This window comes from Rhea pennata, chromosome 1, assembly GCF_028389875.1.
Source record: "Rhea pennata isolate bPtePen1 chromosome 1, bPtePen1.pri, whole genome shotgun sequence".
In the NCBI taxonomy this organism is placed as follows: Eukaryota; Metazoa; Chordata; class Aves; order Rheiformes; family Rheidae; genus Rhea; species Rhea pennata.
Window position 1 is genome coordinate 6,976,002 of NC_084663.1, and position 227,151 is coordinate 7,203,152.

At 39.8% G+C, this 227,151-nt stretch overlaps 6 protein-coding genes across 16 annotated transcripts; 4 read left to right on the forward strand and 2 right to left on the reverse strand.

The window, feature by feature from the left end:
• The first annotated feature begins 13,102 nt into the window (after positions 1–13,102).
• PROSER2 (proline and serine rich 2) lies at positions 13,103–38,533 on the forward strand. Of its 2 annotated transcripts, none has more exons than XM_062595873.1 (4): positions 13,103–13,166; positions 21,902–22,117; positions 33,494–33,746; positions 34,653–38,533. In XM_062595873.1, the coding sequence occupies exons 2-4, from the start codon at positions 21,932–21,934 to the stop codon at positions 35,645–35,647; spliced, it is 1,434 nt and encodes a 477-aa protein (XP_062451857.1). In that variant the 5' UTR covers positions 13,103–13,166; positions 21,902–21,931; the 3' UTR covers positions 35,648–38,533. The 2 variants fall into 2 exon arrangements, with proteins under 2 accessions (XP_062451857.1, XP_062451780.1); XM_062595796.1 differs by lacking the exon at positions 13,103–13,166 and adding an exon at positions 13,362–13,813.
• Positions 38,534–47,873: 9,340 nt separating this feature from the next.
• UPF2 (UPF2 regulator of nonsense mediated mRNA decay) lies at positions 47,874–119,268 on the reverse strand. Of its 3 annotated transcripts, none has more exons than XM_062580716.1 (22): positions 119,035–119,268; positions 113,187–113,566; positions 111,330–112,109; positions 105,641–105,801; positions 104,426–104,623; positions 102,287–102,436; positions 95,161–95,264; positions 94,567–94,652; positions 87,815–87,923; positions 86,400–86,513; positions 85,571–85,687; positions 79,248–79,433; positions 78,501–78,704; positions 77,688–77,963; positions 75,677–75,860; positions 71,683–71,822; positions 69,521–69,625; positions 68,070–68,168; positions 66,935–67,102; positions 60,563–60,704; positions 56,653–56,773; positions 47,874–49,210 (listed from the first exon to the last, which is right to left on the reverse strand). In XM_062580716.1, the coding sequence occupies exons 2-22, from the start codon at positions 113,546–113,548 to the stop codon at positions 49,201–49,203; spliced, it is 3,816 nt and encodes a 1,271-aa protein (XP_062436700.1). In that variant the 5' UTR covers positions 113,549–113,566; positions 119,035–119,268; the 3' UTR covers positions 47,874–49,200. The 3 variants fall into 3 exon arrangements, with proteins under 3 accessions (XP_062436700.1, XP_062436710.1, XP_062436718.1); XM_062580726.1 differs by lacking the exon at positions 119,035–119,268 and adding an exon at positions 118,857–118,932; XM_062580734.1 differs by lacking the exon at positions 47,874–49,210 and having other exon boundaries at positions 56,649–56,773.
• A 4,727-nt stretch (positions 119,269–123,995) lies between these two features.
• Positions 123,996–145,441, forward strand: DHTKD1 (dehydrogenase E1 and transketolase domain containing 1). Its single transcript, XM_062580746.1, has 17 exons — positions 123,996–124,164; positions 126,410–126,565; positions 127,342–127,553; positions 129,268–129,462; positions 129,785–130,054; positions 133,083–133,254; positions 134,519–134,717; positions 135,557–135,869; positions 136,975–137,059; positions 137,747–137,886; positions 138,339–138,489; positions 139,736–139,842; positions 140,927–141,091; positions 141,472–141,554; positions 142,409–142,578; positions 143,143–143,228; positions 143,733–145,441. The coding sequence occupies exons 1-17, from the start codon at positions 123,996–123,998 to the stop codon at positions 143,832–143,834; spliced, it is 2,775 nt and encodes a 924-aa protein (XP_062436730.1). The 3' UTR covers positions 143,835–145,441.
• Positions 145,442–150,915: 5,474 nt separating this feature from the next.
• SEC61A2 (SEC61 translocon subunit alpha 2) lies at positions 150,916–166,973 on the forward strand. 4 transcript variants are annotated; one of them, XM_062580780.1, is made up of 12 exons: positions 150,916–150,934; positions 152,046–152,113; positions 155,936–156,001; positions 157,488–157,566; positions 160,932–161,063; positions 161,208–161,317; positions 161,925–162,078; positions 163,059–163,219; positions 164,279–164,476; positions 164,739–164,930; positions 165,087–165,163; positions 165,884–166,973. In XM_062580780.1, the coding sequence occupies exons 4-12, from the start codon at positions 157,506–157,508 to the stop codon at positions 166,068–166,070; spliced, it is 1,272 nt and encodes a 423-aa protein (XP_062436764.1). In that variant the 5' UTR covers positions 150,916–150,934; positions 152,046–152,113; positions 155,936–156,001; positions 157,488–157,505; the 3' UTR covers positions 166,071–166,973. The 4 variants fall into 4 exon arrangements, with proteins under 4 accessions (XP_062436764.1, XP_062436743.1, XP_062436772.1 ...); XM_062580759.1 differs by lacking the exon at positions 150,916–150,934 and adding an exon at positions 151,008–151,064; XM_062580788.1 differs by lacking the exon at positions 150,916–150,934 and adding an exon at positions 151,218–151,281.
• Positions 166,974–167,689: 716 nt separating this feature from the next.
• NUDT5 (nudix hydrolase 5) lies at positions 167,690–180,444 on the reverse strand. Of its 5 annotated transcripts, none has more exons than XM_062580821.1 (10): positions 180,358–180,444; positions 177,231–177,397; positions 176,593–176,701; positions 173,063–173,130; positions 172,183–172,235; positions 171,312–171,419; positions 170,697–170,792; positions 169,597–169,698; positions 168,321–168,374; positions 167,690–168,038 (listed from the first exon to the last, which is right to left on the reverse strand). In XM_062580821.1, exons 3-10 carry the CDS (start codon positions 176,653–176,655, stop codon positions 167,929–167,931), a joined length of 654 nt encoding a protein of 217 aa, XP_062436805.1. In that variant the 5' UTR covers positions 176,656–176,701; positions 177,231–177,397; positions 180,358–180,444; the 3' UTR covers positions 167,690–167,928. The 5 variants fall into 5 exon arrangements, with proteins under 5 accessions (XP_062436805.1, XP_062436796.1, XP_062436814.1 ...); XM_062580812.1 differs by lacking the exon at positions 180,358–180,444 and adding an exon at positions 179,981–180,321 and having other exon boundaries at positions 176,593–176,682; XM_062580830.1 differs by lacking the exon at positions 180,358–180,444 and adding an exon at positions 179,981–180,321 and having other exon boundaries at positions 176,593–176,698.
• Positions 180,445–180,592: 148 nt separating this feature from the next.
• CDC123 (cell division cycle 123) lies at positions 180,593–217,270 on the forward strand. Its single transcript, XM_062580843.1, has 13 exons — positions 180,593–180,771; positions 183,117–183,188; positions 185,233–185,290; positions 186,129–186,161; positions 189,646–189,741; positions 190,430–190,536; positions 198,757–198,805; positions 200,937–201,012; positions 204,141–204,263; positions 208,032–208,060; positions 213,300–213,428; positions 216,174–216,311; positions 217,154–217,270. Exons 1-13 carry the CDS (start codon positions 180,698–180,700, stop codon positions 217,178–217,180), a joined length of 1,011 nt encoding a protein of 336 aa, XP_062436827.1. The 5' UTR covers positions 180,593–180,697; the 3' UTR covers positions 217,181–217,270.
• Positions 217,271–227,151: the final 9,881 nt, after the last annotated feature.

The following is a 227,151-nucleotide window of genomic DNA, read 5'->3' on the forward strand; positions in this document are numbered from 1 at the left end:
TGCTTTCTGAAGGAGTTTTTAAGGGCAAATTACCTGCAATAAGAGAATGTTGACATTCAGGCTGCCTCAGCTGCTGATGAAGGCGAAGGCGTTGGGTCTTCCAACGTGCCACTCAGGTTTTGTTCCAGACCTGTCCTTCTAAACAATTACAGTGGATGAAATCATTTTTGGAAAGATGATGAGTGATGTTTTCCCTGTTAACTCTCCCCCATCAATGTCAAGGATAATGTGATAAATACCTGCTCCAGTCTTCTCCGCCTTCTGGCCCAAAATCACAATCAGTTTGGAAACTGAGTGATGCTTCTGGGAAGAAGCAATAAAGAATTAATAAGACATATATAGAATATAGGGGAAGAGAGAAAGCAAATGAATATATAGCCATTCTCCTAATGTGGCTTTCAATCCAGATATGGTATTTTATTTTTTATATCTGTTTAATTAAATATACACTTCATGGAGTTATTTCTGTAGCAAAAGTCTCTATTCTGTGTGGTAGGATATAACATAAACATATACATGGCCAATATTTATGAGTTAGCCTCCCTTCCCTCTCAAGGCCTCACTAGATCAGGTTAGAAATAATACTTTTAAAATGATTGTGCTTCATCTTGCTTTTTTTTGTTTCTGAGTCCTTAGTATGAAGTCAAAACAAGTTTCCTTTTTTTTTTCCTCTTTCCCTTGCATGGAGGGCAGTTTAAAATGAATGCTGAGATTCTTATTTAACTACGTAGATCTAGTAATCTTTACAGAATACCACATATCACAGTTTAACAACTGGTAATGTTCCCGTAAGCACTGAAGTATTTATTCTGTGTGGAAAATCATCAGGTTTTAATGCAAAACCCTTAAGAGTTGTAACACATGAAAGAACAGGGCACTGAGAGAATGTGATTCTTTGGAAGAAGGCCCCGCAGGAAAAAAATCCTGAGGTTCAGGGAACTCTGTGGATTTTTACACCAAAATGTTTGTTCTACTGGAAGGATATGGAGTTTGTTTTTTCCTGCCCACAGTGTGGGCTGAGGCATGGACTCCTTTTACAGCACAGCCTTAGTGCACTGGCATATGCTACAGCAGCATGATCCTCTGGACTGTAAAGGTCTCACCACACATTTCCTGCCCATTGTCTTCTGTCTGGTTTACCCCACTGCCAAACGTTCCCAAGCTTCCTTAGGAAAGTTTCCTTCACACAGCCTTCTGCCTGCATTATTCTTTGTCGCTGGGAAGAAACTGTGGTTTAGTTGAGGCTGAACTAGGTTCTGGTGCACTGAGAACAGTGGAAGATAGTCACTATCTCTAAGGCAACCCTGCATATTCCTATACGAGTGCATAAAGAACTGGCAGCTTTCTTGACTTCAAGGCCATCACATCTTGTATCTGGCTTTATGTGGCAACTAGGCTCGAGGACTTGCAGTCTAAGAAAGGGGACTTCACACTAGCAGCACCCAAACTGACCTTCATCCCCAATTTCCTTATTATAACCCTTTCGCAGAGCACCAGCGCAGAGAACTGGAAAACTGACCTAGTATGTACCCCTTTTTCATTGGGACCAACAAGAGTATTTACAGAAGCCCCTTGTACATTGACTGGATAATATTGTTAATTATCAACAGTATTACTTAATATGGTAGTTATTATTATTGCTACAAGTACTTAATGCAGGAGCACCAGTGCAGTTTGGGGATTGAAATTTTGATGTCCCCTCTCCACACTGGGGCTTAGAAATCATGGTCTTAATTACTAAAAGCATGAGCCTCTGCTGCTCAAATATTTGGCAGCAAGAAAAAACTTTTATGCTTTGTATAGCCTGTGAAAAAAAAATACACTTAGTGTAGTATAATGGAAGTTGTCAAAGATAACAGAATCCTCTTTGTCTGTCATCTGTGAATATTCTGTAAGCTTTTAGTCTTTTTCAATTTGAAAATTTATTCAGAGTAGGCAACCCAGGAACATTGCAGTGGACAGTCTGAAACCTTTTTGAGGCACTGGATAGCTGAAATGGAACACCAGTTTATTAAGGTATCTACTCACAACTACCAAACTACTGAAGTCCAAAGAGTAAATTTTACCCAGTAAAAGTCCTGGTAGAGAGCTCAGTAGCAGTTCATAGGCTAAAAAAATCTATTAAACTGTCTTAGCCCTTCCCTGTCCTATTCATCACTGTAATACTTAAATACATTCCTATAAGCCATTTGTTAGATAATTCTGCAACATAAACAAAAGAAAAAGCCCATGTGTTTAAAGCCCTGGACCAGAACCAAAAAAAAAACCTGGATTCACTTCCTGGCTTTCTTACAAAATTCCAGTATGACCTTGGACAAACAGATTTGATAGAGGCACAAAAGAAACTTAAGGCTGTCTAGCCCAGCCTCCTCTTACCACAGGTCATTGCTTCTGGCCTGCTTACCCCAAAGTGGTACTTCAGTGAAGTGCAACCTTGTTTGAGCTAAGCAAATATACAGCCTTTAAAAAACAAAACAAACAAAAAGATATCAACAGGGTGATCCCTTCTCCTCGCAGTTAGAACCTGAGCCTTATTTCTGGTTCAAACTCATCTACAGCTCCCAGGCAGGGTAAGAGAGCTGCCATTTTGTGAGCTCTGCTTGATCTTCCCATAGCTCAGCAACCTAGTCACAAAACGAGGCTGATCTTTTCGTCTGTTTGTTTTGTTTCCAATCCTTTGTCCAACTTCTCCCTGCAGACTGTGAAGCTCTCTAGGGGAAAACGGCTGTCACTATGTGCATGCTCAGTGCCTTGCACAACACAGCCTTTTCACCTAGGGCTCATCTTTGATGAATGATGAGTGATTCATAGTATCTGAGTTACAACAGCGGGGAAAGACATACAAAATCAAACAACACCAAACAAAAAGGTCCGCCTGAGAGAAGATCCTTGCATTTTTGAAAGAGCCTCAGAATTCCTTGTTTGATCTACAGCAGGAAATACTTTTAAAGTGAAGGTACAATGCAGCAAACTGTCAGCAGAGGGCAGTAACAGCTCACGTCTTGAAGCAACTCCTTGTTACTGTACTACGCCAGTCCTGCCAGCGTTGTTTTTCTACTTAGCTGCTCAAAGGGAATGAGCCCATGATTCAATCACAGAGCTTTCAGCCCAATGTATGTGAGAGAGCACTCCTGTAAGCCAAAAAACTTACATGAGTCTAAATTCTCTTCTCCTCCACTTTTCCTGCAGCTTCTGCCTTTGCACCTTCTGATTATGCTGGAGGACTAGTTGCGATCTGATAGTCAAGAAGGGCAATTTGGTACCAAACTCTAGAAGAATTCTTTGGAAGCAAGAGCTGACCCTGCTGTACTCTAAATACACCTGAGAAATACAGATGCGTTAGGGGACCTGGACCGTTCAGTTGAGCACAGTTTGGGAAAGCCTGGCTGTTCTATGCTTTCTAGAGCGTTTTAGCTTTAGATCCAAATGAGGTTGTGCAATACTGCGTCAGGTGGGTTAGAGGCTCTGGAGCGAATGGATGGTTTGCAAAGACCTTCTAGGAGATCACGTCCACAAGCCCAGCAGAGGAGGTGAGCAGAGTGCAACTACTGCACCTCTGATTTGCAAGAATGGGCAGCAGCTCAGGGGATAATTCCCTCAGCCAGCTCAGCCGACAAGGATCTCATTCCAGGCTCTTCCACCTTCTTAGAGGTGACCTAGGAGATGTCATCTCTCCACTCCATGACTCAATTTCCCCACTTGTAAAGGAGAGGTGATAAAGTTATTTATAAAACACTAAGAATAGTGAATGATAAAAACTAACCTCCATGCCAGTCATTGCTCAGTGAATAACTAGTATGCTTGTCACACAGGCCCAGAGTCTGCTGGAGGTGTTAGTCCAGATGGACTGTAAATGGCAAAGTACAGCAGGAAGTGTTGAAAAGTAAAAATATTACTGCAAGTCCTCTCCCCAGAGGAACAATATTCCAATTGTAATGCAGATATCCTGCCAGAGTCATTCCAGTCCCTCAGAGCAGGTGACCACTTTGCAAGAGTCTGCAATAGTAATCATTAGACTTTTGTAAATATTGAAGTATACAAATGCCAGCTGTCTCTTTATCTGAGCTTCAGTTTTACACATGGCCTCACAAAGAGTAATAAAGCATCACTGCCCTGGTCATACCATTAATAATACTTAGAATTTCAGAGAACACTCACGGTTTTATCAGCCTGAATTAACCAAACCTCCTTCTGTTCCCATACTGTAGTAAAGGGATGGGAAGCACAGTTCAAGCCCACCACTCAAAGCTGCTTCAAGCATTAAAACAGTGCAAACGCTGGGCCTTGCTGCAACTGCAGAGGAATTCAGGTGAGCAACATTCAGTTCTGCAATGAAGTGAACACAGGCAGCTCAACCAGCACACTGCTAAATGCAGAAGGTGACAAGTGGGGTCCAACCACAACCGATCCTCCAAGAGCATGGGGTAATGGGACAGAGCTTATGTCAGTCTTCTGCCAGGCAGTTTCTAGACAACCCTCACAGGCTGACTGAGTTGAAGACGTAATTTAGAGACTGCTTTGTCAGCTTTTATTACTCAGCCTCCACTCAGAGCAGTCTCATCTCTGCCAGGTGTGATTTAATGCCTTGCCATCAGACAACCTTCAGTCCTGTTGTACTACTATACAGTTGCTACAGAGGTAATCTCTGCCCTGTTTTTCATTTTCCTTTCCACCACTTTTGATCCTTCTCTGACTCAGTATGGCAGCTGAAGCTAGTTCACACGGAAGCCAGTTCAGACTATGGCTGTTCGTGAAACTGAGACATAGCCAGTAATATCACTAAAAGCAAGCAATTAAAATTTTGAAACAAAAAGAGAACGTTAAGAGTGATGAGCAGCTTGTCAGACTTGGCAATACAAATCTTAAGCCAAAAAAATGTGTTAAAGAAAAAGCAGTATTGTTGAAACTTTTTTCAAAACCTTTTCTTCCAAAAAGCAGGAATGTTGGTTTAAAGGAAAAGGAACTGAACATCTGTTTTCATCAAAGCCAGCCCTCTTTTTTGCTTAATTGAAAACTTACATTTTTAAAGGTCTAAAGTTTAAGCAAAAATTTCCATATACACAAAAAAACATTTTTGTGTGGATGCAGAGCCCATCAAGGTGGTCACTGCATAGTGGATACAAAAATGGCTGGTAACAGAAGCAGATATGGAATGCCATTAAGAAATCAGGTGACAGTGAGATTGCTCGGAACTGATTCACAGCTGCACTGTGGCCATTCCATGACTGCTCTTCCAGGAGGTGTCTCTAAAAGTCATGAGTCAGGTAAGTACCTCTGTATAACTCCTTCTGCAGGAAACTCCCACACAGAAAAGTGGGCAGGTAAATCCTTAAAGGCAAAGGAAGCATAGCCAAGGTCTTCCTACGATTTAGCTCTTCAAACTACCAGAAAAGATCTCAGAGGCAGCTTGGAGTGAGGCGCAGAGAAAAGCAGCATGAGAAGTCTCTGCACATTGGCACAGGCAGGAGCCAGTCAATATTGCAGAGGTACAAAAGATGAGAGTGAGACAGCTTTGTTCCTGTTGGTCCCTGAGCTGACGTTAACTCTGACACTCCTGCGATCTTTAACACTCCTGCCTAGAGGACAGACTTTCTATTGCCTGAATTAAATGCTGCCCTCAGTTACCCTTGGCAAGGTTAATGACTATAATCTATTAAAAGGCCCGTAATAGTTTGTTAAATCATGTTGAAAATGGTAGTTTCATGAAAACAAGTTACAATGTGCCATTACAAAAAAGGCATGCACTGCAATTCCTTTTAAATGAACCAAACAGTTACTAGAAGTGATTAATTTCTCCCACCTTTTTGTTCCAGGAACAATGTGTCTGCTAAATACATGCGTAACTACATAGAGGCACATGGTAACACACCCTTTGCTGATGCTCCACATGACACTGCATGACGGCTTCCTTCCCAGCATCTGCAGTCCATGGACTTCACAAGAACTGCACTGATGGCAGAATCTGCACACAAAGCAACAACTGAACAAGCTATAATCCACCCTTGTTATTACCATTTTCCTCTAGAAATGTGGTCTCAGTGAAGAAGCATCCTAAGGCTTTTATATGAGACCCAGCAAAGTATGCATAAGACAACCTCCCAAGAGGCAGGACTACCAAGAGAGGAAGAGCTTAGATCTCACCTGTTTTGTTTGTACTGATCTTGTTCATAAAACACTTTTACAATTCTCAAAGCAAAACTCAGTATTAAAGACTTGTAATGTTACTTAGGTATTTAGCATTTGCCAGAGACCTTGCATGGCTGAAACTGAAGAGCCTCTAGAACTGAAATGATTTCTCCTGTTCACAGGGTCATATTATCTCATTAGTTTATCTCATATTTGGTGTCTGCATTTTAGTTGCCTGGCTTAAAATGAAATCCAACTCCAGAGCTAATTGTCTAAGCTCCTTCTGTAGTTGATGAAAAGAAGTAAGTGCTTCAGAAGAGTGATCAAAAAAAACCCTGAAATGCTGGGAATCTAGCAATAGGCCTAGCAATAACCTGTGGGGAACTGAGGCCTCTGAATACTTGACCTTCACCAGTGAACTGGTCAAGGTTACATGAGAAGCACCTCCACCTCCTTGGAAGCTGGAATCTGACACCTTATCCTGAGCATACAGATATTTTCAAGACTAGCACATGACTATTGTTTTCCCCTTAAAACCCATGAAAAAAATGTTAAAATACACTTATTTCATATCTTTTGTGCTTATTTATAGTGACAAAAATATTGTATTTCTCTTGATAGATCTGCCAGTTTTTAGTCAAAAATATCTTTTCTGCTCAGGTTTTGCAGGTAACATGATGTTAGTATCCTGACGTTAGGAATTGACCTGTAAGCATAGTATTAGTTACTAACTGTAAAACCACCTCTTCCATCTTTCTTTGCACACTGACAAGAGGAAGAGGAGAAAATCAGTAACAAATGTGCTTTCTTTCCTCACTTTTAAGGGTGAGATTTCCCTTTTCAGGGGAAATCTCCCAAATTACTTACTAATGGAACTGTGTGTTTTTAATAGTACCTTCTTCTAACAAAGGAAGAAATTATTCTGTAAAAAAGCCAGTTCTTTGCTCATTGCCACTGCCAGCTGCATGCAACTACAAAATTACAAAGCACTCACTTTGATGAAGTGAATACTTCATTAAACAATTAAGCAATAAGACAGAACAGAGGCTGAGGTTTCCAGGCCTTGTTCTGCAATTGTATCCTACAGCATTAGCAGAGCCAACACTCAAGCATAGAGCTGCAATTTAGTCTAGGATTATCCTCTAATAGCCTTGTCTCATGGGATTAGAGGATTGCTGTGATACGGAATTTTTTATCCATTGATTGTTTAATGTAAAATACATAATTTATCCTTGCAGGAGAGACTAGAAGTAAGGATTTCCTCCTTTCATCTTCTTGCTGTAACTTCTTGATTCCAAGCTTTTATCTGTGCTTTTACTTTCTGAACCATGATAGTTATGCAGCAGCCCAGTTTCTTTGAAGATAGGGTGCACAGCAATCCAGTTCATAAGTAAATATCAGCAAGTGTCCCAAAATACACTGCAGACACTTTGAGCCTGAGCTACAATGAGGAAGAAAAATGTGCAAGCCATGATGTTCAATGGGGTTAAGTTCCTGCTGAAATATTCTGTTCACCTCACACAGTGTGTAAATAGTAAAACTTCAAATCAAACTTTTGTTTGATAGAGGCACCTACAGAGCTAAGAAGGTTTAGATGGCTGATAAGAAGAGGTTGTTTGGATTGCAAACGAAATTCAAATGTCTAAAGTCCATCTCTATCCTGCTGCAGAAGTATAAATCCTTTTCTTGATCTAGTAAAAGCCTGATCCAACTCTAAATGAAATTACCAGCATTTGTTTTACTGACTTGAAGTTGACCCTGCATGGAGCCTTACTGCCCTAACAAAAGTCATGGAGAGAAGCCCTTTCCTGAACAGCTACAGAACACCTTGCATAACAACTACCGAGGCCTTCCCTCAACTGACATAGAAGAATTCCCTCTATGCTGCTGTCCTCCTCCTGAAGCCATTCAGTTGTGCTGAAACTTTTAGCAAGCATGAAAAATACAGCTCGCTATGCTACAGGACATTCTGTCCTTGGAAACTGGAAATAAAGATCTTCCAGACTCGTGTCATCAGCCAACAAAAGGCCATCAGAAGAATTAACTTTCAATCTGAACAGAAATCAGTCCATAAATTTAAAACAACAATATAAAAAGACGAGTTTATTTTTGAATGTATGTATTTTACATTTTTTTAAAGAATAAATCAGTTTATGCATTTTTTTGATTATACTTTCATTCCTCCCCTTTAGAAGAAAAAAAGGATTAGTATTTAATTCAATTTAGTGACATATTTTTCCATTCCCCACAGGAAAGAAAGTCGCACCCATTTCAGACTTGCTGACTCTGGTAAATAACTAGCTGTACTCATCAGGATATACAGGAGGGCAAACTAGCATTAAATCTCAAAAAAAAATCTAAGTTTTAAATAGAAGAAGCCAAAGAAAGTATACCTCTCTACCTATACGAGGTATACCTTTCTATCACATTACCACTATGGGAGCCTGCTAAAATTGGACCACTTTGAAGTGGAACGCAGTCCCACCTCAGTCTGAACAGACAAAACTTAGGAAAAGGGAAGTATTTGCATTTATAGTAGGCTCTGCTGAAGGAAAAGATTAAGTACAGGATCCAATAAAGGATTTAGGTGCCTAAAGCAGGATTTAAGTGCAAATGAGGTGCTGAATTCAAGAAATGCAACCCAGCTGCTCCTTGTCTCCCCGCAGGTGCACTGCAGACAAACACTGAGGGCAGCCCACCTCACGAGGTACCTTCTGCTTCTTCAAGGAGAACCTCAACATCTGTGAGTTCTCCTCACACCTGCAAATCTTGTCCCCCCACTGAGGAGCACTAACATTAAAAGTAAGGTGTGGAAATTCAGTCCAATGTACTGTACATATCAGATTGGGCTCACTGTATCTGGAGCCAGCCCCACAGAAAAGGGACAACAGGGAAGCAGCTTAATGGAGATTTCCTCAGAAATATAGAGATTTCTGAGGAAAGAGGATGGATCAAGAAGCAATAGTGGGTGGGGATGAGGATGAAGGAGGCAGAAGAAATGGCCTGGGGAGAGTGAGATGCCCTCAGCAGTACTGGGAAGGGATAGAATGCTGAAGAGAGAACAGGGGGAACAGCAACCTGGGGGATTGAGAAGATGAAAGGAGGACTACGAAGCCTGGCTGGAGAAAGGTTAGTAACATGGTTCTCAATGCCAAAAGATCTGTTTCTGTAGATACAGGACTGCACTGGCCACAACAGCTTCAGGGCTATTTCCCAATTAAAGTGGAACACAATCCAGAAATTAGGTATTCCTCTGGTATAATCTCAAACCTGAAGAATTCCTGGAGAATGCCTAATAAATACTGACCAGCTTCATTCTCCAGTGCCTATGTTGGCCATTTTCACAGCAAGTGATGGTGTCTCAAATGTTTGTCTAGAAAGCGTCAGTCTAGGAAGTTCAGTTGTCAGTTAACTTTCAGACTGTTCAACTCATCTCTAACTTCCCACAGGACTGCCGTAGTCACCCAGCAATACGGTATTTGGGGGGGGGGGGGGGGAAGGGGGGTAGAACAGAAGTTGCTCTCTGCAGCTCAGGGAAGGCTGGAATTTTAGATGTTCCATCTTTTCTTATAAGAAAACTAATTTTCATAGTTCTCTTACTAGTTCTTGATGGCTTCCTAATTGGCCTGTAGAGTTTCTTGGATCACCATTTTTGGAGTTCCATATTCCTATCCCTATGACAGCAGATCTGGTTTAAGAGGTTACTGCTTGTCTCCCTTAACCTACAGCTCTCGTCCTGCTAAATTCTAACCTAAATCTGAAATTATCTAGGTAAAACAGATATAGTCACTCTGTTAGTGTTTGTTTATTTTAATCTAGATCACTACTCAGACCTGGCAGCACCTCAAAAGCCACTGAACTGGCACAACTGAGGCAGCAGTGATATCTGAGTTTGGATGTCACTCTGTTGCTGAGTCACAGACAAATCCCAAAGTTTTGAATGCTCCCAAGTTTAGCTCAGGATTTTTGAATTCACTGTGGCAGTTCGGCACTGAGAAGTTAAGTGTGGTGTGGCACCTAAGTCTTTCACTGGCTCTAACTTTGTGTGTTGCCCAAAAAGGGCATGGAAAAATCATCAGGAAAAGTTGTATAAATAAATTGTGAAGCATATCTCTTATAAGATTACTGCTTGACTGTAAACAAGAATAACACTGACTATACAGTGTACAGTCTGTGTTTTTACAGGACTTGATACAATAAGCCATGAGCTTGTCTGAGGTTTCTAATTGCTGCTCTTGTACACATAACAGACCATAGTATCATGTTTATCACAAGAGCAAGTCAACAGTAACGACCATGAAAGTAACTCAACCTACACTTTGCGTAACCCTGTTTCTGTCATGGTTATGTCATATCCCAATGCACATTATTCCCTGTCTATTTGTTGTTTCAAGTTGAAAATGTAAAATACCACTTTCTAGAATAGGAACTTTCTAACTTTATTCACAATGCACGACACAAGGAGGCTCTGAATTTTAACTGTCAAGCTGCTTTCCAAGCCTACTGAAATTCAAGTCAGTAATAGTTATCTTTCCATCATTTTACATTTTCATTCTGACTGCTCAATTCTACCAATTCCTTGTAAAATCAGGCCATATGTAGAGAGAAAATAAAAAGATGCAAAATTAAAACCTTGTGAAGAAAGACAAAATAGGTGAATAAGGTCCTTCTTGACCACAGATCCTTAGTTCAAAGGGTTGAGTCTCAGCCATTTACAGTAATGAATTAACAGACGCATTCTGTGAGAAGAAACTTGAATTTTGGCATGTAACAGGAGGAAAAGGAGTCAGCTTACCAAAAGAGAGTTTTACAAACATGTGCTTGATCTAATAGCACAGATTCTGGCAATATTTCCAGGGAGTCTGCAGGATGGACTCACCATATATAGGGCTGTACTGACACTGACACTTGGGTATGCACTGCTGTTGATACGGCAATAAAAGATAGAAGAGGTTAGAAACTCATAAAATACTATCTTGCTCTATTAAGTAGCAACCAGAAATGTCAGCATTGCATGTTAATTAATGATTACTGGTACAGGAAGGAGATGCATACTTGACATATTTTTAAACTGGTATAACAAGTTTTTACAGTGCAGAGGGAAGTTCTCCATAACACACAGTAACAGGCTGTGCACTTGGAACTGAACACCATAAACTTCCCCACCATCAGGACAGAATGTGTCAACACACAGTTGCTCTCCTTGAATAAAGTTAGTGCTGGTATTACCAGTTGATAAGGTGAAGAACGAGGAAAGGAGGAAAACCTACAAATGATCAAAAGGAGAAAAACTCTTTCAGACACACCTGTTTTAGAAAAATGTTGACAGAGTGCATTTCTTTTATGCGAGACTAAACCTAGTATCGCATTGGGCTTAGGAAAAATCAAGAAATATAGAAAATGAAACTGTGGAACTGATGAAGGTCTAGAACTGCATCATCTTCCCCAGAGTGATCTCCTACTCAGCAAGGAAAGCTTTAGCTCAGGGAAGGTGAGTTAACATATACCTACAAATATGCTATATTTAAGTAATATATCTAATGTCCCACACTGATGAATCCCAAAGCATTCCGCATCTACTTATTAATGATCCTGCACAGGAAATCAACAAAGTACATGCTTAAGTATATTCTTCAATTAAATGTAAACGAGGGTGCTTTCCTTAACCAGGTTCTTCACGCTATACATCGTAGACATCACCGCCACTTCACTCCTTGACAAAACGAGGCACGTGCTTTTCCTGTACTGTTGTTTAACGTATGTTACACGGGATATAGCTTATAATCCTATACCAAGTTTTTGGCAAACGGAAAAATAAAAGGTGGAGGTGGGATTCATCAAACCTGACATAAGCTAGCTATAAACTAGGCCTCTGGTCAAGTGAGACACCAAGCACTCCGGTCACTTATAGCCACTGGAGACACATGCTTCCTCAGGATATGACTTGTTCAACCTACCTTAGGCCTCTGCAGATGCCCTCACTCCTTTGATTGGAGGAGTCCGAACTGAAGTTTAGATCAGACACCAGTTTTAAAATAACTAAAAATATCTAAGGTAAAAAAATCTCTTTTTGGAAACCCAACCATTTGATGTCTCCTGCTGCTCTAGGGAACGCTGAACGTATCGCAGGGGGCTGGGGGCAGCCTGGCAGCTCCCAGCCCCTGCTGCCCCGCTGCACCGCTCCCAGTCCCGCTCCTCCGCCACACCGTTCATTTTGCATAGGGCCACATCTTTGTGAGACATCCCCTTCCTCCATACTTGGAGGCACGTCCCATTCCAGAAATAATTCTGCCACGGCAGCCTGGGTGGGGATAAACAAAAGTATCGTGAAAAAAAAGCAAGTAAATATCAGGGAGCACGGTATTTGAAATACAATACGGTTAACACAAACTGCATTTGCTGCTGGGCAGGTGAGCGGGCAGACACCACAGCGCCTCAGGAAGGAGCCTCGCAGGGGACGGCAGAGGGTCAGGCCAGCAACTTCTGCCTCTCTGCCCCCATCCCCGTCACCCCGAACTCCTGCTCCGCTCCCTCCTCTCCCGCAGCTCTGCCACGGCCCGCGCAGCGCGGGCTCTGCCAACGGCCGCCGCCACCGCGCGCCCCCCGCCTTCCCCTCAGCGCCTTGAGGCGGCGGGCGCCGCGTTCCCGCCGCGGCGGGCAGCAATGGCGCCCGGCGCCGACGGAGCCGCCGCCCTCGCCCCCCGCACGGGGCGGCAGCGGCGCCTTGGGGGCGGCCGCTCGGCGATGGCGGGAGCGTGGCGGCACCGCTGCGCTGCCCGACGTGCCGGGGACAAAGGCTGCGGCTGCCGCTGCAGCTGCCACCGCCCGGGCGAGGCGAGGTGAGGCGGAGCCGCCCGCGCCGCCTTAACCGCCCGCGCTGGGTGGCGGCGCGCGCAGTGCGCATGAGCTGGGCGCCGGCACCGCGCCCGGCCTGAGGCAGCGCGCGGCACCTGCTCGCCGCCGCCGCCTCCCGCGGGACGGCGCCGGGGCTGCGGGCGCAGATCGCCGCCCCCCTCCTCTGCCCTGCCCTGCCGCGGCCGGTGAGTGCGGCGTCCCCCGGGGGGAGGCGGCGGGGAGCCGGGCCGGGCCGCGGCCGCTCGGCGCGGCGCTGCCCCCGGCCTGCGGGAGGCGGCTCGGCGGGAGCGGCGCTCGGGCTCCTCTGCGAGCGAGCGAGGGAGGGAAGCAAGAGCCTGCGAAAAGTTTTCGGGTTTTCCCCGCTGCTGAGCTAAGAGCAGGGAGGTTTTCCTTCATTCTTTCCTTTTTCTTTCTTTTTTTTTTCTTTTCCCCTCTCTTTTTTTTTTCTTCCTCCCTGTGTGCAGTCTAGAAAAACAACTTGCTACTGAGCGCAATAGCTGGCAACTTCAAAAAAAAAAAAAAAAAAAAGTGAGGAAAGAAAGTTTAGGAAAGGTCTCGTCCCAGCGTGCTATGAAAATCTGGCTGCGCCGGTGTCGCAGGCTCACTGAGGGCGATGGGAAGGAGCTGCCCTGCTCCCCTCATCGGTTCCTGGTCCGGCACGGTTTAATTCTGCTGGTGTAAGCGGCTCGAGCAGGAGCGGGTCCCGGCGCCGAGCATCTCTCCTCGCTGCCCCGCGCCAGGTGCCCTTTCGCGACTGAGACGGTGACCGTCAACGCGAGGTGGCTGCTGCTTCTCAAGATCCTGATCTACAAAGCCGGTTTAAGGGAGCTTGGTATGTGTAAGAGCAACCGCAGCCTTAAGGACTTTATCTTGATTTTCTGTAATCCAGGTTCTTCAGGGTATGTTTTCTTAATGGCTTTTTTGTTTTAGCGTTGCACCAAGAGGACATAGTTGGAAATAGAGGGTTGTTGTTCTGGGTCTTGTACAAAGGTGTAGCAAGATACAGTCTCCACTTCAACAAACACAAAATAGGCAAGAAATGTGGGTGCTTTGTCCGATTTCTTTAATTTTACAAGGATTCTAGAGCTTTAACAACAAAGTCTCAAAAATGTAAGTAGCGTGTTTCTCCTTTCCTCTTGCTTTCATGATGAAGGGAGCAGAAGGAAAGACTTATTTCCAAACTCCCTTAATAAAGCTTGAGTCTGTGTCTTAACAGCTTTTTGCAATTTCTGGCTTAGGCTAATAAAAGGTATTATTTTAAGACTCTCTATAGATTCTTGACTAATGCATAATTGCAGGTGAACTTTGCTGTATAGAAACAGTTACCTCTTTATAGAATAGTCTCTGGGGTTTTTCTCTTGTCTTTATTACTGCTATGTAAGAGAGCTAGTGATTAAATAGTAGATTGTTGATCACTTATAACTCAAACTAAGATGCTAATTATTGCTCAGAAAAGGAGTAGATTTTTCCAGCTATGTCCTCTTAGTCAAGGGTTTGTTTCAGTTTTGTAAAAACTTAGAGTGGATGAGTAACAATCAAGTTTCCTTGAACAGAAGTACAAATAATGGTTGAAACTGGAAAGGAACAGGGTAATTCTGCATTATGTCTCTCTACTCTGTGAATAGTAAAACTGTTCTCCTCCTGTAGGTTGTCGTTGCTTTTCTCTTGTTTGTATGCATGCCTCGGAGAGAAATATTAACCAAGAGTGTTGGCAGAGAGGCTCGCTGGTTGGATATAGTACCTGAAACAACTTAACTCTTTAGCTGTTGACAAGGTCTCTGGCTGACTGACCTTCTAAAATACTGGAACATCAGAATAAAGGAGGATGTAAATGTGGCTTTCAGAGCTAGTCTGGAATAGACTGTTAAATACTGTTGTCAAGTCCCTTTAATTTAAAAAAAGAAAGGGGGGGATTCTGATTTTCAGAGCAACTAGCTGCTTCAAGATACCCCTCTCAATTAAGTATGTATTGGTTATCTCTATCCTAATGAAAGAACAGAACAAGAAGTTGCTGCTTTGTTTTGCTGGTGCTCTTTTCAGCTCTACTTGAGTTGACAGACCTCTATGTTATGGTACAGGAAAGAAATGAGTATTAAAGTAGCTCCTTTTTAAGGCAAACCTCTCTGCTTTGTGCTTCAGATGTCTTCTGCCCTCTTCCCTATTCCATCACAGTGCTTACCAACAGAAGTGCAGGAAAGCAATCTAAATCCAGCTGTGAGACTGACATGGAAGCACTAAGGCTAATTATCTTGCCTTCTTAAATACTTTGTAAAACAGGATTTGCTTCACCTTTGCTATGACTGTGCCATTAGAGTTGCATATTGAAACCTAAACCCCAATGATGCTACTGTAATGAGACAGAAGTTGGCTAATTACAGAGAAGTCTATGCCTAAAATTGTTGATGTGCACTTCATATTTCCAAAGGGTTGGTTTTTAGAGATGAATCTCCTCTGGTTAACATCACGGTGGTGCTAAAACAAGGAACTTAAAAGAATTGGGCACTTACTGAAATTTGCATAAGCATGTCTGAAGTCAAAGGAGACCTGGGTGTGTTTAAAACCCCACATAATATTGGAATAGACAATGTTGTATATAGTTTTCCTTTTAAGCAGATACTGATCGTCAAATCTCAACTGTAGACTATGAGCGAGACCCTTATTATCCTTGTGCAAAACATTAATCTAAAGAAAAGTAACTACTTGTCACTGGATATAGTTTTATTTTTAGTTGGAGCAAGGAGGAGTTCTATTACTGTAAATGCATGGGAAATGAGAGCACTTCAGGGATCTTTCTCTGTGTTCAACCCACTATCTTATGTGTGAGCCTTTGCCAAAGGCCTTCTTGGCTTTATGCAGCAGGATTCAGCTGAAGCTGCTGCTGATGCAGTGAAGTGGAGACACAGTTTATTTGCATTACACAATGCTCTCTTGAGGCTGGACCTCAATGTGCTAAGTGTCCTCAAATCCTGTAAGGTTAGGACAGAAAGCTGTATTGGAGGCTCCTGTGTGTCTTTCAAAAGAAGCAGCATTTCCCGAGCACTGGAGGGAGACTGAGGAGATAATGATTAGACTAAAATCTAGACTTTTGCAAAAGGTTTCTTGTCTTGTCTTGGTGTAGTCATCTTTGGTAGGTAAGGTAACAAAGTTTCAGAAGTATAGTGTCTCAAAACTAAAAAGGCTATTCTTGAAAATCCAGAAGGACCAGGTAAGAATGAAGCATATGATATTGAGCCCTCTTTTTGCTGTCTTGAGGCTTGGATGATTTTGGTCAAAGGTGAAACCTTAAGCACTGGTTTTAAGCAAAGCATGATCTGGAATATTCAGTGTAACAATTGAGTTATTACTTAAAGGAGGTGATAAAAATGTTGGTTTGTGATTGTTTCCTTTCTTTCTAAGTGGATTGCTGTATTTAAGATCCAGTTCAGCAAACCATTTAAGCATTTGTTGAAGTATCCTAGTAGTCAGTTGGATTTAAGTTTTGCTCAGTTGGTGCCTTACCCATCTAGTTCTTCAAAAACTTATATATGAAGGATTAATTATTTTACTGTTGGCAGCTTTTGCACATTCTAGTGAAAGCTGCATGAATGACACTCAGTGTGTTTCTTAAGACTGACGATCTTTGTTTTTAATTTTAAAACTAACGGATTTTGCAGCTCTCAAATCCGTGGAGGAAAACCTGGAAAACTGTCATAAATGTGCTATAAAAACCCATAAACCAGAAGGTTGGAGAGCAAGTATTGGGGATGCTTACACTAAAGTCTCTGGCATTCTGGGAGCCCACATGTTTGTTAGTGCTTTTATTTAAGTTGTAGTTTGCATGTCTGCAGCTGCCGTGGGAGTGCCCAGAGTTTCTCCTTTGCTAAATGCTGTTCAAACAAACTCAACATTCACTCGGAAAATCTCAGTCAGGATTGATATCTAAGTGTATACAGGAATGCTACACGCCTGGCTCTGAGGACCATGCTGTATTCCTGCTTGCTTGAAACGTACTATAGTAACAGTCACTCTAAACAAGAGCAGGAACTTTTCCTGGTTACTGGATGTTAGGTAGCCATAACTTTGTTCTGGACAGCCAGAGGTTTCGTGTGCCCACTAATGTGATGCACATTCCTTACCTGCTAATGTATTTTAGTAGGATGGTAAACATCTCTGTTTCTGACCTGGAGAATGATCAGAATTGAACTGCGTTGGCCAGTTTTGGCTGACCTCAGCTCATAAATACTGAGCTTTGTCAGTTGTTCCTTTGCTTTTTTTTTTTTTTTTTTTTTGGTAGTGAAAAATATGGGATTAAGCAAAGCAGTTAATGTGTTCTAAAATTGACTGGGCAAAGTGCACTGAGATACAGTACTACTGTGCGTTGACCTGAGAGCAGCTTATAAACTTACTGTTTGATTTTTAGGGGTTTTAGGTTATTAGATACAAAGATATGTTCCCTGTTTTAGGAAGCCCCTGACTGTAACTTGCAGGAGGCTAAATGGCTTATTCTTATTTTCTGCTTGCTGCATTTTATCTGTTCTTCCTTAAGCATCCACTGCTAGTATGATACAGGTCTCTGATCTGCCCTGTACTATCATTCTTATAAAAATCTATCCTACAGTAAGGTTTTGGATACTTCCAGATGTTTTCTCCTATGCATAACTCTCCAAACTCAGGTACTCCTACTGGGTACAAGAAGACTGAGAGTGTGCCTAGAGCTAAGTGTGTGCCTTGGCATGTGTGTACAGTTGACAGGAGACAAACTTTGAAGTCCACTGGCAGTTCTTCTGTTTGAGCTGTATCGCTGAAATATGGTTGTCCAACACCAGTAAAATGTGTGCATGATGTAAAATCTACATTTAGAAAACTAGCTTAAGAAACTTCTTTGCAAAGATTATTCTGGAGATTCCATGTATAACGGAGAAAGATGATGATTAATATTGTGCCCTTCTGGATGCATGACAATTCCGTAAAATCTGTAGACTGTATTTACTTCAATGTGTTGTGCTGTAAATGGGGTGATGCTTTACTTTTACTGTCTTTTTGGCTCCTGGCTTCTGTAATGATTGACTTTTGGCTTTTGAATGTCTTCTGTTTTTTTAATGGAATTGATCTTTTGCTTATTAAGCTAGTCCTCAAGCAGGATTATTAATAAACAGTTTTTTCACTTTCCTCCTCCTAATTCAGAAATCCCAATCCTCCCTAAATATTCTCCACTGACTAAGATTGCTAAAATTAACCTTCAGAAGAACTATTTAAAAAAAATTGTACAAAAGACCTTATAGGAACTTCATGCAGTCTCTCTGAATTACGTACCTTTGTCAAAGTAAACTGAAATTATTGGAGGTCAAATGCAGCGTTAACTTCAGAACATTTCGATTTCCTCCGCCTAGCCTGTGACTAACGTTTGTGATTTGTGCATGATGTTGTTTTAAATCTCCCACGAAGGCTAGCTCTGGAGTGCCTGGGAAGTGATCACTTGCACCAGTAGAACCACAGCTGCTCAAGGATGGGTTTTATGTGAAGATTTGGGGTATTCTTGCCAAATATTATGTTCTTGGAAAACTTCTGCACTCTTGTATCATGGTCTGTTTTTTAATCCCTAATGGTACAGGCAGAACATTTTTTAATAACAGTATTTCTATAATATGTATTGATTAGGCCAAGAAACAGATCCTGTGGTGAACAGCTTCCATTTTTAATGCCTCTCTGAAGGTCAAGAGGAGCAGCTGCCTATTGTCCTGCTGTTCTCCCTCTCTGAGGATGGTTGCCTTATTTTTGAACCCTTGCTGGTTACTGAGGCAATCCCACAGAAATGCACTGTGGGGTCTTTTTGAAGTTGGTTAGATTCTTGGCTACTTCTGTCCGAAATCAACACTCTTTCACTTACTTAACAGAGGGGACTTAAAACAAGTGAGAGGACTTCTGCATTATCCATGGTTAGAAGGGAATTTGTCTGTAAAACATGCTGTATGTATTGTAGCAGTGTTGGGAAACGTCAAAGCAGCTGTCACCGGTGCTAGATGCTGTACAAATCTGTAGGACTAGCTTCTCCCTTAAAGCATAAAACCATAGCAAAGGGGATAAGAAATAATATATTTATGTGAATGAGAAATAGCCTTGTTGATGCATATTCTTAAAGTGTTTAAAAAAATAGTGTGAAAGGTGTGCTTGTTTTTGTTTCTCCCTATTTGCAGGCTCAGTCTATTGCACTGCTCCCAAGCTTTTTCTGAAGCAAGTAAAACTTCTAAAGAAGTAGGAGGTGTACCGCCTAGGTGAGATGTACCACCAAGGCAGGATCATCACCATAGTGTCTGCTGCTTAGAGGCTCCTGCCTAGCTGTGGTCACTGGGTTTATTCACTGTTCAGGAGCTTTGTGAAACATCAGAGCAGGAAGCAAAGCAATTCATCATTATTTAGAACTTCTGGCCTTGTTTATCACTGCTGAATCTGGGTATTCCCTCTGTCCTGTACACAGATAGCCCACTGAGAGGCTCAGACTGGTTCTGCCAAGGTTTTGTCATTGGAAAAAGCAGAACAGTACCCTTGTACTTTCTTTTTCCACAAAGTCAATTGGATTAAAGTCTTCATTAGGTTAGTCTTTAAACTGGGGCCTTGGCTCTGTAGTCTAGATGCAGTGAGCTATGATCTCTTGTTATGAAAGGTCTGGAGTAGTGTATAAAATGCTCACAAAGAGCTGTTAAGTACAGTTCTAGAAATCTTGTCGTTGTCTATAATGCATCATTGAAGGAGAGAACAAACATGGCATGTTAAGCTTGTATTGGGACTCCTGGAGGGAAACTGAGGAAGCTTCTTAAAAGTGCCAGTGAGAAATAATACTTGCCTTACGTCAAGCATCATAGGAATGACTTGCTAGGAGTTGTAGGAATATTTGCTTCTTGCTGGTTCCTCCTTGGAAAGATGCTCTTCTCCATCTATACATCACCTGGAGAGACATAGGAAGAAAACCAAAGTCAGTGAGTGTCCTCTGTGAACTTTAGAGGGGGCCACGATTTTCCACTGATAGTGTCGCCTTCTAAAATTGTTGCTTTCATTTATGTACTATCATTCTGGGCCCCAGCGTTTGGTGTTGGAGATGGAGTCACTTCTGCAGTTTTAGGCTTGAGTGGCTTTTTCTCTAGTTTAGTTTCCTGTAACATAGCTTTTTGTTTTGAGCCTGGGTATATGGCAACCAGAGCTATAGCAGCTGCAGCACTTGCTGTAGTGTATGCCTCTCTTGTGTGATTATGAACGTCATGACTGAGAGCATGTTTCTACCTCTGCGGCATCACAGAAAGACCGTTATCCTGAGGATGCATTGTAATTATTTATAGCTAACATTATTAGTAGAGAAAGGAAGGATGTTCTTTCTTGTGTGAAAGCAAGCCGAAATCTTAATTGTTAGACTTAACATTCCTAGGAAGGTCAATCAGATCCTTTTGTTGTGGAAATCCACTGCTCTGTTTGCTTGGGTTGTGCTCATAAGACTGGCAGGACTACTGCCTAGCTACACTGCCTGGGAGTCTTCCCCTAAGGCACATGTTGGTGTGGATGAGGGAGTGCTCATAGGTACTTCTGGTAATGTCGTAGCGCTCTCCGGGGAGGAAGCGATCAGTAGGGTGGAATTGTTGCTCCGTATTGGTAGATGTTATCTCCCTACTGTGAAACGCCGATCAGCTTACCAAGAGGCTCTGGTTTCCCAGCCTTGAGCTGGCAGGGCTAGGGAGGAAGGAGAAGTAATCCAATTGAATTGGAAATGTGGACTTGACTTTGCTTCTCACGTCACCTCTCAAACCATAATAAAAGGAGAAGTACTTGGGAAGCAGGACCATCTCATTTCATTTGTATAGGGTCAGGGTAATGGTATCCAGTTGCCAGCTTGTTGCATTTAACATGTACCTCAGAACTGACTGTTTTGAGGAATGTGTCACTGCTATTTCCTAGACAGGGTGGTTGGAAACAAGGGCTGTTAAAGAGCAAAGTATTTCACTCTGTGGTATAACGCAAGTTCATGTTGCAAAGGATGTCTTAAAGTTTTGGAGCGAGATGAAGTTCCCCTTTCCTTCCCTCCCTCAGTTTGCACTGTTACAGCAAAAGGGTGATTTTTGTCTTTGTGGTGTTGAGAATGAAGGAAAAAATTCTGCCAGTGTATTTGGGGAGATTATAACAAATTAGAGAGATATTACAAAACTGAACATTAGAATAGCTTTAAAAAACTGGTGGCTTCTGCCTCCAGTATATGCTGGTGCATGTGTCTGTTCCCCTAAGCTTCTTCCAGATGTGCAAGTGCTGTTTTTTTTTTCATGGCTGAGTGAAATAAAAGCTCTATAAGCTTTTAAAATGCAAGTTTGCTATGTAATGTGATGGCATAAAAATGGCACTCCATTCTGTGCATGGATTTGTTCACCAGAAGTAGTCAGCATAAAACCACTTCACCAACAAATGAGTTAACTTCAACTGTGCTGGAAAATGAGTGAGATTGTTTCCCTCTTGTGTCTGATAAATAGAATTCTTGCCTAAAAGCTCATAAAAGATGAAGGTGTTGAAGCAGAGTCAGTTGGTCTTTCAACCTGTGAGATCTTAATCTTAATTCTGTTAATGATGTATCATAATGGAAAACACAAACTGAATCTGTATGGCAGATAGGTATGTAGGGTCCTTGTGTATGTAGGTGCTTATAAAATGGAGATACCTGATTTGGAGGTTTGCAAGGTGGGATACAGAGCCCTGCTATATCAGATTTTGCTCACTCACCATTTAAGATAAAAATAAGATTCTTTTTTTTTTTTTTAAGATGCCCAGAGGTGGTAGACATGTTCTGGTCCAGTGAACATGTCTTTTATTTCCTTGCTTAGGATCTTTTCTTTTACTATTTATTTTCCTCCTCCCTTTAAAGTATTTAAAAAAATGAATTTAAATATAACACACTGTTCTCTGCTTTCAGAAATGAATACGGCTTACAGCCATATGTAGCATGCTGATGACATTCTGCGCTGCATCGAGATCCATAAATCAAGAGGGTATGATGCCTAGAAATCTCCTGTCAGACTTTTCTGAAATGGCATCTGAAATCTCTCCAAATCATGTGCTTGGAAGTACAGAGAGGAGTGACAATGTGGAGAATCACAGCACCCAAGCTAGGTGCAGAAATGTTGCCTTGGTAAGTGTTTAATGAACCTTAGTGCTTAATGATGCAAGTTGCATCGGTAGCTTGGTTTGCATCAAAGTATTTTTTTTTTCTTAAATGTTGATCTTTGCCAATTCTAGTCTTGAATGGTTGGTTGACATCTTGGTTGCTAATACAACAGAAGGTCAGAAATAACTGCTGTGATCTGATACGATGTTGTCTTAGTCTGGTCTGATTGTCTGTAGCCTGGAGAGCGCTGCTCTCCGGCCTTTGCTCCCCCCAGAGCGGGGCATGACACTTAGGAGCACATGTTGCATCAGGCAGCTCAGCGCAACTGCCAGTACGTGCTGTGGAGTTCAGTGAGCATCTCTGCCCTCACTTGCATCAATAGCTTGTAAATGGATCTGAGGATAGTGCTTGGTTCTTTGTGCTGTTTCTTGCTTAAGCTTTTTGTTGACATTTCTGAACAAAGGTCTCAGCTTATTCCACCTTTGTATAATTAGGTGAGTAACAAATACATCACCATAGACAAAGCTGTCTTCACATTAGTGAATATGAGTGTGGCCATTTAAATAGTATGTGAGTAACTGAGGGAGTAGGATGCGCTTCTGTGTTTTTCCAATTAGCAGGATGATTCAGACAATGAACTCAGCAGTACTATTTTGCCCTGTGACAGACCAAGCCTAGAAAGCAGGTATATTTTTTTGCACATTTTCTGATTATCATGGCAATTTGGAAAGCATCCATTTTTAACTGAGGAAAGGCCACTGCAGTTAACATGCTTTTCCTGTGTGGAAACCTAAATCTGTCTTGCATAGAGCATTGAATTAAATTGTTTTCATATTTTTCCCTCTGCCATCCCTCCTAGCTTCCTTTTAGTAGTTTGCTGCTACAAAGGCATAAGTGCTGAAAATAAGCACACAATTTGATACCTGTATTTATCTGTCTACCTCAGAAGTGCTTAGTATTTCATACTTCTCAAACATTTTGGTAACTGGAGGTAATTCTTAGAAACAACCAAAAAGGAACATCCTAATAAAAATATTATTCCTTAGTTAATATTTTGCTGTATCCTTCTGTTTGTATTGCTAGTTAAAACACACAACTGCTAGTAAGTTCAGTCCCTTAGTTGTTTCTGATCTGTCATAGAAACAAGTCAGGAAGGGTTGGAGGTGGAGGGAAGAGCTAGCTATACTATTTTTGACTTGGATATTCACAGTATGTTGTTTATTATATGGAAGCCGATTGAATTTTAGAATTGCAGTGGGAGGTGCATTTCTTTAATAAAGAATTACAAGTTAATTTTGTGCAGTACATTGACTCTGATATTCCAATGTCTCAAGCTAGTAGCCAGTTTTGTTTCCAGAGGGTTATATTTTTAGCTGTGATAGTGGGTATCAGACTGGTCATTCAGAAAATCAGTACTGAATAACCAGGTGATGTATAAATCAGCATGTTGTGCAGCTGTGTACTGAGTCTCCTGTGTGAGGAAGTGACACAGGTTACCTTAATCTAACTGAATCTTGCCATGTGATAAACCATGTGTTGATGCATCAGCTAGAATTAGAAACCTTTCCTAATCTGTAATGGAATGGTTTGTTGCTGGAGTAAAAGTTGGCTGCAGGTTCTAGCAATTCCCATCAGACTTGTGCATCAACTAAAAGAGTTCCCAAAGTCTGTAGTCCTGCAGCATGTCTTGTATGTGCTTGTGCATGCAGAAACTGAAGCATATGCTGAAAAGATTAATTCTAGTGCCACAGATCCCTTTCCATGACATCAGTAGAAACTCTTCCAGCAGCGTAGTGGGTGGCATGGCTGATAAGGCAGAAGGCTAGCATGTGTGGAATAACAGATTGGGCAATGGGGACTCATTTTCACTTGTTGAGTAGAGGAGGGAATGCCCTGCTCTCCTAGGTTTCTTTGGATTCAAGAAGGGGATCCATTGCCTGTATTTCAACCTATTTTCCCTGTATATTCAATAAAAAGAGAAACACTGCTCCTGACAGCCTCTTCAATAAAGCTATAATTTCAACTTTGAGTTGGAGGGGACAGTTTATGACGAATAAAACGCAAAAGAAATTCTGCCAGATGTGGTTGAGTAAATAGATCACAAAAAGGAAGTGAGAGGCACTAAAGATTTGAATCTTAAAGCTGTATTGTTCCGCTGGCAGATACCTTCTACCCGTGCGGGACCATGTTCCAAGAGACGTTAACTTCTTGCTTCCTTAGCTTTGTTATAAAGATCCAGAAGGCGCCCAAGTTTTGATATCCTAATGATATAGGAAGGGGTAGGTAAGTTTGCATGGACAAATCATTTCCTGTTAGAGCAATTGTGAGAAAGGAGGTGTATCAAAACAGTTTTTCAGGCACACCAGATTTTTCTTAGGTCTGAAAAGGAAACAAATATAGACTTATTGGTCTCTTCATTTGTCACTTCTGTGGATCTGTTCAACTAGAGACACAACAAGGAAGTTCAGGGTTTATTTTGAATTCTGGTTATGGCCTTGCAAAGGGTATAAGTGCAGTGGTGTTTTTATGGCTTGCCCATTCAGGCTTCTTATTTGATTACAAGAAAGGGATTCTTTGGCTTTTTGGAGTGTCAAGCTACATTAGTCACCAAATACAACCTTTGTATTATCTCTGTGGAATTCAAACAAATTCAGAGAAGTGATAATGGAGACAAACAATTGGACTGGCTCTAGCCCACTCAGGCAGCTTAGAGTTGCTTTGGCTGTTGACTATTCTACCTACTGCGTGTCTACACTGGTGTTACATGCTGTGAGACTGGTTATCAGTTTAGGAATGACTAGGAGATGAGCATCAATTTCCATGAGCTGAAGTGGGCTTAAAACAACAGAATTAAATCAGCCTGGTGTTTGCCAGTCAGCTGTTGTCAATTCAGTTTCATTTTGCCAGTTTTCTCAATTTCATCTTCTACATGACTGTGCTTTGAGTCAATCTTTGACAATAGTTGCTGTCCTTAAAGCAAAATACTATTTTTGAACTGCAGACAAGGAGCAGACAGTCTTTTCGATCTTGTTTGCAGTAGAATTTTTCTATATAAATGATAGATGTTCAGGTCTATTTATGCTGCTAAATTTATCACTGCAGATGAAGACAAGCACAAGTAAGATCTTACATTTGGATGGGAAGAATGCTTGCATTGATGGGTTTGTCTTCTGCTGTCACTTAGGGTCTCTTGCCCCTTCTTCTGTATCTTATGACCATAAAAGTTCTTATTTGTGAGAACACAAACTTATATGCATCGCCTGGCCTTTTCTTAATAAAGCTGATGTCTAAACATATCCTTGGCAAAGGCATGAGAGAAGTGTGCTTTCTCAGTACATGGAAACAGTTGCCCTATCCGAGTGGGAGTATAAACAAACTTACTCTATTCTCCTTGGGAATTCTGACTTCTAAAAGCCATTCTTGAATGATATTTTCTTACATTGCTCTAAGAATTAGCTTGCAGTGAAATACAAGTGCAGCAATTTAAGGACGCATAATGTGGACATAAAACTGGGTCTTAGGTTTTTTGGAGACATTTAACTTGTTCCATAGACCAAGTAAGCACAGGCTGACTTCTTTAAGCGAGGCCTCCTTTTTCACTGCTTCGCTCTGTAATTGTATTGTGTATCTATCCTCAGCAGTGAGTAACTGCTGTAGTTTTTAGGTGTGAATAACATGCTAAGACAATAGTGTCACCTGCTGAAGTCATACCAGAAGGTGCTGGGTGCACCTTTGATGAGCTGTGCTGACTGGGGACTGCGTTAGTAAGAATTTTATCAGTGCTTTGGATCTGCTGATATGACTTCAGTCCTTACCTTGCTTATGTGGACATGTCTTACGAGTGCTGTGAGTGTTAGTGAACTCATTATTACTGTCAACAGACCATGCTGTACTATTTTTATTTTTTTTATTTTATTTTGCCTTTTGTTCAGACAGCTGCTCAGTTAATGACACTGTTAGTCATCACTTTCGGGGTGGACTTGACTGCCAGGATTTGGTCAAGTGACTGTTTTGGTTACTGATCAGATGGCTGAGATTGGAAGACGTTTGGGACTCTAAAAAGGCATCTTGCTTATAATGGGCTTACTTCTTAATTATAAGCCGACTTATCGAGCAGCAGTATGGTATTCCATCTTTCTGATAGCTTTGCATAGTTTGATTTCCTTCTGTTTGTTATTCTTCAAACCAGCTTTCTTTGCAGTTCTGTAGCTCTAGCAAGACATGATACCCGGTTACTGGAAACAGCTTATCTTTACCACCTCTTATAGTACAGGTGATACTTTGAACATTGGTTAAATAAATATGAAAAGCATCTGTCTGAGTAGTTTGATCTGACTCAGTGTCCTGTTTCACACTACTCAGCTGTTTAACTTGGGTTCATTTTGCAGTTCCAATGTCCCTTGGAGCCTAGAAATTAGTTGCTATGACCTTTATCCTTTTTGGATCAGTATGGATAATTCAAATGCAACAGACTTTAAATGTGCTTTATTGTTATATCTTTGTCTCAGCCTCTCTAAAGAGGTCCTGTGATTTCAGAGTGGTTTTAGGAATTACTGAGAAAGGACAGCTGCTATGTGTGTTGAGCCAGTGCTTTTGCCTTCCCAATCTGAGGATGACTCCTCTTATAAAATGCATGTATATTTAGTTGTTTTTATTTTTTCTCCCCCCCTCCTTGCTACTGATATTCTGCAGACTTTATTGTACTACAACTTTTTTCATCATGTCCAAACACTTCACCTGATAAAGGTGCACAAAAAATGAGAATTTTTCTGACTGATTACTTTCTAAGGATACAGCTGACCTTTGGGCTGGTGGCAGCCATTCATTACAGGGCATGGAGAGAGCCATGCTTCATCCACTTTAAATTGATATTAATATGACTTTGAAGACGTGGCCTTTGGAAAAATAACTGAGTCACCGTTGCTAGCAGCAGGGCAAGAAGTCAAGAGGAAGATGAGCTTGAGGAGCACTTGCTCTGGATCCTGACTGCAGAATTGGAGTAAAGATTCTGTCTTCCAGCAAGGAGTGATGCCTTGCTGGAAAAAGACAGGCAGGTGTGGATGTTGCTACTGCATCACAAGGGGTGCAGACTACTTTTAGGAGATATAAATGGCATCACTCTTGTTTCAGAGCATGTTCTAGCAGATGTTAGGTTGTTCCAGAACGTGGGTAGCTCTATCTTTAACCCTCTCTGATCGGCATCCCTGAACTTCCAAAGCAGCCATCCCAGTGCTCTGGGACTTCCTTGTTCAAAGGAGACATCTACTTGTCTCTCCTCCAGAGAAGACTTGTTATAGTGAAACTGCTGATCAACTTTTTACATGTTAAAATACATACAGGGCTATGGCTGCCTACCACCCGTTCTTCCTCATTTTTAAATGTTGCCTACCCCATTCTTTCAACCTTCCTGTGAAGTTATACTTCTGGTGCTTTTCTTGCTTTGTTCTGGACCCTGTCCAGCCTGTCTGCCTCCTCTCCAAGTTCAACGATTGCATCTAACTCTGCTCTGAGTGAGGATGTGATGCTGTTTTGTCACCCTAGTTAATATATCCCAGAATGACATTCGCATACCTGAACAGCACTGATTTCTGTTCCCCCTTTAGAGCAGATCTTAAACTGACCTGCGGATCCTCTGCCTTATATTGCCGCTTGGACAACTATTCATTGCTCTGCATCTGCATGCTTGTGGCTTTTCAATTGAATTTCATCTTGTGGACTTCCAGCACTTTGATATGGTCCATAAAGATCTTATTCTGCCCTAACCAGTTCTTGCAGCAGTGTATTCCAGAATAAGGGCATCAGCAGATACTAAACTAATTCTCTACCTTGTTAGTGATGCATCAGATAAATGCAGGAGTAGGGATAAATCTGTTCAGGGCTCCTTTTGTTTCATTGTCCAATTTTGGATATATCGTGCTATTCCTCAAAAATAACAATTTCTTCACTTCCACCTCTCTTCCCCATAAATTATGCAGCTGTTTCTAGTAATTTAATTTAGGCTTAGTTTCCTTCTCCATCAGTGAGTATCTTGCGTGGGACCATGTCATAAAGGCTTCAAATCAAAGTCTATTATACCTTGTGCTTATACCTATCAGCCAAGTCAGTAACATTCTCGGGAGAAGTTAGATTGTTGTGAAATGACTCAATTTTGTAGAAACTGTGTTAGTGGCTTTTTTTCTGAAAGTCCTTCCAAATTTTCCTCTGTGTTTTCCCAAAACAAAAAGTGAAAAGGAAAAAGAAATTACAAGCTGATCAGCCTAACTTTAATGACCAGAGAGATATCTCTAGCACTGTTTTATTTATTTATTTATTTATTTTTAAGTATGTTACAACTGATTTTAATCAGTCTCTTACGACTTGAATTCTAGCTTATTCTTGAAATTCTTAGGTAATTTTGTTTCAGCAAAGCATATAATCAACAGGTCCTAACTGACAACTACTATGAAGCTCACGGGTACAATTATGTTAAAATAAATGGAAGAAAACAGCATTCAATATTATAGTCCTCTTTACCAAATGAAATAGCATTATCAAAATCATCAGATAGTGGGTTGTAAAGGAAGTACTTTTGGACACAGCGCACAATTAAGCTAGGGAACTCATTGCCACAGAATGCTGTGAATGCCAGCCATTTAAATGGGCTGAAACAATAAGATGAATTAATGCTAAAAAAGCTCATTAAGGGCTATTAAATACGCAGATGCGGATGCAACTGGGAAGTCCTTAAGCCATGTATTGCTGAAAATTGAGAGGATGGGGGGCGGAATATAAATCCATCCACTTCTAACAGCAGTGCTCTCCCCTATTCCTCTCCCTCCCCTTCCCCCCCATGCATCCATTTCTGGTGGCTGTCGGCAGGATACTGAGCTAAACGGACTTTTGGTCTGATCCTGCACGGTAGTTCTTGTTCTTATCTCTAATTCACTTGCCTCCAGCTGAAGCAGTGCAGCTGTACAATCCATTCTGTTTCCCTTTTCTATAAATATAGTCAGAAGTACTTTCTTTTTTCCTTGCTCACTGAAGCTTTTGTACCTGTTCCGATACTGTTCCTGCATGCAAGTGTGTTCTTTTTTGTTTGTTTGGGTTTTTTTTCCCCCTCCTGAGTAGAACTTTCTACTGTGTTACTGGCAGGCTGGAATCTTAAGTGCTGCTCTGTTAGTCTCATCCTACCTATTGGAACAGTTTGCTCCCTTCACATTTTCTACAAAGCTTCCAGTCATTCCCCAGTTCTCCTCATGGCCCTGTGCCTAGGAAATCTTTGGCATTCTGAAATGATTGAATCAGTTGAATCCAGTGTTCTGGTGGTATTTTGCTAATTGAAATGTAATCGTTGGCTCTCTAGCAGTTTTCAGTCTTTTTTTAACTCCTACAGATGTCTTGGGTTTTTCGTTCCCCACTGTTCTGTTTTCTGTCCAAGCTGTGCAAGTTCTGGGTCTGGATGTGAAGTAAAAAAAAATTTTGGATGCATGTGAAAAGTTGTTCCAGGTTCTAGTGCACAATCTTTCATTCTGTTTCATCCCCTTTCTTCAAGGGCTGGTAGGTGTAACCAGCTTAGCTTCATTAAAAAGCTTCAAAATAATTGATCATGACCATAAGGAAGCTGGAGGAGCTCCTGGCTTCTCTTCCCCTGGAGAGGAGTTAGAGGCAGCTCAGCTCCTACTAGATGAGAACTGAAGTATGACAAAACAGCAAGTTTCATAACATACCTCAGTGTGAGCAGTAGAATCAGTGTTTTAAAGCTTTCTGTGGCCCTCTGATAGCCAGTGACTCTCTTGGACAGGTAGAAAAGGGATCTTTCCTATGAATCAGGCTCTCTTTTTATAACAACCTTGTCATAATAGAACCTTTCCTGTTTGGCACGGACAGGAGATGTTTGGCAGCACAGAACTCTAAAATATTAATGCCAACTGAACATACTTGGCTATTTCAGCTTTTTGTGTCCCAAATTTCTCTGTCCAAGCAGTCTTTATAATCCTCAGTTAAGACACACTTTTCAAGCTTCAAACTTAGGCTGTCTTATGACACTAGCTTTTAAAGTGGGTAGCGTTACATGTGTGCGATTTAGTTTATGGGAGGCATGTGTGTGTATTAAGAGTAGGGAGTTGGTGGAAGGTGTGAGGGGAACAGCTCAAGTAACTGAAAAGATCCTTCTCGGCCTCTCGAAACCCAGATTCCTCAAGCAGAAAAGAGGCCTGGAAAACCAACCCAGGAAGAAGATGATCCGTTCCAGTATGTGGAAAATGGAGGTGTTAGAAATAGACTCAGTAACCTTTGTTATAACTAGCACTACTCATCAAATAAAATTATTTCCCATCTTTCTGAAAGGTTCTGCTATAACTTCAGTAATAGAAGAGGGCTTTTAATAATACATCACTGTTCTTAGACCAGTGATTGTGAATAGCTGTCACTGCTTTATTTCTCTGTGCTCCTTTGGTCTGACCAACTTGAATACTGGTAGGTTTATCTTCAGTGTGCTTATAAAATGGAATTATTTCCCATCGTCACAACTGAAACATGCCTTTCCTGATAGAGTTTCTAGCTGAGTGGGATATGATGCGTCCCAGTGCAGTGACCTACCATAGCATTGCCCATTCTCGAGAGCTGCTCACTTTTCTTTCTGAGGAAATGTGGCATTGTTCGTCTAGAACGCTTCTGTCATGCGGGTACTCTTCAAAGGGCTAAGTGAGATGAGGTTGGCCTTTCAAACCTAGGTATGCCACTTTCCACAGATACAACTGTAGACTTGGTAACCCCTTTCAGATCCTTCACAGAAAGGGAAATTGCTCATTTTGGCAAGATCAATGAGGTGTGGTAACTCTGGCCAATCCTTTTGCAAATCCTGCCTGGCATGGAAGCACTCAGTCTGAGGCACAGAAGCAAAGGGAACAAAGGGCTTCCAAAAGTCTTCGCTTCAGTTCATGTGCTTTGGCTCAGCTCTTTACCAAAGGACGTTAAGCTAATGTGGGAGCTGTTAAATAACTACACCACACTATGGATCTGCTGCCCCCACAAACGTCTTACCCCCAACTTTTTTTTGCAGGTGGCATTCTGGCTATTTCAATGAGCTCAGCCACAGCAAAAGTTTTTTTGAGCCCTGCTGGGCTCAAGTTAGAACTTACCTAACAAAGGCTCTTTTCCTGCCATTCTCACTTACTAGGCATAGCAGCTGTATGAGTATTTGGGTGGAGAAGGAAGGAGATTACAACATCCATTAAGGGAAAGAAAAGAAGGCCTGTCTTTCACCTTTTCAAGTGTAGCTGTAAAACTTTCGTTGGACTTTGAAAACTGAACTCTGCCATGTGATGGGTGTGAGCTGTGGAATACATCAGCCTTTGAAGTTAGTGCTTTAAATAACCAATTTCTAATGGCATCTAGTTTACAGATTTTGCAGCAGGTTTCCCTCAAGCTCTAGTAAGTTGCTATTCTGCAGTGCATTTTGGCTGTTAAGATTCAGTTACGAGTACCCATGCCTCTACATGTATCTCTCAGCCATCGAACCATGTTCACCCTGGTGACAATAAATCTGAGTCTCTAGAAACAGAGCTGTAGTATGAGATTCCTGAAACCAGGTTTATATTTCCCTGCAAGACCTCAGCCTTCTGTTTAATCAAAAAAAAAAAAAAAAAAAAAAAAAAAGCCAGCCGTGACTGAGGACTGCAGGGTTCAGACGATTGCAACCACATGTAAGTGCCCCTGTCCTAAGATGGCTAAGAGCTAAGAAGGTTGAAAGACTGAGAGCGCTGTATTTTGTTCATTTATTTACAGGGAAAATGTTTGGCTGACCACAGGGGAGAAGACAGCAAAGTGCCTAAATGCATTTACTTTCTCATCCACAGTGTTTTAAGTGCTTAATTGCCACTTGGTACAATGAAGCGCTTCATAGTTCTTAATCTACAGACATTACTGTTCTACAGAGGGACATTGTTCCCATATTTAGTGCTGGGATGAAGGTAAAACTTGGTTTGCAGTAGGGTTTTAATTAACAGATAGAGTTGCACTTTTATTACTGTTATTTTAAATTTTAATGTAAGGTGATTTGAACAGGCGTAGTGGGTTTGAAGCTAGTTGTGCTGCCCTAGGGAGGAAGTGTTTATCTCTTAGGTGGGCAGGACAAATACCTTATTTGCTGCCCTTGGTGCCAGGTGCTCCATTGAAAAGCCTTGTAACCTGCATGCACAACATTATATCCCTGGAGAAGCTAAAAGCGGAGATGAGAATGGACTCTGTATTCTATTGCTTTGCTGGTGCCCTATTATTAACTTACTGATGGCAAAGTTCCCAGTATATGCATGGTGAGAGAGAAATGAAATCTAGAAAAGGGAAAAACTCACTTGCTTTTCAACAATACTTATTTGCGTTCCGGAGCTTACATAGCTCTCTTGGGTAAAAGTCTTTCCTGTATCCATTGTCTTAATGCAGTGCCTTTCCTAATCATTCTTTGTCATCTCCAAGCTTCTGGAAAAGTGAGTGTTTCCCAGGGTGTAGGTGGCATTGGGGGAAGTTTGCACACTGCTGCCTAGTCTCTCATAGCAATGTTACGTTAATCAAGTTAATCAAGAGCAGTGACTCATAGAAAATGAAGACTGGATAATTCAAGTGGTTATGTATCATTTCTGCACTTTATAGAATTGTTTCCTGCTGGAGAAGATAACTTGAGGCCCTGTACTGCTAGAGAATACATCTTCATATTTATTGTAACTTTTTTCTTTCTATAACTTTAAGGTAAAACATTTATAAACCCTTTCCTTCTTTAATATTGCATTGATGTAATCCACCATGAAATTCTGGATCGTTTTGAGTTTGTAGTGGGGGAGGTGGATCTCGACTCCAGCTCTGCCTCTTCAAGAGCAAAGTCCCTCTGATCCACAGCAGAAAGGGAAACCACGCATTTGTTGGATTGTCCTGAAGGCACCCTTTTCATTGCAAGCTGCTCCCAAGACTTGTCCCTGAACCTCATCCAGCAGCTGAAATAGCTTATTCAACTTGGAGTGTGAAGAATCTATCTCATGATGTGTAAAGGCATAGGCCTGGGGTTTTATCTGCTTTTATGATCTTTTTTAGCCATCTGTCCTGTCCATCTCTAATGGACAGTTGTCTGTTGAACTAAAGCTAGATACTTTAACGGATGAAATATCTGACATGGTTCTTCAGCCAAAACTCATGCACTGTAAACTCCTGGTTTTTGTTGAACTGTAGTGGTCAAATGTCTGTTATCAGAGGGAAAGAAACAGAAAGCACAAGATGCTTCTCATGTGCTTGGTGCCTGTTGCATCCTTTCTCTTTTTATCTTTGTAAAGAGGCTGCTGTGTGTGTTACTTGCCTATAACTACACCTGAGGCTTTAATTTATTTGGCTTTTTCTCCCCCCCCCCTCCCCCGCATATACCCCCACTCTCCATAGGACGATGAGAGTCTGAAATACTTAACTCACGAAGAGAAGGATGTTCTCATGTTCTTTGAAGAAACCATAGATGCCTTAGATGATGACTTGGAGGGACCAGTCCTACCTGACAGTGGCATCCACTCTCAGTCTCCAAGGTCGACAGAAGAAAATGTCTCCAGTCATTCGGAGACTGAAGATACTGTCGACTTAGCGCAATCTACGCCTGACAGTAGTGACCATGAAGGCCCTCCTACCAGAGATGAAGAACCAGGTAGTGACACACCTTGAAAGTGAAGCTTTCCTTGTAACTTAGCCCTGGCGTGTTCCAGTTCTCATCAGAACTAGCTAAAGAAATTCTCTGCCTCCTTTACTGTTTTTCTACTATGACTCTGTTACATGCCAGGAGTGCTAAGGAGTGTGATTAACTTAACATTGGGATTGAGGGGTTGCTGAATTGCTTCCTGTTGCTGTCTACAGTGCACAGTTTTTTCACATGGGGTCACACATGTGGTTAAGCTACTGGGCAGCTATCTCAATCTTCTACCCAGTGACTAGGTTGTAACAGAACTGAGTATTATAAAGAGTCATCACAGCAAGGCAGACTGGTTTTTATCTATTTTTTTTTTCTTTAAAGACCTCTCAAGACATTATCAAAGGGCTTTAACGTAGTGAATTGTTTGTAGTGATACTTTGCGGGGAACTTAAAGGCATGTGGTCCAATCCAAAAAAGTCTGTGACAAGAAAAGAAGTGTATGGCCTTTTTTCCCCTCACTGTAGAGTTGTGTCTCTCCACTTTTGGAGAGAGGATTTTTCAGTTAGTGCATACTCTGTTAGATAATGCAGCATCTCCTGGCTGTTGTAATCAAAAAAAAAAAAAATCATATATGAAGAAGCCATTGAACCACAGTGATGCCAACATGTAAATTGCGGGTTAATGGCAAAAGGAAGACTTCCAGCAAATACATCACAAACTGGAATTTGAACAGTAGCATCTCCTCCACGATGACATTGCTGGTAGCTGCAATAGTTTCCTCTGGCAGCGTGGGCTGAGTTTGAGTAGAAAGTTTGGGGGAGGAGAGTATTGGTGGTTGCTAATCCTAGTGAAAGAAAGCCTTGTATTCTCTTCTGTGTGATGACTTAATGAGATTATTGCTGTTTTTTTTTTTTTTCTTTTAAGTGTTAGATGCTGCCTGGAGAACTGATAGCCCCAAGCCAACAGTATCTGCTGACCTTCCCTCACATCCCTCTGTACCACCACCACCAACACGTGAGATGCTTCCTCTTCCTCCTCCTCCACCACTTCCCCCTCCAGTGCAGCACCCAAGGCTGCTTCGCTCCATCCCCACTCCACTCATTATGGCCCAGAAGATGTCTGAGCAGCAGATGGAGAGCCGGGTGTGCTTCTCCAGTGCCCTCAAAGAAGGAAATTCTGAAAGGAAGAAAACTCCAGTATCTAACGGTGATTATCTTGCTCCTCCTAAGCATCCTCCCCCACCAGCACCCAAACTGCACCGGTTTCCAAGTAACATTAACATAACCAATGTCAGCGGTAAAGAATTCAACAAGACTATTTCAAAGGCAGCAGTTAACGTGCAGGAGCGGAGAGCTCAGGTGTTGGCCAATATCAATGGAGGAGCCTTTCTGGCAGCTGAACTGGAGGAAAAGCTGCAGAAAAGTGATTTGTTGGGACGTAACAGGAGTTCTTCCTTAAGGGATCTCTCCTCTGAACAGACACGATACGAAGCCCTGACAAAACTTGGTCTAGTGAAAGGAAGGCCAGCTCAGGACCAAGTGGATCACGCTCCAGGTACTCGGCAGCTTGACGATGTGCAGCCCAAACAGGCAGATGCTGTTCCCAATGGATATCAGAACATCCATGAGATTTTAAGAAGCGAGCCCAGCCCTTTCCTTCCTCTCGGCAAAACTTTAACAATCAAACCTGAGGTGACTCTTACTGCTAACAAGGTCACTCAGCAGAACCCAGCAAAAGGTTTTAATGATCATAAACAACCTAATCTAAACCTGGATATGAGGAGGAGGTCAGGTTCACTGCCTCGCCCTTCAGGATTTCGATCCCAAGGGGTAACAGTAAGGTTTTCTGGACGTGGCTCAACAGAAGAAGCTAGAAGAGAGGCACTTCGCAAACTGGGACTCCTGAAAGAGACTGCGTAATCCACGTGGGAAAGCTGTGGCAGTGGGGGGCAAGTCATAGCTTGGCTTTGTGCTGGAACAATCCCAAAAGGATTGGGGTTAAATGGACTGGAAGGAGGAGTCCTCTGCTTCAGGAAGGCTAAGGAGGCACTAGATACTGTAGTATGACAGCTAGTGTTTAACCCAGCAAAACTGACGTGTACAGTCATGGGCAGTGGTGGGTTGCAACCTTCCTTGCTACCACAATACTCAGTTGTTCTTTGTGACTATGAAGAATTTTATTTAAGTAATGCTGGACGATAGCAGAGGGCATCCTGTTTATGAAGTGTACAGTGCAGTATTGTTGTACATAGCAAATTGAACGGAGAATCTTCCTTTTGCTCTACCTTTCTCAAGCCAAAAACGAGAGCTCTTTTTGTCTTGCACATGTGTATATGTCTGTTCACTGGAGATCAAGATATGTCAAAACTGAACACTTTGACCAATGTGACCAACCTCTGTGACTGTTTGTCTTGTCTATATTATCCAGCTCTGCTTCCTTCCCTGCCCACAGTGGGATCTTCCCTTTCCTTGCTCTGTGCCCACTTGATGGAAGAGTATACAGAAGGCGATTTCCATTTTGACCTTCTCTTTGACAGAACGGCCCAAGCTTGGAGTTGGCGACTGCGTCATTCTGCCACTTAACTTGAAGTCTGTCTTTCCTCCTGGCCACCTGCTTTGTGGTCATGCTCTAGCAACCTGCTTGTCCAGTGAAAGGCACCTGATAGGCCTGAAGGATACGCGCAGCGCGTTGCTTTTAGCACTGACAGCCAAAGAGTCTCTTGACAATCTGTAATCCCAACTGTTCTGTACTGGTGATGATGTTACTAGCGGAGAAGCCATAGGAACAAGTTAACTTTGTACCAAATATGAGAACCTTAATGTCAGAAGGCTTACCCTTTACATTAGGGTTTGCAGGAAGAAACTGTTACTTTGCAACAATATCCATACTACGCTGAACAGCTGTGATTAAGTTCTACTATTTCTAATAACTGTCTCATGATCTTCCCTGTGGCTTGAAAGCCCTAGCAGGCCTCTGTTCAGAGACAGCCTTATTGATTTTGCCCAGCCAATACATGATAGAAATTAGCCAAAACTCATGCAGGTTAAGTGGAGTTACAGAACAGATCGGTATGTAAGAGTGTATAGCTCCTGAATGGTCTAAGTTGGCCCATTTTGCCTTTATTCCATAGATGTACTTTTAAAGATGGTCCAAAAAATATTTACATGTTAGTATGATTTTTTTTCGTATATGGCAAAGCTGCTCTTCCAGAAGAAAACTCCCTTCCCTTCTTTTTCATTCCAAAACCTCACAAATACTCATTTTAAAAACAAGATGCCAAAATCAACACCCTCTAAATTCCTCATTGTTACTCCCGCGTGTCTGAGAGTCCTCAAAATTTTTGCTAAAGGGAAAAAAACTTGCTTGTTCTCTGCACTTTCTCTGCACCTCAAGCAACCCCCTCTTTTTCCTCAGTAGCTGAGTAATAAGCCTTGGAAAAGTGGAGGGGAGTGGCTGTACAGAAACCAACACACCCTTCATACAAGAGCTCTGACATAACTGTGATAAACAACATTGTATTTCCTGTGATAAAGTATTTCAAACTTGCTGAGCTGTACTTGTAAATGAAGCTGTTGAGAAGGAAAATCTTTCTGTAATTGTGAACCTGCCTCAGAAGTTAGTGTGTGGTTTGTTTTGTTTGTTTGTTTGTTTTTAATTATCTGCTCGCTGCTTAAATTTTTAATTGCATCGTTATGGTATCTGACTCTTCTCTGTTACGTAGTTTTTCTTGTCCGCCTTCTCGCGGGGTAAGCGATCGTGTTCCTCGTTGTGACAGGCACACCATACGAAGCAGTTGGTAATTAAAAAACACGACCAGTCCTCAGCCTGGCCGAGCACTTAAGCGTGCATAGTCGAACGTGAGAAGTCTCGCTGAAACGGAAAAGACTGCGTGCGTGCCGAAAGTAAAGCACGTGCTTTCCTAGGACCCGAGTCCCTGCTCTTAAACCAGGAAGATGAAGCACATAAAGCCAAGCACCCACAGCAGTGCTGCCTGCGACAGTCCCGCATGTGGATACTACGGTGCCACTCATCAGAGTAAATTTAAGTGTTCCATGACTTCCTGTGCTTTTAAATCCTGTTAAAGATAGTTTTACATTATAAACGTAAAGTGTGTACAAAGCAGTCTTCGCATCTAATCACTTCTTGCCAGTAACAAGCTCTTCTCATGAGTTGTTCACAGTTGAGAGTCTGTGCTAAGAAAAAATCCTGACACTAGTTGTTTCACTGAAATTCAGCCCTGCTCAATAACTGTGTAACTAACGCTATTTAAAAAAAATAATCATTTAGATGCTCAATAGCTAAAGCATAGAGTTGCAGTATGCTGAATGAGCTGGATCGTGTTCTTTCACCCTTTGTGTAGGGCTGTCTCTCCCACTGGTGGGAAGTGAGAGTTTTGGCTTCGTTAGATAAATCAGTCTCTGCCCAGTGAGGAGCTGGAGCGAGGTATTCATTGTGGCCCTTCACAGCAGCAACGTCCTGTTGGTAAAACCTTCACTGTGCCTGAAACTGTAGTAAGTAAAGCCGTGTACTATATGAATTTAAGAGTCTAGCTGCTAATAACCTATACATACATACATATATATATATATATATATATATATTTAGCTCTATTTAATGTATCTTATTTTGTGTGTATATGTTGCTGTGATTTTTTTTCCCCCTCCGTGGTGTCAGAGGTCAATGTCTTGCACAAATCTGATAAATCATCTAATTAAACTGGGATAAAACCAATGGAATTATGGCTGATGGAAAGTGAAATTTCATCCTTTATCACCAGTGGCATGTATTTTTATTAGACAAGGGAGGAGAGATGTGATTTTTGAATAGCTAATAACAATTTAATAACCATCATCTTTGCAATTGTGCATCTGTGAGCCAAGGCTCAATCCTGCCCCAGAGGAAGAAGGAAAAAGGAGGATTATTTCATGCTCTTGTTAAGAGATTTGTGTTCTCCCTGCAGAGCTTGGGAACTGTGACCACCGTGTCCTCGCAGGAAGGAAGTAGCGTGCTGAACCGCGTGTTAAATAGGCAAAGTCCCCTTCTCTTCCACCCTGTGTTTTGCAATAGCGAGAAGACTTCTTCCAATAGGAGTATCTAATACATGAAAGAATAGCACGTCCTCTCTGTTTCCGTGCCTGCCAGAACGTTGCTGTATTTTATCATGTGTGAGTGTGACCATGCTGATACTAGTCTTTCTCATAACACGGGACAAAGTTTCCCTGAGGGCTATTTAGCTTTTGTGCATTTTTTCTTGCGTTTTTTCCCTTTTCATTTGGATACTTGTACATCGAGATTGCTAAGATCCTTCTGACCAAATAATTAAAGTGTTGGCTCTGGCATGCATTGCTATAGTTACTGCTGCCAATTAGAACGTTAACGTAAAGGTTTCTTAATGAAATACTCATAGCTGAGGTGGTAGTTAAACTGGTCGTGCAGTTGTCCCCCTTTATGTAGGGAATGGTTTAGGGTCCAAATTAATGACCTCTGATTTTTAAAGAGAAAAAGTCCTGCAGAAGAACAGGTCTCCAAGAATCACTGGCTTTTTTTTCTCAGATTCCCAAAGGTAACTAATGCCTCCAGTAGAAGTAATGCATCTAAACTCCTCTGTGGCTTTAGTGTCTCATTCTTTATGCAGCTTGTCTCAAGTAATAAGCTTGATGGCAGAGCTGGGTTAAACCTTTCCCCTGCTCCCAAGTAGAACTAGGGGCCAGCTGAAAGCCTTGAAACAGTTGCACTATTTTGAAGATGAATTTTCTTAATTGCATTCATATATACGTGCTCCAAATACCAAGTATTATGTGTATTATAAAAGAAAAACTGGAAATCACTCTGGAACAAATATTAATCCTCATTTGCAATAGCTCTTTCCTCCCGGAGCAGAAATCTGTCTGCAGCCAAGGACACTGAAGCATCAGTTGTATCTGACAGACCATCCTTAAGCTTTCCAAGCCTGCCTCAGGGCTGTGATCCATGTCCAAGTTAGGGCATGTCAGCCGGGCTACAGCAACTCTCTGTATCCTCAGCCCGTAGGCAGTGCAAGATAACTCAGCTTGGCTTACTCTATAATGAAGGAAAGTTAAACCACGTTGCATTGCTTGTTGCTTGCTGTAGGATAAAACACCGCGCAGATGGACGGCTGTGGCTTTGGGAATAAGCTTTCCATGTTCTGATGAATCCTCCGTTGTTGAGCACCCATGCACTAGACAGTGTTAGAGTCTAAATCTATTTGGCATCTTACCTCAGTAATAAATGTTTTTTGAAAGCATTGGCCATAAGCACCATCCGGAAAGGCCTCGAGTCTAAAAGTAGATGATCGTGTCATCGACGACACTGTCTGGTTTTCTTTACTGCTGGCGGCACAAACAGAATGACGGTGATTTACGGCACTCTGAAGTGAACTCAAAACGTTTTGTAACTGAACCCACCCAGGTAAAAATTACAGAATGCATTCTTTAGCTGTCTGCTTGGTCATAATTATTCTTGGCAGAGAAGGAGCCCTGGTATCACAGATCAAACACAGCAACAAGCTCTGCAGTGGCTGCACGGGATTGCTCACAGTTTGCCTCAGAGCCAGCTACAAGGCCAAGCCATTACGTTTCGGTTTTCAGGTATATTACGTGCCACAACAGTGCCCACAGCTTGAAAAAATAACGTGTTCTTGATGACTTGGATGCTAACCATCTGGGCTGATGAATTTAATAGGCCAGCACTGAAAGAAGGGAAAACGTCGGGGAGAGGGCGAGTGTGAGCTGTGAGGCGCAACTTCAAAGTGTGTTTACTTAAGTGTGTTTACCATTAAATGCTACCTTTAACTTTACCCTTTCTTTCTGCTCAAAGAATGCGAGAGCAAGTTGGCCTTGCTCCACCTACCAGTCTGCCTTTAATACTTTGGACACCGAGCTGCATATGTGAGTTAAGAGGCTACGTGCGTGGTCAAATAGCAATGGAAGGAGCGGCGTAGCAGTAGTAGCATCAGATGGGCTTACTGCTCTCCCAGCCCCGTGCTAAGGGGTTGCAGCATGGCCAGAGCCGTGTTGGAAGGGCCCTGGTGCAGAAAGGTATCATCATCTCTGCGATTTCTGAACTCAGCAAGAGGGGGACACAGCCTCAGTCCCTAAGGTAAAGGGGTTGGAGCCTGCCTTCCCCTTGGTGTGTCATGGACACCTGCTTGGCCACTGCTGAGTAGGTTTAAGCAAGGGCCAAGCTGTGTTATATATACCTGGCCAGTGTGGTATGTGCTTGGTTTTGTAGATAATTTTGTCCTGCCTTTGGATGCAGCTATGCCACTGTATTTATTCCTCTCAGCTTTCAGGAACAAACTTTACCACCATAAGCTCAAGAAGCTCAGGCTACTTCCATGCGCCCCTTCCCCCCCTTCTCCTGGTTCCCCAACGCGGGAAGAGGCACAAGCTGAATGAACCGAACCCTTCCCAGGAAGCACACCCTTCGCTCCTGCGCTGCTTGTTTTTTGTTTGGCCATTTTTTCCCCCTTCAGAACTGGTCTCTCTCTTCCTTTTTAAGCAAACCCCTCCCAAATTAGGAAATGCCTTGCTTGAAAAGTAACTGGTGCATCCCAGACTAAAAGTTACTGACTGGTCAGATGGGTTCCTACCTCAAGGGATCCGGAAGGAAAGATTATTTTAGTTACTAGGGCTAGCCCTTACTTCCCAGACTCCAGCGTCCCCTCCCCTCCAAACCATCGGGCCATAATTACCTCCTGCTGTTCGCAAGCTGCAAAATAAAAACAAGCATCTTCTGTAACGTTAGGCTTAAACTGAACAGGTGTGAGAAAGAGGAGCGAGCCCAGCTGGCAGGCTGGAAGGGGTGGGCCAGCTTCGCTTGCGCTGTTGTCTGAGACTGGCCTCGTACCTTCTGCTGGGCTTTAATAAATGTTTTACTGAGCCCTGGATCTGCCAGCTGTTTCCTCGAGGTTCCCAAAAGCTCTTGGGCAGGTGGCTGCCCTTGCTGTATGGGGAGGGGATGGGGGGGTCTAGACCTCCCTGAGACAGTTTTAAGGATGATGAACTGAAAGAGTGTGAAGAACATGGCACGTAGGAACGCTGGACTTTGAGCACTAGCACGTGGCTTTTCCTGGTGCTTGACTCCCAGAAACACAAATCTTGGGCCTGTGCCATGAAGGCAGCAGTGACCAGGCCTGAGGCCGGGGCGGGAGCAGGCTGCTGCGACACCGCGATCCTTGAATCATCGCTGTCTCTGCAAACGAGTGTCTCTGTACCACAAGTGCTACTGTTACAGCCCCCTTGGGGGGTGGGAAAACACAGTCTAATCTTCTTCTTTTTTTTTTCCCCCCTTCTTCACTGTTTTAAATATGATTTCCTCCCCGCAAGTAAATTAACGTGATACAAACTAGTGTTTACATTGAGAAGGTTTGAACTTAAGTAAAAGTGCATTTGCTTAATCACCAAATTAGGGAGCTGCTCCGATTTCCAAAGCCAGTAAGATGGGCAGCCCGAAAGTCCCTCAAACCGCTGTTGAAGATCTAGTGCAGCTCTTCACTGCCAGGCTCTTACCCTGCGGTTTCCACGCACCCCTCAGCATCTCCACTGCTCCTGAAGCAGCAGGAGACAGCGCTGTCACTTGTTTCTTCAGCGGCTTTGGAAGGTCAGTCTCACCGGCAAACACTCATTCAGCTCTGTGACAGCTTTTTTTTCGTAGTTTTAATCGAAGCTTTGCACATTTGGGGCTTTTGTTACTGTAAGCATAGGAGAATTGTGCCATTTTTATCCACTCTTCTCTGCCCGTTTACCCAGCTGGGGGAGGAAGGCTGCATTTCATGGCTGGGCAATGAAGGCAGCGATGTTAGGAAAAGGAGCAGAGACGAGACTGGCCTTCTGCTTCCCAGGTGTGTGCACTGACCCTGCATCACCCTTCCTCTCCAGGTACCACTCATGTAACAACCAATTACCAGCCCAGGAAAAAGCAACAAGAGCCAGGAAGCCTAGACCCACATGTGCAATGAGTTGTTTGGACTTTGCAGATAAGTCCACTTGTGTTGGTGCTTGCAGAGTGGCACGACACCAAGAGTTTTTGTACAAGCCCTTGCAGCAGGAGAGAGACTTCACAGATAAACTTCTACTGTGAAACAGTTGCCAACACATTTCTACCTCCAATATACGAGCTAGGGCCAGGGCAGGAGACCAACAGGGTCTTAAGACTTCATGACACAAACAAACTTCATTACCATGGACCATTTCCTGCCTTCCTAAATGGATTTAGGTTGCCTGATTAGGTTTAATTTTTATTTATGACATGAGTTTTCTAGTACGCTCAAGTACAGGAAATGGGTATTGTGTGCACAGCAAAGCGTTTCCTTGTATGTCCTGTAATAAACCTCTGGGCTTTGCACCAGGCACCGGGAGAGCAGAGAATTTCCTCCGCGGCGTCTCTCCCAGCAGACGGTAGCGATGCTTGCTGTGAGCCCAAAGGGTGGTTCCATTTCACTGCAGGCGAAACCCACAGCTGGTAGTAGACCCATAATTTGGCACAGGAGGGCACAGGAGTCAGGACCAGCTGGAACAACTGACTGCAAGCACTCATGCCTCTCAGCTGTCACAACAAAAAAAAAAAACAGGCGAATTTGCCTAATTCCTGGTACTGCATGCATCATCTTTCCTCTGGAGAAGAAAGGCTGTTGCAGGAGGGACTAGGAACTTGCGTCTTCCTGGAGCAGCTCAGATGACTTCCCAGCAAGGAATGGAATTACTCCTCCCAGAGCAGCCTGGCTGCACAGCCTTCCTCTGGAAGGACTGCTCTTCCTGCCCTTAGGCTGGGGAGGAAGCCCGAGTCCCATCACCACAGGCAGAGTTTCTCAGAGATAAGAGCCAAAGACTTTGCAGCTCTCTCCATGATCCCTCTCACTCCCTGGTTACGTGGGATTCATTTCCATCATGCCAGTGATGCAAGTTCCAGTGGCTCATATCAATTTAATAACCATTTATTGGATTAATGTAAGAGAGATGCCAAACATAGCTTAGGGTCTTGCCAACACATTCAAGTCTTGCTTCCCAGGAGAGAACAACAGGCACTCTGATCTTTAGCTTAATAGGAATATATATATATTATCATATATGTATAAGATTATATACTCACATATGTATATATGTAATCATATGTATGTGTGTTTATATATAAATAATCATGATTGATTAGGCTGCCAGCATGACAGGGAGGACAACGAGCTTGGCCAGACACTGGCGCTGGGATACGCACCAGCTCCGTAGCCGTGAGAGCTGCTCGCTGTGCGGGAAGCACGGACCGCGCAGTCGTAGCCTTCCCTTCCCAGCTAGGGGGGCTGCCAGGGGCCATTCCCTCCGCAAGGGATGAAAGCAAGGGCAAGTGGTGGCCATGCCAAGCCCACGTGGCAGCTGTGACACCCCGGCCTCACTGCGGGAGTGGGGAGGGCTTCAGAAAGTGGCTTCTTTGGGTCATCCTCTGGCTCGGGAAAGGTGGTCACGGCTTGGTCCACCATTGCCGTTTCAGCACCTATGGGACTCAGCTCCACATTAAGGCACCGAATTTAGGTGACTACACCCACGCTAGACAGCTGACTCCCGTCACAGCCGAGGGAGATCCAGCCCACCGCACCCGGAGAGCGGCTGGACTCAGCCCCAAGGAGACACCTCCTTGGGGCGTACGTTTTACTGACCCGCTCTCCCCTTAAAACTCTTTATTTTTTTCCTCCTTAGAGCACAGCTCTTTGGAATAAACATTACAAAACCTTTTCAAGTGGCACGGACATTTTTTCGTTTGCCTGACTGCTTGGATGCAGGTAAGGGGAAGCAGGAAGGAAGGAGGCCTTTAAGCAGAACAGTGTTCGTTCTTCTAACAGGGATCGTAAACACCGAGTGTTTTAATGTCACAATTACACCCCCCCCCCCAAAAAAAAAACCACCCAAAAAAACTTAAAAGCAAAGTCTATAACTCAAACAATACAAGTAAATGTTTTGACATTTACTCGCTTGTTTGATTCCTTCCCAAATAGTTTCCTACTCACAGCATGCCTGGAAGTGCCTCAACGGGGTGAGAAGAACCTATTTATAGCGGAGCTCGGGGAGGAGACGCTGCAGCATCACCTCGGAGGAGCAGCGCCGGGGGGGCAGAGCGGCACGCAACCGCAGGAAAAACGTCACGGTGGAAAAAACAGATCGCAACACTCAAAAAAAAAGAAAAAATGCATTTATTCAGGGTATTACTACTCTGAAAAATAGCCACTTACCTGGCTGGCGTATATATACATATATATATATATATATATATATACTCTCACTACTACAGCGCTACTCGCTGTGGCCAGGAGCAGGTAAGAAGCGCGAAGGTTGGTACCCGGCTCTCCTCCGCGGCCCCTCCAGAGCGGCGGCGAGCGCAGCGCCCGCGTAGCCGATTCCCGCGGGTTCGCAGCTGCCCGGGGATCAAGCTGATCACACTCTTCCCAGGGCAAGGTAAGAGCGCGCCGGAGCCCTTCACGCGAGCGAGCGCAGGATCGCTCGCGCCTCGGGCTGCGTACGCTTTCCTGGAAGGGGAAGCGCTCCGCGTTCAACTGCTTCCAGGCGGCTCCGGGAACGCCGCTGCAGCGGGCGTCCCCCGAGCAGCGCCCCGGGGACGTCCCCGCTCCCCGTCCGACGCCGCCGAGACTCGCGGCAGCGACCGCGGGGACCCGCTGCAGCTGGGGGCCGGCGCGCCGTAGGAGAACGGGGCCGACGGCATTAGCCACGGCGTCACCGATCAGGAATAAACGTCCCGTAGCCTGGAAAAAGCAGCAGCGCTTCCAGGCAACAGAGAAGCACAGGCGAAGCCGCTCAGTTCCCAGGCCCCTTGTTCAGGCTGAAGTGCCGCGAAGACACAAACCCGCCCAGTTTCCTCTACGCGATTCCCGACGAGCGCAGAATAACCCACGCGGCAGTAACGTGGCTGCTGAAAAAGTTATTACGATGTTCCGAAACTCCCCAGTCCAGCCCTGCTCCGACATCCTCAGAGCAGACCCGAGCGCTGCCTCCTGAGGAGCGCCTGCGAAAGGCTCCGACTCCTGTTCGTTAAGGGTTGGAGCAACTTTTCACGTTGCTCATGCTATTTCTGCTTACTGCCGTTAGCTTTTGCAAAAACTTGCTAGTCCCTTGCTTTGATTTGCTTTGGTAACACAAGATACACGTAAGTTTTCAGTAGAAAAGTAGACTGCAAATTGAATCTAATTATACTGGTATAATCACAGGATGCAATTTTATCAATTGCACAAAAAATACATAAACGTATAAATTATTTTGCGTATTTAACAAGAAAAATACTATGGATATAGGTATTCCCCTGACCCTGCATCAAAACCACTGTGTGCCCATTTTAATTAAGGGTACTTAATTAAAGGACAGACAAACTGTTCTAATGACAAAATTACCTGAAGCTGCACAATCCCCTACAGCAAAAAACTGGATGCAAAGTAGGTAGTAAAACTCCTTGACAAGAAGCCAGAAGTCACCTAGTAGTACCAAAGAACAGTGCTGCAGGGCCAGGAAACTGAGAAGCTCCAGTTTACCCCGAAATATCTTTAGCAAGTAACTCCATAGAAGAATTTTCACAGATCCAAATCCATCTAAAGCATTAGGCTGATAAGAACAAAATACAGCTACCATTTAATTCATGTATTTTATTAGTATGCAGCTATTGAATTTGGATAAATTGAATGCCTTTGAGCCTGAGCAGCATGCTGAGAAAAGGAAATCCACTTTACTTTGGATGACAATTAGATGCTTAATCTGCTATTAGGAACTGGCATTCTTCCATCAGGAAAAAGTGGAAATTAGATTTTACCAACGGACGTAGCCATGTTGCTGCAGAATACGTATTGGAAGGAACTCCGCTAGAATTGTGATTTAATGCAGGCACCACCAAACCAGAAATGGGGGCGGGGGAAGATACAAAGAAAACCACAAAGGCTTTTCTCTGGTTTACACGCAAGGCTTGAAGATTTAGTCCCCCTACTTGGTACAGGGGACTTTGCGTCCCGTAACCCTGACACGGAACTTGCCTCCCTGCGCACGGGCAAAACAGCAGCTGCGGATATTGGTTACTGATTTAAAAGGCAAGTTTTTGGTAACCATAAACTTTTAAAGTACTTGGCTTCTTACAAAAAGAAATTCAACTTTTGCAGAAATCTGGAGAAATGTATCTAAATATAAATACAGCGTTCTGAACACCTCTGAGTTGGAAAACGTGCTGCCCGGGACGGTCCCCACGAAAACGCGCTCACCAGTCTAGGAACTTCCCCATCGGCAAACGCGAGCAGGACACAGGCAGGAGACGGAGCAGATTTAAAGTTGCGCTAAGAACCTCGTTGTGCCATTCTGAATCTTTGACCCTGTGCTCAAAGAGCACTGTAACTCTATTTAAGTGGATGTAGTTTTTTTTCCCCCCAATAAAAACCTCGAATTCTCACCGAAGCATCACTGGCAAGTGTATTTTAAAACTCCCTGCAACCGCTGGAGCCGGCAGCACAGCTCGGCCAAGCAGAGGGCTGCCGCCTTCAACGCGGCACCGGCAGAGCGGGGTAGGACGCGCGCTGCGAGGCCGCAGCCTCAGTCACGCTTACTCAAACCAAAATCGCAGCGGCAAGAAGAGGAGTTCTGCTCCCCTCCTGCTCCCCTCCACGCCCGGTCCCACGGCGGCGTTTCACCCTTCCGCGTGCTGGCACAAGACCCAGCAGCCACGTAACGAGCCAAGAGAGGCAACTACCGTGGATTAAGATTTATTTAGCCAAAAAAAAAAAAGGAAATAAAACTAAGCCCAGGCCAGTTTTCTGGGTCAGTCCGCCCCAGGCCTGCGCAAGGCAGAGCGGGAGGCGACCACCCCTCGCGGCCGGGGCGGCGCCGGAGCCGCGCGCGAGAAGACCGTCCCGGCTGTTTCACAGCTTCGCTGAAGGGCAAGCAGGTCTTGCGGCTCTCACCGAGTCGGCAGGCGTGTTTTAACGCCCGTCGGCAGGTTTCTTAGGGCAGGAAGGCTGCTTTGGTAGGAGGCCAGCTGTTCTTTTCAACGCTGCTCGTAGGAAGCGGTGCCCAAGCTGGAGCCCCCTGGGATGCCACAAGGTGTTCAGAAGATCGCTGCAGAAGACCAAAGTGAATTTACGGAGACAGACACCTATTCTAAATTACAACACTTTATTGCAGCATTGGCAAAGGTCAGATTTCTGAAGCTGGTGAAGATCGGGCGGCATTTCTGTATGAAATGTTACAATTTTACAAGTCTCTCTTCCTACATGCAGAAACCAAAAAACAGTGGTAAAAAGAATTTTAAAAGAGCTAGAAAATAAAGAATTAGTAACATACAGATGAGCTCCTTAACTGAATGAACTACCTCTACCTGAAAGCAAACAAAACCCTATGCTAATAAATAACAGATTGTCAGAAACAGACCAAGAAACCTCATTTCTACTTAGAAAAAAATAGAAATTCTACTTGTTTCCAGACTTATTTAAATCTTTTTTTAAGCTTTTTGTTTGTTTGTTTCAATAGACACAGAGGCTTATCAACCCATGAAGATCAACAAAACATTTGGATCCGCTCCTTGACATCCTCCTGTCATGCTGACTGGCACGTTTTGGTTTTCAATGATACCTACAATGGGCTCATTATATCCCTGTTCTTACGCTGGTGTCAGGCTGTTCCAAGCAACAGGGGTCAACACCCTGTGTTAATCAGCTTCACATTTTGTTTTAAACCTTAATAGACATTTTACCTCCTTGGCTCTTAAGTTTTTCAGCCCACCCCACCCCAACTTCTCTTTCTTGTTTGTCTTACAGAAAAAAAAAAAGAGTTATTCCTTAACCAAAAACTTTCTCTCTGAGGAGTATCTGATGTTTGATAATGTCATAATTTTGTTGTCCTACACGTCAGGGTTTCCTGTTAGATTTTACTGTTTGCTCTACACTTTTCTGCTGTAGAGTTGGAGCCCCCAAAGAACATTCTTCAAACAGACCACTCGATTAAGAGATAGCGTAACTTTGTTTCCCACGTACTGAGCCGTCAAGACCTCTCCTGTTCCAGTGTAATCCATCTTCCTTCCAAGTTGATCTTTGTTTTCAGTGAGCTGCTCACTGGTCAAGTTAACCATCTCATTCATGTGCTTTCTGTCTTATGAGAAGATTAACCCTTACACAGTTCCGGTAACAAAATGCTTTTTTTTTTTTTTTTTTTTTTTTGTCCTTTTTTTGCCTTTTTTTTTTTTTTTTTTTTTTTTTTTGGTAGGCCATGCCTGGAAGCTTCCACTTGTTCTGTGCGGGTTTTTTGAGGGGGGAAGAGAGGAGGCTGCTGTTTCTGCCCCACGGCCCCAGCCTGTCCCAGGTTTCAATTCTGAACGCTCTAGACTGACATGCTGAGATGTGTCCACTGCTCTCACTTAATTGCTGGAGGACTCCACTATCCACAACTTCAGAGATACGGGACCTAATGAAACGACACTTGCTGCTGGATCAACGTCTCCTAAGGGAAGGAAGCACAAAAGAAACAGGTTAATATTAACACATCTGATATTGCACAGGTTTGCAGCCCTGGAATCAATCGATAGTGATTTGTTAACTCTTCTAGTCTCCACATTTTAAAGTTACGTATTTCTGTTAGCTGTACAAGTTTTTAAAAAGACTGCACCTGCCAAGAGAAGGCAGTTACACTAGAAAAACAACCCTCTACACAGTATCTCAGCATCTAAAATAGTTCAGAATTAGACATCTACCTTATTCTCCCAGAATAGATGCTAAACTACCTAAAGTGCACAGATAACTGTCACTTCTACTAATGCACAAGATATTTCAAATAGTTTCCATTTTTCTGCACAATTTCTTAATGTTTAGGAGAAGTATTTTAGAATGATTAGGAAGGGCTCGCTAGAGTTGTTTAGAATAACATTTTCAGATAGATAACAGCTGCACTAAAATCTTTGGCTATCCTTTGTACATGAAAAACAGCTCTACCCATGAGAAATAGCATTTATATTTCATAAGAACAAAAACATGCATTGAACAGTCATGACACTTTGCAGGAACACGATACAAAAAGATCAGAGAAATCGAGAAGCAGTGCTAATCTAGCCATCAGATCGGGGAGCCATCAAATACACTGTTTTACAGTTGACTTCTAGAATGTAAATTAATTTTAGTGGTAGAAACCAGAGCACAAATTAGACAGTATTTATGATCATAAGGAATCTCAAGGGCTATATAAAGTCTTTCACCACCTAAACCATACAGCTAGTATTCTTTGCATTGGTGCATATACCTCAAATATTTATCAAATAAGATAAGAATGCTGAATTACTGTAGCAATCTATGTAATACGATCATGTGTTTTATTTACACTGTATATTTTTATCAGGAAGTACTGAGCTGAGATATGTCTGGAACTTTATCTGTGGTATTGCTTCTATTTCTCAATTTTGATTTTAACTGTGTTTCAGAATTATGTAATATTATACTCCCAATTCTTTGTGACACACAAAACATTAGAAACATTGGCCATATGGTTGCAAAGCAAGGAGCTTTAATTTTAATACATTTAGTAAAATGAAATTTAACTTGCAGAATGCTAAAACTGAGAAGAAACTTTAAACATCAACAAGTTACAGAGCACGAGCCTTTACCTCTCCATTTCCCCTTAAAAATAATTTTACCTGTTGAGGTGGAGGGAAGGAACTAGGTTAGGACTGGCTGTATCTAACCTAGTAAAAATTTATTTCATCCTAAATAGCAGCTGCCCTGGCAATGTGATGGTAGATAAAGCAGTAAATTGCATTTCAAATGATTAGGGCAAGATGCTGCTGATTAAAAATACCACTACTAATTCTTTCTTTTTTTTTTTTTTTAAACATACTTTACATTAAGTGTCTCTATAAACTTGCAGACAGTACAAAACTCCTGAGTATTACACAGTTTAAAAATCAGTCAGGGACAAAAATTACAATTTTTTTAAACAGAGAAAAGCTATGAATATACCACTACATCACTTTGCCAGCAGAGAGGAAAAAAAAAGAAAGAAAGAATTCATCTTCCTTCAATTCAAAGAAAAGCCCAAACCTGTAATTGGCAAGATCAAAGTTTGTACATAATTATAAACCCCTTAAACTGTATGTGCAAAACGAATCAATTTTTTGAAGCAACTCCCCACCTCCCTCCCCTGCTAATAACTGTTATTGAACTCTGTAACAATCTTATACTCAGCTTCTCCGCAGCACTGCACAAGCATTAATACTGCTGCATCCTCCATGTGGTTGGGGAACACAGATACATTTTACCCACCACAGTAACTTAACCACATCTGGAAAAGAAAACTGGAACTTGTAGAAAATACACAGAAATGTGAACAGAAAATGCACATTATGGGTTAGGAAATTATTAAGAATCCATTACACATACGACGTTGGGAGACTAAGGCAGCAAGACAAAGCAATGACTCAGAACCGAAACGTGCCTAGGGTAATATATCTGACTTGTGAAATCAAGTCCTTTCTGCATATGGTTGACACGACAGTATCGTAAAAGAATTCTTATAATTTCTTAACATAGGAGATCTTTGAGATGAAGTTACACACTTCTCCTTAATCCCTTTTTGTCCTCCACCAACCCACACTGCTCTTTATATTTCTGGAGCAACTTATTTCTTCACGAATTTCGGGCGCCTTCCTTCTCCTCCTCCTCCAAACACCTCCTCTCAAAACTCACTTGCTGCTTTGCTTTCCATGACTAATCTCAGCTTCGGTGCTGTCTGTTCCCTTTCTCTCGCCTAATCACATTAAACAAAAACAGGAACATGAAGTAGAAACACAACGAACACCTAGAACATATTTTAGACATAACGCTTTTTCACAAGCGTTTCTCTTGTGTGTCTTATTCTACCAAATACATTTTGTTACTTTCAGTTGCACGAGCTTTCGGGGTAGCAGAAGGACATTTCCTCATGTGGAGGAGAACCTGGAGAGCATCCGAAGCTCAGATCCTGCTCCCTGCATGGACAGAGAGAACCTCAGGGGAGCCTTCAGCTCTCCTCTGCTCAAAACTGGCCTTTCATAGATAGCATATTTACCTTTCTGTGTGCTGTATATATAGGAAGAGAAGAAAAATACTGGACAGAGCACTAGCTTAAACCCATGGAAATTTAAATTCAAGTACCTCTCATGCCATGAACCGTCAGCTTATTTCTGGTCTCACAGAGCTATGAGATTGGACAAAAGATCACTTTTACTCCGCACAGGAGTGTTAAGTGTATTGGCGTACAGCGCCGTGAGGTGACTTTGATTTTTCAGTGATGAAAGCAATAAACATTTTATGATATAGAGATTACAAAAATACTGTACCTTACCGTGGATGGAAGAGAAATTTCAAGAATTATAAATGCTTGTAGACTCAGTCTAGATACATTGCTGCTGCTATGAGTAAGGGCTCTGAATAACAAAATTGGAAGTTTTACACTGCAGAATGTGTTAGCCTATATATATTTCATATATATATATATATATATATATATATATATATATATATATATATATATAATGGATATAAATATAAAAAGAGCAATATTTGATTTTAAATAATGGTTATCAATTAACCTGTGCAAAAATATATTCTATGCACCAGTCATATTTCCAAGCATGTGACTCGAAGGTGCCCTGGTCATTTTCTGCACCCTAATTAGTAACTTCTGCACTGTAAATGTTAGATTCAGACAATCCACAAAACCTAGACTAGTCCAAGCACATGAATTTCATATTGCACAAATTATTTTATATCTCTTCAAGTCATAAAATACGCTGAAATAAACCCGAACAAAAGTCATAGTATACAAACCAGCCTGTATCAGGAAGCTGTTTTGAGTACTGGTAGTTTCCAGATGGCCACAAAACTCCAGTTTTGAGCATACAAGTATGTTTAAGAATCCCTTTTAAATAGAACATCTTTGATAAATGGATACATCAATACACATGCTTTCGTCTTTCTTTTCCTCTAAACTATTACTGCCATCAGGCCTCTTCACCTCTGCTATGCGCTTTGGACGCATCTCCCACACTTGCAGTGCGGGTGCCCAAAAGCACCCTATTGCTAAGGCAGCCATCACTGGGCTCAGCTTCTTCTCTTCAGCCCTTATCCAGAGCAGTCTGCCAAAAGAAGTTGCAGAGTGCGGGGGAAGAAGAAAAAAAAACTGGCCTTCCTCCCTACAAAGACCCAAAAATGGAGGTTTGCATTTCGCTGCCAGGTTTGAATGGCTTTCACGGAAGGTGATGCTAGTGCATACGTCTAGTAGGAGAAAGAAGGTAGGACAGGGTCAAAAACGACAACTGAAAAGAAGTCAAGATTAAAATAGTGATGAAAAAAGGTGGCAGAGGATAAGGCGAACAAACTAGCCCACAGAATTGAAAAGAATATCATATTTTTAAACATTTAAAATGCCTAGAATGTGCAGATGAGAGCAATTTAATTGTAAAAATCCTTAGAGCAAGAGCACAATATTACTGCTGCACTGAGGCCCTGTCCATCTTCTGTCCATCTCCTGTCCATCTTTTGGAAAAGCAATCAGGAGATCACTGAGAACGGCAACCAAGGAAAGACTACAAAAGCGGTGACGGTCAGATGGATTGAGGCTCACAGAGGAATAGCAACTGGGTTTAGCCTGACTGAGACCTCCAGTATTTGAATCATTCCTGAATTTAAATTTTCAGAATATAATAATGATCAATACGCTAACTATTCACCGAGGGACATATAAAGCGTTCTTGCCCAGTACCAGGAACAGGAGAGCCGGATGTTAAATTCACATTTTTCCTGATTATCCGTGCTTTCATTTTTCAGCATTACTAAAACAGTCTTTATTACGAGAATATTTAGCTAATAAAATCTTAGCATCCTGTTATTACCTTTATGCTTCATTTTTCTTTATTAAATAGATTAAAGAGAAGCAAGAGTCAGATGCAAACAGATCTGAAATTATCAATGAACTTGAATGCAATTTCGTTTGTCAGGTTAGGAACGCATCCCAAGCCATCCTACCACTGAGAATTATTCGAGGTTTTCTTCAAAACTCCTCACTTTTGATACGCACAGTTCCTCTTTACTAAAGTTTCGGAACAGCAGCGAGTCTGGAAGCTATGCTTTTAATAGAGTTTTAACTTCAATGCATTAAAACTTTTTGGTAAGGCCTGTTTCTCTATGCTCAAATTTCCTAAAAATTGGTTATTCATATTTAATCTGACAAAATCTGTAAATCTCATTGCATTTCATCATCACAGAAACACTTACGGGACACACAAAATTTCTGCAGTGTTTAAGTGAACTGCATTATAGGAACAGCCACTAATTCATTCTTCCATTTACTGATGTTTTATCATAAGTGAAGGAGTTGCCAAATTTGTTTCCTTTTGTGAAAATTAAATTCATACAAATAATAATCTCCAGCACCCTGGCAGAGCAAAATAGAACCACAGAAAAAATTAGATTGGAAAGACTCTCTGGCAGTCCAAATTCCTGCCGTGAAAGCAGGGAACGAGAAAGCTAGGTCAGGTTGTTCAAGACCAAAAACATACCAAAAGCCCCTGATCTTTGATTCAACCATTTTGATAGGTAGATTTAGATATACTTTCTAAAACACATTTGATGCTTAGGGCATGTTTTATTAATACAAAAGTGAAGGTAAAACACCAAATCAGTTTCTTCACTCTCTTATGTTACTTTAAATGCAAGAAATTCCCCATCTAAACATCCACTTTCAGAATCCGTCAGACTAGATGGTGCAATGGAGTCAGCCAGGAGCTCTACGGCCTCGGGTCATCCCTCACCTCCAGCAATTTAGATCAAAAACTTATGCACCTTAAAGAAAGCAGCACTTTTTTTTTTTTTCCAAATAAACACTAAAATTACTTAGCTTTGAGTCACTATTGAAGGAAATTAACCTACCAGTCACCTTCATATATGAAGAAGAAACTCAAAACAGCTCACTCAACATTTAAGTGATAAAATCTGAAGTTACACAAGTTACTTCTAATAAAGTGAACATTTCCTCAAACACTTACGAAAATTAATAGCTCATAGTATGAAAACTGGCTCACAACAAAAAAGAAAATATTTTAGCGTCCTCCGTGGAACCCGCGGGCACCAAGGCAGCCCGAGCAAGGATACTGCAAGATCGCCCCTCAAAGTTGGAGGGCAATCTTCAGCGCGTGCTATAAACCAGAAGCCGTACAGACATTAACTGCGTTACAACCTACTGCTGGTGGTAAGCGATGGGAGGACACAACCTTTGGTAAATATAACTTCACTTAAATATCTTTCACTGAGGGTGAAGAAAAGTAGCGTCGCATTACAGCAGCCTAAGGTGGCTCAAGTGACACATGACTGCAAGCCCGAGCATTACGCTACACAACAAATTAAATATGCCCACTAAAGCAAACTTCCTGGTCCCTGCTCTAAGGCGCTTACAGATTAACAGGAACAAAGAGCAAATTACATAATGCAGAGCGAGAGCAGAACTGCCAGCGCGTGGCATGGCTGTTCGGAGCAGCAAACACTGCTTGAACTGTTCTCCGGCCAGTGCCTGACCTAGTTTACTGCGAAGTCCCAGATTATTTTCCCTAAAACATTTTCAAATAAAAAGATTTCAAAAGAACAGCATAAAAAGCTGCAAATAGCACATTTAAAGGGTAACTGCAGGGTGCTTCTCATGTATGTTTAAAGAATTTGTAAGAGATGACCGAAATAATTGTATAGTCTTCTCTTACAGCTCTATTTATGAGACACTTGCACATGTTACAGCAATTCCTGTAACTGAATAGTTTGCATTTCTATGAAAGTATTAGGCCATAGCAATATAAAAAAGCTACACGGACAGCACTGGTACTGAGTTACATCTGCTTAAGGTTTTTCTTAAAAAAAACAGAATTTTTTAAAAACCTTGCATTTTAAAACAAATACATTTTTAAATACATGCTGTATCTCTGCAGCGGTTCAGTGGAGTAAGAGATCATCAAAAAGCTCTAAAACGCACCAGAAAAAAGAGCTGACAAATTCCGTGTTATGGTAAGTGCTGAACGTCTTTCCAGTTTTTATAAAGACAGGCCAAACAGTAGGAAAACTCCCCCGCTCCCCTCCCACTAGCTGCTCCCATCTATCTACCCCCAAAATTAACTTGTAACAGAGGAAAAAACATGGAAACACTGCATTTCACCTGAATCTCCAACTACTCAAATTTTGGCTGCAGTGTTAATATGAAGAGTCTGTCTATACTCAAGCCCATGCTGCGAACTACTAAGCTGCAGAACAGACTATTAACAGCCAGCAAGTTATTAGACAACTCTGACAGTAACTTAAAACCTTTTGCCGATAGGCTGCTGCTCCTCTTGGGTGTTAGTTTGCTTTAGAAGCAGTAATCACATTCCATTTACTCTTACTGCCAGCGACCCACCCCAGATGTACAGTATTTCAGATAAATTTAACAGTCTCTAACCATTTCTGTTGATTCTTATGTACTCATCCGCAGGATCAAGATCTGCTGTGCTGCATTTTCTCTCTATTTGGGGCTTCAAATACAGAGACAGAGCTCGCAAGCTCACAGAACTGAAACATCACAACAGGAATTTCTCTAGAGGTTTTTGAACATTGTCTTCCCCATCTCACTGAGGGCCGCATCTCTTCCCCTACAACCAGTGCTTTAAACTCTACTAACCATTTAACATCTAAAAACATTGTGTCTTCCAAATCTCTGTCAATAACATATTACAAACATACTACCAGAAGGACAAAACACTGACTTGCTAGTATTTTAACAGCATACTTCAGAATGGAAAGTATTAACAAATTCACACTATGCAGGCCATTATCTGTTTCAATTATGAAGGTAATCACTTGCTTAGAATCAGAATTACCCAATTTAAAGGAAGATTGTCCTACCTCCCACCAGTTTTAAAGATTAGATCTGCATTAGGTGCTCCCTTCGGATGCTGGTAACGAGGTCGCCGTTCACGATTAGTATTCGCAGGAGCTGGACGTTGTGCCAGGGACTGCAACATCTCTGTAATTTCAAAACAGAAAATTAAATACATTTTGCATGCATCTTTCTGAAGAGGAATTTAAACCATTTTCAGAGGCATGAATTAAGATTTCTTATGTATGCTTTCCTTTACTTGAGGATTAAAATTCCTTATGCTATGTGGATGCTAACATATCCACAACAGTTAATGTTAAAAAGTTATTAAGATTGCACAGACAGCTTTGACATATTCAAGCTACCCTGTCATGCAAACTTGTATTTCCAGATGTTCCTAGATGTTCCCATAGGAGCAACCAAAAGGAGTTGATCTCACCACAAGTGCTTAAGGAAGGAGCTATGACCTTTTCTTTCATTACATACAAGCCACAACTGACTTTATCAGTCAGGGACAAAGGTTCACAGCAGCGTGATAGGCCACAGCACAAAGCTACTCTGAAATAGTAACAACTGCGCAACGCTGCTGCCAATTAAAGACTCAAGGAGAGACTTGTCCTGATTTAGGCATCTAGAAGTCAGGTATTTAAGTCCAAACTAGCCATAACAGGATCCTTTAACAGACAAGAGACAAACGGACACCTGAAGAGGGTGACTCAGCTCACTCATCTTACGCCAGCTGCTTTAGGGATTGATTTTAGCACTTTCTGCATGCACCCATTTCTTCCCACTGATCGTAAAGGGGCCTACACTGGCTAGCTTGGCTCTGGATGTGCAACTGTTGGGCAGTTAAAGCTAGGTAGAAACATCAGGCTTCTGTCATTTGGTAAAGATTCATTTATCCAGGAATGAGAAATATTTACATATTATGATTAAAGAATAAAAATACAAAATAAAAAGGCTTCTGATCAGACTAAGTTAGTGGTTAAGTGTCTGGTGCAATTAGGAACTCATCAGAGGAACCTTCGCAGAACCTACTGCCACATGCTGGCACATCTAATTGAGAGCGTTTCTGACAGTCCACCTCTGCAAAAAGCTACATTGCTCAGCAAACACAGACAGATGGAATAAACGAAGGGGAAAAGTGGAATAAGCTGTTAAATGGATTGTGTTTGAAAGTCTGCTCTGTCTGCTTCTCTAATCTCTGCTAATCTCATTGGAGACACTTACCCATCACCTGCTAGAAACAGTGTTCAACTACTTTGGCAACGACTTGCACAAGTCATGAACCCACCTACTCAATCTCTGAGAAATAGGGAGCAACTACAAATGATTTAGCACAATACTGATGTCAGTTATTAAACCACATATGAATACGTGCTTTAAGAATATATATATATATGTTCTGTATACCTCCTGAGCACGACTGGCTAAGAAAGCCCTCCAACACATTAAATGGCCCATCTTTGTAAACATCAGGAAACCCCAGCCTTCAAGTCTGGGCATCAGCACAGATCTCTGCAAAACAACTAGAGCCAGGAAGGCAGTGGCAAGAGATTATGGTACGTTGCCAGCCAGGTGCTAGAAGCAAGCGATGAGTGAGCAAGTGTGTGCACGCCGATCTTGCTTCCCTTCTCGACACAGCGGAGAAAAAAAAAAGAAGTTTGTGGTTTGTGAAAATCCAGGAACAAGAAAACTGAGTAACTGAGAAAACAGACAGAAGGCAGGCAAGGGAACCCAACGTATTAGCTATGCTGAGGTCATGCCACCCAACCTTGCTCTTAGTGCGGGGAAAAAACCCTACATAGAAAAATATTAATCTAAATTAAAGATTCACCCAGTTCTTAATGCTATTTTCAAATTTAAGAAAGAAAAAATCTTTGGAGTACTAATAAATATATTATTGAAATATTAAATGATTATCTAATACTACTACAAGTACATCATACATAAGTGAACTTTCAGACTTCATTTATTAGCTATCTTGTACAGATGCATAGAAACGTTAGGATAACTTAAGGCGTTTTTTTCCAGAAATTAAGTCTTTCTCCTCCTTTGGTAACTTGAAAGCTTGAAACAGAAATTTCTTTCAGAGTTCACATACCAACTTGTTACAGCCAGACTGACACTAAAATTAAAAGATGATCACACAAAATCAAGTTAAAAAATATTCTAAAAAAAAGAAAGGCAATTTGGCTTGTTTAATCTATCAAATTAAAATATCATTTCTAGTTAGATTTTTAGTGTATATATTACCCAGATTAAAATATAGGGGTGAGAAGCTGTTTTTAAACTTTATATAAATTATGGAAAAAACTGTTTTCCTGCGTAGATTTTTTTTCCTGTATGTTAATGCTTTACACATAGCACCCAGAAAGTCTATAGGAAAGTGCAAAATTGAGCACTATTGCTTATCAATCGGTATCAGCCATCCAATTCATTTCATTATGACAAAATAAACTGAATCCTTGTTTTGGATGCAAAGTACAAGAACTCACAAAAAAAATGCTACATTAAAGGGACTTACCGTAATTTATGAAGATTTACACAAGTCACATGACAAATCATAACCACGCAAATGCTCTGACCATCACAAAAGCCAGAAGCATTCTTAATGGGGGGCTGGAAACACTTTAAACCTCTGAGACTGTACTCAAACGTCTAATTTGGAAAGCTACTGTTTTTCCTCCTTTTCCACAAGTGGGCTTCATGACAGGGAAGTGCTTTAGAAAATAAATTTTGAAGCAGATTATGATGTTTAGTACTAAATACGAGCTGCGTTACCATTTCAGAGCTCTGCATGCGCTCCCTTTGGAAGAATAATCCTTTTAAAGATTATGAATTTAGCTCTTTTGTTACTCAAAATCCTGAAAGTGGTAGATTCCATAGTGTTTTTATAAACAGAGCTGCTTTAAATTTAAAATCCCCTATTTCTTGATGAATGCTGACCTCTCACTAAATACCTTAAATGGGCTTACCTGATAATTAACTACTTATATTGTGATTGCCACAAGATTGCAACATCTTTGGGTGGGTGGGTGGGTGGAGGAAACACCCGAAACAAACATGGAAAACCCTGGAGATGTTAAATGGAAAAACCAATGTAAGAACTGGGAACACCATTAGTTTTATTTGGTTTGGCCTTCTTTATCACCAGAGTAAGCCAAAGAAAGTTGAGTCTGACAAAACACATCAAGTACACTGGTTTACAGGCTATTGCTGATTTCCTGTTTTAACTGTTTGCTTCAATTAGCCCATTTTAGCCAATCAGCCAAAATACTCATTTTTACTTTTTTTATATATATAAAATATATATAATATATATATATATAAAATAAAACCCCCATATATACACACACACAAATATATGCTTTTTTAATTCAGATCATGTAATTAGTATGAAACCTTGATTCTGTTGATATATTCTCATGTTATGCATCTGTTGGGCTTCTAGAAACTTTAGCAATATGACTTCCAGTTGACCTTTGCCGTTTCTGAGGCAAAAGCTACCACCTAATACTTGCAAGTCTTAGCATGAAGAGCCTAAATATCTTTTTCTATTAGTAAATTAAAGCCCTTTTATCATTATTTTTTGGCAAGTTGCACAGAAAGAATTCCTCTTGTATCCAACTCACTTCTCTTCCAATAACTGAGACAGTTCCATCAACAACAGACTTATTTTGTGTTATGTTATTTTATTTCGAAGGAAACAAAAACCTCAATTCTTCCCCTTTCCCAAACTAAAAAGTGAGATTTACTGTGGCCCACTTAAGAGCTCTCCTTCATGGAAATGCTATGTGAACTTCTACAAGCACAGAATACAAAGAGTAAATATGAATTACTGAAACTGAAGTATAAGCTTTCCATAAGGAATTAAAAGCTAATGTTCAGAACTTGAACTAGTAATTATCACAAATAATATTTTTGTACTCATACCTTGATAGTCCTCTTGTTCTTGTCGTTCATTGATATCCAAAGTGAGCTTTTTCATCCTCATTCTTTCCTCCTGTTCAGCTTGTTGCTGGTTCCAGTGGTTTGCAGCAAGTTGGGAAGACATTGGTACATTTAGGATCTTAAACTGCAAAATAAAACAAGCCTTTAAGCACCCATCACAGACCCAAAGGACAAGACAGACTTGTACATATATTTATTTCTAGGCTCCTCGATGAGATACTTTCTGCAAATTTTTCTACTGGGAAGCACGTTGATTTTTGAATCTACTTTACACAATGAAGCATGAGAAAATAAAACATATTTAAACATTCCAAAGTCATGTAGAATGCACAGAAAAGGCAGATGTATTGTTAAGACAAAAGACTATAACGGCTGCACTGTATAGTTACCCTGCAAAGAGATAACCCCCATACCTCTCCCCCAAAACCCAGTAATTTCTACTGTTATCTCCTGTGATTAACAAAGGGGAAATGCTCTAAGGTTTTCAAATACCCTGGCATTACTCTACATTTTATGAATGATTCTAGCTCCTTAGTGCTTATTGGTGAAGAGACAACTGTGGTGTCAAATTCAATCAAATTTAATCTTTCCCTTTTCACCTCCTCCCCAAATGTTCACACTACCACTTTACATTTGATTTAAGTTACAAAGGTAAATTTGCGGTCTCAGAAAACTAAAGCTGGGATTTTCAGAAAGGCATATGGAAGATGCTTCCTCTTTCCCCAGACTCTAAAAATGCAAGGCTTTATTTTCACAGAAAAATATTTTAAAATTATTCCAAAATAGAAGTGATAATTTTCAGAAGCTCTTTCAAAGTTTGTAAATACATTTAGAAAAAAAATTCCACTTCCCCTTTCAATTGCACCTTTGTTAGAAATAAACATTTCCCTGCTATAACTACAGCAACGTATTTAAAAATAATCCCTCTCCGATTCAAGGAACTACTATGAACCCTGTTGCCTGTTCTTGTCATCTAAGATCTGTTTCCACAGAAATAGAAACAGGCAAATTTGTTCATGTTCTTTTCAGCTGCACTGTCAAAACCTGCTGACAAAAAAGATATATAAGAACCTCTAATGTGACAATATGCAGCAAAAGCAAAATCCTCATAGTGTATCTGTTGTATTTCATGCAGTAATTACTTTGAAATCTCAAAGTATCTCTTACATAGCAGTGCCCTCCTAGCAACAGACTAACGATGAACACGAGGGGACACCAAGTACTCAAATGCAACGTTCGAAAATAAAGAATGCAAACAAATGTGTTTTAAACAAGTCTTTTAGTTGATATGGCTTCACTGTATTCAGTTTCCCTCCCCCCTAGAATCTTTGTAATACTTGATCTTAACTGTTTCAATGAGGCAAAGGATTTTTTTTTTCCCTCATTACATCTACCAGTTATACTGAATACAAATACAAGCTTGTCAGATGTTGGAGAAGAATAAGAATAAAAATGGAAATTCTTCGAATTATATAAAAAAAGTAAGCTTTAGTTATTCATTGCTGAGCAAACTAAGCACGTTTCTGAATATTCTCAAAAAGCTCTAGGCAAATTACACAAATAACCATCTAATCCATTAGCAGCATCTCAGGGTAACAACATCAATCCACTGGCGAGGAGCTTAATGATGTAGCTATCTTAATATATCCTTTATTTTTTGGCTGTTCTGTCTTCACCAGCTTAATGGGACTGATAAGTGTTTTCAGACAGAATGCTTAAAGCAAAAGAAAGGAAACAAGAAAAAAAAAGGGGGAAAGGAAACAGATTCAGAAGATATCACTGTATCCCAGCATCACTATTTCCAAGGCAATCTGACGGCTGCCAGCTGAAACCAAACCACTGGTGACAATTACTAAAGCATCTGAGGACTACTGAGCTAATGAAACATTCCTGATGTACAAAACAAGTGTATTTAAAATTTCTTATAAAAATCTAGAGAGAATGTAGGGACTTCATGTTCAACATGTTTCCTGGCAAACTTGAAAATGGTGAGAAATATTTTTTTCCATTCAGAAGACTGGACTATATTATAGAACTGATAAACAATGTCATCAAGGTAAGAACATTCAAGGACAGATTTGACTGTTCTGTGCAGATCAGGATTACTTTAGGCAATCTTGCTGAAGTCCTTTAAATGAGAGGAAATCTGTTTGCTAACAGAGTCCTTTCCTTTTCCTATCTAAATCTCCTTTGGTTCACACCCACCTGGCATAAAATCGCTCAGATATCGCCAAAAATGAATGGCATCGGAGACACCTCAGCTCTGATGCCTTATGACTGTGTCCGAATTCCTGCATTTCCCCTTGTCTTCCCACAGCTTGGGGCTAATTCATCACGCTATAGCTTAATGCCACTAAGCACGTGGAAGTGGCAGTTTTACTGCTGCTAGTTTTGTAGGTTTTGCCATGCAACATCTTTGCTACAGCAGCCAGCTCAAGACACCGTTCTACCCAATATCCTCGCTATCGCGTCTTTTCGTAAATCACAACGTGACAGCGAAAGTTAAAACACGGTGTCCTTGCTCCTTCCAGCCCGCAGTGGATTATTAATTCAGGTTGCAGGCAGCTGGTTAACAGCCATCAGTCATGAGGATGCTCCTGCGCTCTGCTCCAAAATGCTACAGCAGCTAAAGCCTCACTAAAATCCGGCCGAACGCTGGCATGTGAACCAAGCGTTTAGCAACGGGACCTCATGGGTCAACGTTAACCTCTGGAGGTAAGAACAGCACATTTTACTATCATCAGTACATACACACATACCTATATATATAAATATAGGTATTTTAAAATAGTGAAGGCTCCTGGTTTCAGAAGCAATTTGGACAAACAGCACAGAGATCAAACCAACTGCAAACATGGGACTCAATTAAGCTGACGTGGTAACAAGGTGGTGGTGCTTTTTTTTTTTTTTTTTTTTTCCTAGTGATTACTAGGATGAGAAATAACTTTTAGCCTTCCAGATAGTCTACAGATTTTGCATGCTCATTTTTAAAAAGCTGGGATTGGACAGCTATAGCTTAATAGAATAATTAAAATGCACTCATCACTTCCAAACTCAGTACACACATTGCCCACTCAGATTTAAAATTAAGAAGTATGAGAAGGAACAACTACTTTCTTTTCAACTCCACTTCTTCCCAGCTTATTTTTTCTGTTAAACCTCTCTATTAACGTATTTTATCTGAACACAGGCTATGGACAAAGCAGCCTTTCACTGACTCAGGAACTGAAGTATTCTGTAACGCAACCGTTTTTTTTTTTTTACATTTCTAGAAACGCCAAACAGACTTTTGGCAGGAAAAGCCTATTCCCAAAAGCAAATATTGGGGGAAGGCGGCAGGGGAACGGGACTCCTGAACAAGTTCGGCTTTCTTTTTCAAGCCATGGGTAGTCAGCAAAATATTCCCCTCATACAGAGTATGAAGCTCCTAATATTCTTGATAATTGCAGATATGCCCAATAAATCATCCTGAAAAAAATGAATGCAGGGTTTTTTTGAATAGAGTGCTCCGAAATCCCTTTTCAGTTCAATGACAGCAGCTAAAGCTCCCCGCTCAAAACTTCTGCAAGGATTTTAATGTACCATTCAAGTCCCAGGAGTAGCCAAACAAATGTAACAAGGAAATCAATTAATCATCACTACTAAATCCAAGTAAGGAAGTGCCCATTCAAATAGGTATCACTCCTTAGACTTTGAGCACACTTACTTAAAAACAGCATTTGCATAAGATAAGAATTAAAACTTTTAAAAACAAACACTCCCCCCCAAGACACAGAAGTGCAATCACAAACTCATACTAGTTCACGGCTTTCATGATAGCAGAACTTCTCATGTTCTGCACAGATACCAAGAAGACAACAGTGGGAGCAAAGGGCAGTTTAGATAAAACATGAACTCCTGTAAGCTCTTGCACAAATCATTAGATTAAAAAACAAAGTTAAAAATATTTTCTTTCACCTCCTCTCTAGTAATACTATGAAATAAAAACAAGCAAACAAAAAATTACTACAAGAAACAGTAGCACCAGTAAAAGAGAAGGAGAAACTACTACATGGAACAAATGGAAGAAAATTGACCCACCAAAATATCTTTAGTCCAAAAATTCTGGCCCTTTTATTTTCTTCTCAACAGATATTTAACAGATGAAATTAAATTTTGCATGACTAACATTTCATCATTTTCTAAGATTTTCCTAATTAACGTACCAACTCCTACAGATGTATTCGTTTTATTGTGCATTCACATTACAGTGAAATTTGGAGATCTAGCTGCTGTTTCAAGTCTGCAAGTTTGCATATTTTTGCAGGATATGTCAGAAACAACTTTCCATTTTTCCTACAATCAAGGTTAAATTGTTTTAATTAACAGTTAAACAATACATTTGGTCTCTATAACACTGCACACCACAACAAAATTATAAATCCACACAAAACTCGCAGCTAACTCTCTGCTATCAAAAAAATTCTGCAAAGGCCTGTTGGGAAGGTGAATCAAGCAGCAGGCACTTTTACCAAGGTGTGCGCAACAGTAAACTGGACTGTTCTCAACTTCACCTGGTCAACCAGACCCTGTACAGCAGTTTTGCAGCTGGGAACCAACACTGCTCTGAGAAGACTACAGATGCTTAAACTACTACTCTTCTACTATCTTAATCTTTCCACTTAAAGTACCATTTTTATTACTCCTGCTTGTTACACAGAATAAATGATAAACTTTCCAAAGGTACATCCTAGCTGCTCAAGCCCTCTTCCAGAGTAGGGAAACTGCATGGTTGTTTTACAGTTAATAGAAGAAAGTAAGCTCACGACCATTCCTCACCCCACTTAAAACATCAGACCACCACAGTTTTAACAGCAGTGTTCTTCACAGTCCAATAGTTTTCTTTCTAGACCCTTGATTATGAACACCACTGAAGTCTGAAGGATTCTGTTTACTGACATTATTCTGGTTCACTGTGTGCACACAGATGCAACAAACAGATGCAATGTGAAAAAGCATCAAGGCGGATTTCAAATAACTTGCTGAAGTTCATGCAAGTTAAGTTAAAATATCCTATAGCATATGGTTTCTTAAATTTTAAATTTCAGCCTGAAAAATGCCTAAAAATAGCATCATGAGGTTTACTGTCCCACAGATCTTCACTTAAAACATGCTCAGAAGATCTAGTGTATATTCACATGGGGCAGGTTTTTCTCATTTCCTTCCAAATACTTGATACTAATACTAAGGATGCAGTAAGGCATACTGTACCTTTGATTCTACATACTAATTTATCTGCAAACTGCACAGATATAACAGAGGACACACTTTTAATTTCAAGCACAGATTAAGTTACGTTAGATTTTTAAAAGTCTCTTTCACTCACAAGAAGAAAAAGATTCTACTTCAGCTTTATGTACCTCAACTGTTCTGAACTACTATCAAATTTCAGGTAATATAAGTCAGAATAAAGTGATGCCACAGGTCTAAGCACATGAAAGGTGAACACCTATAGAATAAAACAATGTTTCACTTTTGCTTTCCCCATTAACTCGAGTCACTCATTCTCATCATTAGTATACACAACCGAAATGAGAAGGTTTCTTTAAAGGCCATAAACCATGAGAAGAAAAGCATTTCAGTAAGTGCTAGGTATTTATTTGTATACTATTCATTTGCATGCCCAAGAAAATTCGAATACATGCTAGAGAAAAGAGCCAAGACAAATGTATAGTTTGGCTGCCTGAAGTAAGCATTTTTATTTGTTTTATCAACATGATTTCCATTTAAGTTGCTCAGAGAGACTCACTCTGGAAGAATCCCCTAAAAGAAGTCTTTAAAAATAATGGTTGTTTTCCAAGCTGAACAAATTCAGCCAAGTGGCAGTTCCGTAGAAATCTGAGTGAGACAACCAACATACATCTTGACTGGAAGCTGACTGTGCTGTCAGCAAAATCTGCAGTCTTCGAGATTTTGACATATCCAATCTCCTTTTGTTTCCTACTACTTTCAACCTTCAGCAGCAGTCTGCCCACTGCAAGGATTCACTTTCAAAATCCGTATTTCAAATGCTCGTGTGCTGTACACATAGAACATACCACTGTCCCTTTGGTCTAATGAGAAATTAACTTAAAACACAAAATTAACAGTAGTGTTTAATCAAAAGACTGTTCTAAGTGATTTCTATTAACAACCAAGAAAGTCAAGAAAGTACACATAGTATTTTCTATTTACAAAATTAAGATGTCTGTATCCTATTTTGAGAAAAAGATGAAGAAAATAAAATTTCTGTGATTTCAAAATGTCATAGAGTAACTTTTCAAAAAGCATCATTTTTTTTTAAAAAACTTTAGCAGTAACTGTGTAATCTCTTACCTGCTGCTTGTTGCCTTTTCGTGTTAACATGACAAACGGCATTGTGTCTCCAGACTCTGATTCTCCTTCCCCTCCTCCAAGTGGGGGACCCTTCTTTAGTTGACTTTTGAGATGTAGAGGAATAGCAACATCCAACTGATGTACTTTAACAGATTCTCCACTCCGTTGCTATTAAAGAAAAGAAAAAAAAAAGAAAAGAAAAGACGCAAGCAATCAGATGCTAAAAATATCAGAAAGTCTGGCAATGTTCACATTTTTATGACTAGGAAAAAATTAACCTCCCAAGAAAACAGAAATTAATATATAAATAAACTAACTTGGTTTTATCACATTATCTTTCGGTTTTCTTGCTTGTAGAGAAGAAAGTTACAGGTACAGAATGTTTCAAAGGTTAAGTTTTCCAAATTTCTTTTAAACTTTGAAGGAAACAAATCAAGAGGTTTGATTTGAGACACCTGAGAATGCACAGTTTAGATTTAGGGTTTTTAATAGGATGTTATTACTGCTTTCCTGATTCAGGACTTGCAATACTCAATACTAAATAATTTATCAGATGCAACTGAAAAAAAAAATCTAGTAACTGCCTTTAAATCTAAATTTTAAGTATATTGTATGCTAGACTTGGATAGCCTATGGATAAAGTCAGAAATGCTGTACAGTATCAGATGCAGTTATTTTTACTGACTGTCAAATAAAATGCCTGTCAGCCTCTAACATAATTAAAAGCTGTTTCACTATCCAAACACTTCTTCCAGTCCTCAATCTCAGACATGGAAACAAACCACTTCTGCAATTTAGCTCAATTTAGCCTTTATATCTAGAATATTGTGGTTGTAAGGCAAAAAGAAGAAAAGCAGCCCACTATCAACCTGTTCTGATTTTCATTACAGTTTTTTTTCCTTTCAAAAGAGAAACGTAGACAGCACAAAGACTTATTCAGAGAGGGAGCAACAAACAGCAGTTGTGCAGAAATCAAAGTCTACCATAGCAAAGAGGTCAAAACCAAGGAAAATAATACATATTGTTTGGTATAGTAAGCTATGCACTAATTGCTTGCTTACTTAAAAATCAAGTATGGTCCATTATACAGTAAGTTATATTTACTCAAAACAGAAAAAAAAATTAAGATTTATACCTGAAGATTTTCCAGCATCATTTTGTCTAGTGCCTGAATGAAGTCTTCATCTTCTGCACAAGGGACATGCTTTAGTCCTCCTCCTTTAATCATTACTTCCTAGAACAATGGAAAAAAAATTGTATTAGATTCATTTCAGAAATATGAACAGTCAATCTAAAAATGAAAGAAAAACACACTCACTGCTTCCATGACACACACAATCAAAAGTTCCAAAAATTTCAAAAACTAAAAAAAATTTGAAATTAAATGTTAGAGAAAAAGGTTTCCAATCTGGACTATTTTCTTTCAGAAATACTTTCTGAAGGTTACTGCTACAATTATTATGAAGGTGGATCACCTTCAATATCTTCAATATCCAGTATCTTCATACTCCAACATTATTGCACACGTCATTTTAGATATGACAACAATACAAAGAAAAGCCTCTCTATTTCCCACCTACACTTAATTTAACTATTTTTTCCTAATGTCCATATAATTAACTGGTTTCTTCAGGAGGAAGACTATCCTTCAGCATTTGGAAAGCCCCATCAGAGAAAAATAGCACTTAATGTGTCTCTTTGTATACAGAAACGCAATGGGATCTGCATCAATGTTTCTCTCATAGCTTTTGGGAATATAACTCAGCACTACTTTTTTTCTCCAATTTCAAAGTGTGTTTGGAGGGAAGGGGAAAAACAAGTAATGTCTTGAAAAAGTTCTTTAGATGTCAGATCTAGCTTCCAAGTTTCATTCCCTTATAGGTTCAACAGCTGACTAATACCAAGCAAAAGCTATCATTCAGGAGATACTGGTTTCTCACTTCACTCATTTCAGCTTTTCACAGCAACGCTGTTTGTTCCCGTGCTCTAAGCAATACTGAAGTCTCTTCCAAACACTAATCAACAGCAGAGACCACAAAAAAAATTGCTTTTATATACAGCTTTTCAAGTTAGTACCTCAACATGTTGCTCTGTGATGATTACTTTCCTCACTACGCAACTACAAGTCTGGCACAGTTAAATAGGTTCTTCTGCTATAAATGTTATGATCTGCCTCTCTCAAATCTACATTGCAGGAATCTTGCTCCTCTTGGTTTGCCTCCTTTTCACTTCTGAGAACTAGCGCACAGCAGCTAACTTTGCTGTGCCACATGAATTTCCCACCATTGTTGGTAAGGCAAAACCATCATTTACACAATCTTTTCTAGTCCAGAAACTTGTGAAAATGCAGAGTCCTACAACAACATCTTATAATAAAGTTGATGGCATGAATGTTTACAGAAGTTAATAATGAAAACTAATAAATGCAAAAATAAGCTCAAAAAACATCTGAAAACAGCTGAAAGCATTCTTGTTGTGTTTCCCACGGTAAGTTATGAGCAGCAGTGGCTAAATAGGTTCAGTAAAAAAATACAAAAAAAAGAAGACTCAAAAATCAATTCACTTATCTGAAGAAACCATACATACTGTATTCTCCTCATCTGTTTCGTTTTCCTTATTGGAGTCTGTAAGATAATCAGTGTTTTCTTCCTCCTCCTCTTCACCCTCTTCTTCCTCATTGTCAGAGCCCTCCTGGAATATTCAATATTTAAGATTTGACAATATAATAACTTTTGATTATTTTAAAGATAGAGAGCCACACATTCACTATTTTTATCCCTCGGAATACAAGATGCTATACAACTGATTTACTTATCTTCATTGACAATGTGCTGCTGTCTGTTTCCAAAGATGAAAGCATCCCAACACAAACTTTGCTTGGAAAAAAAAAAAAAAAACACTCTCATGTCTGATTCCTTGCACACATTCTCTACATCTCCCTCTCACAGCTGTTTAGTTCAATCTCAGTAAAGTTGCCTGTTGTGTTTTGTATTTAATGTTTCAGCGTAATCTATGGCCTGAACTCTGTCAGCCGTATTTGGCATGCTCATGAATATGCATTAGGAGGAGTGGCTGATGCACCAGGTGGTTGCCCTACCATTCAGAAGGACCTGGACAGGCTGGAGAAATGAACTGACGGGAATCTCATGACATTCAGCCTGGGGAAATGCCACGTCCCGCACCCGGGAGGAATAACCCTTCGCACCAGTACAGGCTGGGCGACAATCAGCCGGATTGCAACTCTGCAAAGAAGGACCTGAAAGGTCCTGGTGGACAACAAGTTGAGCCAACATGAGCCAGCAGTGTGCCCTTGCGGCAAAGGCGGCCAACAGTATCCAAGGCTGCTTTAGGCAGGGTGTTACCAGCAAGTCGACAGAGCTGATCCTTTCCCTCTACCCAGCACTGGTGAGGCCACATCTGTGGTGCTGGGTCCAGTGATGGGCTTCCCAGTCCAACAGAGACAAGCAACTACTGGAGCAAGTCCAGCAAAGGGCCACAAAGATGATGAAGGGGCTGAAGCATCTCTCATACAAGGAGAGGCTGAGAGAGCTGGGACTGTTCAGCCTGCAGAAGAAAAGGCTCCAGGGGTGAGGGGAGGGAATAACGATGATAGAAACAGACTTTTCTCAGTAGGACTTAGCAACAAGACATGAGGCAAGGGGCACAGACTGAAAAGGGCACCAATATAAGCTTCCCCCTTGCCCCTGCCTTCTGTGAGGTTGCCCAGAGAAGCCTCCAACTTCGGAGATACTCAAAACTTGACTGGACATGGCCCTGAGAAACCTGCCGTAGATGACCCTGCATTAAGCAGGTGGATTGGATGAGACAGTTTCCAAAGGTTCCTGCCAACATCATCCATTCTATAATTCTAAGGATATTATTATTTTTGGGGTAAAGGCACAAAAAACCAGACAAACTTCAAATACTTTAATGCTGGAGGCACGGACTGAAGGAAAGCTTATAGCAAACAAATCAAACTACTCAACTGTAAGGAGGGGAGAGAAGAGAAAAGGAAAAAAAAAAACATACACTAAATCCCTACAAATTAATCAAAAAAGATTTTTCTGCAATAAGTGATTTAATACAGCTATTTATCCAGTAAATTCTCTGTCTCAGGTCATAGGTTGCCACAATAAAAATGTTATATTTGTTTCAGAAGTGCTTCCTATTCTCCTTAATAAATTCATTTTCTCATAATACTACCATTAGCACGTCAACTTTGCTGCGTCACTGTGACAAGCTAGAATTTCTATGTACACATCTGCTTTTTTATTGGCTATACCACTTCTAATTCGAAAGATTACAGGCACAGTAAACAAGGAAGGCTGATAAACGCTATAAATCCTTTATTTATTCATATTATACAGGCACACTTTGGACATCACTTGTTTTTCCTGATTGCTTTGACATCTAGTCAATACACTTGCTCCTACAAAAGTTATAGAAAGTGCTCTCAAAGCACTTTTATGCCAGAAAACTAATGACAACACACACTCTGGTGGACTGAGCAGAATATCAGGTTCGAGTCTCTGCCACAATTTCTCTGGAATAAGCCTCACTTTGTATTCAATTTGCATATATAAGTGACTAGAACAGAAATACTGTTGCCAGAGTAATGACTTGGTTGTGCATATCCACCTTTCATCTGCTAACTCTGATACACAAGAGCTTCAGGGAGTCTCAGATTATTGACTATTGAATTCTCTTTAATGCAAGTCTAATGCAAAGCAAGAAATGATGGAGCTCACCTCTTCCTCTGGTTCATTTACTTCACTTTCATTTCCAGATTGTTCCTCTGTCTCTGCTCCACCTTCTTCTTCCTCTTCATCCTCTTCTAGATTCTCTCCTTCTGTAATAGAATCTTTGGAATCTTTGTCATTCACAAGTCCTGAAATTTGAAAAAAGGAGAAAATAAATAGAATAAATAGTATTTTTTTGCCTGTACTATTAGAATTGTATTGTATGTGTAAGATCACTTCAAAAGTCCATTGCTACTGAGCACTAAGTAAGCTAAGACTCCAATAGGTCATAATATTTGACTTCAGAGTGAAACGTTTTCTATATATAATTTAACACTTTCCTCTTAAAAAGGGGGAAAACTTTATAAGGAATGTTTAAAATCTTCCATGGAACAGTGATCAAAAAGTTGCGCTACGCAAGTGGCTTCGAAATGTCCTGAAACCCAGCATGCAATTTTAACTGAAAGGCACGCTGAAATGGGAGCACCAAATTACAGTACAAAAAAAAAAAAAAAAAAAAAAAAAACAGACTGTAGAAGGCACCAGGCCTCGGCAGTATTAGCTTCAGTACTTCACAACACTTCAAGAGAACCCTGAGATCTTAAAAAAGAGTATTTCAAAGCCTTCAAAGCTTCAGCATAATCTCCTTTGTCTACATCCTTCTTTCAGTGAAAAGCAAGTTTTAACACCTTGACTCTAACGTCTGAAATTTTAAAGGCTTTTGGAAAGTATGTTGCAAAGTAATGTTAATTCTGATTTATAGCATCACATTATCTTACACAACTGCAAGAGAATTATGCTCCATTTCAGGGTCCAATTTAGTCTTTGAGACAGACTATCAGAATTGTCTTCAGAAAACATATTTAAGAATTGAGCATGGTTTTGAAATTCAGAAAAAAAACCCACAGTTTTTAGAAAACAGTATTGCAAGACAGAACAAGCTTCCAGCACACAGTACTCCTTTTCATACGCTCTTAAATTTTTTTCATTAATCTCCAAGCCACTTAATCCTCCCGAGGCTCATGGCTTGAGCTAGCAGAAAGTGGTGCCGATGCCAGCCTTCTGCAACGGAGCACATCTAAGCCAGTAATTTTTCAAAGATTTTGTTAAAGAGTAAACACATTCACTATACAGTTTGTCATTCATATTTTAAAATTATACAAATCATACAGTTAGGATCGACCGTTAGCTTAGAGCTTTGGAACAGCAAAGGAATAACTAAATTCTGTGTTCCTGGCACTCCTCGTTTGCTTTCTGCCATAGAAAAAAAAATATTCTAATCTAATGAATCAAGTTTAAGGCTTGGAGACTGTAGTCACAGACCACTCGCTCTTGCTTTCTGCCCATGTGTCCATACATATGTGTTTTGGGAAGAGTATCTTGGTTTTACAATAGTTATGACTCTTGGGATTTGTAGTGGAGCTCAGCTCACTGAAGACTGATCCAAAAGCCCTGTCTACCAACACCCTGAGAATGTCACATTTCTACTTCCCAACTCTTGCTGATTTGTCCCAAATGTTTTCAGAGAGCAAAGGGGGGGGGGGGGGGACACAGGGGGACTACCTGATGTATTGTATGATTCTGTGTGCTGCAACAATGTCACTAGTAACGTGCACAGTACCAGTATTTTGGAGGTTTTTAGACCAAACCAGCTATCAAACAAACATTATTATCTAAAGATATACCAAGAATTGAACAACAGAATGCCTAGCTGTCATTGCATCTGTTTAATCAAATGCTAAACTCTACTTCTACTCAGTTCAAGTGACACAAAACTGAGTAATCCTTCAAGTTTAAAAACACTGCAAAAGTGGTACTGTTTAGGCACTCTGCTAAAGCAGTTATGGCCAAAACCACTCCTCAGCTTCCCGTGAGAAGGCAGATGTATACCATTCTTAACCAGAAGTCTGGGTTTTCTACAGAGCAGTGGCTTGGGGTACACTACATCTTTTTTGCCTCAACTCCAGCTGCCTTAAATGGACGCGACACACAGATAATGCAGTCAGATCTCTTTAAAAGATCTCATAACTTGACAGCTAAGATCACAGAGGTGAATCTTTACAGCCATGCCTAAGTTGGACAGAACTCAGAAGTAAAATGAACAGTATATATGGCCATATGGTATTCAGTGAAGATTTCAGTTCTGTGTGAACACGCACATTTCCTTCTTCATATACCACAGGTTTCAAAGCATCCTTTTTCCTATTTGGAAACATCACGCTCTTCAAAATCTGGGCTGCTCCATAATTACACAAGAGCTGCTTTTGAATTGCTCTCAGTGTTTTCTCACCTGCACAAAATCACCAGAGCGGCACAAGAACCAATGGCCAGGCACCAGCTCAAGGGCTGGGGACAACATGCCACCCTGGCCTTCTGCCCGGGGCTACATTTCAGACTGCCAAAGAGCAAAGCACATCACCTCTAGCAAGATTCCAGTATGTGTGTATATATATTATATATACATATACATACACACACACACACGTTTAATGCTGAATGAGTAATATCAGAAAAGCAAATTTTTACTTTATTATTTTTAAATGGTTGCTCTCCAACACCAGCTTATACTCAGCGAGGAACCTCCACTAAACTACACTGAATTCTACTGCTGTAACAACAACAGCGATTCAGAGAACAGAAATGATTATGATTTGCATGAAGGAAAGGCTGAACATCTTTCAAAACAATATTCAAATGTATGTAGCTAGTTGTAAATTACTACTTGACTATCATTTTGAGATCACAAAAGCTAGTAATTTAGATCATACCATGATGAATGTTTTACCTGCATCTCAGTTATTACATAGATAATTCTGAAGAATGTGACCTAAATGAAAAGCATTTTAAAAACACAAATCTGTCCTAAAATACAGTTTGCAACATTTTACCTGGCAACTGCATATACTCATCCCAGGGGGGGAAAAAAGATTATTCTGAAAATTAAACTTGTCCAGAAAGAAGCACTTATGTGGCTCTAATTAACACTTACAAAATCTGAAATTTACATATAAAAGCATGTTGTGAAAAAACAGGTCTTCAAATAAAAATCTGAGATTAGAAAACAGATCCCATTTAATAAAGAAAGAACGCCTTAGTTTCCAATAGCTATTAACAAAGGCTGCGTATGAAAGGTTTTAAGGTTAATATGATGACAAACACTACCCAAGTGTTCTACAGAAACACTAACCAATCTTACGTCAACCGAGCTGTGCTCCACACCTGACATTTGTTTCCAAAGCCAACCAATTTTAATACAGATGTCTTGGAACAGTTGATAAGTAAATATCACTGAAGACTGAGTAGGATTTACTAACATGCAGCCTAAGTACTACACACATTTTAAGAAAAAGACAGTTTAATAATCGAACTAAAGCTCAAATACACGAAAAAAGTCATCCTCTTGCCGCTACTGAAACATAAGCCAATTTAAAAGATTTGAAGGGTAATATAAGATTCAAAGTATCTGACAGCAATTTAATAACAAAACATGTTCTCTTCTTATTTTACTGTAGTTTCACACTAATGCTTACTTTAGCAATAGCTTTGGGCAAGTTCAGAATTGGGGAAGGAACAGAGCTGCAAACAACCAAGTAACCTAAGCACAAAGCTGGCTTACACCAGTGCTCATCAACCAACAGGCTCTGGTAACCAAGCGGGCAGATACTCCTTGCTTTTTGTAGTAAAGCTGGCTTGAACTTCCTAAATTTTTCTGAGAAAATTTATAGTTTTCTTTCTCACCCTTTACACCATACTGCTATATACATACCAAATATAATATCCATAGTATTCATGTTGACAATTTTTCTTCTTCTACGTATATCGATTTAGAGTTATGGGGACTCTATTTGGAGATCAGAAAATGCAAAGCAAATTATTTTTTTCATCACGCTTAAAAGACCAGATCATTAGAATCTCAATAGTTAGCTATCATCATGATGCAACTGATAACTTCAAGAAATCCAGAATTTGACAAAAAGACAATTACTCTTTCACAGATCCTTACCTAATTTTATTAAGAATTCTCGTTCCAATTCCTGCACCTGTCTGATTGCTTCTTCCAGAGAACTGCAGAGCTTTATCTTTGGTCTCAGCAGTTCCAGGGTATCACTGATCATATAGTCAATGTCTATAGGAAATGGATGGTCCTTTGTCCAAACATCCAAACTTTTTTTCCACCAAACATACCGCTAGAATATAAATATTCAAGTAAATTACATGCATGTAGACATTTATAAACTATGTAACTTATTTAACTACTTAACATTGTAATGTCTAGCCACATTTGTTCAGTAGAAAATATAAAAGATCTCAAATCACTAATCTATTTCATACAACTATTAGGTATTTTGAAGGCACTGAAGAAAAAATATAAAAGACTTGTATCATTTAAAATCTGGATTTTCATTTTAATTCTGCCTTTGAGTTGAAGCCACAGACATCAGGAATATGCTCCTTTTATCCTAACAACTGCCAGAAGTATAAAGATTGAACAAAAAAGTGCTGATGGGAAAGTGCCTAAGGATAAATTCTTTCAATGAAACATGAGCCCTTAGCAACTGTCCAGTTCAGCTTTCAAATCCTTTCTCTTTACCTTTTAAAGAAAATTCAGTCCCCCAAGGCATAGTATGAAGAAGGGGGAGAGGGGCAAGGAAGAGGAGGAACCACAAAAAACTAGGATGTTTAAGAGTTCAGCTATCAAAAAGTGAAAATTTGTCATCCAGTTATGCAAAGCTTCACAGTAAATTAGCACACATATCTTACAATAAATAGTAAAAATTAAATGTTGATTTTAAAAAAGTGAAACTAACAGTATAATCTAAGAACAAAGGGGTTGCAAAATTGCATCTAAAAATGGGGTACAAATAACAATCCTTATTTAAAAGCTGGTATGGTCAAGATACACAGCTGTTCAAATGTTAGCAAAAATATGACTTCTTTGTTGACTTATTTTAGGTTTAAAATGAGTTATTCTAGGTTTAAAATACAGTACTTCAAAACATCATTTTACATTTCATACACAGATAATTAAGTACATGCACCCCAAAGGTCTGAGATAAGTTGTTATCACCTTAATTTAGTTCATTTTTTAATATCTTTGCTTTATTATAATTTAAAGAGAAGCAGAAGAAAAAAGAAACAAGTCCAAGGAGTTTTAGCATGAACTCCATAGACTGGAATTCCACATCTCTCAGGGCAACCTGTTCAGGTGTTTTAACCCTATTTACTATGAAATCTCCCCCTGCCACCCTTATGTCTAAGGCAAGACTTGCCTTGCTGCAACTTCTGACCAACTTCAGCCTTGCACTGGGCACCCGAGAAGCATCTCACTTCTTAGCTGAAGCCAGCAACCATATCCCCACCTCTGAGCTTTTCCTTCTCCAAACTGAGAAAACCCACAACAGAGAAGTTGTGGTGACTTCCAGGTGACTCTCTCCTATCTGCTATGTTCCTTCTCTTCCAGGGAGCCCGAAACTCAGAATGTGGCCTCACAATTGCCAAACAGAAGAGGGGAAAAAAATCACCTCCCTCAACCTGCTGGCTACACCCATGCCAACACAGCCTACTATGCAGTCAGCCTTCATCACCTTACAGCTGACTCAGGTTCATGCAGTCCAGGACCTCCAGCTCTCTCCTCCTGCAAGGCTGCTTTCTAGGCAGTCAGTGCCAGACCATATTGTCGCATGGGGCTATTCCATCCCAGACTCAAGAGCCGTTATGTATCGTTGCTGGACTTCATGGAATTTCTGTCAGACCATTTCTTCAGTTGGTGAAACCCCTCTGAAGGGCAGCCCTAAACCTTCAGGGCACAAACTGCTACCTGCGTTTTCTGCAGTTGTTGAACCAACATTTAATGTATATAACATACATAATGTTTCATTTTGAAATTGAGAGAGAATTTAAAAAATTATAGTTCTAGAGAGCATTCAGAGAAATATATAAGCATATACTGACCTTAAATACATTAACTTGTTAAAGAAAGCTATTGAACTATATAAAGTTCAATTCATTTATACCTGAAAGTATACAAGGAAGCAATCAAGTTTTCGTTTGCTGGATCCTCTGTCAAAATACTGTCCACAGGTATCAAGGATGGTACAGACTAGTCTAATCCTGAAAAGATGCTCTGGAGGATCCAGTGGACTAGGACTACCATCAGGGTTCACACCAAATGATGTGAATGAATATAGAGTTCGAAATATTACAGCTGATTCTACCATCCGGTAATTGTAAAGCTCCCCCAAAAACTTGGCACTGCTGATCCGCCGTTGGTTAAACTTTGGCTGGTTAACCTTTAACAAAGAAAACAAAAAGTCCACCAAAAACACACATTTACTTTAGCATAGAGAGATAATAGAAAAAAACAGTGCAAATACTTGACAGAATGTTACTACAAGCGATTTTTTTTAGGGCTACATGTATTAAAGTACTGAAGACTTATGAAATATAGCCAACTAGTAAGTATTATAGGAGTATATCGTATCTCTGAAGTGTGTAATGACATTTCATTTCCCAGAAAATTCTTGTAATTATAACCTCTATCAAAATACGGGCTAGTTTCAAAAGTCACTTGAAGCTGCATGAATCTGACTGCATAGTGAAAGAAGAAATTGTACCCCCTTAGCACGGTAAGGGGCTAAAACAACTGTCCCAATAATCTTTTTTAATTTTATTTAAATGAACCAACATTAAGCAAACAATTGAAAGACAGGTACAAATATCCTCAGTCAAAAAAAATCAAGAATCTAAGGACTCTTTTCTGTAAACACAATTGTTTTCTTTTCATCATGAATAGATTAGTATGGCTTTATAAAAATGATAGTTTTTACCTCCATTCCTAGTCGAATATCCTCCAGCACTCCATCCACAACATGAATTCCAACATCTTCCTGGTAAAGGACCAGTCCAGCTAAGAGGTTGGCTACACAGTGAATACTATTATATTTCACATTCCAGATGTTAATCATACAGCATATAACATAGTCTTTTACTTCTGCATCCTGCCAAGGCAGCTTACGCATCTGTCTCAGGACCTAAATGGAATTTTAAGAAAAGCGTAACACTTAAGAGGTAAAGTATTAAATATTCACCTTCACCTCCCCTCTCTTGTGGCTGGGATGAAATCCCTATACACATGTGCAAGAAGTCTCCTCCACTTTTTCAAACATTCTCCATCTCTATAGTAACTATGGTAAATTTTTCATATGCAACCAAACTGCTGTCCTCCAGCTACTAACCAAACTGTCCAAATTTGTTTCATAATTTCTTTGCTCTTACATCTCTAACTGCAGCCTCTTCTCTTAGTCTGAAGATAAGACATTTAGCACAAAGATTGTTATTTTCTTCCCTACTCGTTTTCAATGCTATGGAGAGTTCAGGTCCTTGGCTAGAACACTTATCCGTTATGGTAGAAGAAATGAAATAATATTGACCATCAGGGATACAAAAACGATCTCTTTCCCTTTCAAGTTAAAGCAAACAAAAGAAAAAAAAACACATAACCCTACCACCTCTCCAAAAGTTAATACTACATCAGTTCTAACAAAATCTGAAACAAAGATTTCAAGCAGACATACCTTCTCTGTGGTGACCTTGGAGAGATCCTTGTAAAGAAGCTTACGAATATACTCCTGCAAGGGAGGACGTTTTTTCTTCACAGTTTTTTCAGCTGGAGGGGGATTACAGTAGTAGTAGGCATTTTCCACCATTGTAACATAGCGTGCATCAAGATGCATCGCTTGTTTTTTTCTCATCATTTGTTCCTGGAAACAAATGCAAATGGTCAGTTAAAAATGCTGAGATACTGTATTTTCAAACCAATGGCTTTTACTGCTAAGTTTGGGGGGGGGAGGAGGGAAGAACGTGAAAGGTTCTAGAAAAATAAATTAAAACCTTGAGTAGAGAGGAGAAAGGACCAAGCATATATATGGTTCTGTGCTGCTATTTCTAAGATGACTTTTATTTTCTGAAACCTGTTTTAGAGGATCCTTTATAAAAACATGGATTGTAGAGTTATTTAAAGTTTCACTAGAAATCTAAATATTCCTGTTTGTACAAAACATGACTTTAGTTAACCAGCATTAACAACCTTTTGACTAATGTCAAATAGCTGAAATATTGATTTCTTTGCACAAGCAGAGTGAATCAATGCAAGACTGCCAACCTACATTTTATAGCAATTTGAGATTCAAGAAAGTTTCTATCAATGATTTAAGTAGTGGCATTTTTCTGATTACATGATTCGTTGTTGCCACTTACCTGAAGAGAACAGACTGCAACAAAAAGAGTACCTTGAAGATGCATTTCAGGCAAAAAAAAAATCAGACAGATTGAAGTCTACTACCTGTATCATTATTACTGTGCTTAATTGTCAGGATTATCCATATCCCTTTTTCCTCACTGCCTACAATCTTCTCTCTATACTTATTTTTGGGTATGAACTGTAAGTTTAATTAATGACTTTTATAGATTTCTCAATTCTAAGTAGTCTGTACAAGAATAAGGTCATAGCCTTAAGCTGCTGGATTTTACAGTTAATGTGGGTGGAACTTAATTTCTTCATAAACAACATTTATATTTGTATGTCTATATATATATATATAAATAAATTTGTATGTCCATTAATTCATGTACATCATTTGATTCTGCATATTCTAAATCACTCAGGTTGTTCAACAAGAAAAGGAACTTCACTGCTTTAGACTTCACTGAATTTTTTAACAGGTAAAAATCAAATCATTTTGGTTTGGTATGCATCACTGCACTGTAATTTACAGCATCAAACCTATCAGAAAAACTAAGGTGATGGAAATTTTTTATTTCTTCACACAAATATTAGTACTGGAAATAATGTAATCCAAAGAGACAGGAACAACTGACATTCACAGGGGCCAGTAAACAAATGAAAAGAGTTTATATCTTCTTCCAGCTCTGATAAACAAGTACATTTTTTTTTTGTCCTGGTGAATTTTCTACTAAACTTGACTAAATTCAAGTTTCTTCTACAAGACAATGATTTAGCTGAACTGAAATACAAATGCACTCAAACAGCTTCTATGTCAATTTTAGGCTGCTGATTCAATGAGAAAGAACAGTTTTGCACAATACAGTAACCCAACATATAGACAATTTTATCCTAAATTATGTGCATCTATTGCCTAGAAGCACTGAATCTGACACAAACCCTAAGGCATTTCATTTTTAACCTTTTCTATGACATAAACGACCTCTTTTGATTCCCTAATAAGACTATTTCTTTCCAAATGGGAAATTTCTTTCAAGCGATTGCAAATTTACCTATGGTTGTTTAACATGTGCACAGTATTTGAGCAAGTACATAAATTGCTTTTGGTGCTGTCTGCACTTAGCAAGGAAAACCAATTACAGGAGAAAGCTCTACAACCTTGTGTCATACATACTACTATTACTTCAGAAATGTTTTTGGTCTTTCTAGATGCCTCATGAGAAAACACATCTTTGCTGCGGTATGACATTTATCGTGCTGTACCACAAACTGAAAATCAAAGTGGGGCAAAGCAAAACACGACAGAGAAGATGGTAGAAGGGCTTGCAAAGAAGATGTTAAACTACATCATTTGTTTATTTTCTGGTGTTATAGAGGTTACACATTACATTTTAAAGACAAGCTATAAATGAAATGTTTTTTCTTCTCAGGAAAGAGAATGTGCTAACTCAATGTTCAAAAATCACTGTAAATTCTTATTTTTCAAGCATTCCCAAGTACATACAGTAACTCTTTAAGTGGATATTATTAGGATGTCATTAAGATTAATCTCTATTAAAAATCATTACCCTTTAAGCAACTGTTTCTTTCAATCCTTATTCATTTAGGGTATCAAGACAGATGGTCAGGCAGGAAAAAAAAACATAGTACGATATCTACAGTAACAAAGAAACTTGATGCATTTCAGAGGAAAAAAGAAAGCAAGATCTAAAGTCTGAACTGTTTAAGCTAATCAGCTACTCTAGGCCCTTGTTCTGCTAGGGTAAAATGAACGCTATCTACAAAAAGAAAGCCAAAACACAAGATTTGAATTTTTTTTTCTCTTGATTTCCTTCTATACAAATAGATCATAAACAACATTAAAAAGTCCAGGCTAAAATACTAAGAGTGTGGGAAGGGGAAATCATGGACAAAACCTCTCTGCCTGTAAGGCATAACACAGACCCATCTCAAAAGAAAGTCTGGTGAGAAACAGGAGGGGCTTCTCTGGTTGGAAGTCTTGCTCCTCCTCAACTCAATCCCCCACAAAAAGCCAGTAAGGGCAACTTACATTGCATTAAACTGATGAGAATTAATTTCTGTGAAGTAAAATGAAAGACAGGAGAGACCAAATAAAATATAATAGCCAGAAAGACAAATTCAGAGGAGCGTCTCAGAACATGTCCAACATTGCGTTCTCAGGTGGTATCGAGACATTGAAACTGTCCGACTTGCAATACACCCTCTCTCCTCTTCACTGCCTATAGTGCCTTGTCCTGCTACTTCCTCCAACAAATTTTTAAATTTCTTGGAAGTCTTTTTTTTTTTATATTTATAGTGAATTAGTATATTCTACTTCTAATAACAACAATTACTTTGTCACAACTTGTCTTACTCTGTGCAATCAATATTTTCTTAGTTTCCACTTAGTCTATACAAGAAGCACCCCTAGCACTGAGCCACTGTGTAGCTTAAATTATAAATGTTATAAATACAAATGATACTGCATTAAAATTGAAAAGACAATTTGATACAGCTGTTTGAATTGAAGGATCTTTCTTTAAAAATCTTATCAAGGAATTTGGTATACCAAAAACCAAAGCTTTAAATATGTTTAACAAAATGGCATAACACAAGACTTTAATATTTTAACATGATTAAGTTATGAGAATCATATACTATAGTGCTGATCTTCCTTCTAAAGCATCCGTTCAAATAATCCACTTAGACCAATATGACAGCCAAGCCAGCTTCACAGCAGTATTTTAAAATTGCATGAAGGATATCAAACTTGAAAGATATCCCAAGAACGATCAATAGAAATAAACATTGCCCCAAATAAAAGCGAGTATTAGCACAAATATTTTCATGCAAAATAATTAGTTTTTCATTCCCCATCATTAAAACATCTTTGAGTAATTTGCAAATTATCACATAGTTCAATGTAGTCATTAAAAGTTTCTCTAGAATAAAGTCAGGCAGTCCCTTAGTAAGTCTGCAGCAGTTTTATGTAATTATTTAAAATCCATTCTTAACTATCTTCTTGTACATCATGATAAAGCAATATTGTCTTTAATATGGAGATATAGAGCCTATCCAGCACCTTATAACAACATACATCTTCAGCAGCGAAGATTAAGGCTAATTATTTGGAAAAAATCAACAGGCCTTAACTCTACCCGTAACACTCATTGGTCTGATTGGCTTTACTTCATTTTTCCACAAGAACTCAATTAATCTACTTTGGGAGTAATCTTTTCAACAGTCCACACTGACCAGTACCATAAACCTACAATCCAATTTGTATAATACTATTTAAGTCAAAATCAGATTTCTGTATTTACTGTAGGACAGTAGCAGAAGATGCATACACTGAGATAATAGACGGTGGGACTGAATGCACCCTCAGCAAGTTCACAGGTGACACAAAACTGGCAGGAGGGGTTGAGACAGCAGATGGTTGCACTGCTATTCAGAGCAACCTAGACAGGCTGGAGAAATGAACAGAATCTCATTACATTCAGAGGGAAATGCCAAATCCTGCACATGGGAAGGAATAATGTCTTGCACCAGTACAGGATGGGTGATGACTGGCTGGAGAGCAATGCTACAAAGAATGACCTGGGGGGACTGGTGGTTTTGTCCACCAGTTGAGCATGGGCTGGCAACGCAGTCTCATGGCAAGGGCAGCTAATGGTATCTGGGGCTACATTAGGCAAAGTATGGCCGACTGGTTGAGGGAGGTGATCCTTCCCTTCCATCCAGCACTGGTGAGGCCACATCTGGAGTGCGGTGTCTAGTTCTGGGATCGTCAAGAGAGGAGAAACACGGTCCTGGGCAACCTGCTCTATCTGACCCTACTTGAGCAGGGAGGTTGCACCAGATTATTTCCAGAGGTCCCTCCCAACCTCAGAAATTCTGCAATTCTGGCATCAGCTGACAAATCTTTCAAAAATCTGAGTTTCAAGTTATAGAACACTCCGTAACAAGTAATTGCAGGCCAAGAATTTGGAATTTGTTTGTTCACTCCTTTCCTTTTGCAACTACATCACTGCAATAAACAGTATTACATTCAAAGTTATAACTGCATAAACAAGAAATTCAGAAAGAAATGGAATTTTGTGGGAAAAAATTTAGAGCAACACATGAAAGTACGCAACAACTGCTGCTACTATTAACTCTGTAGAATGAGTAGGGAGGATATGGACACAAGAGAAAAACCTAGCAAGTGTAAGCTTAATCTTTGCTAAGATAGGGGAAAGAGTACAGGAGAAAGAGTGCTATTTCACAGCTTTAAAGAGCTGTGCTTCTAAACACAGATTTCAAACACTTAAACCATTCACTTCCAAAGGAGGAGAACATTTCCTTTCTTCTCCAAGCCTAGAGAATATTTTCTTTAAAAGTAGCTTGTTTACTGCAGATACCTCTGTCTATGGTCTTCTTTCACCGCAATGCACAGATCTGAAGGTCAGAAGGGAAACACTGAACAGTCTAGTCAGACATCCAATATAACCAAGTGGTTTATTAGTTAGCTTTTTTGCCTGTATCTACTTAAACTGCTTCTGGTTTTAATGAAATTTCCTAATGTTGGTAGCAGTCTTGAAGGCACTTTTTTGACCATGTTTGAATCAGCTCCTTACCTTGGGCACAAAATTTTATCATCTTCTCTCAAGCTAGGAAATGTCATTATTCAGGGCTAAAATTCATACACTAAAAATTTTCAGAGACCTAAAGCTAATCTTTCATTATCTCTAAATCTTTGCTGGTACTTATCTAGACTTATGGATAACACCTTAATTACAAATCTCAATTTCTGTAACACCTTCTTATAAGCCTTTGCAAACTTGCTCTTCGTATTTATAACCCCAGATTATGTTACTCAGAGAACAGAAACCTACTTGACAACCTCTTTACCTCTAGTTAAAATAGCTCATTATTATCTCCTGTTTTACTAGCTAGCCTTTTATCCTCAAATAGTATCTCATTTGTGTATTTAGGTTCAGTGTCTATATTCCTTCAGCCTCACCCTCAGGTTTTGACCCATCTATGAACGACTATGCATCATCGAAACGTATTCTTTGTAGCTGGAATGTAGTAAACTTTTACTTCCAGTCTCTTTATGCTTTCTTTGAAGTGGTAAACAGATAAGCCAACTGGATTTCTCCAGAATATTTTCAGAAAACTATTCTCCCTGGAGGTGCAGTCTGAGAGCTGAGACAGCTCTAGACAGGCTGTAAATAACAAGATGATACAAGCCCATGAGAATGCAGACAAAGGCTGACACCCCCAAAGCTGCCCAGGACTTGAAAAACAGACCATCTGAGTGCCCTTTCTGCCATGGAAAAGAACAATATCTCAGGAAAACCAATTCTATTTCCTTTGTACACAACTCAATTTTTATGAATCTCCAAGATGAGGTAAGAATCTTGTGGCACTAAAATGGTAATCAAGTTTAGTAGGATGTTCAAAGAGTCAATAAGGTTATCCTCCCTGAGCATTCAGGATAAAACTTAGTGAAGGTTTTCATTTATTAGCGAACAAATACTGTAACTGCCATTTAAGATATTAATTGCAATGACTGTTATAGTCAGAGCACAGCATGAATCTAGAAAATAAAAGAAATAATTAATTAGTTCAGTACATGTTCCCCCTCAATGAGACTTTTTTTTCTCTTACCAAAAGAACACTGGTTCTTAAGTGAGATTCTGGTGATCTAAACAGGAATCTTCCACAGGTTTCCAATAGAGTACACGCCATTTCAATGTGGTGATGAGAAAAGTCAGACAGAAGCATCTGGTATATATTCATATAAAAAAAACGCAACGTTAAACATCTTTTTCCACTACAGAAAATAATACCTACTTGACTTTACACAACTATTTATTTTTCCTTCAAAAGGAATATGGAATACCAAATTGATTTCACTCATTCATTTTCATTTGTTATAGCCCACTTTTAATTAAGGGCTCTATGTTCAAGATAAAGTTGAATGTTTATCAGCACACAAATCAAGATGGCATACCTAGAAATTAATGATTTGCAAGGTAAATTTTGCTCCTCAACAAACAGAAGTCCTGCTAAGATGGCATGCTAGTTTCTGCAACCAGTGAAAAGCTTTCTACCTCTACCTCACCCTTACTGGTTATTTGTAAAACATTATTTTAAATCAACACAGTAAAAAGAAAAGCTCATTTCCAGCTTTGCAACAAATAATGGATGAATAAGTAGAGACTCTACCATTACTTTCCATGGAAAATCATTAGCAATTTGGTTCTGATGTCCAAAGATGGAAGTATATGTTAATAGACTCATACTATCACTAAATTAAAACATCCTAATTTCTAAGAATGATTATAATAAAGCATCTTCACAGACAGAAACAACAGTTTAAAACATCATATGCGATGAATTTATTGATAACATCAGCAGCACAAATATGAGGGAAAAATGGGATGGGTATGCATTTTCAGCATATACTGCAGCACATGAATATTACAGCACCTACCTTTAAACAGTGGAGAGTATCATTTTTGGAGAACATCTTAAATTTGGTAAGCTCACCAATAAATCTCACAGTTTTATTCTTTGTTTCAATATTGATCTGGTCCTTTTTTCTCACCTTAAAAAAAAGGGAGAAAAATGCATTTAATTCTAGGCTGTCAAATGCCTTCCTCTTACAAGATTATTTTCATCTGAAAGCACCTGATAAACTAGGGAATTGAGACATGTTAGGGTTTTGTTTGTTTCCTTATGTTCTATCTTTACCTATCTTTGGATTTCCTAAAGTTTACTCTACAACCTTGTTTCTTCAGGAGCTTCTGGACTTTCTTCCCTTCATCCCACAGAAAACTCAGTCCTCTAACACATCAATAGTTATACACACACCAACCTGGCCATTCACCTTTGGCCACGGTGAAGCTAGTGGTTAGGTATTCTATGCTCTAAATCAATATGATCACCAGTATAGTTCCTAAAGGAAATACCAAACTGTGAGTCAGGTTTAACAAAGCACAAACCGTCTCCCTCCTGCTCCACAACGCCTCCCCCCACTTTTTTCCCCTCCCTTAAAAAAGGGTGTCCAACATAACTCCAGTAACTTCAAAGAACGGCTCTCCTATTTCTAAGCACAATCATGTTCAGCAAAATACAAATTATGATATTCTTCCATAATTTATCAATTTTTTCCTGAGAACAGATAACTTCATGTAGTTAAAACAAGATTTGAAGAAATTTGAATAATTCATATGCTACTTCACTGACAATATTTACAAAATAATAATTCTGAAATCTGTAAGATAAACCTCAGAGAACACTAAAGGAGTCATCACTGAGTGCCCTAACTAATTCTACTACAAAACTTAAAACACAGTGGAAGAAACAACATTGAAAAATATATTTACAAGCAACGAAAATTTTATTTCCATAATACAGCTGAATACTAATTTTTCCTTTTTAAAGGAATGGATGTTTCGGAATTTATGGATATTTTAATTAATTATTTTAGAACAGTAGTCTTGTGGTGGAGGCTACTATTAGTATAGGCCACATTTGATTCTATTTGTAAGTTATTAAATATACAAAAACCTCTGCAATTGAACAGGGTTTGCACTTTTTTGCAGCTCTATTGTCATTGTTTTATCATATTACAGTTCAGGTTGAATTATTTTAACATTAGAGACTGAAAGGGACAGTACAAACTATGTATATACATATGCACATACAATAAAATGTAAAAATTTTAATGTACAAATGAGTCTAGCATTCTATAACAAATCAGTTCAAATCACCTAATATTATAAATGTCACTGAATTTTAGAATTAGCATCTGCATAATATCAAGCATTATTTTTTTCCCCCAGAAAAGATGTTGTTAAGATCAATTAATTTGAACGCAAAAATAACCAAACTAACAAAACATACATGAAATCTGAAATCTCCTCTTAGCATGGAACAAAGATCTTCTGCTACATCAGACATACAGGGATGCAATGTGGCAACCAGTCTTGCATAGAACGGTAGCAAATCCAACCTGCAAACAAAGGTTACACACATATATAAACTGAGACAGTAAAACGTACTTTATGTTCTAGAGGATGACTGTGCATATACTGGCAATTACGTACATATAACTTTACTGGCTCATACTTTAAGTTCCATTTAAACTTTCAGTTCATTTAAAAGTAACAATGTAAAAAGGTGTATTACTACATCATATTAGGACACTTCAGAGTTGATTTTCTTCCAAAATCTTTGCTTTAAGTGAAATGTCAAATGTGTCTTAACCGCGGAGCTGGTAACTTTTTCTCCATTCCACCTACTATTATTCAGAAATTTAAAAATACAAAGAAAATTAAGATGTCTGTCAATATGCCAAATGACAAAAATTGAGACAAATGCACTAGTTATTACTCAAAAAAAATAGTAACAGCAAATATAACTATTAAGGTAAAAACTACTTTATTTTTAAGCCAGTGAACTTCTAAGTGAATACAGGAGAGTTATTAAACAAAAAGCTCAGCAGATGATGTGAAATGGCAACCGTTCTTCACAAATCCTAGCTAATATTCCCATATAAAATAATATTTCAAAATTGTTTATTAAAATAAAATTTCCATGCTTTATCTTTTCTTGACTACACTCCTTTATAAACATTTCCCTTTCACAGTAATGCTTTTTTCCCTTAGGGGATTTTGGCATGTGATTTATGTTTTCCTTAGTTCATACTTTTTTCTTCCAAACACAGACTTTATCAGCTTGTAAAAATGGGAGAGATGCCTTTAAACCCTGGTTCATGGCATCACATAATAGGAGAGAAAATGTAACCCAGAGCTGCTTTGCCTAAAAGTGCACGCATGCCACTTCTAAATGCCGAGAACCAATTGCACAAATCTCATGCCTGAGTCTTGCAATACAGGGAGGAAATTCTATTAAAAAAGCAAAACAAAACAAAAAAAAAAACCACACACAACCAAAAATACATTGTTGTTCTTATTCACAAAATATGTTATTGCTGTAAACAGAAAAGAACTCTGGAACAAATCTACTGTTATAAATGGAAACATCCTAAATTTACATACAGGTAAAATGAGAAATTATCAGCAAGGGAAAAATGGGTCTTTCTTCAGATTACACTTTACGAAGGATTAAGGTTTCCCTTACCACCAGACCAAAAAAAAAAAAAAAAACCCAAAGATACCACCAACAAAGCCTGAAAAGCACATTAAAATCAATATACACTGAGCTTGCCCTGTTACAAGAATGTAACTAGATTCAAGGACATTAGCAAGACAAATCCCACCCCCCACCCCCTACCCCCCCCCCAAAAAAAAAGCATATTGCACAACACCAGTATAAAAAAGGGGAGGAAATGTTGCTGGAGCACATTTCCAAGACCTTCAGCATCCATACAGAGAAGAGATTATTATGTATTTACATCATGGATGGGAAGAACTGGAATATACCACCTGGAAAAGGCAAAGCTAGGGTAGCCCGCTAATAAGGCATGAAACTCCTGGTGAAACATTACAGGTATCTCAGTTACCTATTTAACAGGTTTTTATTCTTTCTCGTTAACCAATAACTGAACCAGTATTTACATTTTTCAAGCCTGTGGGAAAACACAGTCAAGGGTGACTAGCCACAGCAAATTACTACTATGTTATTAAACATGTAGCTATTAAACATCTAGCTGTTAACTCTCAGAAGCGAAGGACTCACTGCTTCGCACGCACACACACGTTAAATTAAAGTAGGACTTCGGTTGAGCTGAGGAGGCATGTTTTAAATCGAGGGGATTACTTTATGGCATTTCTTTCAAAACAAACAGCGGAAAGTTTTATTCCGATCTGAACATGTACCTGCCTGCTGAGAGCTGATATTTTCATCTCTGTCAGCTGAACACACCTGGGGAAAAACTAAATCTTAGAGGCCATTGTTGGTACTCCACCGCGGAACACACAAGGTTTCTTCATGGGGAAAAATATTACGACTGGATATTTCTAAGTAGGTGAAATATAATATGGAAAAGCCTTGGGTCAATTACTGTGAGACTGGCACTCCGAGACTGAATCTGTTTGCGCTCTCGCACAGGAGACAAAATTACCATTCAAAACCGGAGACGCTGCAGGGTCAGTGGCACCATCTACCGGTACGTGCAGTCAGGCTAATCTAACCTGATTTTTCTTTCCGTAAAGATTTTCTCTTTCTTGAGAAAGAAGGGGCAGAAACTAATAAAAAAGCCACCGCAAGGCTTTCTGCTCCTGCTCTTCTGCATTACAAAGCAAGCTGGGCCTCCAGACGGTTGAGGTGTTTATCCTCTGAAGCCCACCTCAACCAGCCCGGGCGTCAGCTAACGCAGCTAGAACCCGCCGCTCCCGACCGCTTTCATTTTGCCCAGATACCTCGGACTGAAACCTACTCGACTCCGGATCTCCAGGTTGCACAGACTACGCTTTAGCGAATTCCTTTTTGTAGGATTTTAAATGTTGTTTGCCAACAACCTAACGGCTTTGTTCAGTTAAACCCCTAACTGCAAGTGCTCCAGGACTGGGGCACCCAGAATTTTGTAACAACAAAGAGATCAGGAAAGAGCGCAAGAGACGGTTTGGGCGCTCATTACCCGTAATTCTGCTAGGCAGACGGCTTGAAAAACGAAGCGACGGCGAAACACAGCATTCCTGCCTTGTAAACACAGCCATAATCCAAACAAATGAAATATAGTCACAGGTCCTGCACAGGCACCAACTGCCACACACGCTATTCAGTGGGAATGAAGCTATGCTGTGGCGCTTTCATACTATCAGATTAGAAGAGGGTGTCTTCTGTTTTTTTTTTTGTTTGTTTGTTTGTTTGTTTCTCTGCTTTGGCATAAACTCCATAATTTAAGCATTTTTATCCTCAAACAAGAGACCTCTGAAATATTGATGAGGCAAATTCAACAGAACAAAAAGGACCTTGTAGTGGAGGATTTTCTCAAGTTCAGACGTTGAAAGACTGATATACAGAGGTTTGCAGATTTGAGTTAAAATGCTCATAAATACTTAATATTCAAGAAGCCGTTAAATTCTGAATTAAGAAAAACCAATGCTAAAATTGCCATACCATGAACAACATCTCCTTGCTCAGTAAACAGTTAACTTTATAGATCAGCATATATGGGAATGGAAAAATTAGAACCCAAACCAAGTAACTTATTTACTGTTTAGCATTTGCTTAGAATTGTTTAGAACTTATTTTAAATTTCTTATATTGTAAAACAAACAAAAGACCTAGCAAGATTACAGTATGCAAATAAACACTAGTAATTATGTAGGTCTGCCCAAGAAAATAATTCAGCTAGTTAGCGAAGAACGCCCTACGACTGTAAGCAGCACTGGTTAAATCACTGCACTGTCACTTCAGAACAAATCTTATTGTCCTGAATTAAAAGGCTAATATTTAGTTTTAAATCAACTTTTCAGTGCAAGTCCAAAAGCCACTTGTATACTAGCATTCATAATCTTCAAAAAGGGCTTTCTGTTCTGTTTGGTTTGAGGTTCAAGCTGCAGCTGAAGATTTACATGTAATCCATTCATAAGTATTCAACAGAGCACTTTAATGCTGCACTATTCTGACACTAATCTACAGTTAGTTAAAGGAAAAAATGCCTTCTTTTTTTGCCAAATTAAGTTTGCTCTCTTGAAGAATCATGCATTTGTCCCAGTCTATCTAACCCTAATGGGAGCAAGAAAGTTCCCGACAGTACTGCCATGATAACAGACCTAAAAAAAAGTATTTACATTAATTCTCAAACTCAAAAATATGTTTTTTGTAATTTCTTGGTACAAGTGTTGTGCCTGCATGTTTCCTAAATATGTGATCTCTCAAGAGAATGAACAGAAGTTATTGTTATTTAAGTATCTTATCTCGGCTGCCAACGTAATAGCTAGATTTAAACTGCATTATCTGATATGCTTGAACACTAAATATATTTGAAAAATATACAGCTTATCCACATCCTATGAGGACACTCTTCTTCTCTACCTTAAAAAAACCCAACAACAACAAAGCAAATAAACAAAAAGTAAAACCCACCAGACCCACAACATACTTTCTGGCATTTTTGTTTCTCTGTTAGTATCCTGGAGGCATGTTGTAGAAATTCCTGGAATTTGGGGTATGGGAAACAACAACCACCAGCCCCCCCCCTCAAACTCAAACCCCAGTGTGCAGCAATAATAACAGAGGATAAAGAGATATCTGCATGACTCAACTAAGAGATTCTTGTAAAGAAAACACTTTTAAGACACAGTATACAAAATTCTGAAGACAGTGTTTTGTGTTTTTCAAAATCAGTTTGTAGCATTTTATAGTAACTGTCAGCACTGTATGCTATATACATACTTCGAGTTTTTCCACAAATACTACAAATACTGACTCAAAGACAGAAAACGGAATTACTTCTTTACCGACTGCAATAGATACATTTAAATACACAGGCAGACTCCCCTTGAAAAGCATCTGCATGCATAGGGAGTTCAGCTGATATTTTCATCGTGCCTGTGATTCAAATTTAGCAGCTCAGTCAGCAAAACCAGTTCCTCCAGCTTAGTAGCCCCATCAGAGAAGGGCATCACCGATGCAGGCAAAAGGACAGGAAGATGTATGCAAGTGGACATCTTAAAGTTGGAAGACAGAGTGTTAATTAGTCTAGTGGGTCTCAGAGTAGACAGGAGAAAAAGGTATAAAAGAAAGGAAAAAAAGTTTTACAAAGAAGGGAAATAATCAAAGAATAACAATGAAGAAATCAGTTCAGAAATAGCTTCAGTATTAGTTCCAACTATTAAAGACAAGAACTGTTAAAGATAATAGCTGTCAAGAACCAACCACAGTATCTACACTGTGGATTAAATTCCCACACAAACATGAATCAATTGATCTTGTTATTTATTCTTTTTTTTTCCCCACAAAATTAGTGGGATAGCTATCATCAGGAAGACAAAAGAAATCATCAGCAAAGTAGAGAATATATAAATCAAAGGAACATCTCCTTTTGTTATAATGTTACAATATTACAATATACTGGGAATTTTACCTTTCTTTTGATGGGATTTGTGACACCACACTGCTAGTTTACAAGCTATTGTGTTGTTCTGCTCTAAAACTGCTTCTGCTGTGCAGAATGTTAACAAGTTCCTTCAGGTCATTATCATCTAATACACTTCAGCTTATGCAAAACAGACTTAATGCACTTTCTAACAGGTTCCAAGAGTTAATGATCAATCTGAAGAACATGACTTCCTGTACAGTGCAAGGAAGAAATACAGGGGAGTAGTACAAATATTACTGTATGTTCACAGACCAACCATTAAGTCACTTCCATTTTGCAAACATATATGGTAAACTCTCTATTAAGGCAGAGCTCAAGACAGAAGTCTAAATCATCCTGCTGATTTACATTGCTGCATATGGCATGGTTCTAAGTTTTGAGCAAATGCTCTTCTCAAGTAGTGCATTAATGTGATTATCAGCCTGCTGATAAATAACAAAAGTTATTTCCTTTACATCATCAATTTAGGCTGAAAAGCACCTTGTTAAGTCTAACACAGAACACACTCAACTCCTCGAGCCTGAAATATTACATTAGTGATAAAGGAAGACTGATTAGTCAAATCTATACTTTCTGGAAAAAAGAGTAAGGAAACAAATGATTATAAGCACTTCCTTCCAATTGTAAAACTGATGTCAAGGTAGATTCAGGTTAATGTGATTCAGCAACAAACCACTGCCTTAACAGACCATCAGAAGTGCAGGGTCACTGGCACAGCAGATCCTTACTACAAAGAGGGTACAGAAATAGGCAGAAAATAAGGCTGAAAACACAATGCAAGAACACAGGAATTAAAAGTAAGGAATAAACTCCAAAGTCTGTTTATTCATAACAATTAATAGTCCACAAGAGTCTGGGGACTATAAAATAGATACTTAAAAATATGGTTTTTTTCCCCACAATTTTTTTTTTCTTAAACAAAGAATGGAATCAATTTTAGTTGAATTATAGTGCAAACTATAACAGGAAATCCAAGATGATGACAAAACACCTGAAACCAACAGCTGCATCAGAACAACATCTCAGAAGAAATTAAGAACAGGACAAAACAAAGCAAGGAAAGTGACTCCTCCTAATTACATCTACGTAAATGGCATCTATTTAAGGTGCAAGTTTAGCAGAGTAAAGACAAGTACATCACGCTTCTTACATATTTGTGATTCCTTTAAGTAAGGCTGTTCATGTAAGTGCAGGAACCTTTCTTATGCAAAAAAGAGATACAGGAAAAAAAATAGCAAAACTTCATATGGACAAATCTACAGATAGGAGAAGCCAGGCTCAAACTCTTATGCTTGCATTCTCCATGCCGGCCAGCCAAGATCCAGCTCTATTCTAGAAGCTGCAAAGCTGTAAAGTCTAATGGCTATCCACTGTACCAGAGTTAATATATCACAAGATGTCCTCTTTCCTAAGCTATATTGTGCTCTAATTATTCACCGGCTTACAAAAAAGCCAAGTTCTCCTGACTGAAATATATGCTCCTTTTTTGCCAGAATGTCCGATTTGCTGTTAAAAAGACAGACACAAACACAGGCTATGTTGAATAACCAAAGCTGGATTCACATTTCTCCCTTCCAGTTCTTACCTTTGTCTAGGAACTATGAAAAGTGCTCGTACTAATTTTCTTCTATTGGCTTTTGTATTCATATTCATGCAAAAATCCATTGCTGCCTATAAAGAGAAAAGTAATTTTTTCATCTTTAAATGAAAATGTCTGTATTTATATAATAAAGCATGTTTTTAAAAATTATATCTTTTACACAGTTGAGCTTATGTAACAGTTGAGCTTTTAGAACAACCATGAAGAAAACTCTTCATTCTAAAATTGAAACAGTTGGAAAACATACAAAGATACTGGAATACAGACCTATTCCTTGGATTGACACAAGGAAAAAAAAAGTTTAGATAAACAGAGAAATCTGTCAAGGAGTAACAGTGAAAAAAAAGACAAGTCTATTTCTGTTAAAACACACAAATATGAGCAAAGGCAGATGGAAACCAAGCTCTTCTGAATCAGACGATACTTGGGCAAGGGCCTACAATGTGAGAGAGAAAATATTTCCTCCAGATTGAAAATGAACTCAGCTACTACTACTAGACTCCAAAGCTTCAAATTTGTGCTCATGATCGAGCATCATATGCTTGTAAAATTGGAAAAAAATGAAAACTATGACTATACCTTGTCTATGAGGTCTCTGTTGACGCAATTTGGAAGCTGCTGAAGAAAAGCATCTACTATAAGTTTTAAATGAGATCCAGTACTGGCTTCTTCATCCTCTTGTTCTAATAAAGTGAAACAAACATGTAGCACACAACTTTAAGCTGTTGGTTTACTATTATATTCCCTAAGCATAGTGCATTTGTAATGTTTAGCTGTTAAAGCATTCATCTACAGATTCCAAATACAAAATAAAAAATTGTATTCATCCTTATGTTAAAAAAAAAGAGATCCATTAACTGCCTATACAGACAAGAGTCAATAATTGAAGTTTTATGTTCAAATTGTGCCTTCCCATCCTAAAATACTAACAAATCAAAGTTTCCTACCTCCTACTTTATACTATGGGGAACAACAACAGATGCATGTTCCTAGAAAACTATGGTAATTTAGTTAGATGATATAATGAGCATCATAAGACCACCTGAACATCGGGAAAATGAGCAAAAACGTAGTGCGATTGTGGATTCTACTTTATGCATGTTTTCCATGCATGAGAACTAGAATTTTTTGACCAGAAATATCCACTAAGGACATTCTTTCACTTGGTATGCTCCTTGACGTCCCTTCACCTGAGGCCATAAAAGCTGGAGGAGGCCAACTTAATTCCTTTAGCGAAATCAAAGAGTACCAAACCATAAAGTACCCAGGATGGAGGGTTGATCACATAGCAATGGCAAGGTAAATGCAACTTGTTTTTCCATCAAATGCTGCACTGCAATTTGCAACATAAGAAGCAGTGGCAGTGATCTATATCTATGGAGCACGTTAGTAAAACTACTAAAGTAAACACTATGGGACAACGCTGTTGGTGAGTTTCAGATTGTATGATATCAACCACAAAACCTCACTGGACCGATCCCATCACATCAACCCTCCAAATGCAAAACAAGTCTTGTTGTGTCTTGGTATGCACTTCAAAGAAGTTGCAGAATTTACTCAGAGAGCAGCCTAATTTACCCAACACCACAGAATGTGCCAAAACAATGAGTCATAACGCAAACGCTTGGGAAGAACCTGTCCCTGGCCAAAGTCATACAGGAGAACATTGGCTCCTGAAAAAGGATTATAGTGAAAGTTGGGTTCCCGTCACTTTTGGGCAAGAATGAGAATGCCTAGGTGATATTTTAAAGGAAAAGAGGGAGAAAGAGACAGACTGACAGACTTTAAAAATTAGAATTTGAGGGGAGAGTGGGGAGTAGAAGGAGAAACCCTACCAAAAAACCCTTTTGGTAAGGCCACTTTGTCTTTACAGGCTATGCAGCAAGGTAAAATAACATAAAGGACTAAAGCTCCTTTTTAAATAATTGAAAAGAGACAAAGATGTTATGTTGCAGGATCTGAATGAGATGGATTTGAAAAACTTCCTATATCACTCTGAACATAGCAACAAAAATAAGCACTTCAAATTTTGGAGGGGGAAGAACTTGAGTTCAGTTAGGGAAGAGCTAAGAATGGTTCCCTGCCTGTCCAAAGAACACTGCTGGCCACCCTATTTTGAAATGCTAGAAGCAAAATTAGTGAAATTAGATCTTCTCTGGCCAATATTTAGAAGTTGGAAGAATAACACAGCAGGCCTCTCTAAGAAAGGAGAAAAGGTAAAAAAGGAAGGGACTTTCCAGATGTTCAGAGAACAGAAGACCCTGAAGTTTCAAATCATTAATGGAACACTGACTCTGATGCCCATATACTTAGATTTAACATTCACTAGAACGCATGCTCTTGAGCGAGACATTAGCAAATCTTTTCAAAAGCATTTGGATATTTGCAGCCACATCTTCCTGTTTCCTTCTAACGGTCTTTTATCTTTCCCTTCTTTCTACCGCTGTCTGTTGGCATCCTTTCAATTTTCTGTTCCATCAGACTCTTGACATAAACCAAAATCTTGGACTAAAACCAGTCTTTACCAATCTAGTCACTTTTCAAGACAATCTTTCAGAAGACCGTGGTACTCCATTCAATTTCAGTGGTTCCAAATATATCCCTTCCTTGACTGGTCCCCTCCATCAGTGGAAGACTATAGATACTCTGATGTCATATTCCTATGAATTTCCTTCTCATCACAGTCCTTGAATGTTATAACAAATTCTGTCTACACAGTAAGCAAGTTTGTGACTTAAGACTGAAAATAATAATAATAAAAAAAGAAATCTGACAATGACAGGAAATGACAAAGCCAGGGCTTCCTCCTCCAAGAGGAACAACTATTCTGAGTAGGCAAATCACGCAAATAATGAGTTCAGTACTTTTCACTTTGATCCTCTTGAGTTCCAGTCTTTCGGAATCACCTGATTTTAAAAATTACACATCAACTCTTTTTAAAAGATACTATAATTGGCAATATCTAGTAATTGAGATTAGAATTTAAATTCTCTTATCTGACTGAAGATCAAATCACGTCATAAGATCACTGCAGTAGTTGGGTTTATCTTATTTAATCAGAAATTTATGCAATCCTGCAATTTTCAGGGAGCAGAACTGAGAATGCATGAGAAGACACTAAGGCCTTACCAAAGTCCTACTCCTGCAGTGACTAGTGCCAAGTAATCTTCCATTTCAGTAACAACAGCTATTTGCCTTCCCTTCTACCTATACACATACTTTTTTAGAAAAAGCCCTGGCTCCTCTCCCATCTTTTCTATTTTTAGAGAGTTGTAATGCCACAGACGGCCCTTCCCCACCTATGCTATTAATCTCTTGTCTCCCCAGAAACTCCACCCTGCCAGAAAGCTTCAGCCTATTTTTGAGAAGTATTATCCAGAAATCACAGAAATAGTTTTGCAGTGCTAGTATCTGTCCCTCCGCAAAATGAGCTTCTGTAATGAATTTGATCATGCAGGAGCCATTGTAGAGTAACATTCGGATGTTAATAATCAATACTGTAATCAAATTGATGCCTGGGGCCCCCTTCTGCAGAACCATTAAGCATAAGCATAAAGTTAAACACCTTGTTGAATCAAGGCCTCACCAAGTAATGCGCCCAGAACCCAGTCTCCCAGCTCATCTAATTCCACAAAATATTTCCTAACATTTTTTTAAAAACTATTCCTCCTTTTCCAGCAAGAGCTTTACTAGCTCTATAAATAGCATACTAAGTAGCACTACAGTATGCCAAGTTGAGTGCTAACACTCATCCTCCGAGCATTCGCTCTATTGCCTGCTACCTGACAAGAACTGATGCTCTCTTATATCTTAACACCAGACTCGCCTTGATCCTAGTACCCTCAGTGGCTTCTACTGGCCATTCCTCACTTAACTTTGTTTCCAGTTACACAGCTTCATTTATTTCATCTTTTGGTTTTTTTTTTAAACAACCTCAAAACTCACTTCTTTCAGCTTGTTTTCCGTCACTATTGTCAGCTCCGGTGCTATCTGCTCCCTCTCTCTTGCCTGAGCATATTGAAAATAAGAAAATTAAGATTCACTCAAAGTAAACATAATACAGAAATAAAATAAATTAGCTGAATTCCTGGTAAATAACACTGTTCAACTAATCACATCAACTTTCCTCTTTTCATGTCATATTTTAAAATTACGCTGGCTACAGCCTCTCGCTTTTAGGAAAAAAAAGTGGAGAAGCAGGCATTGCAATGAACAAGGAAGCTGTGGCACAAGAGACTTGCTTAAAAAATACACGCTTTGGAAAACTGAGATCCAGGTGGTATCTTGTCTCCCTCATTCTTAGAAAGAGTTGGGGGGGGGGAGGGGGGAAGAGAAAAGTAAGTCTCCAACTCTGCAAGGAGATACAGAAATAACAAAAGTCATCCAGCAGCTACTGTCTGCCTGCACTCTCTACCGTATCTATCCTGTTTTCTCCTTCTCTTTTTCTCTTCCCCTACATGATTCAGCTTATTCCGTCTGTCAGTGAAACCCACGCTCCCAGACTACCACAACTAAAACCACTTTTCTTCATCTTAGGACTTTCATCTAAAACCCTGCAATACCTCATGCATCCTCTCTTTTTATACTGAAAAGTCTATATTGATCTAGGAATATTCTATGTTTTTTAAAATGTCATAACACAATGGTTTCATTACTCACTGGCTTTCCACACAAAGCTTACCTCAAATACAGATGCACAAAATTTTCAGCATATTTGAAAAGTTAACACTGCATTTTTGTAGCTAAAAGGCACTTAATTTACCTAATTTCAAACTAAAGTGAATTTTGCTTAAGAAGAGTAAGGATGTGAGGGATAGGGGTTAATCTATCATCCCTTAGATGGAAATACACCACAGAACTTGTAGCAATGTCAGACTTTAGATCTTTGCTAATTACGTACACCTGGTACTATCAGCTAAATGTATTCAGAATGCAACAAAAAAATCACTATGCTTCTCTGTGTTTCAAGTGAAGTAATGCTTACACAGTGCTGATTTTTAGCCTAGTTTTCTGAGGAAGTGTGGTTTCTGTAATTGTATTTACTGTCATTTCCATCAATGACTTCGGAAGCTACTTGCCAGTTTCAGACAAATTTGACAGAGGAATAGAAATTTGAAAGAAACTCAGTTTCTACTTGCTTCACAAAATAAGCTGATGAGTAAAGACAGACATGAAGCAACAGTTCACTACGAAAAAGCCTGCACCATTAACCTCATAAGGCACAAGGTGAAAGGCTTTCTTTAAGGGTTGGCTGTCTAATGACAAAAAATTGTCATTCTGACATATTTTAGATCTACCTTTCAGATGAGATTATGTTTAATAGTAAGTCAATAGCTGCTTTAAAAAAACAGTATTGATGGTCAATTTTGTGCAGTATTACAAAACATTATCTTACTTGTTGCAATGAAGAACACAACAATCCTTTTTATACTACAGCACATACACAGACTGGCATCATCTCCCACTGAGCTAGAACTACACAGAGGTTGCATGACCTCCAGAGGTAGGGACCCTTCCAACCTTACCACTCCATGATTTGGGGGTCAAACTTAGCTCAGTTGGTTAGAGCGTCGTGCTAATAATGCCAAGGTCATGAGTTCAATCCCCCTATGGGCCACTTGTTTCCCTGCTGCGCAGCAGCGTTGGACTAGATGATCTCCAGAGGTCCCTTCCAACCTTACTGATTCTATGAGCTTTTATTTCTGATTTCATTTCCTATTACTTCTTTCCTCATTTGAACATTTTTCAGGATCTTACTCTCATATATGTAGCTTTGTTGGAATAATTTTAATCCTTCTATCAAATCAAGAATCCCTCAAGAAACAAAAGGAGGAAATAACCAAATTTCTTTAAATGTTTATTACCCAGATATTCTTCACCTAGATAGCATGCTATGACCAATCCAGAATGAATAGCTCCTTTTCCTTTTGATTTCAAGATATCAGCTCCTTGTACCTCCCTTATAGACAGCTGGAACCTTTACTGTTTGGTTGCTTGAAATTTCTGACAGGACAAAACATCTTGCAAACCACGAAGGTGCTGCTATTTATTAGAACTTAACTTCTCAAACAGCTTAATGAGTTGACCATCTGACTATCCACAGAAGAGTACAAAATGGAAGTGAAAAGTTGTTCAAAAGAAGAAGGTATGAGTTTTCTCATCTTGTCCAGGCAGAGAGAAGAAAAACATAAGAAAATATTTTACAGTATTATCCTGATGATTTTCATTTTGATTTTGAGACTACTTGGCAAACAAACTTTGAATTGTAGAATTTTAATCTGACCACCCTAGGTGTTGAAAGAGTTGACATGCTTTCTAACTCCGTGTCTCTCTTGTAGCTCTTGGCATGCTAATGATCCCTGGACGGGGTCACAACAGCAAAGCTGCTTTCTAAACCAGTCCTATTCTTGAGCAGACTAGGCTCATTCTTTGAATGAGGCCTCAAAAGACCAGTGTAGCCCCAGCCTTAAGTTCTGTTTATCTAGCTTCAGGCACACAATGGAGTCATGTAATTTAAAAGCCCAGATACTCTAAGTTGTCTCTATCATCAGCAGAGAAAGACTGCCACTTTTAGAGGTTGTTCAAGCTATTCAAAGTCCAAATGAACAGATCCATGCATCAGCTTGCTTAGATGAAACTATGCTTTAAACACTGATAGTCTTCTTCAAGCCCTGAACTTCTTTGCTTTGCTGTGAACTCTAGGGCTTGAACTTTTGACTTCAACTTCTTAGTTTTTCAAGCCCAATGCATTTTCAAGCAAAAGGATGATTAGATATAAAATGACAAGATCAGATTAAATTCCCATTTTTATACTACAGAATCTCCATCCAGCAGATCCAAGGTGTGATGTTTGTGTGCTGGGCAGAGATAGGCTTCCTACTTCAGAAATCAAAGAGCAGAAACCATATAATCCTTGGAAATACAAATGAATGTTGCAATATCTGGGATCAAAAAAATGTCTCAGTTGCTTCTCCATCAATTTGGCTAACACTTGATACTGCTTTTCAGTAGGTTCCCAAAATTCAGTAGCACAGCAATGAAAAACCTTGCAACTCTCATAAAAGAGATTCAAAAAACTTTGCTGCTGTTCCCCCTAGTAACCCTAACATAGATACAGATTTTACAGGTGTAAAATTTGTAGCACATCATGTATAATTAGCAGAATACATAAGGCCTAACCAGATTCCTCTATATAAAGCTGTATCAAAAGAAAAAATCTGTCACTGACAATGGTGAACAAGGAAGAAAAGCACAGCTGAATCACAGATTTTAAGACAAGTTACAAATAAAGTATCTTTTTATTTGTACACTACCCACACTTGTTGAGAAAAATCATTTGTGCACTGAAACCTACATACTTCTTTGTAGCCACTTTTCAGAGAGCTGCCTTTATATTTGTCTGTTTTAGAAAGAAATACAAAGGACTCTAATAACTTTCATCATATAAAGCTCAGCACAATACTTTTCACTAGTATGTGACTGTCTTTCTAGGAATGCATTTTTGACCACAAGATTAATTTGAAGCAAGAAGCAGAACTCATTCTAAACAGTTTCTAGCTGCTGAAGTTTAAAAACAAAAATCAAAAAACATAAAACACTCCTAACATTCTAAAAAAATCTCCCTAAAATATTTATCTAGTGACTAACATTAGGTCCAATAAACAGTCAGAAAGCAACAAAGGATTCCTAAAAGATCTCTTTTTACCTTGTTCATCAAGAAGCTTTTTTGTAAGATCTTCTGCCTCATCTCCACAGTCTAACTCCAGGGGATCATCATTAATATCCAAGTTCTCCAGCTCCAGCTCCAGATCTTCAGTCCCGGCTGCTTCCTTATTATCTTTGGCATCTTTTGAATCTAGTTAAAGTAGAAACATCAAATTACAAAATACACAGTCTTGACTGGAATACAAGACAACTCATATTACTAAAACTACATCTCTCTAGTGCCACCTTCTTCACTGCATTTCCTTTAACAAAACTGGGTCTTCTGCTTCAGACTATACCATCTCATTTGTTAGGTCTCAATTCTTTGACATCTGTCGACATGAGGAATTTACCTGTATCTCAGAAATATTCCACCATTTACTACTTCCTGTGAATGACTCTTAAGGATTACCAACGTTTTTCAGCATTTTGGTTTGTTCTGAAGTACACTTGCTACTTCTTCATAAGATCATGTGCTCACATTCAAATAGGACAGGACATTTAGAAATACAGCAATCTAAGTGGTCGCTGTGTTTGAACAGGATTACCAGGTAATCACATGGAAACAGCAAGCAAAACAGTCTTGCATACTGGGTATCATGGACAAATGTGGAGGAGTGTATAGGGATTCCCTCCCAAGGTGAGGAATAAATCCAAAAATAGTATCCTCCAAAACCTCAGTGAATTAATTCACAGACAAACATTATTCAAAGAGAGCCAAGGATTCAAAGACACAAATTCTAATTCAAGATGCACACTGTATATTCTTTAAAGCCCAGCCAGTAACAGAACTGACATAGCAAGGCAAAGAGAAATTACACAGACCAAAACTAAAACCAAAACTCTTCTTCACAAAATGATGAATTTGGAAACATTATGAAATTAAGTTCCAAGCATCCCCTTTTCATTCCCCTCAAAACAATCAGATACTGTAAATTACATGACATGCATTATGCATAACATAAACAGAAATCTTATGTTTTTCCTTGAAAATGCATGAACCTCTAAATGAGGATTCAGAGAGGTCAAAAAATACTTTCTTGTTGTCCAAGAAAATATTTTCTTGCACAACAGCAATCCAACATAGAGCTTTTTTCCAAAAGAATAAAATCTATGAAAAAAATCTCTATTTTTTATGCTTCATTTGCAGGTTAATAAACGCTTCACTGAAACAAAACAAAACAAAAAGAACCTAAAAAAATTTACTAAAATACTGAAGTTTTTCCAAGAAAAATATAATGGAATTTCTAAACAGCATGCACTTTATATGGAAAGCATGGATTCACAAGACAGGCAACGTGTTTAGAATCACAGAACTATTTAGCTTGGAAAGGACTTTGGGAAATCTCTAGTCCAACTTTCTTCTCAAAGTAGGTCAGGACTTAGTTCAGACCAGGTTGCTCAGGGATCTTCCCTTTTTGGTCTTGAAAATCTCCAAGGACAGATTCCACAATCTGTCTGGGCAACCTGCTCCAAAGCCTAATAATCCTCACAAGGAAAAAACAGAACTTACAAATCTGAAAGAAGGCTGAAAGCTAGAAAGTTCACGTTATATTCCTGATCAGTATGACTTTATCAGAAAAGTATGTAGCCCATGTCTTTGCTTATTACCTAAACGCCAAAATAGTGATTTTCTCCAAACGTGCATCTTCTACTTTTTGCTTTGACTCGGTGTGGCAATTATCCTTTTTATCTTATTATGTTCACAATCAGGCATCGACAGGCTAGTTACAAGGTTGTATTGAACTATCCAGGCCTTTTCATCTACTATAATTTTTTTACTGGCACAGTTACTCAACATTAACAATTTAGTAGAAGAACAAAACAAACACTTAACATCTTTCAAAGACTAAACCTTGGAGTTCCTCACAGAAAAGTTAACATTTACTCATATTCGCTAATGACTGATTATTTGAAAGTTAAATTATTATTAGCAGTAAATTGCACTTATGTTTTTTTTCCTAAATACTGTACTCAGATAATCTCTATTCCAGTTTCCTCACTAAGATTCACCCAACTTAGTGTACTGTTCTGACCACTACAAGTTATTTCATTAAAGATGCATTATTTCCATCAAATTTACACATCTGTTAAATCATTAAAGACTCAAAAAGAATACCCATGCACCTAATCATTTTACCTCTTGACTCATCTTTGCCAGAATCCTTGTTCTGTGAACATTTTTCATTATCCTTAAACAAAATTGCTGGCACAAAAGCCTTTAAGTCAATGAGATTCTCATAGAAATTTCTAGCATCTTCATCTTCCCAGATACCTCCCTCCAGGTCATATTCTCCAGGCTTGCCCGGTGTGAAAATGTCAATACCAGGCCCATGCTCTGCAAAAAAACAGTGGAACAGTTAGGAAGTCATTTCTACAAATTTCACACCTTAGAAAGGAAAATAGCATTAAAATCAAAACAAAACAAAGCCATGTTAACCTGTTTATTACTACCTTTGTGCCCACTTGATTATTGTGACATATAACTTAATGTCTTTTTAATAATCTGATTGTAATATTGTATGTGTCAACAAGCTATCTTAAAATTGTAAATTTGATGCTGACAGAAAAAGACAGTATCAGAATGAAAGCTGAAATAAGTAAAATTAACAAATACATTGTGTTATCAGAACAGAAAGTTGTAACAGCCTTCATCTACATTCGTACAAAAAATAAATCAGTTTGAGCATGAACTGCATCCCATTATAGTTTAAGAACAGAGGAATTTAAGAAGTGCAATATTTTAAAGTTGGGGCATTCGAGAAATAAAGCTTTTTAAAATCAGTATCACTCTGGACAGAAGGTACACTAAAGATTTCAATAACGTCTCTGAAAATCTAAAACTTAAAATTCATTCACTTTGCAATTAAATGTTGTGCCTCTCCTAGGAGGCAGGGGTGTCAGAGAGCCATCTAGTGGCTTATTTGACACAACATGCTCCCACTCACAACATCATGACCCAAACTATACTTCAAATTAACTCTTTGAACAATAGCAGATTATAAAACTTTAGCATGTAGTAGGTTTTTTTTAAGTATTAAAGAAAATTCTTTCCATCATTTAATAGAATGTAAGTCGAAAAGTATTTATTTTCCATTTATTCCTGTATCACCTGGAGTTAAAGAAATATTAAAGTTATTGTAACCGCACAGCATATACAATATAGTTAACAAATTAGGTGTAATTATTTTACTAGAGAACACTTTCTTATTCTTTAATATCTTTAAGGGGAAAAAAACCCTAACTGGAAGAAATCAGTGGGAAGAATACATCAGTGACAGAGCTTTGGTTAGCTTCTCCACCAAGCCCAAGGAAAACCCAGAGCCCTGTTTACTTGCTTTAGAAGATGGCCTACCCTCAGGTGTTGGTTTGTCTTGGGGAAGGTCAGGCATATTTTCATCCAAAAGATCAGCCAGAGATTGAGAATTTGCCAACAGCTTCTGATAGGACATTGCAAATTCCTCATATTGCTTGTGCCGATCTTCGCTCAGCTCTCCTTTGGAGTGAAGAATGCGCCTACAAGGATCAAATTTTAAAAGCTGCAGTTAGACAACCCTTTTCATTATAGATATTTGAGCTATAATCAACTACTACCAATTTCTCCACTGAGCAAAGCCAGTTTTCCCTCTCTGAGGGAATTACATGCATTCTAGTTTAGACTGCGATGGTAACAGCATAAATTTGGGCAATGCTATTTTTTCCAAGTGTTCTACATTGCCAATTTTAATATAATTAAGGGTAGTACAGTAACAGAAGCTCTTTTATGTCTAAAGACAATGATTATCTGATAAGAAAAACCTCTTCATTTCTTAAAAATGATTGTCTGCACTATAAAAAGATGGCTCTTGGAGTAAAGGAAAACATTCAACTAGCAGGAAAGGTGGGTAAGAGTTGCTTTACACCCATAACAGTATGTTTTCACACTGCTGAAGTGAGTAATTGCGCAATCACCACCAAGAGGCTCAGAAGAATTGCACATTAGATGAACCCACTCATTTTTCCTCAACAAATTATTTCCAGGCTATCAGTTGATGTTTAGAGAAGTTATAGTAACTTTTCATGCGCACTTTGATTTCACGATACTGCCCCACAGTAGTTTTAAACAGTAAGGTTTCAAATGTTTTTAAAATTGAAATGTTTTCAAAAGTAACTTTCGTTTGAAAAACACTGCTTAGAAGTGCATTACACACACTGAAGCCAGCTCCAAATTACATGCAGAAGAGTACGACTATTTTCTTACCGATTTAACAACAATTAGGGTCCAACAACTTATGAATGATTGCTCACTTGTTTTTAAAGAGTAGGCAGTGCAGTTTTAAAGTATATAATAAGTAATGCTTTTAAGAAGGTAAGCATTACATGCAAGTATTTTTTTTTTTAAAGTATTTTTCTATCTTTTTCTAGGTGTGCGTTCTCCCAAAGTTGAGTGCAACAACCACACTTTAAATTTAGTTTCTTACCAAGAAGCATGCTATTTTCAGATCACAAAGATTTCTGTAACTTTTTAAAACAGTTCCTTATTTTGAGTTAAAGAAACCAGTGTCATTATACATTGCTAGTATTACTGACTTTCAAGTGATATCCAAGATTCTGAATGAAGACTGACACAACGTCTTTGGTTTTTCATGTTCTACATTCAATGTTTTGTAAAAACTTCACGTAGAGTCTGTACAATAAGACCAGATATTTCCTATAGGAACACACGTGAAAAGTCCAAAAAAACCACCATCTAAATCTGGTATATGTTGTGAAAGACAACACATTTTAGATTGATGTCATTTAGTAAAGTCATGCAGTATTTACTAGGTCGGTAGGTTACAGACATATCTTTCATTTCAGAAAGACAAATCTTAAGCCAAATCTTTATTTCAATTTGCAAAGAATTCCTTTTTCCTCCCTATTGTACTTGCTTGCTCTGATCTATTTTAACCCTGTCTTTTAAGAAATGACAATAATCTGAAAATTACCTATTATTTTAGTGACACAAATTTTAAAAATTTAAAGTACCACATAGCTTTTATCTCTATGCATGCTCTTGTACTTTCTAATTTAACTCTAACTCAAGTTCTGTAAAAACTTTTTTCCCTCAGGTTCCTGAAAACTCTTGGACTAAAGCAGTTGCCATACCAACAGACTTTTGGGTTGATCTTAACTAGTAACTTAAATTATGTCTTCCTTCTGGTGTAGGTAAGATGTTACATGACTTCTAAAATTAAGCATCAAAAAGAACATAAACAAGCCTCTTACAATACAGAACAGAGCTCCTAGAGAAGGCAGAAATACAAAGCATCCTAGATTTTAAACAAGAAAGCCAAGAACTTTCAGTACTTTGAACCATATGAACAGAACAAATTAATCTCTGCTAGTACAAAGCTTGCTGCAGAAGACTGATGAAAGATTTCCGTCATCCTTGACTTCGCGTCAGCTACATAGGAGCTGGTTGCTCATTAGAGATGTTCTACTTCGTTCCCAGCTCAGGCTTCTGAGAAATGCATTTTCCTCTTTGCGGTGTTTTCACTCTGTCTCAATGGTTTGTCTGTGGACGAGGCAGCACAGTCAGTTCTGTACCACTGACCTATTTTGGAGCTCTTTGGGGGCCGACTGCAACAGGGCCAAAGAAGATATTAATGGGCTCAGATGAAATATGGACTTTTCAAAGGGAAGCTGACAGAATGTGCTTGCCTAAGAAGTCTCAGATTTGTTTTACAGTAGCTTAACTAATGTCAGCAACACTGGACTGACCAGCTCTAACTACTGACAAATGCATTCTTAACTCTGCACTGAGGTGAAAGCATCAGAACAGAATTAAGTAAGGTATGAATGCCATAATTCCTGGAACTGGCTATATCACCACATAACCATCAATCTTTTATTAAGCAATAACTGTGAATCAATCACATGCTTTCAAAAAAATCCAACACTTTATGGTATACATATATATATAAAAAAATGTTAACAGTTAAGTTATATAAGTTCAGGGATATCAGTCTTAGATACGTTTAGTTAAGAGTAAAACAAAAGTCATCTTTGCACGCAACGCATTCATAGGGAAAGTAACAGAATCTCTTATACCTGCTGGAAACCAAAACCTGGGACAGCTGTCTTGCTAGATGGGAAAAAGCAGCTAGACTAGCAAAAGCTCTGTTTCTTGTCCCTCTTCTAAAAACATACCTACATAATATTCATTACCTTAATTTGCAGATGTCTCACAATTTCCAGAATGCAGTAGTTTAGTGTTGATCAAGGAAACACATGTGTTAACACATGACCCTTCCATGGAGACAGCTATCCATTAAGTATATATTTTATTAAGTTGGAATATTTACCTGCAGTCTCATAAATATGGCTGTGTGCTATTATTCAACATACAAACACACACACACACACACACACACACCCCTAAGAAAATCCACACTGTAGTAACAGTAAAACTGCAGTTTTGTTTCCTGGTCAAAAGACAAGTGTTAACAAATTCAAACAAAATAAAACATACCAAACAAACTTTAAAAAGCACAATAAATCTCTGCATACAATTAACAGTACAGTTTAAGGTACTTAATCTCTAGTTCATGTCTCCTTAAAGTTTTACAAAATGTCACAAAGCAAGTTAATTTAGATGAATTTCTTCCATATCTAACAATCACTTTTGAAAATCCACCCTGGAATCTCAGAATCAAATTGTTTCTTTCTAATAATATGGTCTGCAGAGATTTTGCTGTGTCCTTAGCTGTGTAACCAGCCAAATGTCAGGTTCTGCTGTCAAGGTGCAACTCGGGACAGTTTCCCTAATGAACTGCTTGCAGAAATCTTTGTGTGTAATAATGCTTTTAAAATTTAACCAAACAATTCAGCAGGTAACACAGTACTTGAGCTCTCATTAACATATTAATTAACAATTAATTCAAGCAGTCCATACAGCTTGAATCATTTCACAGTGGTGGTAACTCTCCTAACTCTCCTAACACAGATGAATTCAAGAGGTGTTTATCTGACAAAACATCATAACCTGAACAAATGATTCTGTTGATGCACAAGGGGGAGCAGCTCACTCCTTTTTCTGTTCATTGTTTCAGGAATACTAGTAGGAACAGAAGCAGTGAAGTAGATCAGGTTTTGAATACAGAGGACAGGTCTCTTCAACAGAATTACTACTATTTTTACAATCACTTTTCAGTTTAGGAAAGTCTGTGGTATTCACTAGCCAAATTTCTGCCTCTGACTTCATGCCTGGTACATCCACAGCATGCAGCTGCCTACTATATCTTTGTTACAGATATACTGAAACCAAATAAAATCAAGTAGTAACATTTTTGTTGTCTTGTTTCTTAAACAAAAACTATTCTTCAACTTTTAAGGAGATCAAACAAATATTTAATAGTTGATATAAAAAAATAATTTTATCTTCATCCCGTGATAAATAATTCTTCACGTTTCTTCTCAAAACAAAGCTCTGCACCTGAATTCATAGGATAGTTCAGATCAGAAGGGAACCTAAGGAGGTCTTGAGTCTAATCTCCTGCTTAGAGTAGATCAATGAAAAGTACACTTCCCTATCCTAAAAATCCTTAAGTTTCTTCTCTTGATGTTTTCACATCCCTTAGGATTGTTTTCACTTAATTTCCTACCATACAGAATTTACAACATTCACTCACTGCAACATTAGTCAGATTTTTAAAAACTATAAATATAAGCACATGAATTTTCCAGAATTTTTTATAAAACAAATATTTTCATAACCATTCAAAAGTGACTAGTAGAAAAGCACACCAGTGAACCAGATTATTAGTGGGAATTTCAGCACAGAAAAGAAAACTATTTAAACAGATATTCACAAGTGAATGCTAAGTGGTGCACTGGGGGTCAATTGTATGGAAATAAATTCAGTTAACCCAGTATTTTCTGCTGTATCATGGTCCTGATTTGAAATTGTATCACATTTATGCCCAGAACCTAAGAGAACTGTGAAAGTATAAAAGTTTATATTCATTAAATTAAAAAATGGCAATAAGTCAATGCCCTTTAAAGGAACAGGTACTGGGAGAAATAATGCCAGTTCAAAAGTCAGTATACAATCCTGCGAAATGCAACACGTAACAAACAGACCAGATCAGGACTGTAGCAAAATACCTACCATCATAGTGGACCTAAATGTTTAAATTCTTGGTTTGGGAACACCAGATTTTAGCATACTCCAAGCATATGTCTGGCCCTGGACTGCTGTTTGCGCTCTGTATTTTGGATGAGACCTGTCTACGCAGTAGTGTGTTCGCTTCTGTTTGGAATTTTCCCAAAAGGATTACCAAATCGTAAGACCAGGAGTTGGCTTTAGACTGGCTCCAATAATGACAATTCACGATACTTCAAAGAAAAGCAAGTGATTATTAAACAATATGGTCAGAGTGGAAATTAAATCATTCTGATTTTAACTGTGTGTGTGCACTCACATCCTTTAATACCAATACTTCCTATAGACATTTAAGGGAATGTGTATCAAATTGTCTATACTCCCAGTTTTTAATATATCAAATACGCCCGTATTAAAGTGTAAGGGTATTCTTTAACCAAATTTTTCCTCTGTACTCAGTACTGTTAACAACACTAGTACACTAAAAAAGCAAGCAAACCAAAGCCATTGTGGCATATGCTCTGTAAGATATATGTGGGTGGAGAGGAGGAAAAAAAAAAATCAGATTGTGTCAACTGGAAAAGGACAAAACCAGCTGAGAAAGAAGCATTATTACTTTCAAGCTGAGAATTAAAGTTCAAGGTCTTTTTTTTTTTTTTTTTTTTTTTTTTCTTCAATCCCCTGGCCTCCTTTAAAAGGCATCTGGTGGAGAGACTTTTTTTTTTTTTTTTTTTTTTGCATATTTAAAGTCTTATTTAGAAAGGTTTTTTTTTTCCTAAGATACATTGCAGAACAGGCTTTTCTTCTATGCACCACTGACACAGACTTTTGCCTAGTGACAAATACTGAAAAAAATCTAGGCATTTCATAATTAAACTAATTTTTTCTCCATAAATTAAAAGCAACATTTAAGTGTCACCTGTTTTGTCTTTCAATATTTTGTAGCTCCCTGTGGTCCCTTTTCAGGTGTTTGGTCAAAGACGTAAAGTATTCCTTCAATAAATTCTGGAAGGGCTGTTGTTTCTCTGGGCTAATTATCTCACTAGGAGGAAAGCTCAAGTTAAACTTCTCTGCAGCAGTTTTTACTTTCCTTGGTACCAAACCAGCAATATCATCTCCACAGTGCCGACAAAAGCTGATAACCACAGAAACGTGAGTGTGGGATTCTCGATCAGCGTTAATAATATTTTTAAGCTGCTCATAGATTAAAGACAGACCTTCCTTGTCAGTGAAGATCCCAACTATTGTCAATTCTGCAATGAAACGCAAATCAGTTCTTAACTTAGTAATGTTGGGAGTCTTCTCCTCTTTCCTTGCTTCAAAATGTTTTTTCCAAGCCTGAAGTAACGAAGGAGCAAAATCAGCATAGCGCTGGTGAAAGAGGGAACACAAGTGCACAGCACAGTTCACATCTGATATTTTCAGTTTAGCTTCCACAATAGAAGCTACTGCTTCTGCAATGTATTTGCTTAAATTTAGACTATTAAAATCATGGGACAAGGAGTCCCTCTGTTGCTCTGTGATCGTTTTTAGCTTCTTAACAAAAGCTGTGTTCTTCTTCAGACTGGAGTCCAGTCTGCTAAAGAAGTTTTCCTCAGGGCGATTGTCTGGTGCATTCTGGTTTTTGCTACGAAGTTCTTTTCTTGCTTGATGGCGTTCCCAAGCCTCTTGATGTAGCTGATGTGCTTCCTCTTTTTCTCTAAAAATAAAATAAAATAAAAATTAAAAAAAAGTTAGTATTACTAATCTCATTACAGAACTTGATTTTCAGGTTAACAGCTTTCAGGTTAACAGCAAAAAGAAGAAAAAGAGACTTTGAAACCCAGTAGCTCTAAACACAGTAGTTCTAAACACAAATTTTCTCCAATACTCTAAAATACTCTAGTACTCCTATATTTAATACGTTAATCCTAACAAACTAAAACATCTGTTTCAAGAAACCATCTATCTTAATTTTTGCTGCAAAAGGCAAGTCCCACTTGCTACAAAACAGAATTTCAAGTATTTTTTATGCAGAACATTTTAATTCCAATACACTTACAAAATCTAAACATAGAACTCCCTTTACTCCAAACTGAGACACTTTTTAAACAGGTTACTGTATTATGGAGTTAAGAAACATAATGGAAAAAAAAAGCCCCCCTCCCCCATATCACTGAAATTGCACAGAAATTTTTAAAAAGACAAAATACAACTGTCCCACCTATATTTTCACTATAACATTACCCTCACTCTTAGAAAGTGATGTTATTTCAATTTCACACGCAAGAATGACGAGAATCTTGGCTTTACTGTTCAGAAGATGATACTTTCCAACACTGCAGTTTTTTGATACCAAAGCAGTACTTCTCAGCATGATAAGATCATACACTGAACTTCCAGACTACATTCTTTGCATCTCATCCAGATATCAACTGTATAAGACTGCTTAAAAGAAATTACAGCACTCACTCACAGTTGGTTTGCCAGCCTCTAGGCCTTTTTGACCCTGCATTCCTATTTTAAGGGCACTTAACACTTCTCCACTTCAAAATAAACTGTGTTTCTTTATTGAATTATATTTGTGCATTACACAGCCATCACAAGAACACCAACAAAAAACACAGAGTAGACCCAAGTAACAGAGGTTAACAACTCAAAACTATGCAGTAGTCACCACGTGTGCTTAGATAATCATGTAAAATTTATAATACTAGGCACAACTCATAAATAACTCAAACAGTTATTCTATAAACATAGCCCACATTTGACAATTAAACCATTAAAAATGGCTTACTTGAGTTGAGCAGCTGCTTCCTCTTGTTGACGTTTAACTTCCTCCTCTTGCTTCTTTTTCTCCTCCTCTTCAAGTTTCTTTTTTTCTTCTTCTTCTTTCTTCTTTTGCTCTTCTTCAGCCTTTACTTTATCCTCTTCTTTTTTCTTCCGCTCCTTGTCTTCTTTTTTCCTTTTTTCCTCTTCTAGTTTTTTCTTTTTATCTTCAGGAACCTTTAAAGTCTCTCTCTTCATTCCAACCTTGAGGTCGTCTTTTGGCTTTTCCCTACTGCTCACTGGTCGCCTTTCACTAAACTCTTTTTCTTTATTATTTAGAGAAGATTCTTTTTCTTCCATACTGGCTGACTTTTTTCGCTCAGCTGGCATTGCGTTACCCAGGCAAGTCTGCAGAATCAAAGCAAAACAAGTATGTTTAGCTTGCTCTTAATGTATTAATAAATTCACTTTCATAGCCCACCCATACTCACTTAGTTCTTAACTGAATAAAATAATTCACGTATACTTCACTCATCAAAAAAAAAAAAAAAAAAAAAAAATCCAGGTATTAAGTAACCTGAAACTAAGGAATAAACCTAATGTTAGGTAAAGATCAATTATCTTGTTAGTGTTTCCAAGTTATAATACATAGCTCAAGGTAAAGAGAGAAAGTATTCAAGATAAGAGGGAGAGTGCAAGAATCACGGTTTCCAAATCTAAATTATTACAATGATTATCTGAATACACTGTAAAGTTGTCTTATACATGAATTGCAAAGTAAAGTATTTGAAGTTTATACAGCTCTAGGAATACAAAATACTGGAACATAATTAGAAGTCCATTTCAAAAACAAAACAAAACCCCAGACCGATTTAAAAAACTGTTTCATCAAAATCTAACAAAACTTTGTTCTCCACGATTTATGTTCCCTGTTACTCTGCATACCTCAGACCTTTCTACACACCTCCCAAGAATATTCCACCTTTGGACACTTCTGTTTAGGATCATATGGTAACTCAGGTTAGAAGGTACTTCAAAGGGTCCAATCTCCCGCTTAAGGCAGGATCAGCTCTGAGGTGAGATGAGGAGTCCAGTCAGGACTGGATTTTTATCAGCCCAGTCTTGAAAATCTTCAAGGAAGGAGACTGCACCACCTTTTTGGACACCCAGTTCCAATGCTTGACTGCCCTCAGCGTGAAAAGTATCTCTTTATTCCTCTCTCTTTCCTTACCCTTCCCAAAATTTCCTGAATCATCTCAAGCATTCTTCCCCCTAACACAAGTACCAGCACAGCGCTGTGCTAAGATGTACACACAAACCTCCCTGCCAGCAGAACAAATGGAAACAATAATGGAAAGGTTACAATAACAAAAAGTTATCAAAGGCACCAATTGTCACCCTTCTACTCAATCAATTTTCCCTCCTCCAAAAGACTTGTAGAAGCTTTTATCACCTTTGGGATTTCTAGCCCTCTACTCTGTGGTTGCATTTGGCATGGGATCTAAAACTCAATATATACTTGAATAAGAAAGGATAAAAACAGGGAATAATTTAGGTCGGAAAGGACCTCTCAGAATCACCTAATTCAATCCACTGCTCAAAGGAAGTCCAATTAGATCAGGTTACTCAGTCGTGTACTGTTAAATTCTGAATATCTCCAAGGATGGAGATCCCACGGCCTCTCTGGGCCCTCACTCCAACATTTGAGCACGTACATGATGAGAAAGGTTTTCTTAGTATCACACTGGAATATGACAAGTTCCAGTTCGTGCCTTTTGCTTCTTGTCCTATCCCTGTGCAGCTTTGAGTAGAACCTGGCTCCCTCTTTTAGACAGTGGTAGACAGCAGTAAGACCTCCCCTTCTCCTCCTATAGATGAAGAAATTCAGTCCTTTCAGTCTCTATTCAGGCATCCTGTGGTTCCGTCTCCAATTGTCTTGGTGTTTCTCCACCAGACTTGCTCCACTGCATCAACATCTTTCTTCCATCAGAGAGCCCACAACACCGCACATAGTGTCCAGATGCAAACTTGTAAGTACCTAAAGGAAGGGAAGAATCACTTCCCACAACTTGCTGGATAACTCTCACAAATAAGACTTCAGAATGTAGTTGGCCACCTTAATCACTCTGCTGACTCATGTGCAGGCCAGACAGGACTGAAACGGACAACGGAGCCATCCAGGCCTCACTTCAGGCAGTCTCAGTTCTTCCCTTGGGGGCATGGGGGGAGCCTGTATCCACTATAAGCTCCAGTTGCTGTACTCGTTCTTCACACTGATTGCCTTAAACTGCTGATACATTAAACACCAGGACACTTTTGGATGCTGGAGTACTGCAAGACTTGCAGTAAAATGCTTGTGTATTGACAGACTAAAGGTCCCAGTTCTGCTAATATTTATGTTATCAGCTTCACATATTTATATGCTTTAAGCACATACATACATATATATACACACACACAATGTATAAATATGACATCACATTAAAGAAAGTTTCTAAGTAAATATTTCTCATTCCCTCCCCTAATCCCCAAAATAACATGCCAGATTCTTCAATAATATCATCACAGAGTGACTATCCCGTATGGAAAACTGCATTACTTTTATATATTTGTCCATATCATCTGAAGAAAAATTCATTTATAAAAAAATCACAGAACGGAATATTCAGATACGGTAAAAGTGTAAGTTTTCCTTCAAATAAAAGTAGTGAAGCCTTATCAATGGAAAAATCTATTCAGGACTTGGCCTCTGTAATACCAATTAGCAACAGTACCAATTAAGAGATATTTCTTACACCACTTTATGCAACTGAAACCACTTAAATCAGCATAGCTTACACAAATATTAACAAATTTGGCTCCTTATTACTTGTCTATAATGAAAAGGTTTCTCAGTTCATCATCTCAGAACTACTCTGATTTCATCATAAATGATTTAACATGATGCAGACTAGATTTTTAATCAATATTTCTTACAAAGAAAAGAAATAAACAAGTAGCTTCTCAAATCCTTCCATATTAAAGTTCAGAACTGACTTTCCATCTCTGTAAGTCAGTTAAATAGAGCCTGGTCCACAAAGACTCCTCTAAAAGATGCAAACCCTCTAAATATTTTGTTTCAGATTCAGAAGTAAAAGTTCATTAATCTTTTGTCACTAATCGTTTCTCACTATGAACACATATGGAAAGTTGTATCAGTTCAAAGTAGCTAAATTACCTCTCTCATTCTATTTAAATAAAGGGTTGAAAGTTTTAGCATTCAAAGACTGCTTTAATATTGTGTTAGTGATTACATTCCTGAGACCACTGCATGGGACTCTCTAAGATAGCTTCATTAAATTAAATGTTTATGTTCACCAGGAAGCCTATTAAACACAAAAACAGATCAACGTGTTAATTTAAAAAATGGGTTAGATTCTGAAAGATAAACTTCTAGCTAAGTTTAAAAGGAAAACACTGGAAAACGATTGTTTGACTAAAGAAATGCTGGAAAAATACACTACAGTTCCAATACTCTGGCTTTTATCTTTGTTCACCACCTGTTGTTCATGGAGTAACTTGATTATAGTTTGGAGAGAAAAAGCTACATATGTAATCTTTAGTATCATGGTCACTTACTAAAAGCAGTACTCATCCTCTCATCCCTTTAAAACAGAATTCTGAGCTTTTATAAGTGATGCCTGATACTTGCTTGTATAAAAGCAAGAGAGGGAAAAATAGGATGAAGAAAGGGAATGGAACATAATCTAGCACATTGTGATTTTGATCTCAAAGCAGTATTATCTCCCCCTCCCTGCCACGAACACTAGTGCTAAAGAAACCCACTTTCTAATGGATTTTTGCCATATATCACAGAACAAATATGCATTACATTACTCTGCGCAGCTCCTTATCTCCCCAAACCTTCCCACTGTTCTGCCAGCTCTCTTTGTATCTACCAACTACTGATTGCAGGAAGCAGCTAGCGTGGTGGCTGTCTCCAAGCCGCACACACACTGATTCACTGATCAGTGCACGAGTGCCAACTAACAACTCAGACAGAACAGAATTGTTCATTGAATTCACGCGGCAGCCTCTCCCTCTGTGCAGATGTTAAGTATTTTTCTTCTTCTCAGCCATCGATTATCACAAGGTCTGTAGAAAGGTTACACTAGTGAAGCTTTTAGCTGTCTAATCCAGCTGAAACCGGTCAAATGGTTCAAGTTACAAAACTCAGAGAAAAAAAAAAAAAGAAACGGACAGACAGCAGACTCGCTGAAGTCTCATTTTCACAGGAAACTTATTAAAAAAGAAGGTAGAAGATATACAGTTAGGTCCAAATTAAGGTAATGGTAAGGAATCATTATAAGAAAGGAACTTCTCTTTAGTATCTAATGCTTATGTGAGTGTGCTGGTGAAAAGAAAGGTCAAATGAACTTCGGAAGTCAACAGATCAGAAAACTTGTGTTTCACAACTCAAAATTAGATCAGAGATGACAGAAGACAAATTCAGTGTGCTCTTGGACCCTTTCCCATTGATATATAAAGTGACATTTATAAATTCTGAACCTGTAACATCTTAGATCATCACCTACAGAGGCTATTTTTTCTAGTGAAAACTATTTACGTTATTTTTTCCTACTTGAACACAGGCTTAATTAAGATTCATTGCTTTTTAATTTCTATTTAGGTTTTCACACCAATCTCACTCTGTGAAAAAAAATCGACGGGATTAAACAACATTTAACAGAAAACATTTAACAGAAAACATTGATGTATGGGCTTATTCTCAAGGCATCCAAAGGTTTGTACAAGGTACGAGAATAGCATCGTTAATGTAACCACCATACAGAACAAAAGTGTAAACAACACCACTGCCTTGTCCCAAGTTGCTTAGTTCTCTCACATGAATAAAAACAGTTTATCACACAGGGACTGGAATTCCATGAATTGAAATCTCAACGCTTACAAGCACAAGCATAAGAGGAGAAATATCATTGCACAAATATTAGACACACAGAAAAAGCGTCCGCTTTACTAAGCGCTTCCTCATTATTTTTGTTCTACTATTAGAAGTTAATTTAATCACAAAGTATTCCCTCATGCAGCTACTCTATTACAAAACAGGTTAGAGAAAAAGAATGTATGCAGAAGGTTCCACTTTCAAGTTTCTGGTGATGCACTTTCTAATGGTGATGAAATCTGTTAAACTTCAGAGTTTTTTTCAGCATGTTAAAAGTTTCCAGAATGTAAATGCAATTGAGGTTTCTTCTAAAGACAAAGAATTAAAGAAAGCTATCACGGTCAGCGAGAAGAAAATCAACTCAAACCTAGCCGTAAGCTTCTGGAAGGTGGGCGGCAGGGTAAGAGAGAAAACGGTAGCGCAGGAAGAGCAGCCCCCCGCACACGGGCAGGGCAGCAGGCCGGGCTAACGGGCGGCGCAGTTTTGCTTTCGATTCCGCGCGCCCGGGGGAAAACGCTCCGCTGCCAGAGGCGCAAGCGGAGCCCTCTCACCGGGCAGCGCAGGCCCGGGCGCACGGCGCCAAGCCCAGGCGGGGCAACGCGGCGCTCGGCAGCCCGCGCCCCTGGGGCGCCCCTCGGCCACGGAGCCACCTGCGCGGGCCCGGCCTCCTCCGCGCGCGGAAGCCCGCCCCGCCGCCCCCGCGACGCCGCTGCCCTCCCCCGCTCCCCGGGGCCGCTGGGCTCCCCCGGCCGCTACCTCCGCCCGGGGCGACCATCGGCGCGGCCTCCCCGGCGAGCGCCGACTCCTCCGCCCGCCGCCACCGCCCCCCCGAGCGCGCGAGGACCCCGCGCTCCTCTCGCCGCCCGCCGCGCTGCCTGACTCGCCGCGCCGCGCCGCGCCGCCCGGGGCCGCGAGCGAGCGCCTCGCCGCCTACCTGCGCCGCCGCCGCCGCTACAGCCCGCTCGGCGAGCGGCGGTTTCCGGCGGCCGGCGGCGGGCAGCGCGGCGGGCAGCCCCGGCAGGGTCCTTCAGGCGGGCGGCGGGCAGCCCCGCTCGCGCTACCGCGGCTGCGGAGGCGGAAGTAGCCGAGGGAGGGAAGGAGGCAGCGCGGCGGAGCCCGCCGGCCCGTTATGGCGCTTCCTTGGCGGCGACGCCGCCGCCTGACGTCACCGCCGTGACGTCGCCTTTGGCGGTGCGGCAGGCGGCGTGTTGCGTCACGGCCGCCGTCACGTCAGGGATTTCGCAGGCGGCGTTGGCGTGACGGGCCGGGGCCTCCCTGCCACGTGGTGGCGTCGTTTCCCCCCGGGACGAGAGGGAACTTGGAGTACTTGAAGTGCCAAATCTCCTTCAAAGCTGCGTGTTAATCGAACACAAATTTCAAGCTGACCCATATGTTAAATACTAACATAAATAATAATTTTGTTCCGTGTCCTCTTGAATCCAGTTGCTCCCAGGATGATTACTTAAGGCAGGAGAACCATAAGCAAAAAATAAACACATATCAAAGCTTTGAAATACATGACTGATCTGACCTGATATTAAAATGAGTCAACAGAAATAACTGCCTCATTTCTGAATTCCATTATCCTATTGTGAGTTACCAGAATGGGCTAAAAAAATCCGTTGCCTCCACTCTGTCCTCCTATTGTAGCAGTGTGACTGTCCGGATATGTGAAAACATTTACAATTGTTAATTTATTTGCACAAAAAAATCCAGATTTACTTGAAAGGCTCATGATCTGTGAGTCTGGCCATGCTGCTGGCTATTATCCCGCCCAAAATTGGCCCAAGCTGAAAAATTCCACTCTGCGCTATCCAGAATTTAAGAATGTGAATCTGGTGTATAGTTTACATTTACAATCCTGATTCTTAATCCAAGCACTGAAGTTTCTGATACCTGCCTTTCCTTAGTTACAGCAGTGTTGACACCCCTTTAGACTTACGATGAGCGCACAAAAACATCTGACCGTGACATCAGTTCCAGGACTGGATGTGCATAATGAGGTTATTCAGCAGTTAAAGCCACCTTTTATTCAAAGGCAAGAGTCAGCCCAAATTTAATACTCTGTTTACTGTTTAACGATGCAGAGTTTTAGGTGTACTCTGCCAACTGTTACAAGACCAGACTGATTTTTTCCAGAAAATAAAAGATCTCTTTCTTGTTCCTTCTTCCTTCGTTGCTATTTTTTCAGACATTTCTAAAATCTCTTTTTGGAAAAGTTTGCTAATGAATGTTTGAAAGGGTGAAGTCATGCTTGTTATTTACATAGATCATTCAAGTGTCTGTGCTACCCAAAGATTTTATGTACTTTCCAAATCATGTTTGATTTACCAGGTTGATTAAACTGATTTAATTGAATGGAAAAGGTCCATGTACTAGGAAAAAAAAATAAATAGAGATTAAATGGGAAGGATATCTATATGTTATTGTTGGTGCTTCATTTTCCAAATATGCTAGTCATACAACCTGTCAAAGAATGCCTTTGAGTGAGCTGTTTTGTTCAAGTTTGAAAGGGCAGGCTCAGCGTTACCTTATGTTTAAATTTCAGTTTCAGTGGCATTACATCAAGCAATGTTGGCTTAAGTTCTTTTGAAAAATGACATCGCTGCCTTGTCTAACATAAATAAAAGGCACTACCGCTAATATTTTGAAGGGAAACAATAGCTCTTTCTTTATTATTTCCAGAGACTATCCCACATTCTCCACCAAGCACAGCTAACCTAGAACTGTCTTTTGTAATGACAGTGCAAGTAAATCTTGTTTTAGCTTGGTCTGATAGGTCAAAAACCTTTTCCTTATGAAGTACCTGTTTATATGTGGTTACTTATGAACTGATCAAGTCTTCCTACTAATCAAAAAGAAAACTAGAGTAGATGTCAATGCTTGAGTCTCAGATATAAAGCACTTCTTTCATTTTTTTAATTCTTGAAGGTGTTCTTCCCAGCTTTTTCAATGTTTCCTGAATGATTGGTACAAAACATGGACACAATATTTAGCGAGCAATCACATTAATGCCAAACTAGAATCTGTATGTGTACTCAATATTGCTTTGTAGCCAAATCCAGAAAATGATCCTTTTGCCAAATGAGCTGATACTCACATAACTTTTTCAGATCCATCTGTCTTATTCCCATGATTTTCAGAATTATTTGCAGTCACTGCTTCCTGATGAGGAGCTACATTTTAGTGCACCTTCTTTTTTTTTCCCAGATGTATAAGCTTATGTCTGATTCTGTTAAAATAAATCTCATTTGCTTATGTATGAGATCAGTATGAGATTCAGATCTAAGACAGCCTCTCTTAATTGTTTACCTCCAGACCTCCAGCTGTCAGACTTTGTGGGAAGGATTTTCAGGTTGGTGTAACTGCTAGAGTGTCAGGGACTACAATCCCTTTTGAACCTCTTCAGAAATACTTCCAGTTGATGATGATTTTCTGTTTAAAATATTACAAGTTTATATTCACTGTGTAGACAGCTTTATACTACTTAATACATACAACCTGGATTTTGAACTATTCCTGAATTTCTTAGCCAGGCATCAGGTAGTACTGAATGTCTGATACAAGAGTCATCCCTAGGACAGCCTCTCTCGTCTCTACCAGCACAGCCAGGCCAGAAGAGTCTCCTCATGGAACCAGGGCAGAAGCAGAGGTTTTGCTGGCTTAAGTACCACTTTCTCACACTCAGACATGAACCAAAGCCAATTAAACCACTCTTCTGTTGACCTAGATGTAGTTACAGCAGTTTTGCCACGTGCAGTCATACCCCAGATAAGATGATTATGCTGGCAAAAGTCTCCAAAGTACTATTCAGTACTTTAAATCTTTATCTACTGAAATTTGAATCTCAAAACCAAAAAGGTTGATTTGATATTTATTCCATAAACCAATGCTTAGAGTTGGTTAAAGCAGTAAGTGAACCTGTACATACAGATATTCAATTACTTCCCTGGAATAAGCATTTAGTTCTCATACCTCATTTAGTTCTTTCTAAACATTAGGTAACATTACTTTTCTTACTTGGAAGATGTTTAATATTTCAAACCTATTCCTATCAGTGTTAATTGAGAGGAGAACTATTCAATGAGCTCTCCATCTGCTTTAAAGCTAAAACATTATATCTGCTATTCGACAAATATTTGTTTAAGAACTGTGGAAAAGTATTCCATCATGTGATCTTTCTGCAGTATTTGTCTTTTTCCCCAAGTGCAGTACAGAAATATTTGATTATATCAACCTTTTCTGTCTCTTTATTGTCAGCTTTGCTGTATCATGCAACGGAGCAGCATTCTTTTCAAGGTTCTTTTGTTCTCAATATACATTAAAAAGTAATACCCGAAGGCACATTTCTACTGTGCTTTATTCAGTTGGCCACACATCAACTATCCTTCTATAGCGGTATCTGTTTGCTTTCTTTGCAGTGTTAAAGGTCATTCACTTCTTTTTCCTCCCACATTGGCTTTTATAGATCTGCCTAAAAACAACCCCATACAGGCCTCAAGGAATACAAAAGGCATGTCTCCAAGAATTGTAAATATCATAAAATCACTGCTCAGCTACGGCGCCGTAACTAATTCAGTGGCAAAATTCAGTTCCAGCTGTCTCAAAACCATATAATCATTGTTTGATTTGAAGAAGAAAAATATGCTTTTGAGGTTCCCAGTTGTGGATGCAATCTACAAAGAAGCTTGCCTGTAATTCTCCTGCCTCCCAGGTCTGCATTTAGGCAAGGTTAGAGGAAGCTTCTCGATTCTGTTAAAACTTGGATTTTCTATCGGTCTGCCTCATCATGCGCTAAAGTACAGTCTAGAACAGGAAAAAGAAAGTTAGCTCAAAGGAGTCAGAATGAATGAAAAAAAATGGAAGGAAAATACTAGAAGCTGTAAAATAGAACTTATGTTACTATTTTTAGTTTCACAGGCAACCTGACTCATGAATTTTGTGAGGTGACGAGGTTAAAATGTCTTTACCCTGTTTAAGCACAGTCCAGTGTGTGATGTGCACTTCAGGTGGGTTGAGATTAAATTTTTGAGAAGTTTCATGAGAGACCCTGTAGCTGACTGAACCTGTCACAGCCTTTTCATAGGAAATGTCAGGAGATGAGAGTCTACTTCTGAAGTCAGCAAAAGGATGAGAGAAATAGTCTAAACAAAGGAGAAAAGCTGCCTGCAGTACCTAAAAATGTAACATAGAATTAATTTTGGTCTTTTATTTCTCACCCTTCGCTTTATTCAGCCTATGTTTCCAAGATCAGTGCTATGGTTAACCCTTAGACCTCGACCACCTTCCCCACCTCTTGCTTTAAAAGACACACCCGTGAAAACATTTGTGTTTTATCCCCATTACCAGGTCAACACAATGATGCACTGGAAAATTTAATGCTTCCACTTCCACTCTGGAAGCGGTTAAGAAAGCCCACGCATCTCTCCCCTTCACCACGCGGGTTCAGTCAAAGACTAGATGGTTGCCAGGGGAAGGCAGAGGTGAAGGGAAGCCCAGCGAGCCACGCTACCTTCCCTACTCCCTTCCGCTACTGTGGCAGTCGCACCACGAGTGTCACGTCTTTCAGTGCAGCGTTAGCTTTTTCATCTTTTTTTTAATTTGTCTTTTTTTTTTCTCTCTCCCAAAGCGTCCCTTTTCACACCTCCTCAGGGCTGACGGCTAACGGCTGCCCGGGGCGCGAGGCGAGGCGGGAAGCGCGAGGCGGGAAGCGCGAGGCGGGAAGCGCGAGGCGGGAAGCGCGAGGCGGGAAGCGCGAGGCGGGAAGCGCGAGGCGGGAAGCGCGAGGCGGGAAGCGCGAGGCGGGAAGCGCGAGGCGGGAAGCGCGAGGCGGGGAGGCGGCGCCGCCCGGGGGCGTTGGCGGGGCCGTGGGCGGCGCTCGGCGGCGCCACGGCCATGGCGGCGGCAGCGGTTCGCTGCGCGCCCTGGCGAGCGCTGTGGCGGGGCGGCCTGCGGTGCTGGTACCGCACGGAGCGCGGCGTCTACGGCTACAAGCCGCGGAAGGCGGCGGCGGCGGAAGGCGGCGGCGGCGGCGGCGCTGCGGCCCAGCCGCGCGGCACAGCAGGTCGGGGCACCCCCCTCCCCTCCCCTTCCCCGCGGCCGGGGGGCGGCGCGGCGGCCGCGGCACCTCAGCCCTACCGGGGGCGCCCCCCCGCCCCGGGGCCCGTTCACCCTGCCCGCCGCCGCAGCAGCGCTCGCCCTGAGGCGAGCCCGGCCGCCGCCGTGGCTTGCGCTTCTGGAAACGCGGCTCCGCCTCGCTTTTATTTTTAAGTTGTCTGCGGAGGGTTTTGCAGAGGCGGCGGAGCCGTCGGCGGGGCCTCGGGCTGGTTCTGCTTGCCAGAAGTCCATAGTTTTCCTAGCTGCCCAGTGGGGAGTCGTGAGAGCCGCGCAGGTTGTTACTGCGGAGCTGTTTTGCTCGGTTCTCAGCAAAGTGTGCTGATACCTTATTTAAAAAATAATAATCGTGAGTGTGTTGACTGCTGAAACTACTTAAGGGAATGTGCTTGTATGGAGTGTTTTACTCCTTGTAAAAGTTCCTGTGCCATGGGCCTAAGTGCTTTTTTTGTTTAATTTTTTGTGATATGTGCCTGAGCTACGTAAGTAGAGATACTAATCTCCCACAGCAGTGACTGTGACACTTTTAGTTGTATAATGCAGAAAATAATTCTAAAAAGAAAAGTCTCTGCTGTAGGAGCGTTTCGCTGTGTTGTAGCTGAGGCAACTCATGATGTGAATTGAGCATATTAGTTAATCTAATCAGTTTAGGGTCGGGAATGGAAACTGTACATTAGTTGCTGGGAGATCTAGATTCACTGCTATGTAGCCTGCTTGGTAAGGAAGGAGGAAAGCATTAATACAGTTTTCTAATGTAAAATTTTAAAATTAATTTTAAATCACTTCCTTGAAGAGTGTTATGAGAGATGTGAGTGTTATGTTTTTCTGTTGTATGATGCAGCTGAGAAAATGACCTATTTGAATGTTCAGACTACATAAGAACAGGTGGAATAGGAGGCTAACAGCTCAGATAGAAGTGTCAAAGAAGTAACAGTGTGAAATAGTCTCGCTTAGAAACTATATTGTTTTGGAAAATGAAAGACTTCAGACCTAAGTACTGCCGTGGTTGCAGCTTTATTGGATGGCAAAAAAGCATTAAATGTGTTGGAAACACAGTCTGAGCTGATACAGGTAATTCAAGCAGCAAGATTTTGCTTGCTGTCTTAGTGGTTAACAGTTTACCGCAGTGGTCTGTGCTCTGTGCCCACTGACAGTAACATGGTGTTCATGACCTTTCTCTTGGTCACATTTTACTAATGTTGATGCTTTTTCTACCTCAAAGCAAAGAAGCCTTCAGCACTATGTTTATAGTGTCTATTGAAAAATATGTTTGCATAACTGAGTTTTTGATATGTCTAGCTCAGCATAGCATCAGGATAGTATCTTGGCTGTTATCTGTAAGATTTTCTACTAGAAACTCTTCCTTGTAAAGATCACTGTTTTCTTAAATCTATTTTAATTTGTTTCCTGAATAGCTTAAAGAATTAATACCTGATTGGAAATTCTTTGTGTTGAACAAAGTCTTAAGGTGACATATAGTTCTCGTTCTTATGGGATGTGTGACCATCCAAATTCTCCCCTTGGTTTGTCTTGCAGCAAGTCCATTGTGAGACCTGATGAATATTTCTGTGTGTAACAGAGCTAATGAGGGCTAACTTCCTCTGTTCCTAAATCTTTCCACCGCTCCAGAACTCCAGCTTCTCTTGTATTGGCTTCGCTGTCAAAGACTATGTTCTGTGGTTGCTGTAGTAGTAGCTGGTTGTCCATGATGCACATGCTGTTCTGTCCTGGCACTCAGACAGGGAATAGGGAAGCACAGGTGGTATGATTGAGTCAGCTAAGGAAATAAGACTTTACATATTGATACCTTAGCCATTCTCAAGCTGAACATACCCATTGTTGTAAAGAGATTTAATGGAAAATGAAGTAGCTTTGCATGTGTTTACAGGATCCTAACTTTGAGGGGAACTACAGGGAAATCTAGACTGTAGTTGCTTGAAAATTTTACAGGTGAGCCGATCTAGCAATTTAATGATGGGAGCTCTTATCATGAAAATAATTTCATGGTGAATAAGTTTGATACCATAGAGAAAAGGGAAGGATGTTGAGTGAAGTGATATGGTGAAAACAACTGACTAGAAAAATTAGCTTTCCAGTCACAACTTTGATGAGTATTATTGGGCGCTATACTCCTGTGCTGGTGCTGTAAACAAGTAAGCGTGAGCCATACTGTCCTGTTTTCTTTTTATGTTCAGTTGACCATGGTCTTGCTCGTTTAATAACGGCATACTCCGAACATGGCCACAAAGCGGCGAAAATAAATCCATTATTTGCTGGCCAGGGTGTTATGAACATGGTACCTGAAATTCGAGAGCTGACAGAAGTTCTTCAAGGGCCTTTCATTACCACAGGTAAGTCTGAAGTCTTATCACAGCAAATTGAAGCTGTGTCCTCTACAGAGAAGCCAAGTATTGAACAGCCGTTCAATCAGTAACGTACTGTTGGACAGAAAATTGTTAACTTCACCCTACTTATGTGCTCATTGCACAGGTAGTTGTGTAATGAGTGGCCACCTTCTAGTATCTTTGGAAACCATGAAAATCTTTACTTGTTCTTAAAGCTACTGCAGTTATACATTAATTGCTTTTGTTACTGTAACACTATATTTTAGCATGATACTTGACACTGTAGTGCAGATGCCAGGGCACTGAGACAGAAGTCAAAATTTCCTGTCTTTTCTTGGATCTCTCTGGCTCTCACTGTGGCCTTGAGCACCTTAGAGTTTGTCTCTGTGCTTTATTTTTTCCATCTGCGAAATGGGTATTTATTTACTTGTGATGCAAGTGGGATTGCATTGTCATCTTGTATCTTAGTGTCTCTCCAGATACTAAGATACAGAGTGATACATCACCGAGTGATATACTGAGTCGCAAAAGCACTGACTTAATATCATTCATAGTGAGCTCTTCTGGAAAAGCACTTAGAACATAGATGACAATGAAGCCTATGTATTAATAGTACTGAAGTGTGCTTGTAAAGTTTTTCTTAAGAATTTTGTTTTTAAATGAAAGATAAGACAAAACATGAAATTTTACTCTCAAAATGTTAATGTAATTGCAAGAGAACAGTTTAGTTGTTAGTGCCTTTTTCTCCCCTTGATGTGGCTAATATGTTTCTTTCTGACTAGGGCTTCTGAACATGGGAAAAGAAGAGGCTTCCCTGGAGGATGTGTTGTCCTACCTTGACCATATATACTGTGGGCATATTTCCATAGAAACAAGCCAGCTTCCGACCTTGGAGGAGAGAAAATGGTTTACTAAAAGGTTTGAAGAGCTAAAACAGGAAGCGTTTACAACTGAAGAGAAAAAGCATTTGTCCAAACTGATGCTGGAGTCCCAGGTATCATGTTCATTATTATTTGGTTGTAGTTGATTGTAGAACCGTGGAGTCTGTCTTGGACCCTCCATTGTCATGAACGTTATCCAAACAGAGAGCAAAAAGAACAATACCTGTTCTGAAACACTTTGCAAAATAAGAGTATGTGAGAGGGAGAAACACAAGGTTTAGTCTGACAAATACAGGAATCTTCATTGGATTTGCTGCTGAGCTTGCTTAGCAGCCATTACTGAAAGAAATAGCAATGTCTTACGGTTAGCGTTGATTGTTTCAGGAATTAGTTCTGTGAAAATATTTCTAACCAGTTCCAAACTCAAAAAGGCTTTTATGACTAACGAAAACAGGTATTACTGGTAATGTATGTTCTTGTAATATGTTCTGTAGCACCTGGAAAAAAACAAAAAAAATCTTACAAACCCAAGAGTTTGGATTTGTATTAAAAAAATGAAATTCTTTCAGAGTAATAGTATGACAGCTTGTTTTAAATGTTAGTGACCAGAAGGCAGGATTGACCAGAGCCCTATAAAAATCTGTGCTCCAGTTTAGCTGTTCTGTATTTTGCTTTCACTGTCAGCCTCATTCTGTTTTGTTTTATGGGCTTTAAAGCACAGTCTCTCTCAAGCTTGCTGTCTTTCAGCAAAGGAGCTGTTGTTCAATGCAATCTGTAAGGACAGTGAGAGATTTTCACTTGCAATGTGCATAGATTTAAGTGTTCTAGGGAATTAATATAAATATTTCTGTACTGTGAAAAATTTTCTTTTTTCTCCTCTCTCCCTGCATTATCCAGAAGGATGGAAAGGTAGAAGAGCAGGATCTGTGAAGGTGTCCCTGTTTCCAGTTTTCCAAGTGGAAGGCATATTAAATGTAATACTTACGAATGACTAAACAGAAGTATATGGCACATTTCATTGCTTTCTTGCCTCTTTTGCAGTTAAAGATATTTGTTAGAGACACAGGAGGGTGAAATCAGGACTATGATAAATGGCACATTGACTTCCGTATGACCAGAACTGTACTCAGAGCATTCAAGTTACCTTTGAAAGGAAAAGCTGCTTTTGTGCGTGATTAGTTTTGTGTACATTATTCCTTAGAACTCAGTGTTGCTTAACAAGGTGGTGTTCAGCAATAGGCGCAGGGCTCTGGCTGTTGCTCAGTTTTTCCTTCTCAGTTACAGTCTTAGTCTGTTTTCAGTCTTGAGTTGCCAAACACTGCAGACACATCTAGCACTCCAAAACTTTCTCTTGTGAAAGCTATCTAGCAGTAGATGAATGGAGTGTAGTGGGAGGAGTGAGAGAACTGAAGTAAAACCAGGTTAATTTATTTCTGTCTTCTCAAGCATTCTTCTACGTATGTACTCAGGACTGTGTCTGATAGTGATCAAAATTGTGCTCCTCTAGCACCTGTAATGGGTAAACTATTAAGGAGTTTATAAATTTCCTTGGTGTTGCATTTCTGTGTGTATCTTCTGTGTTAGATAGAGACAGTTTGGTCTTTAATCCAATAGTTTCCTGTCTAAGAGGAGATGCTAGCTGATTTCTTGCATTCATCATAACTTCCGGTCTTTAGAATGTGTGGGTGGAGAATGAGTTGAGACTTGCCAAAGGTATGCTTACCTTTGTGTGCTAAAAAGGTACAAACATAAATGATGTTTCTGTTTTATAAACAGAACACTCCTGTTTAAAATAGCCTAATCCACAAGTTCTCCTGTTTTTAATAGGAGTTTGATCACTTCTTAGCCACAAAGTTTGCCACAGTGAAGAGATATGGTGGTGAAGGAGCAGAGAGTATGATGGGTTTCTTCCATGAGTTGTTCAAGATGTGCGCATACAGCGGTGTGACGGATGTCATTCTTGGAATGCCTCATCGTGGAAGACTTAATCTCCTCACAGGCTTACTTCAGCTTCCACCTGAGGTAGCGGTTTACAGTCTTGTTGGCAGCTGCTCTGTGTCTGATTTATTTCTCAGTAAAATAATAGCACAAGAAGCTTGTCTTGTTGCCAGTGCTGGAGCAATAAAAAAAGTTACTTGTGTGAGAATATATTCTTTCCTGTCAATAATTTATCTAGATCTCCCCAGGAGACTATTAAGAAAACTAAGAAAGAGGTTTATGCTGTTTTCTGAAACAACCTTACAATGGAAGGAGTAGGAATGCATACAATTCTGAAAGTGTTTTTCTTTTAATGTGTCAATGAATTGGAAAGAGAATGTTTTTAACCAGGTTTGTTTCCGTGCAGCTCATGTTCCGTAAGATGCGTGGTCTGAGCGAGTTTCCAGAGAATTCACCAGCCATTGGGGATGTTCTTTCCCACCTGACATCTTCTGTAGATCTCGACTTTGGTTCCCACAGACCAGTACATGTCACCTTGCTACCTAACCCCTCACATTTAGAAGCAATCAATCCAGTGGCAGTGGGCAAGACACGGGGAAGGCAACAGACACTGCTTGATGGAGATTACTCCCCAGAGAGCTCTGCACAGCCTGGAGACAGCGTCATTTGCCTGCAGGTATTTTGCTCACAATCTAATTGAACTGTGTAAGACTTCTCTAGGCTAGCATATAAACAAGTGTATGTAAAAATAACAAATATGTGAAGAACTAGGATTGTCCTTATGGAGGAGGAGGAGGGAAAGGAAGATTTCCAGGTGACACAAGTAACAATATTGGCATTTAAACAATTCCACTTCTAAAATTTCCAAATAACTGATTTTGATGCCTTCCTTGAGGTTAAGAATACTCTGTACTGAAAGCTATTTCTGTCTTTTTCCTCACAGACCACTTTTGCATTTAAGCTACCACTGTTAGCCTTCTTTTAAAGGGGCCATGTGAAGAACTAGCAACAAGGTTGCAAAATCTATGGAAGAGTTTAGAAATTAGCCATCTTATCATGGTACTGTTAAAATAACTGCTGTCTACTGGAATTAGTTCTTGCTCCTTTATCTGTCTTTTATAATCATGGAAGCAATCTTAAACAGTTCCTTTAACTTTTTTTTTTCTTGCATTCAGAAATACAAGTGGTCATTCTCTTAAACTTATTTAAAGCCTGAAGTAAATAGAATTTGGGGCAGAACTGTGTTCCTGCTACATGTAGTGAACATGGGGGAAGTTGCTGGTAAAAGTGATTACATGTTTTGATTAAAGAAATGCTTTACTCCCTTCTGAAGGGAGGTTGATACCAAGGAGAAAAAAAAAATCAACAACAGCAAAAAGGAGTATCTGAAATGCCAAGAGAAACCAAGGCAAGTTTGAGTTAAATAATTTGATTCTTATTTATATTAAAAAAATAAATAAAATAAAAGCTTTTGGGCATGCACATCCCAGAAGAAAAACCTGTTGCATGATCTTCTGCCCCCCCATCTTTTAATGCACTTATACTAGTCAGTGTGATAAGGCATGGTTGTTTCCTACATTCTGTCAGGCTCATAATCTTAGATCATTACACTATAGTAATGGGGCTACTGTGACTGTTTGAACCAGGTTCTTCAGGAGAAATGAGATCTTTTGGTATAGGGAAAATTTAATTGTTCAGCTTTTGAGGGGGAAGGAATAGGAAGGCTTTGTGGGGAAGAACAAGATTTAGCTCAAATTTAGCTATCTCTGTGTAAGCTGATTCAGGTATTCCCAAAAAGAAGAAAATGTTTCATACAGCAGTACTTGTGATCGTGTCTTTAAGAGTCCAACAGTTAGATTTCAAAAAAAAAAAAAAAAAAAAAGTGGAGGGAGGGCAAATATTTACCTTTGTGACTATTAACTGGTCTCATTCAGCCAGTCTAGGGGAAAGAGATGAAGATGGACACATCTTTCAGAATCTTGGCTTTGAAGTGTTTCTTTGGGCTTCTGTTTCATAGCACTTTTGAGCTAGGTCTCTCCAGAAACCTTAAGTCTATAAACTCTGCATTTGAAGTTTTCTCTGCCATTCGTTTTGCTCTTCCACTAGCTTAAGTGCCAGAGCTTCAAGGTAAAATGAGCAAAGATCAGGTAAGGTGCTGGTGTCAGTGAAATAGTAGCAGTAAGTCTAGTTGTCCAAGGTCTGAAGGTCATCTTTTCTGGAACTTTGACGTGCTTAGAATCTGATGACTGTAAAACTCTTCCTTGGATAACTACTGTGATATTTAATTTTCCATCTCTGCTGAAGAACAGAAAATTTTTCACCTTCTCACAGGTCTTAATTCCACCTCTTGGACATCAGGCAGCTACTGATGTATATGATTTGAACTGAAGTCTAGGAATAAGGTCTGCCTGAAATAAATTTTGCGTTTGATATTCTGATGTCCCAGTCACTGTTTCATTAATGAAACTTGGTGATGACTTTGGTTTTATGCTCCTTGCTAATGCTGCCTATATATACTAGCAAAAACTACTTAACATATTCCTGCAATATGTAAAATCCTACCCACAATGGAAGATTTAAATGCCTTAGGGTTTGCGACACATATGAAGAGTCCTGTGTAGCCATTAAGATAACTGGTGACTCACTCAGTCACACTATCTATGGACTGTAATGCTTTAGGATGTACTGAAGGTCATAAAGTTCTTTCAGATGTTTTAGCTCATTCAAGTGGTGTCACTGAGAAATATGGCCTCCTTAGTCAGCAGAAGAAACCAGAAGAGAAAAATAAAAAAGCAGCATTTTAGGAACAAGTGTGGCACAGTAGAGTGGGGATGCTGTGTTGACTCTTTTTTTGCAATGGTTAACTTTGTTTTTCTGCTGTGCACTTTTACAGAAGTCTATATTAGAACTGTATAAAACTCAGTGCTGCTGTTTCAGTAGTCCATCTAGTTCACTAGTTTCACACCTCTACTCTTTTCAGGTTGTACTTACACCCTCCAAAATCTCTTCTAAGGCTTGAAACCGTTAGCCCATAACTAGAATGTAAAATTGTTGTCTGTTTTTAGTAAGAAACTACATCAACCCACTAATATTTCGTGACTTTGATCTGTAAAGTATCACATATATATTCTAAGGAAGCCGTGATCAGATACAGCAATGGAGAACTAGCTCTAGTTTCAAAGTTATGCCCTTCTGAAGCCTTTCATTTGCTTTTAAGTGCTTTCTTCGATTTCTTTTCCACTTCATTTCCTTATGTATCTGTTCTTGCCCCCAGTAAGGTGCGAGTAAGCACAGATCACTTACATTTCACCATTATTTATCTTTCAGCAAAGAGTATAGTGAATCCTATGGCAATTGGCTTTTGTTCATTGGTCAGTGGCTGGCTAATGCCTGTAGCAGCTTTGCTATAGCCTCAATACTAGAAATACACTCATGGGCTGATTTTAAGAGGTTATAGGTCCATTCCAAGTAGATGAGAGGTCAGGCAGTACATAGACAGGTGTTTGCTGCTATAACCTTGCATTAGTAATAATAACATACATTTTCAAATCATGAAAACACCCCTCAATCTGAGTACTAAAAGAACTGGAGATAGTCTGTTCTACCTACTTAGTTTAAAAGGTCTGGCATATAGAGTTGTTTTGATTTTGCTATTCCTCCATTTTTTTTCTAATGAGACTTTTCCATCTTCTTCCCTAATGTAGGTTCATGGTGATGCTGCTTTCTCTGGGCAAGGGATTGTTCCTGAAACACTGACCCTCTCTAATCTACCACATTTCAGAGTTGGTGGGAGCATCCATTTGATTGTTAATAACCAGCTGGGCTACACCACTCCTGCAGAGCGAGGAAGATCATCCCTGTACTGTAGTGATATTGGTATGTTGGAAGGGAAATGATCTAATGTGTCAGGAAAGATTTTAAACTTCAGTGTGAGTAAATGCTAAATGTTCTCATCTGGGTTTTTTATAGCAAGTGCTCATAGGCCCATGGGAATTAATTTATCTTCATTTTTATAATACAGTAGAAATTCAAATTATTATCGATTACCTCCTACTAGCAAAGGTTCAAACACTAAAAATATCCCCTCCCCATCTACTTCATGACAAAGACTAAATATCAGTGGAAAATCTTGTCACATTTTTACAGGATATTATAAAATACTTGTAAGATTACAGTTAAGTCTTTATATTCATTTAATTTTTACCATGGCATTGACAAGTTTTAAAAACATGTATAATAGATGTACACTAAATATACCTTATTAAATTTAATAAAAACCTTCCCAATGTGTTTTTTGAGCAAGTTTATTAGATTTTCCTCCTTTTTTTTTTTTTTTTTTTTTTTTGTTATTAAATGAACTTGCTGAGCTTTTACTGAAAAATGAGTCTGATGCCATTTCTAAGCTTAAACAAAAAGCTTTTTGTTCTGGACTGTTCTTTCTTACTGATTAACGGATGTATTGTGACCAGCAAGATCTCCTAGAATTAAAAATATTTTAGCATGTATCTTTGAGATTAACGTCAAATTGATTTGTCTTTGGTTTCATCAGACCAAATGGATAAATTCATTATATCTAATAAAACAGATAGCACGTAGTATTATTCTTCTTTCCCTGAACTGATTTTGTTTTTTTCCATCCTTAGTTTTTCCATTTTTCTTATCTGAGTAGTGGGGGGAGATATTTCTGCCTGGAGTAGCAGTGGCTAAAATGAGTAGTAGCGAGGGGAAGATTGTTTCTGGCCTGTGACCTGTGGAACTCATAGTAGTGGTAACTAGGTAAGAAGGAAACAAATCTCAATTTTTCTCTGTAAGAGAAGCGATTGAGAAGTTCTCTCACATTCCCTGTGGACTTAGATCCAGATTAAGAGGATTCAGGAGCTGAGTGCAGAAAGCCCTCTAGGAATTTAGCACTGTTTTAAGTTCAAACTGTAACAATGCAACAGGTTGAGCTAATTGCCCTTTCTCTCAGGGGAGAGCCCTACCACCTTTCTGCAGGTGTTAAGAGCATCTTTTGTAGGCTTATTTTTATTAAACATGCTGCATACAAGTGGAATCTGTGTGTCTCTGCTGAGTCTGTCTCTGTTCGTTTTCTTTGGATTTCTTTATAATTGCTGCCGTTATGTTTTGAATCTCTGGGCAGGTAAAATTGTCGGGTGTGCAGTTATCCATGTGAATGGGGATGATCCTGAAGAAGTTGTCCGTGCCACGCGATTAGCTGTTGAGTACCAACGCCAGTTCCGCGGGGATGTGATAGTAGACTTGCTGTGCTACAGACAGTGGGGCCACAATGAACTCGACGAGCCATTCTTCACCAACCCTAGCATGTATAAAATCATCAGGTAAGGGTAATGCCACCTGATGTTGGAACCCAAAATGTACAAATCTGTATCACCTAAGTATTGTGCAGAACACAAAAGAAAAAGAAATAGAATAGAAAGTCTCTGTATGATGAAGATCCTTTGCTGTACTGACAACTGTTAGTATAAGTGTAGCTACATTGTCTGTAGCCCTTGATTAAGGCCTGCATATAATAGTGTATTAATGAACATAATCACTCAGGTTGGTTCTTGAATACGTAGCTTGATACCTCATAGAGAAATACCTTGTATATCCCTTGAATTTCAAGTTCATAATTTCTCTCAATGAGAATGCAAAGTTGTCTCCTATGTGCAGAATATCTGTCTCACATTTGCATGGTTCTGCTGGTTCAATGGGAACTTCGTGAGCAGTTAAATATATCCAGATTCCATCCTGATCCCCAAAGCAAGTACACGCACACAAATATATTGGATAATGAATGCTGGTATGTTAGGTGGAGCATTTGTGGAAAGGATGCCTTGAATCTTAACTGTTACTGAAATCCTGTTGTGAGTTTGCCATCATGCATATACTCTTCAGACAAAGAGTCGCCCTCGGAGGCTTTTTGTATTTACTTTTAGCTGTAGCTGCCAGCTGCAGGCACTTTTAAAATAAAGGACAATAAGGCACGTGTCTAAGGGAACTGTTACCCTTCCGAAAATGCAAGACAGCAAACTTTACCTGAAGTGAGTGTAATGTACTAGGTCACCATTTATTTCAAATTTTCACGGTACCTGCCAATAATAAGGTGGAATTTTCTTGCCGCTGCAGTGACACTGTCTTCAGGCTCAATGTCTTTGGGGTTTGATTCCCTTGACAGGTCGCGTAAGAGTATTCCAGACACGTATGCAGAACACCTAATAGCTGCTGGGCTCATGACTGAGGCTGAAGTATCTGAGATAAAGACAACATACTACTCTAAACTGAATGATCATCTTGCCAACATGACTTTGTATAGTCCACCTCCTACCAACCTACAGGCTCACTGGAAAGGCCTGGTCGAGCCTTCTGCTAAAATCACCACTTGGGACACGGGTATGCCTGTGCCACTTCTCCAGTTTATTGGAATCAAGTCTGTAGAGGTGCCTGAAGAACTCCAGATGCACAGCCATCTTCTGAAGACTTACATGCAGGTCAGTAGAACATAATGATATTCTGCGGCTAGTCCCATTGCTAAAAGATGCAACTTGTTATGCTAGAGGTTTTCTGTAATAAGCATGTCAATTAACAAAGGAAAAAAAAAGAGCACAGTCTTCTGTAGGGGAAACAGCTTGCTTTTGCTCCTCTCTCCATCCCATCCCAAGGCTGGGATTATGCCATTTTTTTTCTAGGTTTGAGGAAAACCTTATCTTCTTTCCAAATCAGACCAAATATTTAATACTGTTATTTTAACACTGTTTTGCTGCAGTGAAGAGAAGCATGTAGGAAATATGGCTTGTTAATCTTGCAAATAATAGAAAACATTGTAACAGATTACTATAATTTGTGTACTTTGTGATTATAGTGAGTACCTTGCAAGAGAGTGAATCAGAAAATTAATAATAGTGTATGCAGTTTCTGAAGCTAGTAGTAGATATTTATGTATATACGGACAGTTGCATATACCTGTGGCTGAGTTTGAGAATCCATGTGTCTGATAGCTAGTAAATTTGCGAGCAATGTTCGGATTAGTTTGGGTCTGATACGAAGTGAATGTTTCCCTATGATGAATGATGACTGTTGGCTGCTGTCTGATTGGCAGTGATAGAGGACCCATGAGCTGAGTATTTTGGAAGACTGACTGCTCTTGCTTCCTCAGCCAAGGCAGGAAAACCTTGTTTGAGTACAGTTGTTTGTTTCTTTGCTGTTCTGCAGAGCAGAATGGGAGAATTCTGGAGACTGAAATGCCTATACCTCGCATCTGTCAGCACTATTAACTTATCCAAGGAAGAGTATGTCAAAAGCACAATCCATGCGGTGCTTAGATTTTAAGACTACTATCTAATCTGTCAATTCAGAGTTCATGGATTGTGTAAGTGAACACATGGGTCATCTACAGTTCTGCGATCTGCAGACATCCTTCTTCAGGGTGTGCTGGAATAGAGTGCTTGTATTCCAAATCAGTCTAAGTAGATTGCAGCAAAACAGCATTTCTCTCCATACCTTTTTTTTCTAGCTTCTAGTGCTGATCTGTCACAAAAAGAGGTACAAATGGAAAAAGGCAAAACACTAACTTTTCCTTGTTGTTTACTTACTTAGTCAAGAGTACAGAAAGTGGAGGAGGGAAAAAAGCTGGACTGGGCAACAGCAGAAGCTTTAGCCTTTGGTTCACTACTGAGCCAAGGTAAGAGGCAACTAGACAGTAGACAAATAGAAACATTTTTTTTCTTTTTTGCTTGATGACAATAAAATAGAACATTAGCCTTCCAAGGCATTTCTAAGTCCAGAAATTGATATGATACATATCTTAGACAGTCTGCATCTGCATGGTACTAAAAGAAGGTAAATATGAGTCCTGTATGTCACTAATCCTCATAGGTTAGGTACTTAATGTCTTCAAACAGTTGTTCCCCGAACACATACATGCACCCACACACTCTCACAGAAAGTTGGTACTTAGCACTAAGCACATGGGCAGTGCAGCTGACATCAATGGGGCCTCCCATATGCTTACCTTTAAGAGCATGCGTCTTACTAGAATTTCTTTTCTCTCCTCTTTCGCCTGAATTCGAATTTACATATGATACAGGGTGCACACACTTCGCAATTTCCTTTAGCAATTAAACCACTTACCACTAAAGAGTTTTCAGCTGCAGAGACGAGGAATGAGAAATGTCTAAGTATGTCTGTGCTTGTGAGTTGGAGCTGCTGGTTGTTAAGAATTCTCACTCAGTTTTGATACACCTGAGGAGGTAAAATCTGAGAGGAGTTTTAACAAGAGAAGTGATTTTTAGAAGTGGAGAGTTATTGTCCTGCGTATTTGTTTTTTATGTGATTTACTAATCCAGTGTTTTGCTTATTGCTTGGCAAGGGTTTAATGTCAGACTGAGTGGACAAGATGTTGGCAGAGGAACCTTTAGCCAGCGACACGCTATGTTGGTTTGCCAAGAGACAGATGATACCTATGTACCTCTGAATCATATGTCCCCAGACCAGAAGGGTTTCCTAGAGGTAGGTTCTGTGGGCTGCAGGGCAACCTCCTTTAAGTTGCACTGAAATAAAATGCATATATTCCTAAGCTGCTGAGGCATGTATGTCCAGACTATGTGCGTAGCCTGAATATTCTGACAAATCCCAGATGTGGAAGTGTGCAAACTGACAAGGCACTCCCACCCTGAGTAAATGCATCTGTGGATGCACTACAGTAAAACATAATTGCAGTACGTGTTTAGTTACTCCTTTTAAAAAATTTTAATAAAGCTTTCGTTTTGCTGCTCCTCGGAGATAAGCTGTTCTTCTCCGCTCAGTGTCTTCATTAAAAAGTAAAATAAGAGATGATTGTAAGTTGCCTTTAGGACTACGTATCTTCAGTGTACCTAGCATCGAAATGCCTGATTCCAAAGGTTCTTAACCCTGAGTTGTCTTCTTTTTCACTGTTGTCTTCCAACATTTCCCTTTGATAGGTGAGTAACAGTCCCTTGTCTGAAGAAGCTGTGCTTGGCTTTGAGTATGGAATGAGCATTGAGAGCCCTAAGTTACTACCAATTTGGGAAGCTCAGTTTGGAGACTTCTTTAATGGAGCCCAGATAATATTTGACACTTTCATCTCTGGAGGTGAGTGTACAGGGAGCTAATACGTTTAAAATAAGGAATTTCTGATAAGTATATCTGTAGAAAATCCTTTGACTTTAAAGTAAAAGTACAATGTGTAGAGAAAAGAAATCTATTCTCTCAAGAAGACTATGAGCTTGCCTGCATGGTCCTAACTTCTGCATAGCTGTTCTGTGATGATAATCCATCTAAAATGGAAGATGTCCTCTTGGCAGAAGATGATCAGTCCAAAAGAGCTTGATTAGGACTTTGATTTTTTTTTCCCCTTACATATTTTATTGTATATGTATTTGATACAGCCTTTTAGGCTAATGCCTTCATGGAGCATCTGGAAACTGTATGATGCAGGAAGAACTGTGATTATTAAAAAAAAAAAAAAGGAAGAAAGAAAAAACAACCCACACAGTGAAAATTTTAAAAACCTCTCAATTTGTCTGTAGCACGTTTTCTGAATGTTCAGATATTGCAAAAAGTCCTTTCAGAGCTCCAGTGGGCTGAGCAAATGCTAAGCTGGATCTGTAGTGTGTAAGAGTCCACAGTTCTGGTATCTGGCCTCAGTTAGGCCTTTGTACTCTCTCTGTAATTGGAGATGGAAACTGTCAGAGGCCCCCTTATCCTGCCCATCCTTAACATGTGTTTGAGACTGGGAAGAATTGCCCTCTAATTGTGACTATAAGCAAGATCTTAAGTAGGGCAGGAGCTTTGGCAGAGCCTTGCAAAGCTAGTCCCTAGCTATCACTGCCACGTTAGCTAAGACTGGCTCACAGTCTGCTGTTTGGGACATACAAGCACAGGACTGAATGATGAGATATACAGAAGATGTAAAAAGCAAAATTTATTGTACTAGAGGGGTCCTCACAGGTAATCCCTTTCAGATCAGGAGGAAAGTCCCATTAAGAGGATTCTTGCATAATGTGGTGATGTTTCAGTGTAAGTTGAAAAGGTTAATGTAAGTTAATAAGAGAAGGTAAAAACCTTCTCTTATTCCCTGCTTGTGTGGAAGCTTAAAAATCTGCTGAAAGTCCCAAGTTACTTGACAATTTGGGAAGTTTTAGATCTTCTTGTGTGCTGAGTCGTAACTATGAGTTTCATGACTAAATGCCAGCCTGTTTCAAGGTTGTATTTAAAAATGTGGCAAATAACTGCCTTCCTTCCCTCCCCTCTCCCAAACAGTTTTTGTCAAGTAACATGTTTCTGGGGGCTTCATGTTCTGTGGAAATCATTCTTCTTCCTTATTATGTTTCTTTAGGTGAAGCAAAATGGCTTCTTCAGAGTGGAATAGTAATTCTTCTTCCCCACGGCTATGATGGTGCAGGCCCTGAGCACTCTTCCTGCCGGGTGGAGCGTTTCTTACAGGTACCTGCCACACTGCTCAGATTCACATATCCTTATCACAGCACTGGCATCCAGCTCTCTGGGAGTCCTGTCACAAGATGTCACATTCCCAATATACCTTCTGGTGATATCAGAAACTGGAGATTTACCAGAATTGTACTGTCGGGATGAGATATGAATGGACTGGGCTGGAAGAGGAGGAAGAAAGGGAACCCTGAGGGGAAGATACAGGTCTGGAAATGAGGAGGAAGCAGTTCCTGTTTAAATACTGCCACAACAGCCCTAGTGCAATAACCTGATCGAATCATGCAATAAATACTTGTTGTTCCTGTAATTTCAGTTATTTTCCCAGGTTGGTGTGTGGTAACATGAAATTTGCATGTTGTTTGCAGAGAGCATGTGGCCTTTGCAAATACCCCTTGCAGGATGTGCTTCAGTGCTGCCTGCTGTCCCTTTCCCCACTGGTGTTCTTCAACAATGTCACTTTACAATAGACTGAGTCCACTAGCAAGATAGAATTACCTTATTACCAATAGCGGATCTCTGAGGGGGACTTCTTACAGAAAGCTATTTCAGGGTTGGCATCACAAACGGGCAGCAATAGGCTTATGCAAGCCAGTCACAGATGTTCCCAAAACCCACAGAGCACACAAATAGAAGGTTGGGCATAATTTAATATTGATAAGTAAATCTGTGGCACATTTTTACAGAAAATAGCCACTATTTTGCCCTTGTAACTATATCAGTAACTAAATGAAAGGCTTTTCATCTAAATCGTGACTTAAGGAGATGTTTTCTGCATGTTTAGAAGGATGCTGCTGTTCTTATGAAAAAGTCAGGACCTTTTCTTGGTCAGAAAAACAGTCATGTCCTGGTTAAAAAGTGGCTGAAGTTGGTAGTTCAGATAAAATGTTACCAGTTAAATGCTAGAGCCCATTTCTTTTTTGAAGTTGCTTTTCCCCTGTAATCTATGTCTGATTTGGAATGTTTGGTTTCCTATTCCTACAGGCATTAGTGAGCATGCCTTATGTGCCTGGATTCTGTCTTGCATGTTTGGCTTGCTGTTTGTTTCTTGAAAAGGTGTTACTGTGTTCTTCTTACATAGATGTGTGACAGTGCAGAAGAGGGAGTTGATGGCGACCAGGTGAACATGTCTGTTGTGCATCCCACCACCCCAGCACAGTATTTCCATTTACTCCGGCGGCAAATGGTCCGAAACTTCAGGAAACCTCTGATTGTTGTATCCCCCAAGGTGTTACTCAGGCTCCCTGTAAGCTGAAAAACTTTTTCCTTTGTGTTTTTCTCCTCTTCTTCCTCCTCGTATCCGTTCTCTTCCCTTTTCTCTGTGTTTTTCTTTTATGTTGTGCTCTCTGTTTTGGAGTCAAATCATTGGGTTTTTGCCTGTTCAGGGGATAGATTAAGAAACAAAATTGAGTGGAAATGAGCCAGAAGTGGGATTGAGTCTGGTACTGGTGGTATTGAGAATTTTATTGTCATACCCTTCACCTTTGAAAAGGGGAACAAGGAGGAGAGGAAGAGGGAAAATAGTATGTTTTGATTGTACTTGTCAAAACCCTGTCTCAGTATCTTCTCTCTGGCCAGAGGGAAGAGGCAACAAGACTCGGTAACTTACAACTATTTCCCATTTAGGCTGCTGTGTCCAGTCTTGAAGAAATGGCTCCAAGGACAACATTTAAGCCAGTCATTGGTGACTCATCAGTAGATCCTAAAAGGTAGCTTTACTTTTTTGCAGGAAAGTCCAGAAATTAAATCCTACTCCCTTTTCCCTAACTAACAGCTCAGTTTTGAGGTGACATGAAAGAGAGAAAGTCAAGTAGGAAAGCATTTGTAGGGTTACTGACATGGTGTTTTGTTTGTTTCTAAACAGTAAATCTGCCCTCCTTTTCCTCCACTTACTTGTTAATAGTTATTGTATCTGTCTGCATAAGAATTCAGGCCTTTGATCCTGGCCCCCAAGGGTGAGAATATGACCATTGTAATCCCAGTAGTGCTGGAGTCTGACAATGTCTTTAATATTTACGTCCTTACCCACAGTCAGAAGGCTTGAAATGTCTTAGGATCTTGGTTTTCAAAGTAGGGTGGAGAGGGACAAAGAGTGAGGTTTCTCTTCTTGCCTTTGTCCATTAATGTTAGGCCACCAAGACCTCTTTTGTTGCCGGAGAGAATTGTTTATCATCACCAGGCAGTCTCTCTTTGGGGTGGGAGAAGAATGTTCTCTGGAGACACATCTCTTTCCCTCTGGTTCATTCTCTGCAGCATAGGTAACTAACTTTTAGACTAGATGTTTGCCCTTTAGATAATTTAAGCTAAGAGAGATTGAATCCCATTGTGTGTAACTTTCCCAGGATAACTGGAGACACAGGACCTGTGGGCCCTGACACACTGTGCCCAAAAGTTAATTGGTGGGAGGAAGGGTAAAGCAGAAGAGAAAAGATGGTCTAGGGTGGCAGTTTAGCTCCATAAAATGGCCTTTAAAGTTTGGTTGTTTTTTGTTCAAAGTGTAGGACTGTTCTGCACAGAATTTCTGTAAAACAGTAAATATGGAGGCATTGTGTTTTTTCTTTAGTGTCACCCAAGTGGTTCTTTGTTCTGGCAAACATTACTATGCTTTGGTGAAACAAAGAGAGACACTAGGAGAGAAACAACACAACACAGCTATTGTGAGACTTGAAGAACTTTGTCCTTTCCCCCTAGAAGCTCTACAGCAAGAGCTGAGCAAATACAGCCGTGCCAAAGGTCAGCCAGATTTTTACCTTTGTGTTTCCAGACTCTTTGAAGTACTGAAGTAAATGCATTGTTTGCCTTTTAGGATGAAAAATTGTGGTGGCTTTTTCTTCTTTGTCTCTTCTCCCCTGTACATCTTGTGTTTCTATAATACAAGTGCTTACCACCTGTGCTAAAAGCATTTGTGTTTATATTATTATTAATATCTATGAACTGCTACTAAAAATCAGAGTAATCCCTTTGAGGCACTTTTGCATTGATCTTTGCTGTCTAGTCCTTAAAGTTGGAGAGCCAGAGAAAGCCACTTTTGAAAATGGAAGAAAAAAAGAAGAATATGCCCACAGTATACCCTCATGATGGTCATACTTTTTGGTTTGGTTGCAGCAATCTATGACCTGCAGATGAATCCAGCCTGGTGAGCCTTTGTTTCAAAGGTGGTGCCAAGACAACAACAACAACCGGAAAAAAAAAAAAAAAAAAAAAGAATTGGAGGTGCTACAACAGAAAAATTTGGTTTTGTTGAGCTGCTGAAAAGACAAATATGTGTGTTTGTAATGTGCCTTCTCTTTGCTTTAGGTTTTATCTGGAGTCAGGAAGAACCGCAGAACATGGGTCCATGGTCATTTGTGTCACCACGGTTTGAAAAGCAGCTAGGAGTTAAGGTAGGATGTCCACGTGGTGCTTTAGTTTTTAAACTGAAGTTTGATGTTCTCTTCCTAAGCTGAAATTTTGTAGTAGAGACACATAAAACTAATCCTAATGCATAAACCAAATTTGTGTTCTCATTTAGACTACTTAAGTTTTTTATAGCACCATCTACTGGTGATAATCAGGACTGGAGCTTCCTTTCACTAGATGTTTAGTCTGACAAAAAGCAAAAAAATTAGTCTTAGTAGACAGGATGAGCAAAGATTCCTGGTAGGTTCTTGTTGTGACTCAGCATGTAGGAGGAGAATCTAAAGCTGCTGTTCTCTGTGGCAGCCTGCAGGCTGTGAAGTTTTTGGAACTTTGGAACTTTTTGGAAGATGGAGGATAACTCCTGAAATACTTCCATCTGGGACTGACTGATGTCTGACAATAGGTCTCACCATGGCATCAGAGGACCTGAGAATATGATCCTGTGTTTGTGCTTTATTAATAATTTCCTCCTAATGCTGTAATTTCAGCTCCATCTTGTGAGTAGACCTCCTTTACCAGCCCCAGCAGTTGGCATTGGAACCCTGCACCAGCAGCAGCAGGAGGACGTTGTTACCAAGACATTTGTCTAAGAGCATTCAGCAGACAGACTACTTCCACTGTCGGTCACGTTTGTTACCTCCTACTGTGAAGAACAACAGAAGCCAAACTTAATTCTCCAAGACAGAAAACAAATGGAACAAGTGTTATAATGATGAACCAGTCTTTCCATGTGGGGATACATGAGGAAGACAGCTCGTGCATGTTCCTCTAGGTATTTCTTGTTGTCCTCTTGTATTTTCTACAGAAGATATTTTAAAATGAAAAGAAAAAAAAAATCCAGTCCAGGGGGCAGACCAGCAAGTTGGCGTGTGGAAATAGCTGCTTGTTTCCACAGAGGTGCTAGTGCTGTTTCTTTGAATAAATACTGCTCCATGCCTGGGAATGAGCCAGTTCTGTAGCAGTGTTATGGGGTTCTCATTTCCTTTCTTAGGGGCCAAGAATTAAATCTGTTGCAGCTGTTGGTGCTCTTCTCAAGGCATGTTCTGAAGGGAGTGGTGGTTGTTAAAGCAGGTTTCCTGGGGTAATCTTGCAGGACATACCCTGAAGGCTTCAGGCACCACTGTTTGTCTGGAGAAACAGCACCCTCATAGCAAGCTTGCAAGGTGGGAGGTGTGCTGCAGGGCTCCTGCCATATTGTAGAACCCTCATAGAGGCTCAAACCAGTTTCTAGAGGCTAGCCTGAAGAGTGGTGCTGTCTCCTATCGCAGAAAATTATTCTCAAGTTTCCCTCTTCTGGTTTGTTTTTCAACCTCAAAATTATAGTGCTAAATTAGTCCATTGGTTTAGTCTTCTATGTTAACAAGGAATTTGTAACTTCTCTCTGGCTTTACTAGTGAGAAATTCATTTAAGAGACCATCTCTTTTCCAGTCCCAGGGGCTGTGCTGTTTCACCACTTCATGTGGATATGACCTGTTTTCAAGGAGTTAATTTTGCTCACTTTCTTCTTTCAATGGTCCCTAGTTCCCACACAAATTCTTGCTTATACTGCAAGAAGGCTGAAGTTGTGACCAAGTAAAAGCAACAGAAAGGATCCAGAAACCAAAAAGTGCGATCAGGCAGGCTGCCAAGAGTTTGAGGGACAACTTTCCAAAAGGAGTAATAGTGAGGCCTTTTCCAAACACACTAGAGACTTGAAGGGCAAGAGGTGGGGGAGATAGGAAATAGAAGGGTCTTGTCAACAAGATGAGTTTTTTTTTTTTTTTAAACTACAATCCCATGATTTTTTTCTGGTTTCCCCCTTTTTTAGGGGTGGATGTCCTCCACCTGGAGGCTTGTTGGGAGGTTCTTGAGCCAGAACTCTTGGCAGTGTAGGTATCAGAGGCTCTATCTTGGAAAAGAATATTAATAAAACAGGTAATAGAACAAACCTGTGAAATGAACAGCAGGAAAGGACAGAACCTGAAGGCTGTCAGCCATGTTTTCTGAAGGAGCTGAAGTATGATACGGGTGTTTGAAGTACTTGCAGGTGTTCCCAAAGTGCCAGTCGCATACTAACAGGATTTCTCTTTCTACCAGTGTAGCATGTTTCTAAATTTTGTGAGAAAATACATTGCTTTGCAAACCAATACATATTTTAATAAGATAAGCTTTATTACTGTTCTTAAACAAATACAGAATTAAACTATGGTATTTAAAGCATGGTCTCCTACATAGTGATTTGAACTATTCCCTTTGAAGCATTCCAGACTTGATCCAAAGTAGGATGGATTTAATTCCAGCTTCCTAGCTGTCCTATCCAATGGATGAAGCTGTCTCTATTACAAAATCCAGCTCCTTACAAGATCATTTGTCACCTCTTTCAAACTGACATGCTAAAAAGTTGCTCAGTTCCCTTTCCTTCAGTCTAAAAACTGAACTTTCCAGGTCCTAATAGCCTCTCTCTAGTGAGTCAATCTTGAGAATCATGTAGTTGGAAGAGACCTCTGGAGGTCTGTGGGCCAAACGCCTACTGAGAACAGGCACTGTTACAGCAAGTCATGCATAGCTTTTAACTGTCTAGTTTTGAACAGCTTCAAGTATGGAGATTTCACAGGCTCTCTTGGCCTCTGTTCTACTGTTTGACCACTCGTGGTGAAAACTTCTCGTTAAGTCTGAATTTCCAATCTCCCTGCATCTAGCTGTTGCCTCTCACTTTTCCACAGTGCACTACTAGGAAAAGTCTGTTTTTGTCTTTATGTCCTCCCACTAGGTATTATATAGGTAGTTGTAGGCAGCAATAAGATGCACCTGGATCTTCTCTTAAGGCTTAACAAGCATAGCTCTCTGAGCCTCTACTTGTATATTATGTCATCCAGCCCTTCACCATTTTGGTGTCCTTCCCCTGGATTTGATTCAGCACATTGATGTCTTTCTTGTATGGGGGACCCCAAAAACTGGACGCAATATGTGGATGAGGTCTCAAGTCTGAATGGTGAGTTGTGATTTGGTTTCCTACATACAGTTCTTTAAGAACAGGCAGTAGGGTTGGGACTATTGTGATTTTTCTCTATTCTCCCTGCAGCTGGGGTGATGTTGGCCTTGGAAGAGCTGCAGGTGGATGTGTGGTTTCTTACCAGTGATTTTTGAATTGTGTCTCAGGGCGATGATCAAAGTTTTTCCTGTTTGAAAAGAAAACCTTTACAAATGAGGAGCTAATTCTCACTCAGAATTCTCAATGTCAGATATCAAACCTAAAAGACACAGATTGCACTAGTGACAACAGAACCTTGCACTTCTATAGTACAGAGTAGATAGATGCTGAGCCATGAAAGTTTCTAGGAATTTTCTTTGTGGTAAGAGAAAGAGACTAGATGGTTTGATTTTCTTCTAGTGGCTTTGAAATCTTTTTTTATATTTCACAGAAACAACAGCTTACAGCATTCTTCATATACCCACAAAATAAAAAAAGACACCAGAACAACTAGAGTTCAACATGAAACACTTCAGCCTCTTCCTCCCTCGCTCCCCCTTTCCCCCCGATGCCTCCAAGACACTGCGTTTTCAATCCTATTTCATCGGTTCATGTTTGCATAGGCTATCATTAGCTTGAGAGGACTCAAGATTTCCTTCTCCTGTGGGGTCACAGGCTGATGCCAGTCCAGCAGGCCTCCAAGGCCTCTCCCATCTCCTTTTCATGGCTTTACAGATTCATGAGTCCTTCACACTTTCTGGAGAGGCTTCTTTGTGACCCGAGAACACAGAGGGACATGTTCCTGAAGCATGGAGGTGCCAAAGGACCTGAGAGAAATGGAAACACATGAGCACAGTCAAATGCTGGAGGACAGAGCTCCATGTCCTACAAATTCCAGGACTCTCTTGGTGCACCATGTGTGAGAGTGCCATGCCTGTCCTCCCTGGGCTCTATCGTGGAGCCATGGCCCCAGCACAAAGATACAAATGAGGGCTGGTCTAGAGGCACAGCCTGCTGGCCTGGGAGAACCTCTACTCTGGCAATAAGACAAGGTGAGCAGGAGAGGAGAGTGACAGCACCACAGAAAGGAGTTCAGCTGAGCCCCCACAAACAAGGAATGAGCACAGGTCTTTCCATTCTCTGCAAGAGAGCTGCTGCAAGCCATCTTCCTCCCCTCCGTGGAGTGATCCTGCTTCCCTCCATAGTATGTGGGAACTCCCATGACCTTTTGGAGCATGTTAGTGCTGACTAGAGCTCCTGAAGTGCTCTGAGTGTTTTACTGAGCTTTCTAACAAGAGTTAGGGAGCAGTGGCATGGGAATAGTCTCCGGAGTCAGGGTGAGTTAGAACTAGGAACATGACAGGGTGGGAGACAGGTACACCAGACTGGCAGGACATCAGGGGACAAACCATGCTGCTGTTTGGAGACCTCTGCAGGAAAAGAGAAGTAGCAGCTCTTGGGAAAGCAAAGAGGAAGAGATCTGTCTATTTTCCAGTAGCCCCAAAACAGATCAGAAAGCCATGCCATGAGCAGAGGATCTTTGGCAGTTGGGTTGCTGGAAAGGTGAGCACTTCTCAGCACAGGACAGCAAGAAGTCAGCTTGACAGAAGAGGAGGTCCTGATGCCAGGAGGACTCCTGAAGTGATGAGAAAGAGCAGCCACACTGCCCAAACTGCCATGGAGAACGTGGCTTCACGTCCCAGCCAGTGCAGGATGGCAAAGAGAGCTTGTAAGGGCTGAACGCTGCCAGTGCGAGAAGGGCTGGAGCCGACGTGGCGTGTCTCAGTGCGAGAAGGGCAGCCAGGAGCCCCCTGGCCACGTACGACCAGTGCGCAGCCCTGGGTGTCCCAGGAGGTGGAAGAGGCTGAAGGACTCCCAGAGCATCTATGAGGACCCAAGCAGGGCCATGGGCATTTATGGGCTGTGGAAAATCCTGTTTGGGGAGAAAAACAACCTACCATTTTATATGGAAAAGAAAGAAACTTCATACAGACCTAACTGGGAGCAAAAAATTTTCCTTTGAAAACAGATTTCTAATTTTTCCATTGAATTTCTAATTATAAGAGGAATACCAAGCTGCCCTCACCCCAGCTGCTTGCTAAGCTCTGAACAGGGTCCTGTCCAGATCCCTGTCCTATCCCTCCTTCCTGGTCTCTGTCTCTCTCTCTTTTCTGTCTGCTGAGGGCAAAACAGGCTGAGGGCAAGATTCAGCTTTGCCTGGGGCAGTGGCTCCCAAAAGCTGCTCTGAACTATGGCTTTGCATCTTACCCTCATTAGCTTAAAGATTCACACATTAACTTTATATGACTAGGTGTAATCTCTCTGCTGTAGTCTGTTGTTTCGCATAGCTTCATTAAGAAATCCATCTCAGTGACATAAAATGCTAGAGTAAGGTGAAAGAAATATTATTTCATGTTTTAAAAGATCTACTTCAATCCATTCTGAATAGCTTTACCTAATCAAGACATATTCCAATTTAAACTTCTGCTGTGAGCTTCCTGAGGATTTCTGCCCATGTTCCCAAGGCAGTAGACTCTTCCAGGAAGAAATCACCTTTCCTGAGAATACTTAGAGCAGGCAGATCTGGTTCTCCCTGCCCAAGGGCTGAAGCACTTTGGCAGTGCTGGGAGTGCAGACTACAGTAACACATGGGGTGCTGCGTAACGATAGGAGCGAGTTACCTGTGAATGCAGCATCACCTCAATATGCTTATATAGATTTGTATCAGCACCAAAGCTCCCCAGTAGAGAAATAAGAGGTGCAGGAGCACAGCCACTGTAGCTGCTATCCATATGAATGCCTATCTTTGCCCTCAGTTGTTCCTCAATAGATGTAGCAGAGGGAGGTGGAAAGCCAAAAGGAATGGCAGTAAACTTGCAAATTTACAAGTGTTTGTAACTTTTAATTAATTTTACATTTTAATAAAGCTGTAACTGTCAGTTGGCAAATGTAAGGAGTGTACAGCAGACTATAAAGCAAATGTAAAAAAAATAGTGTAAGATTACTGAAAGTTATATTCATCTATCCCTTAAGCCCAAGCTGATTCTTTTAAGAGAAGCGGTTCCATGAGTTGCAGTTAAAGCTTTGGAAAAGTCTCAAAAATACGATAGCCTAATGGCTTTGGTAAGTCTTTGTTTGTTTTAGATGTTAATCTAAAGGAAGGACAAGAATTTGAAGAGAATTGGGCAGACCTAGTGATAAGATGGTTTGATTTCAGCAGTATTATTTGAAGTAAGAGCGTAAGTATAGGAGTCTGAGAGAGGGATTAAGAAGAAAGAAGATCTGAAAGAAAGGACAAACTAAGTCCATCTGTTCAGCTGCAACAAGAGAAATGTTGTGCTATGCCCATGACATCGCCTCCATAACTTATCAAAATACAGAAAACTCGTAAGAGTCTCTGCCCTGTGGTTTTGGCCCTGGATCAGGGAGGATGTAAAAAAGCACAGTGAAAATTGTTTTGTTCACCCCCCAGACAATCCAACTCTTATAAAAAACTCCCCAAGTTCTCACAGATGTGACAAACCATGAAGAATTTTGTGGGCACATGAGCAAAAATGCTGTGGAGGAACCTAACTTCCTGGTATGCATGGGAGGAAGTCTTAGACATAGACAACTTTGGAGAACAGCACCGTGGGGGCTCCTGCCCGCCCACAGCCTGATTCAGTGTTACCGTGATGTCTGTTTGAAGTCATGACGAACCAACAGACTATGGTACCCTTACGTTACCGTTAGCTCACAAATATGTAGTTAATGAGTAATAAGTTATCCAGCTCTGAGCTGCAAAGGATGCGTATCGTGCGCATCGTGGCTGTGCGCTGCATGTGTGTGTACGGGCCGCGTGCTTACATGTGGGTTGTGAGCCGCAGGCTCACGTTAGGGTTGTGCATCGAGTCTGCCTGTTGGCAGCGCGGTTGTGCGTTCGTGCTGGGCCCGCGGCCGGCACTGCGTCCGCATCAGTGCCACGTTTGCGTCAGAGCTGTGGATTCGTTTTGGGGCTGCGCGTCCACGTTGCGAGTTCACGTCAGAGCCGTGGACTCGTGCTGGGAGCCACGTGTTTGCACCAGGGCCGCAGGCTCGCGTCGGGGCTGCGCGCCTGTGTTCGTGGTGGGTGTCTGCGCTAGCGTCGGGCGTTACGCGCCCGCGCGTCGGCTGTGGGCTCTCGGCAGCGCCGCCGGTCCGTCAGTGCGGTCGCGCTAGGGCCACGCTGCGTGTTTGCACCGGAGTCGCCTGTTAGTGCCGCGTGTCCGCGTGTCGAGGTCTCCTCTGTCCCGTGTCTCTCAGCGCCGCGTGTCCGTGCGTTCTCATGTGTCCAGGGTCGTGCCGCGTGTCCGTGTATCACCGCCGTGTCTGCCGCGTGTCCGTGCGTGGACGTCCGCGCGCCACCGCCCGCGCGGCGCCGCCCGTGCCGCGGCTGCCCCGAAGCACGCTGGGAGCCCGCGCCGCCCCGCCCCCCGGCCCCGCCCCCCCGGCCCCGCCCCAGCGCCGAGCACGGCGGGGCCTTTGGGTCCTTAACCGCTTTAGCTGCCTGGGGGCCGCCTGACCCGCGCGGCAGCAGCAGCGAGGCTGTCCTCTCCGCGGGCCCTGCTCCCATCGCTGGACGGAGGCGGGCGGCGCGGCGGTGCCGTTCGCCGCTGCCATCTCTCTCTCTCTTTCTTTTCCCCTCCGTCCCGTAGGCAGCGCCCTCCTCTCAGGGAGGCATAGTCGTCCGCGGCGATGCCGGCGCGCGGGGAGGAGCGCGGGTGGGTCCTGCGTGCGGCGTCACGTGAGGGCGCCGGCGGGCGGCGGCGGAGGCAGCGCGCCGCGCGCGGGGGGCGGGAGCGGCGGCTGGAGCGGCCGGGGCAGGCGCGCGCCCGCCCGCCGCCATGGGCAGTGAGTACGGGCCGGGGCGGCGGCCGTGGAGCCGGGGCGAGGGGGGCGCCGCCCGGGCGGGCCGGGCGCCTCCCGCGGGGCTCTGCCCGCGCCGGGGCCGGTCTTTCTGCCGGGCTGAGTTTCCGTCGTTACGGTGCCGCTTCCCGCGGGGCGAGGGGCTTCTTCCAGCAAGGCTCGTTAGAATCGTCCGGGGAGACAGACGGCCGGGCGGAAGGCGGTATATAAACGCGAAAACGCCGTTCCCGCCCTCATTGTAGTTAACCCCATTCGCAGCGCGCCGGGTGCTGAGTGATCTCTGGCTGTCCGTCTTTCTTGGGGCTGGGAATAATGTACAAGTGCTAAAACCCACCCAAAACCCCTACGTTTCAGGATTTTTTTTTTCAGTAGAAGAGCCCACGGTTTTGAGCTTTGGGGCATTTTTAAAGCAGAACTTGCGAAGAGGGATACATCAAAAGTTGAAGTAAATACCGCAGAGTTCTGATCAGGTTAAATGCTGCAGTAATGTGAAGTAGGATTTCTACTTTTTCTTTATTTTAGAGATTCAGTTTTTTCAGATAAAGTACAAGATGTCAGTCTCTGTGGGTACTCTGATGTCAGTATTGCTTTGTTTCTGCATATAACTAGCACAGAATGATACTGGGTCACTTATTTTTAGATGGAATATAATTTAGTTCTCTTCTGGTGATATGTGCAGTGCTGCTCATCATCTAAGATGATGTTAAACCAGCCTTGGGGGGAAAAAAGGAGACAAATCATTATCTGTCATAAAAAACAGTTTTGGCCTGTTCTGATCTGGTTTAAAAAGAGGGTATCAATTTTCAGGCATTGAATTAGGTATTAGTGAAATAGAATTCACTTATCAAGTGTTCTTCTTTACATTTTAATTCTTTTCTCCTGAGGTTACGTAAAATTTTATGCAGTTTATGAATGTGTATCAGTTCATTAATATGTTATTTTTTCTTCTTTTTTTTTTCTTAACAGTTAAATTTTTAGAAGTTATTAAACCATTCTGTGCAGTTTTGCCGGAAATCCAGAAACCAGAAAGGAAGGTGAGCACTACATTATATTTCTATTTTTGTTGGTTCACTGGTAAGAAAATGTGATATTTGAGTCCAAGCTTCACTATAAATATAGACAGTGGGCTCTGCAGTAGGACATACTGCTTTTTAGAGGGAGGGGCAGAGAAATCTATCTTAATATAAAAAACTACTATGATGAATTTCTTACTCTGGTAAGAGAGCTCTGATAAGTTGTTCCAGTGGGTAACTATACAACTTTTTTAAAGTGTCATATTTCTAGGCTAAATTCATTTAGTTTCAGTTTCCTATGATTGCGTCTGTTTTTATATTCTAGAACAGAGTTTTCAGACTTTTTTTTTCCCCTGTGGGTACAACTGTTGTCAATGGCTTTGAGTGCTGGTGGCAGTTCCAGGCTTTGAGCTGGCTTGCCTATTACTTTGTAAAGACTTCTGCTATGATCTAGGAACCACAAATTTAGTTCTTCCTTTCCTATGTAATATTTTCAACTCTTATAGTGGTATGTCTCTTTGGCAAAGTTGGAGAGAGAGTTCAGATAATTACTCCCTGTTTACCTACTGTTGACTGGTTTATTCTGAAATCAATGAACTGACTTTGGTTATACTCTTCTGTCTACTCTGTTAGCCTTAGAACCTCCTCACAGTCCTCTCTGTATCTTCTAGATCAAAATTAATTAATTTCTGTAGATTTCAGTGATACCTGCCCTGTCAAAAATAATTTTTATTTCCAAATTTGAGGCTTAAAAAGACATAAGCAAGAACACACCACCTAGGTTACAAAAGTGGTAGTTAGAATAACAGATGTACCCAATAGTCACCATCATGACTAGTATGAAAATTCCATAAATGCTAAATACTATTTTTTTTTCATTCTTAAAAGAAAAGCATAATTGAGAGCTTTTCACCATAGCGTCTCTTTGAGAGAGTCCCATTATGTTGATGAGACGTTCTGGAAGGTCAGGAATAGTTCATGCCAATAATCATAGTTGAGTATGGTAGATTGAAAGGAAAAGGTACAGCAAAATCTGCTAATTGTTCCTCTTTGGGTCTGATATTTAAGAAGATAGGAATTTATCCCTTGGCTCTTTGCCCCATCTGTCTTTCCTTGTTGACTTCCAGCATCTTTCTCTCTCAGGACAAGTCTCCAAATAAATGATTTCAGTCAGACAAAGGCATCTTCAGAGCAGAAACCTCCAGAGCCAAACCCTATTTGCTACGGTTGGGGTGCACGTGATTTGAGTGGAAGGAACCTTTGTTTCTGCAGCAGTGAACCTTAGTGCAGCCTTCTGGTGCTGGTTTCTGACACGTCTTTGGCTACATCCAGTTATCCCACTATCTCTGGTGAAGTGGATGGGAAGAGGAAGCTAAGACAAATCTATAGATGTTGGTGTTTCTATAATTCTAAGGGCCAGTTGTGGATTTTCTGTTTCTTCCTTCTCTCCTAAAATTCGTCAGAAAGGAGGAGAGGTTTGGTCTGTCTGTGTCCTCCATCAGCAGATGAAGGATGCCAAAGAGGTGCTGGGATTCCTGTCCTTGGTCACTTTCTTTTTCACTATCTAGGTCAGTGTCAGTTGTCAGCCTTGTAGGAATTTGAGATGAAAACATATTTCGGAACATCTTTTTTAGACTGAATAGCCCCTTGACTGTTTTAAATGATGTTGCTTGCTTGTATATAGCCTACTGACTGACCTTGGTCATTCCATATAACTTACCTCTTTATTATCTGTTTTCTTGCAAGGTGTCACCATTAGTAATGGTTTCAGTGGGTTGGTTAAGTCAGGACAAGAAACAGAAATATCAAAATGGGAAAAAGCCCTATTTTCTATGAACTTCTGATGATTGTTGAATGAAGATGAAGTTTTGTTTCAGTTGGGTTCTCACTGAATTCTTTTCCTATTATTTTTGATGACGGAAGTTTTCTGGCACTAAGGAGTGTTAGTTTTGTGTTTTGGTCAAGTTCATTGACAGAAGCAATTGCTACTTTTTGTAGTTACTAATATTGATTCATATTTGTCTTGTATGCGTGGGCTTTCTTAAGAAATGGAACAGACTGTTCAGAACAACAAGAAGATGGTGCTTAAGTCACTTGATTATCACAGATTGTGAGAAAAATGTTAAAGGAATAAAGTATCCAATTGGATCTGATCAGATGATGAACTGTACTGTCTCTGTGCTCATTATTGTTTGTGGCTGAAGAATCTTGATCCCCATTTATATTTTGCTGTTCCTGGCATATGGCTCCAAGGGACTGTTGAATGAAGTGTGATTTGGGCGATACAGAATTTTGCTAATGCTTATGTTTACCGTAGTTAGAGGCAGAGCGCCTGTAGAGCCTAAGAGCCTGACACCCCAGAAGCTAAGGTTAGGTGTTGTGCTGCAGAGTTAATTCTGTTTGGTATTTTTTTGTATTTAAAAGTCTATACTTAAAATCTGAAGTATAGAATTCTGCGAGCACTTGGTAAAGTGGATTAGTGCTATGTAAAACCTAACATAAGATACAGTTTGGGTTTACTTGCTGCTGCCATTATCATTATTTTTTTTAATTTCATACTGTAAGTATTTTTGTGATCTGACCTCTTTTAAAAGAGTGAGGCTGTATCAGTAAATAAATGAAATTACTGGAATATTTTTTTTCTAAGTACATGCTTTTAATTATAATGATAGAAACTATTTTTTTTCCTGGGACTTCTTAAGAATTTGCACTGCTGCATCAGTTCATATCTTGTCTTCTGAGAGTGTTCAGGACCCCTCGTATGAAATGAGGCACTCATCTTTTTTTTCCTTGTTACTTCTCTACAGGCAGATTCAGTGGCTGGAGGCAGAAAGCTAGTACTGCTGCTGTCTCTATCTTACATGTTAGTTCAAGTCACATTTTAATATCTGCTGCGCTCTTGGCTACGGTGAACACACTTTTCCCAGTGTATGGGATAACCCTGTAGAGAAGAGAGTGTGAACTTGAACGTAACACTGGAGCTTAGCTATCTTGGTCTGTTCAAGTGTGTTTTCTTCTGTCTCAGGATTTGAGTAATCTCATTAGAAAATAAATTTCTGTTCTTGCACTTGAAACTAGTTACAGTATTCTGCCTTAACTGTTCTGACCCTGACATTTTCTTCCATATATTAGTGACTGTCAGAACAATGATATCAGTCTTTTAAAAGTAATACATGATACACATAGCTAGAAATATTTTGGAAGAAAAATGTCTAAAAATTACTTTATGGTTTGTGTCCATGAACATCATAGTGAATTTAAGCTTCCTCTTAACTTCATTCTAAGTATTTCAAATTATTATTCAAAACTTACGTTTTTTTCTGGTTCTTTTATCACTTGCCTACACTGCAGTTAAATCTCTTTCAAAACTTTATAACACTTTAGTCTAATAACTTCCAGCATTACAAAGTAATGCTTCCAGTCTGTTGAAACCAAGAGTTAAAATCACTGAAGATAAGATTTTTTTATTATTATTTTTTGTTTTGAATTAAACTTTCAAGTTTGCTCTGGTATATCTTATTTGTAGCTCATGCTGGTATTTTTCTGTATATACCCGCTTTGTTAGATTATTATAGATAAAATTATGTTTTACTAACTCAATGTTCGGTGTACTGCTAGATCCCCTTTAAGTTTTATTTGACTACACAAAAGCCCCATGAGTCTTTGTCTGTACAAAATCTGAAAGTCTTATTAAAAATAACTTCTAAAGAGAAATGATGGTTTCTGGTTTAGTATCTTCAGCTTTAATTCTGAATGGTGTAACATTTAGTACTAATGTAATAGTGGGGTGAAAGTTACAGAGACAATGAACACATTAACTGCTATCTACATTCTGGTCCTTAGATCCAGTTCAGAGAGAAGGTACTATGGACAGCTATAACACTCTTCATTTTCTTAGTATGCTGCCAGGTAGGTACTGATATTTTTTGTGTTACAGAAAGGCTACAATTTCTGCATATAAAACATGCAAGTATATGTGTATAAAATACGCTCTGTGTATATAAATATTTGCCAAAAATCTGGTTTTATGTTGACCTAACAGTTTCAGTTATATAGTGTTAGCAGTGGCAAGTTTGAAAATGAAGTAGAAGCAAGTGACTTTACTTGTTTCCTCTTGAAACAAGCTCTTATTTTGTGAAGATTGCAGGAAGATGTTTTTCTCGAGTATTTAGGCTGACATTTAGAACTTAGTCTTTGTGAAGGTACTGACAAATATGTTAGCTAAAAGCCCCCAAAATACAGATCTTTGTAAACATTTCCATAATCTTTATTACTCATAGTTCCAAGAGTTCCTAGAACCTGTACTTGGGCTATAAGTGGATAGTATTGTTTTTTTTAAAGATTACTTAAATATTGCACAAAATTAATATCCACGTATTACTTGATTTTTTAAAAAAGATTTAGTCCTCTTAGATCATTTAAAATTAACCTTGCATCTCCAGAATCAGCCTTTTAGTTTATCAACTTGAATTTGTACTTTATAGTCAGAATCTGGAGCAGTAGTTTAAGAATTTTGATTTTTACAATAGTGAATGGCTATTGAAAGGCTAAAAAAGCAGCTCTTGTATGTATCTGTTTTTCTGTATCTAGAGATAGAGGTGTTTTTTCTGTGTTTCCTAGCTGCTAGGTATAAGCATATTTAAGACTTTGAATCTATATGAAAGATTGTAGTAGGTGAATAGGAAATCAGATAGTGCAGATGAGTGCAATAATTTAGAAATACATTTCAGATTTTGGATTGCCTCCCCTCCCAGTATGCTCTTTTTCTAATTAAGAAGAGCTTAGAAGCTTAGAGAGATAACATACATTGAAGTTTATGCTATAACTTTAATTTGTATTGAAAAGAAATGTTTAGGACTATTAAAAATTAATACTTCTTTATTTTCTTAAAAATGCTTTGTTATTCTTTGCTTTATTTTTGTAAAACTCAGAATTACTACAAAAATGTTAGTGAAATAGGTAATGGTTATTATATAAAATTTTTAGGGTCTTAGTAATTTGTGATATCTAACCTATGTATTTTATACTTTTTCTATTTTCTTTAGGGGATTGTATTACTCCCTACCTGCATCTGACAGGCATTCACATCTTCACCTTTAGTAATCTGGCTAATGCACTTTGAATCCCTTTTGTAGAGATATCTGCTTTTTTCCTTAGAAGACTCTTAGGTTCCATAGTTTAGACCTCTGAGTCATACCTCAGTTGGAGGATTAAAATAAATGGTGTCAGTATCTATGTTAGCGTATATTCTGGTTTAATTAAAAAAAAGAAAAAAGGAAAACGTGGAATAAATTATCCTAAACAGTGTAACAGTTGAGTCGTTACAGGTTAAGGTTCTTGGATTAAGACAAGCTGTCTTTGTATGTATGCTTAATACCTCTGTGTGCTTGAACAGATACCTTTGTTTGGAATCATGTCATCAGACTCTGCAGATCCTTTCTATTGGATGCGAGTCATTCTTGCGTCAAACAGAGGTTAGTAGATCAGTTCTGTCGACTGTTTTGTATGAGCATAAACAGACTGGAATAAAAATTGTTGGCTGTTAATTAATCTTGAAGTATTAAGTGTCATACACCCAGGTGTCTTGTTGAAACACTACGAAGTGCTTAATACAGATGTAATGATTTGTATTCAGAAATGATACCTAGGAGTACTTTGTCTCAGGTCCCTTTGACATGTAAATGATTCTTTTTGATTCATCAGCTTTAGGGCTGATTCTGTTTCAAACTGTAGAGCCATCTTTTTCTGATTAATATGTGCAGCATTGTCTTCCTCTCACCCCGTTTGACGAACAGTATTAGTGTACACTATGAGAGCCTCGACTAGAAAACACCTTACACTTGCAAGTCAGTTATGCCTCACCGTATTTTGGTAATGTTTGGATGAGTAATTTTACAGGTAGGAAAGCTAAGGGCAGAGATATTTGGTCTTACAGTTTACCTTTAGTGAAGTCAAATTAACTTATTTTAAAATAGACAACTGGACCCCAATCAAATGTATAATAACTTTTGTACTACTTCTAGAAGTCTAAAACTAAGGTGGGTGACCTAGTGTGAGTGACTTTAAATGAGAATGCTGACTTCATCTGTGTCTTAGAAAATTGTTTGGAGTCAGTGGCAGCCTCTAATGTGAACGTACAAATTATTTAGGAATGTCAGAATGGATCATACTGCTGAAGTTATGTATTCAGGTAAATAATTTAGCTGTTTCAAACTTTATTGCAGAATTTGTTTATAAAAATTCTGTGTCTCAGTAGTAGCATGTGATACTGAACGCGTTGTCCATTATGCACCCAGAATAAGGATAGTGGCCAAGAAAAGACTAGAAAAGCTGTGAAGACAACAAAAAAGGGGAGTGGGAAAGTTAATTTGCACCTAAATCAACTAAGTAGATGTGAAATGAAGACTAATGTTTTTGATAGCCTCGTTTTCTTGCTTGTTGGAAAAGGAGATTTCCTTGAGAGAGGACATATTTGATTCTGTACTGAGCAGTATGTAGACTCTAAGATTCAAGTATGAAAGAACTAGAATATGATTGTGACTTTAATGTTTTCTCATTTTATACATTCTGTGATAAGAAAAAAAAATCAATGCAATTATACTTAAAAAAAAAAAAAAAAAAAAAAAAAAAAAACTTTAAATGAGGAATTGATAGTTAAAAGGAAGTGGAAAGAAGACTCCAGAGAGGAGAGGAGGTGCTTGAAAACACTGAACTTTAAGTTCAGATTACTTATGAAAGGCTCTTCAGAAAATTAAAGTATTGTGGGGTAAGAGGGAAGATCTGCTAATGGATTAAAAGCTGTTGAAAGGATACAAAGAAATGTCTGTATAAATCCATAGGATGCCACAAATTGAATATTGCATGCAGTTCTAATCTACCATCCCACGAAGGACATAGTGGATCTAGAAAACACTCAGGAAAAGACAACAGGGCAGATCTAAGGTAGGAGTTAATGTATAGAAAGAGATCCTAAATAAATAAGGTTTCTTCATCATATAATGTGTTATGTCCCAAATGTCTTTGAAATCTTGATCTCTGGAAACAAAGTAAATAGGGAATGGATAACCACTTTTTCTCATAGTTGTAATGAGGAATGGGCAGCCAATGTGATTATTAAGTAGTGGATCTAACACAGAGTAGTTACAGAAGTCGCAAGATGCAGCTTCTGAGTGAATTACTGATATATGGGGAAGAAACACAGAATGATACTTTCTCCAAAGAAGGGGCTCTGTTCGGAGATGACCTGTGAGGATATATAAGTTTCTAGTCTGGTCAGCTGTGAATAGCCTTTTTCTACTCCTTGATCTTCTACGTGACCCTTAAGGCCTTGCTTCCCATGTCACTAATTCTCCAGTGTGCAGTGGCTAAATACCTTTTGTTAATAATTTTGCTAATTTTATGATAGATCACAATTACTCTACAAGAAAGAGCAGACTTATGCTTAAATGTTCAGAGTTCAAAATAATTGTAAGCTGATTCTCATCTTAATCTTCCTGGTGAGTATTGCAACTTAGATAATATGTATTTTTTCTGAAGTTAAGTCTCTTGAGTGACCATATAAAAGATAGGCCAAATCAAATTACTTTTAAACTAATTTAATATTAAATTTTTAAAAGTGTCTTCACACAAGCTTTTTTTTCTTTAGATTTAAAATTCCAGCTTGGGAAATGTTGGAAAGATTGTTTACTTGCTAGTTTAGTATCTTAACTTTCATATAAGATTTTCAGTATTTTGTTTTTCTAAGGTTGTAACATCTTCAGGTAGAAGAGATTTTTCTCTAATTTGCTGAAGGATAAATTAAGTTTTGAAAGTGATCTTTTTTGTAACATTGTTGCACTAAAAAAATAGAGGAATGTTTCTGTATTAAGGTGAGTGTATTTTATTCAGGCAAAAGATGAGCTTTTTTCCCCTGGTTTTAATTGCTTTGGGTAGATTCAGGTTTGCTTCCATAAGATTTTATAATATAACTGCAGAAGATACCAGTACGTGAGGAAGATCTTGCTGGGAATATATCTGAACTATAGTACTGGGTGATGGTGTTATAGCTGTGACAGTCTGTTGTGGATGCAAGAAAAATGAAATCTGCTCTGTTTTTTGTTATACCAGGTGAAGTATGTGGGGAAGAAATAGACCGATTTTCTTGTACATGAGCATGTACTGCAGAAGTAGTGTTTTATGAAGTTGTACCTTCCTGACTTAAGTTTATATATCATTGGAAAGTTGACACCTAGATGACGTTATGTCAGTGAGTGAGATGGCAGAGTAGAGCATCTTAATGACATGCTGCTTTTTTTTTCTTGGTTATGGATTGATTCAATCCCAAACTCCTGTGTTTTTAACTAGAGGCAGTAATTCTGAGAGTGGCGTATCAACTACTGTGGATCTGCAACATCTTTCATGTGGTCTTCACAACTAAACTTTTTGAAAATGTGATGATTGCAATTGAAGTGGTGACAGAATAGACAGCCAGTGAGAAGGCTTTTTTCAGTGAAAGATTCTTTGATGATATATCAAAAAGCTAGCTATGTAACTGGCTTAACTTCAACATGCATCAAACTTGAGCGTTAGCACAGTTTCAGAAAATGTTTAAAGTGAAAAGCTATATATATTTCTCATGCTGCCTTCAAAATTACAGATTTTAACATAGTACCCTTTGTGTGAGGAGAGGATTTTCTTTTTTTTTTTTCATTATCCCAGTATTTGAGTATACGTGTTTGAAGTGTTATGAAGAATGTTCTCTGTAGGTCAGAAACCTTTCAACAGGCCTAATATCCTCAATGTGTAATCTCTTAGGAGAGATTCTTGAATTGCAATTGTATTAACTTTTCTTCCTGTTCAGGTACATTGATGGAATTAGGTATTTCACCAATTGTGACATCTGGTTTGATAATGCAGCTGTTAGCTGGAGCAAAAATCATTGAAGTTGGTGATACTCCAAAAGACAGAGCCTTGTTCAATGGAGCCCAAAAATGTAAGCACTGTTCTGGTTAAAATTAAAAAGCATGTCTTTATTCTTGGGAAAGCAGCCTGCTGAAGTAAAGTACTAGATGTGAGATTTCTTAGTAGGTGAATTCAGATGGTATTTTTAACAGATTTGCTTTCTCTCTTGTTTTAGTGTTTGGGATGATTATTACCATTGGGCAAGCCATTGTGTATGTTATGACTGGAATGTATGGAGATCCTGCTGAAATGGGCGCTGGAATTTGTCTTCTTATTATAATTCAGGTTAGTAATGTGCTATTTTGTGTGTAAATGGGACTGGTTAGCTACAGGATAGCTGGAAGGGGGAAAAAACGTGTATCTTTCCATATATTTATTTGCTTATTTTTAATTCTATAAAGTATCATCCTTTCTATCTATTTATAAATCTATATGAGAAGTTAAAAATTTTCCATCAAGGAGGAGAAAGTTGGGATATTCAGTATCAAAAATGTTTCAGATAGGAGTGAGTAGTTAATTCCTGTATTTGGAATCAATAGACTTTGAAAGTGCTTGCTAATATTAAGTACAACAGAGGACTTCTGATTAAAGGATGCAGATGCAGCTTTGAGACACTATCCTGTAGGGCAAAGCAGTAAATGCACAAACTTAGCTAGTGCTTTTTTAAAAAAAGTGTTAAACTGTTTGTTTGCTGGTATCAGCGTTGGAGTCACAGAAATTATTGCAAAGTGAGATGTAGGCATGTGTATGTGAGAGCAAAAGGTACTCTCTAATGATACTTAGATTAAATGCTTAGTGGTCAGTCTCTCCAATATGAAGAAAACACTGAAGAGAATTAATTCTTGACTTGATTTATTCTTGTTTCTGCTCAGTTTTGTTTCTTTTGCCACAGCTGTTTGTTGCTGGTTTGATTGTGCTGCTCTTAGATGAGTTGCTACAGAAAGGTTACGGCTTGGGATCTGGTATTTCCCTGTTTATTGCTACCAATATCTGTGAAACCATTGTCTGGAAGGCTTTTAGTCCCACTACCATTAACACTGGCAGAGGTACATGTGCTATTACAATTAGTTACAACATACTTCGGTGGATGTGTACTACACATAAAGTTTATCAAATATTTATCAGATGCTTATCAAAAAAGATGTTTTAATGCATGACAATTAGCCTTTAAAATCAGTTGTCTAATATTGAAGGTGGAAATTTTGTCTGACTTAATCTTCAGGTAGTTATTCTATTAATAACTTGTACATTTGATTTGATTTGCAGTAGTTAAAATGGGAACAGTAGCCCCTTGACTGAAAATTTTTGCAATTCCATCTTATTTTAGCCATAATTTAGAAACAGAAAAACTGGTAGATCCTGTTTGTTTAGGAGAGTTGTTCATGATCCAACTGTTGTCTATGGCTACAGAATACTTATAGTTAGTGCCTCCAAGTTACTCTAAGCCTATTTGATATGTCAGAGAGTGCCATCTGTCCATTTCCCAGCCATCCTTTAACAATATGTGGTTGTTTTGAGACCATGGACATACCAAATTAAGATACAAGCTGTACTTGCATCAAAGGGTTTAATCGTTAATTCGTATAATGCATATTTTTGAAATCCTGAGCCCTGCTTTTTCCTTTGCTTTAATTTTCATCTTTCAATTCTAGCACTTCTGTTTATTGTGCTTTATTACATTTTTATAGGTACTTTTCTTCTCTATTATTTTTCCTTTTTGTTTTTTCCCCATACCCCTAGAAAATAAAACAAGTATATTTTTCCATGTGTGTGAGAATCCTATTTTTTATCAGTTATAATGTTTGATAAATGATTCTAAAGTCTACAAACTAAATGCTAATTTATACAGAAAAGACTTCTAGGTTATGATGTATTTGTTGTAATAGGATTTCTGTCGTATTATATCTGAATATGTATGCATTTAATTTTTAAAACTGTAAATTAAAGCCAGATATTTAAACTAAAAAAGAATCATAGCTTCCTTCTGGAAGTCTTAAATTTCTTTTACTTTCGTTGCTCTATGCAGGAACGGAGTTTGAGGGTGCTGTGATTGCATTGTTCCATCTTCTGGCTACACGAACTGACAAAGTCCGTGCTTTGCGGGAGGCCTTTTACCGACAGAATTTGCCCAATCTCATGAATCTGATTGCTACAGTATTTGTGTTTGCAGTAGTTATATATTTCCAGGTAAAATAAAAAATTCCTCATTGCAGGTCTGCAGTTGGTCATGAAGAAGTGCATGGACTCTAGACACTGCGTTCATTGAGCGAAAAATTATTGCAAAAGTTAAACTAGAATAACTGAAATATCCTAACTTTGAGTGAGGAACTTTCTTCATTCATTTTTTTTCTTCCGATACTGTTACTTCAGGAACATAACTCTGTGACAGTACAGTTGTTAAATTTTATAACCAGAAGGAATTTTACGCATGAAGTGATGTATTCTCACAGGAGCGTTCTGTTCAGGGAAACACCCACTATGAGTCTCTTTATTAAAACCGGATTCTGAGACTGCAGTGCATTTCTTACACAAATAATATACTTAATTTTCATAGCTAAGTTAAAAGAATACTTTCAGACAGAGCTAGAAAACCTTGCTTCTTTGGGTATCGTGTTCTCTGTATCATGTTTGCATGATACAGATTTGTTCTAGAGAATGACAATGTCATTAATGCATAGGTTTTTCCCTATTTTTTTTTCTCTAAATATTCAGGCCTTTGTTTTTAAATTTGAGCATATGTTAAAAATAGATGCTAAAGGAGATCCATATGGAGCCTTTTTTTTTTTTTTTTTTTAATGTCATTTCTTTCCGAGCTGTTTGGACAAAAAAATCAGAATTCTGTTTTTCAAATGAGGCTTTTCTTGGGCCTACTCAGATAGAAATCTAACCTGTAAAACAGAAGGCTGGGCTTACAAATACTGAAATCTGCTGATATGGACTAGTTAAGTCATTAAAGGTTTTTATCAAGCCCTGAAATACAAAGTAAATGTATTTGAGAGGAATACCATTAAGCAGATGAGAGATGATGTTTATATGAGAAGAATGTAATACAACCAAGCAGTTAACACTTACAAATCAGTAAAATTTGTAATTCTGATTGTAGCAGAAGGTCTTTGGGATTTACTGTTCCATACCTTGCACTCCTTACTTATTAGCAAAAAATGTCTTCAGGAATAGCTTTTAAGTATGCTAGGAGAACCTTCTATTTTAGAAATTAACTTGGTGCATTTGTGTTCTTTCCCTTAGGGATTTCGTGTTGATTTACCTATCAAGTCTGCACGATATCGAGGACAATACAGTAGCTATCCCATCAAGCTCTTTTATACCTCCAACATTCCCATCATTCTGCAGTCTGCCTTAGTTTCGAACCTCTATGTTATTTCCCAGATGTTGTCTGTTCGTTTTAGTGGCAACTTCTTGGTGAACTTATTAGGACAGTGGGCAGTAAGTATTTTACTACTTCACATATATAAAAGTGTGTGTGTGTGTGTGTATATATATATATATATATATATATATATATATATATTTGTATACGACTATGTTGTAAAACTTTGATATTTCAGCAGTAGAAAACTGAAATACTTTAACACTTTTATGTAAATGCTGTTTTAAACATTGCAGAGGAATTTCTCCATGAATATAGGATAGAAATGTGAGACATCTGTGAAAAATAATTAATTGTCTTTTTCTTCCTCTTTCATAGGATGTCAGTGGTGGTGGCCCTGCTCGGTCTTACCCTGTTGGTGGCCTCTGCTACTATTTGTCCCCTCCAGAATCCATGGGTGCAATATTTGAGGATCCTGTCCATGTAATAGTTTACATAATTTTTATGTTGGGATCCTGCGCATTCTTCTCAAAAACTTGGATTGAGGTGTCTGGATCATCAGCAAAAGATGTAGGTGTTCTGGTGAATGTGCCTAATTATTATGTTTCTAGATGTTGCCTCTAGCTTAGAACTGACTAGTTTTTAACTCATCACAATTATTATTCTGACTAAATATCAGCTGGTTATGAAACACTGCAGTAGTTTCATAAAATTTTGTTTCTCTAGGTTGCCAAGCAACTCAAAGAACAACAAATGGTGATGAGAGGCCACAGGGATACCTCAATGGTTCATGAGCTTAACAGGTAGGAAAACTCTGGCATCCAACAGTGCTGCTGCACTAGGTGGTTAAGTGTTGGATTGGGGAGGTGTCAGCTACGGCAGATACTCTCTGAAAAACTGGAGTCTTGTTTCTACTGAAAATCTCAAGTTTTTTCCCATTTAACTGTCTTCTTTCCTGGTAAGGTTGAAAGATATTTATAGCAGTAATAGATTATCTTACAGTGTCTTTTGTTTAAGCAGAAGATAATGCAGAAATTTGGGATGAATCTCTTCCGTGTTTGTAAAAGGAAGATACCTTGATTTTTACAGGTGCTTAATTTACTATTGCTGAACTAAGAAGACACTACAATAGTGGTATTTTCTGCCATGTGTAAAGTCTGCAGATCTATATGGAATGGCAGATTTATCCCTACATTTATATAGCATTCAGTGTCAAAGCAGTTCTTGGTCCTATGGAGGTTATATACCATGCATTTATGCAAAATTGCTATACTATTAATTTTAAAAAAAGTTGCCAATGTTTAATGATCCACATAGCTTTTCTATCAGTGAATATTTATTTTAGTTTCTACTTTGTGTGCGTAGAGTTCAGAAGATTGTAAGAGTTTGGCAGAGTTGCACCTGTAGCTCAGTAGCTCTCTAAATACTCTGGCTGTTTTTTTATTTATTTATTTTTCAGTAGTAGATGTATCGCTAGGCCCTCGGATGAAAAGGGATGATTATGAATACGTTTTTTGTTACAGGTATATCCCTACAGCAGCTGCATTTGGTGGTTTGTGCATTGGTGCCCTTTCAGTATTAGCTGACTTCCTTGGAGCCATTGGGTCAGGCACTGGCATTCTGCTTGCAGTCACCATTATCTATCAGTATTTTGAAATATTTGTAAAAGAACAGGCTGAAGTTGGAGGAGTAGGTGCACTATTTTTCTAGATGTCCAAATATTTCATGGTTTGTGTGAAAGGGAAAGTATTTTGACAACATGCATCATTTAGTCCAATAATGCTATCTTCTTTTTACTTGTTTTAAAGTGCTACATTTCCCATTATTATAATGGGCATTGAGCAATGCCTGTGTGCAGCATCAGTACCAGCTGCCTTAAGAGTAAAGTTTACATTATCTTGTTTATCTAGTGTTGCCTGTAATGCTGGAAACCAATTCATCTACCTTGCTGTTCAGACACTACAATGAGATGGTAAAATGTATCAGTTTGCTATTGATAAACATTTTTGCTGACAGCATTAAAATGTTAAATTTATTTCCCTGTTCTTAGTAGGAAAAAAAATCTGAGTTCAGATTGCCACACACCAGTATTCTTGACAGAATTTGTAGCTTGTATTTTACGTATTTTTTTTTATACTTTTTTAACTTGCATTTCCCCATCGTTGAACTCGGCACTCCTTATTCCTTTGCAGTATTTTCACTTAGGCCCCTTTCTCTTAGTACTGAGGGTGGACAAACAGACATTTTACCCCAGACTGATACTTCTCTCACCTATGAGCTGGTTCTGTGGTGGGTTGCTGCATTGCAAGGCCCAGAGCACTTCAGTTTCTTGCCTTGGGCTTCCTGTGTGGCAGCAGTAGCCGCTGTCACACTATCAAGTCAGCCCAGTAGTTTTGTTTTAAATATGTACTTGTGGTAACTGTGCCACCGAAACTTCATGTCCACTTTGCTTCTGTGATTCTAAGGAACAAGGGCAGATTCCTAAAGCAGTGTTCATAGAAGGGAAAGTGGGAGGGAACGCACGGTTCCTGCTGAAAATTTATTTATGTTGCCGCAGTTTGTCAGCGGCAGTGTAACAAGTGTAAACATTAGACAATAAACTTATTTAAATAAGCTCTGTCCTGTGTCTTATCTGTGCAGGATACAATTCATATGTAGTTTCTGATTAACATGCTTTGACAATGAATTAGGAGTGCAAGGCTCTCTTTGTGTTTCTCCTTCCTCTTTCTAGAACATAGTTCTGATAGGCTTTTAGCAGCCCTAATAAGTTTTCTCCCATTAAAATACTTGAGCTTTCTGCTTAGCTGTGAACAAAGGCTTTTTCTCTTTGATTTCACATTTTGATCTTTTGTTTTTTCTCACATTTCAATTGAAAGTAACGTTGCGTTGCTACGTATGTAGGTAGACTCTTGGGCAATATTCCTACTTAATTTCTTAGATAGGAAAGTCTTGCTAATTATGCTTGCTAATGCAACTCATTTCAGAGGCAAGACTTTGATACCAGCATGTGCTTTTTATGACTCGGACATGAACCTTTAAGCTGTGGTGGTTGTATGCATAGTTGGTATATTGGCACACAGCCAACTGCTTCTGCAGGTTTGTTTGGCAAATCACCTAGAGGTGATTGGATTAAAATAAGGGCCTAGTTTCGTGGAAATGTTGCTGGGAGAGGGAGAACTTTAAGGCTGTGCTATTTCAGGGCATGTAAGTAAGCTCACACCTTAAACAGCATCAGTTAATTGGGTCCTGCATCAACTACAGTTACTTAAGTATCTTTTATATCCTGAACTGTAAGTGTAGTGATGACTAGAGTAGTGAGAAATAAGACATTTTGAAAATTAAACAGCATTTTTATTATGATTATTCTGTCAAGGCTTGATAGACTGAGCAATTAGAAGAAATATTTTAAGTCAGTTACATAATTCCAGTTAAAAATATGAGAATTACTCCTACAAATACTTATTTTGACTCTGCAAGTAATGTAAAGGACCTGTATTACACCAAGAGTTCTACTTCTATAAGCCATCTGAGCTGGGCAGTTTTCAACTGCATTTCTCACTGTGCAGCATTAGAACTTCATAAAAGGAACTTGGAGCGGTGTTTCTGTTGCACGTTTCAGGGCCAATGCGTAAGTATAAACTCTGGCATCCACTGCAATATGCTCTTCTGCTACTAGTTCTGCCAAAAAAAAGATTATGAAGTGCTGTTAAAACTTCCCCTTTCCATAAATCTAATTAAATCCATTACTAAAACGAAGATGCATAGCATTCCAGAAAGCAATTCTTTATGCTAACACCTAATGCTATAACCAGTTCTGTTACCTGGCCAAGTCTCTCTCAGCTTTTTGTTTAAGATTTAGTGTTCTAGGGTGAGAGAATGTCATTGAAGAACTATGAGAAGAGAAGATAAGGGTTACTTAAAGCTTACATTAGTGCATTTAATGTGTCGGAGAGCTCTTACCATCAATTCTTTGCAGCAGGTCGTTCTTTGGAATTGAGATAACTTCCACAAATTCTAGGACAGAAGAAAAAACATGTTTAATACCTCTAACTTTGTTAAAATAAGGCAAGTCTACTTCAGTCTCATTCCTTGCAACTTAGAGGAGGAAACACTGGAGTCATGCTTATCACCATCCAAAATCTGTGAGCCTTCAGACAGCATAATTAGGCTGATTAACTGGGGGGAGTGGGGTGGGGAAGGTGACCAGCAGTCACTTAAAAAGCAGGTCTGGCAGAAAGAGATGGGGAAAGAGGAGAAACACAATGCAGCTACTATGCATAAAGGAGGAGAGCCTTTCTCAAAAGCACCTCTTCCCTTCTAAAACTAGTTAACATCATACTGTTAAAATGGAGTTTTGTTTTGCTTAACTGTATGATAATGGATTTTAGATATATTTGACTGAAGACCAAAACAGTACAGTATGTGAAGACAAAGGGTTTGTTCCTGATATTCTTGATGAATTTATGTTTTCTTGCATTTCCCCAGTGAGTCTTCTACCTGAATAAGTTGTTCTTGGGGCTTGGTCTACAGCTGCTGTGGATCTAAGTATTTTACAGGTACTGAGATGCTCGCACTGTGGGTGTTATACTTGGAGATACTGGATGTGATAATACCCAACAGGAATTTTCATGTCTAGGCCAAAACCAATGTAATGTGTGTTTGGTTAGGATCATATCAGCCCTGTATAGAACACTAACCAAGCCCAAACTGAAAACAGCTTAACTGACACATTTTCTGAGTAAAACATGCTATATAGGAAGATCACGCTTGACCTTACTGTCACTGGGAGCACAGTTACATGAGTAACATACCTCCATCATCTGTAAATAAAGAAAGAGTAAATCAAGGCTTTGAAATACACCAGAGTTTACAACTAAAACCACGAAAGCATTTTGTTACCTGACCGAGTGAAACCATAGTTACTTCCAGAGTCAAGCCACAGCTAAGAGGAAGATCTAAGCTCATAGGTGCTTAGAGCCCTCATTGATGTTTGGCACCAACACTTCTGATTCTGAATATGCCAACACCTGACAGTTAGCATCTAGGCCCCAGTGAGTTTAGGAAACAAGCATGGTTCTGCTTATCTAAGACTGCTGGATCTCATCTGAGGCATTAATTCTATTCTCTAAATCAGTAAGGATGGAAGAGAAGGATGCGGTGGAAGGGTTAGTTCCATTTAATCAATTGGTCAGTTAGTTTCTTCTCAGAATTTTTAAATGAATGGTATAAAGCTCACCAAGCTTTTGCTTAGGTCTTATATTCTTAGCATCATCTCCGTTAATGGTGACAGTCACAATGTGTGTTGTGCTGTTAGACAAACCTGGGTCCAAGCAGAGAGCTACAAATAAGAAGATTAACAGGTTATTTTTTCAGAAGCAGAAAATCAGACACCTTGACGTTTTAACAAAAACTTCCACCCAGATGTATCTGGGTACATATGGATAGAACATATATATATATATAATGTAAGTTCATGCTGCGGGAGTTTGTTTGCACATGTTCTCAAAACTGATACTTCTATAACTCCCATCTCCTCTTTTACAGGTTCCTTTTAAGACTTGTGTTTTCAGCACTTAAGGGCACAGAAAGCCCTTCCTTTCCTGCCCCCTACTTCAAAAATTAAATGCTAGCCTGTAAATTAGGCTGTAAACTGAAATTCCCCTATAGACTTCCTCAGGCAGCAATACTAAAGTTAATTCTGCCATCACCTGTCTCCATCCCTCTTGGCTCCTAGCACACAGTTGTATCCTGTAACCAAGAGCCAAGTTTAACTGTTAACAGTGACATTTACTTGAAATCATGTCTAAGTTGTTTTACCTTTCTCCCTTCTCACAAGTTTTAAGATCCTAGTTTTGCCTTTATTTTGTGTTACATAGGAAGCACTAGATTAATAGCAGCCATGTTCCAATTTACTCCAGTTTTGTTCTCCTTCTTTCCAACCTGAGTCCTGCTATCTTCTCACAGCTGAAGTGAGGGCTGTCTGCTACTCTGAGACTGCATCATGCAGTTGTTGCTTTCTCCCTGAGTGAATCCATGGAAGTTGTTCAAATCGAGTCCAGCAATTTATACCTTTACACTAAGATGCCAAATCACAGCTTGATATATTCCTTTTGTGTAAAGGATCTTAACTAACAGTAAACTTTTCCCCTATAGACATTACACTGTTGCTTTAGCCCTGTGTAACAAGGATTCCGCAGCTGACAAAGGCTCATTGATACAGCCATGGCATACAACTCTGCTAATCCGCCTGGTCAGATTTTTTCCCTTAAATTTAGTATCTGTCAAACACAGAATTAGCCTTGAATGGGAAAGCAAAAGGAAAAAAAATGCAAAGACCTGGAGTACATTCAACAACTTCCCCTATGTAGCCAGTTTCTTCCTCCAACTCTCGCAACGCAGCACTTTCTGCAGTCTCATTTTCTTCCATGAGGCCTGTGAGATAAGTATTATATGAAAACATGTTAAAAGTCAGCACTTATCCACAGTATCCATCCTGAAATCTAACCAAGCTTTACAAATGAAGTAAAGCATTCTGATTGCCCTATTTTTACAGAGGGAGGAACTTGGGCATTAGGAAGTATTCTGTTTCCTAAATTCATCACTGCTGCTGCTCCCGTCTTTGAGATGGATTACCTACAGAATCATGCTAACTTCCTAGCAGATGGCATTAATATCCTCATGAGTGAAAGAAGCCAAATTTCTTGGCTCTTGCAGAGAGGAGGAGTGAAGGGAAATGTGAGTACCAGACCACTGCAAAATCTCTCCAATCTGCTAAAATGAACTGTGTTTATTTTGTATTCTTTATTAGCAAATGTTTCTAGACAACACACTGAGCTACAGAGACCACCACTGATTTCTGATTTGAGTTACTTCATCAGGATTGACATTCCAAGCACACTTAAATTAAACTATCAGCTTTACGTGTCTGATCTTAATGTCTCTGTTACTTACCTGCAGGAAATTCCAAGCAATAGCCGCTAATTGGAGGTCTGAACTGTTTCACTAGGACAATGCAGTCATAGTGGAGAGTTCTCTGCAGGACAGCTATCACTGCTACACCTAACAGCAAGGAGGAAAGGCACAACCACATAGTATTTCAATTATATCAGGAAGTGAAGGTTTATTGCTGGCTCTGCAAAGGAACCCGAGGACTACAAAACTGAATGTTAAAATGACAAGCATCTAGATGCCTGCTCCAGAATCCCAAACTATGAATTTAATGAATTTATATGATGCGTGGCAATATATAAAAGCCTAAGATGGGACTTTCAAAAGAAAACCCCAGCAAACCAGAGGCACATGTACCAAGCACGAACGAGCCGTAGCTCACTGTAGCTAGGGACGGGCTCTGTGGCCTGCAGAGGCTGTTTGGAAGTCGTTGCATGGGACCCTCTCCAAAACTCCCTTCATGGCTAAATCATGGCCCTTGTTTGCCCAGAGGTAATCACATCCCTAGTCCCTAAAAGCAGACCCAGTCCATCAGTCTGGGGGATGCTCTGTTGCAGGGCACCCATCACATCTTTGAAATAGTTCCATTGCTCTGAAGTTAATACAAGGATCTTGGGTGAACACTCATGCCAGTAAGGTTTTGATTCTTCAGCTTTTAAGTAGCTTTTTCTTAAAGCACACTTGCTTGATTTTTAAAGCACATCACGCAAGCCCTGCTGAGCTACATGTTCTGCATTCTCCTTCACTTTTAAATATGAACACTCTGAATCTGCAGCACATTATGGCTGTCCTACCCAACTCATGAATGTATGTCAGAAGAGTTTTCACAGGAAAAAAATGCAAAAGAAAACAAAGAAAATCACTGGTGCCTTACCATCAGCTGAAATGCCCTTTTTCTTGCTAGCACGCTTTACAGTTTCCCAAGTTCTGTTCAACATGAAGAAAAGGCAAAATTGTTACATTAAAAGAAACAATATACATTTTGTTTGTAAAAGTCTGCTTCTGCCCTTGTTACGTTCATTTAAAAGCAAAATAGACTATCATACAGTAAGGTCCCAAAAGAGAGTAGCTGCTCTTAATCAAGCTCTGTCCTATATCAGCACTTCGAAGTGTCTATAATGTAATTTTGTTTTACCTACTTAAGGAAGGAAGGAGAGAACAGACAGCTACTGATTTTCCCTTAATGTTAAACAGACAAAAATGATCATTACAGAGCAGGCAAGTCTTATGAAAGTGATCCTGGAAAAGTGCAAAATAAAGCAAGTTATATTGCACTTGTCAGACTTTGTCAGGCAGTTTTGTTTTGAAAGGTAACAAACCCATATGCATTTTATTTTATATTAAAGCCTATAAAACAATTGGACAGGCCTAATAACATACAAGAGCACAGTAACTTGTCAGCAGTATGCAAGGTCTTGCACTGTCAACAGGGAAAAAGGAGCCCTTAATGAAGAACCAGAAAAGTCAAAGAAAGGATTCTGTGATCACTGTAGTCTATTTGTATAGCTAGAGCTTATTTCAACAGCATCCTCACAATGTGCCCAAAAGGATTTAGAGGCCAAATTTGATCCCCCACACTAACACGTCCGCTAGAGTAAGACTCTTTCTTTGAACAGCATGAACTATAAAGGAATTGCACAGTGGATGAATCTTGTGTTGAATAATAGGTTTGTAGTGCTCACACTCTCTAGCCTATGGCTGTTTTGTAAAATTAGGCACATTACAGGAATCTGAAACATCAGAGAGGCAATTACCTGGTTTTACCAAAGGCATCAACATAAGTTGTTTCTTCAAGCTTCACCCATTTTTTTTCAACAATTACCTAAAAAACAGAATCGTTTGTTAAATAAACTCCAAGATTAATCCCTAAGAGATGGGGGGGAGGGAAGAGAGAGACAAAACAACATTTTCTTATTCTCTTGAAGACAGAAAATCTGCAGAAACCTGTAACAACGTTCTTGTAGTCAATAGGAAAGAGCATTTACTCCAAGCTCTTGAATAGGAATGGAAAATAATCCCAATAACTTTAACATGACTTTTATAACCAAGTTATGCATTCAGTAGAGTTTTATGTGCAGAGAAGTCCTAGCCCTCATCTTTTTAGAACGAGTTTGCAGAGGTCAAGCTTCAGCTGAAAAGGGAAAAGGGGCACTGTGTTGTGCTGGCTTTAGCCATGCTGGTGATTGTGAGTGCCCAGTTAGCACTAGTTACGCCCAGAGAGGACAGCATAATAGCTAAGCATGTAATACTGAAAACTAAATTATTTGGAAACTTTCTTTGCGATGATCCCCGACTGTAGCTGGAGTCAATGTTGTCATCTGTAACTAGGTGCAGTGACACATACCCGTCCCTCTGAGAGCTGGGACCTGCCCTTCTGAGAGCTACCAGCTGAGTGCCTGGCATATTGTTTTTAGGAGAATGTCTTTTCTAAGCCAAGTGAGTTATTTGCCCAGCAGGGTTTCCCCAGCTTTTATGCAAATCCATATAAAGGGAGAAAACTAGATAGCCTGCAACCTATTTCATTTAGTGTAACTTGTATTTTAAGTTATATGTGTAAATTAGACTTTGCTACAAATGTAGGCAAACACAAGGCTCCTCTCTAGAATTACGTATCAAGTTAACAGTAGGTCTGGCCACAGAAATCATAATTAATTAATATGATGACAAAACGGCTTGCTATTGCCTAATGACAAACACACACTGCTGACAGCAATGGAGGATGCAAAAGCAAGGAAAAGAGGATCTGAAAAAATCAGGAATTGTAGCAAAGAATGAAGGTCCAGAGGCTGAGGACTGTTCCTGTGGTTGGAATATTACAATTGTCAGCAGCAAATAGGATCAGCGCAGCCACACAGATCATGAATTTACACTGAGAGATTCACCAACTTAAAAAAAAGGAAAAAAAAGATGAAAAAAGAATGAAAAAGATATTTTTCTTTCATGGAAAGGTATTTTATATTATTTCCATGTAACAGGAATTGAAAAGGAGAGCAATGTGGTCTCAAAATAGCTTTCTAAGGGATTCAGAAATTCACAAAAATAGCTGGAAAGGAGAAGATAAATTTTACTATGTTTGTTATAAGTAAGTAAATCTGTTTGGAAGGATTCAACTATATTTGAAATAGCTTTCCATTCACTCCTAAATCATAACGAAACTAGAGTACATGAAGACCCAAAAGAGAAAGATGAAACTTATGTTCCATCTGTTGTCCAAGGAGTGGAACCTATTTACTTCAGTTAAGCAAACAAACAACACAGCCAAATGCAGACTTCAGAATTAATGATTCTTGTTAAACATCATTGCAGTGAACACAAAGGACTGGATTATTGATCGTGGCCCCATATTGTTGCAGCATTCAACCAAACTAGCAGATCATTACCCCTGTTGCCAACAGATTGTTTACTAAGCACAGAGAGGGGAATGGCTGGAATCAGAACCACGTCACTCTGTCCTCTGGAATCCTAGAGGGAAAAGAAATCTCTAAGTTGGGAAGAAATCAGACCTACTCCAAAAAAAAAAAAAAAAAAAAAAAAAAAAAAAAAGAGAGAGAGAGAGAGAGAGAATGTGGTTTTGTGTGTATAAAACATAAGGTCAAACAAAGTGTCTTGTTTTCATCAAGTATTCCTAAGTACAGCTTTTGGCCTCTACTGTCATGATTAGAATGGGGCATGTCATGGGGCAATAATTAAGGTAATATACACCATGTAGCATAAATATTTATAATGGAAGTGTTCCAGAATCCCCTAAGCTAGGTGAAACCTTTGCTACAGGGTGAGAGAACTGAAAGCTGCCAGGTTTCCCTAGAGAAAAAAGCAAACTTTGTTGTCACTCACCTCGTTGGGTGCACAATCAAATCCCCTGGAAGAAGGCACAGAAGCCTAACTTTTGCTTTGCAAAATCTCCTAATTAGGGCCTCAGGACACTTTCCAGAGCATGTTCCACCAGCCATACCCAGGTTTAGAAGGACTTTTTTTAATAGCTTTTTCTATTACTAATGGACAAAAAAAAAATCTACTTTTGCTCACAGTAGCCTGACTATGGGTTCCCAGAAGCAGGTAGAAGTAAGATTAGCAACTGTTTTCATGAAAAAAAGTACTCCAACATCAGACCATGTAGTTACTGAAGCAGTACAACACTTTCAACGTGACATGGTAAATACTCTCTTCAACCACAAAATGACTGAAAAAGCTACACTGCTTAAAAGATACGAGATTGAATTACAGTCTTTTAATGACACTGAAGAGTACAAAATTCTAAAGCAGAGAAACTAAGAGGCATTATGAGAAAAAAAGAGGATGAAATTAAGATGTAACCTGCAAAAACATGTTCTAAGGTCTTACAAGAAAATAATCTGAGAATTTTACAAAAATGAAACCCTTTACACTTGACAAATATTCACATTTAAAAACATGCAGGAGAAGAAGTCATAAGCACAACCCAACATTGTGAATCTCTTCTTCCCCCAAAAAGTTCCGGTAACTTGAAATCTAAAGAAATTAAAACACTGTTTTCATCCAAGGAAGAAAGGCTGAATAAAAGAAGTAAGATTGGTGTTAGAACTGTGTAGAACTGTTGCCAAACCTGCATTTAACACCAACGTTTAACTGAACTTCTAAACATTCAGTTAAAAGGAAAGAGAAACAAATATTAGCACTTTCAGCTGGGGTGAAATAAGCACCTAACGTACCTCAGAATTCCTTCCCTAGGACCTAATGTTTTCTAACTCAGTGAAAATAGTTTGTAAGCTCAATGTTTTTTAAAAAAACTTTGTTACCTGCTTAGTAATGACTTTAGAACAGCAATTTTCTAATTTCAAACCCTTTCAGAAAGCATCAAAAAAAGGTACAACCATAAATATGAAGGCAACTGTTTGCAATTCCTCTTAAAAAAATGGCAACTGTAGGCTCAGTTTCAGGACCCACCCAGTTCTGTAGTCTCTCTGAGGTAGCAGCATTATTTCTAAACATTGAGAGAGCCAGAACAGACAACTCAAGAAACAGCTGTAAAATGAGTGATGCATAGCAGAAGTTTTCAATAACTCAATACCATAGACTTCTCTCCCCGCGTTGATAACTTGTATGATTATTTTACAGAGAATTACAATCCTTCATCTGCCAGTCACTGTTTTTAACTGTACGATCAACATGAAGAAATGTTTTGTCCAAATACACTTTACAAACATACACCACCACCATTTTCTTACTCTGCATTCACAAACATTCTGGACAGTCGTAAATAATTGTTATTTAACAATAAAATGAATCAAAACTAAGTATGTTATACCTCTTCTTTGAGGATGGATTGTCTAGCCGTTCTTGGAGCTTCCATGGATGTCTCAGCTGCCATTTTCAGAGATGTCAGGCTTTCCCCCTCCTGTACAAAGTCCAGACTACTATGAAAAAAAGTCAATATTTGCTTTCCAAGTAAAGTTAAAAGGTTCATTTTGCATTCTAAATTAACAAATCAGGTTTGCTGAAGAAACTTCAGGACAGGTGACGGCAAGTGCAATTCACATTAAGAGGCAAATAACTAAGCGGAAGTTTGGGGCAAATCCCTGGCTTAGGTAATTGGTAATATTCCTATCAGCTGCAGAGTTACAGAGTAGCTATCCTAGCTGAAGATACCCTCCTCAAGTGTTCCAAGGTCAGGTGTGGTCAGACGCACACAGGGACAAAGTTGTTCCGTTTTAGTCAAAATATTTCATTCTGATCCCAGTGAAGCTCTCTGTCAACTGAACATTACTGCCACTGGACTAAACATAGCACTGGGGAAGTGGAAAAAAATTTGAGCCAGAAAGACTGCCTGACTAAAAACTGACCACTGTTGAAAAGGACCCAGAACCTCTGCCACCAGGCACACATCACAAACATGTTTGTAAGTGACCCCATCCATCCCCCAAGAGACAAAGTCAAAAAAGGCACCTGTATGTTGCAAGTCAAGGTGGCACGTGGACTTAGTGTGATCAGAGCATGTCAATCTCTCGTGTTAGAAGTGATGTGGCTATCACAGTGAAAACAACAGCCGGATGTATGCCCCAAGCAAGGCTCCAGTCCAGGGCTCAACACCTCAGCGTGAATCCTAAGGCTCCCTGTGAAGATAAGATTGTCCACTCACTCCATTACCCCGTTTTAGCCGAAATGCACATTGGGCAGGAGAACAACACGATGCCTTGGATGTTCGCCATGAATCCACAAATCACCTGTGAGCTCAGCAATGAGTCCCTGTCTCACTGCAGAGCTACTGGGCACTTTCAGCACAGAGGCTGTTATTCCAGGGAAACTCATCTTTAACTTGTAATATTGAAGTGCTGAAAATCAGTGTGAATTGTAAGGAGAAAGACAGTGTAAAGAAGCAAACCAGTTTAAACACCAAGAGAGATGACATGATCTTAGAGATTTTTGTCATTCTTAGAGGTGATTTAAGGTTATGAACTTTTCATAAAGTCAACAAAAATCTTTTCATTGACTTCAGCTAGAGTTTAATAAAGCTCTCTGGGGTCTCTAGCAATGCACAGTATTGGAAGAGCAAGTAATTTTAGCACTTTTATCTTTTGATGACTTCATCTTTATTCTTCTCTCATAATATCGATTGCATATTTTTGAAACACAAAGAGCATGCAGCTACTCAGTTTTCTTAAATATAAGATTTAAATTTAACTCTACAAAATAGTTTAAAGAAATAAAAAAGGACAAAATATTTTTGGTTAAAATAGTAACAGCAGGAATCAAACTAAAATATAAGTCCAGTTCTTCAGGATGGACCAGAGCAAGCTCTTTCTTAAAATCAAAAGACAGCCTTGCTGGATGAAGCACTTCATAGTGATCAAACTTCAAGTTGTCCTTATGTAGCATTAAATCTGAAAAAGAACTCTGACTTATTAAATCAATCCTTTTATTTCAGAACTATTTCCTAAAGCAATAAAGCTCCATCTTAAAACTAGATAGGTTTACTACCTACCTACCTTACTACTAGTCTTACAAAAAGTGGTTCCAAAATATTACTTGCTTGTATCTTCCAATTTCTAGCCTGTGTTAGTTCACAATTAGCTTTTAAGCATTTGTTCTTGAGCTAGCACTGTCTCATATTCTCTTCACTGGGATTTAAGAGATGTAGTTGAACATTGGTCATGGTATCTTTCTGTGACTCTAAAATACAAGATGAAACTTTGCACTAAACCTATGCAAAACAGTACCCCAGTATACCAGTTCCAAGAGGTTCCCGGTCATCCAGAGGGAAGAGTCAAAGTAGGCTGGATGCCCTGAGCATCCAACTATAAAGCTCTCACATACCCTACCACCAAAACCCACGGGCTTTTCAGTCCCGTTTACTTATGTTCGGACAGAACGGTAGCCTTTTTGCATGACAATATATACGTATCAAGAGAGTAGACAGTGAACTATATCCGTCTCAAACTTTTTTTGGCCAGGCTAAATAAGTTTTCCTCTTTTAGTTTCCTCTCACAGGAAATCCCACTCCATTGATCATATTAATCTTTCTGTACCAGAAGATCTTTCTCAAAGATGGATCATCTTTGAGATGTACCAGAATTGTACCCAAAACCCCGTAAGGAGTTTTATTAATGCTTTGTAGAACAGTATTAATACTTTCTTATATCAAGTACAAATACATCCTAGGACTTCCTCTCATGACAGAAGTCCTTTTCAACATAGCTTGTTCTCATCTGCGGGAGACAGACTCCAGATAGTTTACCATGAAAAACACAAAAAATTAGTGAAAACAGCTTCACTGTTTTGAATTACTACCACAACTTAAAACAGGTGAAAATGAGGCAAACCCCTCTATTTCAGCTTATGTACTTTTGATCTTCTCCACTAGTGGGTGCAATAACTCTATGAGTGACATTTTAAAAAGTTCTCCCAAAAAAGTTATTTTCCCATATTCAGTTGACCGTACAAAGTGAGAATTCACGTTACCACAAAGCTGAAGTATGATTTGGGTAATTGAAGGCTGCAGTTCTGGCACTCAAATCAGTCATACCGTCAAGAGTAGCAAAACAATTCAAATTTCATAAACAAAATTAGCTGCTACTGAACATTAAACCAAAAGCTGCCATGAAAAAAAAATGTATGTTAGGTTTCAGAATAGGCATTATCCTACAGTCCTCAGATGGGCAGCTTCTTTTATCCCATAAAACTAGCATGGTATCATTTGAAAGAAAATCATAAAAAGCTACCAGGGCAGCCTGGGAACTCGATTACTTGATCCACAACTAGATGAACGCCATGAATGTAACTTCTTAATAGTTATCAGTGCAATTTTAAGAATATGCCAAAATACCCATGTTTATCAACCTTCTTAGTGTGAATCCATAGTACTTGTATTCTAAATTATGAAAACCTATTTGGCCTGATGGCCTTCTCTGATGGCTTTCAGGGCAAATATTATGGGTATAGTAGGACATGACCAACAAATCACGCTACCTGTTCCGTTTACCTCTTGTGGGGCCAAATTCAGACCTGAATACCCTATTCACAGGGTATAACTTTACCCTTGTTGTTTATTCTCTTACTGAAAGACTTCCTTTGAAGTCGTCTTCCAATCTTTTGACATCAGTTTTAAAACTACCCCTCCCAGAAGCTAAAATCTGAAGCCAGCCGAGGCCTACGAGTCTGCTTGCGGAACAGCCACGCTGCCGGCGCTTTACGTTAACCTGCGAAAGTCGCACTCGACGGATCAGCTTTTCTACAGCACTTCTCAGAAGGTTTGATCCGATCCAAGCTACATATGCCCGTTGACACCAACAAGTTTTAACCGAAACTCAGCCACGGTGTCCAGCGACAAGCTCAAGAAAAAACAAAATAAGACGCGTTAATATCTGAGGGTCTCTTCCGAGGGACGTGCCAAGGGCCCCTGTCAGCTCTGGTTATGCACGGTTTACCCGACGGCTCAAGATAAACGGGAAGGGCGGAGAGACGCGGAGGGAAAGGCGAGGCAGCGGCACAAGCCCCGCGCTCCGGGTGCCGCCCGCGGGGCGCCCGGCCCCGCCCGGCCCGGCCCGGCCCCCCCGGGATACGGGCGCACACGTACGAGGCCGCGACAGGGCCCGGCCGCCGCGGGCCGGTGCGAGCCGCAGCCCGGCGGCGCGGGAGCCCTCGGGAGCGCGGCGGCGAGGAGCGGGCGCGGCGGCGGCGGCGGCGGCGGCTGTCGCCCGGCCGGGCCGAGGCGCACCGGGCGGCGGCGGCGGCGGCGGCGGCCGAGGCGGGGCGGCGGCGGCGGCGGCGGCGGCGGCGGCGGCCGGGTGCGTCGCCGCTGCCGGTCCGGGTGCGCCGCGGGCTGCGGGGGAGGTTCCGGGCGTAGCGGGCGCTTCCGGGAGCGGCGGGGCGAGCCGGGCCGAGCCGAGCCGAACCGGGCCGGGCCGAGGGAGAGGATGAAGAAGGAGCAGGTGCTGCACTGCCAGTTCTCCGTGTGGTACCCGCTCTTCCGGGCCGTCACCATCCGCAGGTGAGGGCGCCTGGGCCGGCTGCGCGGGTCGCGCTGTGGGGCTGGGTTGGGCCGGGCCTGGCCCGGTCCAGTTGGCGGCAGGTGGGAACAGCCTGTGGGGCGGGACGGGGCTGGGTGGGTTGGAGGTGTGTGGGGGGCTGCCGAGGGGAAGCTTGTGGGGCTGGGTTGGAGGTGGGGTAGTGTGGGGGGGGGCTGTGGGGGAGCGTGTAGAAGTGGGGAGTGTGGGGCTGGGTTGGAGGTCGGGGGCTGTGTGTGGGGCTGTGGGGGAGCGTGTAGAAGTGGGGGGTGTGGGGGGCTGGGCTGGAGGTGGGGGAGTGTGTGTGGGGCTGTGGGGGAGCATGTAGAAGTGGGGAGTGTGGGGGGCTGGGTTGGAGGTGGGGGAGTGTGGGGGGGCTGTGGGGGAGCGTGTAGAAATGGGGGGTGCGGGGCTGGGTTGGAGGTGGGGGAGTGTGGGGGGGGCTGTGGGGGAGCGTGTAGAAATGGGGAGTGTGGGGCTGGGTTGGAGGTGGGGGAGTGTGGGGGGGCTGTGGGGGAGCATGTAGAAGTGGGGAGTGTGGGGCTGGGTTGGAGGTCGGGGGGTGTGTGTGGGGCTGTGGGGGAGCGTGTAGAAGTGGGGAGTGTGGGGCTGGGTTGGAGGTGGGTGGGTGTGTGTGGGGCTGTGGGGGAGCATGTAGAAGTGGGGGGTGTGGGGCTGGGTTGGAGGTCGGGGGGTGTGGAGGGGCTGTGGGGGAGCGTGTAGAAGTGGGGAGTGTGGGGCTGGGTTGGAGGTCGGGGGGTGTGTGTGGGGCTGTGGGGGAGCATGTAGAAGTGGGGGGTGTGGGGCTGGGTTGGAGGTGGGTGGGTGTGTGTGGGGCTGTGGGGGAGCATGTAGAAGTGGGGGGTGTGGGGCTGGGTTGGAGGTCGGGGGGTGTGGAGGGGCTGTGGGGGAGCGTGTAGAAGTGGGGAGTGTGTGGGGCTGTGGGGGAGCATGTAGAAGTGGGGGGTGTGTGGGGCTGGGCTGGAGGTGGGGGAGTGTGTGTGAGGCTGTGGGGGAGCATGTAGAAGTGGGGGGTGTGGGGCTGGGTTGGAGGTGGGTGGGTGTGTGTGGGGCTGTGGGGGAGCATGTAGAAGTGGGGGGTGTGGGGCTGGGTTGGAGGTGGGTGGGTGTGTGTGGGGCTGTGGGGGAGCGTGTAGAAGTGGGGGGTGTGGGGCTGGGTTGGAGGTGGGTGGGTGTGTGTGGGGCTGTGGGGGAGCATGTAGAAGTGGGGGGTGTGGGGCTGGGTTGGAGGTGGGTGGGTGTGTGGGGGGCTGTGGGGGAGCGTGTAGAAGTGGGGGGTGTGGGGCTGGGTTGGAGGTGGGTGGGTGTGTGGGGGGCTGTGGGAGGCAGTGTTGGGGCTGGGCTGGGGGTGAGGGGAGTGAAGCGGCTGAGGGGAGCGTGTGGGGCTGGGAGGCGTGTGGGGCTCCTCTCCCCTCCCCTCCCCTCCACCGCCGTGGGGACCAAGCCGACAGCTGGAGGCCCCTGGGGCTGGGACCTCGCAGATCCTCCGCACGCAGCTGCTCCGGGCAGCCCTGGCTGTCGGCAAACCCCAGGGAACTCTGCGTCGTCCTGGTCCTGGTCCTGGCAGGACCCCGCACGGGGCTGGAGCTGACTAACCGTCCGTCTGAAACGTGGGGCCCCTTTGGTTGCCCAGAGAAACTGAGGCTGAAAGCTCCCAAAGTAGCTGACTTCGTGTTTGTGTATATTCCTGGAAACCGCAGATACTGCTGCAGTATCTGAGGTGCTGCTGCCGGTCAAATACCGATTAGGATAGCGCAGAACTACTGGTAACTTGGGAAAGCTAAATTCAATAAAGTGGCGCTGGTGCATCAAAAAAGCTGTAAGGTCAGGCGTTTGGTAACAAAAGTATTTGTTTCTTAAAGGTTTTTAGTATTTAAAACATGCATGTTTTTGGCCAATTCAGTGATACTCATCTGTGTATTTTTTTTTTTTTTAAAAAAAAAACATTCGGTTGGTACAGGGAAATCTAGTTTTGTTTCTGAGAAGCCAAGCCTTAGTTTTGAACTAAGTCTTGTTCCCCACCTCAGCCACATACACACTTTGAATTTCCTAGGGTTTTGAAGAGAAAAGAAGGCATTTGTATGCATTTCATTTAAAATTTCTGTATTTTTCTTTTTCCTCTGCTTCCCTAGGTGGGAGGGTAGAGGGAGAAAGAGTTGCTTTTTGGGAAGGGATGAGAGAGGAGAAAGTTTTCCCTGGTTTGAGAGAATAGAACGTACCATTATTGAAATGTATTCTATTAACAAATACTATTTTTTAGTCTAACTTGAAGGAATTTATTATTAAAGTTATTTTCTTGTTTGTCCAGTGTTATACTTCCCCTGCCAGAGAATGTGAAAGAATATTTGCTGGATGATGGAACTCTTGTGGTTTCCGGAAGGTAAGGAGTGTTGTTCCTACCCTCCACCCCTTCAATTATTAATACTATTTGCGTTTACTAATTTCTATAACAAATTTTGTAAATTTGGCCAGTCTGGCTGTAGTAAACCTAATATTGTGTGAACATGTGAATGGGCTATTAGTAAACACGTGGATGTGTACGTTAGCTAATATGTTAATGTTGCTAGTAGTAAGATTGGACTTGCCAGTGCCTGGTGCAAATCCTAAAATCCATGCAGTATACTCTATTCTAGACCAGCTGGAGACAGTTCTCTTAAGTTTTCTCTGCCTTTCCATGCAGAGCCTAGCTGTTTTCCAGGTTTTGGTGCAGAGCCTGCTGATTTGTGTTTGCTTGCTCTGGTACAGTTAGCTCCCATTCTATGGCTTTGCCTGTGCCCCACCACTGCTGTACTTGCAGCCTTATTCAGCAACGATATGTCATTACTGGAATTTAATTCTCAATAAGATAAAGTAAATTAAATATAAAATCTTACTGATTGAATTTGTATAATCATTTGAATACATGTAAGCTGTGCACATGACTAGGCCTGAATGTCCTATGTATGTACCTGTGCCCAGATTTTGGGATGTAGAAGGATGGAGCAGATAGATATGAGAAACAGTAGTAAGAACTGTTTGTTCATACTGTTTCAACTTCTCAAAGAACTTTGTTTTTGCTTGGAATCTCAATGTGTGGCATCCTTGTAACAAGATGTATGCAATAATCATTTTTAATGATCAGGCTCAGAAGTCGATTCACACTGTACCATTTCTTAACTAATGATTTGCCTCTCCCACAGAATACCTTATAAAAAAAGATTTTAAAATTGGAAAAAGCCTTTGTCTTTATAAGAAGTATCCAGAAAATCAGTATTGTTTTCAGAACAGTTTTGAATAAGTAATATTTTCACCTCTCTCTACTTGATTATGTAATCTCTTTAGCAACAGCTATGTAACTTGTAATTAGACTTCAGAAAAGATGAAACTGATGGTCTGAGTGTGCAGCTGTGGCTTAGGAACAATTTCTCCTGTCTTCAGTGGAATGATGGACAGCTGTATGATAGAGTTAAATGATATTTTTAAGCTGTTTCCAACTTTAAATCCCTCTTTAAGAACAGTTTTTCTGTGAACTGAGCTTTCTTAGGTAGAAACTGATGTGATCTTCCTACATTCAAGGCCAACATCAGTTTTAAACCTCAGTGAGTCAATATCTGACCTCTAAATCTCAAAAACTGAACTGATAATTTAATCCCTGTGCTAATGCATTAAGGAGCTGCACAGACTTAGCTTGCTGTAAACTGGCTTTTTACTGACATCACTGCACAGCTGTTATTTGAACTTATCCTACTTGCTACACTGACTTGCTGTGAATAAGTCTTTTTCAATAACTTGGTCTTCTACTTTTAAGATTTTTATGCTTAGTGGTGTTGGCTAGAGAACTCCAAAAATCACCTTCATGGGAATATTTACAGTCAAGTACCTTTCCCCAGACACGTTGCTACTTACAACAGCCAATCTCATATGTGCAGGAAAAGGAACTTTTCTTGAAGAAGTTAGTGACCCTGAAACCAACTTCTGTAGGCTCTGAGAACGTTCCCAAACTGAGGGATCTTTTTTTCCAAATTTTACAAATTTGTGCTTGGAAAAGGAGTGGGCAAGGGGAGCATAATACAAGCTGAACTCATAAAGAATGCTGCTTAATTCATGCTATCGTGAGAGTACAGTAAACATTAGGAGAGTATGATGAGTAGAGTGTTGAAGAAACTTGAATTATGGTGCTTTTGGAACAGAAAGTGATCTCCTAATTGGAAGGAAGCAACACAAGAATAGGGCCCCAAGTCTAATGCCAGGGAGTTTTATCTTATTCTTTACTGATACTTGCTCTGATTCCTCTGCCAGGTGTTGTGAGGCTTAATTTACTTACAAGAGCATTTTGAGATCAATAGCTGATATGTACTGTAGAATCACTATGTACATGGTCAAGTCAGGCTCCAGTACTCAAAGTTCTCCTCTTCCCTCTCCTGCCCCTTCGTTTTTTGTTTTAGAGAAGATCCACCAACTCATTCCCAAGAGGGGAGTGATGATGAAGCAGAGGAAATACAGGTCAGTGCACATCAAGTTACATTTTTGCAATCTATTGGGAAGTACATCAATATTTAACCACTTTGGTATAGTCCACAGGGAGGATAGTGCTTCACAAAAATAATAATGACATGGTATTTGCCTTGAAAATCTTACAAACATGTTTGTGTATACAGTGATATGAGGGAAGATTTGAAATGTTTTTATGCTCTCTCACGCAAAACTTTTTTAAAAAAAAGTCTTTGTTATTGTAATGGTTATAATGAGTAGGCAATATTTAAGATCTAGGAATTGAAATTAACACTGTTTCAGGCCCCCAAAAATCAGAAGTGGATTTTAAGGAGTTATTTCAAGGAGCAGGGGAAGTCTCTGAGACCATAATAGATCAGAGCGGTAACCCAGAAGAAAAATCCTGAGAAATGTTGTGAGCACAAGATGACAGAACGTATAAAAAGAAAGTGAAAAAGGAATACAGGTGAAACTACTGAATCCCGAGTCTAAGGTCGGAAATGCTGGAGCTGGAGAGAAGCTTTAGACAGGCAAGAATGCATCATTCTGAAATGTTCATGTTTCTGATGTATTTTGATTGTGATTAATATAGGTGCTGAACCCAAGCATTGATGCTATTTTGTAGTTTCCAGAGGATGTGTTATGTCTTTTTTTCATGTACAGAATACATAATTTTTCCTTTCTTAATTTACAGCTATAGTAATTGCAGGATGATGATTTTATGTTACAGAACCCTCCAGGCCAGTGATTTGGTCTGCATGTTGTAGGAAGCTGTATAGGTTCTGATGTTCTCATAATTTCAAAAGATGTTACAAACCAGTGACCTTTGGTTTGTTTTTATTTTTAACAGTGGTCAGATGATGAGAATACCACAACGCTTAAGGTAAAGTGCTCTGGAAGCCAAACATGTAGGTTTGTCAGCAGTGTTCATTCTGCAGCCTTCTGATAAAAGCTCATTGCTAGAGGTAGAGATAACCATTGTTGTAATTAACATTTTCCAGACCATCTACACGGATGGCATTGTAGATGTCAATAACTTTAAAAAATGTTTGAATGGCTTAATTCTATTTAACTAAAAATAAAATACTTTTTTTCTTCATCCCCAAGAATCACATACTACTTAGACTACAAGAAAGGAACTGAAGTGTGGCACTAAAAGTAGCTGTCCTTCATTCTCACCACTTTGAATGTCTCCCAATTGCTTCATCAGACTGAATGCAAAATAAGTGAAGCCCTTTCAGCTCAATTTTCCTAGCTCTTTGTTTACATTTTTGCCATTATTTCTTCCTAAGTTCCTTTCTATCATCTTTTTCCCTTTTCTTGTCGTCTTGTTTTCCTTGTGTTGTTCCCCTGTTTTATGCTTACAGTATTTGTTTCAGTGTTTATTGTATTTTTTATAAGTCATAGTCTTCCAGTATATCCCATTTATTTCCAATGTGTCCTCTCTTATCTAATTCTTCAATGCAATCTGTTATGATCCGAATCATAATGGGTATGAATCAGATTTCCTTGATCTATTTTTTACATCTTTTCTGAAACTTACTATTACCTGTCATCATCAGAATTCATAGTTTTGTACCATTTGTCTGCCATTGATACTAATACTTGTCGTATTAGCTTCCTGATGTTCCACGTAACATTGATTAATTCACATTGAATTAGGAGCAATATAAACACTATCTCCTGCTTTGAGTTGCATGTATGCCAACACAGAATTTGCAGCATAGATCTCAATACTAATACATGTTAACATTACACATTCTAACAACTTCAATTCAGATGCCTAAGATTTGATAGAATAGATGCCTGAGATTGTAAGTTATTCAAAATAAGGATTGTGGTATGCATATTATTTTTTTGAAAAAAGTCGCATGTTGTTATGTTGCCGAAGAAACAACACCAGACTTTTTGAATTGGGTTTCATAATTGTGTATAAAAAAAAAATAGGAGAAAAACATAATTAAGAAGTATGATATCCACTGGAAAGGTATAGGCCAAGTGATTTCAGTTTAACTAGGTAAAATGTGTCCAGTATGTGGATTGCAATTTTGCAGTTAATGTATACGGTTTCTTGACTGGAGCTGTAATTGCAAGAGTCTGTCTTAAAAATTGAGCAGTAGTTGAGCAGATTTTTGACAAAGAGTAAATGTTTAAGCATTGCTAGCTAAAGCTGCAGAAAGTAAGAACCGGTCTGCATCATGAGCCAATGGTTTGGATAGTGCTTCCTAGGATATGCTATTAAACTGGTTTCATTGTGTAACTTCTTGGTGGCTTATTCCACTGAGCTCAGTGGAGGTTTTTGTTCATCAAAATTGAAAATTTGAAAATGGTTAATTATGGGAGTGGTATGTGCCTGTGGCTGTTCCCTGTGAAAACATATCTACACTTAGTCAAATAAGAGACTCTAGAAATGGAGCTTCACAATGTGCTCTCTGTGTTTTAAAGTCAATAAATGATTTCCCTGAAGACTCCATCCATGGCAAATGTGCTTTCTCTACTCAAAAACTTTCTCTGAGGCCAGGAAGTGAATGGGAATAGCTTTTTGTGCTTTTAGGTGTTTCTCTGTTACCACTTTGGTAGTGAGGAGCGAATGAAGAAGCAGCGTAGAGTGTAGAAGAGTGGGGAGCTGCACCTGGAGTAACGTCAAAATATAAGAATGGGTCAACCTGCTATGTGGTGAACAGGGAGACGCTGGGGAGCATAACGTGATGAGTGGTGGGAGAGGATGGAGACTCTGCTGTTCTGCGTTCAGCCTCAATATAGGGCACTTGTGTTTTACTAACAGTAAGACAGTAAATTCTGGGTTATAATTCTCTGTTGGTTTCTTCACTCAGGGAGCAGTAAGGTGGGCTGTGATTCTGATGATTCTGATTTGATAACCCACCTAAGTCATCAGGTAGAACTTGTTTTCCCTTCCCTTCCTATATGCCCCTCCAAACCTAAAGATGAATTTAGAGTATAGAATTATAGAAAATTACATATTTTTAAAAAATACATTAATTTAGATGGTTGCAAGGTCAAGCATTTTAAATTTAGGAAATGTTAAAATTGAACTGGTTTGTGCTGCCTTAGAGCTATCCTTCTGGGCATATTTTTTCACTTGTATTAATCAAATGACATGATAGCAACATCCCTCCAGGGAGGTTTTGTACATACTAATATTGCATATATAACATGACTTCTGACTTCTGTCAAAACAAAAGAAGATTGGATCAGAATACAGGGCTGGAAGAGTTTTTCTTTCTGCAGGAATGATTTCTAGAATTGACTGAAGCTCTAAAAATAAAATCAAGTAAGAGAAGTACTTGCTCAGTTTTTCAAGTAGAATTTCCCATGGAAACTAGGTAATGCACTAAAGAATGGTTCAGAATGTATAAAGTTCAGTATAGGTCATTTAAACAAACAAAAAATACATTTTAGCGCAATGTGTCTGTGCTGGGAGGGAGCAGAAAAGAGGAGATGCTATAATGTATAAAATTGTTCTACCACTTGTGTGACTGCAAGCAGTTAGTTTTAGCCTAGATGTTATCTTTGAGTTGCATTTATTAAAAATAGGCAGAAATAGTATTCTTACATTCTTTTTGCTGGAAATCCTGTTACATGAAAAATCTTTGACATAGGTCTGAAATGCTTTCATGGAAGTCAGCAGTCTAGTTTTTACATTGTGCCACATTCTGAGTGGAGTTTGTAACATCCTGAGGAGTTTTTTCCCCGTTTTATGCTTACAAAGAATACAACATACACTGAAACAAATATTGTAAGTCACAATCTTCCCATATATCCCATTTATTTCCAGTGTGTCCTCTCTTATATAATTCCTCAATGCAATCTGAACTATTACAGAACAGTACTGATCTTTCTATTTTTTAGTTGTTTGATAGGATGCTATAGGGTGCTACATTTTTTTTCCAAGGAGATGCCTAATTCTAGACAAACTTTTTGATTTGTTTTTTTTTTTTAATCTTCTTGAACGTTATTTACATACAGTAATCTGCCATCAGGTGTAAAGCTACAGGTGTATATTTAACGGCTGGTTTTTTGACTTGCAAGTTTACTAGCTGTTGCAGTTTTCATGGTGGAAGTTATAGTGTCATGTTTACTCTAAAGTTCATGGACTCTTGCTAGTAATGTGAGTGATAGCTAGAAACATACTTTTAAGAATGAAGTCTGACGTTCTTTAAAGCAGAGAAACTTGAAAATGATTTATTCTACAAATTCATTATTTTTGTGGCATACTTAGTTTATGTTTTTTGGATGAAGTTATTCCTTCTGAAGTATGTATTCCTACTAGTATTTATAAGATGAGTGCACTTGAGTATTAAATGTGCTAGAATTTGATTTTTTTTTGGTCATTGTTCTTTGTTCAGGCTCCAGAATTTCCTGAGTTTGCAGCTAAAGTCCAAGAAGCAATAAGTTCCTTGGGAGGCAATGTTTTTCCTAAACTTAACTGGAGTGCTCCAAGGGTAAGAATGCTGACTCTTAAAACTTGTAACAGATATTATCACAAGGACTTTTTTGTTTTATCTTTATGCATTGAAAAGTGGAAGAGGCTGATGTCTCTGATAAAGGGAAGAATGATAAATGGGATATCAGTGAAGTGTGATACAGCAAATTGTTCTGGTGTATTAGAGCCAGATGGTACACTGTTTGGTGAGGCTGACCTGAGACAGCGCTGTCTCATATTAAAATCCCTGTATTCTTCTTATAGATAACAGTGAGGTTGAGACTCCCCTTGTTTGAAATATTATGACAACTTTGAGATACAAAGCAATAAACTTCCCTCAAATTACTTTTAATTACTGCTACTATTCCTTAAGGATGAGGCACACCCAAATGTTTTTGCATCATCTTCTCAAGAGGAATGTCTGTCCAAGCATTCCAGGAAAGTGCCTGGAAGCAGTAAGGAGAAAGCTCAGTTTTTAAATGGATTTTCTCCATTTTCCTAAGCATATTAACTAAGGAAATCAGTAGCCATTCCAAGACTCTTGTAACAGCTGATGAAGCTTTCCTCCATTTCCCCCCGTAAAAGTGTCTTCTGCTTGTATTTCAAACGGTATACAATATTTATTCTGAACAGATTTGTAACTTATGTTCCTTCCTATGAGTAAAGGTACATTTTGGATAATCTGTTTGTTTGCTTGTTTTATTTAGGATGCCTACTGGATAGCAATGAATAGCTCTCTTATATGTAAAACTCTCAGTGACATCTTCCTGCTCTTCAAAAGTTCAGACTTTATTACTCGTGACCTCACTCAGCCGTAAGTAGACTTCTCGCAGACGCAATCTTATTTTGAACCAATCAAAAAAACCTCAAGCCTGGGAGTAAGATTTCAGTTCCTTTGAAAGCTCTTATTTACTGAAAAGTAACTGTAAACATCTGATATGGAATTTCATACGTGTTTCAAAGTTGTGTATCTAATAACTTTCAGGTACAGTCTGAAAGTTTGTTCTTTGAAGTTTTGTTTGTTTTAAACACATCCTTCTTTCCTCTTTTTTGCCCTTCACCATGCAGGAGTAAATTCCAGGTTCAGTTTACTGCAGAGAATTCCGTGAGGCAAATTATCTTCAGTGCTACTTACCATAAGTGAGTCTTTTCCAGTAAACCAGAGTTGTTTATCAAACTCAACTAGTGGAGAAACAGACTTCATTTTATTCTTAATTCTCTTACTTTTAATGAAAAGCAAAACAGGAAGACAGTATCAGCGTAGTGGTAGCTGAGTACATATGAAGTGATGTTATGGATTAAGGCCATTTTTACTGAGCTGGTTTCCAGAGCAAATCATATTTTAACATTTTAGTACCTTTTTTTTTTCGATTGCCACCTCTCTTAGTATATATTTGTTGCTAGTTATCTTATACTGCCTTATCAAAAAGTTGTCAACAATGACTTTACCATGTTCCTTTCAAATTTTAAAGTTGTTGAAGTTTGTATGGTTGCTTGGAAGGAGCCTGACACTTCTGTTAGTGCATTTCTAGAGCTCCTTCTGAATCCCAGTGCTTGTAGTTCTTGAACAAATGCACCCCTAGGAACTGTGACTACAAATAATGATTACTGGCAAAATTTGAATACAGTGTGATTGGAGTGTATTTCATCTATGAACATAAAAGTAATATTTGATTGTATAGAAACAGTTTCCTCCTGTAATATTTATATCTGATTCATGTGACTCACTTCTAAATATTTCTTTTCTGGAAGAAAGGACAATTATTGGAATTTAATGGTCTTGTTACTGTTATTTTTGTCAGAAAAAACAAAATTCCTAAGACAAAAGGCAGGGATAATCTGCTGCTCAGTATCTGAAAGATACTTTTCTAGTAATTGTTCAATGCTTATTTATATTATTGCAATACAATATCTAGGAGACTCAATCAAGTGTAAGGGCCTTTTTGAAGATGCTTTATAGATGAATAACAAGCATAATAGTCCTGTCTGAAGTAGCTTATGACTGAGTAAGATTTGTCTTGTCTAAAACAGGAAACCAGTTGCACTATTGCTGTGCACCTGCCTTCCTTTTTATTCATGCAGCCTTGTAACACCTTTTTCTCCATTTGCTGGAGCAATAAAGAATTAATAGGTAGTAATATCCTCATCACAATCTGTATGTTCTTTATGGAGAGCAAGCAATGTTGTCAATCCAGTACACACACTGGGTGTTCCGTAGTGTCTAACCTACAGTATTGGGAGGTGGAACGGAAGAGACTGAGAAAGAGGTTAAAATGAGAGGACAGTTTAGAAAAGTTTGAAAAGTATGTTGGACTAGAGCAATGAGCATTGTGAATGTATGTTTATGGGACCATAGAGGATGAAAGGGATGGGGGAGATGAGAAATCTTGCAGTCTGTATTTCAGAGATGAGTGAATTATGATTCTCTGGAGACTTTGATGGTTTGCTAAGGAGCTTGCTTTGATGGCTTCTGGTGCTAGTGGGAGGCCAGGCCATGTGGCAGGGGTCCTCTGGGTGTTTCTCAAGTCTAAAAGGGTTGAACACCAAAATCTAATCTAGGCTCTTGTAATTGTTTTCAGAAATTATTCTTCTGGGTCTCAGAAGATTTGTATGCTTCACACTGAACCCTTTGTGGATATTAAATGATAAGTTTTTTTTATATCCTACTATCCTCTTGTATAAAGAGGATCAGCAAAAAGTACCCCGAGCTCCTTGGAGAATTCCTGTTTGGTTAATCACATTCTAAGGAGCTTGGGACACAATCAAGGGTTTAGCAAGCATCATTTGATTTAAGAGATGTGGCTATTGCATGCTTCTCTGGGCTCTTAGCTTATGCCATTTGCAGACTAGAATGAGTTGGCCAGGCCACCTTCACTGAAATTGAAATTGGTGAATTTTTTTCTCTCATGGTTTTTATCTTGTATCAGGCAGAGTTAGCACCTCAGCTGTTCACCTTGCCCTCTGCAGACAGCGCTGACTTCTTAGTGGTAGAGACAATGAATGTGTTCTAGCTCCTGTACTGTGAATTTCACAGCATGGGTGTTAACCTGAACCATCAGTAATTTCAGCTTAAGTTCACACCAAACTAGGAGCAGTAGTGCATGAGCAGCCTGTAGCAGACATGCTCTTTTCTGCTGTGGGAGAGGTAGCCTCTACAAGAAAGACAGGACCTGAAATTACGCTAGCTAAACCCTCTTGCACTCATTTTTCTGAGTGCTAAGACAGCATACACGGTCAGCTACTGCAGCTTGGCTAGTGGTGGTGATCAAGTCAACCTTGTGACTTGATTGTGCGATCATCATCTAAACTAAAGGCTAAGATGCTATTTCTTTTATATAAAAAAAGCTCCTATTTATTTTCCTTTTGAAAAAGTCTAATGTCGTGTTGATATAAAATTAGATTGTTTTTTTGCCAGAACGGGCCGTCTTTTGATAAAGTGAAGTTAATATGGCAATACAGCTTTGTGCGTCCACCAATTTGAGTGGAAATTGTACTTAAGGTGAGGTGAATATTTATCCATGTATACTTAAAACTTTTTGGTTTCTGAATATTATGTTTTATGATTATTTTTTATTTGTATAAAACACATACTCTTGTCCAGTCTGTGCATGGTGCCTCTGAATTGCTAAACTACTCATACAAAATGTCCCTCTCCAAACAGTGAAGTGATTACTGCTGAATCACAAAGGCAGTCTTCATTAATTCTGCTATTGATTAGCTGCCAGCTCCCTGGTCCTTAGCAAGCAGAAATTTGAAAGACAGCTGGCATAAGAAAGTAAAGTGCTGAACGAATGAAAATTGAGTACATAGTATATCCAAATCACTTGGAAGGGCCAGTTAAAGGAAAGAGAAGGGATAAAATATGCTATCTTTTTACTTTTTTCATTAATTTTCAGTGTTGTATATATGTGTCCTGCTCTGCATACATAATAGCCAAAATATTGTATACTCTGCTTTTTTATGTTCAATTGTCTTAACTTAAAAATCCACTTAATGGGTCATAATGTAGAAAAGACTTTGCATGGCAATTTGAAGATCTGTTTCTGAATGCAGCTTTGCCAGATCTACAGGACTTAAGGCAAACTGCTTCCTGTGCCTGTTTCTTTCTCTCTTATTTCCTGGTTGCTTATTTGATGCTGGCTTATACCTTATTTAGATCAGGGAACTGCCCTTGCTGTAGTTATTAACTGTCTCAAGTTAGAGAAAATTCCAGCTATGCAATACTTTGATACAAACCATTTTAAAAAATACAGCCTTAGTCCAAGCTTACCTATTTGCATTGTTTAAGTGTTTGGATTCTTTCATGGTATTGACACTTTCTTTGTTCAGAATAATGACTTAATTTTCTTCTTGGAACAGGAATAAATTAACAAAGACTTCTGAATAGTGTGCTCATTAATGTAATCAATGTTATTTCTGCTTCAAGTAAGCTTTGCTTGACTGAGTCACAGAAAACTTTTCAGTTTTTAATGTGGGCTTTCAAAAACTTAGTGTTGTGGACACATGATAACAGAAATCCCTATTAGAAATGGATTTTCTTTAAGTGATTAAATCTTCTCTTTCGAACAAAAATTCTTTTAAGGACCTATTCAATATATTACTTTAGTACAGGGATTTCTTCCTTATTTTTAGAATGTTTGGGCTACATTTTGCTGAGACATGAAAAGCCACCTTGAGACTGATATAAATTGTAATAGTGCCCTTTCAATTATAAGATAAGCTTGTTATCTCACATTTGTTAGTGAAACCTTGGAATTTTGCACAATCTTGTTCCTGTTCTGCAGTATGATACTGAATGTTTCAAATCTGCAGATGCAACTATTGGGATGTTGAACCCTACAGCGTTCTTATTTTTCTAATTGTTTAATAATTACAGTGGCAGGGAAAAAATACCTTTTAAGATCAACTTTGTTCATGTAATGCAAAAGATGTTCTCTTTTGGGGTTGCCCTTTGACTTAGCATGGAGGGGACAGTTTGAGTCAGGTACCAGAGTAACTGTTGTCTGACATGGAAATATTAAGTGTTGTAAATTGACTTTCAGTATTTTAATTGAACAGCTGTTTCTAGGGACCTGATAATTCTCAAAGTTCATTCTTGAAAACTCTTTGAGAAGCTAGCGAGTTAGTCGCTTAACTCTACTTAAGCCCAGGATGCTATTTTGCAGGAATGAAGGAAGCCTGTGTGATAACTTTAGTAGGTAAGAAATGATTTCTAGGTTAACAAAGCATGTGAAACAACTCCCAGTGGGCAAGGGAGAAGTTTCCAAATGTATTAATAATATGCATGACACAGAAGAGAATGAGGGAAGATGCACTTTTTCTATTTGTGTTGATGAGAGGATTTGGTTAAAATTCAAGTGCCTGCTTCAGAAAATGATTCCTAAGGCCTGCTTTCAAGTGAAGTTTAGCCCACTAGACTCCTAAGAACATGCTTAATTTTAAAACCTAGCAAATGTTTCAATACTTTTTTAAGTTAGCATCCTAATTACATTTTTGAAACCAGCATTGTACATATTGGATCACAGAGTTTTCTGATTGCTCAGAACTAGATGACCGTGAAATCTCTTAAAAAAAAAAAAAAAAAAAAAAAAAAGAGAGAGAGAGCAACTAACTGCCGTATTCTCTTTAGTCAAATATGATGGATAATCCTTGGAGGAACCCTAGCCAGGAGGTGCGGGTTGGGTGTGCCCAAAGTGCATGGACACCACTAAATGCAGCATATACCTCTGCAGCCAAGTGCGTTAGCCCAGAACTGTAGAGCTACCGGATATTGATGGTGCTCATGTCTTGCTCCAAGTCTCCTAGCTAGAATGCTTGCTAAGATGTGAATGATGGAGATGCCCTACACACAAGATTGTTTAATCTATTTTACATTGGATAGTAATTTAACTTAAATTACCACCTCTTCTCTTCCTCTGCTCCACTCCCCCAGCCAGCACCAAATGATCTGAGCAAAGGCCAACTACAGACAGTTTTACTTATTTGCAGAATCTGTTTTGTTTTCCTTCTAACTTCAGCTACCTGTGATTAAAGTTGCTTCAGTTAACTGGAAAATACTTATTTTTTTTTTAAGGGAAATTTTAAAAGTTTTCTAAGATGTGGAGGAATTACAGCTTGTATTCTGCTGACAGAACATAGGAGGCAGAGTTGGCTCATAAAGATGTAGCTTGGCATTCAGGATATTGTGCTGAAAAAACTGTAGCCGTTAGTTTAGACACTACTTTAACTGGTTTCAAGGCAAACCATTGCACATGAAAGAATGTGGAAAATGAGGCTTTAGGCAGCTTTCTTGAGATTTTGCTTGCCTCTGCATTTTGCCTGGGAATTTACAGAATGTGTAGTACAAGATCCTCTTTTGAACGTTATATGAATCTCCTATTTGCTTGTGGTCCTTAGATATTTCATCCAGTAAAGTTCAATATTCGAGAAAAATGATACAGTTCAAAGGCTATTAGAAATTTCTTCTTGATTTTTATTAAGGTTTTAAACTAGACTGTGAGATAGTAGCAGAGGAGCTTGTCTGGTACAAAATAACTCTTACTCTCGTTATTCTGCAGATAACAAACTATTAAAATATAATCTTGATTTGCTAATCAGTTTGTGGCTCTCCAGTGGGATAGGTACTAGAGGTCTTATAAACATTCTTAAATCACTTTTCTCGGAGTACTGAAAACTGAAATACATAACTGCTTCATGTAATATCCTGTTGTGTCAAGTGTAAGCAGTTAGAGCTTAACATACATCTGGTGCGTACAAAGAGGCTTTGATCCTTCTTGTTGACGTCTAAGTATAAATCTGTAAACAAGCTGTTGACCACAGCACTAGGTTTAAAAGCTGTGGAGTTTAATTCCTTCATTCTTACCAGTATTTGTCATGATGAATTTCAAAAGCTTCAGAAAAGAGAGTCCAGATATCTTTTAGCTTTACATTCCTGAAATGTAGCTCTGCTTTCAATAGCTCCACACCTGAATAAGATGCAGGTTAAAGAAACTCTGATTTTGTCTCTAACTTTCAAAGGACTACATGTGGTAGAGGAATTGAGCTGTGTCCAATCAATTAGCACCATAATCAATTTGGTATATAATACATAGTTACAACTACATCAAGGTGCCCCTCATTTACCCCAAAAGCTGGGGGTGTGCGTAAGGTTTTGTTGACAAAAACTCATGATAGTAGTCACGAGAAAAAGGAGGAAAGAGAAGACAGTGACTTGAGTTTTTGTCTTTCACTGCAATTTTTTTTTTTTAACCTTAGGTATACTCAGTCCTATATTATTGAGGCTCAAGGAAAATGATGTTTCCTTGTCTTGCAGTGTTTCTTCCATATATACCGTTTTGTTTGCTTGCTTGGCTTGGCAGCATATCTAAGCAGTCAGTGTGGCTTGGGATGGCACACAAGGATTTCATTTTATGACTTGCAGGGAAAGGTATTGTATCTTCCTCCACATAGACATCTCTGAAATATTTGAGGATTGGGTAAGGAATACTTAATTCTGATTGAAAATAAGGATGTTTTATGACAACTGGAAAATGTTACAAGAGTGCATCTTACTGGAATGGACCAGACTGGACAGCTCAGTCACAAGAATAGAAGTCCATGAAAGGTAATACAGGACTGAACATGCAGGGACTGTAGAACTCCACATGCAGGACTTAAGCTGCCTTTATATATAGTTTATGGTGTTTTCTTTTCCTGCAAAGGGGGAATTTCCTGCAGAGAGCTATTTTCTTGAGTGCAGTAAACATATGATAGTAATGCAATACTTGGAATTTCTGCAAAACTACAAGCTGAGTTCACTTCTGTCATCTTGACAGATCTCAGATCACTAGGAATACAGCCCATAGCTAATGGATGTTACTGTTTACATAGGCTTGCAGATGTATATGATTTGTTTGATTATAGTGTTTTGGAATACATGCCTGTTATCGCCTTTCTCTTCTGTGTGGGGTGGGTATTAAAGTCTAAACTAAAACGCGTGAAATTTATTTTTGTTGGCAGCCTATTGAATGAACTCATATGAATGAAGCTCTGCGCTTCAAAGTGGATGTTGGGCAGCCATGTCTTACAAATGCGATGCTTATACAAGAGACACCAGACTTTTGGATTACTTAACCAAGTTCAGCATGGAGGGGAGATTGCATAAATGTTGCCATTTAAGAATATTGCCCGGCTGTGACCCTTTACCTTGTTCTGCTGTACATCAGGGTAGCTTGTTGCCAATAGAGTCAGGGAGTACCCTCAGGAGGAAAGCGCATGTTCTTTTGATAATTGCCTTTGAAAATTACAGAATTTATTTTAAGCTTTGCTATATAAAAGTGAGAGCTTACAGAGTTGTTGGGTATAATTGCCTCCATTCTTGATAGTTGCTGAATGGTGGTGCAAAGAGTCAGATAATCACAAGGGACAAAAATCTTGGCATGTGCCAGCAGTTTTGGAAATAGTTTTGTTTATTCCCACTCTCAAGAGCTGTTTTTCTAAGCGTATTTCTTAGTGCTGTTAATTTAGAAAGATACCATGCTGCGGTATCAGGAGTGTCAAGTGATGTTGTTTGGGTCCTTATTCACGGAAACAAAGAGAGTCCTGAATTGCAGTAAGATGTGATGTGTCTCAGTTGTTGAGTTTAGGGAGTTAGACACCAAAATTACTAGGAAAAGTATGCCACAGTGAAACTAGATTAGATTGTTAAAGTTCGTATGGCTCTTTGAGAATTTGATTATCCCAGCGTAACCGTAAAGAGGAAAGGAACAGCACTGGTAATTCAAACAAAAGACTCAGCAATGCAAAATACTCCCTTTTTAGCTAAATCCTTGTCTGAATGAAGGGATTCCAAATTACACTAGAAAAATTATTTTTTTTCTCTTGCTAATCCTTGGAAAGAGGCTTGTTATTGACATGCTGAACTTACTAGATTTATACATCTTGGATATACTTTAGCAAGACTTCTTGTAGTTCACAGTTCAGGTTTATTTTTCTCACAGTGGCTAAAATCTTACGTATAAAAGCAGATTTTGATGTGTGTGGTTTATTTTTCCAGATTTATTCACTGCACTGATGATTCGCCTGATCCTTCCTTGAACTACGAGGTAAGATCTAATTTGCCTGATTTCTAGGTCATTTAAATGAATTATTCATGGACAGGCTGCCATTTTTGTTTGAGCATGTGCCAGTAACTTTTTTTCTGTGCTGCTTGGGCAGTGAGAAGTCTGATTAAGAACTATAGGATATGAGCACTTTGTTTAACTACAGATTAGTGATGAGCTGAGGCTTTTCAAGCTGCTTTGTAGTTTTCTCTAATGTCCATTAGGTTTCGCCAGGAAGGGCAAGCTCGGTAGCTGAAAATCATTTACTCTCCATAGCACACTTGTGAACATCACAACTGAGGTTACTAAGAGAAGCTAGTTGTAGTGGCTGTGGCCATCTGGCTACTAAGAACTGGATTGATTGTATCTTGTCATACATGTTCATTACCAGATTAAAACCTTAGGTTAGTGACTTAGGTATTAATGATGCTTTAAACTGTTCATGTGGTGCTATCATTTTTATTATAGCATCTAATCAGGTCTTTGATAACAATTTTGTATGTAAATATAGCATTTGGCATCATCCAGTAGACTTAAAGGGTTTTAGAAAAGTGAATGAACCCCGTGCTTTGAAGTGCTGTCTTAATGCACTTTGAAAATGTAGGATATCTGAAAGTTGGGACAAAGATGTTTATGTTCACATTTATTTTGTGTCAAGTTTGATTGAGTTTTCTTTTACAGTCGATAGGTTTTGGGAGATTCCAGTGCCCATGAACAGTAATTGAGGCTCTCAAAATAACAGATCCATCTGAATGCTTCAGCTTAGGAAATACAGCAACTTGATGAATTGCCAGAGATATGCTTCAAATACCAGGCAGTCTGTCCTACTGACTATAATAGTGTGGTTACTATTTCTATCCTGTTTCTTTATTTTAATGGATTTGCGCCTTCAAAGGCGTCACAGAATCCTACTCGGGTGTATCCCAGAATAGAGGTTGATTTGGTTAAATTTAATTCTGCTCATCAGCTCTTTTGACGAGAGCAACTTCCTGCCAATTCTAAGATAGATCTGTTATGCTGTACAGCAGGATTTTTTGTTTTCTGTGCTTTAATATTAATGTAACTTTGAAGTTGTTTCATTAGAAATTTCTTGATTAGATTTCTTGATTGAAAATCTTCAAAATGGAAGATTACAGGATAATTAAGGAGGAAAGCAACCTCATATGGTGTCTAGTCCAACCTTCTGCTCAACGCCAGGTCAGCTATGAGATCAAACCAGATTGCTAAGGGCTTTATCAAGTTTAGTCTTGAAAACGTCAACAGATGGAGACTGTGCAACCTCTCCTGGCAAACTGTTCCAACACATGAGTGTCCTCATGGTGAAAAAGTTTCTTCTTATTTCCAGTGTGAATCCCTTTTGCTTCAACTTATACCAGTTACCTATTGTTAGTCCAGGAAGGACTTGATAGTTTTGCTTTTTATTGCTGTATTTATTGTGATATGTGCTGCTACAGAATTCCTTTGATCCTAGCTAGCATTCAATGAAAAATACGGAGAAAAATTGAGGAGCGTACGTACTTATAATTCATGTAACTTAAATCTTGGATGAAATAAAATTGAATGGAAAATAAATTTAAAAAGTCTGCTCTCTACCTTCAGGTACCCACAAAGCTATGAAAGTACAATTTTTGTTCAATCATGGTAACTATCTAATGCAGTCGGTGTTAGTTGCCTGTTCGAGTGGCAGAGGACATATGAACTTAACACATATATTCAAGGCTCTTCAACTGTATCCGAAGTTTCAGGCATAGATAGTGATGTAACAGCATGCTGCAAACATGTAACTGTGGAAGGAAGCAATGTATTTATCAAATTATTTTCTAGACATCAGTGTTGAAACACTTTGGCCTTCAGAAAAGGGTCTCTAATGGCTAAAATTATAGCCTATTGGGTTCATTTTTGTCTTTATGTTCTCATTATAGGTAAACTAGTAATAAGCAAAATTACTTCAAAGTATTTACTGAGTTAATTACATGGACTGCAGGTTGAGGTGTTTTGGGGATTCCTTGTTTTACAGGTTGTGTCATAATTATAGTAAAATTGTTGGAAGAACAAGAAGGTATGCCTGTTGACAAAAAGTTACCTGTTATCTTTCTGAAACAATGCTTCTGTCATTTGTTTTTTTGCTCTGTAGCTTGTTCTTCGAAAATGGTGTGAGCTAATCCCTGGTGCAGAATTCAGATGCTTTGTCAAAGAAAACAAGCTTATTGGTGAGGCTTTTCTTAAAGATTAAATTATTCAGTGAAGTTCTTAAGAGTTACTCTGGTTTCTTTAATCAATGTTGAATCTGAACATACTTCTTCCTTACCACTGCATTTCTGGAATTCATGTTTGTGAGGATTTTTTTTTCTTGTTCCTGTTATTTAAAATGTGGTATGCCAAGTTCCCCCTTCCACTATATCTGAAAACCTGACAATATTGTGCCCCATATTGCAGTGGGAAATTCTTGACTCTAACTGCTAATTCAGAAACTTCATCCAAACAGTCTTATGCAAGTGATTCCTTTATATTCAGGAGCATACTGAATCGTAGCCTACTTGAAGGAGGAGTACAGAGGCAGTTGGGTATTATGCTGATAGTGTGACCGCATCTGGATATTCCATGTGGAAAGTTTAGGGGCTCAGAACACATCCACAAGTTTACTAGGTATCTGAGCTCATATCATAGTCAGTGGAGCTTAGTCAGCAAAGCAGTTGACCCATCACTCTGGGTTAAAAAAACTAAACGTAGAACGTTTCAAGTGGCATGGAGCAGCTAGGTATCCAAAACACTGAGAGCTGCCAGATGCATCGAGAGACCCATGGGAGACCGACGGCTTAAGGATAGGCAGATGATGCTGGAGAATGTGTTTTAGCCAATTGAACTATGCTTATGTGTGTGCTTTAGGGTCAGATGAATTAAATTCCTCTGGCTGTATTAACTTCTCCTGACTAGAATTGAAGCTTAGATATCTAGTGCACATGTAGACACTTGCAGTGAGGATTTTGATTTTGGACTGAATTCCATCCCATATTTCTGGAGATCAAATTAGTTTTTACTGTGGTCTGCTATGGAATCTATCATGATGAATAGAATTGTAGATAGCACAGAGCCTGTGCACATTTGCTCTCATCTAGATAAATTGTTATAATTAAACTCTTCTAGCATAGGAGATGATGAAGTGTTGTAGCAATGATGTAGCAAAGTTCTAATCCATACTTCATAGGAAGGAAGGTGTGTTTTTTTTTTGTTTTTTTTTTTTTGTTTTTTGTTTTTTGTTTTTTTTTTTGTTTTTTTTTGTTTTTTTTTGCTATAAAACAAAACCAATTTCACTCACTTTGCCTTATACCTACATGATCACAAGCACCAAGATGCAGGTGTCCAAGTAGTCTGTCCAGGATTCCTTGTGATAAGAAGGGATGAAGGGATATTAGATACTCAGTCCGCATTGTTTCTCCTGAGTTCTTCTGAGGGTGGTGACTATGTTTTGGTTTGGATGTGCCTTTCTGTACCAGTTGGGAGCTGACAGTGATTTGTTTTTCCATCCAGTCCCACTGCTGTCAATCACTAGGAATTTACTCAATGTCTTTTGTCTCCTGATCTGGGTGTCCTACAAAGCTGCACACAGATCTTTTGGGATCTGCTAATTTAGGTGCTGTCAACGTATATAACATTTTATAACCCTTCTTTTGATGTTCCTTCTGCTAGTTTCATAATCATAAACCCTATGACTGGCATGAATGAGAAGATACTGCAGTTCTTTGTAGCAGTGGTTATCTTACTAATAGCAGAGATTCTCCGTTAAGGCAGTATGAAGGGTGAAGAGCTGAATCCTGTCCTTTATGTGGTGCTGAAATGCAACAACTGACAGAGATATGCCTTGCTAATAATCTCTAAAGTATTTGAATATAGGATTACGATAGAATTTATATATCTAGTAATGTTTACTTTCAAATACCCTACAGCATTTGTACTATGGCTGATTACACAGTCTCTTTTAAAACCTAGTAGATCTACCAGTATGTGTGTTTTTGTTTGTTTGTTTTTGTTTTTTTTTTAAGCTAGCTGTTTAGCTGCATGTCTGAAGACAACTCCATGTTTTTTCATGACACATTCAGGTACTTTTAAAATTAATGAGCCTGTCAGTTGAGCTAAGAAGCGATACTTACACAGTGTGCTGAGTGCCCTTCCAGTTAGGAAAGGGGAAAGGATCTGCATACCCCTAAGATGCCACCATCTCCTGGTTTTGTTTTTAGACCAGAGATAAGCTTTGCAGTGATACTAATAATTTAGAGTTCCAGTGACTTCGTAAACTTTACATTTTATATGAGCTTTTTGAAAGAGCACTTCTTTGGAGGTATTCATCATTGTATTACAGCAAGATGCAATCTTTGATGTGTTCCACATATGACTAAAAGAGCAAACTGCCATCGTTGATGTGTCTTCCTTGGGAGAGTCTGGCTTTTTTCTTCCATAAATAGCATAATTTTCTCATTCTATAGTGACGAATACATCTTGATTTGACATTTTTCCAGCAGGGCATTGCAGTGGCTTATGTTTACATATCCTGTATCAGAACTACCATCACTTAAGATACATGTTAAGTGTGTAATCCAGTTGATGTCAACTTAAACTGTTGTCTTGTGGACAAGCAAATGTCTGAAATGCCTCTGATGCAGTTGGGATAGTTTATGTAATGTCAGGTATCCAAAGAAACCCTCAGGGGAAGGAAATGAAAAAATAATTTATTAGATAGCATGCTATTGCAGTGCGTTTTTATTAAACTGTTCAATAGTCAATACTAAGATTTACTTAGTCAATACTAAGTCAATACTGGGATTTAGGGTTTTACCTATCATGTCTTTCCAAGTGGGTACATTTTGTTCCATGCTTAATGAATCAGTTAAATGAGAATCTCCAGGGTACACAATTAGGGTCTGTGATCTTGGCTAAGGGCTGGCTCTTTCATTTCTTGGTTCCAGATTCTGGTCTCTACCTCTGATGTGCAGAACAGAAAAGGTTTTTGATCAGAATAACCAGGGTGAATAGAACCAAAATGAGTAAACAACAATTGAAAACTTAAAATTCTGGAGAAGATTCCTCCTGAAATTCGCTTAAAAGTAGTTAAAGTGTGTATATATAAAACAGGGTTCACAAAATGTGGGACAGAACTGTTTAAGCAAAATTTTGTAATGGAAATGCTTCAAAATTATTAACAATAAGTCATTGTTAATAATTTAAACTTGAGAGTACCTGTCTTCCCAAAAGTAGATAATAACATGCATCTCTAACTGCATTTTGACTGGTTGGGTTTTTTGCATGTCTGAAGCTCTTGGTAATCAACTATATTTATTCACAGGTATATCACAAAGAGACTACACTCAGTACTATGATCATATATCTAAGCAACATGAGGAGATCTGTAGATCAATACAGCAGTTTTTCAAGAGAAACATACAGTATAAATTCTTGGACGAAGACTGTAAGTATATTAAGGCTTGAATTAGGAAGGGAAGCTTGGTGGGGAGGGGAGATGTTTATGAAGACTTTGAAGTGCTTATTGTGCACATAGTTACAATGATTTAAAAATAGAAATGGGGGATTTGCCTTTTTGAAGTTGTTTAGCACAGTACTTTCCTGGGAGCTTTGAACTGGAAAGCACTTGCAAGGGCCAACTCCATAGGAATGAGACTTGTCCTGCCCCCTTGCTAAGCCAGGCTTGCTTCCTCCGCAGCGCGTCAGAAGTTCAGTGTGCTAAATTCCAATTCACTGCTGGAGATCAGCGAACAACTGTTACTTCTCAGTAAGAAATGACATCCCCAGTATTCTAAGTCTGTGGATACATATTTTGGTCTTCATGCTGAAGCCAGCTACTGCTTTCACAGGGCTAGGTTCTTTATAATCTAGGGGAGCCTTGTGCCCTTGTGGTTAGCACATGCAGACTGATGTACTTTATTGAATAATATTAAAATTGGGAGCAAGAAAAACTAAAGGAATAGGCTGGAGGTTTTCAGGAAAACAAACCTATTGAGTGAAAGACTTTCAGAGGGCAAAATGAAGCTATTTGAAGTCGTCTTCTCTTCCTTCCCCCCCCAATAGTTGCTTTGAGCTAAGAAAAGTTCAAGATCTCAGAATTGGGATAAGAAATACTTAAGAAAAAAACCTTCAGTAAGATGAAAAATAAGAAAACATTATTTATAAAGATGTTGTCAAAGGTTTGCTGCTGAAGTATTGCTGTGTTCCTTGAAGAGGAGGTTTCTTTTTAAGATGTTTATGTAAATTTCTACTGAAATATTGATGCACAGCATTTTAGCTGATCAGACTTTTGAATAAAGGATGGCGTATTTAAAAAAATTTCTACTACCTCTAAGCAGCCTAGGTAAACTTTCTCAATTTGTAAATGTGGTGTCCGTTTGAAAATTTAATTTGGAAACTGTCTTCTGACATAGTTTAGTGACTGTAGAATAGTGTTTTATTGTGATAGGTGTCAGGAATGGCGAAAAGTAGGTTGGAGAAATTTAAATTGGCCTCTGGATTGAGCCTTGTTTTAATAAAAAGCGTAAGAATGTTATTGGCCAGTTACATTGTCCATGATAAGAGCTTTGAATGCTGAACCTATTGGTAAGTTGTAAGCATGGCTAGCTGTTCTGCTGAACCCAGAGCTGTCAGATCTGTCCTCTCTGACTTTCTTAAAAGGGTACCTTCTAATACCGATCTACTTTTAATCATGTTACTCTGCAGGATTCCTTTATTTCAGTCCACACAGCTTATCAGGAGTCACTGCTTGGAGAAGACTAGTAGTCTGGAAGTCAGCCTACTAATTTAATAGATCTCCAGCCCTGAAGTTCTGAAGAAAATCAGTCATACAATTATGACATTCTGATTACTGTCTGTTTTAATTTTCCTATATGTTCCAATCCAAAGTAATTTTAGCTGGTATGTAATCAACTGATAGATAAGAATTCAGGGCAGTATTTTTAGAAATAGATGCCTAGATTTAGGCTCTGAAACTGCTGTCTACTGAACTGAAAGATCTGAAGTCTGTCATCTTATGTAGAGTAAATAAAACTATGCCATTTGAATTACCTTCTGGGAAAAGAAGGCTTCAGGGTGACATCCTGGGATGAAGGTTTGTTCCTTCATCCTTGTAACCTTTTGGTCTTAGGCACTGAATGCTGGTTACCTGTCTTCTGCAGAGAAACGCCATGCAAAAAATTTCTCGGTGTTTTTTTCCCTCCGTTTTTTCATCCCCAAGCATATCCCTTGTGCTACCGTCTGGCAGCATATGTGTTGCTAACGATGAAAATCTGGGTTTGCTTGTTTGCTTTTAAAAGGAGACCTATTAAGCTTTTTTTTCCTAACTTCTTGCTTCATTGGGTGTTGCTTTTTGTGTTGCTTGCTCTGCTTTTTCCAGTTGGTTTTGGTAGCTTCTCCAGATGGAAGAGCTGAGTCAGAGCAGCTGAATCAGTGCAAAGCCAGAGCAGGGTGATAACAGATGGCCAAATGCCTTTTAAATACTTCTAAATGGTGGTAGAACCTTCTAATATACCTTTCATAAGAGCCCACTAAAACAGTCTTCCAGAGGTATCAATGCTTTACTCTAGAGTCAAGCCCTTAGCTTGACTTGCAGTTGCTTGTGATTGAGGGTGAGTTTTACCGTGGTCTCACTGACACACTGTTCTGGGATGACTGCTGAAGAAGAGGGAACAGTTCAGGTCTCCCTCCCTGTTCAGCGTTTGTGAGTGTCCTGGATCAGTCATCAATGTACCAATGAGTCTTAATGGCGGTATGAATCCCACTAAATGCTATCAGCCTTCATGATTAATGATCAATATTGCCTTTGGCTTGCTTTAACTTGCAGACATCACTTTACTGCAAAGCTCAGATGAAAAATTTTCCGTTAATGAAATATGACTAGTGAGAGTACACAGTATCAGCCACAAGTTCAGTTAAACAGAGAAGAAATCTAGGGTTGCCGTGCTCTTCTTTGCATTGATAACTTAGTCATCTGAGGGCTTGTTCTAAGAAAATTCTACCACTTAACTTCAGAGTGATATTTTAAATCTGTGTAACTGAGCTTGTGCAAAAGGCTGTGTGGATTTTTAGGTTATGGTTATGCAGGCAAAAACAATTAGGTGGCTGGTTTTAGCTCCGAGTTGTGGTATACTCTTAGCCCATCCAGGTCGGCGTTAAACTTCGGGCTAAGCTACTGAGTAGCTTTATATGCATGAACGTGATCAGTCAACATACATGCTGTGGACGAGCAGCTTCCTGAGCAGCCGCTGAGATTGTTCTTCAGTCAGATACTGAGTTCAGTTTGTCTCAGGTGTATTAGGAAATCTCTTAACTAGCTGAAATGTTCAGTTCCTTATTTGTGAAGGAAGTGGCAATACAGCATTTATACGAGGCTTTTCTAAATCTAGCAGTTTAAATTTTTTTCTGCTGAACTGGCGCAACTTGTCAGGCCTGAATTCTTATTTGCTGATTTCTATAGCTGAGTAGAAAGACAAATCAAGGATTTGTTTAATCACACAGAACAGAAGCTAATAGACAAAGATTCATGCTTAATTAAGTCAGTGGGAGGAATGACGATGTAACTACACAAGGCAACTTTGCTTAAATTGTCAGAAAGCAAAGGGTCCCTTTGAAAGAGCTGTTGATAATCAGGACATGTGCTATAACTGCTCTATGTTATATTGAACACAGCCATTTCACTGCTGCCTCAAGCATGCCCACTGCCCCCTTTTTTTTCTTCCATCTGTTTTGTCTCGTTATCTGCTGAAGTCCTAATCTCTTTGAGGCAGGAACTTTCTCTTATTAAAGGTTTGTGCACTGGCTAGCACAAAGGAGCCTTGATCCTTCCTTGAAGTTTCTCAATTCTGCTGTAGAACAAACAGCAGTAATGTTGAAGATAAGCTCCTCTCTATGCTAGGAGTTAATCAAATGTGTTTTGTGTGTGTGTGTGTGTGTGTTTTTTTTTTTTTTTTTTTTCCCCCGGGGGAGGACAGGGGACCAACAGAACAAACTAGCATTAAATAGAAAAGCCCAGCAGACAATCTTCCCCCAGTGCATTAGCAGTGATTCTTGAAGTGTTTCAATTCCCTCTTAGAAATGAACTGAATTCTGGCTTGCAGTTTGAGACATACTGACTTTGCAAATTGTGCTGATACACAATTATCTATTTAGATTTAGACATCTTATGTGGAATTATATATCTTTTAAAATTAACATTTTTTTTTCTCCTTTTCAGTTGTTTTCGATGTGTACAGAGACAGCAGGGTAAGTGATCAATAGGTTGCATATTTCCGTAGGAATGAATTGTTTATTGTGTGGAAACTGTATCTGAAGTGTTGGAGAGATGAAACAAATAATAGCTTCATCTTCCTAGAGGTAGATCTGGCAAAAAATGAACTACTTGATTTTGACATTCCCTTCCACAGTTCTTTTCCTGTTAGACACTGTCCACCCTCCAAGGTAGGAGACTAAGGATTAGAGGTATGAGTATGTCTGTACCAGTGATATTTTGTAAATCTCTTCTTCCAAATAAGTAGTCTATCTTCAAGCACATAACTTTGGCTTCAGCTGTAATTCTGTTGGATCAATGGTTCTACTGCAGACCATATAGTTTTAAGATTGATTGATAGTTGATATCATGCGGTATCACTAAGCAATTTCAGCGAAGCACTGCCTGTTAATAAAGTTCCTTCTATATAGTGCCTGTTTTAAGTGTTTCTGACTGAAATGTGTCTGAAAAATACAGAGATGAGGGAGAATATTTTGCCCACCATTTAAAAAAACAAAAACAAAAAACATAAATCTTACCACCTTTTCTTTACAAAATCATTCCTTGGGCACTTGGGCATTTTTTTCTATGATGTTCATCCCTGTAGCATCTTAACTCTTTCAAACTAGTCATGAATATTTCTTCAAAATACTTTTTTGAGGCTTGAAAAAAGTAACTCTCACTTTATATATAGGAGTCTAGGTTAGGGATAATCATCAAAAGAGCATATGAATGTTGGGTGCCTAGTTTTAGTTTGAGATGGATAGAATCTATTTTTTTCTTTTCAAATTGCTCCAGTTGTAGTTTTGAGTGCTCAGCAAATTGGAACCCTGAAAATCCAGACACTGCCAGAGTTTGGGGAGAAAAATCCCATCCTGACTTCAGATACCTGTATCTGAGTTAGTCACCTTGACCTCCTCTACTAGTCTGTGGAGAGAGACAGGTTGGATGAAGTGTGCTACACTCACATACTCTGATCTTTGGGAATCATGTGGTTGTAGGAGAATTACAGTTTTGCTTTAGCTTAGATTTTTCTTTCCAGATTTTAAATCATAAATGCAACAACATGGTCCCAAATGCTGTACACTTTTTTTTTTTTTTTTAATTGTATACAGTTTGAGGATTGGTAGTGTCTTTTTAAGGGGTTGACTTAGGAATATCTCTAGTAAATCTTGATTCTGATTTTGATCATTGCTGAAGTATTTTGTAATTATATAATAATAAATTGTACCATATTTTGCAAAACAGAAACTAAATAGGAACGTCTGCCATGTGGGAAGTAAGTGTTGAGGTGTTACCTAGCCCAGCTTTTACCACGAGTACCTAAAGTCAGGCTGCAGGCTGAAAATGGCCATACTAAATGTTAATGAAAATTACCTGCCTGGGCACAAGTCGTCAAGTTGAGGATGCTCTCTGGCAAAATGAGGAGCAAAACTTTAGCATCTAACCAACTTCTGCTTTTGGGTACTCTGCCTCGCAGCTGAAGCATGAAGACAGACTATTTAAGTAAAAGATTGCAGTCTGTGTGTTCTCAGAAGAGCAGTGTTTCTTCATCTGTCAGGATAACGTATCTGTATGTGGGTATCTCAGCGTCTTCTGCTCTCGGGTCTTGTAAACTGCCAGGTAGCTCTTTGTGTGTCAGATCCTCCTTTCACACATTTTTGTGGTTTGCAACTGTATTATTCACTGCTCCCCTTGTCTGTGAGTTACAGGCAGCAAAAGAATAGTGTGTGTTGCTGAGTGCGATTAATTCCCAGAGCCTGTGCCCCTGACCAGGCTGGTTGCATGGCAACCTCACCTGCAGAGAGAGAGAAGTGCCCCAGGTCTGCTTATTTTAAATTCTTTCAACCATAAATACTCAGCTTGGAGAAGCTTGTTGTTTGGCATGGTTGTGAATGAGAGCAAGTCTCTCTGCCCGCTTCCTTTAGTTACTTGGGAGGCTACAGAGGAGGCAGCCCCAAGTCTCGCTCATTTGGCTGGAGGATGGAATAGAAGCAGCAGCGGCCCGGCAGAGAACAAGCTTTCGCATGGCTGCTTTTCCCCTTGTACTCGCTTTGCACAGCTGAGCTAGCTCTTGGCTTAGCAGGCAAATCATCCTGTAAGGAATATGTGCAGTCTTGAAAGCGGGATGGCCTGGAGGCCTAGCCCTGGTGAGGTTATGTTGCAGGACTGGGTAGCCTATTTTCATTTGAATATATATATATATTTTTTTCTGCTAGCAGTTCATGGTCGTTATGCAACAGCTGACAAGTAAATGCAGGAGACTCAGCTCTACTATGAGTTGCTCTTTGCTCATCTCCCAGGTCTTTCAGCTGGTAAATACGACTTAGCACGGTGACTTGTCATGAACAAAGCAATGTAATGAGTGGCTTCAGACCAGCAGTAGTTCACAGCTGCTGTTAACATGCGAACTAATGCCAGTGTCTCTTTACCCATGAATGCTGCACTGTGCATGAACCTGCAGCTGAAGTTAGGGAAATGTAACAATTCGGTTTGCATTTTATCTATCTTTTAACTTCCTTTTAAGTCTTTGTCACAGGCACTTCCTTTCAGCAGCGTGCCACTTAATGTTTTAGTAAAATAAAGCATGAAGTCATGATGTGATAAATCTATTTGGTCCTGTTTTAGGATGAGAAAATATTGTGCTCTTTTTTTACCTTCAGATATGCAGAGCTTTGCTTACCTGGCTTGTGCATTTCTGTGCCTTCATATTAACAACAATTACTAAAGCAGAGGATTACAGTTAAATAGCTTTACTACTGCTGTTTAGCTACGCAGTGCAAGTCATCTTAAACTACCTGTAAATCATGGAACTGCATGTTAGATTTGAAAGAGTATTTAATCTGAAAGATAGTTTGGTTACTGACCCAGAGTTACGTGCAATCCCCTAATCAGGCCTGAGAGGGAATAGGCATATTTTAGTTTGTCGTCTTCTCATCATTTGACAGATACCAAAGCTCAGTATAGATGTAAGACAGTCTCTAGGAAACGGTTGGTGTTGCAGATGGAGCGCTGTTGTCTGCAAGGAGGGAGGAAAAAGTGCTAAGGTGCTCACAGAAACCACCTGCAACTTTCACTGATCTCAACAACGATTTTCTTTTTTTCTCCTGGGGTACAGCTCCTCTCTAGAGAAATGATCTCAAGTTCCTATGGAAAGCTGTTTCATGTTCTTGGGGAGGAGTCCCTGTGAAAGCCTTGCACAGGGAAGTCTTTTCATTAAGTATAAACAGTTCTGATGCAGGGAAAGATCCTCTGAACTGCAGAGTGAACTTTGCCAGCTGTTGCGTCTGCCTGTGATTAAATTGGTTCATTAGCTTGTTTTTCTGGTGTGATGGAATGAAACTAAATTAGAAATTCCTCCTCCTGATGCCTTTGAGCTATCAAGATGTCCCTATTAGCAAAAGCAGAATATCACTTATAATGAGAGTTTGTAACCGAGTCTTGAAGAGGAACAGAGATGGGAAATGATAGCAGAGCTTACCCCTGTTCGCTTTCTGCTGCATGGTGTCAATACTGTTTCAAAGGTTTTGCAACTTTAGCCGTGCAGATTTGCCTCTGCTTTTTTTCCCCCAACTAAAACAAGTAAGAAACCGCTCAAGTGTGTGTCCCTGCAGTTTGCAGTTTCTCCTATAGCTGTCTGGTTTCGGTACTACCATCACGAAGCTGAACTCGTGTGTTGGCTCCTTAAAGCTTGCTCTGTGACAGCTCTGCCTCATTGATCTACCCTGAGCAAGACCCGAGAAAGTCTGTGCGCAACCACACGGCTGCAAGCCGTTGTGTTGGCCCACATCCAGTTCATAAGTCATGTCACTTGTTTCATCTGCATTGGGACTCCCCCCACCTGCTTTGGTAAGTCAGCGTAGATTGTAACAGGCTGCTTTTAGCTCCTAGCCCCAGCATTTCTGTTCTGTGCTACTGTATGGGTTTCCACTGTAGTGCCTGTCGGGGTGGGCTAGGCCATGTGGGTGGGAGAGGAAGTCTCTGTATTACTGTGGCTGAAGGCTTCAAAGGGATCTTCATCAGCCAGAAAACAGATGGTTGTAGTGCAAATCATTACACATATTTGCAGGTTGTATCAAGATAGGAAGGAGCTCTAAAGAAAGAAGATCCATCAGGAATGAGGGAAAGAGAAAGCAAAGTGAGTTTTTAGTAGCTATACAGCCTTCAGGTTTGGTTTCTGGTTCTGACTGACTGTTCATGAATTCAGAAGAACCCTTCAATCCCTTTTATATTACAGAAACCCTTTTCTCCTCATATTTGATTGCATCTGGACAAAATCGGATTCTATATTTGTTTTTCAAATGCTTACTGCCAGTTGTATTCATGTTTCATTATAAGTAATTATAATACTTTTGTTCTATATTAAAATGGGTGATACTTTCTTGGGTAAGAAAAGGTGGCCTAGTGTTGGGGATTGTAGCTTGAGATGGCTCAGAGAATGCAAACTGTTTCTTGCTCCTTTAGAGACACCTCTGTTACCTTGACTGAAGTCGTATTAATCTCTGTTGTCATTTTTGAGTTACAAAATAGGCATGCTGTGTTGTCTATACTACCAGGACTGTTTGGAGCATGAATGTAGTAAAGACAAGGCAGGAGAAACTAGTCTGAACTACTAGTAATGGTTATATTAAAAATAGCTTTAAGTTATTCTTTCTTTCTTTATCTATATCAGTGCAACACTTTTCATCTTGCGTGATCTCCACTAGCATTTTACAGACTTTGTTCTGTGTTCTTTAAAGACAGTCCCTTCTGAGACCAAGAACAGCAATCCTGGAGGCTGCTGAATGGGCAGCGGTTCCGAGATAGCTTTTGACCCAAGATGAAATCTCTGTTTACATTTCCCCCCTCCCTTTGTTCATGCTCTCTGGGGATCTTAGAAAACCATGCAGATCTGGCAGAACTTCTGTAGAGTCATCTGAAAGCACCTCGCATAGAAAGGAATTGAGTTTGAGCTCTCTCTGATCTTCTGTTCAGAAAAAAAAGAAGTTTTTAAACACATCAATCCTTAGCTTATTATTATGGGTAACATGTTTAATATAAAGGGTATTAGAATATTCTAAAGTGCATAAGAACAGATGGAGGGTTTTTTTTGTCTTTTTTATTTTTTTTTCTTTAAAGACTAAACGCTTTCTATCTTTAAGACTAAGCAGCAAGGTGACTGTATGTGTGTTTGGATTTTCTGGTCTTATTTCAAATTCTCTGGTTTGTTTTAATTCCTTCATTGTTATATTGCAGGGTAGGATTTGGTTAATAGATTTTAACCCCTTTGGTGAAGTAACAGACTCTCTGCTGTTTACGTGGGAAGAACTGATCTCTGGGAAAAACTTGAAAGGAGACCAGAGTGAAGGGGAAGCTACAGAACAGGTATGGTCCTGCTGTGAAAGGGGACTGACTAATGAATGCAAGAGGCAATCTGGCCACTGGTCCTTCTTTGTTAAAATAAAATTGTAATTCAGATCCCATTGAAGTAAAGGGATACCCCAAACTCTGGAAATGTAAACTCTTTGGAAGTATCCGTTTAAACAGTTCTCAATTTCAGTAAGTATCACTACTAGTATCATTACACGTTAGTTTTAGATATGTCCAAGGGAATTTGTAGCTCAAACAGCACAAGCCTTTCTGACAACTTTGACCACACTACCAGAAGGTGCCCTGAAACTTGATTCTTACCTAGTCTTGATGCATCTTAAATTTCTTGGATTTTACTACGTTTTGATTTTTATCTCTTAAAATCCATTATGTTTTATTTATTCATTTAAAGTTCTTTGTTCCTAATATCTGTCATTTAATCTCCCCTCGCTCCAGATTTGTTTGGTGGGAGCCAAAAAGCAGCTGAACTTCTGTGTCTTCCTCATACCAAGTATCCTCAGGGAAAACTTGTCCTTTGGTTGAACTCCTGGTCTTGCAGAGTAGGGCTGTCCTATCCCTGTTCCAAGCTGCATCGCCTCTGTAAAACATAGCTCCCTGTTAAAAGGAGGAGGGAAGAAGAGTCTCCATTTACTAGTAACAGCTTTTTCCTCATTGCATGGCTGTGACTCAAGTCTTCAGATCTAACCGTGGCTACTTGGATGACTGTATAGAAGATTTAAAGTAGCATGTTGCTCGCTCTTCTTGTGAAACACGTGTTAGATGTCTGAGGAGAGATGGCTAGTCAGATAGCACGGACTCTTTTTTAGTTTCTAGCTGCTAAATTGCATTAAGAGTGACTGAAATGGCATACTTTCCTGAGCTTATTTTAACATCTGAGCTCGTTCTTTCTTCACCATTTTTGTAACACGTTCAGGAGGACATAAACTATATTGTGCTGGTCACTATTCATGCTATTATTTCTTAGTTTCATGCTGTGGCTCTTGCTGCATGGAGATCCCTTCTGTGGGCCTTTCTGATAAGTTATGTCTCCTTTGTTAAAATACAGTCCTAATTCTTGAGCCACCCGTGGGAGTGCTAGTCACCAAATTCTGTTTTGAGGATTTCTTTGGGTCAAATGCTTTACCAAGCCTGTCTCATGTAACTCCAGATGAAAAGTGGAATGGCTTATCTTCATGCTTCAGCTTATAGCCAACCACAGAATCTATTGCAAAGTCATGGAAATAAGATCTGTAAAGTAAAATGAAGACAGGCTTGGTAAAGCATTTGACTTTGTCATAAGATTCTCTGTATCCACATGCTTAGATAGGTGCTATTGCCCTAAGTTCCCAATGGCTCTGTTATTATGGCACTATTATATTATATTTGTGGGCTAGGTGAGTGGACAGTGAGGTGGATTGAGAACTGGCTGAAAGGCAGAGCTCAGAGGGTCGTCATCAGTGGCACGGAGTCTAGTTGGAGGCCTATGACTATTGGCCTTCCCCAGGGCTCAGTACTGGGTCCCATCCTGTTCAACTTCTTCATCAATGACCTGGACGAGGGGACAGAGTGCCTCCTCAGCAAGTTTGCTGATGATACCAAGGTAGGAGGAGTAGCTGACACACCTGAGGGCTGTGCTGCCATTCAGAGAGACCTGGACAGGCTGGAGAGCTGGGCGGAGAGGAACCTCATGAGGTTCAACAAGGGCAAGTGCAGGGTCCTGCACCTAGGGAAAACTAACCCTAGGCACCAGTACAAGGTGGGGGCTGACCTGCTGGAGAGCAGCTCTGCAGAGAAGGACCTGGGAGTGCTGGTGGATGACAAGTTGACCATGAGCCAGCAATGTGCCCTTGTGGCCAAGAAAGCCAATGGTCTCCTGGGATGCATTAGGCAGAGTGTTGCCAGCAGGTGGAGGGAGGTGATCCTGCCCCTCTACTCAGCCCTGGGGAGGCCTCATCTCGAGTCCTGTGTCCAGTTCTGGGCTTCCCGGGACAAGAGAGACATGGATCTACTGGAGAGAGTCCAGCATAGGGCTGCGAAGATGATCAGAGGGCTGGAGCATCTGCCCTACGAGGAATGTCTGCAAGAGCTGGGCCTGTTTAGCCTGGGGAAGAGAAGCCTGAGGGGGGATCTGATCAATGTGTACAAGTACCTGAAAGGAGGGTGTCAAGGGGATGGGGCCAAACTCTTTTCAGTTGTCCCATGTGACAGGACAAGAGGCAATGGGCAGAAATTGAAGCACAGGAAGTTCTGCCTGACCGTGAGGGGGAATTTCTTCCCTGTGAGAGTGACGGAGCACTGGCACAGGTTGCCCAGGGAGGTTGTGGAGTCTCCTTCTCTGGAGATCTTCAAGGTCTGCCTGGATGCAAGCCTGTCTACCATGCTGTAGGTGACCCTGCTGAGCAGGGAGGTTGGACCAGATGATCTGCAGAGGTCCCTGCCAACCTTACTGATTCTATGATTCTATTACAAATGTATATATATATATTAATAGTATGAAAAATAATTACTACATTCTAGGAACTTTGAAGTGAGGAAAGGAATGCCTTCACATAGTGATTTTTAACACTAACTTTTGCTCGTAAGTATGCAGAGTTTATAATAAGAAAACTTAAAATTGGTAGGGTGCAAGGTTAATTGAGTAAATCCTAATATACTCATTGGCAAGGTAACTGGGACAATCTCACTGAGGAGTTTAAAAAAATTACAAATTTTATTCACAAACATTATTTGTTTCTGTATTATCCAATATCTTTCCCAAAGGACTATCCAGTTTTCCGTTGTACGAACAGCAAAGTTACTGTCCAGCCTAGCCCATACCTGAGTTACCGACTGCCGAAAGATTTTGTGGACCTTTCCACAGGAGAGGATGTTCACAAATTAATTGACTTTCTTAAACTGGTAAGACATAGTGTAAAAATTTCTGACCACCCATCTCTGTGAAATGGGAACATTGATGTGCCTGAAATTGTGCTTTTGTAATTAACATAGAAAACGTAATGCATGGAGCCCTAATACGGAACATTGTTGGGCTGATTTATATGTTTTTTTCTTTTAGTGAGGAAGAGCAAGCTGTCATGCTGATCTCATCTCGTTTAATTTTATCTTTAGGGGAAGCAATGAATGTAGCTTGACAAACACGACTGGAGAACCTGACTGTTTTCTTTCTTATTTAAATATAAATGCAAATAGAGACTAAGTGGAAATATAGTTCTCAATTGGTTGAAAGCCAATGCTTTTAAGAACTTTTTTGAAAACTAGAAGAGAATTGTATCAGAAAAAACTCTTAACAACTTGGTGGGTTTTGTTGTTGCTGGTTTTGTTTGGGGGGGGGGGTGTTGGTCAGATGAAAGGAATTTCTTTGTACCTTTGATTATAGTTTTCCATGACATCTTTCTTCATAAGCTGAGGAATTGGAGATTGGGTTGCCTTCATATAGACCACAGAGTTCTGCATCATGTTTTCTGTTTTTTTTTTTATTGGTTAACATACAGGGCTAATGTCGTTCTTTACTGTAAATAAAATACCATACATTTTAGGGGGGGGAACGTGCAGGGAGAGAGAAATTTGATATTGCTGCATTTTGTTTGCTAGAAACACTTATCACTTAATGTTAAAAAATGGTTTTGAAATATAGTCACTGTCTAATTTCCAACATACCTGGAAAATACTTGTAGTGACTTATTACTGCATTTATTCTGATGACTGTCCTAACATTATGAACTCTTCTGTTTCCTTGACAGAAAAGAAGTCAGCAAGATGATGACTGAGCAATCAAGAAGTGTTACATTGCATTGCAAGCGAGAAATGTGGCAAAAGCTGTGTTTAGCATAACTATTAAACTATCAATTTAAAGAAAATCTGCTTTTTCTATTTCATGAAAGACCTGAAGAGCTGCTTATGTTTTGTGCTGGCTTATATAAGAGTATAGAAAAACTTTTTCATGGAAACTTGAAGAGTCAGGGTGAGCCCTCATTGGATTCCAGGTTGGGCGCAAATGTGCTGTGGTGCAGGCAAGCAACAATTTGAGAGCAGCTGAATTGATTGACTTCTCATCTCAATGTTGTAAAAAATTTTGCCAGTGAAATAGTAAGCCTCTTCACTGATAAATATTACAATACTGAACTCTTGTGCATTAAAACATCAAGTATTCTTTATATTTAGACACAATTTTGTTTAAGATATAGCATAGTTGCAAGGAAACAAAGGAATGTGCACTTTTTCTGTAGTAGACTTTTTAAAATTATAAACTGACTTCTAAGTTTAGGGAGCATTTGTCCTTTCTTTTTGTAAAAAGTGGAGAAGGAATTTTTTTCTTCATTCTGAAGGTTAATACTTCATTTCAGAGAACAGATATAGTAGGCTATGTAGATTTAAAAAGTCTTGCATTTTAGGAATTTGTTAAAATTCTGAATGTATTTCAAATAAAGTAATATTTTCACACTGCAGATAAAGCTATGAACTTTTTAAAGCATTAGATTTCATTCTGGGATAATACAAATTTCTTGAAATTATTTTTTTCTTTTTTGTAAACATGGTTAAGTATCAGTAATCAGCTGTGGATTTAATATAAACAGTTGATCCGGACATAAACCTGTAACTTTATATGTGGACTCAAATCCTGTTTCTTTTCTATCAAATCTCTTGAAGTTCCTTAGGAAAGTGATTATACTTTCAGCTCTTAAAGTTCTGGATTTATTTGGCATTTCATGTTCTGTGTATATAAGGAAGCTTGATTAGAATTTGTGGAAATAGAAGCTCTTTTACTTTGTTACTGGCTGCTGTTATTTTTTTGAGCGGCAAATCGTTTCAGGCTAAGAACTAATGAACTTTTGGATATATGAGTTTGCCTGGCTATCAGTAATTTGTTAACAAGGTACAAAATTTTAGCTGAAATAGAAGACGGAGGTGCTTATAACCCCTGGAAATTAGCTCCTATTTCAACCAGTTTTGTGATACTTTCTGTATATGAAGTAGTTTGTCGTTTTTTTTACCTTGCTTTTGTTTGCAAGATGATATGGCACTTGAGCTGCAATCTGTACTTAGATGTTAAGTCTTTTCTTACTGTCTATGTAGCTTCAGTTTTGAATGAACACTATGGTTGAAGAGTATGCAGATTATGAATCCTGTTCTACTATATGCAATTTCCAAATATCTTTTATTGTTTACTGTCCTTGAAATGAAGGAATAACAGATTCCTACTTATGGAGTCTGAAAGCGTGGAAAAATTTGGGTTTTTTTTTCCCCTAAGATTTCTTTTGAAGCAATGACACCTCCTTCTCAGTAACTTTTTGTACACAAAGTAGACTAATATTAACTCAGAACATAAGTTACCCTGTATCTTAGCTTCCTGTGATGGATACTTACCCAACCAAATATGGTGTTGGGACTGGTTTGATGGGACCTTCTGCAATCTTCAGTTTCCCTCTAGCTGAGTAGGCTGCACTTTTAGCTGTCTTTTATTTCTTGACTTTACTATTCCTTCTGAAAATCGCATTCCCAGATGAACTGCCCATAGCCAGTGCAAAACTCTTAGACTTGCTGGCAGCTTTACTATGTTTCCAGGATTTCTGGTCTTTTGTGAGCGCTCTGCATTTATAGTTCATCTCTTCTGGAACAAATCACAGTGAAACTGGATGCTGGCTTTGCATGTGGCTCTCTAAATGGTTCTGTTTGCGGCCAGCCTATGCTTATCCTCTAGTTAAAGACCACTAAAATAACACTCCATGTTGTTCCTACCCAGTGACCCCTGGCACAGCCTGCTTATCTGTCCCTCATCAGACGTGACAGCTGCCTTGCACACTGGAAGACTTCTCTCTTTTTTTTTTTTATTCATGTGCTAGTAATGAGTGAATTCAAAAGTTTAGTTATTTTCCCCTGTGTGACAGATGATCAATCTGAATTAATGCACTGATGAGCTAAGCAGCCAAGTACTGATAACTAACTTTATTTCAGGGCTGCAGGAACTTATGCCACTTCCTTTGGGCTTAATCTCAATAAAGAACCATAAAAGGTAGCAGAGCAAAAAGACCAGCCCCATGTGTCAGGGCCTGACACAGAAAGAGTCTCCACTATAAAACTATAGATTATGTGCTACGTAATCAGATTCCATAAACTGTCAGATCCTCTCAGTTTAAATATATACTTTACATTTAGTCTGCTGCTTTTTCCAGCTTCTGATTACCAGATCTTGAATTCTTTGTCCGCTAGATTAAAGATCCCTCTTATAAAAGAATTCTCATCACATACGACCTTTTCGGCTGTAAGGATAATTAACAGACATATTCCTCTTGGGGAGGTGAAGAAACCGGTGTTGCTACATAAAAAAATGTATTGGAGCAGTTTGAACAGTATCTGATACTGCTTTAGTTCATTCCAGGTCATAATAAAATTGTTTTCTATCTGTAGCCATCATGCAGAGATTTGGAAAAATAAGAGTCCAGTTCTTCAGGCCCTTGTTCGTGTGATTCAGTGATACGATCGCCCTTCACCGAGTAAGGATTATGTACTGTATATTCTTAGCTGTGTGCTTAGAACATTATATAAAGGTATTTCTAACTTCACCTAGGTAGTAGATGTGAGAAGTTTTAGAGGGAGGAGGCGTGCACAGACTCTTTGTATAGATCGTATGCTTGCCAGACTGCAGCTTCTTACAAAGTCTGGCTATGTCGGATGGCTAAAGTGTAGCCAAACTTGCTTCTTGAATTGCAGCTCTGTTGGGAGTGCCAAAGAAAATTCTTCATTATTTCTCAGCCAATGGTTGTGATATTTAATCTCCCAGATGGGCAGCGGTGATAGCTATTCCATCAGCTCCCTAAGTAGTGGTTATTAATGTGCACTGGCTTAGCTGAGGATTCAGATTAATGCTCCTGCCTATCTGGTGCCAGGCTGCTCTTGCGTTTGTGCTCCTTTTGACTCTTCTTTTTTTCCCAGCCTTGTCTTCATTTTCCTGACCCGCAATCTAGTATTTGGGTGAATGTTAAGATTAGAATAAGAAGCAACATGGATAATTCTGATCTGAATTTAAAGAAATCACCTCTCTACATGTCCATTTGTATCCACTCGTAAGAAGAGATTTTTTGATTTTATTTTCCTGAGTGTATGTATTTTTCTGAGTCTATAATAGCTGAAAAGAAACCTAAAAATGGGGGAAGAACTTTTCCCCACCTCTGTGTGTCTCTTCTTGGATATTGGTCACATTTTATGTTTTGTAAAGTCTTTGTAACTGTGTCTGACGTTCTTAGCTAGCAGTTCCATATATTGCTGTCATTCTTTTATGCTCGCACACAGCTGGCGCCCAGGATGCGCGCAGTGCTTGGCAGAAGAAAGGTACCCCACGAGACACGGTTCAGACACTCGTTTAAGCAATACAGACCATTACAGCAAGTGGTCACAATTAGAGGCCTTCATGAGAACATTACCTGGTGCGAGGTTTCCAAAAGTGGTCAGAGTTGGTTGGCATCAGTGGTAGCATGGAGATGGGTAATAGAACATGGCATATCCCAGGTAAAAATAGTTCCTGGTACCTTTGTGCACATCTGAGTTAACTGAGTCTTCATATACTGTTCCACTTCTGAAATGTCTGGTAGCTGGAGAAGACCATAGGATATTTGACAGTGAATGTAATAGGTGAATCAGCCTGCCAGCTGGTAAATAGTCTTAACCAGTCCAGGTTATGCAGTCCAGGTTGTGTTTAGATAGCAAATCTATCACTTTGGGAAATTACATTGGACTGAAATACATATATCTAGTTAAGATGGACCACTAGGTATAACAGCGGGTCAGACCATGGTGCTTCTGATTCATGATGGGTCCCTACTAATGCTGATATTTAGAGGCTTAATAAATCCAGCTCTTTTAATAACAAAACCTTAACTGGATGTTCAGTTTACAAAATCTTTATTGCTGTTTGAATTTTATTTCCTCCAGCAGAGGAGAAAATCTCCTTCAACCCGTGGTCACCCTGAAAAACTATACAATTAAAGTAGGACTTGTCACCAAAACTCACCTATTTTGTGCAGACCTGGAGCTTTCTCAAAGGTACAGAGTCCTTAAGCAAAAATGTGTGATTACAAATTTTTATTTTTATTTTTTAAAAAAGACACACAGCAGAAAGTTTGGGGTTTGGGGGACTTCCTACAGCTGTGTGCTAACTGCTGTGGTAACGTACCCACTGGGAACTCAGTGTGTTCTGGCTGCCCACGAGGCTTCTGGACAGCAATTTCCCACAGTGTATTTTGGTAGGTTGTGGGGAGAGGTTGATTGGCCAAAAATGCTGACTTCTCGAAACCTTTTTTCATGGGACCGTCCTTGTTACAACTAAATTCCTTTCAGGAGGAATTTCTGACTCCTAAGGCAGTATTTCAGGCCAAGAGACAGAAAACAGTTGGCCCTTAGTTTTCAGGGCTCAAATCCAAGTAGTAGAGAAGTACTTAAACTTTGGTTTGTGTCATATATCTACCAGGATCACCAAATGTGGGATTTTTTATCCCCAAGTCCGGGTTCTCGTTTCTGGCCAAAATTCTGGGATAAGACTCTCTAGCCTGACAGAATGACACATTTTTATATATGTAAATGAAGTTAGTTATTGGAGTTGGGACTGTAAGAGACAGCAGAGAGAAGGAAGCAATATGTTAAGCTAAAATGTGTATACACTGTGATGGGGAGTATGAGCAACATACAGGAGGAACTTGATGTCAGTATATGCCAAAACTGTGGCTGATGGGTGTTGCAGAGACTTGGTGAGAAAAACTGCAGGACTGGGACAAAGGAATCCGTAGTGTAGTCAGGAAGGACCGGAGGGAGTAAAACGGGACACTTGACACCGGATATTAAGAGCGTCCGTATGTCCAAAGCTTGGGAAGCTGGATGTCTCTGGGTGAAGATGAGTGGGAAAAGCCAAAGCCATGCCCTAATGGATATCCAGCGTAGACGAATCTGACAAAGCAGCCAGATGGGGCTTTTAGGCAACTAAGAGACAAAGGCAAACACAAAGTCTAGTGGAAGTGGGAGATAGTCCCTACTTGGGTATCTGTTGAGAAGGCAATGTGGGAAGACTTGAACTGCCTAAGAGTTAATGGATTTCTTTTTAAATAGGATGAAATTTGGTTTTCAGAAGACATAAGGTGTTATTCTAAAGAGCTATTATAGATTAGATTGAGGCTAAAAAGTGGTTAAAAGTGTAAAACAGGGAGGTAATTTGTGTGAAAGCATTAGTATTTGATGCTGTCAAGAAAGAGGGAAGATAAGAGAAATGGAACAAGGACCTCAAAGGGCAGTTCTGGAGGGTGTGAGTGTTGGTGCCTGGTTCAGTCTGGAAGATGATAGGATAGGGACATTGGAGAGCTGCTTTTTAATGGCACTGCAGCAAGCTCCCAATGTGAAAGAAAAATGACATAACAAGGACTTTTGCGAACAATCAAAATGAAACTACAAAAATTGGAAGGAATGGCACATGATTAAGTGAAAAGCTGAGGGGAAGGAGAAAAAATGATGTGATGGGTGATTCAGAGATGATGCATTTAATGTTTTCTTTGCTTTCACTGTACTGTTCTTGCAAGCAAAAGAAGAAAATACTCTAATAAAAATTAGTTCAATGTAGTAGAGAAACTGTGCTTGGACTACCTATTGATACGTAGTCACACAGCAAGTATTTCAAGTGAGACTAGTGTACAATTTATTGTGGAGCTTTTATTTTTCCATAACTTCATTAATGGATTGAGTGGTAAAATAAATAGCCCATATGAAATCTGTGGTTGCCACCAATTTGTGAATGCCTGTGGGCACTTGAGGGCTCTATCAGGATTCAAAATGGCCATAATGCACAGGAAAAATGACCTGAAAGCAACAAGAGGAACTTTGATAGAGGTGAGCGTGAAGTACTGTGCTTGGAAAGAGAAATCAGATGGTCAAGTACGAAATGGGGAAGTAACTGGTGGAGCAGCGGTACAGCCAGCGCGAGTAGCTTATAGAAGATCCCATTAATGCAAGTCAAGGCTCCTGGGGGGTGGGAGAAAGGTAAATGTCATCCAGGACTAGCAGGAGAGATGCATGAAAGAAATGAGAATTTTTTCACTTGATGTGGTGATAGTGTACTGTTATATCCAATTTGAGGCACTATATTTCAAGAAATACATCAATTATTGGAGAAAGTCCAGAGGGAAATAATGATCACAAGAAAACATGGCTAATTAGAAAAGAAAAAATGTGAATCCTCCAATATGAAATCTGGCGCTGAGCTCTGCATCGTTTCTAAAAGAAATCAGCTTAATATGCAGCAAAGATGAGCTGGGAGAGATCTCTGAGGGAAAGTACTCTAATTGAAGCACTAAAACAAGCTTCATGGGACAACTTCTGGGGAATCTGTAGGTTGAGTGACACGTGTCAGTACTGCACATGGTTCATCTTACTTGAGATCCTTCCTAATCCTGCTTCTTCAGGACTTGGTAAATATTTCTGTCTATGCAACGAACCCCCCCAGGCTCTAAATACTCCTCCAAGGTTGTATCCACACTTTTCCTTTGACTTCGGATAGGAGGGTTCTGTTGCTTTCCTGCTTGCCTGTGGCTACCTCCGTTTCCTTTGGTGCTGCCCTCCGGCCCACCTGAGGATGTGGGGTGAAGAGGCAGGGAGTGAAGCAGGTTGTGCAGCAGAAGCGTTAGCCAAACCTTGTTGCAGAAATCCCACTGTGCTGTGTAAGTAATGCACTTAGTAAGGAATGAAAAAGAGGCACCGCTATTATTTGTTGATAATTCTTAACAATAGAAAATAAGGCCTGTGTGATGATGCTCTGTGTGTTGCTTGTTCTCCTACCCCCTTTTCTAATCTGTTACCAATTTTAATCTCATTTGAGCAAGAGCTTTCTTAAGCCTCCTGAAAGAGGCAGCTAGATGGAGAGAAAGAAGGGCAAGAGCGAGGTGCTCCTCCTGAAGGAGAGGCTGCGAGCTGGCTTCTCGATCAGACGGCAGTGAATCCATGAGAAAAATCCATCGTGAATGCCCCAACTGTGGGCAAACCTTCAGCCAGAGATTTTTATCGAGCACCAAAGGGTCAAACCCCAAGACCTACATCTGCGCGAGGCTTGCCTGTATTCTGCCGCCTAGCCGATAAACTTCGCGTACGTTTGAAGTTTGTCAGGAATGCTTAACCGCCGAAGAACTTCCGTTCATCTGGACACTTTCAACTCGCTAATGCCATTTTTTTCATCAGCCAGGCCAGCCCGGCTCCAAGCAGCAAGCAGTGATCGATAGCTCCGTTGGCGCTTTCAGAGTGTGTGGGAGTTATTTACTGAATTTGCCATTAGGGAAGCCAGGCGATTTCCCAATAAAACATTTGACTCCTTAAGCTCCTGAGCAATCTGTCAATGAGCAGCCTTTCCTCTCGCGTCCCCCCAGGTCAGGCTCTGCCGTTCGCACAGGTCGCTTTTCTGCGTTTTAGGGGGAAGGATGTTTGTGCGCAAACCCGTGAAGAACGGATGCGGCGCAGCGCGGGCGCTGCAAGCCGTCGCCGAAGGCGGCCGCCGCCGGCGCGGGTTTGAGGGCGAGCGCCGCGGCTGTGGAGGATGGAGGCTGCTCCGCGCTGAGTTCTCCGGATAAAGCACGGAAGCAGGTGCATAATATTTGGACTTTGGGTCTCATTTTTCTCTGAATGTAATTGCAAACCCCCCATGGAAATAATTCAGCCTGAGATTCTTCCAGGCGTGTAAGTAGTTTATTCTGTTTGATGTTAATTTTCTGAGCAAAGATCATCTACTTCTCTTTAATATGGACACATAATTTCTTAACTTCAATTACATTGTTTCAATACATATAGCAAAGATAATTCTCCTTAATTATTATCTTGAGCACATGGCTGCAGATGCTGTTTACATATCTTTTTTTTTTTTTTTTTCAGTAGGGAAACTTTTGAAGTGTTTTTTCATTATCTAGGGTGTTAATAAGTTAGTCAGCCTACAGCTTTCATGTGTCAGGAGATAAGGGCTGCAGTGACTTCATGGTTGCGGAGCCCTCTTTAAAGTTAATGGAGGAGAAAAATAGGACCCAGCCCTGAAATAAATTAACTGTTGTTCCAGCCACCTGCAACTGTTACACGTAACAGTCAGACTTGTGGCTGACATTTATAACTAGAAAAACAAGCTGCTGTTTGGAATGGCATAAAGCATTGAGTGGAAATCTCTGGAGCCCATGAACTGTGTTAAAACGCGCCACCTGTCAGCAACAGAATGGTTAGGGCTAGAAGGCACCTTTGGAGATCATCTGTTCTAGCTCCCCAGGTGGCTCAAGATGATGTCCTGCTGGGTTTTGAATATCTCCAAGGATGGAGACTCCACAACCTCTCTGGGTAACTTGTTTCGATGTTCAACCACTCTCATAGCGAGAAATATATGTATTTTTTTCGTATGTTCAGATGGACCTTCCTGTGTTTTAAGCTGGTGCCTGTTGCCTCTCGTCCTGTCGTGGAGTGCCACTGAGAGGTGTGTGGCCCCATGTTCTTTATGTTTTCCTATCAGATGTTTGACGTTGATAAGATTACCCTGAGCCACCTTTTCTCCAGGCTGAAGAGTCCCAGCTCTCTCAGCCTCTCTTCATATGAGATGTGCTCCATTTCCTTTGGAAATTTTGTCAGTAAGGATATCTCACAGCAAAAGGTCCTCCCCTGGGCAAGGTGGTTCTCTCTTGCACTCTGTCCACTGTAATGATGCCCTGCAGCAACAGGGATCTCTCTGAGTGGTCTTCTCCCATTTCTTCTTCCAGCTAGAAGGACTGCTGAGAACAGAGGCATGGTGGCAGGATGATCATATTATGCTGAGTTTGAGGACTACAGTCCTGGAGAGGCCTGTAAAACATGGGGGGGAAAAAAACGGTGGCTTTCTGAGTTTCTTAATTAACAGCGCCTTCTCCAGCAGAAGTAGAGAATCTTGAACAGCAAATCAGTGCTTCTTGCCTCAGTTAGCTCTAAGTATCCATCCATGACCTCTAGGGACTTTTTAGCGATGGGCTGAAAACCACAGCTCTAGCCAAGGAGCAGCAGATCTCCCCTAATGAGATATTCCTTCATGCCACCACCCTTCTCACCTATTGTAGCCAATGTGACTTAGCATTGTGGAAAATACCTCTCCCAGAACAAGCCCTGCACCCACAGCACAGCTAGCTGCAAATTGAGAGGATCTTCAGGGGAAGAACTGCAGGATCAGCCATCAACTGTGGGAAAAGACCAGAAGGAGCCGAAGCAGAGGCTAAAACAAGTAAATACACTAAATTATTCTGTGAACAGTAGAACTAAAAAAAATCTGGTTCTCAAATGGTTTATGTCCCCAGCTCCCTTGCATTAACCTCATTACCCTCTCACATCTTCCTTGTACTTCTGCCTATTGCTTCTCAGCCATGGGCAAGGCAGGGGATGATGTGCTGGAGCTAACTTTGAGCTGTGCCTGGGCTCGCTAGCTCATGGGCTGTTTGGTCAGCTGGAAGGACAATCTGCCCTCACACTGTGGCATCAGGGAAAGCATTGCTTTCAGACTCCCTTTTTCCTCTACTCAGCTGTGTTTTTTCCACAAAACATGTAGGTGACTGAGCACTGGAACACGTTACCCAGGGAGGTCGTGAAGCCTCCATCTTTGGAGATACTCAAAAGCTGTCCGGCCACAATCTCGGGCAATGTGCTTTAGGCAACCCTGCTGGAGCAAGGGGGTTGGACTAGATGATCTCCAGAGGTTCCTTCCAACCTCAACCCTTCTGTGATT

Excerpts from the sequence above, each read along its gene's own strand:
- DHTKD1 (XM_062580746.1), top strand. The coding sequence starts at position 123,996 with ATGGCGGCGGCAGCGGTTCGCTGCGCGCCCTGGCGAGCGCTGTGGCGG. Across the intron at positions 129,463-129,784 it reads TACTTCAGCTTCCACCTGAG|CTCATGTTCCGTAAGATGCG; the intron begins GTAGCGGTTTAC and ends GTTTCCGTGCAG. Across the intron at positions 143,229-143,732 it reads AAAAGCAGCTAGGAGTTAAG|CTCCATCTTGTGAGTAGACC; the intron begins GTAGGATGTCCA and ends CTGTAATTTCAG.
- NUDT5 (XM_062580821.1), bottom strand. The coding sequence starts at position 176,655 with ATGGCAGCTGAGACATCCATGGAAGCTCCAAGAACGGCTAGACAATCC. Across the intron at positions 173,131-176,592 it reads AATCCATCCTCAAAGAAGAG|GTAATTGTTGAAAAAAAATG; the intron begins GTATAACATACT and ends TCTGTTTTTTAG. Across the intron at positions 169,699-170,696 it reads AGTTGTTGAATGTACTCCAG|CTCTCTGCTTGGACCCAGGT; the intron begins GTCTTTGCATTT and ends TCTTATTTGTAG.
- CDC123 (XM_062580843.1), top strand. The coding sequence starts at position 180,698 with ATGAAGAAGGAGCAGGTGCTGCACTGCCAGTTCTCCGTGTGGTACCCG. Across the intron at positions 201,013-204,140 it reads CAAAGAAAACAAGCTTATTG|GTATATCACAAAGAGACTAC; the intron begins GTGAGGCTTTTC and ends ATTTATTCACAG. Across the intron at positions 216,312-217,153 it reads TAATTGACTTTCTTAAACTG|AAAAGAAGTCAGCAAGATGA; the intron begins GTAAGACATAGT and ends TTTCCTTGACAG.
- UPF2 (XM_062580716.1), bottom strand. The coding sequence starts at position 113,548 with ATGCCAGCTGAGCGAAAAAAGTCAGCCAGTATGGAAGAAAAAGAATCT. Across the intron at positions 105,802-111,329 it reads AATATTGAAAGACAAAACAG|GCGCATTCTTCACTCCAAAG; the intron begins GTGACACTTAAA and ends TGATCCTTGTAG. Across the intron at positions 104,624-105,640 it reads AGACAAACCAACACCTGAGG|AGCATGGGCCTGGTATTGAC; the intron begins GTAGGCCATCTT and ends GTTTTTTTGCAG.
- SEC61A2 (XM_062580759.1), top strand. Across the intron at positions 156,002-157,487 it reads TTTTCTTAGTATGCTGCCAG|ATACCTTTGTTTGGAATCAT; the intron begins GTAGGTACTGAT and ends GTGCTTGAACAG. Across the intron at positions 162,079-163,058 it reads TACCATTAACACTGGCAGAG|GAACGGAGTTTGAGGGTGCT; the intron begins GTACATGTGCTA and ends TGCTCTATGCAG.
- PROSER2 (XM_062595873.1), top strand. The coding sequence starts at position 21,932 with ATGCTGATGACATTCTGCGCTGCATCGAGATCCATAAATCAAGAGGGT. Across the intron at positions 22,118-33,493 it reads GGTGCAGAAATGTTGCCTTG|GACGATGAGAGTCTGAAATA; the intron begins GTAAGTGTTTAA and ends CACTCTCCATAG. Across the intron at positions 33,747-34,652 it reads TACCAGAGATGAAGAACCAG|TGTTAGATGCTGCCTGGAGA; the intron begins GTAGTGACACAC and ends TTTTCTTTTAAG.